Genomic DNA, 288,358 nt, shown 5'->3' with positions numbered 1-288,358 from the left:
TAAATTTGAAAATAACATTAAAATTTAGACCAAATGTACAAATTGCTGATCATTTAACTCGCTCAGGTTTAGAAATAATAACCTACACAACCTTTTCTCCTTGAAAAAACAATATATAACAGTTAATTCATTTTATTTGTTTACTCGCTTAAAATTAGTTGTACAATCTTTAGATCTATATTAATAGTGTTCATGCAATCCCTGCTTTACTCGCAAAGATCTAGTCACTAAATATCACGTTTGACGTCCGGTTGGCATGGTGAAATATGCTTCAAATTATACCTCTTGCATTGCACATCCAGAATCAAGTAAATACAACTTTTTAATTTCTGAAACATACTCACCCCTTAACTCTTTGGCTAAAATGTGAAAACAATATGATAAAACGTTTAATTGCTTAAAATTTATATTTTAACTCCCGGATGACATACTCAGATGAAGTCGAAGACATAGTCATTATGGACGCATGGAGGTATACGAGAAAAATAGTTGTTGTTTGTAGATAAAGATAAAATTTCTATTTTCCGTATCTGATATGACAGGTACTGAACTATTTGGAACACTGTCGAATGATGCATGATTACCGAATTACGACTGATGAAGATACGATGGCTTAAATTTATCTTAATGTCCGGTCGTTTTTTTTTTTTTATTCATTGAAAAGTGCGCGGACAGAAGTTGTAGTCGTGTTATGCAGTGTAATATATTTTTATTTTCACTGATTGAGCATTTTTCTAAAATTGTCCTGATTATTATTCGTATTTATTTCACCAATACACACGAACACTAACCGATCTAATGGTGATACATGTTGAAAAAAACTATTTCTAGTTTTTAAGGTAGATAGTTCTAAAGTTGTGCTTTCATAATGTAATGACGATGGATCATAGTTCCTGCTTCATTTTTGGTTCGTTTTAAAGAAATTTCGTTTACGTTAACATTTTATGCAAACAGTGAAGATCTATTGAGAAAAAACACTTGACCAGTTTCGATGGGCTGAATTCTAAAAAATGTGCGTACCATAATTAAACATTATGAATTTTGCTATTTGTTATTTTTTCAAAATAAACACGGTTGATAATGTCGTAAATTGATCCCCGCTTTTTTTCTTTTTTTTTTATAGCCATTTTTGCATTGATATCTCAAAGCGTAATGTTGATGGCGAACTATAATACACCCATTGAAATAATATCAATATATAAAGGTACACCAAGTATTTGAGTAGTATTACATATAGTTTACCTATCCACAATGAAGGCCTTTCTCTAAATGGACCTTTGCATACTTCACACAACGATGGTCGCCCGCTAAAATTTCCTAAACATAAATAAAATTTTCAATTAATCCCAGAAAACAATTCCAAAGGAGATAAATATCACCAGAGAAGAATAATTAAAATTTATATACTTTCTACATCGATTATAGTAGTCACTCGTTTTACAGACGAAAAAAAACCCCAGTTTTGTTGGGCTATGTAATGCATTTCTGTTGTTTCCTGTAATAAGCTAATACTTCAGTTTTATCATGTACATCTTTTGTATAGTCATTTTTTTAAATTTACTGTTTGCAAAAGTATAAATTATTCTAAATAATAGGGATCTGGCGTATTAAAAATGTTAAATTTTTTGCCTTTTGTTAGCTATTATTCGTGTGTTTCTTTGTCAATTGTGTTCTCCTATTTATTTATATTGTAGTCCTGTAATGTTGTGTTGTCATTTTGATGTTATATTTCACATGGCCATAAAAGAGGGTAGGTTTGTCATACCACGAAACCAGGTTCAATCCACCATTTTTGCTTATAAAATGTCCTGTACCAAGTAAGGAATATGGCCATTGTTATATTTTAGTTCGTATCTGTGTGTGTTACATTTTAACGTTGTGTTTCCGGTGTGTCGTTTGTTTTCTCTTATTTTTGAGTGTAAATTCACATTACTATAAGACGTGTCACGATACTTATCTATCCCAAATTCATGTATTTGGTTTTGATGTTATATTTGTTATTCTCATAGGATTTTGTCAATAATGCTAAGTCAGTTTCTGTGTGTGTGTGTGTGTTACATTTTACTGTTGTGTCGTTGTTCTCCTCTTATATTTAATGCGTTTTCCCCAGTTTTAGTTTGTTACCCCGATTTTGTTTTTTGTCATGGATTTATGAGTTTTGAACAGCGGTATACTACTGTTGCCTTTATTTAGAGATGATTTCAGCTTTCAATTTTGAACGTTCCATTTCTAAGTAGCAACATACCAGCAGCACCTGCATACGGGGTATATATCTCCCAATTGATACGATATTCTCGTGCTTGCATTTTCTATCATGATTTTCTTGATAGAGGGTTGCTGCCCATAAGGAAGTTATTAAACCAAGATTTCCAAATGGTGAAGTTGAAATCATCCCTTCGTTAATTTTACGGACGCCATCACGAGTTGGTTGACCGTTATGGAATAACCGTTTCTCAAATGATATCGGATATGTTCCTTACGTCGACCGCATTAGACTATTTACCGTATTTGTTATAATATCAGCAACACGACGGGTGCCACATGTGGAGCAGGATCTGCTTACCCTTCCGGATCACCTGCGATCACCCCTAGTTTTTGATGGGGTTCGTGTTACTTATTCTTTAGTTTTCTATGTTGTGTCATTTGTACTATTGTTTGTCTGTTTGTCCTTTTCATTTTTAGCCATGGCGTTATCAGTTTATTTTCGATTTATGAGTTTGACTGTCCCTCTGGTATCTTTCGTCCCTTTTTCAGTTAAGGGGGTTACTCTATATTACCAAGGGACGTCACTCTTATATCATTAATAGATTAATGTCAATCATTTTCATCGTAAAGTCTAAAACTCAAATTAGCTTTCGATTATTGTGTTTCATATGAATGCATGAAATTCATATCTTCCTCATTCTCTTTTTAAGTCCTGATTCCTTTTCCGTCTTTGACTAACCCCAAGTTTAATAAAAAATAGAAGTTTTGGATTTTCAAACAGTCATTGCCTCGAGCATCATTAAGATACATTTATTGAATAAATGCACAATATTTGTCATATTTTCTTTTCTCGGAAATTCCAGTTTTTAATGCTATTTATCTTTGTATATGATTAGGCCGTCCAACTATTTTTGATTGGAGCGCCACTGATAAGTATGGCGTATCAAATTACCGTTTACATAAAGTTTTGATTGGGGCGCCACTGATGAGTATGGCGTATAAAATTACCAGTTACATAAAGTTTGTATATAATGAACTTACGTGGTGGTGTTGCAAAGACAATAAATGCATTGTTGCATATGCACTTTGTTTGTTACATATATATTGGCCATTTAATCTGAAATTAAAAATAAAACATATGAGTCGCGATCCCTCGGAGGATTGTATCGTAGAAATTTAACATGTTCTCGATTTAGTTGGAGGACAGAATAATTTAAGTACCTTAAATCAACATTTTTGGAGAAGTAATGTCCCCCAAAGTAGCTCAAATTGTTATTTTGCTTTGGTCATGTTTTGTATTCTTGCTTTCATTTTTGAGTATGTGCTTTGTCTATATCGCAATTTTGTTTTTCTTTGTTGACATATTTCTTTGTCTGTTTTTATATTGATTAAGTTTATAACACCAAGTTAACTTTTGTACCCCTTTTATTACAGAGTGCATATTATGTCTGTTTTGTCACACATTGTTGTCAATAACATGGAATTATTTTATGCAACTATCATACAAATGAGAGGTTTAATCCACCATTTCGTCTTAAAGAAATGTCTGTACCAAGTCAGGAATATGACAACTATTTTCTATTCGTTTGATTTGTTTGATCTTATGGTTTTTTGGAAAATGACGCTTTCAGCGGCATGTTTCCGATACTAGTGAACTGAACTTCCATTACATTTCTCTGTCTACCGCGCTTGGTTCGTATTTACTTTCCATTACATTTCTCCGTCTACCGCGCTTGGTTTCGTATTTACTATTTACATACAAACTGGAATTTGCTTGTATTATCATTTTTGTGTAGTAATCAACCGGGAACCAGTTTACATACCTCCGGTCCTTCTTATTACCAAAAAGATCGAAGTGTACCAACCAATGTTGTTAAGATACTCATAAATCTAAATTTTTTTTAACTTTATTGATTATGTGAAGTGAAACTATACATTGTTAAAACATTAAAGATATATAATTAATCGGGAAAAACTTGATAGACTTTTCTTTTTACAAACAACTGCCTTTTTTTTATAAGAAAATATAATATGTCCGTGTTGGTCCACTTTCTACCGGTTATTAGACAGATCGAAGTACCGGAAATCCGACTCAATCTTTGTTTACAAGGTGTAACACCACTAATTCAGGCCCGGCCAGAAAGCACATACCAGAAAGTAGTACATATTTAACACAAAATAGTTCCTACGCATGAGTGTAACTTTCAAAATATGTAGAATATTTAGGTATTTTTGGTATCAAATGAAAGCTGAAGGACTGGTGATCATTGTAGAACACTTTTGGACTTTTGATTTTGAATATTAAAAAAAATGCACCAAATTTTAAAAAGAGGGTACATTTTGTCTGTTTGTCAGATCTGAAGTACCTGTTTTGGTACATCCAAAGTTCCGGGAACCAGTTCTTTCTTATATGCAATTAAAGGTATGTTGATTTTTTCAGTACAAGACACCATAAAGTGTTGCTTTGAAATGCAATGATTGCCACTTTATTTGAACTTAAAACAAAAGAGGTGTGCCTACTTGAAACGGAGGAATTTAACATAGAAAGCAATGGGACCATGAATTAGTGGTGTACTTCCACAAAGTTACAACAGTAGAGTCTGTAACAGACTGTATCTGTATGACGTGTGAATAAATTGTCGATATCGATGCTGGCTTTAATACAACGGTTTTATTGGCGGGGTGGGAGAACCGTTTGAAGCTCTCTACGTCTGATGCGTGCACAACAGTGTCGTCTAGCTGATTAGGCGCGACCATTGTCTTACAGAATTCCAGTCAAAGCGGCATTGGTTAAATCGGCATCTGGTCAATTCGGCACCCGGTATAGTTAAATCGGCATCTAGTCAAATTGGCACCAGGTTAAATCGGCACTTGATATAGTTAATTCGGCACCCATGTTAGATTTGTTTAATATATATATATTTTTAACAGTATTTTAAACAAAAAGCAGTAAAAATAAGGAATGGGTTGTCCAGAAATTTTACAGTATTTACCCAAGAAGAGGTAGATAAGGAAGGGATTGGCCAAAAATATTAACTTAATTTTATATTGTTAATTCACATTTTTAAGGGTTGAATTATGTATATATATTATTGAATGCCTAATTGACTTTAAATAGGTGCCGATTTGACTAGTTATCGATTTAACCAGGTGCCGATTTGACCAGGTGCCGATTTGACTTGTACCCTATTATTAGGACCCTAAGGTGAGTATTGTACGGTGTTTTACTTGGTGGAATATCAATACACTCACAGTAAAAGTTATTCTTTACTTGCTTTTCCACAATAATTGTTTCGTGGTATTCTTTGAATTTCTCGGCAGTTATGGTTTCTTCGGACAGGCTTTTAAGAGGAATTCGTCTGGTCCAATAGCGTGAATCAGCCCCTCAATTTCTTTGTACATAAATGCTAACTTTGGCTTCAACGCCTTGTTCGTCCTTGTCTGGAGATCTTGTTGTAGTTCCAGTTTGGCAAGCATTTTGAAGACTTATCCATCCTCTTTTGACTTGTAATCTCTGGTGATAAATTTTGCCGTTCGACATGCTTATTTTTGTTAATGGGTAGGGGTCGCATACGATGACTCCATATTAAATTATGAGATCAATTCCTGAAGGTCTAGTTCATTATCCAATCTGACACAAATTTCAATAACTGGAATGCCACCAAAGTTGAATATATGGTGACCCACTATAACAGCATAATTACCTGGAATTGTGTTTAGTACCATGATGGTTCAATGGCATAAACTTAAATGGTGACAAAATGTAACATGAAAGATTGTGGATTAGTGTAAAATAAAAAAAAAATAGCTTACTATGATATATGGTTAAAGAATGAATATCAAATTATATGGGTCATGGGCAGAGTTGTTATAAAATATCAATATGGCAGAGAAGTGGTTTCAAGTTTCATATAAAGGGACATGAGTTCTCGCTTTGTAGATTAATTCATTTATTAAATGAATTAATCTGCTAAGCGAGAGCACTTTCCATTTGCATCAGCTAAGAGTCGACTAGCCCTTTTTGAAAGGCTAATGCTTGTTTGGTGTATATCTTGATTTTCCGTTTGTACATTGATGTGGCCATTAGTTTTCTTGTATGTATTGTTTAACATTTGTCATTTCATGGCAATTTCTAACTGATTTATGTATATCTTTATCTGATTGTTAAAATGTTGTATGGTAAGCTTTATTTCCTTTTCATCATTTTATCTAGAGCTGGTGTATGATTACCAATCACACCTCCCCTTTCGTTTCTTTCTTATGAATAATGACAACAGTTTGGTTTTAATTTTCATTTATGTATGTACATGTAACAATATAAAACAGTATATATACATGTATAATCTCATTCCATCATTGATATTGGTCATTGTTGGTATATATTTATCTTTCAGTTTAACAATGTACTGTGAGAGCTATCTTCTAACAGATACTTCGTATTTTTGTTATTGTGAAACCACTGATTGAAAGAAAAAGTTTCATTTATTGCCCAAAATGGCCTAAAATATAAACTTTACCATAAAACTCCAAAAGGTTCACAATTTGGTTCGTAAATGGGTCTATTTCAAAAGTCTCAACGCTCAATAAATCAGTTCTTTTTATAAAAGTACATTTTATGATCCAAATTTGTCAAAATGTGATGATTTTGGGCAATTTTCAGACCTAAAGGTTCAAGCCTTTAGAAATAAAGATTTGGCAGCCATCTACCATCCAAAATGTTTTGTAACCAAAAGAATCCAAATCTGATGTATATAATTCATCAATATAATTTTTTTTTGGATCTTGGATGGCAGCCAAGGTTAATTTTGCCAAAAACAATTAAAGTTTTACCATAGTTATCTGTGGTATAATTTTCACAATTATTCAATGGTTTTGTTGTGTATGATTTTCGAAAAGAAAAATAAAGATGGCAAGACCTGAATGAGGCCGCCTGATTTTTTTAAGTGACATATGAACAACAGAGTCAGTGTGGGGCCACTAAGCTAAACTGCCCGCTTTGCACCAGCCAATATAAATGAATGCCTAGGGTGGGAATCGAACCCACATACACCAACTCTGTTGTCCCTATATTTTTAAATGAACAAAAAATTGTCAAGAACAAATTTTAAAAAATTTATAAGGGTTCCGCGGAACCCAGTGTCTCGCCTTCTTTTGCTGTAAGTCGCAGGCTTAACAAAAATGAAGAAACAAAATCAATAAAAATATTCCTCTTGATACTATCTTTTGATTGTAAGAAGCTTCTGTCCAAGTTTGGTAAAAATCCAGGATAGTTTATGAATCTAATAAATGTTTTAAAAACTTTTAACTGCAGACTGTATGTAATGTTAACTAGAAGAAAAACTAAGTCCATTTATAAGTAAAATACAGATACACAGGTACAAAATATAAACAAAATTTTCATCTAGATACTAGCTTTTGATCATAAACAAGCTTCTGTCCAAGTTTGGAACAAATTTAAAATAGTATACGAAATTAAATTAAATAAGAGTTAGAAATATTATTAAAAAGAGAAACATTATTAAAAAGATAACCAGATACTCCACAGGGCACAGCTTTATACGACCGCAGAGTTAACGTTCGAAACCTGAACATTGGGGCAAGTATGGACACAACATTCAAGCTTGATACAGCTCTGAATTTGGATTGTGATTAAATAGTTGACACAACACACAGGTTTCTGACACATAATAAATGTGGTCTAAAAAATTAAAACTTAAAAACTTTTTATTTTACATTGGACATTACCTATTATGGTCCAATATCCAAAATCTAAATACATGGTTAGATTCAGCATATCAAAGAACTCTAAGAATTCAATTTTTGATGAAATCAAATAAAGTTCAATTTTGGACCCTTTAGACCTCAATGTGGACCAATCTGATAACCGGGCCCAAATATCAAAAATCTTAATACATGGTTAGATTAAGCATATATCAAAGAACCCCATATATACAATTTTTGTTGAAATCAAACAAAGTTTAATTTTGGACCGCAATTTGGACCAAATTGAAAACTGGGCCTATAATGAAAAATCCAAATACAGATTTAGATTCAGCATATCAAAGAACCCCACGAATTCAATTTTTGTTGATATCAAACAAAGTTTAATTTTGGACCACGATTTGAACCAACTTGAAAACTGTGCCCATAATAAAAATTATAAGTACATGTTTAGATTTAGCATATCAAAGAACCCCAAAGGTTTCAATTTTTGTTGAAATCAAACAAAGTTTAATTTTGGACCACGATTTGGACCAACTTGAAAACTGGGCCCATAATAAAAATCTAAGCACATGACGGTTAGATAAAAAAACCTCAAGATTTCAATTTTTTGTTGAAATCAAACTTAGTTTAATTTTGGACCCTTTGGACCTTAATGTAGACCAATTTGAAAATGGGACCAAAAATTAAAAATCTATATACAAAGTTAGATTCGGCATATCAAAGAACCCCAATTATTCATTTTTTTATGAATTCAAACAAAGTTTAATTTTGGACCCTTTGGGCCCCTTATTCCTAAACTGTTTGGACCAAAACTCCCAAAATCAATCCAAACCTCCCTTTTATGGTCATAAACCTTGTGTTTAAATTTCATAGATTTCTATTCACTTATACTTAAGTTATGGTGTGAAAACCAAGAAAAATGCTTATTTGGGCCCTTTTTTGGCCCCTAATTCCTAAACTATTGGGACCAAAACTTCCAAAATCAATCCCAACCTTCCTTTAGTGGTCATAAACCTTGTATCAAAATTTCATAGATTTCTATATACTTAAACTAAAGTTATCGTGCGAAAACCAAGAAAATGCTTATTTGGGCCCTTTTTGGCCCCTAATTCCCAAACCGTTGGGACCAAAACTTCGAAAATCAATCCCAACCTTCCTTTAATGGTCATAAACCTTGTGTGTAAATTTCATAGATTTCTATTAACTTATACTAAAGTTATAGTGCAAAAACCAAAAGTCTTCAGACACCTCCGCTGATGCCAATTCGGATACCAATATACGACCAAAAAGTTTCAATTTTTGCAGTTGTATAAAAATGGTCTGACTTGTGCTTTAACATCTGTCTAATTTGTCTTTGAACAGGTTGGCACAAGTCAGGAAATATGGGATACATGTATGTCATGTATTCCCTGCTTCCAGGGAACGTCCTTGTTTTTCTGGTGTAAAACAAACCCAGTTAAAATGGGGGTTCCTTTTTTAATTTATGGCATGAAAATTACAAAAGGGCACGTCATAACTGCATCAGTAGAATTCGTAACTACTTAGGAAATACAAAACATTTATATAAAGTGAAGCCTTATTTCTTCTAGACATACAAATCTTTGTTTAGGAATCAATTGACCAAGCTGCATGATCCAGGTGTAACTGAACATAACTAAATTATGTTCACTTCTATTGAAAATTTTTATTCATTGAATTTTAATTCCCAAGTGATTACATACATGTATCTTTTTGTCATCTCATAATTGATAATCAAGGTATGAATTGGTGAACAAAGGAATGGTTTTGTTGTGAGTTATGCATCAAATTAGACTTGAAATAAGCTTGATTTTTTAACTAAAAAAACACTTGCTATCATTAAGCATTGTTATCACAGGTAGAATGTGCACTTTTGTAGATTTCATTACATTAAATGTATAGGAAAAAAAGGAGGTCCCTGTATACTGTTTTTTTTTTAACACCAGACAACTGTGTTGTACACTGAATTAGAATACAGGGAATACCCCACTTTTCTTCACTTGAGCCTTACCTGTTGCATTTTGTACAAATTCAATATAGAAAACCATATCATGGAATAAAATAAAATAATTTGCCTACCTACCTACCCATACCCTAACAACCTCAGTAGGGAAAGGGGAAACAAAGATAATTTTTAATGTTGGCCCTACTGTTACCTAAAACCTGACAGTATAAAACGAATCTTTATTGTTACATCCCAGCTCCTTTGTCCTAACAGGGTGATCTGAGCCTGATCACCCCTACCAGATCACCCCAGTTTCTTTGTTATGCATGCTTTCCTTTGTTCTGTAACATTTTGGCGGGAATGCCAAATCCACTATAAAACTAATTAAATATACGGAAAAGACTATCAAAATTCATGTAGAAAAAATCCAGTGTATATGCTGGGATTCGAACTCAAGACCTTTAGCATATCAAGCCACGACACATTTCATTACACCAGGATGACTGGATATATGCACTTAGTAATTTAACATACTTAAAGGAAGCAAGATATTTTTATAAGTGGGGTGAGTTGGCAGACCTGTATTCAGTGGGGTTTAAACCCTTTTCGTTAATAAGTGAGTTGTCAGACTGATTGTTCAATCTGATTTTATACTTTTTCAAATTGGCGCCAGTCGTTAAACAAGAGTGGGGCATTTTTTTTTTATAAAGTGGCGATATAGTGTGGGTCGAGTTGACATTATTTGATATCTACTCATCCTGTTCGGGGGTCATAAAGGGTATACATCATATAGTAATATATAACGTATATTGTAATGGATGTGTGGCGTTCTAAACTAGATTTTATGAATTGTAAATGGTTTTACGTCTAATCTAAAACAGCTGGAATGTAAAATAGTTATCCCATTCAGACTTGTTGTGTCGGTGTTAGATCACCCTCTGGCATCCGGCCATCAGGGTGATCTTACATTGACACACTGCGACCTCGTGGGATAACTATTTATTCACCCCCTATGAAGTCATTTGGATTGATTATCTCCCCTTAATACATTATACACTAAGTATATATTACCTCCCGTTACCTCAAACCTGACAGTATAAAACAAGTCTTTATTGTTCAACACCTAAGAAGCCATTTGGATTGATTATCTCCCCTTTATACATTATACACAAAGTAAAACCTTCCGTTACTTCAGACCTGACAGCATAAAACAATTTACTAGTTCACCCCGTATGAAGTCATTTGATTTGATTATCTCCTCTTAATACATTATACACGAAGGATATATGACCTACTGTTACCTCAAACCTGACAATAAAACAAATCTTTATTGTTCACCATGAAGTCAAATGGATTGATTATCTCCCCTTAATACATTATACACAAATTATAACCTACATGTACCATTACCTCAAACATAACACTATATAACAAATCTTTTTGTTCACCCCCTATGAAGTCATTTGGATTGATTATCTCCCCTTAATACATTATACACAAAGTATAACCTATCATTACCTTAAGCCTGACAGCATAAAACAATCTTTTGTTCACCCCCTATGAATTGATTATCTCCCCTTAATACATTATACACAAAGTATAACCTACCGTTACCTTCAGCCTGACAGTGTAAAACGAATCTTTATTGTTCACCACCTATCAAGTCATTTAGATTGATTATCTTCCCTTTATACATTATACACAATGTATAACCTTCTGTTACCTCAAACCTAACAGCATAAAACAACTTTTTTGTTCATCCCCTATGAAGTCATTTCAATTGATTATCTTCCCTTAATACATTACAAACAAACTGAAGTATATATTACCTACCGTTACCTCAAACCTGACAGTAGAAAACAAATCTTTATTGTTCAGCCCCTATGAATTCATTTCGATTGATTTCCCTTAATACATTTTACAGAGTATATATAACCTACCGTTACCTCCAACCTGACAGTATAAAACAAATCTTTATTGTTCACCCCCTATGAAGTCATTTGGATTGATTATCTCCCCTTAATGCATTATACACAAAGTATAACCTTCCGTTACCTCAAACCTAACAGCATAAAACATTTTTTACATCACCCCCTATGAAGTCTTTCAATTGATTATCTCCCCTTAATACTTTATAAACAAAGTATATATTACCTACCGTTACCTCAAACCTGACAGTATAAAAAACATCTTTATTAGTCACCACCTATGAAGTCATTTCGATTGATAATCTCCCTGCAGTACATTATACACAAAGCATAACCTACGGTACCGTTACCTCAAACAGGACAGTATAAAACAAATCTCTAATGTTCACCACCTATGAAGTCATTTCGATTGATTATCTTCCCTTAATACATTATACACAAAGTATAACCTACAGTTACCTCAAACCTGACAGTATAAAACAAATCTTTATGGTTTACCCCGTATGAAGTCATTTGGAATGAATTATCTCCCCTTAATACATTATACACAAAGTATAACTTACCATTACCTCAAACATAACAGTATAAAACCAATCTATTTGTTCACCCCCTATGAAGTCATTTGGGTTTATTATCTCCCTTTAATACATTATACACAGAGTATAACCTACAGTTACCTGAAACCTGACAGTAAAAAACAAATCTTTATTGTTCACCCCCCATGAAGTCATTCGGATTAATTATCTCCCCTTAATACATTATACACAAAGTATAACTTACCATTACCTCAAACATAACAGTATAAAACCAATCTATTTGTTCACCCCCTATGAAGTCATTTGGGTTTATTATCTCCCTTTAATACATTATACACAGAGTATAACCTACAGTTACCTGAAACCTGACAGTTTAAAACAAATCTTTATTGTTCACCCCCCATGAAGTCATTCGGATTAATTATCTCCCCTTAATACATTACACACATAGTATAACCTACCATTACCTCAAACATAACAGTATAAAACCAATCTATTTGTTCACCCCCTATGAAGTCATTTGGATTGATTATCTCCCTTTAATACATTATACACAGAGTATAACTTACCATTACCTCAAACATAACAGTATAAAACCAATCTATTTGTTCACCCCCTATGAAGTCATTTGGGTTTATTATCTCCCTTTAATACATTATACACAGAGTATAACCTACCGTTACCTGAAACCCGACAGTTTAAAACAAATCTTTATTGTTCACCCCGTATGAATTCATTCGGATTAATTATCTCCCCTTAATACATTATACACAAAGTATAACCTACCATTACCTCAAACATAACAGTATAAAACCAATCTATTTGTTCACCCCCTATGAAGTCATTTGGGTTTATTATCTCCCTTTAATACATTATACACAGAGTATAACCTACCATTACCTCAAACATAACAGTATAAAACCAATCTTTATTGTTCACCCCCCATGAAGTCATTCGGATTAATTATCTCCCCTTAATACATTATACACAAAGTATAACCTACCATTACCTCAAACATAACAGTATAAAACCAATCTATTTGTTCACCCCCTATGAAGTCATTTGGATTGATTATCTCCCTTTAATACATTATACACAGAGTATAACTTACCATTACCTGAAACATAACAGTATAAAACCAATCTATTTGTTCACCCCCTATGAAGTCATTTGGGTTTATTATCTCCCCTTAATACATTATACACAGAGTATAACCTACAGTTACCTGAAACCTGACAGTTTAAAACAAATCTTTATTGTTCACGCCCCATGAAGTCATTCAGCTTAATTATCTCCCCTTAATACATTACACACAAAGTATAACCTACCATTACCTCAAACATAACAGTATCGTATCAAACAAATCTTTTTGTTCACCCCCTATGAAGTCATTTGGATTTATTATCTCCCTTTAATACATTATACACAGAGTATAACCTACCATTACCTCAAACATAACAGTATAAAACCAATCTATTTGTTCACCCCCTATGAAGTCATTTGGGTTTATTATCTCCCTTTAATACATTATACACAGAGTATAACCTACAGTTACCTGAAACCTGACAGTAAAAAACAAATCTTTATTGTTCACCCCCCATGAAGTCATTCGGATTAATTATCTCCCCTTAATACATTACACACAAAGTATAACCTACCATTACCTCAAACATAACAGTATAAAACCAATCTTTATTGTTCACCCCCCATGAAGACATTCGGATTAATTATCTCCCCTTAATACATTATACACAAAGTATAACCTACCATTACCTCAAACATAACAGTATAAAACCAATCTATTTGTTCACCCCCTATGAAGTCATTTGGGTTTATTATCTCCCTTTAATACATTATACACAGAGTATAACCTACCATTACCTCAAACATAACAGTATAAAACCAATCTTTATTGTTCACCCCCCATGAAGTCATTCGGATTAATTATCTCCCCTTAATACATTATACACAAAGTATAACCTACCATTACCTCAAACATAACAGTATAAAACCAATCTATTTGTTCACCCCCTATGAAGTCATTTGGGTTTATTATCTCCCCTTAATACATTATACACAGAGTATAACCTACAGTTACCTGAAACCTGACAGTTTAAAACAAATCTTTATTGTTCACGCCCCATGAAGTCATTCAGCTTAATTATCTCCCCTTAATACATTACACACAAAGTATAACCTACCATTACCTCAAACATAACAGTATCAAACAAATCTTTTTGTTCACCCCCTATGAAGTCATTTGGATTTATTATCTCCCTTTAATACATTATACACAGAGTATAACCTACCATTACCTCAAACATAACAGTATAAAGCCAATCTATTTGTTCACCCCCTATGAAGTCATTTGGGTTTATTATCTCCCTTTAATACATTATACACAGAGTATAACCTACAGTTACCTGAAACCTGACAGTAAAAAACAAATCTTTATTGTTCACCCCCCATGAAGTCATTCGGATTAATTATCTCCCCTTAATACATTATACACAAAGTATAACCTACCATTACCTCAAACATAACAGTATAAAACCAATCTTTATTGTTCACCCCCCATGAAGACATTCGGATTAATTATCTCCCCTTAATACATTATACACAAAGTATAACCTACCATTACCTCAAACATAACAGTATAAAACCAATCTATTTGTTCACCCCCTATGAAGTCATTTGGGTTTATTATCTCCCTTTAATACATTATACACAGAGTATAACCTACCATTACCTCAAACATGACAGTATAAAACCAATCTTTATTGTTCACCCCGTATGAATTCATTCGGATTAATTATCTCCCCTTAATACATTATACACAAAGTATAACCTACCATTACCTCAAACATAACAGTATAAAACCAATCTATTTGTTCACCCCCTATGAAGTCATTTGGGTTTATTATCTCCCTTTAATACATTATACACAGAGTATAACCTACCATTACCTCAAACATAACAGTATAAAACCAATCTTTATTGTTCACCCCCCATGAAGTCATTCGGATTAATTATCTCCCCTTAATACATTATACACAAAGTATAACCTACCATTACCTCAAACATAACAGTATAAAACCAATCTATTTGTTCACCCCCTATGAAGTCATTTGGATTGATTATCTCCCTTTAATACATTATACACAGAGTATAACTTACCATTACCTCAAACATAACAGTATAAAACCAATCTATTTGTTCACCCCCTATGAAGTCATTTGGGTTTATTATCTCCCCTTAATACATTATACACAGAGTATAACCTACAGTTACCTGAAACCTGACAGTTTAAAACAAATCTTTATTGTTCACGCCCCATGAAGTCATTCAGCTTAATTATCTCCCCTTAATACATTACACACAAAGTATAACCTACCATTACCTCAAACATAACAGTATCAAACAAATCTTTTTGTTCACCCCCTATGAAGTCATTTGGATTTATTATCTCCCTTTAATACATTATACACAGAGTATAACCTACCATTACCTCAAACATAACAGTATAAAACCAATCTATTTGTTCACCCCCTATGAAGTCATTTGGGTTTATTATCTCCCTTTAATACATTATACACAGAGTATAACCTACAGTTACCTGAAACCTGACAGTAAAAAACAAATCTTTATTGTTCACCCCCCATGAAGTCATTCGGATTAATTATCTCCCCTTAATACATTATACACAAAGTATAACCTACCATTACCTCAAACATAACAGTATAAAACCAATCTTTATTGTTCACCCCCCATGAAGACATTCGGATTAATTATCTCCCCTTAATACATTATACACAAAGTATAACCTACCATTACCTCAAACATAACAGTATAAAACCAATCTATTTGTTCACCCCCTATGAAGTCATTTGGGTTTATTATCTCCCTTTAATACATTATACACAGAGTATAACCTACCATTACCTCAAACATGACAGTATAAAACCAATCTTTATTGTTCACCCCGTATGAATTCATTCGGATTAATTATCTCCCCTTAATACATTATACACAAAGTATAACCTACCATTACCTCAAACATAACAGTATAAAACCAATCTATTTGTTCACCCCCTATGAAGTCATTTGGGTTTATTATCTCCCTTTAATACATTATACACAGAGTATAACCTACCATTACCTCAAACATAACAGTATAAAACCAATCTTTATTGTTCACCCCCCATGAAGTCATTCGGATTAATTATCTCCCCTTAATACATTATACACAAAGTATAACCTACCATTACCTCAAACATAACAGTATAAAACCAATCTATTTGTTCACCCCCTATGAAGTCATTTGGATTGATTATCTCCCTTTAATACATTATACACAGAGTATAACTTACCATTACCTCAAACATAACAGTATAAAACCAATCTATTTGTTCACCCCCTATGAAGTCATTTGGGTTTATTATCTCCCCTTAATACATTATACACAGAGTATAACCTACAGTTACCTGAAACCTGACAGTTTAAAACAAATCTTTATTGTTCACGCCCCATGAAGTCATTCAGCTTAATTATCTCCCCTTAATACATTACACACAAAGTATAACCTACCATTACCTCAAACATAACAGTATCAAACAAATCTTTTTGTTCACCCCCTATGAAGTCATTTGGATTTATTATCTCCCTTTAATACATTATACACAAAGTATAACCTACCATTACCTCAAACATAACAGTATAAAACCAATCTATTTGTTCACCCCCTATGAAGTCATTTGGGTTTATTATCTCCCTTTAATACATTATACACAGAGTATAACCTACAGTTACCTGAAACCTGACAGTAAAAAACAAATCTTTATTGTTCACCCCCCATGAAGTCATTCGGATTAATTATCTCCCCTTAATACATTATACACAAAGTATAACCTACCATTACCTCAAACATAACAGTATAAAACCAATCTTTATTGTTCACCCCCCATGAAGACATTCGGATTAATTATCTCCCCTTAATACATTATACACAAAGTATAACCTACCATTACCTCAAACATAACAGTATAAAACCAATCTATTTGTTCACCCCCTATGAAGTCATTTGCGTTTATTATCGAGAATATACTTCCGGTTAATGGCGGCGCACATGGAAAAATCTGAGTAGCCAAAAAACCTGATTTCTGATGCAATGAAAATCTCCAATATTAACTTACTATAGCTAAACACACATAAAACAGTGTCAAATATTATATTACGCTTATACAAAAGCCCACTAGAACTAGTAAACATAAAATGGCACAAAGTGAAACTAGCGACTTGCAAAACACGTGTGACGACAAACAGATCACCTTTGACTTGAGCAAAAAATCTGTGTGGTACTGGCGAAGGGCATTGCTGTTGAGATATCATATTGATTTAGGAAAATTTCCAAACGTAACTGTGAAATGGTCAGACTATGACAAATCATCTAAAATACTCAATTTACATGACGATGAACGACCATTCGAAGAAAAGACCCCCTCCCAGTCTCTCAACAAATCTACAGTGCAAGTATTCCACCACAACACCAAACTCATCACAATAACTATCTACTATTCAACCAAAAGATGCCTTGTACAAGGGAACTCTTGTCAAAAATGGGTGGAAAAAGAATTCTTTGATTTGAAAGAATGCATAAACAACTGTATAAAGGAGGATAACTCCAAGATAAATATTGACAATGTCATTCGACAACTTCAAAACTCAAACATTCCTATAGAAGCTGAATATGATGAAAATGAGGAAACAACACCTAAACTAATTGAGGAAACAACTCCTAAACAAATAGACGAGAGCTCTGATGAATCCCTCCAACCTCAAAATGACAAAAACAATAATGAAAACATAAAACAAAACAATAACTTTACCAATACAATGAATACAGAAAGTGAAAATCAACAAGTTGTATATGCCTTTCATTCACTTGAAAACAAACTGATAGACTGCCATCTACAATATAGTGAAAAAATAGACCATTTGGCAACACTAATAATAATAATGGAAGAAAAACTAATATTACAGGCTAAGGAGCAGGAAGAACTTAGAAACAAAAATATGGAGCTAAGTAAAATCAATAAAAGGCTTGCAAATATTGAAGAACATATAAACAAAAACTCTATTGATATAGCCAGAACAACTAACACCATAGAGAAAAGTGTCTCTGATATTAGAAATCCTGCATATGATAAGGAACAATCTGAAAAATTAAGTAATATTCAAGATACTCTTACAAAAGTGGAAAAAATCTGTGCAACTGTAAGTACAAATACAGTTGAAGATCAACAAAAAGAAAAAAACCAAATATATGACAAACCTAGTACAAGTCAAAGTCATGAACAAATTACAACTAGAAGTAAACAGAGACGAGATAACTTTCAAGTAACAGAAACCCGTGACCAAGATCAGAGTAAGAATAATCCAAAAGAGAGCCACTCAATTAACTTATGGATTGTAGGCTCATCAGTGGTGAAAGATCTGCGAAAAAATCGAATATACAGATACAAGAAAACCAATATTACTACTCTGCATGATAAAACCATTCGAGGTGCAAGTGAATTTCTATTAACAGGAAAGCTTAAAGCAAACAACATTGCTTTTCAAGTCGGATCAAACGACCTAGAAGAAAGTACACCTGAGGACGTGGCTAAAAATATGGAAAGACTTATATTAGATACACAGAGACTTGTCCCAGAGAGCAACATCATAATAAATGCTATATTGCCTAGATTTTATAGAAACGCACATTCAAGCAAAACTTATGAATCAAAAAGATCCAAATGTAACAGCATGCTTTCAGACCTATGTAATGAATATAGTCTTAAATTTGTCAAACATGAAAATTTCGTACAATTTCACTTCACAGACGGCATCCATTTAAACCAAAATGATGGTATCCCACTATATGTAAGAAATTTAAAACATGTAGTAAACCCACTACTGGGAGTAATAAATGATCAACAGAACTTTGAAAATCATCAATTTCCTAGGCAACGTAATCAACAGTTCCGTAGAGAAAATGGTAATCACTTCTACAAACATCCAAATCCATATGATGAACGTCCAAATCGATATGACGAAGAAAACCATCAAAGTGCTACTTACATGTATGACAATAGCAATAATTTTTATGAAAGAGAAACAAATCACCAAAATGCTTCACATGACAAACACAACAATTATTACCAAAGCTATGATGACAATTTAAGCAATAATGGCATAAACATACGACTACTCAAACTAGCACTTGAAGGTTTGAAATAGAAATTCTTAATGTTGCTATGAATTTACATTTGAAATTTGAAACTGTATATGAATTTTGTTTACTTATAATTAAGGAAACTACAAGTTATATTCATTTTATTAATACTGATATTATAATTTTTAATTGACCTAGATAAGGTCTTGATATTCACCCAACAACACACATGTGCTGAAAATGTACACACATGAACATCTGACATTTTCATAAATTGTATAACATTCTAATTTCTGAAACAAATAGAGTTATCTTTCTTTGTATAGCTAATACATAAATACTATAATGTGAATATTTTATTTTCTGGTTTTGATTTTTTTTTTGTTATTTTTTATATATTGTTGTTGTTGTTTTTTTCCTTCTATAGCTGTATAGTATGTTAACATGATACAATTACTAGATTTCAAAATATCATAATATTTATTTAAACATGTTTTTACTTGAAATGAAAAAGAAAAGAATAATTTTGAAACAAAATATCTTTAATACTCAATATATTGATTTGCATCAGTTATCTAATTTTTTTCTGCTCATTGAAAAAATATTGTAATAAATGAAAATGAATGTTGTTAACAACAACCAAATTAGCATATCTGCATGGAATATACACGGCTTAGGCGATAAAACAAATGACGAGTTCTTTTTAAAACAAATCAAAAGTGACATTAATATTTTACTAGAAACTTGGAAAGGCGAATCCAAAGAATATACCATCCCTGGCTTTAACACTATAAGCAAAATACGTAAAAAGAATAAACGTGGAAAAAGATATAGTGGGGGCATTATAATATTTTACAAAAATAGCATACATCAAGGTTTAACCTATGTTAAAAATGGATCTTTATCAAATAATAGACTATGGTTAAAACTCGATAAAAACTTCTTTGGATTGTCTGACGACATATATATATGTGCTGTATATATTCCTCCTGTTAGTTCTACTCATTATGATGATGATTTTTTACAACTTGAAAAAGAAATAAACATTTTTTCTAAAAAAGGGAAAGTTGTACTTTTAGGAGATTTTAATTCTAGAACTGGAGATAAATTAGACTATATTAAAGATGACAGCCTAGACATAAATAATTTTGCTCAAACTAATCTATTACCAGATGAATATAAAATAGATAACTGTTTTAATAGATATAGCTGTGACAAAGTTGTCAACGGACAAGGTGTAAATTTACTTGATTTATCTACATCGTCAAGCCTACGTATATTAAATGGTAGATATATTGGTGATATAATGGGAAATTTTACTTGTATGACAAGCAATGGTTCAAGTGTTGTAGATTATGCTATTGTAAGTGAGAGTCTCCTTTCCTCAGTTGAATATTTTAAAACACATGAGTTTAATTATCTATCAGATCATGTAAAAATTGAGATTTTCTTGAAATGTATGCAAAGAGAATATAATTTTGATATCTTTGAAAATTCAAATTGGTCTAGCTATAAATCGTTCAAGTGGGACTCACAAAAATCAAAATTAAAATTGCTTGACCATTTATCAGATGAAACTGTTCTGAACAATATTTTAAACTTTGAAATGCAAACCTTCAGTAATGACCAAAGAGGTGTTGATGATGAAACAAATAAACTAACAACTATTTTATGTAATTTAGCTGAAAATTCATGTGTAATTAAAAGAAAAAACTTTAAGAAGAGTAAACCAAAAAATAAACAACCGTGGTCAGATAATGCAATAACAGATTTAAAACATCAAATAAATGCCATCGGCAGAAATATTAAAGCAAATCCATTTGATAAAACATATAAAACTAGATATTTTAACCTTCTAAAAACTTTTAAAAAGATGATAAAACAAAAAAAAGCTAAATATAAAACGGATATTTTTAAAAAACTTGAAAACTGTTTTAAAAATAATTCAGAGGAATATTGGAAAATTCTTAAAGAAATGAAAAAGACCACAAAACATGAAGATAATTCTGAAGAAATATTTAAAAACTTAGAAGAGCTAGAAAAACATTTTCAAAACCAAGGAAACTGCTCTTCTGTCAACAAAGAATTTAAAAAAAACATAGAAACAGAATTTAAAAACATTGAAGATAAAATGTTATATTTAAACACCACTGACAAACCTTTTACAATATCAGAGGTTAAAATTGTTATAAATAAACTAAAAACAGGTAAATCTTCAGGACCTGATAAAATCTTAAATGAAATTATTAAATTCAGTAGCCCTGTTACACTTAAATCTTTTACAAAACTTTTCAATGCTATACTAAAATCTGGATGCTATCCTAAACTATGGGAAAAATCATATATTATCCCAATTCATAAATCAGGAGACAAATATGATTTAAATAATTATAGAGGAATTGCTCTAATGAGCTGTTTGTCAAAAGTATTTAGTGCATTGTTAAATAATAGACTAAATAAACATATGGAATCCAAATATAACCACTCACAGTTTGGATTTCGAGAGAATCATAGAACTTCTGATAGCTTATTTATTCTTAAATCTATTATAAATAAATACCTTCATAAAAATAAAAAGAAAATATATATTTGCTTCATAGACTTTAAAAAAGCCTTTGACTCTCTTTGGCGGCTAGGACTAATGTATAAATTGTGTAAACTAGGAGTTGGTAAACACATCTTTAACATTATTAAAGCACAATTCGATCATACTCTTGGTTCTTTCAAACATAAGAACTCAGAGTCTAAACATTTTATTATAGATAAAGGTGTAAGACAAGGAGATTCTTTAAGCTCCACTTTATTTAATATTTTTATTAATGACTTAAGTCAGATATTTGAAAAGCCAAACTCTACCCCTGTAAAACTTATAAATTCAGACATAGGAAGTCTTCTATTTGCAGATGACTTAATCATATTATCAGAGAGCGAAAACGGTCTGCAAAATAGTTTAAATAATCTCTCTGAGTATTGTGATAAATGGCAATTAACAGTTAATACAAAAAAATCTAAAACCATGATACTACAAAATAACCCAAGTAAAATAAATAAACCCTTTTTGAAATTTAAAGGAAAATACCTTGATAAAGTATATGAATATAAATACCTAGGATGTGTTATAACATCTAATGGCAGTCTAACTAGTTGTAGTTCAGATCTTGCAAAAAAAGCAAGAAAAGTTTTATTTGCTATTAACTCTTACTCATCAGGCTTTGGACAACTTCCTGTGAGAGTGTCTTGCAACCTTTTTGAAACTTTGGTCAAACCTATTTTAACATATAATAGTGAAATATGCTATATGGACACTTATATTCAATTTTATAGAGCTAAACTCCGAGCTAACAAAAATAGCTCAACACCAGATGCTATTCATTTTATTGATAAAACTGTTTTAGAAAAAACCCAGCTACATTTTATGAAACAAGTACTGGGGACAAAAAGAAGCTCAACAAATCTAGCTGTTAGAAATGAACTAGGACTTTTGCCATTAGAAACTTTCATAAAAACCCAAACTATGATGTACCTATCTAGATTAAATAATGAAAATCTAAACCCACTTCTTAATGAAGCCTTTAAATTAACTAAAAGTTTAGATACCAAGGGAACATACTCTTGGTATACTTTTGCAAAAAATGTGTCACAAGATATAAATATTGACATTAAACTTATTGAGGAAACTAAAACTTTAAAACAGACTAAAATGTTAAAACCCCAATTAAAAAAAAGTTATATCAACTATTATCAAACTGTTATTGATGATAAAATAAATAACTTAAATGAAAATAATAAAATATATCTATATAAATTTCTTAAATCTAATATAAATAACCAAATGCAATACTACCTATCACACCCAAGTAAAGAGACAAGAAAAATGTTAACCAAATTTAGAATAAGCGAACATTGTCTCTTCATAGAAACTGGACGATATACCAAAATACCACGAAATGAAAGAAAATGTAAAATATGTAATATCTTAGACGATGAATTTCATTTTTTTTTCAACTGTAAAATAAATAAAAATATAAGAGAAATCTTTCTAAAATATTATATACAAAAATATGTAAATTTTAATACACTTAATTTTACTGATAAACTCGTAATAATACTTAATCCATCAACACCAAATGATGTAAAAGCAGTTGTTTCTTTTATTAAAGAGTCATTAGAACTGAGGAAAGGAGAACAGTAACTGTTTTTATAATATTTCTTATAATATTGTCGAGTTTTCATTATGTTTCATTATGTTTGTTTGTCAATGTATTTGCCACAACCAAAATTGGTTTTTGTATGTTTTGCAAATAAAGATATACATTAAATAAAATTATCTCCCTTTAATACATTATACACAGAGTATAACCTACCGTTACCTCAAACATGACAGTATAAAACCAATCTTTATTGTTCACCCCGTATGAATTCATTCGGATTAATTATCTCCCCTTAATACATTATACACAAAGTATAACCTACCATTACCTCAAACATAACAGTATAAAACCAATCTATTTGTTTACCCCCTATGAAGTCATTTGGGTTTATTATCTCCCTTTAATACATTATACACAGAGTATAACCTACCATTACCTCAAACATAACAGTATAAAACCAATCTTTATTGTTCACCCCCCATGAAGTCATTCGGATTAATTATCTCCCCTTAATACATTATACACAAAGTATAACCTACCATTACCTCAAACATAACAGTATAAAACCAATCTATTTGTTCACCCCCTATGAAGTCATTTGGATTGATTATCTCCCTTTAATACATTATACACAGAGTATAACTTACCATTACCTCAAACATAACAGTATAAAACCAATCTATTTGTTCACCCCCTATGAAGTCATTTGGGTTTATTATCTCCCCTTAATACATTATACACAGAGTATAACCTACAGTCTGACAGTTTAAAACAAATCTTTATTGTTCACGCCCCATGAAGTCATTCAGCTTAATTATCTCCCCTTAATACATTACACACAAAGTATAACCTACCATTACCTCAAACATAACAGTATCAAACAAATCTTTTTGTTCACCCCCTATGAAGTCATTTGGATTTATTATCTCCCTTTAATACATTATACACAGAGTATAACCTACCATTACCTCAAACATAACAGTATAAAGCCAATCTATTTGTTCACCCCCTATGAAGTCATTTGGGTTTATTATCTCCCTTTAATACATTATACACAGAGTATAACCTACAGTTACCTGAAACCTGACAGTAAAAAACAAATCTTTATTGTTCACCCCCCATGAAGTCATTCGGATTAATTATCTCCCCTTAATACATTATACACAAAGTATAACCTACCATTACCTCAAACATAACAGTATAAAACCAATCTTTATTGTTCACCCCCCATGAAGACATTCGGATTAATTATCTCCCCTTAATACATTATACACAAAGTATAACCTACCATTACCTCAAACATAACAGTATAAAACCAATCTATTTGTTCACCCCCTATGAAGTCATTTGGGTTTATTATCTCCCTTTAATACATTATACACAGAGTATAACCTACCATTACCTCAAACATGACAGTATAAAACCAATCTTTATTGTTCACCCCGTATGAATTCATTCGGATTAATTATCTCCCCTTAATACATTATACACAAAGTATAACCTACCATTACCTCAAACATAACAGTATAAAACCAATCTATTTGTTCACCCCCTATGAAGTCATTTGGGTTTATTATCTCCCTTTAATACATTATACACAGAGTATAACCTACCATTACCTCAAACATAACAGTATAAAACCAATCTTTATTGTTCACCCCCCATGAAGTCATTCGGATTAATTATCTCCCCTTAATACATTATACACAAAGTATAACCTACCATTACCTCAAACATAACAGTATAAAACCAATCTATTTGTTCACCCCCTATGAAGTCATTTGGATTGATTATCTCCCTTTAATACATTATACACAGAGTATAACTTACCATTACCTCAAACATAACAGTATAAAACCAATCTATTTGTTCACCCCCTATGAAGTCATTTGGGTTTATTATCTCCCCTTAATACATTATACACAGAGTATAACCTACAGTTACCTGAAACCTGACAGTTTAAAACAAATCTTTATTGTTCACGCCCCATGAAGTCATTCAGCTTAATTATCTCCCCTTAATACATTACACACAAAGTATAACCTACCATTACCTCAAACATAACAGTATAAAACCAATCTATTTGTTCACCCCCTATGAAGTCATTTGGGTTTATTATCTCCCTTTAATACATTATACACAGAGTATAACCTACCGTTACCTGAAACCCGACAGTTTAAAACAAATCTTTATTGTTCACCCCGTATGAATTCATTCGGATTAATTATCTCCCCTTAATACATTATACACAAAGTATAACCTACCATTACCTCAAACATAACAGTATAAAACCAATCTATTTGTTCACCCCCTATGAAGTCATTTGGGTTTATTATCTCCCTTTAATACATTATACACAGAGTATAACCTACCATTACCTCAAACATAACAGTATAAAACCAATCTTTATTGTTCACCCCCCATGAAGTCATTCAGCTTAATTATCTCCCCTTAATACATTATACACAAAGTATAACCTACCATTACCTCAAACATAACAGTATAAAACCAATCTTTATTGTTCACCCCCCATGAAGTCATTCGGATTAATTATCTTCCCTTAATACATTATACACAAAGTATAACCTACCATTACCTCAAACATAACAGTATAAAACCAATCTATTTGTTCACCCCCTATGAAGTCATTTGGATTGATTATCTCCCTTTAATACATTATACACAGAGTATAACTTACCATTACCTCAAACATAACAGTATAAAACCAATCTATTTGTTCACCCCCTATGAAGTCATTTGGGTTTATTATCTCCCTTTAATACATTATACACAGAGTATAACCTACCGTTACCTGAAACCCGACAGTTTAAAACAAATCTTATTGTTCACCCCGTATGAATTCATTCGGATTAATTATCTCCCCTTAATACATTATACACAAAGTATAACCTACCATTACCTCAAACATAACAGTATAAAACCAATCTTTATTGTTCACCCCCCATGAAGTCATTCGGATTAATTATCTCCCCTTAATACATTATACACAAAGTATAACCTACCATTACCTCAAACATAACAGTATAAAACCAATCTATTTGTTCACCCCCTATGAAGTCATTTGGATTGATTATCTCCCTTTAATACATTATACACAGAGTATAACTTACCATTACCTCAAACATAACAGTATAAAACCAATCTATTTGTTCACCCCCTATGAAGTCATTTGGGTTTATTATCTCCCTTTAATACATTATACACAGAGTATAACCTACCGTTACCTGAAACCCGACAGTTTAAAACAAATCTTTATTGTTCACCCCGTATGAATTCATTCGGATTAATTATCTCCCCTTAATACATTATACACAAAGTATAACCTACCATTACCTCAAACATAACAGTATAAAACCAATCTATTTGTTCACCCCCTATGAAGTCATTTGGGTTTATTATCTCCCTTTAATACATTATACACAGAGTATAACCTACCATTACCTCAAACATAACAGTATAAAACCAATCTTTATTGTTCACCCCCCATGAAGTCATTCAGATTAATTATCTCCCCTTAATACATTATACACAAAGTATAACCTACCATTACCTCAAACATAACAGTATAAAACCAATCTTTATTGTTCACCCCCCATGAAGTCATTCGGATTATTTATCTCCCCTCAATACATTATACACAAAGTATAACCTACCATTACCTCAAACATAACAGTATAAAACCAATCTATTTGTTCACCCCCTATGAAGTCATTTGGATTGATTATCTCCCTTTAATACATTATACACAGAGTATAACTTACCATTACCTCAAACATAACAGTATAAAACCAATCTATTTGTTCACCCCCTATGAAGTCATTTGGGTTTATTATCTCCCTTTAATACATTATACACAGAGTATAACCTACCGTTACCTGAAACCCGACAGTTTAAAACAAATCTTTATTGTTCACCCCGTATGAATTCATTCGGATTAATTATCTCCCCTTAATACATTATACACAAAGTATAACCTACCATTACCTCAAACATAACAGTATAAAACCAATCTATGTGTTCACCCCCTATGAAGTCATTTGGGTTTATTATCTCCCTTTAATACATTATACACAGAGTATAACCTACCATTACCTCAAACATAACAGTATAAAACCAATCTTTATTGTTCACCCCCCATGAAGTCATTCGGATTAATTATCTCCCCTTAATACATTATACACAAAGTATAACCTACCATTACCTCAAACATAACAGTATAAAACCAATCTTTATTGTTCACCCCCCATGAAGTCATTCGGATTAATTATCTCCCCTTAATACATTATACACAAAGTATAACCTACCATTACCTCAAACATAACAGTATAAAACCAATCTATTTGTTCACCCCCTATGAAGTCATTTGGATTGATTATCTCCCTTTAATACATTATACACAGAGTATAACTTACCATTACCTCAAACATAACAGTATAAAACCAATCTATTTGTTCACCCCCTATGAAGTCATTTGGGTTTATTATCTCCCTTTAATACATTATACACAGAGTATAACTTACCATTACCTCAAACATAACAGTATAAAACCAATCTATTTGTTCACCCCCTATGAAGTCATTTGGGTTTATTATCTCCCTTTAATACTTATATTGTAATAATATTTATATTGTAGTCCTGTGTTGTCATTTTGATGTTATATTTCACATGGCCATAAAAGTGCGAGGTTTGGCATGCCACAAAACCAGGTTCAACCCACCATTTTTTCCTTTAAAAATGCCCTGTACCAAGTCAGGAATATGGTCATTGTTATATTATAGTTCGTTTCTGTGTGTATTACATTATAACGTTGTGTCGTTTGTTTTCTCTTATTTTTGAGTGTAAATTCACATTGCGATAAGACGTGTCACGGTACTTGTCTATCCCAAATTCATGTATTTGGTTTTGATGTTATATATATATGTTATATTTGTTATTCTCGTGGGATTTTGTCTATATGTGTTACATTTTAGTGTTATGTCGTTGTTCTCCTCTTATATTTAATGCGTTTCCCTCGGTTTTAGTTTGTTATCCCGATTTTGTTTTTTGTCCATGGATTTATGAGTTTTGAACAGCGGTATACTACTGTTGCCTTTATTTAATACATTATACACAGAGTATAACCTACCGTTACCTGAAACCCGACAGTTTAAAACAAATCTTTATTGTTCACCCCGTATGAATTCATTCGGATTAATTATCTCCCCTTAATACATTATACACAAAGTATAACCTACCATTACCTCAAACATAACAGTATAAAACCAATCTATTTGTTCACCCCCTATGAAGTCATTTGGGTTTATTATCTCCCTTTAATACATTATACACAGAGTATAACCTACCATTACCTCAAACATAACAGTATAAAACCAATCTTTATTGTTCACCCCCCATGAAGTCATTCGGATTAATTATCTCCCCTTAATACATTATACACAAAGTATAACCTACCATTACCTCAAACATAACAGTATAAAACCAATCTTTATTGTTCACCCCCCATGAAGACATTCGGATTAATTATCTCCCCTTAATACATTATACACAAAGTATAACCTACCATTACCTCAAACATAACAGTATAAAACCAATCTTTATTGTTCACCCCCCATAAAGTCATTCGGATTAATTATCTCCCCTTAATACATTATACACAAAGTATAACCTACCATTACCTCAAACATAACAGTATAAAACCAATCTATTTGTTCACCCCCTATGAAGTCATTTGGATTGATTATCTCCCTTTAATACATTATACACAGAGTATAACTTACCATTACCTCAAACATAACAGTATAAAACCAATCTATTTGTTCACCCCCTATGAAGTCATTTGGGTTTATTATCTCCCTTTAATACATTATACACAGAGTATAACTTACCATTACCTCAAACATAACAGTATAAAACCAATCTATTTGTTCACCCCCTATGAAGTCATTTGGGTTTATTATCTCCCTTTAATACATTATACACAGAGTATAACCTACCGTTACCTGAAACCCGACAGTTTAAAACAAATCTTTATTGTTCACCCCGTATGAATTCATTCGGATTAATTATCTCCCCTTAATACATTATACACAAAGTATAACCTACCATTACCTCAAACATAACAGTATAAAACCAATCTATTTGTTCACCCCCTATGAAGTCATTTGGGTTTATTATCTCCCTTTAATACATTATACACAGAGTATAACCTACCATTACCTCAAACATAACAGTATAAAACCAATCTTTATTGTTCACCCCCCATGAAGTCATTCGGATTAATTATCTCCCCTTAATACATTATACACAAAGTATAACCTACCATTACCTCAAACATAACAGTATAAAACCAATCTTTATTGTTCACCCCCCATGAAGTCATTCGGATTAATTATCTCCCCTTAATACATTATACACAAAGTATAACCTACCATTACCTCAAACATAACAGTATAAAACCAATCTATTTGTTCACCCCCTATGAAGTCATTTGGATTGATTATCTCCCTTTAATACATTATACACAGAGTATAACTTACCATTACCTCAAACATAACAGTATAAAACCAATCTATTTGTTCACCCCCTATGAAGTCATTTGGGTTTATTATCTCCCTTTAATACAGTATACACAGAGTATAACCTACAGTTACCTGAAACCTGACAGTAAAAAACAAATCTTTATTGTTCACCCCCCCCCCCTGAAGTCATTCGGATTAATTATCTCCCCTTAATACATTATACACAAAGTATAACCTACCATTACCTCAAACATAACAGTATAAAACCAATCTTTATTGTTCACCCCCCATGAAGTCATTCGGATTAATTATCTCCCCTTAATACATTATACACAAAGTATAACCTACCATTACCTCAAACATAACAGTATAAAACCAATCTATTTGTTCACCCCCTATGAAGTCATTTGGGTTTATTATCTCCCTTTAATACATTATACACAGAGTATAACCTACCATTACCTCAAACATAACAGTATAAAACCAATCTTTATTGTTCACCCCCCATGAAGTCATTCGGATTAATTATCTCCCCTTAATACATTATACACAAAGTATAACCTACCATTACCTCAAACATAACAGTATAAAACCAATCTATTTGTTCACCCCCTATGAAGTCATTTGGATTGATTATCTCCCTTTAATACATTATACACAGAGTACAACTTACCATTACCTCAAACATAACAGTATAAAACCAATCTATTTGTTCACCCCCTATGAAGTCATTTGGATTGATTATCTCCCTTTAATACATTATACAGAGTATAACCTACCGTTACCTGAAACCCGACAGTTTAAAACAAATCTTTATTGTTCACCCCGTATGAATTCATTCGGATTAATTATCTCCCCTTAATACATTATACACAAAGTATAACCTACCATTACCTCAAACATAACAGTATAAAACCAATCTATTTGTTCACCCCCTATGAAGTCATTTGGGTTTATTATCTCCCTTTAATACATTATACACAGAGTATAACCTACATGTACCATTACCTCAAACATAACAGTATAAAACCAATCTATTTGTTCACCCCCTATGAAGTCATTTGGATTGATAATCTCCCTTTAATACATTATACACAAAGTATAACCTACCATTACCTCAAACAAAACAGTATAAAACAAATTTATTTGTTCACCCCCTATGAAGTCATTTGGATTGATTATCTCCCTTTAATACAGTATACACAGAGTATAACCTACAGTTACCTGAAACCTGACAGTAAAAAACAAATCTTTATTGTTCACCCCCCCCCCTGAAGTCATTCGGATTAATTATCTCCCCTTAATACATTATACACAAAGTATAACCTACCATTACCTCAAACATAACAGTATAAAACCAATCTTTATTGTTCACCCCCCATGAAGTCATTCGGATTAATTATCTCCCCTTAATACATTATACACAAAGTATAACCTACCATTACCTCAAACATAACAGTATAAAACCAATCTATTTGTTCACCCCCTATGAAGTCATTTGGGTTTATTATCTCCCTTTAATACATTATACACAGAGTATAACCTACCATTACCTCAAACATAACAGTATAAAACCAATCTTTATTGTTCACCCCCCATGAAGTCATTCAGATTAATTATCTCCCCTTAATACATTATACACAAAGTATAACCTACCATTACCTCAAACATAACAGTATAAAACCAATCTATTTGTTCACCCCCTATGAAGTCATTTGGATTGATTATCTCCCTTTAATACATTATACACAGAGTACAACTTACCATTACCTCAAACATAACAGTATAAAACCAATCTATTTGTTCACCCCCTATGAAGTCATTTGGATTGATTATCTCCCTTTAATACATTATACAGAGTATAACCTACCGTTACCTGAAACCCGACAGTTTAAAACAAATCTTTATTGTTCACCCCGTATGAATTCATTCGGATTAATTATCTCCCCTTAATACATTATACACAAAGTATAACCTACCATTACCTCAAACATAACAGTATAAAACCAATCTATTTGTTCACCCCCTATGAAGTCATTTGGGTTTATTATCTCCCTTTAATACATTATACACAGAGTATAACCTACATGTACCATTACCTCAAACATAACAGTATAAAACAAATCTTTATTGTTCACCCCCTATGAAGTCATTTGGATTGATAATCTCCCTTTAATACATTATACACAAAGTATAACCTACCATTACCTCAAACAAAACAGTATAAAACAAATTTATTTGTTCACCCCCTATGAAGTCATTTGGATTGATTATCTCCCTTTAATACATTATACACAGAGTATAACCTACCATTACCTCAAACATAACAGTATAAACCAATCTATTTGTTCACCCCCTATGAAGTCATTTGGATTGATAATCTCCCTTTATTACATTATACACAGAGTATAACCTACCATTACCTCAAACATAACAGTATAAAACCAATCTATTTGTTCACCCCGTATGAAGTCATTTGGATTTATTATCTCCCTTTAATACATTATACACAGAGTGTAACCTACCGTTACCTGAAACCTGACAGTAAAAAACAAATCTTTATTGTTCACCCCCCATGAAGTCATTTGGATTAATTATCTCCCCTTAATACATTATACACAAAGTATAACCTACCATTACCTCAAACATAACAGTATAAAACCAATCTATTTGTTCACCCCCTATGAAGTCATTTGGGTTTATTATCTCCCTTTAATACATTATACACAGAGTATAACCTACCGTTACCTGAAACCCGACAGTTTAAAACAAATCTTTATTGTTCACCCCGTATGAATTCATTCGGATTAATTATCTCCCCTTAATACATTATACACAAAGTATAACCTACCATTACCTCAAACATAACAGTATAAAACCAATCTATTTGTTCACCCCCTATGAAGTCATTTGGGTTTATTATCTCCCTTTAATACATTATACACAGAGTATAACCTACCATTACCTCAAACATAACAGTATAAAACCAATCTTTATTGTTCACCCCCCATGAAGTCATTCGGATTAATTATCTCCCCTTAATACATTATACACAAAGTATAACCTACCATTACCTCAAACATAACAGTATAAAACCAATCTATTTGTTCACCCCCTATGAAGTCATTTGGGTTTATTATCTCCCTTTAATACATTATACACAGAGTATAACCTACCATTACCTCAAACATAACAGTATAAAACCAATCTGTATTGTTCACCCCCCATGAAGTCATTCGGATTAATTATCTCCCCTTAATACATTATACACAAAGTATAACCTACCATTACCTCAAACATAACAGTATAAAACCAATCTATTTGTTCACCCCCTATGAAGTCATTTGGATTGATTATCTCCCTTTAATACATTATACACAGAGTATAACTTACCATTACCTCAAACATAACAGTATAAAACCAATCTATTTGTTCACCCCCTATGAAGTCATTTGGGTTTATTATCTCCCCTTAATACATTATACACAGAGTATAACCTACAGTCTGACAGTTTAAAACAAATCTTTATTGTTCACGCCCCATGAAGTCATTCAGCTTAATTATCTCCCCTTAATACATTACACACAAAGTATAACCTACCATTACCTCAAACATAACAGTATCAAACAAATCTTTTTGTTCACCCCCTATGAAGTCATTTGGGTCTATTATCTCCCTTTAATACATTATACACAGAGTATAACCTACAGTTACCTGAAACCTGACAGTAAAAAACAAATCTTTATTGTTCACCCCCCATGAAGCCATTCGGATTAATTATCTCCCCTTAATACATTATACACAAAGTATAACCTACCATTACCTCAAACATAACAGTATAAAACCAATCTATTTGTTCACCCCCTATGAAGTCATTTGGATTGATTATCTCCCTTTAATACATTATACACAGAGTATAACTTACCATTACCTCAAACATAACAGTATAAAACCAATCTATTTGTTCACCCCCTATGAAGTCATTTGGGTTTGTTATCTCCCTTTAATACATTATACACAGAGTATAACCTACCGTTACCTGAAACCCGACAGTTTAAAACAAATCTTTATTGTTCACCCCGTATGAATTCATTCGGATTAATTATCTCCCCTTAATACATTATACACAAAGTATAACCTACCATTACCTCAAACATAACAGTATAAAACCAATCTATTTGTTCACCCCCTATGAAGTCATTTGGGTTCATTATCTCCCTTTAATACATTATACACAGAGTATAACCTACCATTACCTCAAACATAACAGTATAAAACCAATCTTTATTGTTCACCCCCCATGAAGTCATTCGGATTAATTATCTCCCCTTAATACATTATACACAAAGTATAACCTACCATTACCTCAAACATAACAGTATAAAACCAATCTTTATTGTTCACCCCCCATGAAGTCATTCGGATTAATTATCTCCCCTTAATACATTATACACAAAGTATAACCTACCATTACCTCAAACATAACAGTATAAAACCAATCTTTATTGTTCACCCCCCATGAAGTCATTCGGATTAATTATCTCCCCTTAATACATTATACACAAAGTATAACCTACCATTACCTCAAACATAACAGTATAAAACCAATCTATTTGTTCACCCCCTATGAAGTCATTTGGATTGATTATCTCCCTTTAATACATTATACACAGAGTATAACTTACCATTACCTCAAACATAACAGTATAAAACCAATCTATTTGTTCACCCCCTATGAAGTCATTTGGGTTTATTATCTCCCCTTAATACAGTATACACAGAGTATAACCTACAGTTACCTGAAACCTGACAGTAAAAAACAAATCTTTATTGTTCACCCCCCCCCCCCTGAAGTCATTCGGATTAATTATCTCCCCTTAATACATTATACACAAAGTATAACCTACCATTACCTCAAACATAACAGTATAAAACCAATCTTTATTGTTCACCCCCCATGAAGTCATTCGGATTAATTATCTCCCCTTAATACATTATACACAAAGTATAACCTACCATTACCTCAAACATAACAGTATAAAACCAATCTATTTGTTCACCCCCTATGAAGTCATTTGGGTTTATTATCTCCCTTTAATACATTATACACAGAGTATAACCTACCATTACCTCAAACATAACAGTATAAAACCAATCTTTATTGTTCACCCCCCATGAAGTCATTCGGATTAATTATCTCCCCTTAATACATTATACACAAAGTATAACCTACCATTACCTCAAACATAACAGTATAAAACCAATCTATTTGTTCACCCCCTATGAAGTCATTTGGATTGATTATCTCCCTTTAATACATTATTCACAGAGTATAACTTACCATTACCTCAAACATAACAGTATAAAACCAATCTATTTGTTCACCCCCTATGAAGTCATTTGGGTTTATTATCTCCCTTTAATACATTATACACAGAGTATAACCTATCGTTACCTGAAACCTGACAGTTTAAAACAAATCTTTATTGTTCACCCCGTATGAATTCATTCGGATTAATTATCTCCCCTTAATACATTATACACAAAGTATAACCTACCATTACCTCAAACATAACAGTATAAAACCAATCTATTTGTTCACCCCCTATGAAGTCATTTGGGTTTATTATCTCCCTTTAATACATTATACACAGAGTATAACCTACCATTACCTCAAACATAACAGTATAAAACCAATCTTTATTGTTCACCCCCCATGAAGTCATTCGGATTAATTATCTCCCCTTAATACATTATACACAAAGTATAACCTACCATTACCTCAAACATAACAGTATAAAACCAATCTTTATTGTTCACCCCCCATGAAGTCATTCGGATTAATTATCTCCCCTTAATACATTATACACAAAGTATAACCTACCATTACCTCAAACATAACAGTATAAAACCAATCTATTTGTTCACCCCCTGTGAAGTCATTTGGATTGATTATCTCCCTTTAATACATTATACACAGAGTATAACTTACCATTACCTCAAACATAACAGTATAAAACCAATCTATTTGTTCACCCCCTATGAAGTCATTTGGGTTTATTATCTCCCCTTAATACAGTATACACAGAGTATAACCTACAGTTACCTGAAACCTGACAGTAAAAAACAAATCTTTATTGTTCACCCCCCCCCCCCTGAAGTCATTCGGATTAATTATCTCCCCTTAATACATTATACACAAAGTATAACCTACCATTACCTCAAACATAACAGTATAAAACCAATCTTTATTGTTCACCCCCCCATGAAGTCATTCGGATTAATTATCTCCCCTTAATACATTATACACAAAGTATAACCAACCATTACCTCAAACATAACAGTATAAAACCAATCTATTTGTTCACCCCCTATGAAGTCATTTGGATTGATTATCTCCCTTTAATACATTATACACAGAGTACAACTTACCATTACCTCAAACATAACAGTATAAAACCAATCTATTTGTTCACCCCCTATGAAGTCATTTGGATAGATTATCTCCCTTTAATACATTATACACAGAGTATAACCTACCGTTACCTGAAACCCGACAGTTTAAAACAAATCTTTATTGTTCACCCCGTATGAATTCATTCGGATTAATTATCTCCCCTTAATACATTATACACAAAGTATAACCTACCATTACCTCAAACGTAACAGTATAAAACCAATCTATTTGTTCACCCCCTATGAAGTCATTTGGGTTTATTATCTCCCTTTAATACATTATACACAGAGTATAACCTACATGTACCATTACCTCAAACATAACAGTATAAAACAAATCTTTATTGTTCACCCCCTATGAAGTCATTTGGATTGATAATCTCCCTTTAATACATTATACACAAAGTATAACCTACCATTACCTCAAACAAAACAGTATAAAACAAATTTATTTGTTCACCCCCTATGAAGTCATTTGGATTGATTATCTCCCTTTAATACATTATACACAGAGTATAACCTACCATTACCTCAAACATAACAGTATAAACCAATCTATTTGTTCACTCCCTATGAAGTCATTTGGATTGATAATCTCCCTTTATTACATTATACACAGAGTATAACCTACCATTACCTCAAACATAACAGTATAAAACCAATCTATTTGTTCACCCCGTATGAAGTCATTTGGATTTATTATCTCCCTTTAATACATTATACACAGAGTGTAACCTACCGTTACCTGAAACCTGACAGTAAAAAACAAATCTTTATTGTTCACCCCCCATGAAGTCATTTGGATTAATTATCTCCCCTTAATACATTATACACAAAGTATAACCTACCATTACCTCAAACATAACAGTATAAGGGTGCTATAAACAGTTTCGTACTAAAAACTAGGGGTATTTCCCCAGTGAGATTTACATACTGATGGAATTCCCTGCTATTTATATACCACTAAATGAAAAAGTTGATTGTTTTTTATGTTCAATGTGAAAAACATATATTGAAGTTCAATTAAAATGCCACTTTTGTCAAGATTTAAAAAAAAAAAATGTTTTTGTGACTTCCTACTATATGGGAGGCAACTCCATAAACAGCTGATTTTCACCTGTTGCAAAAAGCACTTTGATTTGTCAGGTAAGATAGCTCCTTTCGGAGCAGGCGAACGTAGGCTGTAACTACATTTTCTTAAATCAGCCGGATAAGCTCTTCGAAATGCATATTATAAGAAATCTCAAATATATGCACAGGTTACTGATCCGTGTGTCCAAAGGTGGTCTGTTTTTAAAGGTTTTTTAGGGGGAAAATGCCTAATTTCCAGCTGATAACTTGTACCAATTTGCATGTTTAAACAAGAGATGTTGGATTTTTTTTTATTTATTCAGAAAGTTCATAGAATTATCTTTCCATTGATGTATAGATATCTATATAACTATGAATATCTGACTTCTGCATGATGGGTCCACTATTACATGCCCTGTTACAGAATGACGTCACGTAAAAAACTGTTGATTGCACCCTTTATAAAACAAATCTATTTGTTCACCCCCTATGAAGTCATTTGGATTGATTATCTCCCTTTAATACATTATACACAGAGTATAACCTACCGTTACCTGAAACCTGACAGTAAAAAACAAATCTTTATTGTTCGTCCCCCATGAAGTCATTTGGATTAATTATCTCCCCTTAATACATTATACACAAAGTATAACCTACCATTACCTCAAACCTCACAGTATAAAACCAATCTATTTGTTCACCCCCCATGAAGTCATTTGGATTAATTATCTTCCCTTAACATCTTGGATGGCCATTTTGGATTTTTTTAGCCAGAGAATGATTCCAAGATTTTTTAATTTTGTTAAATTCTATACATATATGTACTTCAACAAATTTCATGGATATTGGTTTTGTGGTTTGTTTTTTAATTAGGTTTGAAAAATTGGTTTTGTTCAATTTTTGACAAATTTCTTCGGTGCCACTGCAAAAATGACTAAGTCCACACTCTGTCACGCCCACTTTGTCACTTATGTTCAACTAAGTTGTACATGCAAAAGTATGATTTTTACATAAGTCAGTGAGCTGATGCAAGAAAACAACTATATATAGTCATATTTGAATACTAAAGTGGTAAGTAGCCATACAAAATTACATTTCCTGACCAATGGGACGAAAAATTTGTGTAAAATTTACAATTTTCCAAAATTATAGCCAAAATCTGCAACTTAAAACTTGCATAACTTTTTTATTTGTAGATCAATTTTCAAACTGTTTTTTTTTGTTTTGTTCATGATAACAAGAGCTATCTAATTCAGTTACAATATGTGGTATGGCACACATACATAAATTTCTCCTGGAGTCCCTACCATTACCTCATATATTGCAGTATAAAACAAATCTTTTTGTTCATCCCTTATGAAGTCAAATGGATTGATTATCTCCCGTTAATACATTATACACAAAGTGCATATAACCTACCATTACGGCAAACCTGACAGTATAAAACAAATCTTTATTGTTCACCACTTATGAAGTCATTTCAATTGATTATCTCCCCTTAATACATTATACACAAAGTATAACCTACCGTTACCTTAAACCTGGTAGTATAAAACAAATCTTTAATGTTCACCACCAATGAAGGCATTTTGATTGATTATCTCCCCTTAATACATTATACACAAAGTATAACCTTCCGTTACTGCAAACCTGACAACATAAAACATTTTTTTTGTTCACCCCTTATGAAGTCATTTGGATTGATTATCTCCCCTTAATACATTATACACAAAGTATTTATAACCTACTGTTACCTCAAACCTGACAGTATAAGGCCTAAAAAAAAAAATGTTGTGTTTCCGGTCACCCGACCGACCGTCCTTCAGACCCCCGACTCAAAAGTTTTTAAAGCTGATGTGGGAAAAAAAATAATTTGTATCCCTACCGACCGTTTTTTCTTAAAGAAAATAAAAAATTCTAAGTCCCTCGATCTTTTTATCGCCCCAAAAGAAAACAACGCTAATTTTAAACTTGAGACTTATTTTTAGAATGTACTGGAAAGTGGAATCTTCTTGGCTAATTATATATGCGGGAGCATGCGCAGTAGTTATTTTCGTTTGTCAGTGTTTGAACATGGCAACACAACGCGTCCTATTCAATGTTCAACGCGGAAATATGGCCATTTCGCAGAGAAAAAAATATTTCTAAATTTTACAGAAAGTAAACCTTTTTTGACATTAGCAATGAAATTCATCCAATGTCAAGTAAGATGATACACCTGCACAATGTGACCTTTCACCTGGAAATATAGTTTCGTATACAAAATTCCACTTCTTTCAGGTTTACATGTACACTTTCAGTATTAATGGTTACAATTTACAATTAAAAAATGTTAATCTAGGTCTTGATTTATTTACGTCGATAAGTTAAGAGTGAAACACAAAAAGTCGGAATACAAAATTTTGATACTTTTTAATCACACATATTCAAAATGGCGCATCGTGGTTTACTTGTACTGTACACACACGAATAACATTAAACGAAATCGATCTTGGGAAGATTTCACTAGGTTTCAACTTGACTATTATGGCTTTATCCTTGAAGGGTTCATCTTTCATTGATATTCGGGATTCAGGTACACTGTTTAGATGCAATGACACAAATTTTATTAAATCCGAAACAAAGTGGACATTGGATCAAAGGCTGATTTTTATGCAAATTACTAAGTCAACACTAGATTGTTTATTTTATTTAAAAATATTAAATAACAAAGAGTAGTCAAGAATAGTTTTATTTCTAAATAATACAAAGAGTTGTCAAGAATACATTATAACATTGACAACACATGATGTTTCTGTTTACTTGGCCAAACCTCGTTCAACATCGTATCCCAACTCTGGAAAAAAAATGTCATGATATCCTATAGTACTGCATAGTCCGCACCCCTTCCATCAATTTCATTCCCTGGGTAAAAAACTGCGGACTATACACCCCTTTCTACGGTATACAGTAGAAACATGAAATAATCTTGAAAATTGTCAAATGGTCTTAAGCAATGAACAAAGTGTCCATGAAACCGAGACAGCAATGAAGCATAATATAAAAAAAAAAAAAAAAAAAAAAAAAAAAAAAAAAAAATCCCTACCTACCGTCCCTTCAAAATTTCAAGGGGGTGATCGGAAACACAACATTATTTTTTTTTGGCCTAAAACACATCTTTATTGTTTACCTATAAAGTTATTTTGATTGATTATCTCCCCTTAATACATTATACACAAAGTATAACATACCATTACCTCACACATTACAGTATAAAACAAATCTTTTGTTTACCCCCATGAGGCCTAAATTAATATTTTGTTTGTTTCAACAATCCCGACCCTGCCAAGCAAGGTGAGGGTAGATAGGTAGGGAAATAATTAATTCTTTTCTAAAAAGCTTGAACAATATCGAACAATGAAGCAAGCCTGAAAATCAGAAAGGTATAAAATAATTTTCTACTTAGTTTTGACAATAAAATTTTATGTGTAGCAAGGTTTTTGCAGGGTCGGTCGGGATTGGGGAAACATACAATATTTTATTTTAGGCCTGAAGTCATTTGGATTGATTATGTCCCCTTAATACATTATACATACACAAAGAATAACCTATTCTTACCTCAAACCCGACAGTATGAAACAAATCTTTAATTTCAACCCTATGAAGTCCTTTGGATTGATTAGCTCCCCTTAATACATTATACACAAAGTACATGTATAACATAGCATTACTTCAAACCCGACAGTATAAAACAAATCTTTATTGTTCATCCCCATATGAAGTCATTTGGATTGATTATCTCCCCTAAATATATTATACACAAAGTATATATAACCTACTGTTACCTCAAACCTGACAGTATGAAACAAATCTTTATTGTTCACCACCTATGAAATCATTTCAATTGATTATCTCCCCTTTATATATTGTGCACAAAGTATAACCTACCGTTACCTCAAAGCTGACAGTATAAAACAAATCTTTATTGTTCACCCCTATGAAGTCATTTGGATTGATTATCTCCTCTTAATACATTATACACAAAGTATAACCTTCCGTTACATCAAACCTAACAGCATAAAACAATTTTTTAGTTCACCCCCTGTGAAGTCATTTGAATTTATTATCTCCCCTTAATACATTATACACAAAGTATTACCTACCGTTACCTCAAACCTGACAGTATAAAACAAATCTTTATTGTTCACCCCCTATGAAGTCAATTGGATTGATTATCTCCTTTTAATACATTATACACAAAGTATAACTGACCGTTACCTCAAATTGACAGTATAAAACAAATCTTAATTGTTCACCCCTATGAAATTATTTGGATTGATTATCTCACCTTTATATAATAATACTGTGACAAGTAACCCTCAGGGCATATATTTTTACGTGTTTTTTCAAGAAATGATTTCATATATAGCCATTCTTCAAAATTCGATGTAGCTTTTCCATATCAGAACGGTTTAGTTGACAATATGATCAGTGCTGGATGACCTTCGAAAAATTAGGCCAATAAATAAACATTATCTTCATGTGTCTTTGACCAGTACCGTATTTGGCGAAAAAATCAGTTCCAATTTTTGGCCTGATCGGCAGGCAAAAAAAAAATTCTACAAATTCAGAGAGAGATCAGATAATGTTTTGAAGATGTGATATCATCTAGATAGACGCCAGCGCGACTTTTGGTTGCAGGCGCTTAATTTTTGGAAATTTTTTTCACTACCGTATAGGTTACAAGAGCGCAATTTGTTTACATTTAACCAGCAAGTTTTTTATAATTACCCCAAGATGGTACTCAGAATAGAATCCTATACGGCTTCTGATTGGTTGATACAGGATTGGAATTACATTTAATCGAAAGCTTGTCCAATTAGGTTTAAAAATTGACGAAAATCATATTCACATTTTAGGAAGTATAGAAAATATCTTCAATTTCTGCACGTCGGAGCCATTAAAAATATGCCTTTTTCATTAAGCGAAAAGTAGACGATATTTTTCAACTGCATTTTAAGGCATTTTGAACCGCATGACCCTATATTTTTTTGGGGTTGTAATGCAACACTGGCATTTCTAGTAACAGGAACTGCCACCCGTTTTTCGCTAGCTTGTGTAGTCTTCGAGAAAAAAAAATACGGAACACTAGTGGTACCCTATGGAAAATGCATTACGAATAATTGCGCTCTTGTAACCACATGGCGCTTCCTTTTGTTGAAAACCGTTAAAAAATCAGAAGAAATTTATGGAATTTACGAGAATTTGAAATGAGGGAACTTTTTTTTAAAGAATATGGAAGAATTGAAGCTAAACTAGTATACTTTTTTGACATAAAATACTTGGAATGGACATCATTCAGTGTGAGGAATTTATACAGCCTCATAAAAATTTTCAAAATTTTGCCGTTTTGGGTTAAAAAATTACGATTTGGGGTCAAAGAGCAGAATTTTGAGAATTTCACCTAGATAATGCCGAAAATTTGAAAATTTTATGAAGAAAAAATTATCAAAAACATGAACAAAACTGTGAACATGGTGTTAGTGAATGAAATAAATACACAAATAACAACAAACAAGTTTTATTGACATTTATTATGAAGATCTCCCACTTGAGTAAAAGTAGCCAAGGAAGCCATGGTCTCGAGAGTAGCTTCTGTCTGGGCAGCAATGGGTGAAAGGGTTAAATAATTCTTTGATTATACTGAATTAACATTACCTGATGCATTGTGTTTCTTTTTTAACATTGAACATGACGTCATAACTTAAATAACGTCCCAAGTAAAATCTCTTAACAACAGAACCAAAATCGGACGTTACGGTATTTCTGTTTCTTTTTTTTAACAATTATGTAAGTTACAAAAAAAATAATTCATACAGACTTCGTCCCCATTTGCAGGCCTGCCTCATATTATATAAATACATGATACATCATTATTACATGCAACCATAATATTAATATAATATATAACAACAAACCAGTGTATAATTTCTCTTGGACTATTATTATATTAGTATAATAGTCCAAGGTATACTGATTTGTATCACTACAATATGATATTTATTACGATGAGGTTGAATTTCCTGTCATTTATTCATCATCCAAGCACAAACTTGTATCAGAAAAAAATATCTCTGTAAATTAACCTCAGTTTTAGGTATAGAGATGTGATCTGTTTCTGTGACGTCCTTTTGCCCATCCACAAGAAACTGCGGTCACCTGATGTTCATAGGACTTTACTGTTTGTTTATTGTTTATAGAAGAGATATTTTCATAAAGTATTCCAAGTCAGGAAGGTTTTCATTTTTGCATAAATTGTAAACATCAAGATTTTGTTAAAATTACTTTCCATATTTTTATGTTTATCTAGTCATTGCAAATGCTTTAATAATTGTGTTTGTTTATTAACTTGTACCAACAAATGGGTAGAAAATGAGGAATATTGTGATATTCAGATTTTTGAGACTTGTTATTTTGAGAAAGTTCCCGCTTTTTTCACAGGAGTTTGAAATGCTTTTTCATCTGAAACGGTAGTCCAAATAATTATGACATCGTGAAAGGCTATTATATTTTTTTTCTTTGACGCCTTACTTCGACGTATTAAAGGCGTCAAAGAAAAAAATTATAATAGCCTTTCAAGATGTCATAATTATTTGGACTACTGAAATAGGATCACTTTAGACATACTTTCTGTCAGTTTTGGACAATGACAGCCAAACTTACATATATACACTCTTTTCTAAATTCGAATTCTAGAATTTACTTTTCCCCACTGAAGGTTATGCATTTTGTTTAAACTTGTCGATCTCAGTCGTATCTGCTGACAGCATAGACTGGGATCCCGCTATATATAATCACCTTGTCCTAAGAGACCAAAAGCCACAGAAATTAACAACTTTAGGTCAAGATACAGCCTTTAACAATGAGCAATTAATAACAATGTATAATGTCGACTCCAATTTTTTATAAATACAAAAAAAAAGAAAAGAAAATCATTAATGATGAAAAATCTAGCAATACAATACATCAAATACTTAAAGGGTACTTTGAAGTTTTGAACAACTGTGTGCAGTGCAGTATGGTACCATGTGAGGTATAACTTGAACCAGTAGACTTGTGGTATAATAATACTGTTCAGAAAAAAATTAAACTTTTTTTCCTGAAAAGAAGATGGTTTTATTTAGGATAAATGTTACACTTCTGGTTTTAATGTGTTTTCTTTTCAAGTTTAGACAATTCAGAATACCTGTGAATACAATTAAACTTCAATACACAGAATACTAATTTGTTTACTCACTTAGTTTGATTTTAAAAGAATTATTATTTTTCAAATATACTTCATATTAAGGAAGATTCATTTAACTTGCAGGTGTTTGATAGACTTCAGACGGTTGGCGTCTGCCTAAGTTATGAAAGAAGCCTACAAATTGTAGAGATGATTGGAGGCCATTTCAATGATAAGGTAGTGCAGCTGGTAAAGGACAACACTCGTTTCCGAATTATTGGTGACAACATCAATTGGACTGTTGGTGTTCATGACCAACGAATTAACAACAAACAGAAAATGATGCATGCTTTTGGTTCAGCAGTGATAGTACAAAACCTGACCTTCACCAATCTAGACAGAGTTGTACCACAACAGCTTTATAGTCAAACACCAGTTCAAAACTTCATACCATCAGAGGAAGATTACAACCTTATAACAACTGACTACATCATTCTAATGTCAAGGGTTGTTTTTGAACACATTCCATACTTCAAAAAATTTTCAGATATTGTTCCAATTAACATCAGCACACCATGTAGTCCTAATTTGAAAAAAAAGTCAGAAGTCATACCATTACCTGTTCTGTTCAAAAATGAGCAATACTATCAAGATGTCGTAGGGATACTTGACTTCTATGAGAAATGTTTAAAAGATGCGCATGATAAAGCAGGAAAACAACTCCATAATCAGACATATCAGATAGGAGGAGACCAGCTGACACGAGAGAGATTCTCAGGAGCAAAGTCACTCAGAGCACACCATCTTAATCCTAGTGACAAATTCACCCACTTGAGTCCAATAACTTTTGAACTTTTCCACATGTTGATGTCCTACCTCAAAATGTCATTGAACCTCACATACAAACAAGAAAGTGGTCAGGATATTGGAACCTTGAAATCACTCCAAGATAGACTTTCCAGAAAAAATATTGGTGACAATGTGAATGATCACTATGAAGCAAATAAAGACTTTTTTATTTCTGTTACTGACATGTACATTGTGGAGTGTTTCTTGGAGTTTTTTGGTATGGAAGATAAATATTCAACGCCAACTAAACATGTGCCACCAACCTTTAACACAAATGATGAAATGAAGGAATGGTATTTCAGTACTGTGGAGATGATAGTCAAACAACATGTTTTCCTCCAAACTATTACCACAGGTGCAAAACAACAAATGCTGGAAGGTATATATATTTATATATATATATGTGTGTGTGAGCATGAAACATTAAATGAACTAAGTTCACTAACCATCATTATAAAATACTGATAAAAGCAACTGTTTGTCCAATACACTTGATGTGTACATTACAATTCACCTTGGTCAAATTAAACATATATACTGAATCCTTGATCAGACACACTGACATATAAAGCAGGTTTAGACAGGCAGCAAGGGTTATATAAATTGGGCGTAAGATTTTAATTTTTACTATAGATGTTTCAATTAACACTGATCAAACTATAAACTAACTTTCAGCATGAATAAGTAAGAAAACAGATTTGTTTTTTTTGATTAATTAATTATGACAGAATTCTAAACTTCAAAATCTGTTCTCATTGTGATTATATACATGAATAATTTAATTTTGGATGTAACGTGTCTTCTGATTGGCTGACGTTATTTTGTTATTAGCCCATAGACATAATTTAGTCATATGACCGTGACGTCATCAACGTTTTTTCATGGTTTTCTACGGTGTAAAATGGAATTTAGAATTAAATTATAAGAAATGACTGTAATATTTTTTCTGTCTATTCGAAATAACATATAAAATGTGGTGCACACTGTTAAATAACCCGCTACGCGCGTTATTCAGTGTGCAACAAAAGATGTGGGAATATATTCTGAGGGTCAAAACATAGTCATCAAATATGTCTAGTAGACTTGAATGTAACAGGAATCCAATGTTGTTTATTAATTTTGTTTAATGTATAGTTATCATAAAACAATACTTAAAATAAATATAGCTAGAATATTATATAGTGCATTTAATGCAGGTCAATAATTATCTCATGAAAACTTAAAATGCTTGTTTTCTACACTGAATAAAATGTTAAAGTACTTAAACTTAATACAAAAAAATTGACAATAAAAACTCTTATAAGATAATATAATCAGCAATCTGTCTTACAACCACAAATAATCATATCTGGAGCTGTGGACAGAAACCTGGTGTTTTTTAGTAATATTTTTGTTTCAAATTTTGTTCCCAGTACTATCTTCAAACCAATCTTTTCAAAAATATGAAAAGTAAAATTACACACTTACATGTATGTGCTCAGTTTTTAAATTTTAAAATGGGAAGATACAATAAACCCAAAATTCCAAGATAACTACGTTTTTCACTCAGTACAGACTGAAGAAGATTTATAAAAATCTTGTGATGAATATAAAGTGTTTAACGGTTCCAGATTATATTACAAAATATAAGGCACATTGTTTACCAATCTTATGGCTTAAATTTAAAAGATTCATGAAATAATCATTTTCTAAACTTTTAAATCCACAAAATATTACTGAATGTACATGTAATCATTTATTCAAATTTGTCAGAGATGCATTAGACATAGGAAACAATTCATAAAAGGAGGGTTACAATTGTATAACATGTGAAACATTGAAATTTTGTTTTGTATGATATCATACATGTATGACATTTAATGGAGAATACTTATGTTATATTACTTATCTAATCTGAATCTGAAAATTTGGAGTTATCTCCCATTGTTTTGACCAACTTTTTGTGAATGAAGTATTAGTGGTACATTTTATTTCTAACAGTCAAACATTTTAATTGAAAGGTGGCAAATTAGGTGTTCTTCAACTTAATTATTTGTTTACTTCTGAAAATCATAACAAGATAGGCCCATTTTCTTGTGTTTTTTTTTATAAAAATTTGTTTAAACAATGAAATAGCCCAGTCAATCCATTTTAACTTTCGACTATTAATATGCAGTTTTAAATTGTGTAGATTTAATTTAATTTTTGTACAATGAGTAAAATGTTACTCAAATAATGCTGCTTTAGGTGAACATAAGGAAATAAGCCCTGGATGTCCTCTTCACATTTAATGTCTTTGTAGTTCAAAACAATTTTGTCACACAAAGTTTGGGTCAATCCTGTCACAAGTTGTTGGTTTAACATGTTTATTTGATCATTTTCTGCATTGAAATAAGATTCTAGCATTTCCTTTAATTGTGTACAATCAGGTTCATCAGCACATTGACAATTATCTATGACGTCACACTTTTCCACTTCACTTACAAGACAATGATCACATTCACACTCTTTTTCACATACATCACAGCAGTTATGCTTAAGTATTGAATCTAAATCAACCTTTGTCTCAAAATACTGGCTTAGAAACTTTCTTCTGCATGTTTTTAGGAGGCAGAATTCTCTCACTTCTGGTTGTACAATTGTGTTGGTGGCAATATCACTCATATTGTAATGCATATATGCACTGCTTTGTCGACCATCTCTACCAGCTCTACCAATTTCTTGTAGATAACCTAAACGAGTAAACAATAATTGTTTTTGTTAAATCATTTCCTTTCATTTTTCAAATTTTTGGTTCTGACATTCATGAAAAAAACGAAACAATATTACATATTTCAAATCTTAGAACTGCAATTTTTTTCTAAGAACTAGGGGTTCAATTAGTCATAGTGAAATGTTTTTTTTTCTTCATTTTCTGTTAAAGTCTCATGTTTTTTTGCATGTTGGTGTATCAGCATATGAAAATGTGACCAACATACAGCATTGGCTTTTGATCTCAAGGTGAAAATATGGATTTTTGTATTGTAAATACTTGTGACCTATGACTTTTCATCTTTTTTTACAAAGTGTTATGATATTTGGAATATCACAAAAGGATGAAGTGTATGATTTTTAGGCGTCTATGTATATATATATATATATATATATAGTTACAATTATTGGCCTTTCACTTGTTGTAAAATATGAAAGTCTTTGTGAAAATTAATTAATATATGCATAATCCAGAACTTTTCTATTTAGATAAATTTATTTATATTTATAAATATGCAATTGTGTAATATATATGTATTAGACGGCAGTCAAATTTTTTAAGGTGCTTATGATCCAATTCTTGCAATTTAAATATTATAAACTGTTAACATAAATAGTTAGTTTTATGTTTCCATATGTAGATGGGAGATAACTACCCTTATATTTTATCAGTTGAGTCTGCTTTTTATGCAGCTCTGAACACCATGGTTCTGTTGGTATTAATAGACACAGTCTAAAGGGGAATAATCCTTACATATGATACTGATTGTCTCCCATATCAATTATGTATTCCGTGTTTTATAATGTTGTATTTTATTATATTATTATTTCATTGTTATCATATTGTATGAAATTTTGAAACCCTAATAACCTTTAGTGTAATACGTTATATAGCCTTAATACTTGCATTCCAAAGAACTTGGTGGTCCAATGTGGCAAACCCTTTCCACATCTGGGGCATCAGTGCCCATACCATAAGCTTGAGTGGCAAAAAGCAACTTTATGGATCCATGTGTGTCTGCCATGTTCTGTGCTATATTTTTTTTCATCTAGAATTATACAATTTATTTCAAATGCAAATGATTTATAATGATTTCATTTTTCTTTATACATGTAAAATACTGTTTCATTCAATTCGTTGTTTATTGTTTAATACTAATGAAATATGTTGAATAAAGTGGACATGGACATTAATGTTCTGTAACAATTAAACTGTTTTTTTTTGAATCCATGTACAAAGATGAATAAGGGTTCTGTCCATGGCCAAATATTAAAATTAAATCAAAGTCAAAAGCACTAAATGCATGAGCGTTATGAGTATATGACCGCATTAAGTTAAAATGAAAATTCATAATATAAGTAGTAACCAATGGATGTCACTGTCATAATTTGTTGGACAATATTAGTGATGGGCACATCTAATGATTGGTTTATTTTTCAACTCTTAAAAAAAATATTTCTGAAATATGCTTATTTCTTGTAAACCATATTATGAAATTAAAAGAAAAATCTTCTACCTTAAGAATGGAAGTATTATTTATTACAAAAATATGTACAAAAACATCAGACCAAAATGAAAATAGAAAAAATATTTGTACTCCTGTGGAGTCAGTATACCAGATTTGAATCCATTCCTTTTTTTGAAAGTTTGCCTGGAGTTTGCTTGTCTATGTTTGATTTCTTAGTAGATTATAAAAGGAATGCTTTATTAATATTTAAAATAACCTCATCTGTGCAAGGTGCATGGAACTGTGACACTGCTGAAAGTATTTCATCGGTATTGTCTTCCAGGCGGGCTGCCTGTGACACCATGTCATAGCCTACTCCACACCATTTCAGTTTTGAATAAACAATTGTTTTGGGAACATTTCAGATCTGACTACAAAGTTCCTCAATATATGGGTTTAACACATCTTGATATGAACCTTCTGCTGTTGTTTTACCTCCAGTGAGAGGTAAACGTTTTTGAACTATAAGTTTGATGTTTGGTCTATCAACTGGACCTGATAGGGAAAACACATCTTTCATACAAAGTTGTTGTTGTATCTCTTTCCTCATTTTCGGTGTTGCTGTTGCTGTAAGTGCTAGGATTTTTGCCTGTGGCAATATTGCACGTAATTTTGAAATGTTTCTGAAATCTGGACGAAAATCGTGTCCCCATTGAACCACACAATGAGCCTCGTCTACTACAATGTGTGACACATTTTCCCAACTCTTCTGCTTAAAAATGGTGCAAACTTCTTTTTTTAGAATTTGTTCAGGGTGGCCAAAAATGTACTCAAATTTACCATCCTTGAAATCTGCTGCCTCTGGTCCTGAAATATAAAAATTAAACCTTTTTGGTACATAAACACCATTTATTTTTAGACTTTGATTAATAATAAGATTAATATGTATTCACAGATTTAATGTAAAAATATTATTAACAGTTTAATTCTTTAGAAACAGATGCATGAATGTAAGGTAATGTATTGCCCACAGGATTCATTTGACATTGGTCTCATTTCATGTTTCTATTTCTATAACTAGCTGCAATCAATATTCTATATATGAAATGATTGTGAAGTGTACATGTATTTCCATCTTGGTTATCTGACATTAAAATTTTGGTTTATTTTATTTAGGGAATTTTATGACTGTAACATTTTTTCGGTCTATGAAGAAATGTTATAAAAAAAGGTGCTGCACACTGAATAACCTGTATATGTGTTATACTAAAGTGTGCACCACATTTTTTATTGTTATTTGTCCATAATTTTATTCTAATTTTGAAAAGGTTGATGACGTCACAGTCACATTTCAAAATTATGTCTACATGTATGAGCTGATAGACAAAACACTGTCAGCTAATCATAAGACTTGTTACATCCAAAATAAAATTTTGGTTTAATACTTGTAGTTAAATTTTTAATTTATGAATATCATTGCATAAAACATTTGGTTTGAAAAGCAGGAAAGACAGTTCAGCATGTGCAATTTTGTTTTAATAAATGATTGAAGACAAGTATTTTAACATGAAATATAAAATTAAACTTATCAATTTTTGGTTATATAAAGCAATAAGCACATCAACGGTTCCTGGTCCCCCAGATTATATCAAGAATCTGTATTATCTGCCATAATGGCAGGGGTATCATTGGGCACCACCCAACTCATTGTTGCCAGGTTAAATGTGTCATGCAACAGTACTTGAACTTATTATACATAAGATGTAGTAAGAGGTCCAATGAGGCAACTATCAATACAAGTCACTAGCCTATTTTAAAAAGTATTGCCGAAACATTTTTCTGCAAAGTGTAGCGAGGCTAAAAATAATAAACGAAGGAATCATGCTTTCTGAGTGTTTCCCAGACCCTGTCTTAATCTGAAAGCTTGAATGTGTTCTGTTTCAAAATTGTTTATATTTTGGACTCAAAGCAAAATGTATAGAATCTGTGTAAGACTTTAGTTTCTAGGGACAACATCTAAAGAAAAATATTTAGGATAAAGCAAAAATGTAATTCACATAGTTCAGCATGTGGCCACTGGGTTTTCCTTTTTTTTTTGTGTGTGTGACTGTTTCAGCTTGCATAATTTTAATCTTTTATACCTGTAAATTATTAAAAAAAAATTCAAATAAGTCAAGAGGGGCTGAATATCATTGATATAACTATGTCAAGTAAGTTTTTATAACACATTTCAATTACAATTTGATGTAGCTCCTATAAACTTGGATACAATTTTTAGTAGTTGAAAAGTTGTAATTTTATATTAGCTATATAATATAAAACTAAAAGGTATGCAAAAAAGAATCCAGGATCAGGTGTTTAGTGTTTGTAAGCTCATGATTATGGGATTGACCCTTTCAGGATAAAGGAATTCTTTTTTCAAAATTTCATGATTATGATTTGTTTTGATTTTGGACTTCAGGATTTCATGTTTTTTAAGTCCAGGATTTGGGGATCACAACCCCTCCTACCCCCCCCCCCCCTTTTCCCTTCAATGCAGACATTTCAATTGTATCTAATTAATATTTATTCTTTTTTAAATAAAAGATATGGGAATTTTTTGCAGATTTATTTTTTAAAAAGATGAATATTATAAATAATCTGGTGCCCTCTCAAAGTATCAAACTATGAATAGCATTTATGAAATGGCTTAAAAGACCTGCTGAGTTATTTATTTTCAATAGTAAAACATTGCAAGTCAGATTAGTTTTTACAAATTACCACAGAACAAACCATTTATTTTTGTGATTATCAAGGCAGCCCCATGTTAGGGGAGGGGGATTCTGCCAACATGTTTAACTCAACACATTATATATGTATTTGCCTGTCCCAAGTCAGGAGCCTGTAATTCAGTGGTTGTCGTTTATGTTTGTGTTACATATTAGATTTTCATTCATTTTTTTATACAAATAATGTAAGGCCGTTAGTTTTCTTGTTTTGAATAATTTTACATTGTCATATAGGGGCCTTTTATAGGTGACTATGCAGTATGGGCTTTGCTCATTGTTGAAGGCTGTATGGTGACCTATAGTTGTTAATGTCTGTGTCATTTTGGTCTCTTTTGGATAGTTGTCTCATTGGCAATCAATTACCACATCTTCTTTTTTAGTTATTTATTTCACCCCCCACCATGAAATGGTTGTTCCCTTACACAACATATTTTCTGTTGAAGAACAAATAAATATACATTTATAAATATAATTTGTTCTTCCTTTAACATGTTTAATATTCTGCAAAACTGGAACACAATTTAAATATAATATCATTTATTTATATCTATTGGTATTTATAACAATAATATCAAACATATATCTGTATGAATATTTTTGGTGTCTCTGTTTATCTGTTTCATACTTGAGTTTCCCTAAAATTAAAAAGTGTCTCAATGACACTGCAGTCAAGAATGGAATGAATGAATATTACAAATACCTTCAAGACTATTTATTAGCGCTGAATTAACATTAACAGCCTTTCTACCCAGCTTTCTTGTCTGCTCTTCAATAATGGCATTTAAGGGGCTGATTATTATGCATTTGGTGTTATTCATTTTTCCAAGCATTTCAAAAATTAATGACTTCCCATAGCCAGTGGGTAGCATGATCAACGCATCACTTTTCATTGCACCTTGAATACTTTGCAATTGCAAAGGTTTCAAGTAGGTTAAATTAACGTTTCGCGTACAGTTGATCTTAGTTAAGGCAATTTTATGTATCAAGACATTCTTAAGTTTTTCTTTAAAATCTTTCACATCGTCTGCTGCCATATTGTTTATTGTTGTCATTTACAAATGCATGCCGGGAGAAAACACCGGCTTTCCTATTTTGATGACGTCAATATTTTTAAATTTAGAACAACCTCGATTTCAAATAAAAAGATGGCGTTATACCCTACCTGTCTTGATATATGAAATATGTAATATGCACATTGATCTAGACAGGCGAACCAGTCTATGAAATATGTAATATGCACATTGATCTAGACAGGCGAACCAGTCTACTGACAGCATGTATCGCCATTACTTCAGACTAAAGGCTAGCGATTTCATTGGTTGATTAAAAGAATAAAGTATTTTACCTTAATTTTTGTGGAAACTGTTATAGAAATGTTTTATTTTATGATTACTGTTAGAAAATGTAAAAGTTTATATTTTAATAATTTTGTATTCTTTGTCGTTTCAACTTGATAAAGAATGGAGCTTTTTGATTGGCTATCAGTGCCAGATGAGGCACTTAAGGGTAGATCCATCTTCTTCTGGTATTAATTCTTTTTCCGTCCACGTTGGGACAACCTCAAGTCGAAAACAATTTTTTTCTTTCTATTTTAGCATTACATATAGTGGCAGCTGAGGGTGAAACAAACAATTTTTTTTTCTCAGAATCAAAAACAAATTATTTTTTTCTCCAAAAACTGGAAACAAACTTTTTTTTCCAAAAAAAACCATAACCCCCCCCCCCCCCCCCCCCCCCCAGAAAATCAAATGGTTGCTGCCTTACTTCATGTTTGTTGTCTTTTTTTATTTTATTCTTATGAATTATACTCCAATCACCTTAATATAAGCAGAGACATATATGTGTATTTATGTCTCTGATATAAGTGGCTAGTCTCATTTAAATTTTGTATTTATTTTTATTTTCAGATTCTGTTCTGCTAACTGCAAGAATTTGAACCCTACAAATGTACCATTCACTAACCAAGGAGTTGTTACATGTACATGTATTCATGTCTGAATTTGATACATATTTGCAAGTCATCTCAAGTATTCTGCTAGAATTACTTATAGAACTAAACTGAAACTCCAAGCTGTGACAAAAACTTTTTATACTACAAATGTACATGTATGATGCAAAATTTCACTGGCAGTAGTTTATTACAGATGAAAGATGTGATACAAACATAATAGTAAAGAATGAGTTGGTATTAAGTTTATTCATCGAGTGGATTTATATGCATGTACAAGTGTATTATTCAGTGTAATAAAAGCGACAACCAGATGCAGTTTGTACACTAAATATGTAATACGTTATAACTGTTTACCACAAAACATGTATAACAGTGCGGGCGGAAAGTAGCGTTATACACCATCAATCAATCAACATTATACATAGATGCATTATATATACAATGTATATACCTTTTTTATTCACCTGAAGTTAGAAAATTGAATTACATTCTAGAGAAAATGTGCATTAAAAATTATCCTTGTGGTTTCTACTATAGAGCAAATGTGCAATAAAATGATCCTTGTGGTTTCTACTAGAGCAAATGTGCATTAAAAATGATCCTTGTGGTTTCTATAGCAAACGTGCAGTAAAAATGATCCTTGCTTATTTTAACTTGCTATGCTAAATAAAACTACAGAAAATGTAATCCGGGTATAATTTTCAGTTTCATTTTTCACCTGTAATTCAACCCAAACTCTAATTGAAAAACCCTTTGTTCTTGATTACCTTTGATCTCATCTATCCAACTTTTTTTTTAACCTGTACTATCTATAATTTTAAAAAGTTGGATACATGAGAATGAACCACAAAAATACCCAGGACTTTTTCACAGTGACTTTCATTAATCTTTTGGCCATTAATGGTACATTTAATGTGTCATTACACATCACAGACAGTTTTTGTTTTGAACCTATACACATAGTCTTAGTTTTTGACACATTTACTATCATTTTGTTTTCATCAACCCATTGACAAATATTTTCTAATACAACATTGAGTGTCTGACTTTTATACCTTTTGTCTTTTCCAATTACAGAAATAGTTCTATCATCAGCAAAAAGATTAAGATTATGATTAGGATTACTCAAAGGCAAATCATTAATAAATATTAAGAATAATATAGGACCTAAAACGGACCCTTGAGGTACACCTGCTTTTAATGTAGATACATCTGAAAAAGTATTTGAAATTGATACGACTTGATGTCTATCAGCTAAATACGAAGTAAACCAATGAATTGAATTATAAGAACATTTATATTTTTGTAATTTTTGAAGGAGCAGTTTGTGATTTAGAAGATCAAAAGCTTTACACAGATCTAAAAATACTGCCCCTACTAAATTTCCTTCATCAACGGCTTTTCACCATTTATCTAACAAAGAAGTCATAGCAGTTTGTAAGGAATGGTTTGCACGAAAGCCTGATTGCATGAAATACAATAGATTATATTTGTTTAAAAAAGTCATCAAATGAGTTTTTACGTGTCGCTCAAGGATCTTAGATAGTAATGGTACATTGTAAAATTGCAATAGGTCTGTAGTTGAAAACATAATTTTTTGAACCTTTATTTTTAAAAACTGGTAGAACTTTAGCCAGTTTGAATAACGATGGGTATACTGATTTTCTGATGCTTAAATTAAAAATGTGGCATAATGGAACTGAAATTAGGTGTGATGACATTTTTAAAAACTTTGCACTGATATTATCAAGACCTGTTGCTTTTTTCTCATCAAGTGTGATTAATTGATGGAGAACAAATTTATTAGTTATTTGTGGTATGGTAAAAAAGACATTTACTGGTACCCCTCTGAAATGGTCATTGCGGCACATATCGATTATACTCCTCTATCCATAAGCTTTAATTTGGTGTGTATTTTTTTCCTTAATTAGGAGCTGACGGGCTGCAGCAGTCCATTCCATTATTCAAAATAAGTTATTTCTCAATGTTCACGCGTATTTCGATATTTAAGTCCTTCGTTACTCCTGTAACATACGTTGCGGAACATATTGACTATATACCTTTTGTTCCTCTCTTAATAAGCTTTCGATCGAGGTATAATACATATCTGTAATTAGGGGCTGAAGGGTCCTGCCAGTCCATTTCATTATTCAAATTATCCATTTCATTATTCAAAATTGACTATTTATTTATTTGCACGCGTAATTCGATATTTATGTCCTTCGTTACTCCTGTAATATCCGTTGCGGAACATATTGACTGTATACCTTTTGTTCCTCTCTTGATAAGCTTTCGATTGAGGTATAATATATATATCCGTAATTAGGGGCTGAACGGTCCTACCAGTCCATTCCATTATTCAAAATATCCATAATTGGCTTTTTCCTCATTTTTACGCGTATATTACGCAGGATATAGCTATATAGTGTCACAGTCAATTTTTTTTTATATTTATTTCACTATTCAGCGCTTCAAGTTGAATAATGAAACATAAACTATTTCATTATTCATTATTCATTTGTTTAATATTGAATAGTGAATAGTGAACTATAAATAATGGACGTACTTCAGCGCGGTATTCCGGAGAAGGGATATAATGATAAACCTTAATTCGTAGAGTTCGAGATAAATTTATATGGACTCTGAAGACGCCTGCGAAAATATAAAGAAGGGTAATGTAATAGGGTCTGGATGGGGAAAGGGGGTCTTTACTCCTGTATTCTTGGATTTAAAGGGTATTTTTTCTCTATTCTAAATAATGTTAGCTTACTATTCTCTATTGGTTATATTTTAGAGCCCCATTATTCTGAGAATTTCTCTCGCTATTCTTTATTTGTTTGACCCGTTTTCCTAAGTTTTCATTTTTACCATTTCTATCAATTTTTTTTTTGGGCCCATTATTCAGTAGTATTGGCACATTAATTTGATTCTTTATTCCTTAAACCCCATGCATCCAAACCTTCATATGTTTTTTTTTCTTCTTTTGAACAGATCAGGTTACAAATTGGCTCTTCGATAAAATTCTGAAACCTGCAGAGAGCGTACGTAGCAATTCCTTTACCCTCACATGTCGGGTAAACGTCCTCCAGTCAAACTGGCGGTCCCTCTCTTTTGTGAAAAAAATTGTTGATTTGAATCACTGAAGCATGACTGGAGCGGGCCCCCTCTTAGGGCAGTCAGTGGGCACCCCCTTATGAAATTTCTGGATCCGCCACTGATTTCATTAATATTGTATAATTTTTTATATGAAGATGCGAATCTTGTATAAAGTATTTGCCACTGGATGTGTATAAAACAGTCATTTTTTCAAGGACAATAAAAGAATGGAAATCATTTCCTGAGTCGATCATCAAATATGACACTATGAACTTTTTCAATATGGGGTTGTTCAAAAAGCAACTCTTTCTTTAAAAATTACAGAAAAACAATAATTTTCTATGTTAAATTTATTTATTTATGTCTACGTTTTGAATGTTGGTAATCTAACAGTCGTTATTTTGATTGATTGATTGATTGATTGATTGATTGATTGTTTGTTTCTTGTTTTACGTCCATTGGCAAGAATTCCATACATAAGCAAGACAAGAACAAACTTAATATAAATACAATAGATAGTTTCTGCAAGGTAGGTTAACCGGGGTGCTGGATGGCAAATTGGAACTGCTTCTTGAAAATGAGGGTATGTTGGATAAAATAATCCATACTTTTGATAAATAAAAGAAAGATATATAGTACAAGGTTTTATAATTCTGAAGCTCTTGTTACGTAAAATAATAGATTGTTTTGCACTGTAAATATACCTGACGCCTGACGCGTCCGGACGCGTTCAAAATTTGTACACTGAATGTTCAATATTTTAACGTCATATGTTCATGCTTAGAGACGTGTTCAAAGTTTTAACGTTTGTGTTAACAATATTATACTGCAATCAGCTATTTTATTATACAGATAAAGCTATACGTATAAACGTTAGCTTTATACGTCAATGACCTCAACTAACCTATAAGCCCCGCCTACTTACAACGTCACGTCACAACCATGACAACGTGTAGTAACAATGGTCAAACTTTTATGAATTTAAACTTGTTATGTCTTCAAATTGGTAATTTATATACCATGTTTATCAAATGCTATTAATTAAATTCATTTTCCCTTTCTAATTCCGTAAATTGTCAATGCTTACCGCCTAGACTACGCTCATAGGGAAATACTCCAAAATGGTACCCCAAGGGGGAAATTCCAAACACTTTTTTTTTAATAATATTTGTTTCATATTTTTATTATTTTTTTTATTATTTTATCGATTTCAGTATAAAAACAATATACGTATAGTGTCTTGAAATATGAAATTTATTTGTATGAGGCTTAGAAACGGGAAAATGCGAGGCTCTACCGATATTATACGTAACGTAACGGTACCCAAATTGCACCGAGTACCCAAATTGCACCTATTTATCAAAAATAGCAGCGAAAATCTAACAAGATTTCCTAGAGGCTTAAAAAAATGGTATTTTTATGATTTGAAACTATGCACGTCTTTCAACATAGGTAAAAATATTTAGATATACACAAAACGTTCACAATATTTATCAACAGATGAAGTGTTTACTGAAAAAGCAAAATGTACTGAAACGTCGCTATGCGACGTCATCAAAACGTCATCTTTTTAAAATTAACAAATACAATACGTTTCAAGTATCCATTTCTTAAAAAATGAAGAGTAAGCATGGACAAATATCCAATTGTTCAAAATATTTGAAAAAAATAAACAAAAGCTCTGATATTCGACTTTTGACGATGCGAATTCAAGCATGGATGCAATTTGGGTACTCCTCATTACAGAATCTTGGATGGTTTGGAGGTAAGTTCAGACCAATTTTTCTATGATTCCTTATGGATTGAAAATCAAATTGGTATACCTTTATAATAAAGAAGGATACGGCTACAAAATAAACACAAAATGGAAATTTTTGTCTTGATCATAAAAAAACTTAGTTGAAAAAACTGTCAAAATAGGTGCAATTTGGGTACCGTCACGTTATATTGTCTAAATTGTAAATAACATGTCTGTTCAAACAATCTGTCTTAAGGAAACTGTGTTTATTTATTAAGTGTATCAATAAAAAAGTTTGTCCCTCCATGTAAATGTAATCTCATAAGCATATTTGAATTTGTTTACCTTAACTATTGTGTCTTTATTTATTTTGTATGTTTCTCTGTAAACTTGTATCTAGTTTTTAGAGAATAAAGTATCTATCTATCTATCTATCTTCAGACACAGTGAACACCGGTGTTCAAATTCTGATCTAAAAAAGAAGATAGTTGTTTGTCCGATTTTCTATCCTTCTAATTGGCAAATTTACAAAGAAATTCATTAAAAAATATGAATGTATACGCAGGATGATGATTTTGTGAATTTTTTACTAATAATTTAGTACTTGTGAAATATTAAACTTCCAAGCTGGCATATATATATAGTTTATGAACTTATTTGATTATTATTACTAGTTTTACTTATAAGTGACATAATTATGCATACCAATGAGGCCTGTTATGAAGATATCGTAATAACAATATGTCGATGTTTATCTTATTTCATGATCCGTTCAGTTTATTAACATTACATGTTCAATCAGTGTTCAAATCGTTCGAAATTTTGAACACCTCGCGTTAAAAAAAATAAACCAGGGTACCAAATACCGGAAACAGATATCGGCTGGTGATTTAGGCGGTTAAACGAAGAATTGATACACATAAGGAAGAGAGCTTGAGAAGGGACTTCTATCCCACATGAACAGGAAAGAAGTGAGTAACAAGTTAGGATAATCTCTATAGGTAGTTCGATGGCTTCCTTGTTATTTTCTCATGTCATATATATATATTTGTCAAATATTCATAACTGTTTTATCCAAATTTTCAATATTCAACATAAGACGTATTAAAGAACAGGGTTTAGATTAAAAGTAAATAACTGTCAGCTTTGTTCTGATGATTTCCTAAACTGATGAATAACCAGTATGTGATCGTCTGTCTGTTATACGGAATAAATGATGATTTTTTACATCCACGTATATTAGCTGAACACTAAGTGTTAAGAACTCTAACATCAAGTGTTCAAAAATGAAACACAAAGGCATTAAAAACTGAACACCACACATTCAATTGATGAACACTAAGTGTTAAGAACTCTAACATCAAGTGTTCAAAAATGAAACACAAAGGCATTAAAAACTGAACACCACACATTCAATTGATGAACACTAAGTGTTAAGAACTCTAACATCAAGTGTTCAAAAATGAAACACAAAGGCATTAAAAACTGAACACCACACATTCAATTGATGAACACTAAGTGTTAAGAACTCTAACATCAAGTGTTCAAAAATGAAACACAAAGGCATTAAAAACTGAACACCACACATTCAATTGATGCAAACTGAATGTTAAGAACTCTTAACATTAAGAACTCTTAACATCAAGTGTTCTAACGTGAAACACAAAGGCATTAAAAACTGAACACCACACATTCAAATAATGAACACTATAGTGTAAGCATTTGGAACACCATTTTTGACTTAGAAAATGCATTCGTTTTTTTTATTTGCAGGAATCGTTAGATTGAAATGTTTGAATTAGGAACCGGTAGCCAATAATCCCACAAAGGTCATTTCTGCATGCTATAAAATGTTGGAAAAAAGAAAGATGTCAAAAAGGTATAATGTTATGAAAGGATTTAGGACGTTTTTAGAAATTGAAATAAAATAGAGCTTATTAAACAAAAATTATATATTTCTAATTTATTAAGTCACTTAAAAGTAAAAGATCAATATAAATGTCAAATAATGACATAAGAAAATATAACAAGAAGAAAATACAAAGAAAAGAGTTCATAATTCATAAGAGAAACATACATTATGTAAGATGCAAGATAAGCAAAAATAGTACAAGTCAAGAACCTCATTAGTTATTTGGCACGCGTTTAGAAGGTTATTAGATCGTCGGACACAGATGTACATGTATGTCGAATTGATATTACATCCAAGGTTATAACCATATTCTCAGAATCATGAATATTCAGTAAAACATTAAAGACACACGAGAATGTTATTGATAACCAATCAAAAAACTGAGATACAAAGATTGACGTATACAAGATACTAATTAAGATTTAACAAATCTTTAATTATCAATTATAATAAAGATCAGAAATTGAAATTCTTCCAAAAATATTATTCTACTTGATTTAAGAAATAATAATCCTAACGCTATCAAAAACGATATGAAGCGATAAATGTTTTGGCAACAAATTCCATCGTTTGCAAAAGAAGCTCAATCTTGTCTGGGGAACAAGAATGTCGGGTAATGAATAGTGACTATAAAAGCAAATATAAGTCTACTGCCCGTACATTACAATCCTTGTTCCTACCAGCAAATTGAGTTTTCTTATTTATTTCATTAAAAAGGTGAGTTATATACTGTTACTTTAAGTTATTCAAAGAAAGAAACTTATTGCTAATTAAGTGGAAATAATTCAATAAATTTAAACATACATAAATTTTAGTAAATGCTTTTCATGAGGTTTTCACTCCATTTTTAACAAATAAGATGGACGTAGTTCATAAGTTAATTCAAGCAATATTTGAAATAGAAATGCATGTGTTTTTGTTAATTGATAATGTTATCTATTATTAATCTGTATGATATATCCACTGTGATATTTTGTCATCAAAAAGAAAAGAATAATAAACATTACAATCCTTGTTCCTACCAGCAAATTGAGTTGTCTTATTTATTTCATTAAAAAGGATAAGAAGGCGCGAATCCCACTCTCGCTGCCAAGCCAGTCCACAACAACGACATGTAGTCCCCAGATGTCCAGACATCATTCTACCTACAAGAACCGTAGGAGAACTGAGAAAACGAGAGGAGGCAAAACAACACCATGTCTTCCAATTTAGAAACCACCGAAGACAACCATAATAACAACATTAACAAGAGATCTCCATGTTCAGTTTCCTCCAACATCAACACCATAAAATCCCCGTCACAACAATAACAATATATATACATGTATATATTAGCTTATGTAAGTGTATCATTTCTATACCTGTATACCTTAGGTCAAGAAATCGACTTTTGTAATTGTAATGTCAAAACTTGCATTTCACTGCCATAGAATATCAATTTGTACTCTAGTATACATCGAAATTAAAGCATAACAACCATTGCATAATTCGATGCTTTATGAAATTTAAAAATCTCTTCTATTAATTTTAAATTTTATTTTGCAGGATATATAGGCTCATAGACATTACTTGTTGTGGAGGATTTTGACATTGGAAGTTGATAACAACACATAAAATGCCACCCAGTTGATAGCTTTAAGTGAAGACGCTCTGAAAAGTGGAGCGTACATTGTATGTGATCGTACAAGAACTGTTGGAATTTTGCAAACTTTTAAACTTTCATTGTGACAAATATCTATATCATAAATCTTCTTAACACATTGCTTTTTACATCAGAGGCCCCTGAGGGGGCCTCGGGTGTATTGCCATCGCCTACTTTTCAAAGATCAAAGAGATGCATATATAATTAGTGTTGGAATAATAACCGACATTATAGACCCGCGGACCTATATAGTGCAGAATAAAATTCCGTATCGCTTCTTTTAAATTCATGTTTTCAATGGATACTCAGTTTTTTTAATTTTTCTTAATGCAAAATTTATAATATGAAAATGTTTTGTCGTTAGAAATATTTGTATATTAATCAAACGATCTTCAATATCAATGACGTGTCGAAAAATGGTTGTTGCGGATGAATACCACGAGTGCGCAAGAGGGCAAGAGCGAGCGTGTAGAAAATCGAGAGGAAATCAATTCACACATTTATACACAGAAAGGTAATTATATTTCAATTATTTGATTTGGAGTCACCTTTTTAAACCGTTTGTAGCATATTTGTCTATAATATTAACGTAGTAAAACCAGGAAAATTTAATCTGTCATAATATTAAAATAAATTATCAGGTCACGTCCAGGCCCGCAGCCATTTTGAAAATACCAGCAGATTGGGTAGGAGTAACAAGAACCTGCAAGGCCTTTAAAGATAAGGTTACTATTTGTGTATTTTTTATAACAACAATTTGTTTTTATAAAGATCTCAACAATTTTTGGAGTTAAATTTCTTTTCTTCGTAAATAACAAGTAGATTGATCACTTGGACACACACACGGAACTATTTTCTGTTTTTTTAAGATACTGTTTCGGATTTTCGCTCCTTCTCCGACTTAGTTTGTTGCATTAGTATATGTCCCTTGACTGGAAAATACGCGGAATTTGTAATGACTTTGACTATGTCTATGTAAGTAATTCCAATATATAATTATTGGTTGAATTTATTGTTTATATAATATTCAGAGAATCTTCGACTTTTTCTTCTTCCAATAGAGTTGGACTCTTTTTGAGTGTATAAAGACTCTTGCTCGTAAAATCAAGAGTCTTACTTTACACTGAAATGTCAGAATTTGGGTTAATCACATTTACTGAATTACTATAGATATATTGGGAGAAACCTTACACTTTTGGAGATATAAATATAGATTAACTGTCCTGTTTTTTAAGTCTTCCTTAGCTTGTAGTATTGTATTATTTTGACCATACATGACATGTATCGCCAAAATTATATGATAATTTGATGACATACTTGTGCTTATCATACTCTACAGCATTATTTAATTTAAATGTGTAACCATATTCATGTTAAATTTTAGTAACTTATATTAGACATTTGTTCACACATACATACATGCATATGAGAACTTGAATTGAGCAAATATGATTAGTTATATCTATGAGAAATACAATCAGTTAACTTTATCTATGAGCACCCATGAGATCTTAAATTGAGCAAATATGATCAGTTATATGTTGAGTAAAATTTGAGCTAGATCTACTCAATTGAGTTAGATATATATCAATATTGAGACTAATCTAAATGGTTATTTGAGCACACATGAGCCTATTTATACTATTGAGAGCAATATTGGGATACTGCATGAGCAAACTAAGCAAATCTTTATTGAGACAAACCTATGAGCGCTATATTTTTAAATTTGTTCTTGACAATTTGTTTTTGTTTATTTAAAAAAAAAAAATATAGGGACAACAGAGTTGGTGTATGTGGGTTCGATTCCCACCCTAGGCATTCATTTATATTGGCTGGTGCAAAGCGAGCAGTTTAGCTTAGTGGCCCCACACTGACTCTGTTGTTCATATGTTACTTAAAAAAATTAGGCGGCATCATTCTGGTCTTGCCATCTTTATTTTTCTATTCGAAAATCAGACACAACAAAACCATTGAATAATTGTGAAAATTATACCACAGATAACTATGGTAAAACTTTAATTTTTTTTGGCATAATTAAACTTGGCTGCCATCCAAGATCTAAAAAGTTTTTATATTGATGAATTATATATATCAGATTTGGATTCTTTTGGTTACAAAACATTTTGGATGGTACATGTAGGTAGGGACCAAATCTTTATTCCTGAGGCTTAAAGCTTTCAGGTCTGAAAATCATCACATTTTGACAAATTTGGAACGTAAAATGTACTTTTATGAAAAGAACTGATTTATTGAGTGTTAAGACTTTTGAAATAGACCCAAATTACGAACCAAATTGAGAACTTTTTGGAGTTTTATAGTTTAGGCTATTTTGGGCAATAAGTGAAACTTGTCCTTTAAATCAGTGGTTTCACAATAACCATTATATACTAAGTATCTGTTAGAAGATAGCTCTTTCACAGTACATTGTTAAACGTAAAGATAAATATATACCGACAATGACCAATATTAATGATGGAATGAGATTATACATGTATATATACTGTTTTATATTGTTACATGTACATACATAAATGAAAATTAAAACCAAACTGTTGTCATTATTCATAAAAAAAGAAAAGGGAGGTATGATTGGTATAAATCAGACACCAGCTCTAGACAAAATGATGAAAAAGAAATAAAGCTTATAACCATACAACATTTTTACAATCAGAAAAAAACTATACATAAATCAGTTAGAAATAGCCATGAAAATTAATGTCAAATGTTAAACAATATATACAAGAAAACTAATGGCCACATCAATGTACAATCGGGAAATCAAGATATACACCAAAAAATTACAAGGCCTGTTTTACAGGTTTCTTACAAAGGACCGACACATTCATATGGTAGTTGTGTTCTATATGTATAGTGCAAAATGTTCTCATTGCTATACCAGTGGTATCCAAAGTATTAAATCCAGAACAAAGTAAAAAAAACCTAACAGTTGAAAACTATCCAAATGTGATATTCAATTAACAAAAATACCATCATTAGCAAATGGCTATCTACATATAATACATTGTAATATTTACAATGAACCATTTAATAATTAGAAAACAGAACCTACAATGTACATGTATAGCTGCTGATTTAAAAAAAAATATAATGGATAAATGATTGACTGTGTTACAATAAAACCAAGATACAAATGTAACTCAGTGAAGCTATTTATGAACATTTAAAGAGTTTGTGTTGACTGCAACAAAAATCTAGAATAAGGGATAGTAATCTTGCTGTGTTAACATCCATTTAATTAGCAATTGATCCAAAAGCTAAATGTTTCAGAAAAAAGACCTGGATACTACATGTACAAACATTGTTAATAAATGCCATTTGTAGAGCAGGATCTGCTTACCCATCCGGAGCACCTGAGATCACCTGTTTTGCACTGTAAAAATAGTGCTTAGAATTTAAACGTGTTGCAAGACTTGTGTGCTTAGGAAAGTGTTTAATTTCTAAGCATTAAAAACTAAACATGTTTTGGCTCTCAGCACTTCGCACTAAACATGTGTTAGCTCTCAGCACTTTGCAATAAACATGTTGTTGTGCTAAACATGTTTAGCTACATCGTCAAGTATATGAAGCTAAACGTGTTTAAATTCTAAGCACTTTCAATATTTAGACACTTTCCTAAACACGTTTAGAATTACAACACATTTAGGCCGAAGACGGCATGCATACCACGTGCTAATTTTTGAGCGGGAAGAAGAAACAAAGAACCCGAAGTCAAAGGCCACGCTGTTTACTTCTGACCATAACTGACCGTAACTTAACTGTTTCAGAAAGGTAAGGAGTTATAATTATACTGATTTTTATTTTGTGCTGCCAATTTTAAATGATTATTGACAGTTATAAGTATTATGTACAAGTACACTACCGTATAGTCAATGCAGGAGAAGAAAAAGGGGGAACCATCCCACGAAACAAGTGCTTGTAAGAGATTTTAGTGTTTAAACTATCTTGTGTAAAGATAAGAGTTGTTTAATGTTCTATCATGCAAGCTAGCACTTATTATTATATATATATATATATATATATATATATATGTTCTTGGAAAGGAGTTCATGAGGGCAATTTTCATTTGGTACTCCTCGGCAGATTATAATGGAACATGAGGGAAGCGGAATCTGCCGAGTGCATCATTCGCAAAACCAGTGTCATATCGAGTTCATTGTTTTAGTAAGCACTTCCTAAATGCACAATCAACATTTGCTCAAAATAAATAAAAAGATGCTTGTTTTTCTTCAATAGTTATAAGCCGTTGTACTTTCTTATATTTTTATTGATATGCATTGTTTTATTCTAGATGAGAGAAGTGCAGAGGAAATCATTTGTCTTGACATGCTAAAAGAGGAGATAATGCACAGTAGCAACTATATTGCTAGGTAAGAATCCGAAGTGTATTTGATTTTAAAAATGTCAATATATATTTGATCAAATGATTGATATTAAGCATGAAAAGAAGTTTTATATTAAAAATATCAATTTACTCATCAGTACATTTATGCTTTTATACCACGGTTCTAATGTTGTTATCTTGATCTTAAATCATGCATTTACTTTTTGGTGTTGTAGTTCGTATACTTATATTTTTAGATTAATTCTACTTAGTTGCTTATCAATATTTTTCTATCTTTCAGGCCAGTGACCAGCAGTTGGGTACTAAGAAAGGAGAAGCTCTTATTGACTTGTAAAATGAAAACAGGACATTTTCAAATTGTTTTGATTGGTCAATATTATGTATATGTACGTTGCTATGAATTTATGATTTTATGAGTTTATATTTGATTGTGTTCAATGATTAACTGGAAATAAACAATTACATAAATTCCTTTGTTTCATATCTTGTAATTTTGTTTTTAATCCTAGAATTAGTATAATAATAATTTCATTTCAAAAGTTCTAGACTGTTTAATGAATATTTGAAATGAAGAAAAAATACAATAGTCGAATGTTGACAATTGAATTAAAGAAAATACTCATTCAGATTGAAAAGGTATTGGTCACAATCAATTTGATTTGGAAATTCAAGTTTCTTAGTTTGGTGCGTTTGGCTCCTTTTGTGATGGTATGAACACATGTAGTATTGAAAGCTATCATACGTTTTACAGTCTAGCCTTCCGGAGTATTAGTTTATTTGGGGTCTAATGAAGTAACTGCTTATCGCACTAAAACGATAAACATGTTTCTTCACGACCCTTTATGGTCTAAACATGTTTACATTCAAAACACTTCACAGCTAAACATGTTTCCTGACAAAACACTTCAGAACTAAACATGTTTCCAGATACAACACTTTACAACTAAACATGTTTACAGTCTAAGCACATTTTAGCAAAACATGTTTCTAGTCTAAACACTTTACATCTAAACATGTTTACAGTGTAAGCACTTTATAGCTTGACACGTTAAGGCTGTTAGCACATTAAATATTAAACATGTTTAGATTTAAAACATGTCAAAAATCGGTTTCACAAATGTGTTTAGGAAAGTGTTTAGGCTCTAAACACAATTTTTAGAGTGTGGTGGGGTTCGTGTTGCTCAGTCTTTAGTTTTCTATGTTGTTTCTAGTGTACTTTTATTTGTATGCATGTCTTTTTCAGTTTTAGTCATGGAATTGTAAGTTTATTTTCCATTTATGAGTTTGCTGTTCATCTAGTATCTTTAGCCCCAGGGTTTCCCCTGGGTCAATTATTTTTTTCGCCACCTCTTTCGCCAAAACAATATATTTTTCCCCACTTTATTTTTCAATTAGCCACAATATTACAATTTATCTGGTTTGATATGATTGTCTTGAACCTCTTTTTCATAGTTCAGTGAGTGACTATATAGCTACTCGAAGAATTGTTTGCTATGTTGATTCTCTATTATAAGTTATATGTTAGCGATTTTTATAGTGTGCAACTATATGGTCATAATGCCAATCTAACAGTTCTCATTTGACCAAGTAATCATTGATAATTCACAAAGTTAAGTTTCCTAGTTCAAGTCAGTATCTCAGATATGATAGCAAATTATATTTAATATTTGTACTATATTGTATGGTGAACATATCTGTCTGGTAGGTATAATATAAACACCTGTCATTTATCAATAATTCAACACAACTTGAGGTCCTCTGATGTTCAGTACTTCAGTACTTTGATTTGGTTAGGATACACATGATTTAGCAACTATCTTGTCATTTACATGTAGGGGAAGATCATTATTTGTGATATATTGAAGTCAGCCTAAAAACATTATGTATGTGATTTCACTGACTGTTACTTGTGATATCATAAGGTATTCTTGTGTACTTTTCTTACATATATGCTCATTTGATTATATAAAGAATTACTTGTTAAAATATGTTTTATTGTTGTATTTTGCCTGATTGAGTATAGTTTTTATAACAGTTTAATTAAGTTTTGTTCTTATGGAAAATTATGTACGCTTAACAATAGAACATGTTCCACATTTGAACACCATCAATTTGAACACCTATGTCAACTGTTCTGAATGTAAACGTCTGGTGTTCTGAATCTTAACATTTTGGTTTTTAAACATGTTCTGTGTGTTCAAAAAGTGTTACATGGCTGTTGAACGCGTCGACGTATTAAGAAATTGAACATTCGGACACGTTAAATCGTTGAACACAAAGGCATTAAAAACTGAACACCACACATTCATTTGATGAACACTAGTGTAAACATTTGGAACACCATTACACGTTCAAAAAGTGTTACAAAAAAGCGTTCAAGCAGTGTTCTATTTATTAACACTTAGGTTTACAGTGTGCCATTTCGATAAGCCTTACAAACTTGTTGACCGAATTGGTCGACCTTTACTAACCTTGAAAATTGTATTTTTGTGGCGTATATTGGCACTAAAAAAGTAGCAAATAGACAATAAACATCATTTGTTTTATCATCTTTATTTACCACGAATAAGGTGAGTACTTCATTGATATTTCAAATATTACGTAAAGATTATTGCTATTTATTTACATCTATTAAATTTCCTCTGAACTGTGTATAAATATTGATTATACCACTGCATCGATAGTGTAATACGGTATTTATCCACTTGTTCATGCAGTTAATATTTTGTCTTTAAAACGCGAGGCTTGCCGAAATTTTTAAACATTTCCCAACTAACACATAATATTTTCATGATATTATTGACCGGTTATATATATGTTTTTCAAAAATATTTACCAAAAAATATTTTAAAAATGTTTTTTTTTACATCAGAAATTATGCATTAATGATATTTTAACAATAATATTTCGTCCCAATGTTTGATTGCTAATATAAACACATTTTTTGTAAATATTTTCTGATAATGAATAATAAATATTCTTTGCTGATGTTTTTAAAACGTTAAATAGACAGTTTTTTAAATGAGAACAATTGTATGTCGAGGAGATATTTCTTTTCAATCAATATCTGATGGACATTTTTATATAACATTTAATATATATATTTTTTAGATGTGTAAAAGAAATATTTAGAAAACATTTTTGATTTACATCTATGTAAAGCATAGGTTTGATGTATAATAAAATATCTTTTTGATGTAACATCAATATACTTTTCTTGTCCTAATCAAAAATATAAAAATGGTAATATCTAATGAATATTTCAATAACATCATAACAATATATTTTTTCGATTTTATTTAGAAAATATTAGTTAAAAACTGTTTCATAATAGTTTTAAGATAATATGTTTAATAGATATGTGTAAGATGTATGCTAGAAATGTTCTCCAAATATTTGTCAGTGATATTTGAGTGAAGCACATGTTTGATATGAAAAAAGAAATATTTTATAAACATTTTTACATAATATTTTTAATTGATATTTGTAAGATGTACGCACGACAAATGTTTTTCTTATGTTTGTTAGTGATATTTGTGTGAAGTCCATGATGTTTGATTTGAAAAAGAAAATATATTTTATATAATTTTTTAATCAGATTAACATGAATGTCTCCTCATTTTTGATAGAAAAGTCTTAACAATTCTAATCTAACTTAAATGAAAATTCAAATCAAGTCAAAAGAAAAATTATCTAGCGAATAACGATTGTGTTAAGAGCATTGAGGACCCAGTAAAAAATTAAAATGATAAAGTCATACCAAATAGGACTACGATAATCTGTGCCTAGAACTAGAAAATTCTTTGTATTTTGCCTAATTCAAAGTTTTTTAAACAGTGTTTATAAAAAAATATCATTGATATTTCATGCCAATAAAGAAATATAAGCCAACATTGTGCCAACAATATGCCAACGTATTAGGTACTTATCTCCCCCCTTTATACCACATACTTGAAAATTATATTATTCCAATGTTCTAACAAAAAATGTGCTCTTCCTTCTCTTTATCTAACATTTTCAAATCTGTGTAGTCGTTTACATGTATTTACCTAAATTATTGAATAATTTTATGCACAAACAAAAAATATTTAAAACCAGCTCAAAACAACAAATACAATTTGAATATACTTTCATGTTTTTCATTTTCTGGTATATCAACACACCATTGACACGAGTGAATTACTTACTCTCCAATTGATAGTTGATAATCTACTGAATATATAAGTCATAACATCAACCAGTAGAAATTATGAATTGACTTTTAATCATTCAATTCAATGCCTCAACTTTTAATTGAAATAAGAATAAGGTTGACAAACTGTATTTAAAAAAAAAACATTAGGTCGACATCAATAAAACATATCCTAGACATTAGAAGAATATTTTGTCCAGATGTTTGAAAGATGTTTTCTGGATATTTTCAAGGATTTGTATAGTAAATATAAATACAATTGAAACTGAATTATATCAAAATTATGTTATTTCAATATAAAATCACGATATTTAAAAATAATGCTCTTTAAACATTTAGAACAAATATTTCCAGAAATTATGCTATTCACATGAGTACAGCCAGACATATCACGTCAAAAACCTGTTTTTTAATGATATTTTGGTGATATTTTGCAATATATTTTAAAAATATCAATAAAATGATTTTGTGCTACCTGGGTTAACCGTCGTTAAATGGCGAAATATCGCATTGCTCAAGATTCGGTGGTGGAAATTGTTTCTCTAATGATTTATAAAAGATATGAAAACAAACTTAATTTGGGATTTGAATATTGAAGAGTTTGTATCATATTACTTAAAAGTTGAAACATTAAACAACTAAGAATTCCTTATACTTTTTTCCCTTTTTTATTACTTGAAATTTGCCCAAATCTGTTAAATTATGGTTGTGGGCTATCTTCGTGCGTTTAATGATGGTAATTAATTTAGAAATAATCCATGGCCAAAATATTGAAAAAAAACTAAATTGCACACAAGGATCGAGCTATAATACTATGCATTTTAGATAAACATGGAAAGACTTTTAGAAAATGGCCTTTTATTTACAAGACAGCGATTTTATAATAATTTAATGATATTTTCTCTGCAAAAGAGATGAGTAGTTTTATGGGATGTCTAGGATCAAAGTTTAAACTTTAATTACTAGTAAAAAAATGCATGAGGGTCTGAATGGGGTTAACAGATTAGAGAATATTGGACAAATACTACAGTCAATGGGCAAACATATTGAAAAAAAGTAGGCCAAAATTTAAAGATCTATAAAGAAAACAGCATTAAAGAATGGAGGGAAAGTAGGCCTAACATATAATGTAAAAGTAGAATAATGAGGGGGGATAGGACCTTTATCGGGACTCCGGGATCGGGTATTTTAAAGCTCGGGATTTCGGGATTGACCCTTTCCGGGAATTCTTTTTCCAATTCGGGATGTCGGGATTTAGATCATCCGTAGTTATTTAAATTCGAGACCTCGGGATTTCGGGATCAGGACCCCTCCTACCCCCCTCAATAATGGGCAAAATAACCTCAAAAATTCAGTAAAGAATACAGAAATGAAGAATCCCCAATCAAACCCTCAGGCATGTTTAGGTTAATATTGTTTTCTTTGCGTTTTTGTTTGAAGTACAATGTATGTATTGTGTTTTAAAGGTGTCAGACCACCAATTAAAAGTCCCTATCTGTTCAACCAAATTTTACAATTTTCATAGCTGCTTTAATTTTTTATCTGAAGTTTAACCTCTTACAAACCAGGTATGGGTGGCACGGTAGTATTTCCTGGCCCACGCATACGGGATAATGATAGCCTTTTTAAAATTTTCACCACTTTCTAACACTGCAAAAAATTCTACATTCACAGTTAACTGAAGTACTTTCATTTAACTATTCAGAAATGAATTTGAATATAGATCATGACCGTTTACTTTTTTTGCTATTTTTAAAAACCTAAGGCCACTAGTACTTTTAGGTCTTTTACGGTGCAGTGAATACAAAATTAAAAAAAAATCTCAAAAATTCATTTTCATCTGTATGTAAAATTATTTCATATTTTTCTACACCTGATTCATCCCTCAGTTTGGGAAAGTATGTTCAGTTGATACTGTATTTTTTGTCAAATCACACTGTTTAGATACATTTACCTGTACACAAAAGAGCAACCTAAATTCTGGAATGCAAATACTACCGTGCCACCTTAAGTCCTGAATCGTCCAGGTATCACCTTTCTGCATGCCAATTTTCAGCATACCTTTAAAGCCATATAAGAAAGAAGAGACCTTCCGAATGGATGTACCACTAAAAATAACCCCTGGTTTTCTTGAAATCTTAAATTAGTATACTATGGAGCGCATTAATCTTCAATTATTAATCTCAACTCAAAAGTTTCATTTCTGCAAATTTGTTGGGTAGTTTAAGTAAACAATAACATCAAATGCACTATTTTTTGTCCGAGTAGGCCTACTTTATACGTTCTAAATTTGAGGGAGTAATTGCTGGTTTGACACCTAAAGAACGCGTATCCGGGGGGGGGGGGGACACTTGCTATATAATTAGTGGTATGGATGAGCCGCTGGAATAGGTCACTTTTTCATGCTCTATGATATATATGAAAAGGGTGATAAATTCAGATGAAATGTATCAATAGGCTGATTTTATCACTTGCTTGATCATATCATAAGTGTCTGAAACTAATCAGATGTCCGTATTTATTCTTGATGCGGTTAAACCACAGTCGTAAATGCATCAGTTATTTGTCAAACCAATTGAACTCTATTTATAGTATAGTATAGTATTTCCACTGATGCCAGTGATAGATGCAATAAATCCAACTATTTTCACATTTGCACCTAATTATCATTCAAGGGTTTGTATACATAAAACATGATAACAATTATTTAAAGAAATTCCATTGTGACAGGGTCCTTTACGAGGGAACGGCAATGAAACTTTTTATCAGTTTTTAATTAATATCTAATTATGTTAAAATCAGCGAAGGTGTTACACTCTGGGATGATATTACATTTATCTTACCACAGATGTAATACCATCTATGATCTTACCAAACGTGTTTTATATGTATTGTATTTTGGAATTGAAATATCTTCATAATGAAAGATGTCAAATGGGCAATAAGAAAAAAGTGTTTAAGATATGACGAATTTATTGGAAAAGAAGGTGATTTTATTGCGACTATTTTGATTCTTAACAAGAACGTGATGATGAGCGGTGAAAATATTGAAATATATCTATAGGTCTGTTTTTTTTGTTAATTAATATATGACAAGGTATGTATTTTTGATTAACAAAATATATGAAAAGGGTGGGGTACTTGATGTCTCAGCTGCTCACCCCTACCAAAAAAAGTTTGAAGTGGCCCCTCCTTTCTTGAAGTTTTGTTAATACGGTACCAATACAATAAATATCACGCACTAAGAACGATAACTATAATACCTGCAACCTTGACTGAAACTGATATACAAACGTAAATATAGGTGAAGGTTGGGTCTTTAATCCGTACCTAGTTCAGTGGTAAGCTAAAGGTTAATTTAAATATGTTAAAAGAAATATCATATAAGATCCTGTGACGGAGGAGTTAGTTGTTCATAATCATAATAATTAGCATTAGTGTTGAATATTTATTTATTATACATTTGTGTGTAAAACATGCTTGTAACATGAACTGTTAGTGAACTTTTACTAAAATTTAAACCACATGTCTACACAATACGCAATTGATTTTTTTTCTTCACTTTTCTGATTTGCATGGCATTTTGGATTTCTGGCAACCTCATTTGCAGAATGTTGCACTCAAACCTATTAGCGTTCAATGTGCAGACAGTTCTTATTGGACTACTAGTTTTACTTGTTGTATACAAACTCAGACAAGGATTGAAGTATAATCTTCCTCCAGGACCATTTCGCTGGCCTCTTATTGGAAGTTATGAAGGTAATATGTGTTTAATGAAAAAATGAAGAATAGATGTGTCACCAGACCGACCGAATTTTTAAGCCCCATTTATGGGCATTATGTTTTCTTGTCTGTGCGTCCGTTCGTTCTTCCGTTCGTCCGTCCTGCTTCAGGTTAAAGTTTTGGTTAAAGTTTTTGGTCGAGGTAGTTTTTGATGAAGTTAAAGTCCAATCAATTCAAAACTTAGTACACATGTTCCCTATGACATGATCTTTCTAATGTTAATGCCAAATTAGAGATTTCCCCCCATTTTCACGTTACACTGAACATAGAAAATGATAGTGCGGATGGGCCATCCGTGTACTGGAGACACATTCTTGTTAGATCCTATCCTAAGGACTATTTTCTCAATTCATTTCCAACAAATTATTAGACTATTTCTCCTGTTTGAACAACACTTTTTGCCTGCTTGTTAACTTTTTTCATCACATTACAGTTCTTATGTTGTTCCCTCACGTTCAGTTATTTGGTTCATGACATGTGTTATTGTGTTAATATTTAACTTGCAACACTTTAAGAAAAAGTTGATCTTAGACAAATTCTCCTGTTGTACACTGATTTATATAAGCAATGCTCTAAAAAAATTATTCTGATGGATTGGAAGTTAAAGACATGAAACACGGAAGTAGTTCAATATTAGTAAAATGTGTCACTTGTTTAAATATATATATATAGCTGATCCAAAGACATAGAAATATAACATGTTTGATGTAATACAAATTTCTTATAGGCCATATTCAAACATTATAGTAATCCACGGAAAAGTAAAAATGTCTTGTAATCTGTATTTTACGGTATATGTTTAACTATGATTAATATGAAGTTTAAATTTATTCAATTCTAGTTATCCAAGCCAAATTTCTACATGAAATATTTGTAAAATATGCGAAGAAATATGGACCAGTGTTCACTGTAAGTCTAGGTGAGTTATTCAAAATTTAAGAATTAGAAGTAAAATCAAGAGTTTAAAATACAGCGGTTAACCGTTTTTATATATTTTTATACTTTATTTTAGATTTTTAATATCTTTAAAAAAATGTTTTCAGTGAGTTTAGTTTGAAAACGGTTAGGATTGAGCATATTGACCCGTGGACGAAGACGTACCACCTGTTTCTTGATGAAGATAGCATAGCAAGGTGCTTACCCATAGATAAAAGGATCTCTCAAAATAAAACCAAAATGTTTTTCTAATTGCCGAAAAAAGGATAACAAAAAAATTAAAAAAAAGCTAACCAAAAATAAGATAATTACACAAAGGAAAAAGTATGCAAACTTAAGATTATGAATAGAAAACTTAAAAAACACACGGTTAAACACTGAATTAAATCGGGAAAGTCTCCCATCATAAAAAAAAGATAAGACCGATGAACTGTTTAGGATATTTGTGAAATATCTATTGTCAAACCAAATGGTTATAGAAAGTGTCATAGTATTTAATTTTTGATTTAATACTGTGTTGATGATATATGTCATTATACTTTAAAACATTGTCTTGTGATAAAGGAGTAGGTCCGGTAAGGACCGATTTTGGCCTCAATTTTCAAGTTCATCTAACGAAAGATTTTAGACACTTTTTAAACACTTAAATGTCTATTTTAATTGATTCGATAAGTTTTTGTGAAAGATTTTAACTGATTTAGTCATTAAAAACGCTCCGATTCAAGCTTAAATCTAAAAAATCTATCAAATATGCCAAAAAAAACTCACTTTTTATATGTTTTTTGTCAAAAATGAAAGTGGCCGCATCCGTGTTCATCCTCAACCTTTATATATATAATGTATTATCAACAAAGACAACTTACATTTCAATATTATGAATGAACACGAATGCTGCCACTTCCATTTAAGACGGAAACCGTCTAAAATTTAACTAAAATGCTAAAATTTTGAAGATTTCAGTAATTTAGCATGACTTAATGGTGCTACTACCCGATATATGCGCATTGTATTGTCAAAAACAGCCCATATCCATGTAGAAGAGACATTCTTCTTTCCAATAAATAGCTTAAATATTACATTTTCACAATTTTGTAAAACTGCTATATTTTGGGGCCAAAAAGGGGTCTTACTGAACCTACTCCTTTGTGTAATACATGTATGTAATATATCTATTGTATGATTGAAGATTAAAAAAAACCTCAAATGGTTATACCTGTTTAACAATATCAACCCCCCTTATTTGCCCCATTGGTTAGAACACATTGATAGCTTACAAAAACCGGATTTTTCTTTCTTTACAGGACCTTATCGGACGGTTGTTTTAAATGATATCAATAGTGTCACAGAAGCATTAGTCAAAAGCAAAGCTGATTTCGCAAATAGACCATCAATTCATTCTGGTAAATGTAGACTAGATACTATCTTATTTTAACTAGATACATCTTATTTTAACTAGATACTATCTTATTTTAACTAGATACATCCTATTTTAACTAGATACATCATATTTTAACTAGATACATCATATTTAAACTAGATACATCCTATTCTTTTCAATTGGCATTTATCTTTGGGAAAAAAATCAAGCAGTAAAGTTGAAACGGTTACTTCTTTCCGTTAATTATTTGGTCTTTATCTCAGAAAAATAGATGTATATGTATATGTTTGAGTGTAGCTGCGGAACCGTAGCTCTTAGGTCCTTATGTTATTTTTTGACTATTTGCGGACCATCCGCAAAATCAAAAAATAAAATAAAAAAGGACCATAAGAGTTACGGTTCCGCAGCTAGTTTGAGTGCGTCTCCTTCCAATTATATTCTTTGATTTTTTTTTGTCATTTTCTCTACTATTTATTTATTTTACCTGTTTTTCTCTTTTCTTTATATTTTAGCAACCCATTATTTCTGTTCTTTATTTTGTTGCATATTTGTCTTTTGTCTTTTAGAATAAGTTTTGATCCTTATTCTGAACTTTCACCCCATTATTATCTATTCTCTAAAACCTAGAACCCTCTATTCTTTAAAACCTAGAACCCTTTATTCTTTAAAACCTAGAACCCTCTATTCTTTAAAAAAACATAGAACCCTCTATTCTTTCAGTTATATGTGTAGACTAAATAATGTCATATCTTAACCAGGATGAATCCTATTTGTTTTCAAATTTCGTTCGTTTTACATGTCCCTTTATTATATGAAAAGTCTTTCCGTTAACTATTTGTTTGTATCTCAGACTCTGTAAAATAAATAATCGATTTTTCAGTTTGAAATAATAAATATATTTCATATTTTAATGTTTATTTTCATAGATGTGAATTAGCAGTTATATGGCAAATTCACATGTAATTTTTATAATGGTTTAAAATTGAAAAACAACTTTATGAATACTTTTTTAACAAGAATCAGATGAAAAAACCTTCACCACGGAATTTACACCAGAATTTGTTATTGTTGCAGAAAAGCTAGAAAATGATTAACATTAGAGAATATATTCAGTTACCAATACGTTTTTACCGGACCCTGTATACTATAAATATAAAAAAGAAGATGTGGTATGATTGCCAATGAGACAACTGTTCACAAGAGACCAAAATGACACAGAAATTACCAACTATAGGTCACCGTACGGCCTTCAAAAATGAGCAAATCCCATACCGCATAGCCTAGTCAGCTATAAAAGGCCCCGAAATGACAATGTAAAACAATTCAAATGAGAAAACTAACGGCCTTATTTATGTATAAAAGTCTCTTTTCCAATAACCAACTTTGTTTCAGATTTTACAGTTGGTAAAGGGAAACAAGTAATTATTCCTCACTTCAAATGTACAAGCATCTTTTGTCATGCATTGCAATTGTAAATTTTAAACATAATTTTTCATTTTTGTGACATCAGTTTATTTTTTACCTGTAAGACATTTTACTTGTAGTTCATATGTTCACTGAGGAAAGTAAAGATATAGCTTTTGCTAATTATACACCAACATGGAAACTGCACAGAAAAATTGCTGGGAAGGCATTAAGGTAGATTTTTTTTTTAAATTCACCAGATGCAGATTAAGACAAAAACAAAATCTGGATTGATGCTCGAGATTTAAAAAAATAATAATTTTAAAACCAAATACAAGTGTTAAAGAGCTTAGAAATCTCATAAATCGCCCAAGAAGTGAAATGAAAGAAGCACACAAAAACTAGATACTCGTATATACTTGAAAAAGGAATGCCACCGGATGAGTCAACACGATAAGCGTCTCTTGATATGAATTATCAACCACCGTGCGAATTCTCAAACGTTCAAAACGATATAGTCGGAAATATGTTACAAACGTTAATTTACAGATAAGACTACTATTCTGGTATCTAAAGATCAAAGACGACGAAATCGTGTCGCTAGTGAGTGACAAACAAATATGTTGTATTGGTCAACAAATTCGTGATGGTGACTTTAAAACTTATGAAGCGTCGATTTCCTTCGTTCTCGACAGCTATGTCGGGACAGTTCTGCGTAACGAGGAAACACAAGCTAATGAAGTATGTATGTCATGAATAGACACGAGCGTTGTGTATCAATTAATTTTTAGACACTGAGGAATGGAAAGTCGACAATTAAAAGGTTGAAATCATCACGTTTGTCAAAGATTCTAGTTTGAAGCGGTCAATCTGTGTCAATATCGTGGACAATATCAAATTATGAACAGACCTACTGGTTTTGGTAGTATCTTGATCTCAAGGTCATATGATTAATAAGTAAACACTAAAAACGGGAATTGTTGAGTGATAGGACATCATAAATATATCCGAAATTAAAATCTAAGAAGTTTTTTATGGGGTCTTTTAGTCTTTATAAGAAGGTTTGTATTAATCCTGCACTTTTACTTTATTTCCATGAAAAAGTCAATGGTCAGTGTGATAAAAAGAACAACCATTCCAAGAATTCAAATAGCGAAGTAAATTAGCTCCTGGCCAAACAATAATCGTAATTAACGCATGTACTAGTCTACGTGCATTCGTGAATGTGTTGTTCAGAAATTCGTTGACTATTTTTATAATTCTGGGGCCTGTTTATCGAAACTGTCCTAAGTTCCGTCCTAAGAATTTCTTAGGACAGAATTTAGGATAAAGTTAGGACCGACTTACGACACGTCTCAGCATGCCCATCGAAGCTATCTTAGGAATATCTTAGCTAGGACCTCCTAACCGATGTCCTAAGTATTGGCGGAAAAGAAAATACAAATTAGATATGAAAAATACAATATGATATCATATTTTATCAATAATTTTGTTTTTTTCAAATATAGTTAATTAGAAACTAATTATTAGTGTTACATTAAAGATAATAAATGATTATTGTATAATATTTGTACATTTAAACTGTATAAAACAAAACATAAGACAAAAATAATAACTACGTATTATATAAAAATTTAACAAACTAATTGTAAACTAGATATACAATCGGTAAAAATCATTACATGTTTTTGAGTGAGTTGAATTGGAAGTGTCAAGGATTCAATATTTAACGGTCCAAAGACAAATCTCGTGCATTTTTCATATAAATCCGGAGTATTTCAACTATTTTACTACTGGTAAAAACAACAATACGTGTGAAAATGATCAAAAGGCAAAATTGAATATATCCTAAAGTTAGGACCATCCTAAGACCATCTTAAGACACCTAAATTGGTATCCTAAAGTTAGGACTATTCCTAGGATTTTCCTAAGTTGAGACATGTTTGATAAACCCACTTAGGACAAAGATGTGTCCTAAGTTGGTCTTAGGACACGTCCTAATCCTAAGAGAACTTCGATAAACAGGCCCTAGAATTCTTGGATTAGATATTCTATAAATATCGATAAAATAAATCATGCATTACAGCCTTATCAATCACATCTTCTACTCAAATCAATTTTTTCATCAGATGGTGTATCAAATATTAATTTGAGTTTGATGGTGCTATTTTAGTAGGTCCCAAATGAGAGTAAATGAAAACATGTTGAAGATTTGAAGGAATTCAGTAAAACCAACTTAAGATTAGGAATGCTGATGTATAATATACACTCCATACGGATCTATTGAGGTAGGCCATTTGCAACTGAATTTTACTGTTTGTTCTTATGTAGTGCTGTTTACCAGTGTGATAGGTGAAAGCTGGTTATCATTTTTATGTTAAACAATATAATTGTTAACCTTGAAAAAGAAAAAAAAATCAATGCTGGTTATTGAAAAAAAGGATAGCAATTATTTTAACATGGAAGCTTATTATTTGTAGGCAATATTTGGCAGGGAATCGTTTAGAGGACGTTCTTCATGCTTCAATGAAGAAATGTTTACCTTTAATGGCCAAAGAAAATGGACCATTTAATCCAGCAAAGTACATTGATTTAATGGTGTTCAATATCATGACTGCTGTATGTTTTGGCGAAAGGTAAACAAAGAACTTATAAGCGTTACAGTAGAAGCCAATGTAGACAGTTCCATCAAATTTAAACTCAAGACTAAGTAATAATATTCAACAGTTTTTCTCAAACATTGCCTGACTCTGGTTAAATAAGTCATAGATTATAAATATTGTATGGTTTTCAATATTTTTCTGTTTTATTTTAAAATTACTACAGTAGTTTAAAATGTATTTTTAACCCAGAGAAAGCGAGATATCTTAAACTGAAACAAGTATATAAACTCATCATAGATACCAGGGGTGGTGTTCTCGAAAGTATCCTAGGATTTGTCCTAAGACACATCCTAAGACCAATTTTAGGATGGACTTAGGATCATCTTAGGACACTCTTAAGTTTTGTCTCGAGGATATCTCAGACGTACCATGTAAGCACATCCTAAACATATCCTAAGTGCGATATTTTAAATCGTTGAAGTAATTTTTATGATAAATATAAAAGAAGATGTGGTATGAAAGCCAATGAGACAACTCTCCACAAGAGACCAACATGACACAGAAAGTAACAACTATACGTCACCGTACGGACTTCATGATAAACATTTATTAATGCAAAAAACATTTAATAGAATTGTTTATTAATTTTAAAATGACATATATAGAATTAAATGCATGATTTCAGATGTAACTATCATGCTTATTAAATCATATAGAAAAGGATTGTACTTAAAACTTAAATGAGAATTGAATTTCTAGTGTCATCGTATCGTGAAACACGAAGTTCAAAGTTTAAAATCTTGCACACTTTCTTTATGTACGAGTGACGAGTTAATGACCGATGGTTCGTTTCATTTTGTGTTCTTTTTCACGTAAAGTATTGAGCATAAAGCGAAATCCAAATTTTTTTTAAAAGTTTGGATAAAGATAGAATGGCCTTAAGACACCTAATTAGGACGAAAAATGTGATAAATTCTAACTTAAAAGAGATTCGAGAACACGACTTAGGACAAAGACGTGTCATAAGATTGTCTTAGGACACGTCCTAATCCTAGTAAGATAGCGTCAAGAACACCACCCCAGAATTACAATTAGATCGCCAGACACGTGTTTCGTTTACAAAACTCACCAGTGACGCTCGAATCAAAAAAGTTAAAAAGGCCAAAATAAAACACGAAGTTTAAGAACATTGAGGACTCAAAATTCTGATTTTATATTATTTTTAATTTCATAGATTGTACATTAATAATTTTGTAAATTAGTAAACATTGAAAAGAAACGATTCCAAGCACTTTGGCATTGCATAGTAATGTCTTATTGGCTGGAATGTAGGTAACTCATCGGTGTTTTCATCCACTGGGTCGATGCCACTGCTGGTGGAGTTTCAATTCCCCGAGGGAAAAGTGCTGACATGAATTATCATTGATATGGTCATATTTATAGATTTACTATTTACAAAACTTTCGAATTTTTGAAATACTAAGGCCTTTCTATCTCAGGAATAGATTACCTTAGCTGTATTTGGCAAAACGTTTAGGAATTTTGGTTCTCATTGGTCTTCAACTTCGTACTTTATTTGGTCTTTTCAACTTTCTTAGATTCGAGCTTCATTGATGAGTCTTTTGTAGACGAAATGCGCGTCTGGCGTAAATACAAAATTTAATCATGGTATCTATGATGAGTTTATATTCGAGTATAAGTGCTAGGCTGTAAACGTGTTTTTTTTTTTTTTTTTATTGTATCGACCTTTTCAGTGTTGAATTAGATGATCCAGACTTTATGAGATTTATGAAACTTAGAAGGGAAGCCAATGAAATGATAGGAAAGGGCTTTGTCGAAGATATGTTCCCCATCATGTATAAGACATGGACAACAAAAAAGTACAGAACTTTTAGCAAAACGATGAATGAACTCATCACTATTATCAAAAGAAAATTCCAGGAACACGAAAAAACATTTGATATTGGTATGTATATAAGGACAGACATGACACTGACTAAAAATTTAAAAAAAGACTTAATAAAACTAAATAAAACTAAAAAAGACAATAAAAAACAACCAGTTCTCTTTCAATAAAACGAAGACATCAACAAATTGAAAGAAAGAGCAATCAAAAAGTAAAATCACAAAAATGCTGAACTCCGAGTGAAATTCAAAACGGAAAGTCAAATGATAAAATAAATCAAACAAATAGACAACAACTGTCATATTCCTGACTTGGCACAGGCATTTTCATCTGGTTTTATAGCGCTTAACCTCTCACTTGTATGACAGTCGCACCAAATTCCGTTATATTTACAACAATGCGTGAACAAAACAGACATTATCGGTAAAATAGTCAAAAATATGGTTCCAACAGTCATCACTGTGTTAAAATCTCAAAACAAACAAGCATTTACAAAAAAGCACAAAAGGTATCTATCAAATTTAAAAACACATTCATTGTTTCGCGTTTTTGGCGTCAGAAAATGTTAAGTCACATAGGAAGAAATTTTGTCGTTCAATGTATATTCAAAACAATTATAATTTCACATGGGGAATGGTGGTGTATTTTTCAGTTCATATTACTTAATCGATTTGTACCTGTTTTAGTCTATTGATTAAGATGATGTTGACTCTGATCAGTTGTGTTGACAATAGTGTCATGATGAAATATATTTTTTGAATTTTAAATGTCTTACCTGTTTTGTTTCTGTTTTGATTTCTTATTGATCTATTCCCCAAATTGTTCGTTATTTACAATAATGTGTGTGCTGGAATTTAATGTCTAGACTAGATGTGTCAAAGCGACACGAATGGCCCCGTCTCAAAAAGTTGAAAATCTGCAATTTCAATAACACATGTGGACACAAACATGATGGTAGTCTCACATATCAAAAATCAGCTCAAAATCTGGAGGCGTATAGAAAAAAGTCTGTATAACTGTGATTTTCAACAATTTTCAAAGTTGTAAACCTTTAATTTTGGCAAAAATTAGCGGAGTGGAAAGAAGCTTAAACTTAATCTGTAACTCATCCTGAGTAACTCACATACCAAAAATCAGCCAAATATCTTAAAGAGTTTAGACAAAAAGTCTGTATAACTGTGATTTTCAATGAATTATCAAAGTCCATAGTCCGTAATTTCGGCAAAAATCAGCAGAGCAGAACAAAACTATAACTTGATCTGTAACTCATCATGGTTAACTCACATACCAAAAATGAGCCCAATATCTGAAGGCGTTTAGAAAAAACTCCGTATAGTGGTTTGTTGCGGAATGACGGAATTACGGAATTTCGGACAAGGGTAAAACTATATGGCATCGACAACTTCGTTGCGGGGCCATACAAATAGCTAGACCATATTGAATGCGATATTCGTGTACTTGACAAAAACGTCTTAGTGAATATATTGTATTTTCACTTGATCTGTTTACACTGCCAAACTTTTGTTTTCAATAAATTGTTTAAACTCAAAGTGTATAGAAATAAACTCATTAATGTTTTTAGACAATATAAGAGATTTTACGGATTCCTTGATACTGGCAAGAAAAGAAGCGGAGCATGAAGAGAACAAGGAAATGTTGTCTAAGTTATCCGAAACACATCTTAGACAAACTGTATTCGACATTTTTAGCGGTGAGTTCAAATGAGTAACTGTTGTGTTAGCATCTGAAACACATGTTAGAAAATTATTATTACATGCATATGTTTAGAGTTGAGTTGACGCATCTATGACAGATGAACTATATCATACATAGTATTGTACATATCAAAACACAATGAGAAATGACGGATATGATGTTTTATTGCATGACTCCGTACCCGGTCCCTCCTGTCACCTGTCGAAATGAAAGCGAACGAATTCCGTTTTTATTGTTGTTAATTATCTAAAAGTTACAATGAGGGCTTAAACATAAAGCGAAACCTTTTTGCTTATTAAAAGGTCAAATGGTTCTAGCCTCAGTTTTTGTATTAATGTGTTTGCGCTTAAAGTAGATATACTATGATTATACTGCTTGACATCAATAAGTCGTTATGACAGCGTGCACAAAGTTGAGTCCACAAACGTAACGTCTTTAAATTACAAAAACCCTTTACGACGTCGGCATTTCCCCCAAGAAAACGTAACCGTAACAAAAACACTGGACACTTAGTTTATCCCATAACTTTAAACATTCACGTTCAACATATTTCTTTTTTGTTCGAACAAGAAAGTGCAGCAAATGCACATTCTGGAAATATAAATAGATATATGCTATGAGCAGTGTAATGGAAATATATAGCGACTTTGTCGTGGACCCTTTTCAGAAAATAGCATTAAAACGTCATTTCTTTAGATTGTAACATAATAGCTGGACATTTGAAAAATGTAGGTGTTCAGTCTGTATTATCGAATCATTCATATGCTGCAGATTATATTAAACCTCTGGATATGCACATTTGGAATACCAAGCTATTTTGAAAATAAAAAGATTGCAATTTTCTTCTTACCGATTCTTCCATTTTGATTATAAGTCCTTCCTAATTACTACTTCTTACACATATTGAAGATCATTCCAAACTTATCTACCATGTCGTTTTTTTTATATTTTTTGCGGTAAACGTCATATGATGTATGATTCCGAATCTTAACAATTCTATTATACGTTAATGCGGGAAAATATATTGAATTTGTATAAGTTTTTATGCTTATTTAATGTTACAAGTTACACCGTATTTTTACCGTCTTCTATATGTCCGTTTCATGCTTTATAGATTAAATTTTGATTTACTTTACTAGTAATGTGGATTCTAATGGCATGCATTCATCATTTTATTGTAAAAAAAAATCTTCTTTAAAAAATATTTTAAACACAGTTGTATAAAACTATTTTAAAATCGTATTTTACAGTCGCCGTCAACTTTGTGCACGCCGTCTATATTAGAATCAGTACATACAAAACGGATTCAGTGCTTCAATAGATTAAATATGAACAATAGCCCTTCATAAAATTTTAAGCTGTGTAATATCAATTAAATTTATGAAATTTGTGACCAGCAACCACTTGGACAAGGGGTCTGACTTGTAATAGGCACATGAAAATGTTGCCCGATTAAACCTTTTTTCCGCTCTCCATTCAAACGGAGACTGTGGTGAAATAACACATTATGAAAACAGTGCGTTGGAAAGATCTTAATAAATCAAAATGAAAAAAGAAACGTATGCCACTCTAAGAGAATTTGCAGTTACTCTAAGCCCAATATGAACTCATTAACTTTCTTTGTTTTCTGGCCTTACTATTAAAAATCTATTGAAAATTGCCTTTAATAGCTGGTATCGACACATCAAGAATAACGTTAGGTTTTGCTGTACGTTATATGGCCGGTTTACCAGAAATTCAGAGTAGAGTTCAGGAAGAAATAGACAGAGTTGTTGGTGAGTACTATAAAGTTTGCCTGTGTCATTTCCTTGTCATTGATAATGTCATATTTAGAAATTAACTGTATATAAAACTTTGAATTGTTCGGAATACTAAGGCTTTGCTACCACAAGAATATATTACCTTTGCTGTATTGAACAAAACCTTTTGGAATTTTGGTCATCAATGGTCTTTAACTTCGCACTGTATTTGGCCTTTTTTTTAATACGAATGTCACTGATGAGTATTTTGTAGACGAAGTTCGCTTCTGGTGTACACAATTATAATCCGGGTACCTTAATGAGTTTTTTCTAAAGCTTTTATGTATTTTATCGGGGACAAATTTGTACATAAAGACGTATATATATCTGCTCATGTTTATTCTCTTTTATAAATATGGTGTAACTTCTATCACACATTGAAATATTTGGTCATACTTAAAAACACAGGTTCTACATCAAAGGTTTATTTATGATAGTAAATTCATATTTTATTATCTCATTATCCAACAGTTAACTTAAAAAAACATGATCAAATATTTTTAAATGTTTAACACATATTTTTCTATGTAGTATGATATTATATTAAGGGGGTAGACCTTGGTTCAGGGAGATAACTCTGTAAATCAGTTATGCTCTTGTAAAAGTCAAGTTCATCAATGTATTTTAAGAATTTACCTGAAACAGATTGAAAATAATCTATGTAGCCTTGAAGCTTAGAATATATTTTTGAAAATGGTTGACACCGAACGTACTGATGATTTTACGAGTTATTTTCCTTAACCTAGGTCTACCTCCTTAAAATAACACTGTGACATGGTATTGGTCTAGGAAATATGTCTCCTTGATTGTTCAATTGATAAAGTAAAAAAAAAAGAATAATGAAAAGTAAAATACATCTTTTATGCAAAAAGATGCAATGTTACTGTCTTTTTTAAATTGAAAAATATCTTGATAATCAGATTAATATTGTCAGTGTTTTCATAAATTTTAAAATATAAAACATACCGAACTCCTAGAAAATTTAAAATGGAAATTCCCTTCTCAAAAAGCAAAATCAAAAGCTCAAACACATCATACAATTGGAAAACAACTTTCATATTAGTACAGGCATTTCCTTAGAAATAAGTGGATTAAACCTGGTTTCTGGGGTCTGTTGTTCAACTTGTAATTAAACCAATCATAGTAATGATTAATTTTAATCAGTCGTTAAAAGTTAATAGCATGATTATTTAACACAATGAAATTAAATTAAATTACGTTGTTATGTTTAAATAGGAAATGATAGATTACCAACAGTCGAAGATAGAGAAAATCTCAGCTATACAGAAGCCACCTTACATGAAGCCATGAGGCTTGGTACAGCTGTTCCTGTAGGTCTACCTCATAGTACAATTTGTGACACACGAGTTGGTGAGTATTTTAATAAAACAGACTTTAACAATGTTTTAACAATCGTTTTACTTATCCAATATGGAGACTTTATATTTTCTTTCAATAATGCAATTCATTCATTCACTGCATCTTGTGGTAATTATACAAAATTGAGAATGTAAACCGGGAATGTGTCAAAGAGACAACAAATCGACCAAAGAGCAAAACTACACAAGGCCACCAATGGGTCTTCAACACAGTGAGAAAATTCTACACTCGGAGGCGGGTTTCAGCTGGCTCCTAAAAATAATGTATACTAGTTCAGCGAAAATGAACGTCACATCAAACTCAATGTTGCTGGTTCAGTGTTCTGTAGAATATTTTTTATAGTTCAAATGTTAATTTACTATTATAACTAGGAAGACTTTGTCGAGCATTTTGCATATACTAACTACCTCATTTCAGCTCGAATTCATTGAACGAATTGTGTTTTTTTTATCAATGTAATAAGAACTATATGGCAAGAATACTGTGACATCGTATTGAGCAAACTAAATAAAAAAAATCGAAAGTTGATCATGAATACTTGTTTATATTCTATTCTTTTTCAATTAGAGAAATATCGTGATAATCATATCAAAACATATATGTATACTTATTGGAAATGTTTCTTACATGTCATAATATACTTACTTGGCCAAATTTTGCTATTTCAATTGTTTGCTTCTTTGTTTAGCAGAGGAGTATATTGTGAGATTCATATCTGTCCCCATATCAGTAGGTTAGTTTTGAAAGGTAATTAAACTACCACTTTACCAAATCTTTTGACATACCAACACTATGTTATGGAACTTAAAATACAGGTCATGTACGATTTTAATGGATTTTCTATTTACCGTTTAAGAAGAATACCCGTTAGTTATATAAAAAAGATATTTCTTTAGCTTACAGATGATAGATAAAATGCATTATACCAAATCAAATATATAAGATAATGAAATAGGACATTGTTATCCTCTTCGTGGGAATATTCAAGTTCAGTATTTGATTGCAGTGTTTTAAAAACAAATAATAACTTTTCCAACCTCAGAAACTTTTTATTTTTTTATTTTTCCGTATTGTGCTGATTAAATTGCATTAGTTTTGTTTCAGTTCATATTGAGGTTAAAAAATGTATCATAGTTTTTTTTTTCGGTAACATTATAGTATGAGGTTTAAATATTTTAGACATGGATTTGGCTAATTATTTTAGGTATTTTTGTCATATAGCTCTTCAACGGTTTTGGTACTTATACATATTCGGATATCAAATGTTTGGCTTTCAGCGTCCCTGATGAAGGTAAATCCAGAAAACGCTTCGGACGCATAGAATCATTAAACGTGTTTTACTATTATTTACCTCCATATAATTTCAAGAATGAGACTGAAGTTTTTTCTTAATCGAGAATTTGTTTTTCGCATATTGTTCTGATAAATGAACATAGTTTGATATATACTATAACTTTATAAGATGATGCTGACACAGGGTTCCGCGGAAACTTCCAAGTTTCTTTTAATTTTCAAATGATTATTTTATAAACTTCATCAATCTTTTAAAATTTTATAAGAATGTCATGGACAATGAAATACAGGTGGAGGTTAATTTTAACGACTTAACCATTAGAAACATTCCACTAAATAAGTTATCATTTAGATTTGTTTTCTAAATTTTAGGTGATAATAAAAGAAAAGTTTGACAAAATCTGCTAGGATTTAATCATATTGTAATGAAAACATGAAATTAATTTGCACTACTTCATGGAACACTTATGATACTCATAAAAAATTTCAGGCCATAGTTTTGAAGACCAGACTCGTGTTTCATTTGCAAGTCTATGAAGTAAAAGATAACAAGAATGAAGACACATTTTTAAAGTTGTGTATTTAGGTTGAAATTTCTTCTCTTTCTCGAAAGTACTGCAGGAATTATATTTTTTTCATGATTTACAGGAGGTTATGATGTCCCAAAGGATACAATGGTAATGATCAATCACTGGGCACTTCACCATGATCCTAGATATTGGAAAGACGTGGAGAAATTCGATCCGACACGCTACCTCGACGGAAATGGAAAACTTGGTATGAAACCAGAAAGCTGGTTACCATTCTCTGCAGGCAGACGTGTGTGTCTAGGCGAAACTGTTGCTAAACCAGAACTTCATTTGATTTTTGCAACGATACTACAAAGGTTCAAGATAACCTTGCCTGAAGGAACAAATCAAAAAGTAGAGTTAGGTGGATCTGGTAATATTACAATACCTGCACCTTATAAAATCATTGTTAAAGAAAGAAATCTCATATAAACTTTTTCTTGATATTGTATAATAATTTCAGACAACCTGCAAGTTTTATATAATAAATACAATACAAAGAAATTAAGGTCATTTGTTGCATTCTTTGAATGTGTTGTTGTTTACGTGCTGCTATGAAGTGTCTTTATCTACAGATCGATATACACTGATTACCTGGAATCCAAGGCATACATTACATATATATTTTTTGACTGGACATAAAAACGCAGCATGTACAGGTACTTTAAATTTAATAAAAACAAAACATATCTTCTAAAAAACTGTCCAATAGATGCAAGTGTTTTTATCTACATATGTTTTCTAGTGATTCACATGCAGTGAACATAGCAATATCATTGTGTTTATTATTTAAATACTTGTTGTCTCCGTAATAGTTTAATTAGTTTATTAGAATATGTCGTTCTTTCATCTGCATTTTTGTTTTTTTACTCCTGCATTCATTACATCTTTTCAAGTCCTGGCTTGGATTTCAAATTTAACATAAACAACAAGTTATTTGTTTTATTTATTTTCTTTTGCGTGTAGTGTTTTTGTTTCATGAACGTATACACCATGGTCTTTGTTTATCTGAACGTTCAATTTATTTCTACACGTATGCATGCATATGATCATTAACATGTTAGTGTTTTATTTATATAAAATTAGGTTTGCCGTCGGATAACAGGTCCAACACTGTTTTTGTCTAAATTAGGTGCTTCCATAAAATATATTTTTTCAGCTTTCACTAATGGCATATTCGAGAATTATATTTCGATATTCCACAATGATATAATTGAATTTTTGACACTTCTGGTGATGTTTTTTTTTTTTAAATTTATTTGATGACGCGTAATGGCGTTGTTGTTTGATGATAATTTGGATAAATCTGATCTTCTATCGGCAAAATATTATTCCAGAAAATTAAGCCTTGTGTCGGCTCCAATCTGCCGCCTTTTTACGTACTACTGTACTTTAAGGACTTAACATTTGGTTTCAATATTACAACTGTTTCTTAAAATGTTATGTACCAAGTCGGTAAAATGGCAGTTGTTATCTTATAGTTTGTTTCTGTGTGTGTTGCATTGTCGTTTGTATTTGGTTGCACTTCATTGTTTCTATTGTTTCATTGTTTTCCTATTATAATTCATGCGTTTCCCTTGGTTTTCGTTTGTAACCCGGATATGTTTTCTCTCAATCTATTTATGACTTTTGAACAACGGTATACTATTGTTTTTTTATTTTCCTTGTTGAAAACTTAAACTTGTGTACTGACTATGACTGGTTCTTGCAGTTCCGTTTATGATCTTTATGATTTATACAGAAGTGCCATCTATTGTACAGACGACAGCACGCAGTCTAAGCGGAGAAAAATACTCCGTTTTGCTCTTTGAAATATTGGGATACATGATATAATCTCCGCTGGAATTGTTGCAACTCTAACGTTGAAAATTGACTAGAGAAAACATGGTAAGACGGAAGCAACAGAAGATCCTTTACAACAACAATTTACATATAACCAAATTATATATGAAAATACGGGGAATGTGCCAAAGAGAAAAAAATCCGATGAAATAGCAGAAACAAATCAAATACATAATTTGCAAATATTCTCCTGTCTTTTTAACTCACTCAAGGTGTATGTAAACTATTGTCATGGTCACTTGACATCCATTGTTGTCCGATGTCTTTTTGTGTCTACAAAGTATTTGAAACAAACAACTAAGTATGTAGGAATGCTCTTCAGATAGTCCACTACAAATTTTTTTTGCCAGACTTATTCGGTTTTCTAACTGGTAACTTTTGACTGGTAGACTTTTCCATAAACTATTTTATATATAAAAAAAAAGAAGATGTGGTATGATTGCCAGTGAGATAACTCTCCACAAGAGACCAAAATGACACAGAAATTAACAACTACTGGTCACCGTACCGCCTTCAACAATGAGCAAAGCCCATACGGCAGAGTCAGCTATGAAAGGCCCCGAAATGACAATGTAAAACTAACAACCTTATTTATGTAATTCTTATTAATGCAGGTTTCACGTTAGATAGTATAAATGTTCTGAGGAGGATTTTGTCGTGCCGACCGACTTCATTTTAATCTAATCCTACGCATACTTATTTCTTCTCTCAATTCTACAGCTCTAATAGGACCAGGATATTCATAAGAGAATCATACTGCTCCTTCAAAAATATCAAAGGGTCGTCCCTTTAATGGTTTAGAGAAAAGGTATTCGATTGTTGCAATTAAACAGATCTGTGGAATCGAACTGTGCACAATTATTTCTTTCATGCCAGATGCGCATGCCTAGATCCAACAAGAAAACTATCGCCATTGTCACTTGACATTCATTGTTGTCCGATGTCTTTTTGTGTCTACAAAGTATTTGAAACAAACAACTAAGTTGTAGGAATGCTCTTCAGATAGTTCACTACAAAAATTTTGTTTGCCAGCCTTATTCAATTTTCTAACTGGTAACTTTTGACTGGTAGACTTTCCTTAAACTACTTAATATAAAAAAGAAGATGTGGTATGATTGCCAGTGAGACAACTCTCCACAAGAGACCAAAATGACACAGAAATTAACATCTACAGGTCAACGTACGGCCTTCAACAATGTGCAAAGCCTTTACGGCAAAGTCAGCTATAAAAGGCCCCGAAATGACAATGTAAAACTAACGACCTTATTTATGTAATTCTTATTAATATAAAAAAGAAGATGGGGTATGATTGCCAATGCGACAACTATCCACAAATGACCAAAATGAAACAGACATTAACAGCTATAGGTCACCGTACGGCCTTCAACAATGAGCAAAGCCCATTATTATTGCAGGTTTCACGTTAGATAGTATAAATGTTCTAAGGAGGATTTTATCGTGCCGACCGACTATTCATTTTAATATAATCCTACGCATACTTATTTCTTCTCTCAATTCTACAGCTCTAATAGGCCCAGGATATTCATAACAGAATCATACTGCTCCTTCAAAAAATCAAAGGGTCGTCCCTTTAATGGTTTAAAGAAACGGTATTCGATTGTTGCAATAAAACAGATCTGTGGAATCGAATTGTACACAATGATTTTTTTCATGCCAGATGCGCATGCCTAGATCCATCAAAAAAAAAACCCAAAAATATTAGTGTGATACAAATAAATCAAAATATCAAAACATTTGTGTAATTCGATTTAATTGATATTTTATTAAGCAAAGCTGTATTCATTTTACACACAGATATATGATTACATACTTTTAAATATAAGAAAACAAAAATACGGACTATCCGTTGTTTAATAAATGCTGAATTCAAGAAGTATAAATCAAAGTTCATAATACATAAAAAAGATTAAAAATTTTGGATATCTGTTCTTCTAATTATTCTGCCTCTGCTATTACGCTGACCTGGAAAAGATGTTAAAAAAACCCTGAACAAATATTACGCATTGAAATACGGCATAACAATAAATAAACTTGTATTTTCTATATTTTATCCTGCAATTGGGTGTTCAACCATGTCAATCTCAGCATGCATGTTTAGTGAATGTCGAGTCTGAAGCGTAGGACAACTCGTACACTCCTGTTTAAAATTGGACAATGTTTTGTTAATTGTTTTTACTGTTGAAATTAGTTGTTCTGTTAAAATAGATAATTATTCACCTTGAGCGATGTATTATTGTTGACCATTCGAGATTCTTTTTTTGCGAAGCCGTTTTCAGCTGAATGTGTTATTACTGTATCGTATTACTACACGGGCCTCAAGGGGTTAAAAAAAATCGTAAAAAAATTCAAAACATGTGTTTTTGTGTCTTTCAAAACACAAATAATATATAGAATTAATTGCAAGATAAAGACAATAACTGTAGTGTCTTTAGATATCAGCTGTATTTGTACTCGTCTCGAAACAGGTGTAGTAGCTCGCTAAAAGCTCGCATGCACCTTGTTTCCTAGCCTCGTACAAATACAGCTGATATTTAAAGACACTAAACAGTTATTGTCTATGTAATGTAATACCACTACTTCAAGTGAGGGTGAATGTTGGTGCCTTTTAAAACGTTTGAATCTGCTGCATTTGTTTGCAACTATCCCAAATCAGGAACCTATTGTTTAGTGGCTGTCGTTTGCTGATGTGGTTCATATGTTTTCTCGTTTTTCGTTTTTCCATGACTAGAACATGCAATTCTTAGATATGCATTTTGTATGACACCCATCCCAAACCCCCACCCCAACCCCTCTGCCCCACACTGAACATTAAGCATTTGCTATGAAACATGACAAAAAATGAACATAAATATCGACACAACTTGTAATGTAAGAAAAATTCAATGATAAGCAACAATAAAAACATATAAAATAGTTACAACTTATATTTGAGGCCATTGTGATTTATGAAATTAAAAATTTAAATTTGTTTCGTGCGAGAAGACGCAGCTAGTCATTTCAAATGGAATGCTGGAGAATGTTTAAATGTATTAAAGATGTTGAGATATTACAAAAATTCAACAATAGTTTGCGAGAAGTATATTTCAAAGGGTTATTAATAAAATATCTCATATACATTTGGGCTGATAAGCACGTTAGTTTTTAATCCAATTGAAAAGCAAAATTTAAAGTGGTATCGATATCTCATTGGTAAACATTGAACATATTACTTTCGATTGATATTAACGAATCACTTTCAAAGTATGTATTATAGAAGAAGAAAAATATCGAACATCCAGGCGAATTCTAAGAGGAGGATGTCCATAAATACTGAGAAAATCAAACGCTATCAATTAACGGAACACGTGACTAACAACGGACATATTACTTACTTCGTACATAAAATTTATAGTGAAAATGGTGTGTTTAATCTGGGTTTGAAGCGAGATAAACCTTCCACCTTTATGAAATATGTTTATAGTTCCATCATATGGACAATATCTGGTGAGAAACCAATACAGAAATAATAGGTTAATGGAATATAGCAGCCAATACTAAGCTTATATTCAACACAATATATAAAACCTCAGACAATGGTTATTCTCCAGTATTTTATGAAAAAGCATGCTTTTTGTGAAACTGGTAAATAACTTTAAAAATATTTGTTCCATATGTAAATTTTGTAATCTACTATTGATAAAATCTACTTGATTCTTGAAGTTCAGTGTCATATTTTTTACACTTAAAGTTCCAGGTATATGAACTTTGCTTGCACCATTTAGATAATTTGCAGAATTTTCGGTTTACCATTATCTTCATATTTGTATTAATTTTGACATTCCAGCGAGTGGTATTAGAGGGCCATCGATGATTTTATGTTAACGAAGCGCGCAAATGCCATACCGGATTGTTAATTGGTATCTTTACAATGAAGTATTTACAACCAGTGGTTCGATGCAGCTGCCGAGGGACGTTTTATCCCCGAGGATAGTACATTAAAGTAGTCAGCACTTCTCTGTTGACAAAAAAATCATTAAAATTGGACCTTTTTGCAACTTTACTGGTATGAAATTCTGAATTATTCAATACACCCAGATACATGGTATTATTCGTATTCTGAAAAATATTTTTCGGAATTTTGGTTCATAAATGCTTTTCAACTTAATTTAGTTATGTTATCAAATAGTAATGACACACACCATATATTTTATGTATACAAAACGTGCGTATGCCGTACTTTTTTCTGGTCTGTTTTTTTATGATGTTTTAGCTCTGACATCAGTATGTTTTCTTACCTTGAAAACTATGTACTTCTGTTCCATGAGAATCATCAAAGGTCTGAGATTCAGGATAAGTAGAATTTTCTTCTACAAAACAAATACATGAATGTCAGTTATGGGTTTTAAATAATCTGTCAATAAATATGTCATACGATTGCGTTTCTATTAGATAAATCAAGATCTGGATCGATCATGTATGACAAAAGTACCACACACTTTGGAGTTAAAGATGAACCTTTTCAAAGGGTTTGAAGGCAAATCGTAGTTCTCAATCTAACTACGGACAGTCAAAAGATACTTCTTATTCCCCTTCTGTTTTTTCTACAAACATATAAATCTTGGCAATTTATGTTTTGATCAATTCATTAAAAGGTGTTAAATATTTATCATGAAACGTTTAGCTACCTGGAAGGAAAACAAAAACAAAACATAAAAAACTGCTCAGTTATTGTTTAAATTTTTTAAATAAGTACATTTATTAGATTTAATTTATACTCATTCAGGTACGCATAATAAATTGCATATTTGTAAAACGTACCTTGTGCATCTAATAATGCTTTCTCTAAACTTTCTTTCTTTTCTGAATAAAAACAATTAAAAAGAATTATACTATTCCTATTGCTTATGGAGTTTTACATATCTCAACCCAATTTAGTGTTGATGGTTACGAAAGAGACAGCCCTCAGTATTGCGTAATAGGATAAAAGGAAACATTTTGTTAATACATGCATATTGTAAAAATCGAATGAATATCTTTATTTAATATGTCTTAAACACGTTATTTTGGTTTGAAAATTGATGTAAAAAGAAACATTTGTTAAAATTTTATTTTTATTTTAGTTACCAATGTTGATATTTATGCCTTGGTTCATCGGTCACTATTACTTTTGAATTTTTGAAATACTAAAGCTTTTCTACCTCGGGAATAGATTACCCTAGATGTATTTGGCAAATCTTTTAGGGATTTCCCGCCTCAATGCTCTTCAACTCGTACTTTATTGGCCTTTTAAACTTTTTTGGATTCGAGCGTAACTGATGAGTCTTTTGTAGATGAAATGTGCGTCTGGCGTAAATACAACATTTATTCCTACTACCTATGATGAGTTATTTATTCACATTTCTGAAATTTCGTATTAAGTTTTTAATAAATCATGTGTTGTGAAAACCTGATGAAAGTTATTTTTAAAAAAATCGTGTAATGCAAACTGAAGTATTGCGTCTGGTGTTTGATTCGCTGATGTTAAAAATAAGTGATGAGCGGATCCAATATTTATAGTAAATTAATCAATCATATTCTTTGGATTATAGAAAAAAATGTTTTGCTTTTTGGCAAAATTCTGGTCTTATTTTTACTCTTATTGAAATTGACAAAAAAATCCTCGTTTTCTTTCTGTAATATCGCTTTAGGCAATAGATTGTTAATTCGAAATAATATTTTACAAAATGTCAGGGGAAAAACTTACCCAATGTCTCCTTAAGTCGACGGCTCACTGCTTCAGCTTCATCTGAAAGAGGAAACCAAACGAATAGCTCATGATGATAAAAATGATGAACAAATTTCACACAGTGTTTCCCATTTTTCGGATTAAAATTTAGCTTTTCAAATAAACCTCTGCTACTGCGATCGCCTGGACAGTCTAATATTTTATAATCCCTTTTAACACAAAATAGGAAGGATAAGGAGGATATTTAAATGTTCATTTTTGCGGTAGAATCACAAAGCATGACCTATATACCATTTAAAAAAAATTGACCGTTCAGCGTTCAACCCAAACCACAGCCGTGCAACTGATATAAAAAAGAAGATGATGAATGATTGTCAATGAGACAACTCTCCACAAGCAACCAAATAACACAGAAATTAACAACTTGAGGTCACCGTTCGTCCTTCAAAAATGAGAAAAATCATTACCGCCTAGTCAGCTATTAAAGGCCCGGAAAAGATCAATGTAAAACAATTCAAACGAAAAAACTAACGGCCTAATTAATGTACAAAAAATGAACGAAAAACAAATTGTAACACATCAAAAACGACAGCCACTGAAATACAGTACCCTGATTGGGATAGACACAGACATAGAGAATATAACATGATCACAACCTTCCCATAACCTTGCACAGTGGTGTAACAGTACAACATAAGAACGAGCTATAAATATCAGTTGAAAAAGGCTTAACTCATCAGATGAATAGAGTAGAAATACATTTAACGCTGAGTTCGTTTTCAAAATATTAAAACACACATACACAAAACATATATGGGGTTTTTAAAATTTACAGTTATCCTAAGCAAAAATCATAATATGATAGCATAAGACCTGCTTATTCAATTAGCAAACTTTACAAACATGACATCATTGTAAACATCATTGTATTTTAGAGGTTCTGAAGTGGTTCTCAACAAAAAGCTTAAGGGCATACGATACAGTTTTGAACCTATACTATAGTATTTACAAGTTGATGAAAATTTGCATATAGGCTATTTTTTACCTGATTAAATCAAATATGTCATAAAAAATTTACCTTCATGTGCTACTTTTTGAGTAAAATGAGGTCGAAATTTTATATATTTGCTCAAAATTCAGATTTGTTTCCGTATTTTCTTTTTTTAAAGAACGACGTAACTTTTTTGCTTTAAAAGATAAACACAAATTGTTTTTTGTTAAATAATCGGTAATTTCTGTATTTTATAAGTATCATTAAAAATTATGCAATTTTTATTCCGAAATAACTCTATATTTATCAAATGTTCATGAATAGAGGGAAAACGTCATTTTTTGCTGCATGTTTATCAAAATTAAAAAAATTGCGCTATTTACAGTTTTATAAAATTTGGGTCACATAATCTCCTTGCAAAATGAAACAAATTGGTATTTTAAAAAATAGGGGTCCATGCACTCGTGTTCAAATTAAATCAGTTTGAAGGATAAAAATCAGTCGAAAAATGCATCTTTTCCCGATATGTCATAGTTTGACGTCGCGAAAATAACATTTTACGTTAGCAACGTCATTACCTTCCCTGTAACTATATCGTATGCCCTTAAGCATTAATTTGAAAAAAGGTCGCTAATTACATTGACTATGCATACCTTCAAACACAAACACTGTGATGGTATATTGTGGACATGGAAATAAATCTATTCATTTCTCATTTAAATATTCTTTTATGTAAGTATTGCTTTAAGTGTTATTCAAAATGTTATAATAAAGAATTCTGAGCTCTTTTATCAGCTGTCTGCCGTTAATTTTAAGTTGTTTTGTTACTTTCTCGTGTAAGTATGCGTCAAATATCTCTTTATTCATATAAAAAATCTGCTTACCAGTCTTTTGATGCAACTGACGTTTAAGTTCTATTCGGTGCCCCCTGAAAACCTGCACCTCTTCAGTAAGTTGTTGGATATTGCATGTCTGGTCTCGATACTTTTGCTCCATAAAAGAAATTCTTTCTGTGAGGTAACAGAATAAAACATTACTCCCTTATTTTTAAACATGTTAAACATACTGAATCTTTGAGATTATAATGACATATAAATAAATAAATAAATTATGAAATTGAGATGCAGATAGTAAATGTCATTTCGCCGTTTAATTAATTCCAAAGCATTTATGAAACATTTACTCAAGGTGAAAGTCAATAAGTTTTGAAAATGTATTGGAATTGGACGCTAAAGTTCTTATTTCTAAATATCATCTGATCATTAGATCAATGGTATTAATACATGTAGCGTCAACCTGATAAATTCCAAATGATATAAAGAAATTGCGAAATGCAGTTTAGAAGTTTATAAAACGGGTTTTAAACTGTAATGTGTCTTTAATTTGAATTTAGTTTACAATAGAACTTACAAATAAAATAAACACTATGCATGTATAAATTTCGTGAGTCTGAAGTTTTCTAGATGTAACTTCAACAGGAGCGCATCCAACTTAAACACACAAAAGCCAGTTAAATACAACATCAGCTATATGATATAAAAAGACCTAAACAAAATGGTAAAATTCTTCACATGCCAACTATATATTAGGGAATTGGAAACGTAGTGTATTCCTGTCTGAATTTAGCGATTGATTCAATTGCACTCAAACGCTGAAATAGAAAAGAAGTAAGTTCTTTCATTTTTATAGTTAAGATGATTCTTACCTTGATATCTCTGACTTTCCCATGACAGCCTTGAATTTTCCTCTCGTATATAATGTAATGTACTTTCAAAGGGACCAAATGACCTGATTCTTTCTTGAAGTTGAGCATTTTCGTCTGAAATAATAAAGTGTCAATGAAAATATATATTGCAGTTTATAAGAATATCATGAAAAGTTATCATCAATACATCATCATTTTAAGATAAGTAAATAGTTTCGAAAAATTTAGTTTGAAAGCCCTTTAACGATTCTGCATAGTTTAAGCAATTCTTAATTCAACAAAGGCAATAAGCCGCTTAATGAATTAGACAGAGAGTTGTCTCATTGGCACGTATACAACATCTTCCGATATCTGTAGAATTAGTTGCAGAGCTATTCATCTTCTTGTTGTAATATTTTTTACCAAAAAATACGATTGACCTAAATGAGGATTTAACTTTAGAAGACAAAAATATGATGACAAATATAACAATAAATTGAATCTTACCCATAAGATTCTGGTTTGAATTCTCAATAACCTTAAAGTGGGCCTCCTTCTGGGGTAGATCTCGATATTTCAACTGAAGTTCCCGTCTTTCTATTCTTACTTTATTTACCTCTTCTGCAAACAGATGATTTACTTTTAACTTTCTCAGAGGCATATTCGCAAAAAAACGTTTGTGTAAAATATAATATTTTTAATTCAATTCAATTCAATTCGATTCAAATTTTTAGTCATGACACTACATATTGATAGAATGTGACAAAACATAGCAAAATGAAAATAATAAATAACAACAAGATCATTAATATACACAATAAAAGTAAATATTTTAAGAGTCCCCTGTCTTCAGTTCAATAGACTGTTTTAAAAAGGATCCGAGCTTATTTACCTGAATGTGTGAAATTGGGTTGAGTATATATGTCATTTTATCTATGTCGTTTAAATTTATAAAATGGATATTCTCATTTATCAAAAAACTAAATAAACTTTTCTATTATTACGGTTTCTATTATAATATAAAAAGAAATGAATTTCATCTTCAATTTGTTTACACTTTTTGCATAATATTTCTTCATTTGGTATTTTAAGGTATCTTCTCTTTTCTATTGATAAATTGTGGTCACTAAATCTAAATTTTGTTATCAGTTTTCTGAATTCAAGTTTTGAACAAATGAAATATTTTTCTTCTGTATTATTTATTTTTACATGTTTAAAAATAGTGAGTTTGCTATTATCCTTTATATCTGATAGTTTATCATTTACTAGTTTAATCATAAAAAATGCCTCAATTTTAATTTTATTTGTTCTCTTATATGTTTAGTTATCTTTGTGAGGAATATGTTTTCAAAGTGTCCAAATCCATACCAGTTTCTTGTACTATATGTTTTACAAGAATAAATTCCTGCCGAGTGTAAGTTTTGAGACAAAATAAAAGATTTTAAAAGAGAGAATTAATTTCATCAGAACATAATCTAATAAGATACAATATAGATTGAAATGTAATATTAAGTTCCAGAGGAAGTCTCCCCAGATCAGCTCTTGCATCTAAATTTGATGAGTTTTTCTTATACCAATTGTATATTTACAAAACTGTAGTTGTAACTTTTTTCAAGGTGTTTTATCACTGAAATAAAAAGGGACCAATTGTTTTCCAGAGTTATTTGCTCTTTTTTGGCTCTAAAATATGTTGATATAATAATGATAAAGCATTCTATGTTCTGTTTAAAACGTTCTTTGAAAACAACGTAACACATGCATCTTCAGTAATCGCTGAGACGACAAGATTTCTATTCATCGCAGGGAAGCACCTAGCAAGGTTACTCATAGCGGCAGCACTCTCGCCATGATGTTTAGTTGTAATACAAGAAATGACCATGTCCAAATTATATGAACGTTAAAAATAGAAGAAAATTATATATCACTAATAAGAAATGTACAGTTTCTGCTTTCCAAACTTTCCTTTATACAGCTTTTAAACTTGATTCCCCATAGAGTTCTAACCTGTTTCTATTTCTAGATAACTTTACGTCAAGTGTTTCAAGAGATGGAGCTATCAAAATATGAAATTTTGGGGGGTTATGTGATCAAGTGGTGTAAGTTCTTAAAATACAGTATCATAAGCCTGTCAACACTGATTCAGTGAGTTCGAATCCCGCAACACTCTTAATTGAGCAGGATTAAATGTCCACAGTTAAAATAGTTAACTCTCACGTTTCGTTTTGCTTTTGTTGTATGCTTTTTCTGCATGAAAGCTTAATATTCGTCTTATATATTTAGCTCAACAAACGTACGCGTTCTGCATCAATCAAGTCCGGTTCAGTTTATACATGACTCATTCCGTAGTAGTACCTTATGCTATTCTAGTTAACTGTTTTGTTAACTTAAATTAAAAGTTTAAAAAAAGGAAATATAAAGGTAAAGAAATTATAAAAATCTGAGCAATTTGAATGTTTTAATTTTGATATTAAGTACACAATGGCTTGCATTATGTAAAATAATCTGCTGTATTATAATGTTCATTTCACAACTTATAATTCTATACAATTTATGTGATGTTAAATATTTTGTACCTTGCATAATTTCGATCTCTTTGTCCTTTGACTGTATCTGTGAGTTCATTTTCTTTATAGCCTCAATATACTGAGTTAATGTATTTCTTGTCTCTGAAAGATTTTTGTATAAATCATATTAGATTCATATCACACAATACTCGCTTAGTTTTTTATATGACAAATTACGTTTAACTCGTTTTACTAAATTATGTTTCTGTTTAAAGTTTTATATTAAAACATATTGTATTTAAAAAAACCATTAAAAGGTATTTAAAAGTCTTCACGAGTTCATATAACTTTTACTCAATTAATGAATGTAAATTAATATATAATCGTAAAATGTATAAAATTTAAAGACAGTTTGTATTGGTCATATATAATTAAAATATGCCTGTACATTTTTATGTACTTCCTGAGACAATATATGATGGTCTGGAGGGGTATTCTTATTTCTCTATTCTTTTCATTTAAAACAAAATTCCTCCATTCTTTATTATTTTTAACAACCATCATTTTTTCATCATAATTCAAAGTATCATAATTCTATACTTTTAGTTTCTGTTTGCCAATATCTCACTTTTTGCTAATTTTTCTTTATTCTGTGAAAAAGTATTATTGGAAAGTCCAAAACATTATCAAACTTCCAACCAACGGAACTAAAACCCCATTTAGACCCTCATATGTATTTAATAGATACTTACGGTTATGTTCCAATTGTTCCCGTTGTAAATCGCCCTGTCTTGTCTGTAATTCTAAACTTGTCTGGTTAATATTACCTAGAGATAATGTAAAAAAAAAGTATTCATTTTTTTTCCTAGCTTAAATATGACATGGAAATGTTTAGATGATCAGAGACGTTGGAGGAACCTCAATGACAACAGCAATATAAAATCTTAAAAGAAGTATCAGGCCTTTTTTTTTTTTTTTTTGGCGTGCTTCACATTTAGTTTTCCTGGTCTTTTTAAGAATTACTGTACTGTATGAGTTTTCTCGTTGTGAAATGTTGTAAGTAAAGCTTTACTGTAAATGCATAACCAATATCCTTTGGGCTATTATGAATAGTTATCGAATTTACAAAATTCCAGATCACCTTATATCTTTTTAATATGTAAAAAGTAAAATCACAAAAATACTGAACTTAGAGGAAAATCAATTCGGAAAGTCCATAATCACATGGAAAAATCAAATAACAAAACGCATCAAAAACGAATGGACAAGAACTGTCATATTCCTTACTTGGTACAGGCATTTTCAAATGTAGAAAATGGTGGATTAAACCTGGTTTTATATAAACTTCCATTAAGATTACTGATTTGTCATCTTCCCTCTAGAACTCTTTGCTGGAACTGTTAATTGGGAAAGTTATTCGTTCTAAGACTAAATATGAAAATACTAAAACATTTTAAATACAATGTCTTGGCAAAGCACACAAATAGACGTGAAACAGTCGAACATGCAGTTACTTTAAAATGACCCCTTAAGACATTCTAACTGAAAACAATTGTCAGATCCAAACCATGAAAAAAGAAAAACAAAACAATTGTGATTTTTGTATACTTTTTTTTATATTGTAAAGCTCCTTTTTTCCAATTTTGTTCAGCCACAATCCTAAAAGTTAAGCAGAAGTTTTGTTGAAACACACATGCACAGACAAACAAACAAACTGATAGACAGACAGACAAACAAACAGTACCTTAATCATTTCGAAAGGTATACAAATTTAAATCTTACATTCTGCTTTTAAAAGCAAAAAGACGTGATAAAACTGGTAAAAAAAGATTTTGATTTTTATTTCACGATCATTACCTTCTAACTGTTGCTTTTGTGAGCTTATTCTTTCAATTTCTCTTTTCTGATTTTCTATCTCTGAATCTCGTAACTGTCCCATAGTTTGAAGTTGTTCTAAAACAAAAGAATATAAAATTATGCAGTTTAGAATAACTGTAAAAAAAATCTTTGACGAATAACGATAAAAATATCAAACTCATAGCGATAATATGATACAAGAGTGAGATGTGGTTTTATTGGTTAGGACATCATCCGTCAATGATAAACATTTGACAATGAAGTGATTTTTGACGTTAAACTTCAGTATGTTGAAAGATGGACGATAATTCTAGAATAATGTTTGCTTTCAAATAAATAGAATAAACATCGGACCATCACTGTAATATTCTCGATTTAAACCAAAGTTTAAAATTTCTGTACTTGAAAGAAGTGGGTGATTGCCTGATAATTGTCCAATTACAACAGAGACATGCCCGATCATTTGCGATATAATTTGGCGGGAGAAACCAAAACTTTCATATAGCCATTACAGGAATATGGGTTTAGTGTAAATAGTAATCAAAGGTACCGGGATTAAATCTAGTACGCCAGACGCGCGTTTCGTCTACATAAGACTCATCAGTGACGCTCATACCAAAATATTTATAAAGCCAAACAAGTACAACGTTGAAAAGCATCGAGGATCCAAAATTCCTAAAAGTTGTGCCAAATACGGCTAAGGTAATCCCTAGGATAAGAAAATCCTTATTTTTTCGAAAAATTCAAAGTTTTGTAAACAGGAAATTTATAAAAATGACCACATTATTGATATTCATGTCAACACCGAAGTGTTGATTACTGGGCTGGTGATACCATCGGGGAAGAAACGTCCACTAGCAGTGGCATCGACCCAGTGGTGTAAATAGTTATCAAAGGTACTAGGGTTATAATTTAGTACGCCAGACGCGCGTTTCGTCTACATAAGACTCACTAGTGACGCTCATATCAAAATATTTATGAAGCCAAACAAGTACAAAGTTGAAGAGCATCGATGATCCAAAAGTCCTAAAAGTTGTGTCAAATACGGCTAGGTAATCTATGCCTGGGATAAGAAAATCCTTTATTTTTTTCGAAAAATTCAAAGTTTTGTAAACAGGAAATTTATGAAAATGACCACATTATTGATATTCATGTCAACACCGAAGTGTTGACTACTGGGCTGTCGATACCCTCGAGGACAAAACGTAATCATTTATGTAATGTAACATAGACCTAAATATTTACCAATGCCAGCTTCATATTGTCTTTTAATTTGATGGCTGTTTTCCTCCTTGATCTGCACATCAGCTCTTAGCTGTTTGATTGTTTCTAAAACAAGAATGTTTAATTTCATCAAGTCACTTTAAGGATCGGAGCAATTGATCAATACAAATTGTTTAATCCAGCATTTTTTTTACATAAATGCCTGTCAGGTATATGATTATTGTTTTCTATTCGTCTGATCAATTTTTACCTATTATTATATTTTTCATATTTTCCATGTCATGGCCTTTTAAAGTTGAACACACAGTATGGATTTTTATTCTTGTTGATGGTCGTACGGTTGCCCATAATTTACCTCATTTGAACTTTGGTTGAAAGTTGTCTCATATAAATCACACCACATATTCTTATTTTCATAATAGTATTTAATTGATATTGGTAATTTGTGAAAAGATTTTTTAAGAAGAAAATCTATAGGAGATTACATAATTTTATCTGACACAAATCTCAAATGCTTAACAAATCAAACAATGAAACTCGATTTTCTTGTAAGAACTAGAAAAAACTTCGTAATGTGCACACAAGTGTACTGGATCTCCGACGAAATAAGTCAGAAATGAATCATAATTTTAATATCTGTTTGATATGATTTACCATCTTTCATTTTCTTTTCTTCTTTCAAACTGATTAAAACCTCTTCTACTAAATCGACTTTATTCTTTAGTTCTTGTATCTCTTTGAGGTGACTTTCTAAATCAAAAGATATTGAATAAATTTCATAATAATCCTAAACTGCCTACAATTATATCATCGAATCTAGTGAACCTTTTTTTCTCTCCTATAATTCCTTGTCAGTATTTCCATTGGTCATTTCATTCACTAACCAAACTGTCCATCACTGTTTTGTTAACAAGGTGTTTTTACCAATATTGAATAGACAGAATGTTTATAATGTAATGAGTTATGAGGTTTAATTAAATGAGAAAGCAGACCGATGACACAATCAAAATAATACCAAGAGATATCCACGTCCTCTTTAACAAAACATAGATGGCGATGTACAGAGTAAATTCGGTAAATGAAAAAAAAGTTAAAATAAAAAGCTAAAATAGCACCTTCGACTAGATTACGGACAATGGACACATTATTATATCGTTGGTTTTCTCGTTTCAATGGTTTTACACTTTGTGGACCCTTTATAGCTGTGTCATTGGCGCTCATACATCACCTTCTTATATCTATATACCTAGTCTTTGAGATCTCAATCATTTATTATATCAAGTATCCATTAATAGAAATATCAAAAGAAGATAAAACTGAAATAAGCTCAGGAACAGATCATAACTTAGCAATAACGTTTATTATGATGACAAAAAACCCCCCAGTAATTTAAATGTGCATTTACTATTTTTAGAAAACAAATAAGAACTAGACTGGATGTGGTTTGCGTTTTTACACAGTCTAATCGTTGCTCATCTTGCAAGTGTATTACTTTTTTTACTAGGATATAGATAATAAAGAGATTTAAAATGAAGAAATAACTCAATAGATTGAAATGACAATCTTAATAATGCTGTAATGTAAAAAGTCAGTACCCTTTTCTCTTCCTAATGTGACAACCATTGTCTCTATATATCGGTAGTGGTCTTCTTTTTCACTTTTCCTAACTGAAACAAAAACATATATATCACTTCCTGTTTATTAAAATCACCAACTAAGTATACATTAATAAAGCTTGTAAAATAAAGAAGAACTAAATGAATTACTTCTGAAAAACTTGATTTTGGACAGTATGTTTATATATGTTCTGAAGATGATACTAGATTTAACATTTAAACACTCAAATCACCAGAACCTAATTGCTAAGTATCATTAGAAGTTTACAAAATATCATCTTTGAATTAAAACAAATCTAATGGTATGATATTAGAATGATCATTAATAAGAAAAAAAAATGCGTAAAATGATACATGATTACTTTTAACTCTATTTTAATATTTTTATTCTTTTCTTATAAAAAAACGTAAATATTTGCAAAAGGGATATTGTTTTTGGTGGGGTTCGTGTTGCTTAGTCTTTAGTTTTCTTTGTTGTGTCTTCTGTACTCTTATTTGTCTGTTTCTATTTTTAGCCATGGCGCTATCAGTTTATTTTTAATCTATGAGTTTGACTGTCCCTCTGGTCTCTTTCGTCCATCTTGTATTTGTAGGAAATTGCGTATCTGTTCATCAAAAGTTTACTTAACTCACCTAGATCAGCAGACAGTCCTTCGCATTCTTGACATGATTGTTCTAGTTGTTGTTTAGTGGTTCTCAACTGGTCATTAATCTGTTGATATTGTTCCCGGTACCTTTCGTTTTCCTCTGTATTAGATGTAAACAATAAAATTATAAAAATGAATAGAATTCAGACGTTGTTGTGTTTTTTTTACCATATGTCGTCGCTAAACATGGTAAATAAAACATCTACTTTTTCGGTGATTCTTTTTAAATAGATTTTGACACAATGCATTTAAATACTATCATTCACAAATTCGTCTCAGTAATTTGGAAGAGAAAAAAAAACACAATTACGATGTAATTTTACTGAAGAAAACAACTGTATTTGCTACAGAAACAGTCAAAGAACACAGTATTTATTATCACAAGAAAACAAAGGTTATCCGAAACTTTTAATGATATTACTATTTATAATTCAAAGATCGCTTGATCTGTAAATCATGACAGTCAGAGCAACAATGCGATTTTATCTCTTGTAAAAATGGACGAATTTAGAAGAAAACCAACCCTGATTTGGTAAAAATTCCTTATCTAGTTTATGCAACAATTAAGTATGCGACAATAAGAAGCTTCTATCCTCTCAAGTTTACACAAAGACATAGGTTATGCAAACTCGGACTTTTAGGCTTTGCGGAGAATAGCTTAAAAATAAGTATTCTTATTTTACTTTACCCTTCATAGATTCCAGCTGTGATGCTATGTCTCTCATTCTGTCAAGTTCTTGTTCCAACTGATCTTTTTCTCCTGAAATAGAAAAAAAAAAACTCTTGAAGCGGCTCGATTTGAAGTAAGATGTCTAATGCATGATATAAATTACTATTGCAATAGGACGATCTTTTTTTATAAGAACTATGCACTAATGAAACCGCAATATTGACTGTAATATATATTTTAAAGACTGAACAATTAATTCATCTGACATGTTCAGTCTTTCAAAACATGTCTAGACTAATCATTTGAAGTAAATATAGTTATGTTGAGACACATCACTTGCTGTGCATTTATATGTGTTCAGTCGATTTCCTCTAGTTAATCAGTTTTGATCTGACATGCTTATTTTGAACTGAGCAGCTCATAATAGAAATACTAATAGTATATAAGTCATTAAAATTCCAGACTTATCCACGGCTGTTATTCAGTACTGTTCAGATTATTCACTTGCAATTAGTTCGTTTCGGTTCAGTTCCTTTTCAGACAATTCTATATGATGTTGATATGTACAGGAAAGTAACGACTACGGAACAACCTGAACATAGACTGAACAGATCTTAATGGACTGCAAACGAGTTGTCTGAACAGTACTGAATTTGCTGTAGTGGACAAGACTGATGATTTACTGAAAGACTAGGAACATGACTGAAAAAAGTTGATTTATAACAGTACTGGAAAGAGGAAATCCTTGTGTCAATTGGATTACTTTTAATTGTAAAGGATCAAACTAAAAACCAATTAATTGCCAGACTCGTTATTTTGTTTATTGCAATATTACAATTCTGATCATTTAAATATTTGTGATCATTAAAATTTACCTTTTATATTTTCCAGCGCCACCAATGTTTCTTTCATTTCGTCAAGTTCACTATTAACTTGCATCAATTGTTCTTCGAGCTGATCTTTTTCATCTGAAATAACAGTATATTTCGTAAAAAAAAGCGATAAACGTTTCAAATCTAAAAAAAAAGACGTTCAATTCAGTAAGTTTCTGTGAGAACTTTCATCTGTTTTCACAATTATTCAAGGTTCATCTGGCTCTTATGACATACTGAGACTGATTAGAAAACCAAACATTTTAATCAGAAATTTTCCGAAAAAGTCACAGGAGGAAGTAGGATTATGACATGAATCAACTTTGTATTAAAACTCCAAAAATGCTATAAAGATTTGAAAGCTCCTATTAAATACAAAAACAAGTCAAGTCACAAAAAAAAAGCAATACATTTTAATACGTTGCCATCATGTAAAGTTTATAACGACTTGATACTTTATTAATTTACATAATTACACAGGTTAGTGTCGTAATAATGCATTGATCATTTGAAGATACATTTGTAAATACCAAAGGAGAGGAAGAAGGGGGAAATTGTCGAAAAATCCGTCAACCTAGCTATTACCTATGTGTTAGCGGTATGTAAAATAAGAAAGATTGTTGAATTTCCCCTCAATACTCGTAAATTGTTGTATGGGAAAGGTAAGAATTTTTTTTAGTAGAATTAACATAATTTGAATTGCACGAGTAATTTTGGCAATTTGATTGGCTAAATAATTGCTCTTATTGTGCCTTCCCTTTAATAACACAGTTTTAGGAAGAGACTTAACACTCCTAGCAAGATGAACGTATATTGAAATAAGTTAGATTATCAGGTAGTATGAAACAAGCTGATTGACCTATAAGGTCAATAAATTCAGAGTTATATATTAAATGAAAATGAAAAAATTCTATCACATTTCTGCGTTCAACATTTCTGTCTTACTGCTCTTACAACGTATATGATAACAAAGTTAACATCGATTCCCAACAAAACAGATTATTAACTAACTAGAACAAAAGTTGGAACAATTTGTGTTTAATTCTTTTTGCCATATTTTCAAATATAATATGTATTATCTGAACTTTTGATCTACTGCATACCAAACATCTGCCGTCAATACAAAACTTATTTCCTTTGCTTTAAAGATAGTTAGTCAATTGATAATTTCATTATATTGACAATTATGTGTGAACAAAACAAACAGACACAATAAGTTAAATGTCAAAAATAGGGGCACAGTAGCCAACACTGTGAATCGCACACTTCCTCAATCACCATAAAAGCAAACAGATACAGAAACAAATATTTATCATGGTACAATAACACAATGACGGGATGTATAAGTACATAGCCAAGTCATATGAAAGAAAAAAACACAAAAGGGCATATAGTCAATAAATTAAAGATATTATATAGATAAAAGAAGATGTTGGATGAGTGCCAATAAGATAACTATCCATCCAAGTCACAATTAGTAAAAGTAAACCATCATAGGGAAAGTATGCTCTTCAACACGGAGCCTTGGCTAACACCGAACATCAAGCTATAAAGGGCCCCACAAATGACTAGTGTAAAACCATTTAACCATAAAACCAACGGTCTAATCTATATAAAAAACCAGAAACGAGAAACACTTATGAACCACATCAACAAATGACAAGTACTGAACATCAGATTCCGGACTTAAGACAGATGCTAACAAATGCAGCCGGTTTAAACGTTTTGATAGGTATTACTTACCACTTAATATTTTATAATCCTGTCCCTCACTTCCATTTGATTCTAGATGACTTTGAATTTCTGAGTACTGTTGTTTTATAGTATCTTCGATCACTTTAGTAGATATATTAAGTTGCTCTAAAAACAAATATTTTTTCAGTGTTATACTTTGATTGAATTTAAAAGAGTGTAGTTCTGTATACACATGTCTTAGTTACCATTGGGGTTCACATTCAGGGTTTCCGCTGGCGAAAATAATAATTGTGGCGATAAAAATTCGTCATTTGCAAAAGAATTTGGCGAAAGAAATATATATAATGATTTATTTTCCTCCATCTTGTTTATTTACTTTTTTCGAGTTTCTCGGACTTTACCCGATCAGACAATACTCGGAATTCACCTTGACTTCATTAAGATTTGGACAGAAAATCAATAATCAGCTGATTGCATTTTATAGCTATCGACAACAAAGGAATAATTAACAGGTGTTGATTGAATTGTTTGACAAAATGATATGGTTAAATGGCTTCCGCTAAATGTCCCATACAGAATTTATTTACCACTTTGCGACGCACGTGTTTGAAGCAAACTTTTGACGTCTCCTCTCCTTTTAAAGATAGTTTAGAAAAGAAAGCTGTTATTGTGACGAAAAATGTTCAAAAGCAAGAAAAATCTCTGATTTAAAACTTTAATTATCCTTTGACTTTTATATAGGTAATTAATAAGGGAGACTACTTGAAAGTCGTTTGAGTGACACACGTGTTTCAAGCATAATTTTACGTCTCAACTTTTTCATTAACGATGGTCAAGAAAAGAAAACTGTCGTTATGAAGAAATATATTCAAAAGGTTGGGGAAAAACCCTCGAATGAGAGTAACCCTTCAATGTAATGACTACACATGAAATGAGGGATCAATTTCATGTGATAAAAGCTTTTGTTTTGTTGTAAAAAAAACACTTCTTAGTACAAAAGTGCACATTAGTATTTTTCTTTTAACTTTCCCTACGAACTATACTGGTATTATATGATCAAAACATGTCAATTAATTTTGTTATATTCCAGGACTTATATCTTCTTTATTATTAAAAGTATAGTGGTCCCCTCATTTAGAAAAGTTGTTTTAAATACAATGAATATCAAGTTCTCCCTTTTAAGAAAAAAACAATTCTGTTGTTTTAAAGTAAATGATTAGTGTTTATTCATTAAAATGTAGACTCTAAAATAAGTTTGAGAGAATAATCATAGACACAATGGGGCAAAATCGTCTTATTTAAAGGAAAAGGGGGGGGGGTGTAGAAAAAAAGGTAAATTTTAAACGAAAAACTATTTATGTTAATTGGCGAAAAAAAATAATAAAGTGGCGAAAAATATATTGTTTTGGCGAAAAAGGTGGCGAAAAAAGTAATTGGCCCAGGGGAAACCCTGTTCACAATATTCTATTAAACTCCCCTAATACTTCACTGTTATGCAGACATTTATAAGGATTCATTATAATAAGCCTATAATTTAAATTTTGGAATTTGAAATAAAAACTCACATAAGTTTGGAGGTAGAATGATAAACATTGTTTCAGAAAATAAAAACAAAATACCAATAGTTTTGCTATATATGGCTGAGGCGTTCGATTCACATGAACAGACAAGCAAGTATTAATGTTTGAAGTGATTACTATACACAGTAGGTTACAACACATATCGTAAATTAGAAATGTCAATTGCATGTATAGAAAGAGAGAATGTTTCAAGCATAATCTAGCAAATAACACTATATGTGATTTCGAAAAAAATAGAGCCGACCTGTACATTCATATAGAGAATTACTTTCTAGAATTACCTTTACGGTTTTCAAGCATCGCTAGCTTCGATTTACATTCCTTGAGCTCGTCATTGAGTTCCTGTTGTGATTGAACAAGCTGATTTTTCTCATCTAAAAAGTTAAATATTATGAATTTCAGAAGAGGAATTCAACTGTTGAAACCTTGTCAACAAGTTAGCATGAATGTCAGCATCAGTTTCTATTTGTCAATTAAAAGAGTTGCATAAACAACGAAAGACCATTTGCTTTGATCATACTACACTGTATTCTAGTAATTTAATAGAACTAAATAAAAACTTCTTATCATAAAAAGTTGAATTTTGGTAGTATAACTAATTGCTTTGTGAGTGCACCTGTTTACGTTAATTCTATATTTTTATCAGATTCTATAAAATTGAAAATGGAAATAGAGACTGTGTCAATGATACAACAACCCGACCATAGAACTGACAACAGCCGAATGTCACTAATGGGTCTTCAATGGAACATGAAACTCCCGCACCGGGAGGAGTCCTTCAGCTGGCCCCTAAACAAATATGCAATACTTAAAATACAAAACCTTAAAAATCAAAAACAAACTCCATTTGTAACTTACCTTGTATGTTCGAATTTTCTTGATTAACAGAGTCTAGTTGGTTTTGCAGTAATGACAACTCTTGATGCAGAGACTGTTTAGTCTCTTCCATATATTGCTGAATTTCTTCTGTAAATAGATATTTTCAAACAGTACATTTTACATCGATAATCAAACGGTTATTCCAAGCAAAGATGTTATTATTTGGAAAAAAAATATCATAATACATGTGATAAGTGCTATTCATATTAATTCAATCATGTGTTTTTGATTTAAAACCACAATAACGTAATTCAATGTATAAACATAAGACAAGTGGACATTATTGAGAAAGCAACCTATCGACATATGAATTCAGAAGACATTTTTATATCAACAATCTTGATAAAAGATGAAGACAAATCTAGAACCGATACGTAAATAGAATCACTAAATTTTGTGTCAGCATAAATTTGCTAAAAAGAATTGTCCATTTAATTGATTTGATGTTATTCACGCTTGTATATGATTCCATTTATGTTTTGATTGTAATCATAGTACATGTATAATATAAAGTATTTGAAGAAAAACATTTAAATGTAAATTTTTGAAACGCGTTTATCTAGGCATTACAGCGACAGATCATATATGCAATAGTAAAATTGATTTCGAATATTGATACTGTAAATTATTAGCTGTAAGTCACAATATAGAAGCCTTTTGACCTGTGAACACAGATAACTATTTTAACAAGCCTGACATTTTGTTGAGCAGCTGATATTAAAAAAAAACCGCATTATTTGATACACTCTCAATAATCGGATTGTATATGTGTCTTTTTTTAGAAGAGAAACAATATATTTCAAATTACATGTATACAGTTGTACAGATCAAAATAATGATGTGGAAATAAAGTAATGCATTTAAAAGTGATTTATGCATTTTTATCATACCATTTTGATTTTGTAATTCATTCGATTCCTCTCTCGATTCATCAAGTTGGCCAATCACTTTTTTTAACTCCCGTTCTAACTGAGTTTTGCCTTCTAAAATGAGAGAAGAAGAAAAGCTTGACCACAGCTTGCAACAAGTAAACACATTTTTTGTTTCAACGTTTTTTCAGGTCATAATTGAATGGATGGTTCTATTTATGTTATAAATTTTCATAGTTATTTTTACATGTTTCCGTTGGTCTTTATTCGCCCTATAAGTTTTAAACTTCTCTGTGGTATCTTTTGGTTTGTTTTACAGGTTGATGTATGAAACAGAAATAAACGTAGATGAAAGAAAAATCGTCAACGCTTCTTAGAGCTGGTTATGCGGTTCGGTATGTGATTGGGTCATTTGTGAAGGTATTACAGAGACATATAGTTTCTCATTTCTACGTCATTGGGCCTCTGGTTGAAAATTGTCTCATTCACAATTATATCACTTCTGTTTTACGTAATAATTCACAATTTCATGAGGTGTGCTTGGTAGAAAAATACATCATAATTTTCAAGGGGGTGAGTTCTATTCCAAGTGAAGGAAAAAATATATGACAAAAGTTAAAAGTTAATGAAATTAAGCTCGCAAAGGAAACAAATGAAAACAGTTTTGTAAACCCATTTCACCGACGAATTTAGGAAGCCTTGATTTAAACAAAAGAACCACGGTGAATGAATAGGCTGACGTCATTGCAACTGTTAATGTGTACGATTGTAAGCATCTCTGGTTGCATCTCACTTCGCAAAGAAAACAATTTGATATTCTGCCTAAGCACATTTCAGCAATACTGAGAAAAACAAAAAACTTATATATTGAGGAAACACCAGAAATAATTTACCTGATAATTTGGAATTGTCCTCTTTAGCTGATTCTAATTTATGTTGAAGGCTTGTCAAATTATGCTGAAGGTCATTGTTTGTTTTTTCAATTGACTGTTGGCATTCTGCTGTAAATCAAATTATAACCGCTTGTAAAGTCGTTGATTTTTAAGTAATAAATTTTTAGATGTAAACCGCCTACAAAGGATACCTCTGAATACCTTAAAATTAAGACAAATAATCCCTTTGACCAATTTCTTTCAGGTGGTCAAGTGTTTTTAAATCACTTTTATCACTAATAATGAGATCAAAAGTTTAAGAAGCTTAATCCGCACAAGTCATGCCTCTCTTTAACATAATGTATATTGACAGATAAACAATACATGTACCCAGCCAGTAGATCAATTCAAAAATACGTCTACTTGTACAATTATGTACATCATAACAAGTCCTGATAAAAAAGAATTATTTTGCTCTCTTTTTTTTCTACTTGGAGCATATTAAACAAACTTTATATCTCTTAAACTATGACAATTGCTCATTCTTGAGAAGCCAGTGAGAAAACTATGAAATGAAAAATGAAAGAAACTTTATAAAACGATGCCATTGGTGTAAGTGCGAAAAAGTTTTAAGATATTGAGGAACGAAGGGAGGAAAATAGATTTATTATCGTTTTGAAAGTCGGAAGTGTTATGAAATAATAACGTTTAAGATGAGATTTTCTTATATCTTCAAATACAGAAAGTTGAAAGAATAAGTTGGGATAAAATATAAATGAGTAATGTGATATACATCACCCTCCTGCCTAAAAAAACTAAAATAAAAAAATTAATGATTACTAGTTTATAACCCAACATACCTTGCTGCCTTTCCAGCCGAGCATTATTTTGTTTCCATCCTTCCAATTCGTCTTTAACTTGTAGTAATTGTTCTTCTAGCTGATTTTTATGCTCTGAAAAGTATTTCATAATACACCATTATATTATATTATTTTAAAGAAATAACAAAGAAACGCCATCTGACATAACATATACTAAACAAAGGGGTCAAATGATTTGTTTTTTTAAAATGTGAAGGTGACTTTCCGTTTGGGACAGCGAAATAAATTTGGAAGTTGCACCAATTTGAGCCAAAATGTTTTTATCCTCTTTAATGTTTTCCATTATGCAAAAGTCTAGTTTATATCAAAACACTAATCTTATAATTTCTTCTAACTACAGATCTTTCACAAAAGGAACAACTGATTTGATCACAAGTATGAAGTGGATTGGAGGGCTTTTCCATGTTTTTCTCTTATCATATCCAAATAACTTTGATAATTGCCAGTATCGTTAAATTCTAAATTACAGGGAAAATAACAAAAAAGGTTGAATTCCATTCTCTTTGATACATCTTTTTTTAAGAAAGTAACATCTAACTTACCAACAACTTGTTCCTTTTCTTGGCGAACAGATTTCAATTCTAATTCAAATGATGTTAGCTTTTGTTGTGCTTTCTCCGTAGATTCCTTCCAACTTTCAGTGATAATGTCTGAAAATTGATAAGAATACTGATTTGAACCACAAAGACGCCAGTTAGGTATTACTTTTCAATAATACACATGACGATATAAATAAATATTCGGGGGGAAAATGTCACTCAAAGGGATAAAATAAAAAGATCTGCAATCGTCAATCCAGCGAACTTAGAAAGTTATGACAAACTGCCGGTTATGTTACAAATGTATCGATGGAAACCTGTAGAAAATGTCTTGTTATATTCATGATGATTTCTTCCAAAATAAAAAATCCTTTTGCACAATTTGGTTCACAGATTATAGTCTTAACAAGCATAAACATAACATAGTTTTTAATATGATGAGGTAAAATTCATTTTCTTAACCAGTTTTTTTTGGATTAAAATTGCAAAGATATTGAAAAATTAACAAATTTAACATAATGCAAACTAAATCCATCAGTCACTTTGGAACAAGATGGTTACTTGTCTAGATTCACCAACAAAAGAACGCTCAGAGCAAAATATTTGAAAGCCAAGAATGTATAACATCCTAAACTAATCGTAGAAAGATACGAAGTTAACTTCAAGAAAGCATAAATTATTACACTATTAACAGTAACCACAAATTCAAAGTATACAATCATACGTTGATATCAACGTATTAAAATTAAAGCATCAGAAAATATTTCAAAGAGTTTAAAATTCTTAATTTAGATCATTCAAGGGCTAACACTGTTTCGATTAATAAATTCAGGTTGGCGACAGAGAAATTACAAATAAAAAGGTCTTTATAACTTAATTTTCAAAAGTTTTAACTTATTGTTGGTTCTTTCAGTGTTCCCTAAAGAGTGAAATTGTGGGGGTTCCTAACGTACTTAAGGATTATATGTTGGCTCCTCTTGTTTTCGAATTTTTGCCAGATATTCGGAATCCCCTGGTGTTATCCATAGTGCCATTTATGAAAATTCCCCGTTTACCTTACTTTTCTTTTCATAATTTTTTACTTATAGTTTAAAAAGCCATATTTGAAAATCCTGTAAAATCCTTGTCAATTTTTCATGATTTTGTTTTAAAGAAAAAGAGTTCCAATGTTCAATGTATGAAAAGTCTAGTGACAATTATTTTCCGCCAAATTTTCAATGGCTTTTATTTCGAGAATTAACCCTTCATTCTTTTCTGCTTTTTTAGTTCTTTTATTTATAAGCTTTAAATTTATATCAGTCGTTTCAAAAGCTTGTTATTTTGAAATACAGTAGCGAACATCCTTAACCCCACTGGCCAGCTAGACGGTTAGGTCGTTTTGTCAAGGTAATTTGTATCTAGGTTTGATGCATATGTCTTCTATATACTTATCACTCAAATGTTTCTAAAACTTTCCGAAATAAAAATTTACCTGATAAATTACCATTTTCTTTTGTTACTGACTCTAATTGTTGTTGAAGATTTCCCAATTTTTGCTGAAATTCTTTTTCAGTTTCATCAACTGACAGATGAATTTGTACTGAAAATGAAAATTATACACATTTATACAACTAAATTCTTTACATGTCATTTTTCTTCTCAATTTGATATCGTTCATTAAACAAAATAGATGTGTGCTTATTAGAAAACTTGACTTACATTTCAGTGAAATATAAAAAAAAAGAAAAAAAAAAAGAAGATCGCTGTGATAAATTTCTGTCAGGCAGACACGTGCTTTAAGAATAACTTTCATCTATCTTTTTTGGACTAAGAGTATACATAGCTTAACATGTAAACATTTATGTTATGTCTTGAGTACTATTATTTTTCTGCGTGTGTTTGTTTTATTAGCCATGGCTGATCTCTGTCTTCTGAAGTGAGAATAAAATTAATATTTATTGATAATAAACGACTATAACTAGAATATGGATACAAATATTCATAAAGTAAGATAATCGATACTTATCTACGGTTATACTGTAATGATGTTTTTTTCTTTCATTGAGCGAATAAGAAACGAGAAAAAAAATAAACAAGATTTTGAGAAAAATAGTCAATGTCTTTATATTTTTGACTTCCTGTATATTACAGAACCACTCAACTATTCATTTGGTTTTATCAGTGTGCCTTTTGTTTTTTATTATTCATTATTCCGTAACCAACCTTGTGGTATAATTTAGTAATCGCATTTTATCAAACCTTTTTCCCTTTCTAATTCATTTGCCCTTTCTTTTAATTCTTCACGCTCCTCTTTTTCACATTTTAGTTCATTCTCAAGTCGACTTTTGCATTCTGAAATGAGTAAAAGAGGAAAACATTACAAAAGTCATAAATTAGTAACACCAAAGTAAAATAAAAAGCTAAAAAAAAAAAAAAAAACACATTATACATTCCAAGCGAAGTGCTTGTCTAGATTCACCAACAAAAGAACGCTCAGAGCAAAATATTTGAAAGCCAAGAATGTATAACATCCTAAACTAATCGTAGAAAGATACGAAGTTTACTTCAATAAAGCATAAAGTTATTACACTATTAACAGTAACCACTAATTCAAAGTATACAATCATACGTTGATATCAACGTATTAAAATTAAAGCATCAGAAAATATCTCAAAGAGTTTTAAATTCTTAATATAGATCATTCAAGGGCTAACACTGTTACGATTGATAAATTCAGGTTGGCGACAGAGAAATTACAAATAAGTAGGTCTTTATAACCTAATTTTCAAAGGTTTTAACTAATTGTTGATTCTTTCAGTGTTCCTTTCATTCTTTTCTGCTTTTTTAGTTCTTTTATTTATCAACTATAATTTATAACTGTCATTTCAAAAGATTGTTATTTTGAAACACAGTAGCGAACATCCTTAACCCCACTGGCCAGCTAGACGGTAAGGTCGTTTTATCAAGGTAATTTGTATCGAGGTTTGATGCATATGTCTTCTATATACTTAACACTCAAATGTTTTTAAAACTTTCCGAAATAAAAATTTACCTGATAAATTACCATTATCTTTTGTTACTGATTCTAATTGTTGTTGAAGATTTCCCAATTTTTGCTGAAATGCTTTTTCAGTTTCATCAACTGACTGTTGAATTTGTACTGAAAATGAAAATCATACACATTTATACAACTAAATTCTTTACATGTCATTTTTCTTCTCAATTTGATATCGTTCATTAAACAAAATAGATGTGTGCTTATCAGAAAACTTGACTTACATTTCAGTGAAGTATAAAAAAAAGAAGATATCGCTGTGATAAATTTCTGTCAGGCAGTCACGTGCTTTAAGAATAACTTTCATCTATCTTTTTGGGACTAATAGTATGCATAGCTTAACATGTAAACATTTATGTTATGTCTTGAGTACTATTATTTTTCTGCTTGTGTTTTTTTTATTAGCCATGGCTGATCTCTGTCTTCTGAAGTGAGAATAAAATTAATATTTATTGATAATAAACGACTATAACTAGAATATGGATACAAATATTCATAACGTAAGATAATCGATACTTATCTACGGTTATACTGTAATGATGTTTTATCTTTCACTGAGCGAATAAGAAACGAGAAAAAAAAAATAAACAAGATTTGGAGAAAAATAGTCAATGTCTTTATAGTTTTGACTTCCTGTATATTACAAAACCACTCAACTATTCATTTGGTTTTATCAGTGTGCCTTTTGTTTTTTATTATTCAGTATTCCGTAACCAACCTTGTGGTATAATTTAGTAATCGCATTTTAGCAAACCTTTTTCCCTTTCTAATTCATTTGCCCTTTCTTTCAATTCTTCAAGCTCCTCTTTTTCACATTTTAGTTCATTCTCAAGTCGACTTTTGCATTCTGAAATGAGTAAAAGAGGAACACATTACAAAAGTCATAAATTAGTAACACCAAAGTAAAATAAAAAGCTAAAAAAAACCAACACATTATACATTCCAAGCGAAGTGCTTGTCTAGATTCACCAACAAAAGAACGCTCAGAGCAAAATATTTGAAAGCCAAGAATGTATAAGATCCTAAACTAATCGTAGAAAGATACGAAACTAACTTCAAGAAAGCATAAAGTTATTACACTATTAACAGTAACCACTAATTCAAAGTATACAATCATACGTTGATATCAACGTATTAAAATTAAAGCATCAGAAAATATTTCAAAGAGTTTTAAATTCTTAATATAGATAATTCAAGGGCTAACACTGTTATAATTAATAAATTCAGGTTGGCGACAGAGAAATTACAAATAAGTAGGTCTTTATAACTTTATTTTCAAAGGTTTTTACCTATTGTTGATTTTTTCAGTGTTCCCTAAAGCATGTAATTGTGGGGTTCCTAGCGTATATAAGGATTTTATAATGGCTCTCTTGTTTTCGAATTTTTGCATGATATTCGGAATCCCCTCGTGTTATCCATAATGCCATTTATAAAAATTCCCCGTTAACCCCTACTTTTCTTTTCATAATTTTAATACTTACAGTTTAAAAAGCCATATTTGAAAATCCTGGAAAATCCTTGTTAATTTTTCATGATTTTGTTTTAAAGAAAAAGAGTTGCAATGTTTAATGTATGAAAAGTCTGAAGAATTTTTACCCTTGTTTTTGTTCTGCTTTTTAGTTCCTTTATTTATAAACTATCAATTTATAACAGTCTTTTTAAAAAGCTTTTTATTTTGAAACACAGTAGCGAACATCCCTAACCCAACTGGCCAGCTAGACGGCTAGGTCTTTTGTCAAGGTAATTGGTATCGATGAGATGATCGCCGTTTGATGCATATGTCTTCTTTATATTTAACACTCAAAGGGTCGAAAACTTTCCGAAATAAAAATTTACCTGATAAATTACCATTTTCTTTTGTTACTGATTCTAATTGTTGTTGAAGAGTTTCAAATTTTTGATGAAATGCTTCTTCAGTTTCATCAACAGACTGTGGAATTTGTACTGACAATGAAAATTATACACATTTATACAACTAAATTCTTTACAAGTCATTTTTTTTTTTCAATTTTATATCTTTCATTAAACAAAAAAGATGTGTTCTGATCAGAAAACTTGACTTACATTTCATTGGAATCTAAAAAAAAAAAAAGAAAAAGAAGATCGCTGTGATAAAGGAGAAGGTTCAGTAAGACCCCTTTTTGGCAATTTTACAAAATTTTTTGAAAATGTAATCTTTTAGCTATTTACTTGAAAGTAGAATGCTTCTGCTACATAAATATGGACTGTTTTTGACAAAACTATGCACATATGTCAGGTACTAGCATCATTTAGTCATGCTAAATTACTGAAATCTTCACATTTTTAGCATTTTAGTTAAATTTTAGACAGTTTCCGTCTTAAGGTAGCACTACAGTCTAACGATGATTTTTTGAAGATATTTTTTTTATCACATAATTTTGAAGTAATAATTATTCTGCACAGTTTGTAAAAATCCCAAAGTCATTATCACATCACAACAGGGAGTAAATTGATAATGAACTTATGCAAATAAAAGCACATGGTAATTAATCTAAATATATAGGCATTTGGGAGGGGCTAATATGTCAATCATCTGTTGATACCAGTGTCCAGCTGTTAATCCCTGACCACAAGATAAATATTGTAGTCTTATCTTATTGTTTTGCAACAAAAATAATTTATATACATTGTAACATGGAAGTGAACAAAGAGAAAGAAAAAATATAAAAGGAAAAAATCTACAAAAAATGAAATAAAATTAATATGGTAAAGAGTGGGAAAGTATTTTTGAAAGCCTCTGACTGTCTGTATAAATATCTTCTCTTTGGTCTAATTCATTTAAATACAGTTTTATGCATTTTAACTAATTTTCAGTTTATGTGTAATTTGTCAGTTCCATTAAATTAAAAAAAAAAACATGTGGAAAGTGGATTTTCAAGAAGAGTGTGGTCTAACTCTTGATCTTTTTATGAACATGTTTTTTGATGCACACTTTTAATGTTCTAGCTTATTTCAGACAGTTTATTTCTTTAATTCAAATGAAAGTTATTCTTTATATATAGAGAATAATGATGTTAAACATTGATTATATGCAGCTGGTCAATCTTGTTATTCTCTTATCTTAGACTGTCTGGAAAGAGGCGGAGCTTTGTCTATATTTAATTACTACATCACAGATGTTGGTCAAATCTGTGACGTCAAACTCCCGCCAAATGCCAAGTTAGTGTTGGACAGTTCACATATAATGCAAAATTTACAGCATTAGAGCATCAAAGACACAAAGTGTGTGGTTCTATTGATATAGTAATGGTATCAGAACACTCCTGGGGTGTTCCCAGTGGAAGTTTTGTATTTATATTGTCTTTATAGGGGTTCTAAGGGGGAAATTCAGTTTTTAGGTCATTTCTCAGAACAATTTTTCATGAGAATTGTAAGGAAAAATGAAAATAGAAACTTAATGATTACCCCCTTTGGCCTGACTTTGATATATATGATTAAAGGGTGTATTTTCTACAATACCGTGTCCCAGTTTTTGGATAATTTGTTTCTAAATGAATTTATAGGTCTTCAAAGATGAAATTTGAAATGAGGGTTGGAATCCAGCAGTTAAATCAATATATCTTCTTACTGGAGGAATATATCAAAAATCTAAGACACGGTTTTGTTGATTGTATATGGTTGATTAAAGGGATGAAAACAAATTTTTACTACCATTTGACATGAATGTGCCATTTTCATCCAAGTTGGAAGACCACTTTTTGGGCAATTAAAGAGCTATATTTTGAAATTAATCAAACAAAAAATAAATTCATATATAGATTAAGAAAGAGTTATATTTCAGCTTTAAAATGAGTTAAAGATTTTAAAAATCCATTGAGTAGTTTTGTAGAAATTAATCTTTAAAGACTGTTGATTGGAGTTAGAAAATTTTGACTGTAGTGCTACCTTAAATGAAAATGTCCGCATTCGTGTTCATTCATAATATTGAATGTAAGTTGTATTTGATGACAAAACATAACATATAAAAAGGTTGAGGATGAACACGGATGCGGCCACTTTCATTTTTGACAAAATACATCTGAAAAGTGACGTTTTTTTGGCATATTTGATCGATTTTTCATATTTAAGCTTGAATCGGGGCGTTTTTAATGACTTAATCAATTAAAATCTTTCACATAAACTAATTGAATCAATTGAAATAGACACTTAAGTGTTTAAAAAGTGTGCAAAATCTTTCGTTAGATGAACCTGAAATTTGAGGCCAAAATTGGCCAATACCGGACCTACTCCTTTCTGTCAGGCAGACAAGTGCTTTAAGAATAACCAATCAATCTTTTAGGGACTAAGAGTATACAAAGCTTCACATGTAAACATTTATGTAATGTATGTCTTGAGTACTTTTATTTGTCTGCTTGTGTTTTTTATAAGCCATGGTGTTGTCAGTTCATTTTCGATCTGAGTTTAAATGTCTCTCTGGTATATTTTGCCATTCTTTTATGAGCATGCAAATCAAAGTATATTTATCAGAAATGCTTAAAAGATCTTATTTCATTATATTTTTAACGTGGTTATTTCTATTTTCTGACGTCATACAACAAAAGGGATTGTCATGACGACGGATCAAAACAAATGCATAGAAAAAGATATAGTTCCTTACGTTTTCTACTTTAATTTCAGAAAAAATCCATTTGCCAATGTTACAAAAAGAATAACTAATCATAGAATTGAATTATCGAAAAGTAATCAACTCTTGACCAAACGACACTGATAATTAACTCATGCGCTACGCGCGTTAGATAACTAATGTGTTATTCTGTCACTCGTTGAATATTCTTCTCTATTGAATTCGTCGATAAGCTATTCTATAATTATTAAATCAACAATTATTTACTTTTAAAACTCTGTCTTTAAGAGTTAAATAGGTTACACAAAATACTGTTATCGTTAAACGTTTTAATGTTTGAATCTGTTAGCAGATAGAGCATTGAAATCAAATCATCCACAGACTTACAAAGACCATTACTGTCAATGGAGGTAAACTTACACAACAAAAATAACTTATTGAAGACACACACTCAAAAAATGATTACAAGATAAGTTTTATCGTCACACGTATAAATAACTGTTTTGTTCAACATTTCCTGGTTGAAGATATAAACAAATTTCATTAGAAATTCAAGTGTATTTCTGAAGGCCAATGTGTATTAGGAATCGTGTGGTTTTTCAAATCAGCTTTCAGTTAGTCGTAGTGAAAGAATTTCCTTCTAAGAATCTTTTGCCAGTAGAAGCAGTAGATTTGAAAATGCTCCAATTTCTTGATTTTAGAGTATATCAATATTGGTCCTACTAATTCAAAATGAAACACTCGTATATATATGCACTTTACTCTTTATGAGTTATGCTTAGACCTTAACATTCTGTTGAATCATGACATTAAATGTCATTTATGAAAAAAAACCAATAAAGATAAAATAGATAATTTCAAATGTTTCTACTGTAAAAATAAAATGTTAATCACATCCCAACAGCACATTTCAATTTCATAGAAAATATCATGAGTAAACAATTATGATTTCTATTTATCTGCTTTGTTTAGAAGAAAGTTGGTTCTCAATATTCGCTGATATTTCTATTGAGATTATTCATATATTAATTGTTTGTGTTCTAACATACCATTTATACTTTCACTGTCTTCTTTGTATGAATCTGGTTGGGTTTTAAGTAAACTAATTTCTTCGTTGACAGCTGTCTTGCCTAATTCTTCTCTTGGTTGCTGAACATATCCTTAAATATGAATAAATAAACATTATGATTTACAGAAATTAATGTAAAAGATATGTATGTATACACATTTCTAAAATATCACTTGTGTGGTCTACACTCTTTTATAATTTCAAGTTGAATATTTTTCAATTCAAGGCATAAATTTGGACACAAAAAAAAAGATTATGTTCTTGTCCTGTTTTCTTTGTTGAAAAAGTTAACATTGGCAACCATAGCACAACATATTATTTATATATATAGAAATGCAGGTGTAAATTAATCAACATTTTATACATTCCTTGCTATTTGCTAATCAGGGAATCAGACGAAAAAACAAAATTAGATATAATTAAACTAATATATAATATGGCTAAATGTTGACAGTTGAACCATACCTAGTAACGTTGTCGAACTTTCTGCTTGCACTGTAATATCATTCAATTGAGACAGTTGGTCATTTTGTCCCTGATTACTCGAGTCAATGTTTGGTGTACTGCTTATGCTTCCACATTGTTCCTCACAGTTTATGGTATTTGTAGATGTAGAATTTGCTTTTATGTGGTTGATGTCAGCAAAGCTTTCTTGGTTTTGGAAATTATTCTGTGGGTATTCTAGAGCTTGAAGGATATCACCCCCTGTCATGTTGATGCAACTGTTAGTTTCAATTAAATGTTGTTCATCATCACTCTTATGTACGTCATCTTCTCTAGTATTCAGAGTTTTGGTGTTAGAGATTGGAAAGGTTTCTGTATCTTTTTTGGCGCCAATTCTTCCATCATGGTCGTCTTCTTCAGAATGGTGATCTGTACATTTATCGGACATAAGGTTATTTTCCTTCTCCGTAGTTACTTCCTCATTTTGATTATTGTCAAGTGAGTCATCTGTGATCGAAGAACGAAATGTATCATCACTCTTGTGTACGTCATCTTCTCTAGTATTCACAGTTTCGGTGTTAAAGATTGGAAAGGTTTTTGTGTCTTTTTTGGCGCCAATACTTCCACCACGATCGTCTTCTTCAGAATTTTGATCTGTACATTTATCGGACATAAGGTTATTTTCCTTCTCCGTAGTTTCTTCCTCATTTTGATTATTGTCAAGTGAGTCATCTGTAATCGTAAAATGAAATGTATTGTCAACAGTCTCCTCGTCTGTGAAATCTCCCTGACTTTGACCTTGTTGATTTTGAAGACCGTTGTCAAAGCTATTTCCACCTGTATCGTCTGCAGTGATTTCCTTATCTAAATCCTCTCTTGATTTCGGAATATGTCCTGTAATGTGAATTTATTGATCATAATGACTGACATAAATTAAGAAAATGATTAAAAGAAACAAAAAAGTATTGGTTAGTATGACTGATATTTTACATAGAAGTATGATTTGAAGTGTGATTTTTTGGTACTGCAAGGCATAAACATGGACACAAGAAAAATCCTTTTGTCAATGATATAAAGGTGTCTCAATGATAATCATATCACCACTTGGATTTCATATGTATAAATTAATGGAAATAAAAGTATGACAGTGCTTACATTTCTTGCTATTATGCTTATGCTTATACAGAGGGTTTAAACACATTGAATTCCTTTAGACTTTGAACAGGACTTCTATTTTACATAATATATGATATCAAATATGTTTTGGTTTTCTTACATTTACTCACCATTTATACTTTTCCCGTTTACTGTTTCATTTATAAACCCGTCACCATCATCATTTTCTTTACCATTCTCAGTATTCTCGTTAGAAAGATCATCGAGTGTTTCAATGGTTTTCCTAATTTCTGAGTGTGATGCACTGAACGTATTTCCTTCATCCTTGGAAATATTATTGGTTATCTCGAATTCTTTAAAAGGTTGTGCAGTGATTAAAATCTTTGTTGAAACGTTAACAGCTGACTTATTTAAATTAAGAGGGACACCTTTGTCTGGTTTGTCATTTATAAAATCTTGAGCAATGTTTTTCACCTCAGATGGGCCATTATTCGTTTCCTCGTGGGTATTTTTGTCATCCATGAAATGACTTGGCTCGTTTTTATTCTGATACTTTTCACCTGTGCTATGTGTGATCGAGGAACTGATATTGTCGTTTTTAATATTCTGGTCTGTGAATCCACCTTGTTCCCTGTTGTCAAAATAAACTGCATTTTCATCTATTTGTTTACTCATTCCGACTTCATTATTGGTTAAGTTGGATTCATCTCCTCCATTCACGTCTTGTTGATGTTTGATCAAACTAGAACTATCCATGTTTTTACGAGTTGGACTTTTTTGATGAGTTTTGTCTGAATCAAATTTATCAATATGTTCTTGTTTACGTTTCTTACAACCAGGTTCCTTTTTAATTTCTGTGCCATGGGGTTTATTTTCGTTTTCTTTCATGGCTTTGTATTTCCTTGCCTTTGCCCTCTGTTTTTTATTTTTACCCATCCGTTAATCTTTCACTGTGATAAATAATGATAAATGCAATTAAAACAAACGATATAAATTTAGCCTCTCGAAATGATAATGTTTCAAAGGGCTACAGCAAAAACTGAAAATGACAATATTTGATTTATATTCTTAGAAATTGTATTAAATATAAATGTTTGAATATTAAGAAATACACTAGAGTTAAGATTTTCTACCCGAGGAAAAGATAACTTAACTGTATTTAACGAAATCTTTCAGAATTTTTGGTCCTCAGTGCTCTTCAACTTCGAATATCATTTATTCCTTTTTAGTGTTTTTTATTCGAAGGTCACTGATTGGTCTCTTTGTAGACGAATTGCGTGTGTAAAAATAATTTGCTTAATAAGCCTACCTGTTTGATTGGTCATTTGGTAGGAATAATCAGTCATTGAGGATTTCAATAAGGTTCTAGATTTGCAATTCATGAATATAAAAGAGGCTTACCACTATTTGGTCAAATCAGGTTTTTAAAAATATCGATTATTGAGCAACCCAAATCAAAGCTCTGCCACATATTGTGATGTGATTTGGTGCACACAAGGTTGAAATGAGTGTAAATATGCTTTATCAGAGTGAAATCTGAATAATTAATATGAAATGTACACATTTTACTGGCACACTGCAGATTACTCCTTTCAAATAATAAAACATATTAACTTCACTAAATACTATCATGCATTAATTGATTATCTGATTTCTTATTTTTGTCGATCAAAATTTCATAATTACAACAAACGTGCATACACAAACTTGATTTTGGTAATTATTTTCATACAATTAATAAAACAGGCAAAGTTAGTTTAGTTTAAACATATTTATTTATAGTAGATTGGGAACAAGTTTTGCAACTAATATTAATCCCTTTCAACTTTGCGGGTGCGCGTGCTGCCTTGTGGCGGTATTGGCCTGCTCTTTTTTGAAATCTACAAGATTGTCTTTTACATGCAAGAGATTTGGCTCTTTCGTAACACGGGTCAGCCATTTATCGTCCCCTTCCGATGGACTATCAACGTATCCTCAAGACCATACTCGCAAATGGTGTCAAGGGAGAGCCGAAAATTGAGTCCCTGAAATTTTAATCCCAGAAAATAATATGAAATGTACACGTTTTACTTCTAGCACACTGCAGATAACTCCATTCAAATACTAAAACATATTAACTCCACTAAATACTATCATGAATGAATTGATTATCTGATTTCTTATATTTGTCGATCAAACTTACATAATTACGGTAAACGTGCATACACAAACTTGATTTCGGTAATTAATTTCATAGGGAAAAATTACTTATTTGTTATCTCATAAGCAACACGACGGGTGCCACATATGGAGCAGGATCTGCTTACCCTTCCGGAGCACCTGATATCACCCCTAGTTTTTGATGGGGTTCGTGTTGTTTATTCTATGGACTTTTATGGTGTGTCATGTGTACTATTGTTTGTCTGTTTGTCCTTTTCATGTTTAGCCATGGCGTTGTCAGTTTATTTTCGATTTATTAGTTTGAATGTCTCTCCGGTATTTTTCGTCCCTCTTTTACTGTAGTACAATTAATAAAACAGGCAACGTTGACCTTAACATTTATGCAATTTATGCCACGATCCAATAATTTAAATGGCTTTAAACATCTGGGTTGTCAGGGTTGAACTGTATCAGATGATGGTACTTCGCGAAATATATGTTTTGTATAACCGAAATCAAATCGGCACTATTAAATTGATATGAATATACCAACTAAGAGTAAAAAAGATGTTGATGTATATGTTTCTGCTAAATACAAGGAGAAAGACTCTTATGGTCATTACAAATTGTTCGTCGACAAACAGTTAAAACTTTCAATGTAAAATAAAAATAAGTGATTTGATTGTAAATGACAGAACTATCTACGATATTCCAAATGACGTGAATTTTACCATAAATAGGTAAACGTACGGCATTTCACAATACCACACATACCGTAAATTCATCTATACAAACGCCTCGACATGTCTTAATGTGACGAGAACAATTGCCTGTTTAATGAGAAAACAATACATGAAAAATAATTATAGCATACAACAACTACTGATAACAAGGCTCCTGACTTCCAAATCTAATCTGTAGCTTATTGTTTATTGACTAATTGGACAACGAAGTTGAACTGTATTTTTATTAGTAGGTGAGAAAACGAAACAAAAGATAGTTATCTATGTTTCACGGCCAACAATTTCGCCAATCAATTTAAATATCTACATATCATTCATAGAGGTTGTATATTTTCAAAAAAATAGAATAGCATCCTGCAAATATACGACAGAGATTAGTAGATGCTCATTCATAAGCACTTAAGAATACTTTGTGTATTGTGATTAGACGTCCTTATGAGAAGGTAACACCCAAGAACCAAAAAAAACAACAAAACGATTAACCATGTGAAGGCTCGTCAAGAAAGTCACAAAAAATATAGAATTCGTTTCAATTGTACTATTATAAAAATATAGCAAAAATGATTCATACTTCATTAGTATTTTATGCACTTTATTTAATGGTACGAGTTTACGTTGGTGCGCGGTTGCAATGGCACGAATGAACTTTTAGTAGAACAAGTTGTCATGGTACGAGTATTCACTTGTTCTTGCTTCCATGACTTTGTACTGGAACATTTAAAATGTTCCGGTTTTAAATAAGTTAAATAGCGCAAACCCCTCTCTTAAGCTTGAGCAGTGGTGTAACAGCATACAATTAGTACAAACTGAAAAAATATGTACCATAAGAACTTAAAAAGTATTACCGTACATAGAAAGCAAAACCATATTTACTTTTATAGTGAAAAAAAACGAAGAAAAATCATTGATCTTACCAATTAAGACAATGATACAAAACGGAACTCACGGTGTTTAATGAATTACCTTTAAGAACAAGTTGTTTTATAACGTAAGGTACAGCCAATTAAACTTCTATTTCAAATATTTGTGTATAGAAAACAATAATGTAAAAGTTATAATTTGTTCTCAATTTTGAACTTTCTGTGTTTAGTTTCAGTACTTTTTTTTTAATAAAACAAGATTATAGGGAATTCGAAACAGTTACTACTTGTATATATGATGAGTATATTTATATCCACTTCCGCGTACTTTCAAATATGTTCTAAGGTTATCGCAAACATATAACAGTACAGAAAGGTTCAATAGGCTTGTGTTTGTTACTTTGTGGTCCACATTCATAATACTGAATACAGTTTCTTATTACATAATATACCACTAAATGGTGAAAGTCTTTGAAGGCAGCTTTAAATATGACATAACATAGAAATAAAAGTTTCACATTTTTCTTAAAAACGAAATTAAATTTAAAGATGTTAAAATAAAATGCAATATGCATGTTGGCGTTGATACATGCGTTTGTGTCTGTCCAGGAAAATAGAAAATTCTGTTTATATTGATGTTATGAATTAACAGAGGCTTTTGATTACTTGGTGGTTGACCGATTTGTTGATTTGGTATATGAAGTAAACCGACTTACGGAACTTACGTACTGAATAACGGGCTTAGGACATTTGTTGCTGTGATAGAAAAGGGAATTTTCAGGAAATATAAAGACATGTATTAGTTTCACTTTAATCATAGTCTTCAAATGATTTAAAATGAAATTTACTCAAATGACATTTTTATGTTAAAAAATTGTCTATATCTATATAGAAAGAAAGCGTCACATTAGTTCAAGCAAACTATTTATTCCTATGTTAAAAAAAACTGATTCCACGAGGACATCTACTAGTTATACATCTTTATATAAAAATGAATATTGGCTCCTGGTGGGCGAAACACTGGCGGATCTAGAAATTTTCATAAGTGGGGTCCCACTGACTGCCTAAGGAAGGGGGCCCGCTCCAGTCACGCTTCAGTGATTCCATATATAAGCAACCAATTTTTTTCCCAAAAAGGGGGGGGGGGCCTAAATCCGCCTCTGCGAAAGTGTATTAAAAACGTCTTTTGTTAAAGATCTTGAAACGAAACACGTAATCATATATATAAATACGTTTTTCAGAAGCGCTTTTCTGGATTCACCTTCATCAGAAACTCTCAATGCCAAATATTTGATGCCAACGGTGTATATAAGCCGCAAAAATAGAAGAGCTATACGACCAAAACGCACATATAAAGAGCCACATCAAAGATTAAAAAAAAATTCTGACGTCAGACACACAAAACAATAAATGTGTTTGTTTGAAAAATCAAATAACAAAACACATCAATAACGAATGGACAAGAACTGTCATATTCCTGACTTGGTACAGGCATTTCAAAATGATGAACATGGTAGATTAAACATGGTTTTATAGCGCTAACCCTCTCACTTTAAACAGTTATTGTTCCAAGGTAATTGACCATGTTATTTAATAATTTAAACTCACAAGACCTTTGATTTCCAGAAAATACTTTATTTGATAGTTAACCGACTTATGAAATCAATTAATACATAATGTAAACGGATTTATCTAATGTATTAAATAACGGAACAGTAGAGCTGTTAAATTGCAGTTGTTTTAGTTATAGAAAGATGAATTTTCAGGAAATCTTAGAAATTTACATTGACTTTGTTTATAGGTTAGGTCATCGTCTAATTTCTGTATAGAATATAGGCGTCATATTTCCTTAAGCATATGATTGATTTACATGTAAATACATTGCGGTTTCAATGCTGACAGATGCCGGTTTTATACATGAACAAGATATTTAAACTGAAACACTGTCAAATCGACATTACGTTTTCTGAAAATGTGTATCCTTCCTAGCTACACGTATCACACTTATTGCTCCTTTTCGATTATAACAAATCTAAAGATAAAGGATAAACACATTAAGTGGGACAGTTTTATTATGATAGATAATTGTGATTTTGAATAAGAAAAAAACTTGTACGATTGTGTTTAACATGCTTTAAAATTCTTTAAATGCAACTAAATAAGAATCAATACGAAATAGGCTGAGTTTTTGTCTGATCAACAGCGTCCTTAACAAACTTTTAACCAATCACTTGTTAACATTTTTGTCTGTTTGGTATACAATAGAATTGATAAAAACATGAAATACGAATAACCTATGATATTGTAATCTATTATTCAATTTTGTTAATGATAATTAATGAAAACACTGACGTTTTGCTATCATTGCTATGCACTACTCCTAAATTTTGAAATCATCATTTGAAAATCATAACAATTACTATAACTAAAGTGTTATGCGTTTTAACAATTAAAAACACATAGAAGTCGAGATGTTTTTTAAAACGACAGTAAATTAAAAGATTTCAAAAATAATGCAATATACACGCTGACTTTAATACTCGAGTTTGATTATGTCCAGGAACATTGAAAATCCTATTTCATATAGTAAATAAACAGGCATTTGACTTCCAGGAAAATACTGTACTTGTTAGTTGACCGACTTATTGGGTCAATACATTATGTAAACGGATTTATATACTGTATCAAATAACGTAACATTACAGCTGTCAAGTGCAGTTGTTTTTAGATATAGACAGATGAATTTTCCGGTTTAATAAATTGAACAAAATTTCTTAAACAAAAAACACTATCAAATCGACATTAAATTTTCTGAAAATGTGTATCCTAATCTCAGATATACACCTAACACTCTTATCGCTCCCTTTTGATAATAGCAAATCTAAGGATAAAGGATAAACACATATATCATGTATATTGGGACAGTTTTAATCAATGTAATGGATGATTAAGGTTTTGAATAAGGAAAACTTTGTGGTACTACGATTGTGTTTAACCTTGTTGTTTTCCATCAAGTTTCCTCAAATACTACTACATCATAATTAATAGTGAAATAGGCTGAGTTAAGCTTTATAACTGAAATAAATTAACACATTAAACTGAAGCAGATATATTTCTTAGTATTAATTACGTTTTAAGTACGAACCATTTACTAGCGACTCTAGAGCTCTCAAATCTCAAATTGATTTTAAAATATTTGCAAACCTTAATGTCGATGAAAGTATTATAATGAAATGCACGTTTTTCAATTTGCAAAATTTCATTACAAATGTCAATGTTTGTTGAGTTTTATATTAATAGCAATAATGATATTAAAACCACGAAAAAAACCCTAATTAAACAGTAACCATCATGTTCAAAGCAGACACAACAAAGATGCTAACAACAATGATAAACAATACACAGAAAACGTGATAATTGATCGAGCAATACGAACACTTACGTCCAAATCAAATCTATCTATAGATATTGACTTCCACATTATTAGAATATTAGTGGATAGTTGTTTCATTAGGAATCATACATAATTGTTGCCTTCCAAGTCATTTTGCATCAAACTGCATGTTTTATGCGAACAGAAATATTAAAATACTATAATTCTAAAACGGGATCACATATATGTATATGCTAATTTAGAGCTGGTATCACGTGTCTGGTATAAGTGATCGTTCCCTCATTACTGAAAAATGTAAAAAATATTCCATGCCCTCAAATGCTTTGTGAAAGAGAAAAGTTTTGGATGATGAATTCCATATCTTTCAATTTAAGGAATGGCAGTAATATTTTTCTCAATTTCTTAATTAAAAAGTAAATCGTGATAAAACGTTGATGACATTTCGTTCACTTGATAAAATTATTTATATGAGTGAACAGACAAAAATATTCCTGCCAATCAAAATACGTACGTGTTACATGTACATTCAAAATTAAATTATCGTAAACTTTGAATGATTTTAGACATGCATCTTTTAAACGAAAAAAAATTTCCGATAAAAGATTCTTCTTATAATAAAACGAAATATATTCTCAATTTAAACTACACTTCACAAGTCAGCAAGCGAAATCATTTATTAAACAGTATCTGGAACTGAAGAAAGTTACTCCACAATTCATTCACGTTGGACGTTGAGCAAACAACAAACAAGCAATAAAATTGGTTCTATTGTTATGTTTAAGATATAATCTTCGAGAAACGTTCAATACGTTTTGGGTTCATCTCCTGTTATCTATATTGTAAACAGTTGCATATTTAATTTTGATAATGTGTGTTTCTTTTGAATGACTAAGAAAATGGAAAACCCTGGTAAGAATGAGATTATAAATCAACCAGTCCCATGATTTCCAGAAATACTTGACTTGTTAATCAACCACTCGAGATTGACCAATTTGTAAATACTGAATTTTGTGTAAGCGGAAGAATCCAATGCTTCAGACTATTAAACCGCACAGATAACAGGTTTAGGGCAAAATTTTATTGACATAGAAAGGGGTATATTCAGTAATCCCACGAACTAGTTCAATTTAAATCTTAAGTGAATTAACTCTTTAAAATAAATACTGTGTGTTTTAGTAAGTCAATTGTTTTTTTTCTTCTATATATTGAATGAAAGCGTAAGATAACCCAAGCTTTATATTAATAAGATATATTTACATATAAATGAATTGCGGTTTCTACGCGGACATATCTTGGTTTACATAAAACAAAATATTTAAACTGAAACACTATCAAATCGGCATCAATTTTCTGAAAATGTGTATCCTTGATACATTTAGGTACACGTGTCACACGTATTGCTCATTTGCGATAATAACAAATATATAATAAATACATACAGTGGGACGTTAAATTGTGATGAATGATTAGTTGTTGTACATAGTTTTAGATCTGGATATCTACATTACACAAAAACATATGAAGTAATAGAATAAATTACTAAAATGAGAAAATTCAGTAAACACTTCGATTTAAAAAAAATTGAAAATTTGAATATTTTACTGGAGAAAATTCCAATGGCTAATATCTCGAAAACAAGCACATTGACCCCTATATTGTTTTTGCTTTTTTGATTCCTATATTAATCCCCTATCAATATATACTAGTTTTATGGAAAGTTATTTATTTTGAAACTGAGCAGCAGACATCCTTAAGGTCTCAGACTTCAATAATAGAAATATTTTCATAGATTAATAAAAATGTTAATATATATATTTAATAGTTTTGTCAAGACTTTAAATAAAAAAAAATGAAAACTTTTATTTTATATTCTACATTATGCCCAGACATTCAAAGTCGATTTAAAATATCTTTAAACAAGTCAAATATCAGTTGAAGATCAAAACTATTGTTTCAAGTCGTTTGTATATCAAAGCATCATACGCATTGCTAATATGTTCTACTTCTAGGTATTATAGTCCAAAGATCCGAAGAACTTTATCCACCAATATTATATTCATTACTTTTAGATGAAGAACAACATAAATGCACTATTCCTATAACTTGCTTTTACGGATTATGTGTCATTAATTAATTCTTCCTTACTTCATAAATGACAATCAAAGTAAATTTGGGGACAATTTTAAATAAAATAGCAAGAAATTGTTCATTCAAACAACTTGAACAGTTCTTCTGTTCGTGTGCATGATTATATTCGAAATGCACTAGTTGCTAAGTAAAGAAATTATTGTCCCGTATTCGAAAATATTTTAAATGTGTCAGTATAAACAATGCACGAGTGACCTGATGGTTTCACAAACACGATCGTTTTTTTCTGTAAATTGAAGGCGTATTTAAACTACTTAATTAACGTTTCCTTAATCTGATATTCCGAAAAAATTAATCGGGCCTGTACAAATCATTATGCAATCAAACGGTATAATTTTGTCGCTGGGGTTGAACTGTCGATATTGAAAGTAAAATGGAAATCTAAAAATGAAAGTTAATTTCTAACCTAGCATATACATATATGTTTCAATAAAAAGCTTTAGTTTTATAAATTTTTGTAAAGGCTATAGAACAAGATTCAGTACAAATAGGAATTTGAAATATGTCAACCAAATGTGGATATTTGAAGAATTGCTTATTTACCTTACTGATCATAACTACAACTTGTGAATTATAGGTTCCTGACTTGGAACAGATAGATATAGGCAGATGTAGTATGAGTGGCAATGAGATAACTCTCCATCAAAATAGCAATTTATAAAAGTAAACCATTATAGGTCAAGGTAAGGGCTTCAACACGGAGTCTTGGCTCATACCGAACAACAAGCTATAAAGGGCCCAAAAATTACTGGTGTAAAACTATTCAAACGGGAAAACCAACGGTCTAATTTATATAAAAAACGAGAAAGCACATACAGAATGTGATGGGGTTAAACATGTCTCCTGGCGCCTCTCCCAAAAAAAAAACCACACATATATCGGGTCGATCCGGCCCAAGTCGATCCGTCCCACGTCGATCCGGCCCCACGTCGATCCGGCCCATATGTAAAGTCGATCCGGCCCCAATAAAAAAAAATTATTTCTAAGGAATAAAAATAAATATATATTAATTGTAATTCATAAATGTTTATTATTTTTATTATAATGTTAAAGGTGTACGGTAAAAAAAAAAGTAAAAAAGGCCTTTGAAAAATATTTTCTTTAGATGAGTATAAAACAACTAGGTTGATTATGTCTTTATTACAAGTTTTTAAGATTATTGGGTATAATTATATTAAAACGTATATAAAAGAATTCAGACATCAACATTAATCAGCAGTAATTAGCATTTTCTTTCAATTGACTGTGATCCTAACAAGTCTTTCATCTTGTGTAACATATAATAACAAATAGTTACATACATGAGCGGTACAAGCCGATCCCCAAGCTGATAAATATAAACTTTTTTTTTTCTTTTTAGGTTCTTAAAATTTCTAAAATTGAGAAATGCTGTTTGATTTGCCGAATCCTTTCTATAAACATGATAAAAGAGTGCTGATATTATATTTTAGAGAGTGAAAACGTGCATTCAATGTCATTGTTTTGTTGTTTTCTTGCAATAAAGAATAATGGATACTCATATGACTTTCTTTTTTTATCGACACACTATTCAAAATATTGTCAAAATAAGAAAAATATATTGACTATATCCGATGTTATAAAAAAAAAGTGTTATAGAATAGAATATTTTATATGGTATAGAAGCCTATGATGTAACCTGGAAAAAAAAATACAAATAATTATTATAATATACACCAACCAGAAGATCAAACTATAAAGACCTTGTTGAAAAACGGATTACGTAACTTTAATTAATCAGCATTGGATTGAATTAAGTGATTTATCATTACGAGTGGCATTACCTTAGTTCACAATCATCAGACAACTGTTGAATAAACAAACCAATTATAGACTAATGATTTGATTAAATAAGTCATAATATGCGTTAAATTTTATAGGTCCATTGGACTGTAAATATTTATTTAGCTATTCTGTGTGTGAACTGAATAAAATAAAAATCGCCATGAAATTCAAAGTAAAAGTTATCATGGAAAATAACTGCATAATTTAAAAATGAATAAAACTGCGATACAAACAGACACAAAAACACTAATTTTCGTATGGATTTAAAATAGTTCGTTAACTAGTACTACAATACTTCACTGACCTGTTGTCACCCATCATCGATCGGACACTTTTTTCAAATTCCATTTATACTGTTAAAGTTTGTGACAAATTCCTCCAAAATCTAGTTAATTCATATTTTATTATGGGGCCGGATCGACTTGGGGACGGATCGACGTGGGCCGGATCGACTTGGGCCGGATCGACTTAGGGCCGGATTGACTTGGGGCCGGATCGGTTTGGGGCCGGAACGACCGGATACCCATATATCCCGTCACTAACCTGTGGCAGTGGTGTGAATCAGTACAACTCTATAAAAATCATATGAAAAGGACTGAGCTAACATCCAATGGATTTAGTGTAAAGACGTCATTAACAATTAAAGAAACAAGAATGTTTCCATAGTACACGGATGTCCCACTCGCACTATCATTTTCTATGTTCAGTGGACCGTGAAATTGGGGTCACAATTATAATTTGGATTTATAATTAGAAAGATCATATCATAGGGAACATGTGTACTAAGTTTCAAGTTGATTGGACTTCAACTTCTTCAAAAACTACCTTGACCAAAAACTTTAACCTGAAACGAACGGACGGACGGACGAACGGAGGCACAGACCAGAAAACATAATGCCCCTCTACTATCGTAGGTGAAGCATAAAAAACTATGCCAACATTTAAGAATGTAAAAATTGTAGAACGGTAAATGTTAAAACATTTGATTGCATTACATCGAAGTTTAGTTTGGTTTTAATTTACTAATAACAAAATGGTCCTTGATGGATTTTTAAATACGGTTTTGGAACTGCTCTTCCGCAGATTTAAATCGATAACTTGTCGGCCATTTTTTGTCGCCACCAACAACAAGTTTGACGTATTAACCTGAAAATTTTTAACCACTCACATATCGATTTCAGGAAAAAAACTACCATTTGAATTTTGTGTCCTGGTGTGAAGGTCAAGGAAAAGAAGTCCTTTTTACGCACAACGATCAAAATATTAAAACATTCTTAAGAATTATTCATTTTTACTCGTACGGAGAATTGCAAGACCAAAATTTATCCGAAGCATAAAGCATCAAAGTTTGCAGGTTCTTTTTAGATTTAAAAATTAAACAAGTCGAGACTGAGAAATCAAATTTTATAGACTGATATGACCACCATTGAAAAAAAATCATATTAGTCACTCTGGTACGTGGCTACGTCTGAGGTGACAGTAATTAATACTTTTATAGACGACTTACAAACAATTTGAAGCTCAACTGATTAAGAGGCATAATGTTAAAACAGATGCGGCTGACAAACACAAATATTTTTGAAGAATTCTTTTGAGATTTAGTGCATGGAGACAAAAAATTCCAATGTTTAGAAAATTAAAATTAAACACATTATACCGAGACCGTATCATAGTAGTAAATAGTCGCCTTAGTTTTCAGTCAATACGTTATTATAAGAATTAAATAATAACAACATAAAAAAGAAATAGATACATTTTCATAGATCAAAATTAATAGCAACTGTATTTAAAATAAATAACAAAAAAAATAAGTAAGTTGATAAATTATTGTTCTAACCTCTACGTAATATCTCCAAATTGAATAGTTTATGTAACCCACATTATATATACATGTATATACGTTGAAAGCCGATTTTCCGAAAATATACAAGTTTCTCTTATTAACTTTAGCAGTCTAAAAGGTCTTGCACTTACTTTTTTGGATTTTCAGCCATTAAACGTATGAATCCTATTTTAAAACGAGTCTCTGGAATAACGATCTTACAAATGCCATGACTAGCCGAAAAAAATCCGCAAAACAAATAGTCCTGTCTTTTATGCCTACGGTCTAAACACCACGTTCACTTAGTTTATATTGATCAAAATTAATAGCAACTGTATTTAAAATAAATAACAAAAAAGATTAGTAAGTTGATAAATTATTGTTCTTACCTCTACGTAATATCTCCAAATTGAATTTTGAAAGCCGATTTTCCAAAAATATACAAGTTGCCCTTATTAACTTTATAGAAATCTACGCAGCTACATTAAGGCCGTTTTTCACTACTTGGGACAAGGGCAGATAACTCTTCACTATCTCATTAAATATTCATGCGTCGTTCTTGCCGCGCCGCCATGATCGACCTGAAAAATGTCCAGTTCACTAATACTTGATGAAACGACGTTGCTACAACTAATTCGTTAGGGTGTAGAAAGGTTCAAATCAGGGTAATTAGCAAAAAAATGTACATTATAATGAATAATTATTGCGATTTACACGATTTTCTAACGAGTACTTAGTCCCGCCCTCAATAATTTGTAAGCCAATCAGAAACTACCGGATTCTTTTGGAAGCTTGCATCCGGTTATTTCTCGAGCACCTGTCTGGCTACATAAAACTAGAAAATATGGACAAATATACGCAAATTTTGTCATTTAAGCCAATAATTTGGTAAGAATTATCATCAGGTTATCTCAAAAACATCATTTGACTGGTATTTATTTTGTTATTTGTCGAATTATGTCATCCGCATGGCAGCATATGCCTCGGACATGGCCGGATTATAAAAAAAACTCGTGTAGGCATTCATTTCGGTTAAAACAGAAGTTATATTTTCTCATTCGTCTCATTTTATCATCATTTAATTAATTTGATGTATGATGTTCAGTATGCACGGTAAATTTCCTTTACAAAGTGATAATAGTACAAAAAGGGGGATGGGTGGGCTACAAGTTCATATAATTACTGCATATACATTGTCCCCACAGCTACACACAGGGAAAATGGTATCTGTAAGCAGCTATGTAGACAGGCTTGTGGCTCAGTCTGTCTTTGATCTTGTTTGCACCTAATATTTTTCACATATGGCCCAACATTTTTTTGCTACTGCAGTGCTACCAATAAAACTGATAACTAGACATCACTTAAGCTCCTTTATATGTTCAATGACATCACAAGACAAAATATCTGACGCAAGGAATACGGTTGAGAAGTTATAGTTGTATGAGGTCAATAGTTCCAGTTATGCATCATCATTTAATATATTTGTAAAAAGCTTGTTGCATTGTTAAACTGCATTTGTATACTAGTACATGCAAGCTTTCACCAAGGAAGGTTTTATGCAAGGAAAACATGCAAGACACTGACATATTCTGTATGTACCTGGTAACAAGTTATTTAATTCAGTGGTTGTTTGCTACTGTACAATATATTTTTTTGTTTGTTTACTATATTGATACTTTGAATCAGGAACATATGATGGGACTTGACACTACCTGATTGTAATCGCTTTTATTGTCGTGACGAGTTAATAAGGATGCTATACAGAAACACACGTGTTAAAAATGTACTCCCCATTATCCTAATAATTTCTTATGATATCAATGAAGCGTCATTCAAACTACTTTTACATGTATAGTGATGTCAGTATGTGAAACTCTGTCTCTTCAAATTCATTAAAATTGCATTCAACTTATCACAAAATATATACATGTAAATGCAAACAAGGTAATAAAAAAATGGCAGCGATTGCCGCGATGATTAAAAAATTCCAAAACCTTTATAAAACACTTCACTTGAAAAAAATCTATTTTATTTTGATCAGCTAATCAACAACAACATAAGTAGAGGTAAAACATTATAACTGGTCAGTCTTCTAGTGAACCATGCATCATAAAAGGGAAATATTGTACGTCCACCGGTTTTATTGGTGAATACACTTCGCTTCCTTAAGCAAAGCGCCCCCTAGCGACTCAACACGAGGAAGTTTGGCAGTATTTGTTTCAAAGTAGCTTATTTCAGTTTAAACTTCATAACTTAACCTCGTATTGAATCATGAGCAGAACTCGCACAATACTACACAAATTTTATAAAAACTCCCCAATTTTTACCCTTTAAATGAAATTAATTTCTTAAAAACTATTGATATAAACATTAAAGGATATATTTTCTTGAGTAATTGCAAATAAGTTAATTTAGATTGCTTAAATTACCCCCGGTAGAGATTATTATCTATATGTTATTGCAAGTTCTTTCCTTTTAGATTGCATTTGAAACATAAATGAACTGAAAAGTGTACTTGAATGAAGAAAGTTAAATTCAGATTTTTGTTTTATTCTACACTTTAACATACATTTTTGCCCCCTCCCGCAATTGGTATGATGATTAACCTTTAAGTTAAGAATATGTAAAGGATAGAAAAAAATGGTCATTAATGGCATCAATATGTAATATTGAAAAAGAGTTATGCTCCTGGCTTTTAATTAAAAAACTAAATAAAACCTAAACATTCCTAAAGCCAGTTAAGGAATGAAAAGAAAACATAAATTCATGCAGGTAACATAAACAGACATTCATGTAATAACATCATTCCTCTTCAGTTAATCATAATAATAATTTTAATCATTTTAAAGTACTGAAAGTTTATTTCTTTATTTTCTCATGCTGTTTGCTAAATATTCTTGTAATGAAATTTTGCCTGTCATTTACTTGTTATAAATCCTAAGCTATAATCTTGTAAATTGTAATAGAAAAATTCTAAAAAAGTAGAATAAACTCTTATTTATTAATATACATGTATTCTTTTTTTTTAGTCACCAATTTAGAATGATCTGCTTTTTCCATAGGATTGTTTGGATATTTATGATAAATAGAAATTTTCCATAGGTTTGTTTGGATATTTATGGTAAATGTCATTTTAATGACATGATAAATGTGATGTCTTTGTATAATCTGTGAAACAAATTAATAAAATAAAATAAAAAAGAAGTTGAACTCCATGCAAAGAAATATATTACTCAACAGAATAATACATACATTTGTACATGCACATTTTTTGTAAATATACATGCAAATGAAAGTTTTGTTTTAGTTGCATATATTACATGTAATTGGTCTATCTTCCATATACAATATTTGTTATGAATTTCTAAGGCCACACCAATTTAATTCCTTGTTCGACGGACCCGCCCGCACCTACTTTTTTCAAAACAGAATTTTTTTATTTTTATTATATTCCCGCATCCGGAAATGTAATCATGTACATTTCCCGCACAGTTTTTTTGTAAGTACATTGTATTATAAAAAGATCTCAACATTTCTTTTCAAAATCATAGTATAACCTTTATATAACGATTTTAAACCTATAAGCACCCCACAACACTGATAATATCTGTGAGAATATTTGTTTTAGTATGAAACCAATTTATTCCAAGCGGGAGTGCTCCGATATAAATATATAGCAGCAGAAATACCTATACAGAACAAAACATTGGTTTCTTTCCCCCAGACTTATATTCCCTATCAAAAAATGTTTGTTGTTAAAAATAAAGTACAAAGAACTTCTGAAGGATTTGCCTGCAACTGCAATTATGATGTATGCTGACGGTCATACCCGCTGCAGGTTTGTGCACCTGTCTTGATTGATTCAGGGACCTGTCGTTCAGCAGTTATCGTTTGTTGATGTGGTTCATAATTCATTGGTAATTTCCCGTTTGGAAATATAAATTAGATCGTAGGTTTTCCTGTTCAATTGAATACAATACTAAGTTGTGGTACCTTATAGCTTGCTGTTTGGTCTAGATCAAAGCTCTGTGTTAAAGGCCGTACTTTGACCTATGTTTGTTATTATCAGGTTATTCCTCAGCATGTTCAGACAAGGGCCTTAAAGGGGTCATTTTACCATGTTTACTGATGTAGAAAAGAAAATAGAAATACTAAGGATTGGTATAGTGCTACTATACAAAACCTTTGAAAACTTAATTTTTTTTACTCAAAAAGAGGAGAAATACCTTATATTTTAAACAACTTTTCTAAAAGAGGGGTCCACTTATTTTGAATAATATTAAACTATTAAAGTAAATGTGTTAACATGATTAAAGTCCAGAAATATAACAAACATGACAAAATTCTTGGACATGTTTAAACCATTTCATACCATATAGATATTATAGTTCTTTGGGAAAATATTAGCCCTTTTGTACTTAAAGTGTTTTTACAAAAAAATCCGTAGAACAAGAAATTAAATTGGCTTTTTATTGGTGTGGCCTAATATGTATATTTTTAAAAGTTTTAAAATGCATCGATCTACATTATTTGAACTTTTCTGGAGTTTGTTTTATATTGGTTAAAGTAAGGAAATTGAAATTTAATTTAATATAATATATTAAAAATAATATTTATTTTTTTGAAATAATTCTTGAGTCAGAAAATACTTATACATGTATCAATGTGCTTGGTATAGAGGTAAATATAAAATATTACTTGCCATTAGATCTACCTATATGTATGATTGCTTGTTACCATAACTACATCATTTTTTTGTACATGTACATAGTAGTGCATATACATTTACAATGTACTTACCAATCAGAAAGAGTGAGTCAGTTTGAGTGACTACAGATACATGTATATATCCTTTATTTAACTGTTTAAAGAGAACCTTTATTTCAAAGTCAAATGTAAAAATTGTTAATTAAAATTTATAGTTTCCATTGTGCCAAGGCGACCAAGAAAATGATAACACCATGGCTACTAAGGAAACGCCCATCCTAAAGATTCCATGTGAACCAAATTATTTAAATTTAAAGTTTCCTTGGTGTCAAGGCGACCAAAAATGCGATAACACCTTAACGCCCAAGGAAACACCCATCCGAAAGCTCCCATGTGCACCAAATTATTGAAATTTAAGTTTCCTTGGTGTCAAGGCGACTAAAAATACGATAACACCTTAACGCCCAAGGAAACACCCATCCGAAAGCTCCCATATTCAAAACACATTATTAAAAATGTTTAAAACCCCATTTTTGCATCAGCATTTCAGCCTTTGTTTTCTTTTCTTGTAAAGTTGGATCCTGCAGTTCCTCCAGCTGTTTTTTGGTGTTGTTATGGAAGCTTTTTATTGCCATTTGTAGTTTTGCCAGTGCAGTCTCATAGCTTTGGAGATAGTTTCTATTGGCAGGATAAAGACTGTTCAGGCGTTTAAGTTTCTTGCAGTTGTTTACGTCATCAGTCTTTCCAAGTATCTCCTCTGCTATTTCAGTATCCAATCTTTCCTTTTTGTTGTCTAAATATAGAACGAAATGTTGTTTTGTTAGATACAAAATAGTGGTCCCTGTGTGAAATGATATTTATGATTGAAATACAAACTATTTCTAAAAGTTAAATAGATGCAAAGAGGTGGAGTGTGAGTGCAAATGAGACAACTATCCATCCAAGTCTCAATTTAAAAGTATACAGTAAATCATTTAATTTCAAAGTACGGCCTTTAATACAGACCCTTGGCTCACACTAAACAGCAAGCTATAAAAGTCTAAATTTCTATAGAAAATTCTTTTAATTTGGAAAACCAATGTCTAATTTATTTAAAAAATAAGAGACAATAAAAAATGCATTATTACATTGTATTATATATATCCTTACTTTTGAAAATATTGCAAATTTATACATGAATGCTTATTAATTGTAAAGTAACTTCTACTCTCAGGTAATGATCAAGTATTTGTGATAGCAGTTGAAATAAAGGTGACCATATACCAATGTTCAAAAAGGAAAGGTAGAGTAAAATATTTGGATCATTCTGACATGTAAGTAAGAATGAAGAATTGTTTTTTTTATTTTTCTCACTGTATTTTGCATGTTTTATCCAGTTTATTGTTTATAGATGCAAACCGCTTACCAGTTACAAGTCGATATATATTTTCATTTCACACAGTGTGTACTGATTTTATATTGTATGATCAGTGCCGTGTGTGTATTGGTAATTATACGAACTATTTCAACTAAGATTGTTACAGATTTGTTAAATATTCATTTATTGTTTATTTTATTTATTCTAGAAATTATACATTATGTTGTTTCTGTTAACCTTGATTATTTTTCTACTAGCATGAAAAGTAAATTTTCTGAAAAGTAAATTTTCAGATAAAGTAATGCCAACAGTGTTACTGTCTTTGTTTTTATATTTTTTTAATGAGTTGGCCTTAAATCTATTTAACATGTTAAACGTGTATATAGATCTCATTTCATGTTCGCTGTTAATTTGAAATGCCAATGTAAATCATTCACAGCATTACTTTAAGATACATGTAGCTCAGAGACTACCATTTTCATTGTAATACATGTACATATTAAAGAATATATTACACTAATTTGAAATTCCTAAATCTGTTAATCAATAACTTCAATTTATGACTGGCATAAATTTTTCCAAGTCACCATTTACTAACAGTAAACTTTACCTGCACTACATTTATTTTTGTATGAAAGCTTCCTTTTGCATGATGGATCCCTTTTCTTTGGTTTAACAGGACCTGAAAGAAAGATTAAAAGACACATGTAGTAGTTGGGTTTCCATGATGTCAGCTGAAGTTTTGCCATGACAAACAGTAAATTGAACTGCAGTGCCATGTAATATTATTAGAAGAATGACAAGGTAAATATGCATAAATGTATTCATAAGATACTCAAAAATCCACTTGTAAAAAATTGAAAACAACACTTTTAATAATTTATTGCGTAAGATATAAGGTGATGTGGTATGATTGCCATTCAAATAAACTATTCTAAAAGAACCAAATGATCCTAATCATAATGTCACTGTACAAACTGTTAAACTGATATTATGCAAAAAGTATTAAAATATACATGCAGAAATACATTTTTACAGAGGATGTGAAAAATGCAAGTTGTCACAAAGAAAAATAATTCTGTCCTGGATTTTATAATACATACATGAAATGAGAATATTGAGTAATTTTCTGTGTGCTGAAATATCAAAAATGATGAGAACTTACATGTACTTGTTTGTTGCCTTTCACCAGTTACATTATTCGATGGAACATTTGAATTCACCCTTACTTTTGGCGGCTCTGCATCACTTTTCTTGTTCAAATTTATTCTTTCTGTAATGTTTTAAATAAAGATTAAAACACATTTGTACACCTGCTATTAGATTTAATCGAATTCAAAAAATATAGAACTACCTGAAAAAAAATGGCGTAAAAACACATGCACATGTTTACAAAACAGATTTAATTTCCATGAAAACTTTCTTATGATAAACTTACCGCAAACAATTGCCTTGTATCTAAGTTTGACTGATTCGTTAGTTTCTTTATCTGAAAAAAATTTAATTGGATCAAAATAAATTATTTACAAGTTTTATTTAAATTATATCTATTCATATCTTCTGACTTTTATTCAGTTTGTGAGTTAATTGTGGAGGTTTAAACACCAATAATTCTAATATGATTTGCATATTAGGGAATACGTTGATATGATTGATTGATGACTTCCGGTATTTGATCTTGACGTTGGTTATTTTTCGATAGATGACGTTCACTGAACTTCTTTTCGTAACCAATGTAAACAAGATGGCGGCAAATTTAAGAATTATAAAGGAATTTTTTTGTGTATAAACTGGACCAAATCACTGACAAACATATCATAAAAGTCCTTTTATTTGTTTGTGAGTGAATTGGCCGAGTTTATACACCAATAAATTCCTTTAAAAAGGCGTTTAATCCTATAATAAGCCCTAAAAATGTATTTAATCCTTACCTGTTACTGTATTTTCTTGTAGATTATCCTGGTTACAGTCTACAGCAGTTTCAGGAATTTCCATTGACCCAATCCCTATATTTGAAAAGATGACAATTGATTGGTATAGTCAAAGGTATGGTGCAAGTCTGTTGATAACTTTAATGTAATAATGATATTAAAACATACACTTATATTTTACACTTTCAAATTTATTCAGTGAAATTATTTCCTGTGTTTACCAATGCAGAGAGAAATGATTTATAGATCTGTGTATTACCTTCATCATCAATAAATGATTGCTGTAGATGTTCTTCAACTTTGCTTCTATCAACAATTTCAACTGAAAATTGAAATGTTTCATAATTTAAGGATACAAACATAATGGTAAAACCACAATAGCAGTTTCAATCCTTCATTTTTGTTTAATGAAAAAATCAAGGAATTTAAATATTCAAAGAAAAAGTGATTTTGTATTGGGAGAATGCAGGCTAATGCCAAACCACACATTGGATATTCATGAAAATTTAAGTTTTCATTATAAAGGAAAATTAGTATAAACCACAAAAAAAAAATTGTACCACATACCATTTTCATTTGCACTGCATGTTGATGGAACTGTTTTACTTGGTGCAGAGGGAATTGGTTCATCTAAAATATACAAGCAAACAAATGGAAAAAAATGAAATTTGCATGATATTCATGATATTGATATAAATAACATTTGATCATAATGCTTAGTTGAAAATATTGAGGTTTTACCTGGTAAAGTTTGATCCTGAACATCAGACTGCTGTACAAACAAAAGTTTTCCATTTTCAAAGGTTCTAATCTTTTTTAGAGGCAATGAAAGGTTGTTATCTTTAAATTTCTGAACACAAGACAGCCAAATATTCCTTACATAAATTTGTTCTTCTTGTAGGGATGAGCTACGGAAATGATGCAGAGGGGGCCCTGCTGCATGGAAATGTGGGTCTGTTGGACCATCAGCAAAGATGATGTCCCCATCAACAATTTTCCACCAGGGGCCTTCACCAAGAGCAAGGAAGTCAGCGATTCGTTCTAGGTGTGTCTGGACTAAAGATGAACGACTTCGAAGAAAGGAAGATGACAAGATTGTTGGTCCACGTACAGGAAGAAGACTTGATTGCTTACTTATTATAGAATCTGTTTGCTGCAGGGAATTTTGTTTTTGTCCATATTTCTGCTGGGCTTGAAATCTTACCATTGCATTGTCAATTATCTGTCCACAGTGGCGATTGGTAGTATTTTTTGAAATGTCGCGTAGGTCTTTAAAACTTCTTTCCTCGTTTTCAGTCACAACTGATCTCAAACAAATTAATCTGTAAGTTTCTGGAGCATGTGTTAGTAGAGTGTGAAAATGGCTCCCATAAAATCTTCCTGAGTTCAATTTGACGGGGTTCCCAATGATATCGGTACATAAAACGGCAAAAAGAAATGTTTGGTTGTATAATCGGAGAATCTGTTTTGGTGATCTGAACTTTTCGCGGCTGTAACAAATGGAGATAATTTCTACTAGGCAGTTGATCAACTCGACAATGTTTTTGCTGATTTGTCCGGCTTGAAATTTTAGTTGAATGAATTTTGCTAATTTAATTACTGCTAACCTTGACTTGGAACCAGATAATGTATTATTTTCGCCCATTGCCGAATTTCTAAATTTTTCAAACTCACTTTGGATGTCCTTGATGTGGTAGGGAAGTTCCGTCAAAAGGTTTTGTACGATATTGGTGATGTCATGTAGAGGTTCAAAATTCATAATTTCATACTTTCCTAAGTTGATGTCTTCTGCAGGTCTGTTAGGGTTTACTGTCATCAGAGCTGGAAGTCGTGCTATACCATTTAGAATGTCATTTAGTTCAGTCTGTAGCTCTGATTTATTTAAACCGAGGGTACCTTTTCCGCGGCTGGCTAGTTCTTGTTCTAATTCAGCTTTCTTCAGGTTGGAAAATGGATTTGTCTTGATGTCTTTGTCTTGCATGTACGTCCTTCCTTTTAAAACCAATTGTCTTCTTTCCTCTAGTGTTTTTACATTTTGAGTGTAAGCACACTGTATGACTCTGTGATTTTCTACATTTATCCCGCACAAGCATCTAAAGTTGCCACCTCGTTGATGTCCACATTCATACTGTCGGGCTGGTCCGTCTCCGCTGAAAATTCTTACGACGTCAAATGTTGGAATTGTAGAAATTAAATAGGGATCTTTAAGTTCTAATATATCTTCAAGTCGGGTACTATTATACATTATCTGGTCTTTGTCAGAGCTTCCTGATTGCGCTAGAATATGAAGATTTTGTTTTTCGACTAAACTTTGTATGGAAACTGGTTTTTTCTCTGGAAACTTGGTTTGGTATTCGTCATCTGTCAAAAAATTTGCAGGGTCATAAATCCAGGCTACTGTAAAAAGAGCGTAGGAGTGGCTCAGTATTTCAGAATGGTCATGCCAAAGTTTTAAATGTCTTGTCCTCTCCATCTGTTTCAGTCGTTCAATTGAAAGGTCAAGTGTTCTGGGACATGGCTCTCCTAATCTCTCAAATCTTGCTGTTACTTCATCCATGGTTAATTCATTGTATTGATTGTCGGTAAATATTCTTAATATTCCTAGGTCTTGAAATCCTTTAATCTCTTTCTCTCTGATGTCTTCTAATTTTAATTTCCTACCATAAACCTGTTGTTTTTTTTCTGTCAAGGTGCCGTCTGGGGAAATAAGGTCTTTCTTAAAGGTTTTAGGGGCAACTGGCATTCCTATGTTTATTTCTCCAGTTCTAATTCTTGTTTGAACATCTGAATGTATTTTTTGAGCTGTACGAGGTGTTGGTACAGAGACCCGGCTTTTCCCAATTCTTTTAATACTTCTTCTTACTCTTCTTTTAAAATCTCTTCCACTTATTCTGGTATGCTTATTAAATTGAAAAACGGGTACTCCTTTAGACCTAGCAAATTCCATTAACACCTGTCCGCCATTTAATGGAACTCTGTCATTTATCTTCAGATCATACTTCTTGGCTAATCGGGACCAGATGACAATAGACCCAGGTTCTTTTGACTTAACTTCTAGGAGAAAAGCATCACGATCAAAGGAGTACTTCTGAAAATCTGAGTGATGTTTCTTCGGTTTTAGGCGATGTTTCTGCTCTTGTTGTACTCTTCTTTCTACGTTTGTGGAAGCTTCGACTTTTGGAATGAAAAATGTGGCTTTGCGCTCGCGTTCATATTCAGAGTAGGATTTTCCAGATGCTAGAAAATTATCGGTATCATTTGCACAAATTTGCTGTAAAATTTCTTTTCGGCTTGCTGAATGTTGCTTTTCCTTGGTGATCTTTTCTCTGTCGGGTGGGGAAAGGTTTAGAGTTTTGCCAACAGCTTCAGTAAAATTTATTTTTAATTTATTTTCCAGGATGGGTTTCAATGTAGTAAGAACCTGGTCCACTGCTTTTGTTCCTTCTTTCTTGGCATTGGATTTATTTCCTGATGTTCTGGGAGAAACGTTGTCGGCTACTTGTTCACACAGGCTTTTGAGTTTGAGGTTTTCTTTGGGAACTGACTTATGGATAGAGGATTTATCTAAATGGGTTGTATTACAGGGATTGCAGTTAATTAGCTGATGCTTCTTCTTCTCAATTTCTGCCAGTCTTGCCCAGTTGTAGATAGAAAAATTTTGGTAAAACTCCTGTCGTTGTCCGTCTTTATTGTCATGTTGCCAGTACTTTGGGTTGGTAAGATAAGATTGGATCCTAGTTATTCTTTTTTCCATAGTTTTATAATCGATTTGCATTTTGGGGTAGTTTCTCATGAAGTTGATGTAATTTTCATGGCGGGTTCTCAAGGTTAAAGATGTGTTGAAAGATGGTGGTGGGTAATCTATGTTGGTTTTGTCAGGATTGTTCCACCAGTTTATTGCAGAAGTATCTTTGGTGCATCTTGAAAGCATAACTTTAGCAAAGTTGCAATAGTTCATGCTTAATTCTGAAAAATTATGATGCTATGTTGATATTTTTTATGAACTTTTATTTTTTATATGCCAAGATTAATTGTTAAAAGTTGCTAAGAGGTTAAAGAACACAAGACACTTAAAGTCTAGGTAGCTCATCTTTAATTTTAAAAGAGTTGATAACAATTGGTCTAATATTTATATCATGAATTATTTAAATTTTGAGTTTAGATCGTTACTAATGTGTAGGACTTTTCATGTTAACAAAGAAATACATGTATTTTATAATTTTCTGCTGTATTTTAAAAAAATTGGAATATTTTGGTTTCATTTCTTTTACTTTTGCCACATAAGGAAAGATAACTCTGATAAAATAACTTTTATAATAAAATGTCACTTTATGTGTTGTGAATGTTCTGTGAACACATGTTTTTGGTTTTCTAATCTGATAGCCTATAATGAGAGTTATCTTTTCATATTTAATCTTTAAATTTTATGGTTAAGTTTTCTTTATATTGCTCAAATTGAAGTTTTCAGGCTTCATTACAAAATTATTAAAAAATCCTATGGATTTCTATTATTAAACCTAATTTTTAATGTTTTATATATTTATTTTTTTGTAACGTTTGCAACTTGATCAATGAAATGAATTGATGTTTGCTAGTCAGATATTATATTTTTTTTTTGATGTTTTAAATTATGATAATCAATTAATGGATCTTTTTTATCATATTTACCAAGATGAGAGTAAGCCAAACATCCTCAGAAAATTATTTCTGATATTTGCACTGTGATTAATATCATTGAAAAGATGTGTTTGTTGAAATTAAGAACATGTATACTAAGTTAATGTTATATAATTTTAAATGAAATTACTAAATTTTAAATGAAATTACTAATTATTAAGATGAGAGTAAGCCAAACTTCCTCAGAAAATTATTTCTGATATTTGCACTGTGATTAATATCATTGAAAAGATGTGTTTGTTGAAATTAAGAACATGTATACTAAGTTAATGTTATATAATTTTAAATTACAATGAATTTCTAAACTGCCTTAAACTAAGTGTTTTTAAGTGTTTTTTCAGATATCTTGTCATTTAATAATGAAATATACCCATTGTAAAATCTTTATATATTACGCGACCACAGACTTTTGAATATTTGTTTTATTATATTATAAAGTATAAGGTGTTGAATATCATATTGTATCCATACACCCTTTCAGGCAGATCTCTAATGAGATGTAGACATTTTCTGTGAAAAATGCAATTCTGTTAATAAATATAAAAAAATGAATATATGGTATGATTACCAATGAGACAATTCTCCACAAGAGACCAAGTAGACAATAGACAATATGATACAGAAATTAACAACTATATGTCTTTTATCAAAGTACCTTTTTTTATGTGAATTAGTTATACTTTGACAACATTTCCACAAAAGGGAAGATAACTCAGGGTGGGGGCAGAGGGGGGGTTATATATATGTTATTTAGTTTTTAAATTGTTTAATAATATGAAAGACAATATGAATAAGAACAAGATTCATCTTTTGGTATATATGGATTATCAATATTAACTTGGCTCATTGTTTTTACAAGAAGACTCTTTACATTTATTTTTCTTTTTTCTAATTTTAGTAATTTCATCTGTATGTAATTATGATATTTAGTGATTTCTATGAAAATAAACTGTTTTTTTTTAATGTCACATTCTAATTGTGGTCTTTCACTGACAGTTTATGTTGAATAAATATGCACTTTGACTACTTCTACATTTATCAAATTGAGATATTTTTGAGGCAACATTCCAGTCTAGACCATTAGCCACGAGTCTGATGCCAGTAGTAAATATTGATCTGGACTATTGAAAATTTTCAAAATATTATATATTCCTACATGTACAAATTTTGATATTGCGTTTCTGAACCAGTAAATGAAAAAGTGTATAGCACAGACTCATATAATATAATGCATTGCCACAGGTTGACCTTTAGTCTGATTTGGTTAAACTTTTTGGAAGATCTGGTACGTAATAAATTTACTGGTTCTGACATGTCATATTTATTAACATATACAAAGGTGGATGTGGATTACAAATTGAAGATTAGCAGAAATAGATTTTGAAATGAAAGAATAAGGAAAGAAATGACCCCCATTCAGACAATGATATTCAAGTCGATATGTCGAAACAGAAATGTTTTATTTAGTGTCCTTTCCAGATTGGTATATATATATATATATATATACAATATATATTAAAAAGAACTTTGCATAAGAAATGCTCCCAGGAAAAAAGCTTGCCCTTCTGATTTCATTTCTATTAGACTGACATGTATGGTTTACCACATTTGGTTCATTGAGATGTAACAATACGTGTAGTTATAGATGAGATATATGACCACGAAATTCTAAAGAAAGACTCGAGAGTTGCCTTGTAAATTCTACTAAACCAGGGTATGCCTACAGATAAGAGGCACATGCAATAATACTAAATCCAAAAGCACATATATATGTATATATTTTGATTTTTCAATTGTTATGATTGCTGTACGGTGATCTACATGCATCAGACAGTTATGGATGACTTGGTAGGTGTTCTTGTCCCTTTGAAAGGTCGTTTTTCTCCATTAGATCCATACCTTGTAAGTTGTAGTTGTAACTTGTATAAGAGATAGCTGAAAAATCTGAAAATATTAATCCACACGAACAGATTTAGATTTGAAAATTGATTTTTGATACAAAGAAAGTTAATTTATATTGCTGATGTCAAATTCAATTGATAATGATGCTGTAAACGTAATGGAAAACTTTTGTCCTCTAGAATCAAAATGGATGCTTCTTCTTGCAGAGATTGCTGTTGAATAATCTCAAGACAGAAATAAAAAAAAATAAAACCGTTTTTTTCATTTTTTTCAAATTCTGGTTATCTAACAATATGTTCATTTATTAACTGAAATCATATATTTGTGGTAAATGTTCCTTCATTTATTGCAGAAATTACGTGAATAGAACAAAAACTCTGATCTTTTTTCAATTCTTAAAAATTTTCTTTTTTAATTTTACCCTACAGAATCTAAATTAAAAGTAGAAAGAACTGAAATACGATGATTTCCAAGTATTTTTTTTTCTAGTTTTAATTATCCTTTTTTAAATTCTCTTATACCTCGATCAAGATGCAGCTAAATATCTTGCTCTAGATATTTTGTATGGCATACTAAATTCTATTTGAACACACTTGTATGTGTCTAGTATTGACATTTTAACAAAATTCATTTATTGGGATAGTCGAGTTGTATATATTTTGCTAATGTGTACGATTTCTAGCATCTAGAGTGTATTTCGCCACCCTCCCCCTTTTTATTTTGTGTTCCACTATCTGCGAGGAACAGGACTTGCACGGTTATTTTTTTTCAACGAGTATCAAAATATGTACTTATCAATCACACTGAACGTTGCGTTTTGCGTAAAAAGAACTCGTTACAACATGTTTTTGAAGATAAAGGCACAAAAGCAAAAAGACTGGTTGCCGTTTTTGTTTAAAAAAACCATGTATGTTCCTATTTTTTTAGTAATAAAATTCCCATTTACATTTTTTTCAAGAATTGTTAAAGCAATACAATTCATTTACGTTTATTTTTGTGACCCTGAAAAATGTACAAGTTATCATAAAAAGTGAATACGCAGCGTTTCCGTAAGTCAATGACCTTGGACAAATTCTAATAAGTAAACAAAACAGCATTTCTACACAGTTCTCAACAATATTATATTTATACACGTTCATTAAGCAGAATAAGCAATCAGATTTTGTCGAAAGAAAGCTTTTGAAATCACTAATATGGCAGAGCAAGGTATATGAAACTGGGTATCTTATTTGTTGGCAATAACAACATCGGATCATTATTTATGGTTAAAAAAAGGGGGGTTACTTCCCTAAAAGATATAGACTTATTCAATTATTGTAAATGAAAAGTAATATTTTAACCTGACGTCAGAAAAAAAAAGATTTGGACAACAATGAATAGATCTCTGTATATAATCGTGCATATGTTTATAATAATATTGTCTGTATGCTATATGCCCTCCTGGGCACTAATTTAGAAAATAAAAATATTCTATTTTATTCTATTCTATTCTATACAAGGCTGCAAAAGCTATGAAAGTGTTGCGAAAAACGAACACGAACCATCGGTGAAATAACCTCCCTGTGTTATATAAATATTTCTGTTATGGACCGAGTGTGACTGTTAAGTGATGTATGAACCATTAAAGTCTTCGACAATGAGCAGAAATATGATGGCAGGATGAGGCCATACAAAGGTGTTTTTTTTTTGTAATTTCCAACGTCATAGTATCTTGATCTTAAGGTTGTTCCTGCACTTAGAAAATCTAGCAAGAGAGCATGTCTTCTCCGGGAAAATATATATATATATATAATAAAGAGATGTGGTAATGGTGGTATAATTTTCCTTGAGATAACTATACTCCATAGCTCTAAGTCAGGAATCTGATGTACAGTATGTGTCGTTTGTTTATGTAATTTATGCGTGTTTCTCGTTATAAAGAATAGACAGTTGGTTTTCGCGTTTGAATAGTTTTACACTAGTACCTTTGGGGCCCTTTATAGCTTGTTGTTCGGTGTGAACCAAGCCTCCGTGTTGAAGACCTTACTTTGACCTATAATGGTTTACTTTTATAAATTGTTATTTGGAGGGAGACATGTCTCATTTGCACTCAAACGACATATTCCTAGTACATCTATTCAAATGAAGTGGATGCTAGTAGTTAAACAGGTCACCGTATGGCCTTCAACAATGCAAACATATATGCGTTCGTATTGATAATGGTGATACGTTCGTACAGCATGCGATACGGATGTATCCATGAATAATCAGTCTATAAATGTACAAGTAGTCTAAATATCAGTAAACCAATGTAAAATCTGACAATTTGTTGAAGCAAATATCTACTCTTCCCTTGTCGGTACTCCACCTCCTGCTTTTGCGATTTCGAGAAAGCAACGCCTGCACTGTGTAAAACGCTGTAGACCAAACTGGACTACTCCACATAGAATGAACAAGGGTGGAGTTGTCTCATGGGCAATTATACCATATCTCCTTATTTTTATAGATCAATAAAAGGTGGGGGGGGGGGGGGGGTAAAACCAGCATAAAAGTATACATGTATGCGCTATGGGTTCAGTACCACAAAATAACGAGTTATAAAAACATGACTTAGGGTCAAAGACAAAAAAATGTAATGAAATGAAATACTAATAGTACGCAAATACAAACTACTGAATAATCATGATTATATGTCATTGTCAATCAGGACTGTTTATTTTTTCTCACTGGCTGGGACTTGCATGCCAAACTTACTTCAGTGTTAATTTAACGTCGGCTTTAATATTTTGTAGTGATTGATCAGTCAATAGGCTTTATTTCGGTTTTACACTAATGTTTATTTTTAATCTTCTTGAATATATAATATACTACACCTATAAATTTACGTCATGGGAATGTTAATAAGAAATGTAAATTATACATATGAATCAAAGAATAAATCGCAACCCAACGACAAAAATGACAATGGCATCTCGTCAAGGACAACTGTGGACATACTAGTATATATTCCTGAACATGTGTTGTAACTTGGGACAGTACATTTTAACAAATATGACAGTATAGTGAATAAAAATAAATAATTACAATTTAATAGACGTACATACAAGGAAACTTCATTAAGTGCCGTACGGTGACATATTTTTTTCTAAATTCCTCGTCATTTTGTCTCGGTGGAGAGTTTTCTCATTGGCAATCTTACCCCATTTTATTTCAATATATCATGAAAGTTATGCTAAGATATATTTTTGGAACAAAATTGGGGACCCTAACGCTAACACAAGCTTTCACCAAATACGTTTTCTGCATCAAAATCAGTCGTTGTTAAGTTATAAACTGTATCTTAAATTATTGAAAACCTGATAATTTATTACTATTTTATTTATTTTTTAATTTTTACAGTTGTAAGAGACGTTGATGTTAGGTCCGTTTGCAGTGACTTTTTGTACGATGGATCGTGTAGCAGGATGATGTGTCCAAGAACACATATTGGAAAATCCATCTTTTACATGGACAGCCACTGTCATCTGGATTTGTTGACCACATGGGACAAGTGCGGTGGTTTTCAGTTTGATAAGTTGGTTCTTCCTTCTAACTTTGCAGGATGTGTAACAAACTTTGCATTTCCAAGATTGCATTATCTTTTGCATGATTTGCTGAAACCAGAACAGTTGATGAGGAAGAAGATCTTTTCAACGGTTGGTTGCCATCCCAAGAAGTTCAGAGAGTTCAATATGTCAGTGCTACATGAGATTGAATGTTTGGTATTGAAAGAGTCAGGTGTAGTAGCAATCGGGGAGTGTGGACTTGATTTTAGTAATCATGTTCAGTCATTTGAGGTAGAGAGACAAAAGCAGGCTTTTGGGGCGCAGATGAGACTGGCGGCTGGTAAGAATGTGCCAATTGTCATCCACTGTCGCGATGCAGAGGAAATTACGTTTGAGATGATCCACCAATACTTGGACACGCAACATAAGATACATTTGCATTGTTATACAGGATCCGTCAGCGTAATGAATAGATTTATAAGCTCGTTCAAAAACTTGAAAATTGGCCTGACTAATATCATTACTAAACATGATGTTAGTAGTGATGTTATTGACATAGTGAGGAACGTGCCGCTAGACCGTCTTTTGTTGGAAACTGACAGTCCCCATTTCGTGCCTGGCAATAACTACGGTGGTAGACTCAGTACAATGTTTTCTCATCCTGGCCAAGCCATTAATGTTGCTGTGAAGTTTCATCAAATGAACAATCTTAAACTGAAAACTGTGCTTAACATCTCTACATCTAATTGTAAATATATGTATGATCTTTGAAATGAAAAGTCTGTATAATAGTTTCTCAAACAACCTGCAAAAAAAATATACATTTATTCGTTAAGTGTGTTAATTTACGTTTCTTGATTGAGTTAAGCCTTCCAATTGATATTTTATCGTGTGTTTTTCTATGTTGTTATGTTATACTATTGTTTCAGAAAAAGGGAGAAGGTTTGGTACCATTAAAACGTTTAATCCCGCTGCAAATGTTTGCACCTGTCCTAAGTCAGGAATCAGATGTACTGTAGTTGTCATTTGTTTATGTAATGTATACGTGTTTCTCGTTTCTCGGCGTTTATTATATAGATTAGACCATTGGTTTTCCCGTTTGAATGGTTTCACAATGGTAATTTTGGGGCCCTTTGTAGCTTATTGTTCGGTGTGAGCCAAGGCTCCGTGTTGAAGGCCATACATTGACCTATAATGGTTTACTTTTATAAATTGTTATTTGGATGGAGAGTTATTTCATTGGCACTCACACCACATCTTCCTATATCTATATAGTACATTTACATAAGTAAGCAATTACAAAACGATACGAGTTGGGTATGTTAGAACAATAATAAAAATACAAAAATAATAGAAATAAACTACAAACTAACGAAGCAGTTGTAAATGCAGGTTTCAAAATGGGTATCCAGTTAGACTCGAAAAAACGTATATGCATAAAAACCCTAAAAGTAGCTCCGAATTCGACCTCTCTCCCCCCCCCCCCCCCCCCCCCCCCCCCCCCCCCCCCCCCCCCACACACACACACACATATATACACAAGACAAAAATGAGAGAAAAACCTATCACAGAACAAGCAATTATTGCTTGTTATCGGCAATTAGAAATAGAAAAGTTAAATCTAAACGTGTTAGTTCATCTGTACAAAGTAGTATGAAACTTACATTTTTGAAAGGAAACAACATCTATTGAAAAATATAACATGCATCAATCTGTTTATCAGTTTTTTTTTCTTAATTGACATGTGCATGTACAACACTTTTTAACGTCTGTTCAGCGAAACCGCCAATATTCAAGCAACCAATTAAAATAGGGTTCAAGTTCAGCGTCATGAATATGTATGAGTTTAGCATGTGTGATTTATGACACTACTCAATGAAAAAGAACAAAAGAAAGTAAACGATAGCACTATAGTGCAAACAAATTAAATGTTAGCGGTACAAATACAAATCAGTGTACACTGAGCAAACATGCATTGCGTGAATAAAACCATAATCAGGGGCGGATCCAGGATTTTGGAAAGGGGGGGGGGGGCAAAGTTTTAAAACAAAAATTGGGACTTTTATGGGGATAAAAACATAGAATAAGTGTAACATGCATTTTTTTTAACGATTCCTGTCGTTGGGCATGTATATTTTGTAGTTGCTGTAAAGTGTAAGGGTTGGACATTTTCGATGCTGTTTTCTCTCTATCAATTGTCTATCATAAAATGCCGATAATCTGGATCCAAAGCTATGTATATATACTGATAAATTTGATGTGGGACTTGTTAGTAAAAAATAGACATGAAAAATTCTCGCCGGTTTGTTGTAGGTTATAAGTTATCATAACCTCACATATTTTTTGTTGTAAACAAGATATACGCCGGGGTATTCAATGAAATTTACATAACAACCGACACCAGTTAAAAAAGACCAGAGACGGATTTAGGGGGGGGGGGGCAGGGGGCCCCCTCCTAGGTCAGTAGGCCCCCCACTTATGAAAATTTCTGGATCTGCAACTGAAGACCAAGCAATTTTTATCCAAATGTTTGGTTGATAGGTTTCACCCCAAAAAAATAAGGGCAGTGAATGGTTACAAATCACAAAAGCTACGAATGAGTCTGATGAGACAACGAATTTATGAATGACGGTCGACAAATGGAGACATAAAGACCACACCCAGCAGGCAGGTTGCAAGTACGAGCAACTTAAAGGCCGGGGGGGGGGGGGGGTTACACCCTCTACGACCCCTCTGGATCCGGCACTGATAACATATATCATAGTGTAGACAAAGACGGGAAGAACAACCAGGCGATTTGTTTAATATTAATTGTTAGTAACTGGTTAATATTAGCATTGAGGACTTCACATTTTTACCTGTTGTTTTGTCATGTTAATTATTTTTTTTTCACAAATAGTCAGTAATATTAAGCCTCAAACACACTAATAATGTATTTAACAAAGATGAAGGACAATGTAGACATATTAAAATGAAAAGATATTAATTATAAAACTATTTATTCACAATAAAGAGATGCAAAACACTAAACGACGTAAGGTAAATGACACGTTTATTTACTTGTTGAAACCGGATAATATACATGCTCTTTTCCGGATCCGACTTTGAAATCATGGTCACTTCTGTGTTTCAAAATGAACCAGAAAAGATGGAATGTCATTAAATTTTCAACATTTTTGACTAGCACAACCTTTTAACCTGATAAAAATGGTTTTAAATTTAGAAATTCAAATTCAGCGATGAAATATCAACCTGAAACTTGCTGGGGGTTAGATGAATTCTCGTTCGTATTGTAATACGAAGAAGGTAAAGGTGTGAAAATTACTGAAAACACCATTGGTCGCTTAAAAATTTCTCAAGTACTAATAATTTAACAAAACGGGTCAGACCCCCAGCACTTTTTAATCACTGTGAGGTATAGTCTACACACTATTAAAATTTGGAAGGTATTGGTTGAGCGGAAAAGGTTGTGCTACCGCCAAATATTGGAAGTGGTTTTCGTACTTTGAATTTCATGATACGTCTGCCTATTCAGGATCTCAGGGCTGTATATCAGTCTTATTCCGTAGAAAATGACTTCATCTTTCTAAATCACCAAAAATTTTCTACTTCGGCCATCTAGAATGCACAAAAAATAACATTTGCTTTTCACCCCCCTTTTTTCCATTTTTTTGCAAAATGGCGTCCTTAATGTAGCTGCGTAGAATTTGGAACATTCTAGGATGATTAATTTGTCTTTCAAATTGTTACCTTAAATTTTACATAATCTTCGACATACAGATTGAAACAATTAACTGTATGTCTAATAAAAAACATCTGTCCTAGAAATAAATGTATGTTTTATAAAAAAAAAAAAAAATGCAACTTATCTGCGTGTTCATACTATTCCCATCAGCCTTAATTAGTCTTTAGAACTTTCTTCAAAAAAAATATTTTCTGTACATCTTATGTTTCGAGGTGTTTTTTTGGGAGACGGTCGCCGTGTTGTTGGATTTATTTCTTAGTGACATATTTTAAAAAGTAGCTAGGATTGCAATTTTATTAGCACTCATTATAATTTCACCATGTTTCTTTCATTTACATTTTAAGCATTCCCTTTTAAATGAAATTGTCACTTATTTAATGACAACAATCACACAACAGTACGCAATTAAGATAACGTTAAAACGTAATAAATTTAACCAGACGAAAATTAGTTGTGTATTTCACACGACAGCATTATGGAAAGCCAACGGGGTCAAAATTATTAATTCGTAACTTGTCAATTCGTAACTTGAAGTTGTGTAATTTCAAAATTCTTAATGCGTAAATTGTCACTGTTTGTAACTTGTATATTTGTAATTTCAAAATTGTCAATTCGTAAATTGTCAATTTGTAAATTGTATTACTGTGATTTCAAAACTCTTTATCGGTAAATTGTCAATTTGTATATTGCTGTTTTGTAACTTGTCGATTCGTGAAATGAATATGTGTGTAATGTCAAAGTGTTAAATGTTGTCGTTGTATCATGCTAACGATCATTATGACGACAGATGGCGCTCGGTTTCTTCTTTGCGTATAAGCCATCTATAAGTAGGAGCACCTTCATACGGAGTATATACCTAGTAATTAAACTAAGAACTTAGTTTTACCGTATATATAAAGCAAAACCATATTTACTTTTATAGTGAAAAAAAACGAAGAAAAATCAGTGATCTTACCAATTAAGATAATGATAGAAAACGGAACTCACGGTGTTTAATGAGTTACCTTTAAGAACAAGTTGTTTTATAACGTAAGCCAATTTAACTTCTGTTTCAAATATTTGTGTATAGAATATAATAATGTAAAAGTTATAATTTGTTAAACTTTCTGTGTTTAGTTTCAGTACTTTTATTTTTAATAAAACAAGATTATAGGGAATTTGAAACAGTTAATCCTTGTATATATGATGAGTATATTTATATCCACTTACACTTTCAAATATGTTCTAAGGTTATGGCAAACATATAACCGTACAGAAATGTTCAATAGGCTTGTGTTTGTCACTTTGTGGTCTACATTCATAATACTGAATATAGTTTCTTATTACATAATATACCGCTATATTGTGAAAGTCTTTGAAGGCAGCTTTAACTATGACATAACGTAGAAATAATAGTTATCAAAAGTACCAGGATTATAATTTTATACGCCAGACGCGCGTTTCGTCTACATAAGACTCATCAGTGACGCTCAGATCAAAATAGTTAAAAAGCCAAATAAATACAAAGTTGAAAAGCATTGAGGATCAAAAATTCCTAAAAGTTGTGCCAAATATGGCTAAGGTAATCTACTCCTGGGGTAAGAAAATCCTTAGTTTTTCGAAAAATTCAAAGTTTTGTAAACAGAAATTTTTTTAAAAATGACCATATAATTGATATTCATGTCAACACCGAAGTGTTTCACAATTTTCTTAAAAACGAAAGAAATTTAAAGATGTTAAAATATAATGCAATATGCATGTTGGCGTTGATAGATGCGCTTGTGTTTGTCCAGGAAAATGAAAAATTCTGTTTAAATTGATGTTATGAATTAACAGAGGCTTTTGATTACTTGGTGGTTGACCGATTTGTTGATTTGGTATATGAAGTAAACTGACTTATGGAACTTACGTACTAAATAACGGGTTTAGGGCATTTGTTGTTGTGATTGAAAAGTGAATTTTCAGGAATTATATATACATGTATTAGTTTCACTTTAATCATAGTCTTTAAATGATTTAAAATGAAATTTACTCAAATGACATTTTTAGGTTAATAAATTGTCTATATCTATATAGAAAGAAAGCGTCACATTAGTTCAAGCAAACTTTTAATTCATATGTTAAAAAAAACTGATTCCACGCGGACATCTACTAGTTATACATCTTTATATAAAAATGAATATTGAAACATGGTGGGTGAAAGTGTTTTAAAAACGTCTTTTGTTAAAGATCTTGAAACGAAACACGTAATCATACATATAAAAAACCACGTTTTTCTGAAGCGCTTTTCTGGATTCACCTTCATCAGAAACTCTCAATGCCAAATATTTGAAGGCCAACGGTGTATATAAGCCGCAAAAATAGAAGAGCTATACGACAAAAAACGGACATATAAAGAGTCTCATCAATCTAGGGTCATCTTTGCCTGCGGGAGTTGAAACCATAGTTTCTAAATAATTTTAAAATTCATAAACGGACAAATTAGAAAAGAATGTAGTTTGTCCTGTACAAGATAACATTTCATTTTGTCCTACGTTTCATTTAAAAAAATAAGGTCATACGGCTATTTTTAATCACATGTGCCACCCTGATTTCCTGATGATTAGAAATAATTTTACTTATACATATATCATCTATTTCTATAGGAAAGCAACATTTTAACTTAAAATGTATATTAGTTTTAGATCAAGATCTCTCTTTTTTTCATTTGTTTTGAAAATCAGAGACTAAAAAAATAAAACTATGTGGCAAGTTGTTTGTTTTGAGAAAACTTTAACATTTATAATGATTGAACAACGTAAACAATAATTGATTTAAAAGAAAACATGTTCTATAATATACTTTACGATGATGAATAACCAATACATTTGCTATTGAATAACATCTTCGGAACGCGACTCTGCGCCTCATACGCCAACTTAATTTTTGTTTACAGAATAGGATATGGATAACATTATGAATGTAACTGACCAACAGCATTCTTAACAATAACAATGAATGAAATACTTAAATTAAAGCGTAATTCGTGTACACAATTAAAAACAAATAACAGACATTTCGACATTTAAAAAAAAAACAGACAGTAAGTTGAAAGATTTAAAAAAAAAATAAAAAATAATGCAATATGCACGTTGACATTTATAAAAAATAAATCACAAAAATACTGAACTTAGAGGAAAATCTAATCGGAAAGTACATAATTACATGGCAAAATCAAATAACAAAAGACATCAATAACAAATGGACAAGAACTGTCATATTCCTGACTTGGTACAGGCATTTCAAAATGTAGAAAATGGTGAATTAAACCTGGTTTTATAGCGCTAACCCTCTAACTTTAAACAGTTATTGTTCCAAGGTAATTGAACATGGTATTTAATAATTTAAACTCACAAGACCTTTGATTTCCAGAAAATACTTTACTTGATAGTTGACCGACTTATGAAATCAATTAATACATAATGTAAACGGATTTATCTAATGTATTATATAACGAAACAGTAGAGCTGTTAATTACAGTTGTTTAAGTTATAGAAAGATGAATTTTCCGGAATTCTTAGAAATTTACATTGACCTTGTTTATTGGTTAGGTCATCGTATTGTTTCTGTATAGAATAAATTGCGTGATATTTCTTCAAGCATACGATTGATTTACATGTAATTACATTGCGGTTTTTATGCGGACAGATGCTGTTTTTATACAATGAATAAAATATTTAAACAAATCGACATTAAGTTTTCTGAAAATATGTCTCCTTCATAGATACACGTATCACACTTATTGCTCCTTCTCGATTATAACAAATCTAAAGATAAAGGATAAACACATAAAGTGGGACAGTTTTATTATGATAGAAGATTGTTCATTTGAATAAGATAAAACGTGTACAATTGTGTTCAACATTATTTGTTTTTTTGTCAATTTTCTTTAAAAACTACTTTGACATCATAATTGATACGAAATAGGCTGAGTTTCTACCAGATCAACAGCGTCCTTTACAAACATTTAACCAATGACTTGTTCGCCTTATTTTTCTCTGTTTAGCATACAAATAGAATTGATAAGAACATAAACCACGGATGAAATGTGTTATTGTTATTTGTTGTTTCATTTTGTTTATGATAATTGATGAAAACACTGAAGTTCATGCACGACTCCTAAATTTTGAAATCAGCATTTGAAAATCATAACAACTAATGATATACTAAAACTACACTGTAATGCGTTTTAACAATTAAAAACACATATAATAGAACTCGACATTTTTTTTAAACGACATTAAATTGAAAGATTTCAAAAATAATGTAATATACACGCTGAATTTGATACTTGAGTTGTTTATCTCTAGAGACATTGAAAATTCTAATCCATATAACATGTATAATAAATGAACAGGCCTTTGACTTCCAGCAAATACTGTACTTGTGAATTAAACGACTTATTGGATCAATACATTATGTAAACGGATTCAGTTTCTTATAATATATTAATGATGTGTTTCTTTTACATGACTAAGAAAATGAAAAACCCTGGTAAGATGGAGATTATAAATCAACCAGTCCCATGATTTCCAGAAATATTTGACATGTAAATTGACCACTCGAGATTGATCAATTTGTAAATTCTGAATATGGTGTAAGTGTAATGTTTCAGACTATAAAACCGCACAGATAACAGGTTTGGGGCAGATTTTATTGATTTAGAAAGGGGTATGTTCAGTAATCTCACGAATTAGTTCAATATAAATCTTAGTGAATTAACTCTTTAAAATAAAAAGTCATTTTACCTTTTATTTTAGTAAGTCAATTGTCTTATTTCTATATGTAGAATAAAATTAAAGCGTAAGATAATCCAAGCTTTATATTAATAAGATATATTTACATGTAAATGAATTGCGGTTTCTACGGGACATATCTTGGTTTACATAAAACAAATTATTTAAACTGAAACACTGTCAAATCGACAAAAATTTTCTGAAAATGTGTAGCCTTGATACATGTAGGTACACGTGTCACACGTATTTCTCATTTGTACGTAATAACAAATATAAACATATAAAGTGGGACGGTAAACTGTGATGGATGATTCGTAGTTGTGCATCGTTTTAGATTTGAAAATCTACATCACACATATACAAAAACATATCAAGTCATAGAATAAATTAATAAAATGAGAAAAATAGGAGAACACTTTGATTTTTATGTTATTTTAGTTTTTAAATTTTTTTTTAGATTATCTCCTGATAGATTTTACTGAAATGTGCGCAGTTGGAAGCGAAGTGTTTAAATTTTCCATGTTCATGGATTTTATTGTTGAATTACTATTTGGTGTTGTATTTCAAACACGGAAACAAATAATTGTATGTTACAATTTTTTGTTATACTCAACCAAAAATATATGAAAACTAATTTTTGTAAAAAAATAAAATATTTTTTGGTAAATGTTGTACTATTTTAGTTAAGACTGAGTACTTATGAGAACCCTCTAATCCCTAATGTTTAGACTAATAAACAAATACTGGAGAAACGTGAATAAACATCCCATTCCTTGATAATGATGTTTGTTGGTCTCCTCGGAACAAACAAAATTATCTCAGTTTGTTCGATGTGTGCGTATTTGTAATAAGGTCTGAGATCGACTTAAATAATAGAAATATTTTCATAATAAAAATGATAATATATATAGTTTTGTCAAGACTTTTAATAAAAGAAATTAAAACTTTTATTTTATATTTTACATTATGCCCAGACATTCAAAGTCGATTTAAAATATCTTTAAACAAGTCAAATATTAGTTAAAGATCAAAACTATTGTTTCAAGTCGTTTGTATATCAAAGCATCATACGCATTGCTAATATGTTCTATTTCTATGTATTATAGTCCAAAGACTCGAAGAACTTTATCCACCAATATTATATTCATTACTTTTAGATGGAGAACAACATAAACGCACTATTCCTATAACTTACTTTTACGGATTATGTGTCATTAATTAATTCTTCCTTACTTCAGAATTGACTATAAAAGTTAATAATAATAAATATATGGGGACAAGTTTAAATAAAATAGCAAGAAATTGTTCATTCAAACAACTTGAACAGTTCTTCTGTTCGGGTGCATGATAATATTCGATATGCAGCAGCTGCTAAGTAAAGAAATTATTGTCCCGTATTCGAAAATATTTTTACTCATATTTTAAAATGTGTCAGTATAAATAATGCACGAATGACCTGATGGTTTCACAAACACGATCGTATTTTCTGTAAATTGAAGGAGTATTTAAGCTACTTAATTAACATTTCCTTAATCTGATATTCCGAAAACTTAGCCGGGCCTGTACAAATCATTATGCAAACAAACTGTATAATTTTCTAGTTTGGGTTGAACTGTCGATATTGAAAGTAAAAAAGAAATCTAAAAATGAAAGTTAATTTCTAACCTTGCATATCATACACGTTTCAATAAAAAGATTTAGTTTTATAAATTTGTGTAAAGGCTATAGAACAAGATTCAGTACAAATAGGAATTTGAAATATATCAATGAAATGCGGATATTTGAAGAATTGCTTATTTTTCCTTACTGATCATAACTACAACTTGTGAATTATAGAATCCTGACTTGGAACAGATAGATATAAGAAGATTTGGTATGAGTCAGAGAACAAATGAGACAACTCTCCATCCAAATAACAATTTATAAAAGTAAATCATTATAGGTCAAGGTACGGCCTTCAACACGGAGTCTTGGCTCACACCGAACAACAAACTATAAAGGGCCCACCAATTACTAGTGTAAAACAATTCAAACGGGAAAACCAACGATCTAATCTATATAAAAAAAAACAAGAAAGCACATACAAAATGTGATGGGCTTAAATATGTCTCCTGGCGCCTCTCTCCCCCCCCCCCCAAAAAAAAATAAACCACACATATATCCCGTCACTAACATGTGGCAGTGGAATGTATCAGTACAACACTATAAAAATCATATAAAAAGGACTGAGCTAATAAGATCGTTTCAAAGTACAAAACACAAAAGACACTCAATCAGTACAAATATAACGTCCAATGGATTTAGTGTAAAGACTTCGTTAACAATTTAAGAAAAAACTATGCCAACATTTAAGAATATAAAAAAATGTAGAACTGTAAATGTTTAAACATTTAATTGCATTACATCGAAGTTTAGTTTGTTTTAAAAGATAAACACAAATTGTTTTTTGTTAAATGATTTGTAATTTCTGCATTTTATAAGTATCCTAAAAATCTATACATTTTCTATTCAGAAATCGTTCATATTTATCAAACATTTAATGTTCATGAATGTAGAAAAAAACATCATTTTTTGCTGTATATTTATCAAATTTAAAAAAAATTGCACTATTTACGTTTTCATGAAAATTGGTTCAAATATTCTTCTTGCGTAATCAAACCAAATGGCATTTAAAAAAGGGGTCCATGAACTCGTTATCAAGTTAAATAAGTTTGAATGATAAAAATCAGTCAAAAACTGAATCTTTTCCTGATAAATCATAGTTTGACATCGCGAAAATAACAATTTACTTTAGCAACGTCATTACCTCCCCTGTAACTGTATCGTATGCCCTTAAGAGGAAACCAGATCTCTTGCACGTAAAAGACACCCTTGTAGATTTCGAAAAAAAAACAGGCTAATACCGATACAAGGCAACACTCGGACCCGCAAAGTGGAAGGGGATTAATAAAAGTTGCAAAAATCCACAATGTATTTTGGTCTCTTGTGTAGAATTGTGTATTTGTATGTGTTGTGTACAAGTTATCATTTTGTACAAATTATAATTTGTACAAAAATATTGTACAAATTATAATTTGTATTTTGACTTTGTACAAATTATAATTTGTACAAAACGTTCCTGTACAAATTACAATTTGTACAAAATTTGACCAAAATTCACTTATAACTTGTACAACAGTTTTAAATATGAATTTTGGTGAAAAATGCATTGATTCACACGATAGAATTGTAACTCGCTGACCACACACTAAACTTAATTAACAAAATACACCGTTTTTTCACAACTACAAAAGGCAGATTGATCTTCGAAATTTTTGAGAGAAAAAAAGTAAACAAATTGGATTTTTATACAAATTTTTAATACATAAACTACTTTTTCTTAAAAAAAAAGAGATCATTCAATAGTACTGCTTGATTAGTTCTTATCGTTATTTTGAGGATTTTTGTTTTATTTAGAAAGTTTGCAAAAACGATTATAGTTGTAAAATTTGATATTTTGTATCGTGAAAGATCGTGTATAGCATTTTGATGATCGTGAAAAGGATCTCAAAAGATATGTTGCCACTTATTCGTTATTTCAAAAAGTCCATGAAAACAATCAAATCTTTCTTTAAACAAGTTATAGTATATTTGTAATTGGTACATCAAAAGATTGGATTTATATGACTTTTTCAGCTTCACTTTTGTTTGTGAAAAGATTGATGGTTCAATGCCATTGGGTCTGATGATTTTATAATACTACACCAACTATAAAATAGAAGTCTGTCTGTCTGTTCTGCATACGTTTAATGTTGTTTTTTCAAGCTTAGATTGTCCCAACTGATTTCCGTTAAGTTTGATATTTATAAAACAAAGATCCTTGTTGAAAAAAAAACATTGATAAAAAAACGGCAGAAAAACAACTGACATATTCCTGACTTTAGCATAGTCATATTCCTTAACTAAATGAGGTGTTTAATCTCGCTTTCTTTCTTGGATATTTATTTGTCTAAAAGTCCAACTGAAGCAGTGAAATACACATGTTTATTCACAGCAACGGTTCTTGAGCTTCAACGTTCGCTATGTGAAGCAGTTAAAATGCCAGTAAAACAGGTTGTCATCGATTTGAGAGTCAAAAGATGGTTTGTAATACCTGATTCCATAAATCACTAGATCAACTGCTCAAACGAATGATAAAGAACTAATGTTTGATTTTGTAACTTAGGTGTACCGTGTGTGGTCATTTAATAGCATTTCAATAATGTATATCGATGCTTTTTTCACCAAAATCCATATGATAAATAATTGTACAAGTTATAAGTGAATTTTTGTCCATTTTTGTACAAATTGTAATTTGTACAAGCACTTTTTGTACAAATTACAATTTGTGCAAAGTCAAAATACAAATTATAATTTGTACAATATTTTTGTACAAATTATAATTTGTACAAAATGATAACTTGTACACAACATATGCATAGTTTATATCTTTTTTTTATATGTAGAATATTTTTGCAGTAAAACGTCCGTCTTAAAAAAGTGATATGTACATGTAGATCTTTTCCACAAATTCCGAACATATACAAAAGAAAAGCAAAATACATAGTTGTTGGTCACTGATCATAGAATGACCGGTCCTGATTAATGTTAATTAGAAAATTCTTTTAGGGACACCAAATTAGTAGTGGTTTTTTTTTATCCTTTGATGGTACCTATCATTGCTAAGCTTTTGTTCATTTTGATAAGAAAACAATAATAAAAACACTTACCACTTCGAATTTCTTTTTGTTTCAAAAAAGTGATTAGTCCTTGATGAATTATTAAATACGGTTCTGGAACTGCTATTCCGCAGATTTAAATCGATAACTTGTCGGCCATTTTTTGTCGCCACCAACAACAAGTTTGACGTATTTACCTGAAAGTTTTTAACAACTCGCATATCGATTTCAGGAAAAAAACTACCATTTAAGTTTTGTGTCCGGGTGTGAGGGTCAAGGAAAAGAAGTCCCTTTTACACACAACGATCAAAATATTAAAACGTTCTTAAGAGTTATTCATTTTGGGAAGTTTTGAAAACAAACATACTTTAACAATGGCTGGGACGGAGAATTGCAAGACCAAAATTTATCCGAAACATGAAGCATCAAAGTTTGCAGTATTTTTTTAGATTTAAAAATTAAACAGGACGAGACTGAGAAATCAAATTTTATAGACTGATATAGCAACCATTGAAATAAATCATATTAGTCACTCTGGTACCTGGCTACGTCTGAAGTGACAGTAATTAATACTTTTAAAGACGACTTACAAACAATTTGCAGCTCAACTCATTAAGAGGCAAAATGTAAAAACAAATACGGCCGAGAAACACAAATACTTTTGGAAGAATTCTTTTGAGATTTAGTGCATGGAGACAAAAACTCCCAATGTTTAGATAATTAAAAACAAGTGGCAAACACATTATACCCAGACCGTCTCATAGTAGTAAATAGTCACCTTAGTTTTAAGTCAATACGTTATTTCAGGAATTAAATAATTACAACATAAAAAAAAAATAGATACATTTTCAAGCTCAATAGTACTAAAACATTTTTATAGTATACTGTAGTTTAGCAGTCTAAAAGGTCTTGCACTTACTTATTTGGATTTTCAGCAATTAAACGTATGAATCCTATTTCAAAACGAGTCTCTGGAATAACGATCTTACAAATGCGATCACTAGCCGGAAAAAATCCGCAAAACAAATAGTCCTGTCTTTTTATGTCTACGGTATAAACACCACGTTCACTTAGTTTATATTGATCAAAATTAATAGTAACTGTATTTAAAATAAATAATAAAAAAGATAAGTAAGTTGATAAATTATCGTTCTTACCTCTACGTAATATCTCAAAATTGAATAGTTTATTTAACCCACATTATATATGTATATGTATATATGTTGAAAGCCGATTTTCCGGAAATATACAAGTTGCTCTTTTACATTTTATAGAAATCCTAAACATTAAAATTGGGAACATTCTAGGATGATTAATTTGTCTTTCAAATTGTTACATTAAATTTTACATAATCTTCGACATACAGATTGAACCAATTAACTGTACGTCTAATAAAAAAAATCTGTCCTAGAAAAAAATGAATGTTTTATAAAAAAAATTTGCAACTTATCTGCGTGTTCATCCTATTCCCATCAGCCTTAATTAGTCATTATACCTTTTTTCAAAAAGATATTTTCTGTACATCTTATATTTCGAGGTGTTTTTGGGGAGATGGTCGCCGTGTTGTTGGGTTTATTTCTCAGTGACAATTTTTTAAAAGTTTAAGATATTTAGGATTGCAATTTTATTAGCACTCTTTATAATTTCACCATTTACTTTTCATTTACTTTTTTAAGCATTTCCTTTTGAATGAAATTGACATTCATTTTGTAATTAGTTATCTTATCATATGGAATGTCAACAATCAAACGATATTACACAATTAAGATAACGTTAAAAAGTAATAAATTCTACCAGACGAAAATTAGCTGTGTATTTTACACGACAGCACAAGTCATAATGCTATCTTCAAGATAATTTAAATATCTTTAAAACATAGCTATAGTATAACGATCATTCTATTATGTATCAGGTTTCGGTTCAATTACAGGTTTAAAATAGAAGATTGTAATCACAATTGCAGTTAAATGATCACACGACTTTATATAGACAGCTGGCTAGATGCTGAAATAATCTCCCTTTACTAAAATATTGAATGACGCAGAATGAACTCGTGAAAACCAAGAAAAGAACTATTTAAGTATAATGCTATTATTTCATTTAATGTTCTTAAGGTGGTATAGGAGTCTAAAATAAAATTGATAGAATTTGTTCATACTTGACCAAAACGTAATATCTATTGATATATGTTCACAAATACAATAAAAATGATAGATCACCATGCATTTTCTCAAGCTTCAGAATGCGACAAACTGACAAATTTTGTATGGATTAAACAGGGAAAAAAACACCATTTTGTGATAAGAAACTAAACAAAATGATAGAATTGTAAAAGAAATTTGGAAAAGAAAGCTTTCAGACAATGCTTTGAGAATATCAAAAGAAAAGATAGGTTCACCGTACATTTTTCCCGGCTAAAATACAAAATAGGAATATTCCATGTAAATTCCTTTAGAAAATGCATGGTTTTAGAGTAAAAAGTCACCTTAGTTTTAAGACAATACGTTATTTCAGGAATTAAATAATTACAACATAAAAAATAGATACATTTTCAAGCTCAATAGTACTAAAACATTTTTATGGTATACTTTAGTTTAGCAGTCTAAAAGGTCTTGCACTTACTTATTTGGATTTTCAGCAATTAAACGTATGAATCCTATTTCAAAACGAGTCTCTGGAATAACGATCTTACAAATGCGATCACTAGCCGGAAAAACCCCACAAAACAAATAGTCCTGTCTTTTTATGTCTACGGTATAAACACCCCGTTCACTTAGTTTATATTGATCAAAATTAATAGTAACTGAATTTAAAATAAATAATAAAAAAGATTAGTAAGTTGATAAATTATCGTTCTTACCTCTACGTAATATCTCCAAATTGAATAGTTTATTTAACCCACATTATATATACATGTATATATGTTGAAAGCCGATTTTCCGGAAATATACAAGTTGCTCTTTTACATTTTATAGAAATCCTAAACATTAAAATTGGAAACATTCTAGGATGATTACTTAGTCTTTCAAATTGTTATACAAAATTGTATGTATTTGTCGTGCTCCCTTTTCTGTGAAGAATGAAAGTGGCGGATCCAGATTTTTTTTATAAGGGGGGTCCGCAGACTGACCTAAATGGGGGCGCTCAAGTCATGATTCAGACATTCCCTATATAACCAAACAAATGTTTCCTTAAAAATAAGGGGATCGGCACACAGTCGAAATTTTGTATTTATGGATTTGATTTTATGGACATTCTGTGTGTTAAAATGTTGCCTTCTGACACTTGGCCAATGTCAGAACCAACGATGTTTTTATTCTTGACTGCAGCAAGGATGCGTTATATTCCGAAGAACTGTTTTTTATATATCATATATACATGTATATAGTGCGGGATAATGGAATTCGGATGATTAACAGCCATTGTGTTATTATACTTGTGTCATGCGCCGTTTTACGTTTTTGGATATTGGCATTGCTTTTACGGGGACACAGATGACAATTCCGCGAAAAAATGTCTACGTTTCCGGAAATAAATGGTCCGAGTACACAGTTATTTCGTAGTGCATTCCTTTTAGACAATAAATGAAAATTAAAAAAATCCCACCTGCGCTTTCTCAATAATATTTTTACAGTGTGTTGTACTACTTTTGGGACAAATTATATCAAAATTATAGAAAACTTCATCAGCTCTAACTCAAAATATGGACAATTTTATGTTAAGGGGGTCTTGAAATTTTTTGACAGCTTCCGAAGAGCTAATTTTTTACCTTTTTCAGCTGGACCTAATCACTACTTTACATTAATATTTATGACCCATTTTTTTTACAGTGTCATTAACCCACTCAACTTGCTATATGAGGCATAAAACATGGAGAAATATATTTGGAAGGGGTATAACAAAAATTGGCAAGTAACACACTGTCCACACTAAGGACTATATTCGTGTAATAGTGAAGATTTCGGAAAAAAAATAAATTATTACTTTTCCGGGAATAAAGTTTAGAAATACGAACGAAAGGAAAGTCATAATAAAAATGAATTCGATTAAAAGAAGATTTGGAACTATTCGTTGTTTTCTTTAGGGAAAACGGTACTATTACATTTTCCAAGCATTAGGTTGGCATTTTGTGTACCCAAGACAGGTGAAGGAAGTCAACCTAGGAGGGCTGTGATTGGATGTAAGGGTACAATATATTTTTATTATCTATGAATAACTGCAGTGTGTAAATTTACAATATAAATTTTAAAACCTATTGAAATATTTTCTAGAGAATTATTCGAAAAGGCTTCCAAAATTTCTGAATTTGGTGTAAAATGACGGTGGGCATGGATAACATAAACAAGCTCCGTTGGAAATTGGTCATGATACTATTTGGCTTCAATTTAAAAAAAAAAAATAATAAAGTACTAACACCACACATAACTGTTTTATCCAGGTTTTTATATAAAAACTGGTAAATTTAGAAAATGTTAGTATTGTCGCCTATGGCAGAATAAATAGTACCGTTTTCCCTTTACCTCGGTGTCAGGAGGTGATGCCCAAATCTTTGGTGGAAATCTCGAATTGCAGTCTATATAAAATTCCACTAATATATAATCTGCATATAATAACGTCATGCATATATCGTCTACCATTCATTTTCCAAAGGGTTCTTCAATCTTAATATTTTAGCAGTATTTGGCACAACAATGTATCTAGTACTTTGTAAATAAAGGCAATAGTAGTATACCGCTGTTCAAAACTCATAAATCCATGGACAAAAAACAAAATCGGGGTAACAAACTTAAACCGAGGGAAACGCATTAAATATAAGAGAAGAACAACGACACAACACTAAAATGTAACACACACAGAAACGGACCAAGCATCAGACAAAATCCCACGAGAATAACAAATATAACATCAAAACCAAATACATGAATTTGAGATAGACAAGTACCGTGACAAGTCTTATCGCAATTACACTAAAAAATAAGAGAAAACAAACGACGCAACGTTAAAATGTAACACACAGAGAAACGAACAATAATATAGCAATGGCCATATTCCTGACTTGGTACAGGACATTTTTAAAGGAAAAAATGGTGGGTTGAACCTGGTTTTATGGCATGCCAAACCTCGCACTTTAATGGCAATGTTAAATATAACATTGAAATGACAACATAATATTACAGGACTACAAAACAAATAAATAGGAGAACGTATTAGACAAAGAAACACATGATTAATGAATAACAAAACGCATCAGGTTTAAAATTCAATACGTCAAAAACGCGTGACGTCCAGATATAAAAGATCGAAAGCGAAAAAAAGTACAAAGTTGTACAGCACTGAAGGTCAAAAGTTGAAAAAGGCTGTGTCAAATACGGCTATATTTTTATGCTTGGGATAAGAACATCCTTATTATTTAGAACAATTAATGCTATTGCAAACAGTAAATTTTATCAAATGAATATAACAGATATACATAATGAAACTGAAGTATTAACTCATTACAGAAAACAAACACGAATACATAATGCAAAGACCAACACAGAATAGACACACCCGACTCAGTCCAGGCCTCAACGCAGTAAATTGTAAAAATGACGTCACATACGATGGTGAAAAGGCATTACAAAATTACGTCGCATTTGAATTTATGAAATTTCTGAAACAGCAGAAGAATGACGTCACATATGAAAAACTATATCTCAAAAGTAAGATAGAATTAGTATTGATTAAAGATTATAATAGAACTAAATACTGATATTGCATTTAAACACAATGCATATTGGAATACTTATTAATATCAATTAACTATAATATATATATGTCCAGTTTGTTGTAAAATATATCTCTAAATAAAAATTAAAAGTAACTGACATTGTAAAATGCTTGATGTCTTGATTGACAGCATATTTGTTACTTTTGAGGTATGTGTGTTTTAACAAACAATCTGCATACCCATTGGAATCAACAATTTTCATCGTCTTGTCGACTTGTTTCTTTATTCATATGTGGATAGCATCATACAGGAACTTTTTAAAAAGAAAAAGTTAGCAGTGTCATTAAACTTCACTTTCCGCTATATAGATGTTGTTTTCTGACTGAATGTTTCAAACTTTGGCTATTTAATGTTAATTGCATCCATTCAATCGAACTTGACTTATATATATAATATGACAATCAGTGTCGGTGGAAACAAAACCTTACGACATAATAGATACTTTCAGCTTTCCGGTTGTGAACTTTTCATTTCCATGAAGCAACATTCCAGCAGCAGCTGAATACGGAGTATATATTGTCTACTGAAACGATATTTCAGAGAGCGCGTATGTACTTGTATGATTCTTGACTGAAGGTTGATGCCCATAAGGAAGCTGTTAACCCAAGGGTTACAAGTGGTATTTCTGTTTCATAGATGACAACGAATTAGTCCCAATAGCTGTGACTACGATCTTGTCTCCTTTTCCCCGAATGTGTTCTACCGAGTAAGACATATCACCCGGTTTGCTCTAACATAAGCAACACGACGGGTGCCAGATGTGGAGCACGATATGCTTACCGTAACGGATCACCTTGGATCACCCCATTTTCAGTTAGATTCCTGTTGCTTTGTCTTTTGTCTTTTGTTATTGTAATATTTTGTCGTTTCATTTAAAGCCATGGCGTTGTCAGTTTATTTTCGATATATGAGTTTGAATTCGACATTATTTTACATTCATTTGTACCTAAAAAATTTCCGATTAGTTTTACACTTTGAAAAAAAAGAAGTACGACGTCAAAACAATAAATAAATACTTATACATGTTTAAAGTATGATTTTATTTTTAAGTAGTACATAATTAAAAAAAAGTACCATTTTTATATGTTACATTAGTGTAAAACGTTCATAATCTTGGACCCGAATCAATCATAAAACTAGCAAATCTCAAAGTGAACCTGCAATTAAAATTAACAGTTTAGCTATGCAATATAACAGTTTTGGATTTAAGAGTCGTTCTGTACAGAGCTGTAGAAATTTAACAATGTTCTGTTATTTCCATTTAAACATATCATCTGTTGGTTCCTCATTGTGTAACAGTAAACTAAGACATAACATAAACAGACATCTATGCAAGTTTCTGTTCACTTAGACTCGGTTTCCACTTAATATATAAATGAATCAATCTAATTGTATTTCCTTACTTTGTATTACTTGATTTATTTTATTTGACTTGGCAGAGATTAATACGAACGCTCATTATAGACCAGTTCATCTACAGCAAGGTGTTTTTTGGATAAACTCATCAACGTTGAGTCCAGTTGTGGTCATTGATCGGGTTAACATATGTTTACACTATATGTGTATCCGCGCATAATAAATAATGAGAAAACCGTCTATTGTCTTGTAAAGTGGAATTTAAACACATTCAAAAATTGTTACATTTTTGAATATATGGATATGAAAGTAAAATTATAACAGAAGTTTCAAAATCTGCATATGTCGTTAGTATATAATGTTTTGGTGACACTGATAGGTGATTAGGAATCAATGATAATTACAACGGCAATCATTCTTATCACACACATCTTCGAATAGACTGTCCTTATGCAAATTGAAACGTAAGCTCCGCCCGATCAGTAAAAAGCACATTGGTAATTCAAGTATTACTATTATAGTTGAATACACCTCGAAATAACTTGAACTATGTAATCGACTTTTATTTGGCTTCATCTTATTACTGTCATCCCATTAAATAATATTTACGTACAGCGGGTTATTTTTGCAGTGTAAATTTTCGCTTATTTTCGAGGATAGAACAGAATCGCAAAAATAAATTCCGCCAATTTAAAAGTGTACATGCAAAGATATTATGAAAGCTTTGATTCCGCTAAAATGATAACTGCCAAAATATATCGTTTACTTTATTCAATGAAAATCGCGAAAATAAACCACTATACGGTATGTTTCTTCCCAAAATGTACATCGTGGAAGACCAATTTGCAAGATTTTGCAGACTTCCCCTTCTGAAATTTTGCCTTTGAGTTTGATATATTTGTTTTACTTTTTTTATATCCAAGTTATAAGGCCTGCAATGGAATCGGTATCCTTAGTTCAAATACTACATTCAGATGATACCTGCTGAATAACATTTGATTTTGTACTTTATGCTTTACATTATACATGTTTATTGTATGCTTTTTTGTTATCAAATCATTAAACTACAGATTGTGCTACAACTCCTTAATCAGCAATAAAAATTACAAATTATTATTTGCATGCGTAAAAAGTGCATTTTTGGGGGATTTTGATTCATCAGGATCACCCATACCTAAATTTGAAAGTCAGGGGTATAAATACGAACAAACATAATGTAAGTAAGGTAAACGTCTCTTTTGGAAAAAAAAAGATATTTCTCAACAAAGAATTGTAGAACTATAGCTGCTATAAAACATACAAGTGCAGAAGCTATGATTATTGAACAGGTGATATTCTCGGAAAATACAGTACACCAGCAGTGCCAACGACTCAGTACGTGTACGTACATGAAAATAACTCTTTATTAATTTTCCCTTGAGGTTGTTTTTTGAAGATCTTTCTGAATTAAGGGTATCTTTAAGCTTGACATTCAATGAAGACATTTTTTTTTATATACATCCTTTCGAAGTGAACGATATTTTGATTGTTTTCACTAGCATTGAATACGACTCATTTCAAGCAAAATTTTTCAGACAAAATTACACGCAAGTTATTTATCAGTAAAAGTTACGATCGGTTTCTGTCGTAATTCGTTTTATGAAAAGAACCGCATTGAATATAGAGATAATAAAAAAATACCTACTTCTAAATAAATTTAAACTTTTATGACAGTGTATTTCTCTTGTGAAGGTGTTTCTTAATGTTTAGTTCAGGAAACTATCACAATTATCACATTTTTCTAGAAAAACATTACAATATGTAATTCGATTTTGTTTTCCAGTTTAATACTTTAGAAAGTTTGAAAACTCATACCTACCATTATTGTTCCTTTTTCCTTCCATTGATCGGGAATGACTAGGGGAATTCTCTACATATCCTATAAATAAGAACAACAAAAATTTCTATCTTATAATTGGTGCAGAAAGATATTATTATTTTATATTATACATTAGCATGACTATCAAAATTATGCTACTGACTATTGCTAAACTGTTTATAAATCGTCCACTGACACACTCTCTCAAGTTTATGGTAAGATATAAAGTTTCAAAATCTGTAATTCATAGTTTAGAAAATTTTAAATTATCTTTTTCCAACTACTAGTACTATTGTTTCCAATCGATTTCTTCTAAAAATATGTTTTCTTTTGTCTTTACAAAAAAGTTAATTTGATGGCTGCTCGTTGTTATTTCTAAGATTGTCGAAGGTCGATGGTTCTCACAGGCGTTCCCCATCAATTAAAACTGAAAGTCAAGATTATAGTCAAGTGCTTACAGTGGCGTTAAAAATCAACCAATCAATAAGTAAATGTGAATATAGTACATTGTAATAGATATGACCAGTAACTATAAATTTGTTTCACAAATTGTTTATGTAATTTTATGTTGAAACCAGATCCCTTTTAATTATATATATATATGATGATAAATAAAATTCCTAAAGTTTTATGGGTATTCCCAAATATATCAATATGCTAATAATTGCAATACCATGATGTTGAAGACTAATGATGTTACAACTATAAGGAATATAAGTAAATAATAAAATTTAAAGACATTTTGAAAAATGACTCCTCAGTAAAACATTAATCAGAGAACTCATTTCGTCATAGTTTATAATACATCTTATTATAACTCTACCTGAATCATTTTGTGGTATTATTCTATTGTATAAATTTGCGTTCGAATTTCCAAAGATACCAAAGTTGTCGGTTACTGTAATGTAAAATATAGTTTTGTTAAATATAAAACATAGCTTTGTTGAATGTAAAACATATTTTTGTAAAACTAAAAAAAATATCTATGTTATACATGTATGTAAAGTGTGTTGAGCTTGTTGAGTACTATATATAAAACAATCATATTTAATGAAATGAAAATATCCCCAAACTTCAAATGCAGTTGGTGCTTATTCATATATAATACAAATAGTAATTTTCTGTCCATTTCTAAAGATGAAAAATGTATATATGAAAATAATAAAACGTTAATATTATAATAACGGTATTAGTATTAGCACAAACGATCTTCATTTCGATCACTTACTTCAGGATTCAGGCCTAAAATATTTGAAATTTCAAATCTTAACACAAACTTTCAAATAGATCGTTATAAATACATGCAATGTTTGCATCACACTATACTCTGAATATCCGTCTGGTACTTACATATAATAAAGAAGATTTGGTATGTTTCCCAATGTGTACAAACAAATCAATGAAAAAGATATATGTAATACAGCAGCAAACAACAACCACTGAATAATAGGCTTGTGACTTGGGACAGGCAAACGCAAAATATGGCAGGGTGATATTTAAGATTTCACAAGAGATCTTGTAGCATGAACACATAATAATGGTTATAGAGTGTCAACGTTTAAGGAATCTTAAACATTTTATACACACCATTTTAGATGATACAATTTTGAGGGGTCGTACTTTGGTCGTTGCAATGTAAAGCAGATGTATAACGTCATCCTTAAAAAAGGACATACTTTCCTTTACATGTCTGCAAGATAGTCATTTATTTTAGTATTTGTGGTTCTTTTCGTTATTTTCATTTGCCACAAGTACAAATATTGTGTTGTGCAAATATTGTGGAAAAAAAATAAGACATTATTCAAATTACAAATATAATAAATGCATAAACGGTTTAACTAGTTATTCACAATTTTTGCTTTTCAAAGACATGAAGACCTAAAAAGATTATTCTCTTTACTTCTATTCAATTTTAGATCTATTTTAAGTACAGGGTCAAGATCAAATTAATTGATTGAAAAGCACTTGAATTACATTTTAATACCGGTAAAAATATTTCTAACATGGCCCTTTTTTAAATACGTATCTGCCATAATTGTCACAAGGTAATTCATTCAGTACCTGTTAAGTACTCTACAAGGAACTTTATTATATGTGCTTAAGTATGTTCGCTCCTTTGTTTAATAATTAGCATTTGTTTTAAAAACTAATGAATTGACAGTATATAAAAATGATAGGGCCGTGTCCTAGTTTTTGAAAAAAGTACGGGTTGGTGGGCGACATTTTAATGGCACTACGAAAGTCAATAAACAGCTGCGCCATGAGCGCATGATACGCCCGACGTCTTGTGTGGACGTTTTATGCAATAATCATAAATAGTTTCTGAGAAAGTTTTAAGAAATTACCATTTATTGCTTTTGAGACACGGCGGGACATGTGAAACCCCCCCCCCCCCCCCACCCTGTTTTTTTTTTTTTTACAAATATCACTAAAATAAAATTTTGAATCAAACCAAAAAGTATACAGATCTTTAGATTAATATAACAAAGAAGTGTGTACAGTTTCAAGCAATAATCATAAATTGTTTTTGAGATACGGCGCAACATGTAAAAAAAACCCTCCCCTTTTTTACAAAATACTCAAGAACTCAAAAATGAAATTTTGAGTCATCACCAAAAAGTATACAGATCTTTAGATTAATATAAAAAAGAAGTGTGTAAAGTTTTAAGCAATAATCATAAATCGTTTTTGAGATGCGGCACGACATTTAAAAACCCCCTCCCCCTTTTTTACAAAATACTCAATAACTCAAAAATGAAATTTTGAATCATCACCAAAAAGTATACAGATCTTTAGATTAATATAACAAAGAAGTGTGTACAGTTTTAAGCCATAGTCATAAATCGTTTTTGAGATACGGCGCGACATGTAAAAAACCCTCCCCCTTTTTTACAAAATACTCAATAACTCAAAAATGAAATTTTGAATCATCACCAAAAAGTATACAGATATTAAGATTAATATAACTAAGAAGTGTGTAAAGTTTTAAGCAATAATCAAGAATCGTTTTTGAGATACGGTGCAACATGTGAAAAAAAACACACCCCTGTTTTAGTTACAAAGTGCCGTAACTCAAAAAGTTTAAATCTTATTTTCACCAAAAAGTATACAGATCATTTGACCATTATAAAGAACAACTATATTAAGTTTCATGAAATTTAGATAAGTCATTCTCAAGTTACGGTGCGAAATGTTCACGCCGGACAGACAGACGGACGGACGGACGGACGGACACCGGACATTTGTATACCATAATACGTCTCGTCAAAATTTTGACGGGCGTATAAAAACGAGAGTAGCAAACATATCAAAAGTGGAATGATACTTTCGTTAGTCGATTTTGTTTTTTTAAAAACCTATCAGCTAAGTCTCTGTTATAAGTCTCAGCTGACACTTTGTAAAACGATCAAAACTATAAATATACTCTTTCGTTAATGAATCATATGACATATCGTTATGGTAACGAAAGATAACTGATAAAACTCATTCAGACAACAGACTTAAAATGTCGATTTGACTATGATTTTAAATAATTAGAAATTATATTTCCATATATAAAAATATTGCAAGCCTACCTGTTTGTGGACTAACATGAGCTCTTGCTTCCCATAATTCCCTATGAGACTCTACTAAAGCTGTTTCCAGAGATTGCACTTTCCCTATTAAATAAATCAACAGAAATCTTAAATAGTTTAGTTCATAAAACATTTAAGAGTAAACATTCCGTGACTATATCACAAATACGACACAAATATCGAGCTCCAAAGGCAAATACAAAAAAGGGGAAGTCCTCAAATTGACAAAATCAAACGCTATCAACATACGGAACAAGCAAAAACAAACAGTATATTCCTGACTTGGAACAGGCATTTTCCGAAGAAAATGGTGAGTTAATGCTAGTTATATAGCTAGCTAAACCTCGCTCTTGACAGCAGTTCATAGTTGACATCTTGAATGATCAAGTGAGGCTAATTATATCATATATTGCTCGTTGTTATTGATCTTAGTTTGTTCGTCTTGGTTTTACCAGAGGAGTCGGGCGTTGGTGTGTTTCTGGTAAAATAGTTTTGATAAATCCTGTAATTCTCCTTATCTTATCTACTCTGTAAGATTGAGCTATACAAATCTTTCTACGGAAAAGTAAGCCGTTTTGTGTCGCTAGTGGCGCCAACATTGGTGCTCCGTACAAATAGAAATTTATTTAAAACACTAACTGTCATTAAAAAGTCCTGAACAGAAACAAAAAATGCATAAAAAAACCCGGGATCGTAGTTTGCACGGAATGTATACTGAACTGTCTACGACACATTTTTGTCTATATGAATCTTAAAAAGAAACAAATGAATAATAAACAATAAAACCATCAGCCAGTGTCGGTAAATGTACTTACCAAAAAATTCTTTAAGTTTGTTGTTCAAAGCGTTTACTTCATCTACAATAGACAAGGGGTATTCAAATAGACACACCTGATAAATAATTGTAAACGACTAAGTCAATCATTTTAAATAACTGTACTGTACGAACGATCGATCGATGCATTTTCCTATTCTCAATTTCTTCGTTATACCAACAGCCCAATGATCATTAAGTGTGTGTTAACATGAAATATCACTGAGTGACAGAGTAAAAGTTAATAAATCTGTACAAGTTGAAACTTACTTTAACATGTTTAAACAATAATGTTTTTCTTCACTAGATATTATAGATGACAATTTTTGGATTTAACACGTCTTTAAGGACTTTAAGTTTTAAGTTATTCTTCTTAAATTAGCAACGTAATAAGCCTTTCGGTAGTTCCAGATCGACTGCCAGTTATACATGTAAGGATGTAACGAAATACCAGGCTTTTATATGTTACGCCAGACAACTCATTCGTTGCAAAATTAATTCAATTATTACGAAGTAACTAAGTAGTAATCACCAACAAGTTGTGCCAAAATACAGCTGATGCAATCTTTACCTTCGGGTAAATATATCTTAGAGTTTTACATACTTCATCATTTCATAAATATTAAAGTCACAGAAAATGAACATACTCTGATATCAGTGGTATTTCATGTAAGCACAAAAGTGCTGATTTTTTTGGCTTGTCAACTTTTGGTAACGAAACGTCAACCAGTAGTGGCATCGACTCAATTTATGCTCAAACTCATCAAAGACTAATTAAATTACAATCGAGCAAATTTTTACGAGTTTTTATGTACATACGTACAGTAATTTAAGCTTTAATATTAAAGGAAACATAACTACATACAATGATTACCAATTTTATTCGATACTAAATTGCCAAACCTCCCGCTTGTATGGCAATAATAAATATAACACTAAAATGACAACATTACATGACAGGACTTATACAAATTATAGCAAATATTTATTTACCACTCTTCTGTTTAAGTTGTGTTTTTAAACTGGCTTTTTGTCCCATAAAAGTTTGAGATTCTTCCATTTGTTGACCATACTGTTGTAATATTTCTCTGTATTTTTCCTCCATAACTTTATTTCTTTCTGAAACATCAGCAGTTTGACAACAATTTATAATTATGATAACATTTATTAATTTGTCATACATTTAGCTGGATCGAAACTGAAACACTTCTCATGACCTTTAAATTTAGGATAACTCGATTCAAATTTCAAGGATCTTCTACAATGGCTATCAACTTAGGTTACAGAGGATATAAAACACTGACATCAGCAGACCAAGCACAGCAGTAAGTTTAACCTTACCTTTCATGATGCACAACTTTTGATAAAATAGCATTTACTTTGTAAAATGTGGATAAATAATGAACAAAACGAGAAACAAGATAATAATTAGATTGAGAATGGAAACGGGGACTGTGTTAAAGAGACAACAATCCGACCAAAAAGCAGAAAACATCCCAAAAGCCACCAATGGGTCTGCAACACAACAAGAATATCCCGCAAAAGTAGGCAGGCGTCAGTGTGCCTTTCAACAAAAAATTGTTCTAGTTAAGCGATTATGGACGTCACACTAAACTCAGAAACATATAAATGAACCAATGTCTGTAATGCAATGTATAGTAGCTTATTTTGGCATAAAGTTGAAAACAGATCACCACTGCACTGCGAAAAGTGATGATTTTAAACTATTGGAAAAAAAATGCATTGATAAGTATTTGGCCTTCGAAGTCGAAAGTACAATGTCTTACAGAATAGGTTTTTCAACACAGTTCGCTATATTCATGTATTAGTATCAATATATATATTCAAAATTTTGTCAAACCTACGTGGACTTAATTCAAAACTGCAAAAATACTTAATATTGTGAATAATATTTATATAAGTTTAACGTAGAATAACAAAAATAAGGGACATTCAAAACGGAAAATACCTTAACAAATGGAAAAAATGAAAAGCTCACACACATCAAACTAATTGAAAACAACTTTCATATTCTTGACTTCCCCAATAATCCAAAATATGTTCCTATGATAGTCGACAATGCAGATTTAAATATTTTTTATAACTGTTTCTGTTCATCAATATATACATACTATGTTTTGTATCATCAGGTGGCATTGAGTTTTGTTTTACCCAACAACAATGGTGAAGCAAACAAATTTCCATCAATGACAAACAAAGGAGAAACATTTTTGTTAGTTTTTTTTCCTTATAATTATTATAAATATAATATACCTCGGAATGATTCCTTATCCTTGAAATATGATTCGTTTTGTTCTCTGAGATTTGTAACTACTGACTGCAAACGATTAGCTACTTTTATTTGCTCCAGAAGTTCAGCATTTTCTTCTGCAAAACATTGTTAAGCAACGTTTATTACGAGTGTCAAAGAATAACTTAATTTTGGATGTAAAGCGTCTTCTGATTGGCTGACGTCGTTTTGTTCATCAGCTCATAGACATAATTGTGTCTTGTGACCGTGACGTCATCAACATTTTTTCATGATTTACTCCGGTTTAAAATGGAACTAAGAATTAAGTTATAAGAAATGACTGTATTATTTAAATATATATTAAAACAACACATTGAATCCTATAAATCAACTGATGTTTGAGGCTATACAAATACTTCAATTAAGATGAAATATAAATGTCTTGAAATGTGTTTATAATATTTAACTAATAAGAGATGAAAACATTGACGTTTTTTTTTATGCAAAAAGGTGTCCAGAAATCAAAACCAATCTAAACAAAATAAATACAGATAAACGCTTCGGATGCCTACAATTCTTGTGTTATGTTCATTTTAGAATGGAATTAGCAATGTGAATGTTCCAACCCATAAAGATAAAAAAAAAAAAAAAGCTCTTTCAACATTATATTGCAATGTATTTCTTTTTGTCGCTTTTTTATCATTTTATTGATGTTTTATTTCGACAACACCAATATTTTGAATTCACTAATAGACTTGTCATAAAGGTGAGTTTGACAAAGCGCCACTTTAGTTCTTCTAAAAATGTCATTCTTAAATAAAGATTGCTAAATTATGTTTTTCCACTACTTAAAATAACCTGACGAACAACGTAAACAGAATATTCCTAAACGATTTGTGTTTAATAAATATGATGTTGCATTTTAGATAAAAGAATAAAAAAATACCTTGAAGATAACTGCTACTTTCCGCTATCTTTCTGAACTGAGCTTCTTTCTCTGGTAATTCTTGATATCGTATGGTAAGTTCCCTTGCATTAACATTAACCTTTACCACCTCGCCTACAGTAGATATTTCGTATGATAAATGAAACAAGGGATATACATACATAAAACATACATCAGAATAGCTCACAACAGCCCTAGCAAATGGACATACTGAACTCTAACGTTCAACAGGTCTAATGACCAATTTGACGAGTTTTGTATGACCATTTTGCAGGTCATAGTCGATGACAAACAACTTTAAGTATGATAATAATGAGGAGTTAGAGGTTTATATGATTTTTTCTTTATTTTTAGTTTTATTTGTGACAAATTGTTCTTATTTAATAAGACTGAAGTTTTCTAATTACGAAAATAGTCATCGAGATAAAGTCCAAAAAGGGATGAGGTTTAATGAAGCACGAGCATAATTTTCAAATGCAAATCTATTTAAGATTTGTACTTCTCCTGTTAAACATATTTGATGTGATAATGTGTTTCCTTTGGAATTGTATTGTCATTAACAAAAAGCTGAAGATATAGAAACAGCAATACCAAAAAAGATCGAAAATACAAAACAAAAAGTCTTTCAAAACAACTCACAGTAACAATAAAGATTGAACAGCACAAAACTAACCATAAACCAAGGTATAACTCAGATTCGAGCGTCACTGGTGAATCTTCTGTAGCAAAAACGCGTATAAAATTTTAATTCCGGTATCTATTATAATTAGTTTATTTATATACCCGTATGGGTTATTAGTCCCTGTTTTACTTGTTGAACCGTCGTATTTCTAATAACCAGTAAAATACTGGTGATAGGATCCTCCCAGTAATACAACACATTGCAGTAGGTTGCATTTCTATATTTGTACCTTGTAAAACTTCTAGTTCACTTTCTTTGGATTTTAATTGTGAAGTTAACTGCACCACTTCTTCAAATCGTTGTACCAGCTGTAAATGTGTTTCTGAAATTATTTAACAAATGATAAAAATCTAAGATAAAGCAATGAGACATTATAAAAACGAGCATCTGTTTATTTTTCAAACAATAATTTTTTTCAATAATTAACAGGTCGAATCCGATACCGATTCCTATAGTATATGTCACATGTAGTTTCCGGTTGTAGTAAGAAAGCCATGATCTGGGACGAGTTCACAGTTGGAGATTTTGAAAACAGACACAATTACATGTATATGCACATTAAAATCAGCATGATTTTTTCATATGACAAAAACGACTATAAATTAAAATTCCAGCCAAAATAAAAGGAGAAAGTACTTGTACTAGTTTAGTCACGGTGTGTTCTAGTGTTATACGAAGATTTTTTAACTGTAAATAATGATACTAATACTAATAAAAAGAGAAGAAAGCAGTGACAAGAGCGCATGATATGCCCATACATATAGAGTATATCCATTACAAAATCTAATGACGATGAAAGTAGATTTACTAGATATTCTTAAATGGAAAAAAAGTTTAAAATAGGATTCATGACAGGAAATGCCGAAAGGCTTTTAAAAAGCAGTTAATTTTTACATTGAATGTAATACTACCTAAAAACCCATATAATTCGGTGAAACTCTCCTATTCCTAACTATAAAACGAATAATTTGACTATTCTTAAAGTTTAAGAAAAGCATGCTGTTGCAAAACAAAACTATACATTATAAATTATATTGACCCAACACAAATTTTTTAACTCATTATTTATAAATTTATTTAGGATATCATATTATAGTATGTCATACTGTTTTTGAATTGAATTCCATGAATAAAAATCTAACTGAATATAGATACTTATTAATACATTTTATTTCACTGCACTCACTCCATACTATAACGACAGGTCACTGAAGCAAGTTTTTATCGTATTTTAACAGTTGAACAGTTTCTGGGAGATGAATTCAAACTGAAATTTGATAAACTTTATTTTTTGAGCCATTTCTATTGAGATAAGCTAAATCCTTCAGGAAAAGCACAGTAAATAAGACTAATAAAGTCTAAATAAACTTACGCTGATGTTCTGAGGATTCTTTTTGTAGTTCCATTTCCTTCTGCCTGAAATCCATTTTCAGCTGTATTATTTGACCTATAGAATAAAATATGACAATTGTTTACTTATATGAAATATACTATTCTGGTATACCAGTTATAACTCATAAAATGTCGTCAAAGTTTTTTTTTACGTATATGGACAACTGGTCGAGCTCAACATTACATCATCTGTTACCTTGACCAATAGGCGTCCGTCGTCTGTCGTCGTCGTCGTCGTCTGTCGTCGTCGTCGTCGTCGTCGTGCGTTAACTTTTACAAAAATTGTATCATCCGAAACTACTAAACCAAATTCAAACAAACTTGGCCACAGTCATTATTGGGGTATCTAGTTTATAAAATGTGTCCGATAGCCCCGTCTGCCAACCATGACGATATGGCAAACAATAAAATGTAAAGTGTTGTCTATAATTTTGAAAACCGTTACAAATAGAGAAAGTAATGTTCAGAATGTTGAGCTCTACTAGTTATACCTTCTCGAGACACATCTCAAACAAATGGTACAGAATGCAATATACACGTTAAAGAACTAAATAAACAGCTTTCATGAATGATCTATTATACCTGACCCTTTGTAACTTTTGTACTATACCTATAATCCAGCTTTTTTTTTGTTATTAAAGTTTTCTTTTTTAATTTCTATTCTTTTCTCGGCCGCTATCCAGACTGCAAGACGTATGTCATGTGTGTATTTTAATTTCAAGCAACCGATCTCAAATAGTTAATGCAATCCTATGTAAACTTTATCGATTATAGCGTCATGTACCAGTTTTTGGGATCTAAGTGATATGTTTCTATATGTTTTCATCAATCAACACTAACTATTTTCATATTGTCTCGATTATGTTTATTGGTTATTGTCGTATTGAAACTGCACATCAGTGAGTAAATAGTTATCAAAAGTACCAGGATTATAATTTTATACGCCAGACGCGCGTTTCGTCTACATAAGACTCATCAGTGACGCTCAGATCAAAATAGTTAAAAAGCCAAATCAATACAAAGTTGAAGAGCATTGAGGATCCAAAATTCCAAAAAGTTGTGCCAAATACGGCTAAGGAAATCTACTCCTGGGGTAAGAAAATCCTTAGTTTTTCGAAAAATTCAAGGTTTTGTAAACAGAAAATTTATAAAAATGACCATATAATTGATATTCATGTCAACACCGAAGTGCTGACTACTGGGCTGGTGATACCCTCGGGGACGAAACGTCCACCAGCAGTGGCATCGACCCAGTTGTGTAAATAGTTATCAAAAGTACCAGGATTATAATTTTATACGCCAGACGCGCGTTTCGTCTACATAAGACTCATCAGTGACGCTCAGATCAAAATAGTTAAAAAGCCAAATCAATACAAAGTTGAAGAGCATTGAGGATCCAAAATTCCAAAAAGTTGTGCCAAATACGGCTAAGGAAATCTACTCCTGGGGTAAGAAAATCCTTAGTTTTTCGAAAAATTCAAGGTTTTGTAAACAGAAAATTTATAAAAATGACCATATAATTGATATTCATGTCAACACCGAAGTGCTGACTACTGGGCTGGTGATACCCTCGGGGACGAAACGTCCACCAGCAGTGGCATCGACCCAGTTGTGTAAATAGTTATCAAAAGTACCAGGATTATAATTTTATACGCCAGACGCGCGTTTCGTCTACATAAGACTCATCAGTGACGCTCAGATCAAAATAGTTAAAAAGCCAAATCAATACAAAGTTGAAGAGCATTGAGGATCCAAAATTCCAAAAAGTTGTGCCAAATACGGCTAAGGAAATCTACTCCTGGGGTAAGAAAATCCTTAGTTTTTCGAAAAATTCAAGGTTTTGTAAACAGAAAATTTATAAAAATGACCATATAATTGATATTCATGTCAACACCGAAGTGCTGACTACTGGGCTGGTGATACCCTCGGGGACGAAACGTCCACCAGCAGTGGCATCGACCCAGTTGTGTAAATAGTTATCAAAAGTACCAGGATTATAATTTTATACGCCAGACAATAATTGTACTTTATTGCATTTCCTTTTCAGGTTATTTTGTATTAATATAAGACATATGTTGAAGCGTAAAGTATATTAAGTATAATCCAGACGACGACTTATGGACACAATTTCAACAATGTTTTGATAAGTATTGTTTATACTAGTGTATTGACCGTTAACTAGTACCATTGGGTACTGGAATTTTCCGAATATTCAAGAAAAGGACAACAACATTAAGTATACATTTGTTATATCCTTAATTATTTGCACTATATTTTTTCAATTGATGATAAAACTACTTTAAGGTGTGGGTTTGGATTACTTGAAATTAAAAAAAATTAATAAAACATAAAAGTAACAGTGAAGTTCAATCAATCCTGTATTTATTCTTGAAAGTTCTGACAAGAAGATATTTTAAATAACATCAAACAAAATATAATAAACTTTCGTTTTCATAACTAGAATCAAGGTTGAATGGTTGGGACATTTAGTTGGAAGAAATACATATTTGTTTTTAATAAAAAACGGGGGGAAATTCGCATCAAAACGTTCGGCGATATCTATTCCTTTATAGTAATCTTAGCAATGGACTAGCATTATAAAATCTCTGAGTGACTCTCTCTCTCAATGGTTACCTTCCAATTGCTGTTTATTCTCTTGTAACTTATCAATGTGCATTTTTTTAGATTTAGCATCCTCTTCCTTTATTTTGATAGTTCTTTCTTGAAGTTGTAGCTTGCTTTGTAGATTACCTATAGACAAAACATTGAAATAAATAATGATTTGCATTGAGGATAGTCGTGGGAGTCATAAGGCAGTTGCCCCCTCGCATTGTGTAAATTAGTAACGTATGTTGCATGTATATTTTATTGTTAAGTCGATTTTAATATCCTCTCACTTTATCGTACTTAATATAAAATAGTTTATAAAAATCAGTTGACAGTTTATTCTATATACTTTTTTTTTTAAGTTTCACAACTCTAAGAGTGTATTGTACAATAGTGACTTATTTGCAAATGACATGCTTTGATATATACCTTGCTTAACAAATTCTGTTGGAATGAATTGAAATTATTTTAAAGTTCCAGCTCAAACGACAAGTAAATAGTCTGTAGATTCTAGACAAAAAATATGTATCGCTAAAAAGTGATTTTTAATAAAAAAAAAAAAAAAGAAAAAAAAAAGGCAAGACATTCTATTTTAGACCATCATATCTGATTACACAGATAATACATTATTGGAATACAAAGACTCAATTTAGCAAGAGTCGAAGAAGTTTAATAAAATAAAACGACTTTCTTCTTGACCCAAATTTCTATAGAAAACATAAACATGTATTTATGTAAGATGCAGCTTGAATACATCAAGGAGCCTTAAAAGTAAAATTACCTAATGCAGTTTCTATTTGTCTCTTATATTGTTCGTGACTTTCACGAACTTGACGCAATTCTGTTGTCAGTTGTTTTATCTTTTCTACAAATAAAAAAAAATGGAAAGAAAATAGTAAACAGCATTCATGACCATTAATATATAAATACAAATTTACAATAAATGTAGATGAAAAAAGAATAAAATTAATTATAAAAAGGTTGGGTAAAAAAAACTATAAAGGTTCACAGCTGATCTAAGAGGGATACCGACCCTTTAAGTCAAATGCATTGTCCAACTCTTCGTGGTAAGTCGGTAGTTATGAAATACCAGTTTCACAGGGGATGGCGAATATGCTCCTAATGTCCCAACCACTTATATGACCTACCAAATTATACTTTTTACTACGAAACTCGAGTATGCAATGATTTTTACGATATAAGAATAGGCAGATGTGGTATGATTGTCATTTAAACAACATCAAAACAAAGTAACAGGATTGTATACAAATAAAGGTTAATGAGCAGCCTCCTACATTAGTTGAAACCCTTGCCATAAAGTAAGTTCTAAAAATCAAGTTACAATGAAATAAGGAATAAGGCAATGGCCTGCATAAACCTTTGCCGACCACAACATGTATGGCAGACAACAACTTATGACAACTTTTGTTATTATTTCCGAGGAGAGGGAGAGACATAAAATTGAAAATAGAAATAGAGAATGGCACAAACAACAGTCCAAGGCCATCACTGGGTCTTCAACATGGCGAGAAATTCCCGCATCCGTAGGTGGGCTTAAGATGGCCCCTAAATTAAAATGTGTACTAGTTCATTGAACATGGACGTAATACCAAACTCCAAAGTATATAAATGAACTAAATTTAAAAAACGACATACACGACTAACAATGGTCCCTGACTTGGGATAGACATAAACATTCAGCGGGGTTAAATACTTTTTGAGAGATCTCAACCCTCCCCTTGTACATCTAGCCAATGTAGAATAAAGAAACACACAGCAATACTCACAATAAAACTCAATTTAAAAGAAGTACACAGCAATACGCACAATAAAACTCAATTTAAAAGAAGTACACAGCAATACGCACAATAAAACTCAATTTAAAAGAAGTCCTAGTTCGATTTCAAAATAGGTAACAATAGAAACTAAGCTAAATGACAATGATACACACATTAACAAGGGAGTACTAGAAGTTACTGATATGCCAGATCTAGACCTTATGTATAAAAGAAAATCACAAATATAATGAACTCTAAGGAAAATTTTAAACGGATATTCCATAATCAATGTTGCACTGGTTAAAACACTTTTATGAACGCTGTCATCCCTTCTTATCTAGGACAGTTTTTTAATAAAACTTATATAGTTACCTTTAAGGTAGTATTTACAATTAAGGGGTGTCAATGTATGGCCCACAGACCTCAATCATTGAAGCAAACACATAAATAGACTATATTATCATATGCAACAGGTTTGTGAAATCTCTAGGTTCGACATGAACATGTCTTTTGTTATTCCATTGAATCGTTTATCATATTACCCCCTCCTAAATATTCTTCTCGTCAAAGTCGGAAGATTCCGTTTACATTAGAAATACCTTCTTTTTGCCTTCGATCTGCATCTAGTGAAGTGATTTTTACATTTTGTGCGTTTAATTCCAGTTGTTTTTTCTCTACAAAAAAAATAATAATGAACCTAGTATGAATTTCAAAGTTTTGTTTTCAAAAGCAACCAGTGATGTTACCTGTAAGTCCCTTACAGAATAACATTAACATTCAGCATTTCTTTCTGCATAAAATTAAACAATTAAAATCCTTATCATATTGAAAGACTAAATCGAACTTTCTGATCAAATACATGTATTACATCAATACAAATGTTTTCAGGTGTTATGTCTTTATCACGTTCTAGCCTCTTATCAATAAGCTCATCATGCATATCAGGCTTAAAATTTTATACACTTAACGCGCTTTTAGTCTCATCTACGAAATACTCATTAGTGACGCCTACAAAAAATAGTTTAAAAAGGCTAAATAAATTACGAATTTAAAGAGAACTGAGGACTCAAAATTCAATTAATAAAATTCGAAAGCAATGGCAAATGATTCTAAGTTTGGAAATCAAACTCCAAAACAGCGGTGACGTTGCTTTGTTAAACTTTCAATGTAACTTAGCAAAGACGACGCTACCATTGTTTCGGAGTTTGTTAAAAAATAAAACAAAAAACAACATATACTAATGTGAAAGAAACTTGCCATTTGTTTTGTTCTCCTTGGTCAGCATCTGTTGTAAATGTCTGTTGAGAGAATGGGTTTCGTCTAATCGTGCTAAAATAAATCCAAACAAATAAGACTACACTTTGATATAAAAACACCATTCTTCTAAATTATATTTTGCATTCAGATTTTGGAATTACATAAATAATGTATTCACATTTATATATTAGATATTTATATATGTTCGACTGATTATTCACATTGCTCTCAGTTTAAATGAAAAATAAACACTCAACAGGACCGCTGCCATATTGAGAAAAAGAGATACACGACTTTTTTTCTCCAAAAGTTGACAACACATCATAAACAATATTTTTTTATGTCTTAAAATTTAATACATTGGGTTTGTAAATAATTTCGTCAGTTACCAAGCTCATCTGCTACTCGTTTGTGTCTTTCAGTGGTTTGATTGAGTTCTGTTTTAGCACTAGCCAATTGATCATTACAGGACTTCAGTGAACTCTCTTGTGTTTTTAATTTGTCTGAAAAAAAATAAGAGACATGTTGTAAAATATGGAATAAGATTTTCAAACGTACATCTTAGGGGAGACTGTACAAATATTTCACACAAGCACACGTGAAAAAATCCACATGAAACTAGGTATTACGAGGAAAACGAAAAACAAATATATTGCTCATATTCATATATATACGGAACAAAACCGAACATCCCGAACACAAAATGATATGGAAACACTTTAAGAAATCATTATATTTGGTACGGGTTTGACACGAGAAATTTTGCATGTGAACTAGGTGATAACTCATATATTTACATATGCTTACAACATGTGCTTAATCGTAAAATTAATTATTCTGTACTGGCTCATTATTAGATGAATTCAATTACAAAGATTTAACGCTTAACTTCTTTTGCAATAACCAAAAATAATGGAACAAACAAAAAAATGACGGTTGGTTTGCAAAATTTGGAACTATTCAACGAGAATATGAATTTTCCATAATAACAGACACCTGACATCACCATACCATAAGCCGACTTTTTTATTTGGCATAACCCGTCCAAAAAAGTGCAACAATGTGTATGTATCTTATTTGTTACACTGAGACCAACCATATTATCTTTTCAACACACAAGTTATTATATACTTCCAATGAATTCATGTCAAAAATATTTAAGTTATGACAATCTTATTTTGTAAGAAAAGTCGTGTAATAGGCATACAGAATAAGAATAGTTCCACAATCGGCAATCCTCGGGTGACTCCGCTTCCGTCTCGTTAGATGAGGTACGGAATCGGCCGAGTTGTGACGATTGAATAGTTCCATTAAATACCCTTCAAACAAAGACAAAGATCACAAAGCAGTTGTAATTTCCTTTTAATACTTTCAAACAATGACAAAGTAGATCAATTTCTTATACTAAAGTTCTAAAGACATTCTTTACTTTTTATAAGCAGTCATATGACCGATATTTTATCGATTAATTTAAAAAAGGCATACATTATGTCCTTTACATGTACATTTGTAAATGTTTCTCTTTATGTATTTGAATATAATTATTTAATAAGTGCCTCTAAATCAAAAAAAAAAAAACCACCTTGCATTGACAATACTTTTATAACAAGTGATAGCACAGATTGTTTAAATCTTAGAAAAACAATGTGTGAAAAAGAAAATTTTTTGACCCCTACTTTTATATATAGCTTAGTAAATAAAAAATCTGTAATTTGTAATCACTTTATTTTGGCAAAACACAAGTGATGTTACTACAGGTATATTATCTTACCTGAAAACGTTTTAAAGTCATTTTCTTTTGACTTTGTTTTTTCTTCAACTTCCCTCAATTTTTCATGTGCTGCTATAATTTGCTCTGGAATTGAAAAAAAAAAATTAAAGCACAAAACTTGCATTACAACGTTATGCATATTTTAATATTCTATTTAAAAAAATGAGTAGGAAATTAAAAAAAAAAATGATGTTAAATAAGAATATTTAGTTTCCATGTGTTTACATTTCAGGACAATCGTTAGTTTAAAATGAACCTACGAAATTGGCTGATAATTATTGATCACATATCATATGTGACATATATATACGGAGAAGTCTAGGGCGATGGACATGAGGCTACGCGATTGGATCTGTATTGTGTCAAAGGTGCGAGTTCAAAAACCGTTGAGAGACAAAAATATGTCAGCATGAACATCTAATTTGGGTTTCATTTTTGAACCTATATATATATATTATATAAGTTTAAAATTAGTTGTGTATATATACCACTTCATCAAAAGAGACAATAATTGTCGAAATCCATATATGCACCTCAAATTTGCGGTATGACATCTTCTCCGCGAGTTTTCTATTTGGTATTCAAATAATAATTGAGATCCATGTTACATATGGTGATCAATTTATTTGGCAATCGCAAACGGCAGTCAGCAGGGTTTAAGAACATCCGTTTTTCGACCTGTTAGTCAAATGCGTTTTGTTAAACTATACTTTTCACATTTTTGGTCTTTTGGAAAATGTTGTTTTGTGCTGTATTGAGACCCTTATACAAAGTAATTTGTTTTACATGCACACTTACAGGTTTCAACGTTGTTTTCAGTGTAGACATGTATAGCATAGCTGGTCGAGTGGTCTAGTGCGTCGGGAACAGTGCAACTCGATTTCGTTCCATGATATCTCAGTATCATGAGTTCGAATCCCGGCCAGGAAAGAAAAACAAATGGAATTTTTAACGACCTTGACTGGCTATACAGCCCTTGCACGGTCGGTAGGGAAGAACAAAAAATTACTAAGGCAAATTTACAGATCTCACATTGCTGGGCTGTTATTTAGACGAATAATATAATTATATATACACAAATACCACAGGCACTTAGAATTTTTTTTTCACCTTTATACCTTAATATTAAGGTATTAATATATTATAATAGGATTTTTTTTCTGAGACAAGTGCCTGTGACAATTACTCTAAATATCAGCACAACAATATTAAATCTGCAATTTTGCATAAAAAATGTTTTTGTTCTTTCCTCGCGGGATTATAACTAATCTTATTGGAATATCGAGATAACACCACCTGCACTGTGTCCATTGCTCTAGACCACTAGGCCAAATAATATAGTCGAAAGGTAATAAGGGCTTCATAAGGGTCAACAGACCTGCTCCGCACACAACCCACATTATCTTGATCATAGCTCATCAAGTACAAATATGACCAGTTAGATAGACAAATTTAGCCAGTGATGTTTTTGATGTAAGCAAAACGCGCGTTTCGTAACTTTTAGTGTATTTGGGAGGTTTTAACCATCACCATTTTCTGACGGTTAAAATCTTGATTCCACTCATTTCCAACATTTTTTAAATTCTTTTATATTTACAGAGAGTGACTCTTAAGAGTTTAGATAAGAGTAATTCAGCGATCACTTTAAGATTCAAATTTTTAGTACCAACGTTTATAACTGAATTTGATAAAGTTCGTGTTCAAGTATCTCAATCGTTAGTTTTCTATGTTGTGTTTTGTTTACTTTTATTTGTCTGGTGGTCTTTTTCTTTTTTAGCCAGTCAGTTTGGTCAGTTTATTTTCAACTTATGAATTTGAATGTATCTTTGGTATCTTTCGCCTCCATTGATAAACGAAATAATTCCTCCGGGTACTATATAAAAAAGTTTGTTTAGTTCTGTGTATTCAAACGTTCTTAAGAAAAAAATGTGTTTTATCTAATGGAATGGTATGATACGAAGTCCCCAAAACAGAAAGTACAATTATAGTCACTTGGTATCTGTTTTCAACATCCAACATCTCATTACAGCGGATTCATTTATTTTTGTGGGTATCAATTTTCGTGGATTGTTGATCACTTACATCGTTGACATTTAATTTCGTGGTTTTTTTTTAAATCTCTGCATACAAAGCCTATAGAAAATTTATAGTTCGTTGAACATTTAAATTCGTGGTTCACCTCTATCCACGAAACCAACGAAAATTGGTATCCAAAGAATAATAATGAATCCACAGTATCTTATTAAAACCAAGTAAACGAGGCCACTAAACAAAACCAAAAAGTTAAATATAAAAATTTTACAAAATAAATTAATAACTACCTTTAAGACCTTCTATTTGTTTCTCTTTTTCTTTTACTAATTCCTCTGCTCTTCTTATATCACCATCAATGTTGCTTTGAGGAGAACTTTCTATTAAGTGTTTCATAAAATAAATAAAATTATAATGTTTAATTATGCATATAAGATCAAATATAAATCTTACAGATGCCAAACGAAGAGAAATATTTACTTTATTTTTCATTTATATAATTGAAATGCCAAGTGAGAAGGTAAAATTGGAAAATGTGTCCTTAACCTTTATATTAAGAGTGCATTTCTTTCTAACAAAAACGATGCAAAAGGCTAAGTGCGCACATGTTTTAATAATTTATTTCAAACATACGTCTTCAAAGTTTACATAAACTATGACAAACTATGCAAACGATAAAATGCGTCTGCAGTTTGTCGTTTATTAGTACAAACGCTACACGTGTTTCTTACTTCAACCTGATTTAACTAAGTATTTGTTTCTACGTTAAAAAGTCTGTTTACAAACAACATGTGCATGCATTATTGAAAGTTCAGACAGGGTCAGTAAAGACTTATTAAACGATGTATTTGTTTCTACTTTTGTAGCGTTTAGAAAACAACAAAACGCGACACAACGTTTACAAAATTTTGGTTAGAAAGAAATGCTGCCTTAATAACCGTCTTTATTTAGCAAGAAGCAAAAGATGTTTAAACGATCATGTTTAACACGAATCTTGAGCACATAGCAACCAAAATGAGTAAACAAATAAAATAAAATAAAAGCAATGAAAAATACAGTTACAGTGTATGCATTACCATTATCTCCATTTCTGTTAGTATCTGAAGAATCTTGACCATTCTCTCCGGACATCGTATTGCTAGATCTTCAAATGCCGATTATCAACTAATAGAGAAAAAAATATTTAGAAAGTATCTTTGTGTGTGTTGAAACAAGAACATAATTGGGTTACCATCCGTTGGTGTGTCATGAAATAACAGTTCCTTCATTATAGACTTTTAGTTTATAAGTTCAAAGTTGAATGAGTTTTCTGTATTATATAAAAAAGAAGATGTGGTATGATCGCCAATGACACAACTATCCACAAAAGACCAAAATGACACTGACATTAACAACTATAGGTCACCGTACGGCCTTTGTCTGTCTGATTTAGACAAAATATTACAGTATTGGTTCGTTACGGAATAAAGGATACAGACGACTTTATGGCATTTATGACAAAGTTTACAGGCAAACTTCTTTTAGGCGGACCTTTTAATGGCAATATAGAATCAATTCACAGTGTTGACTAAATATCTTTTGAATTTATTGTGCTTAAAGACACCTTGAAGTTCTCTCTATCTGTGATAATTTCTGCCAAAAAATGAGAAAGTGAAGAATAACATTTATCAAGGACAATAACTCATAAAAGCGGTCAATTGACAATTGCGGTTAAGTTGAATTTGTAGATTTTAGACTTTTGCTTACACCAATTCTCTCTATCTATTATACTTTTTGCTAGAAAAAAAGATTAACAAAATTAATAGTAAAACTAGTTTTTCAAGGGCACTAACTCCTACATGCATATGGGATGAATTTACGATTCTGACGGTTCATTTTGACTTTGTTTTATGGCTTTCTACATTTCTGTTTGTCTATTACAGTTTCTGCAAAAAGTCAGTAAAATAAGTCGTTCAATCAAGGGTAATAACTCCTATAAGGGATCAATTCAAAGTTCGATCGTCTATCGTGACTTATATTTAGATATTAATTTTCCGAGTGTTCTTGTGCTTACTATACTTTTAAAAATTCTCTCTATATTTTTACATTTCAAGATAAGTATAACCCGAAGCTGCCAATTTGCCAAATAATTGCCATTTTAGGGCCAAAAACTCAAAAATTGGCGGTTTGATAATTCTAAAAAAATAATGGAAGATCAACCTTGACCTGCTGATCAATTCTATCTTGTTAATTGCTTAAACACTTCTTTAGATTTTGAGAAACATGTAATATGCTTTAGAATTTACTTCAAATTGAAATTTCAAAAAGATTCAGTTGCCCGATTTTATCACAGGTTATAGACCATGGCCTTCTTCTAATCAATCATAACACTGTTAGATATGCTTTACAGCTGACTGCATTGAGTGTGTAGCTTAAGGTAATACCTTTGGTTAGCTTGCTTGCTAGCTGAACCGTGAAGTATATGCCCATTCAAAATCATTGACCGAAAAAAGGAGGGATCAAAACCCGGACCCCTCCCTGGATTCGGTACTCAGACGCCAAGTGATGGCTAAAGCTCAAGTAGCTTTTGACTATGATAACGTGTTAAAAGGCTATGTTAATTGAAACAGGTCGTTAATTTTCTCAGAAATGATCCATACAGTGATCTGTAGTTGTAAACATTCTTGTCTTTTGGTATTTGGTTGATAGATTCTTGTTAGTCTCATACTACATTTTTGCGAGCATTTTTGATACTGTATGTTGACTAAGTTATTCGTATTAAAATAAGGATATATAACCCACACAGAACTGAAATGTTTGCAGCAGGTCTGCTGCAAACAAAAAGCTTGCAGGAACCCTTAATTTGAATAATGTTTGCAGCTAGCTGCAAACCTCCTGCAAACATTGCAGCTTTTTGCTGCAAGCTTGCGACAAGTTTGCAGAAACAAATATGTTTGCAGTAAGATTGCAGGAAAAACAAGAATATAAGGGATGTTCGCAGCTAGATTGCAGGAATCTTTGACAATTTTATATGTTTGCAAGAGCATTGCAAGAAACTACATAAAACGACTTTGCATGCCTATTGGTAACTTCCTGGAAGATAAAGATTTGAAATTTGAAAATGTTGGTGATGTTTGTGTCATGATATATATTAGTGTTCAGGGAGTCATTATAGTTTGGCAATTAACAGATTAGTTTTTTAAAGACATTATTTGTAAGTACAAATTCATTGTAGAATGTAAACTTATGAAATATTCATTCCCTCCACAGATATCTGCATGAAGGTTAAAAATACAATTTCAAATATGTAACCATGCAATATACAGTACTCCCTCATATGCAAAATATGTAAGCCCAGTTGAATTTTTTGAGAATTTTATTTTAACTAGCTGTATATATATACATGCGCAAATCAAAGGAGTAGGTCTGGTAAGAACCAATTCTGGCCTCAAATTCCAGGTTCATCTGACGAAAGATTTTGACCACTTATTAAACACTTAAGTGTCTATTTCATTTGAATCAATTCGTTTTTGTGAAAGATTTCAACTGATTTAGTCATTAAAAACGATCCGATTCCAGCTCAAATATGAAAAATCTAGCAAATATGCCGAAAAATGTCACTTTTCAGATGGTTTTTGTCAAAAATGAAAGTGGCCGCATCCGTGTTCATCCTCAAACTTTATATATGTTATGTATTATCATCAAATACAACTTACATTTCAATATTAAGGATGAACACGAATGCGGCCACTTCCGTTTTACACGAAAACCGTATCAAATTTAACTAAAATGCTAGAATAGTGAAGTTTTCAGTAATATAGCATGACTTAATGGTGCTAGTACCCGATATATGTGCATTAATTGTATTGTCAAAAACTGGCCATATTTATGTAGCAAAAGCATTCTACTGTCCAATAAATAACTAAAAGTTTACATTTTAACAATTTTGTAAAACTGCTATATTTTGGGGCCAAAAAGGGGTCTTACTGGACCTACTCCTTTCAAATAAATCTTTTTTAATTTAGATTCATGCATGTAATTCATTTGAAAACGTACTTGGAATTAATTTAACTTATCAAACATGTTAAAAGGTATAACATGTATAAACTTATGCTATGATAGTTTTTGAAATGATAAAGTAATTGAATTATTTTATGAATGGATGTAACAACTTTTTTTAGAATTTGCTGTGTAATATAGATAAAATGGTGTGTACACAACATGACATTGGTTAATTGTATAACAGATTGATTTGAATAAAAATGTTTGCCGCAGGTCTGCAGCGAACACTCAGGAGAAATATTAATTTGCATAAATATGTTTGCAGCAGGTCTGCGGCAAACACTCATTTGCATATAAATGTTTGCAGCAGGTCTGCAGCAAACACGCAGGAGAAAGATTGATTTGTAAAAATATGTTTGCAGCAGGTCTGCAGCAAACACTCATTTGCATATTAATGTTTGCAGCAGGTCTGCAGCGAACACTCATTTGCATGGTAAATTGTTTGCAGCAGACATGCAGCGTATTTGCAGCAAACACGCCACAAACATGGACTCTGTGTTCGCTGCAAGTCTGCAGAAAGTTCGCAGCAGACTTGAAGCAAATGTTTGCAGGAGGCTGATTTTTTCAGTAAGGGAAATCCTAGATGGTAATCATATATATCTTAACATTGAAACTCGATTGCGCTTGTAAGTGCCAATTAAACGAAATTTACACTTTAACTTCCGATTTCGTAAATAATTAGTACAGTCCAAAGTTCATAGTAAATTACATCCATGACACATTTTACATTTTTCGAAAATATAATATTCTACTTTCGTTTTCTCAAAACCTCACAATAATTTGCAAAATATAAAGATACCCTTATTGGTTTTATTAGATTAATATTACGTAGATTTTAATAATTTAATAATCAACTGTACGTACTTTGCAAATATATTTAAATCCGGACACTGAAGTATTCCGTTGGGAGAAAAGTCTGAAGGCAAAACAAAACCAATTTTAACCCCCGATGTTTATCAATAATTCATTATCACGTGATATAAATTAACTTATCCAGGTATAAAACTTTATGTAATAATGTTTAACTTATTATACTACGTAATGAATCTCACCATATACATTAAGACTGGGTAATGTTATTGTTATTTTTTCTGTATATTAATTGATTTTTATTAACTCTTTTTTTTGGGGTGGGGGGTGGGGGGGGGGGGGGGGGCTTTATGTTAACTGTTTAATTACATGCGTTAATACAACACAACAATACTATTTATGAAATGAACATTATTTAGGTACTTACAGCTATTATCTGACTTTCGAAGTATGATCAACAGTTTAACGTTTCATTATATTCAGGGTTGGATCATGGATTTTTGAAAAGGTATGGGGACGGCGTAATTTCATGAAACGTATCTGGATTATTTTATACTAAACATGATATAATCGAGAGAAAAAAGTATATATTATATACTGGTGCCAAAAAAACGCAAATTTTAAATATCCGACAATAACTGTTTAGTGTCTCTAAATATCAGGTGTATTTGTACGAGGCTAAGAAACAGATGTAATACGGGCTTTAGCGAGCTATTACTCCTGTTTAGAACCGAATGCAAAGACAGCTGATATTTAAAGACACCAAATAGTTGTTGTCTTTATCCTGCAATAAAATTTGTGATTTTTATCCATCCCATTTGATACAATTTATTTTAAAAAAAATATCGACGTCATGACTTGAACGTGGACCGCAATTAGGACCCCAAATTGAACTGTGACGTACAGTAATTTGACATAACCGTTCGCTCGCAACAGGAGCAGGATACTGTGACAAAGATGTTGTTACTGGAATGTAACTCAAGGCCGTAAATTACATGGAGGCATGTAGGCAGTTGCCTCCTAATGCGGGCTGATAAAAAAAAAAAATACAAAAAAAAAACCCCAGAAAATAAAAAAAATGTTAAAATCATGCATTATTTTAATAGCACCGGTTATTAATTTGACCAACAAGGTGATTAATCATAATTGCAGGGTGTGTTCGATATTTAAATCTGGTGAATATCTTTGAAATATTAGTAGTAGCGGTCATAACCCAGTTCCTACTAGGATACCTAAGACCCTTGTCCATAGAACTTCAATCTGAAAACTGTGATCTTGTGGAAGCACACGTTTAAGCTCGTTCACTAGCTGCATCTTTTCTCGAGATACGGGAACACGCAGAAGAAGCTTTTGATGGGCTTTTTGAAAGAGCATCTATAATCGCAAATAAGAACGACATTACGAATACGATCAACAAACCGCGAACATCTGGACGCCAACGCCATAGGGCAAATGCAGCAGCTGAAACTGTAGAACAGCATTATCGGATCAACATTTGTATACCTCTGATTGATCACATCATTAAACATCTCAATGACAGATTTCCGGACGATATTAAGCCAATGCTTTACGGATTTTACTTGCTACCACGGTACTTGTGTAAGTTGACGGAAGACATTATAGGCTCTATTGCTAATGAGTATATAAATGATATTCCATACTCCGATGACTTGCCACAAGAAGTTCATAGATGGAAAACTGTTACGTCGGTTAAGGAGATTGGGTCAAAATGTACAATAGAGCAAGACATCAAACACACGCAGTTTTACCCAAATATAAGGCAAATACTACTGCTTTTGTTAGCCTTGCCAGTTGGGTCTTGCTATGGTGAAAGATCGTTTTCTGCGCTACGGCGCCTCAAAACATGGAATAGGTCAACAATGACGGAAAACAGATTGTGTGTTCTTGCTATGCTACACATACATAGAAGTGACAATGTTGGCAATATTGAAGGTATAGGAGTGCTTAAGAGATGGGATTCATCCGGTCACAGAAAAATAAAGCTTAACCAAATAAAACTTTCAGTATAAACAAACAGTGTTACTTTATATTAATTTGAATTTTATGATCAAAATTATGAGTAATAAATTACATTTGAATTTTCAGTTTAAGGTTTGTAAATTGTGTCTGTGAAGCGAAGTTAAAATAGCTCGATTTGAACAGACAAAAAAAAGTAGGATAAACCACAAAAAATGCTCAAGTTGGCAATGTCAGGGAGTCTTTCATTTTAAGTTCGCAAACTGTTTCACTAAAACTTAGTAAAAATGGCTTGTTAAGTCATAAAGCAGTATAAAGCGTAAAAACAATTTACTTAACACCTAATCTTACTCTGAATTATAAAATTGAGAATAAAAATGGGGAATTTGTCAAAGAGACAACAACCCGACCATAGAGCAGACAACTGTATTCAATATTTTAGGCGCTTAATTATTGAAATGTAACAAAATTCTAACAAGTGGTGGATTCTGGGGAGGTACATTGCATACAGGGAAAAAACCCGAAAAAAAATAAATCATTTTTTGTCTAAAAAGGGTCCAAAAATTTCAGGGGAGGCAATTTACGGCCCTGATGTTTGATACAGTGCAACAGGTTATGTTGCTGAAACTGGCGAATATGCCGAAATGAAAGACAGTGACCAACGAATGGTCCCCTGCCTATAAAACATAAACCAACTGGCGGAACTACATGGAGCTCACCGACTGGTAGAGCGAATACATGTACAAACGATGACTTTCAGCATGGATTTTTATTTTCACTTTAATGAAAGGATCGTGTCAGTTCAAAAGGCTGCTTCGACTGAAGTTCAGTAAATTATAAAGATAGACAACTGAATGTTTACAGGTTGCCAAAGAATTAAGATTACATAATAATAAAGCTGACAAATTTTACAACCATACAGTTAAAGGTACATTTTCGACGCTGAGGTTGACAAATTAGACTTTAAATTTGGGGACGGTGTCAAAACATTGATTATAGATTTAAACAGGTAAAATTCTGCACGTCTTGGTTACTTCAAATCACATTTATCTAGAGTCTCATTATGTAACATCCTACATGTATATGACAATTTCTTTTGTGTTATCATTGCTGACAGAGGCTAGAAAAGGGCGGGCTAGAAAAGGGAGGACTGAGAGTTATACAAGTTCATTCGATTCCAGATTGATAACATAAATATAGTAAGATGGTTAGATATTAGTCAGTTTTATTTGTTGTATTACAGTTCCTGACAAAGTTCAACCTGTCGCTCCACTAATCCCGCACAAAGCTCTACAGTCTGATTGATACGTCAGTCTGGTGTCTCCATAAGCTTCCAATGACTCTGAAAGTTTTTAAGCGCCTTGTAGCGTGTTCGACATACATGTATACCCGATACTCTGATTTCTTCTTCCGTTAACACCCATATATCACAACCACTGATAATAATCATATTATTAAATAAATAACAAAAAAGAGTAAAGTGCAATACCACACGACAGAGCCGACGGCTGGTTTAATAACAACCATTAAATATTTTTATTATAGACAAATTTCGAATCAGAACGAAAAGTCATTATATAAATATATATATATATACAACTCGTCTAAACATCAACCCAACAATGTTAGATCTGTAAATTTGCTTTCGCAAATTTTTTGTTCTTCCCTCGCCGGGATCCGAACCCATGCTACTGAGATATCGTGACACCAAATCGCCTGCACTGTAGCCGTCCCGCTAGATATATATATATATTATAAATACTAGTATTTCAATACACACAATCATTTGTAAATCAATCAATCTCTTAATGCATGATACAAAATATCAAATAGCATGGATGTAAAAATTAACGTGACCTATCGAGTAGACCCTGTCGTGCCGAATGATTTAACCGCCAAATCACACAAACAACTTAACCTAAACGCCATCTATGGGCAGACAATTCAGAAGAAAATAATTTCGTTCTAATTCATAAAATCAACCGACTGAAATTATATTTCTTCTTCCGTTAACACCCATATATCACAACCACTGATAATAATCATATTATTAAATAAATAACAAAAAAGAGTAAAGTGCAATACCACACGACAGAGCCGAGGGCCGAAAACACAAAGAACGGGAAAATTAAAAAGGTGATCTAAATCATGCAATAAAAGTCTGAAAATAATGCGATAGAAATTATCTAAAGAATCCTTCACGATAATATCGTTTGCCGTTTCGGAACACCATCTACCGTGTCTCTTAAAAAGAGTCTGGTAAACCTAAATTATCACAAGCACTAGCACCTTCAGACCTAAAACTGTGAAACTCATAACACTTTATATCAAAAACAAACGACTGGAAACTTCAATAAAGAGCTCGCGCATCCTAAAGTATGACACTGGCGTATTCTTTTACGTAAAACATCAACATCTAAACATTTGGACAAAATCCAAAAAATAAATAAATAAATAAATAAATAAATAAATAAACTCATCAAAATTGCTAGAAATATCAGTCAAATGCAAACATAATTCCTTATTTTTCACTGACACTTATACGAATGACACTGAATCGCCATCTCTCAATCTGTATACGTCTGTTTTGATACGTTAAATGACAATAGACATGCAAATATTGATCTAAAATAACTTAAAATAATCACTTCGTCGAATATAAAGCAACTCATAAACTCGCAAAAGCAATGAAACACGTACAAATATTAAATATGCTGATTATACAAGTCACCAAAAGAAAACATAGCAACCCACATTATATGCAGTAATTCTACCGAAACAGTCTCCTTTATATTCGTAAAAATAGCCAAGCTACGCTTCACATCTTCTAGTAGGTTAATTACTAAAGACGAATTCGTCGGTAAACATGATGATCCAATAAGAGAATGTATCCACTGTAAAGAGTAAAACGGTTGTTCAACTGGACTAACAGTATTTCTCGAGTGTGTCAATAAAGCTAAATATATAGCAACGTAAAAAGCTTTTGCAAGTACAGTATAACCATTTTTCAATTCTGTTTGATGCAGGCCAATTATTCCAGCGTAAAAAACTCTTTGTAGTAGAAACTGCTGAGATTCCTACATTAGTTCTGAGAGAAAATTCACTTTGCTAACTAGCGAAGCAGGTAAAGACTGCAATTCTTCCGGAGAGTGCCTGCAAAAATATATTTGTAATTAAAAAATGAAACATAACTAATAAAAGCAATCTAAAATTATAACTATCAGCTAAGTACTATGCATCTAATTATCCGCAAAATTCATATGAAATCTCAACTCAAAAACTAACTGAAATTCAAATTCTAGTAAAGCTAGTAATCTATACCAAGAGATCAAGAGAGATCTATCATATACATGCTCACATCAAGGTGATCTATAATACATGCTCACGTCAGAGTGATATTATACATGCTCACATCAAAGTGATCTATAATACATGCTCACATTAAAGTGATCTATAGCTGGATGAAAAATCCATCATTAATGCTCATATACAAATGTTAAATCAACATTGCCAAATAAGGCCTTTTTACTCATACCAGCTATATAAGCATGTCTTTAAGTAGGAAGATCCATAAAATTTGTCACTTCAGAAATGAAACCATCACCATATGGAAAAGGCTTTAGCCAAAAAACCAGCAGAGAGCCAGTATAAAGTAAAAGTACCAACAGTTTAATTTTCACTGTCGAATATACCTTAATTCTTGTAAGAACAAAGAAACAGGTGAAACGAACAACCCGTTAATCCCTCGCCAATCAACCGCGAAAGCGTCAATACCTGACGAATTCACATTCCAAAATCTGGAATAAAAAACTATCAATTTAAAATTGTCATCAGAGGCAAACTAATCAACCTCATGAGGTACCCCAAGGGATTCAACTATCTGAAATACAAATTCAGAATTAGCCTATAGCCAATCATGTTAATCAACAATCCGACTAAGATAATCTGCTCTCTTATTCTCAGTACGTAGGCTCACTACCATGTCAATATAAACATTGTGCAATATATGTGCTAAAATGTCTAAAATTAACTTTTGCAATACTGATGTCGTGCTCCTTTTACTAACAACATGTTGATTGTGGTTAATCTTGTATTGTTGCAAGCTAAAAAGTATATCAAACCCAAAAATACATTTTTCACTACTGTGAACTCCTTCCATTTGGAACTTGTAGAAACCTCACATTCTAACCACGTATCGTGAACAATATTACATGGGTTTTCACTGTACGTTATAGTCTGCCAAGAACTTCAGATTTAAAAGGTTTAACATTGGCTTCATGTGCATTTTAAACCTCAAATATTTTTATTAATAAGACCAATACTGTGTACAGATAAATGTATATTTATTTACTGTTCCGGCATGAATGAACACTATTTATATAATTAGACAAATATTTTGAAAATAAATATACTTGAGAAATAGATATAAGCTGTCCTACCAAAGAAGCTACCTTCCTTACAAATACTTTTCCGTTTTGCTAAACACAAATCAATGTATGAAATGATATTCAGTATCTTGTCTTTACGATTGTCAGGAATAGTAAAAACTCCTTTATCTTAGTGCCTGAAAATTTAAGGTTTTTAATAGTAGTCCACAAAATTTTCAGCCTTGGGTATAAAACCGCTACTTATTGTATTACATACATTGTCATGTGCACCGAGTACATCGTCTAAGTACATAATAATCTGCTTTCCTTCTCCTCTCCATTTTAATGAGATATTATAGTAAAAATATAACAAGCAGTAACACCGTTAAAGTCCCATGCAAATCATAGATATTTAGTATGAGGTGGAAACATATAGACATGGTTTTATGCATAATGTGTAACATACTTAAACGTATATGAATTGGTATAAATGTAATGTTTTGCAATACGCATATCTTCAAACTTTACACTGATCTTCCGCAAATATCTGTCATATTCTCTCTCAAATCTTATTTTAAACGTGTTGTTTTGACTGAACAGAAACATTAAAGGATTCACAACAAAGTGAATTTTGACATCTCTCAGTACAATTAAATCAAAGCTAATAAATCAGTAACCTCTGATTTAACAAAAGAGGTATTTTAAAACTAATAAATTATTTGACAAACAATAAATCGATATTGTATTTGAATAGAAAAGTAATATACAACCATCTCTAATAGTATCTATAATAAATATAGGCGTATCAATATACATCTAAAATTGAATGTTTCTGCTAAATCTATCCTTAACAATAATATCAGATTGACCTACTTGATATTCAATATAATCATTGGTCAAATTATAATCAATACAATTATCTATTAAAGGTAAAATTTATAGATAATTTAAATACTCATCTTTCAAAATTTCACTGAGGCCAGGTTTGGGGGTGATTTACTACTGTTGACATACGGACTGCTGGACCTGTAGTGTGTGTAGGACCCACAAAAGTAGTATGTTCCCTTTTTCTTTTCTCTTCTTCTGGTACTCCATAAACTGGTTAGCACCCTGCAACTTATCCAAGTCCACCAAATTTCTCCGTCTCTCTATCACCAATAATTGCCGGCTCAATACCTCAACTTTGTTGATTTAACAGTTTAAAGCAGTTAATTTACAGTTTTCAATGAAATATCGGGTTCATTATCTTCATAATATTCATAATCCAAGACTAAATTCGAACGTACTAATCGACTAACACAGCTAGAAAAATTAACGTGACCTATCGAGTAGACCCTGTCGTGTCGAATGATTTAACCGCCAAATCACACAAACAACTTAACCTAAACGCCATCTATGGGCAGACAATTCAGAAGAAAATAATTTCATTCTAATTCATAAAATCAACCGACTGAAATTATATTATTGTTTAACTTATTATATTACGTAATGAATCTCACCATATACATTAAGACTGGGTAATGTTATTGTTATTTTTTCTGTATATTAATTGATTTTTATTGACTTTTTTTGGGGGGGGGGGAAGGGCTGGGGGGGGGGGGGGGGGGCTTTATGTTAACTGTTTAATTACATGCGTTAATACAACACAACAATACTATTTATGAAATGAAAAAACATTATTTAGATACTTACAGCTATTATTTGACTGTCGAAGTATGATCAACAGTTTAACGTTTCATTATATTCAGGGTTGGATCCTGGATTTTTGAAAAGGTATGGGGCCGGCGTAATTTCATGAAACGTATCTGGATTATTTTATACTAAACATGATATAATCGAGAGAAAAAAAGTATATATTATATACTGAAGAACAAAAATTTTCTAACGCAAATTTGAACATCTAACATACTTCGGGAGCATTTGCCGGTTCAAATTAACTCTTCGGAAAGAGAAATTTTGTGTTTGTCAGTTTGTTTTTTTGTGTGTGAAGGTCGGTTGTCATAACTCCACATATTCTAAATTTATGGTGGTGCCAAGAAACGCAAATTTTAAATATCCGACAATAACTGTTTAGTGTCTCTAAATATCAGGTGTATTTGTACGAGGCTACGAAACAGGTGTAATACGGGCTTTAGCGAGCTATTACTCCTGTTTGGAACCGAATGCAAAGACAGCTGATATCTAAAGACACCAAATAGTTGTTGTCTTTATCCTGCAATAAAATTTGTGATTTTTTTCCATCCCATTTGATACAATTTGTTTTAAAAAAAAATATCGACGTCATGACTTGAACGTGGACCACAATTAGGACCCCAAATTGAACTGTGACGTACAGTAATTTGACATAACCGTTCGCTCGCAACAGGAGCAGGATACTGTGACAAAGATGTTGTTACAGGAATGTAACTCAGGGCCATAAATTACATGGAGGCATGTAGGCAGTTGCCTCCTATGGCGGGCTGACCAAAAAAAAAAATACGAAAAAAAAACCAGAAATAAAAAAAATGGTTAAAATCATGCATTATTTTAATAGCGGTAGCACCGGTTATTAATTTGACCAACAAGGTGATTAATCATAATTGCAGGGTGTGTTCGATATTTAAATCTGGTGAATATCTTTGAAATATTAGTAGTAGCTGTCGTAACCCAGTTCCTACTAGGATAACTAAGACCCTTGTCCATAGAACTTCAATCTGAAAACTGTGATCTTGTGGAACCACACGTTCAAGCTCGTTCATTAGCTGCATCTTTTCTCGAGATACGGGAACACGCAGAAGAAGCTTTTGATGGGCTTTTTGAAAGAGCAACTACAATCGCAAATAAGAACGACATTACGAATACGATCAACAAACCGCGAACATCTGGACGCCAACGCCATAGGGCAAATGCAGCAGCTGAAACTGTAGAACAGCATTATCGGATCAACATTTTTATACCTCTGATTGATCACATCATTAAACATCTTAATGACAGATTTCCAGACGATATTAAGCCAATGCTTTACGGATTTTACTTGCTACCACGGTACTTTTGTAAGTTGACGGAAGACATTATAGGCTCTATTGCTAATGAGTATATAAATGATATTCCATACCCTGATGACTTGCCACAAGAAGTTCATAGATGGAAAACTGTTACGTCGGTTAAGGAGATTGGGTCAAAATGTACAATAGAGCAAGACATCAATCACACGCAGTTTTACCCAAATATAAGGCAAATACTACTGCTTTTGTTAGCCTTGCCAGTTGGGTCTTGCTATGGTGAAAGATCGTTTTCTGCGCTACGGCGCCTCAAAACATGGAACAGGTCAACAATGACGGAAAACAGATTGTGTGGTCTTGCTATGCTACACACATAGAAGTGACAATGTTGGCAATGTTGAAGGTATAGGAGTGCTTAAGAGATGGGATTCAACCGGTCACAGAAAAATCGCCTTGGCATTTGATAAAGCTTAACCAAATAAAACTTTCAGTTAAACAAACAGTGTTACTTTATATTAATTTGAATTTTATAATCAAAATTATTAGTTATAAATTACATTTGAATTTTCAGTTTAAGGTTTGTAAATTGTGTCTGTGAAGCGAAGTTAAAATAGCTCGATTTGAACAGACAAAAAAAAGTAGGATAAACCACAAAAAATGCTCAAGTTGGCAATGTCAGGGAGTCTTTCATTTTAAGTTCGCAAACTGTTTCACTAAAACTTAGTAAAAATGGCTTGTGAAGTCATTAAGCAGTATAAAGCGTAAATTTTTTTTACTTAACACCTATAATCTTACTCAGAATTATAAAATTGAGAATGAAAATGGGGAATTTGTCAAAAAGACAACAACCCGACCATAGAGCAGACAACTGTATTCAATATTTTTAGGCGCTTAATTATTGAAATGTAACAAAATTCTAACAAGTGGTGGATTCTGGGGAGGTACATTGCATACAGGGAAAAAACCCGAATTTTTTTTTTTGTCTAAAAAGGGTCCAAAAATTTCAGGGGAGGCAATTTACGGCCCTGATGTTTGATACAGTGCAACATGTTCTGTTGCTGAAACTGGCGAATATGCCGAAATGAAAGACAGTGACCAACGAATGGGCCCCTGCCTATAAAACATAAACCAACTGGCGGAACTACATGGAGCTCACCGACTGGTAGAGCGAATACATGTACAAACTATGACTTTCAGCATGGATTTTTATTTTCACTTTAATGAAACTTAAAGGATCGTGTCAGTTCAAAAGGCTGCTTCGACTAAAGTTCAGTAAATTATAAAGATAGACAATGTTTACAGGTTGCCAAAGAATTAAGATTACATTATAATAAAGCTGACAAATTTTACAAACATACAGTTAAAGGTACATTCTCGACGCTGAGGTTGACAAATTAGACTTTAAATTTGGGGACGGTGTCAAAACATTGATTATAGATTTAAACAGGTAAAATTCTGCACGTCTTGGTTACTTCAAATCACATTTATCTAGTCTCATTATGTAACATCCTACATGTATACAATGTATGACAATTTCTTTTGTGTTATCATTGCTGACAGAGGCTAGAAAAGGGCGGGCTAGAAAAGGGAGGACTGAGAGTTATACAAGTTCATTCGATTTCAGATTGATAACACAAATATAGTAAGATGGTTAGATATTAGTCAGTTTTATTTGTTGTATTACAGTTCCTGACAAAGTTCAACCTGTCGCTCCACTAATCCCGCACAAAGCTCTACAGTCTGATTGATTTGTCAGTCTGGTGTCTCCATAAGCTTCCAATGACTCTGAAATTTTTCAAGCGCCTTGTAGCGTGTTCGACATACATGTATACCCGATACTCTGATATATGCAAATTCATTTTTTTTAATATTTTCTTCTTTCTGCTCGTGGTTTAGCTCTAAGTTGATGGCGCCTGTAGCGGATAAAGAGGGGCGATCGAAATGGATAATTTTTTCCCGCTAAGATGACAAAATTTGGTGGGAAATCTAACTCCAAACCTGGTCGAATGAAAGGCAATAGATTATACTGTTGGGCATCATTTTGGTGTCCTATATATGAAACCACTTCGAATAAATCTTGTATGACTTCTGTTGTCTACAATCACCTACATGTATGTATGAATGCAATGTCCGCAAAAAGTGGAGCTAAGGTGTAAATGCAAAGCCATTATGCAATGCTTTTGAAACTCTGCAGGGAAGTTCAACCGGTGAGTAGTGAGTCATATTTTCACAAACCTCTTATCGTTCTGAACATGCATGAAATATTTGCAACTTGACGTTAAGCAACCAACAATCAATCAATCACAAACCCCTTATAAAGAAAATACAAATTGAGCTGAAACTGTTTAAATTAAGACAAAGTTGGAAGGAAATAAAGGAAGAAAATACATGCCTTCGCCGCTACATGACCGGGAGTAAATTTTCTAAAACTATTATGCAACAAGTTTTAAGTTGAAATTGCATAAAAATCGTATTTTAGGTGTTTTAAAACATACCCCGTTAGGTAAAAATTTAGGTGGCAAACAACTGGATCAAAATACATACACTCCTTTGTTTGCTTTTCATAACTATATAAAAATAATCGTTACATATATATTTACGAGTAGGTATAAAACAGATTATGATACTTTGATTATTTGTAAGGTCTATTAAGGACTAGCCGAAGAATTCACACACTCCCCCCCCCCTTCCATCTACTGCTGCATTTACATGATCGTGCCCCTCCCCCCACCCCTTTTTTTGCATTATAGTTTCTTAAAAAATATTATGGAATTTATTAATATCAATTTCCTATATTTCTTATGGTACAAATGTCATTGAATATTCGATCCAGACGAATTGCCTCCAAAAGGAGTAATGCAATTTTTAAGTTATATTCAATGTTATACAGGTAATATATTTTGTGTTTTGATACAGTCCCCACATTTAAAATGTAATTTGTCAACCTCAGCGTCGTAAATACAGTCCGATATGTACGGAAGCCGATAAGGGCCATTCAAAAAAAAAATTATGTCGTAATTACGACATAGCATGTCGTAATTTCGACATAACATGTCGTTTTTACGACATCGCGATGTCGTAATTACGACATAACATGTCGTTATAACGACATCGCTATGTCGTAATTTCGACATAACATGTCGTAATAACGACATCACTATGTCATTTTAACGACATAGCTATGTCGTAATAACGACAATTTATATATATAAAAGAATATGTATTATGATTGCCAAGAGACTAAATGACACAGAAATTAATAAATATAGGTCATCATAATGCTCCCAATAATTAGAAAAAACCCGCATAGTCAGCTATAAAAGAGGAACGAAAGATACCAGAGGGAGAGTCCCCGAAATGCTGTGTGGCAGACAGTGTTATTAATTAATTGTTAGCTCCCTTGGTAAAACTCCAAATTTCATATTTAATGTATTTTATTGTTAAATAATTAACATGAATCTTAATAAGTATATATTTGTTAATTGCGTAGCTTTTGCTATTTGAATTCATTGGTTAAAGATATTTATTTATATTGTAAAGTTTAATATTTGCATCGTCGAAAAATCTTTGGTTACCTTCTTTGGTTACCTTCTGTGAGAAACTTATATATTTTATAGATACCAATTTAAATTCTAATGTGTTACCAAACGTGACAGGGCAGTAAAGCCATTCAAGGCAAAATAAACTTCTATTTGTTGTATGAATAAAATGTGGAATTGTATGAGGACTGGCATTCAGTCCTACCAAGGCAAGCCAAGCTTTCCACCTCCCTTTAAATAATCGCAAACTACATGCCTTCTTGTAATAAGGGTTAATTGAAGTATTGATTGCTCTATTTCTACTTTCAAACGTTTGGCACGATGTTCCTAAAACACGACGTTACACTTTTAAATGCGGCGTCGAAGAGGGTTTTTGACTTCGATTAATTTTTGCAAGTTTTATTCGTTTTTTTATATGTTGGTTGATTCTGGTTCTGTTCGTTTTGAGATGTCATTTTATCATAAATTACCTCAAGTTGTGGAAATCGATTTAATAATGTTTACCCTTTAAGTTATTTCAACTAAAAATGCAGTACTGTTGCAAGTAATGTATGAAGGAAGGATGGGACGGAAGTACATGTATACGGTTTTCCATAAAAAAAAAATATTATTAGATGTACAAAATTTTTATCATAGGATGTTTAACTTTCAAGGTGCATATCATCTGTCATTGTAAAATTTCTATATCTTAATTCAACCCCAATACAAATATATCTGACACTCTGCAAGTAAATCGAACATTTTTACCCTTGGTTTAATTTGAATAGAATTGTATTTTCCCTGGCACATAAGTTGTTGAAATACAACCCTTCAATTACTTGAACCTTGGCTTGTGAAATATTTCCCAAGTCATCTATAGTGTTTAACTTCTGATATACATTTTAAAATATAGTAATCTACTACTGAATCGTCCGCGAAAACGGCTAATATAATCCGGGGTTTTTATTTATTCGATGAAACGGTTTTCGTCGCTGTTTGGGATTTGTCTTTCAATTACCTACATTTCATGCACAAGTTAATATTGACGAAAAGTTCCGGCTTCGCTAGTATAGGAATAACTTTCATCACGACAGTTATAGCATGAATAGCAGGACAAATCGCAAAGTAAAACATTCCGTGAACTGGTATAAAGTCTTTTAATATTGGTGATTGCACCTTACTGAAGTGACGACTTTAAATGATTTATTTCGGAGTACTTCCGCAACATAAATTTCAATTCGCATTTTACATTAAGTGTCTTGGTGTCTCCAATTTGTCTTTACAAAAGTTGGACGAAGTTCATGTAATGAGATCCCCCCCCCCCCCCCCATTCTTTTAAATAAATCGTTAAAAGCTATTAACGATTAATAAAAATTGCAAAATTTAACCTGTGTCGAACCTATATCCCCGGGCGGAGACTATAGCAACATGCACTATTCTTTTATTTCGGCAGCAATCATGAACCTCTTTTTCCAAATTTCATAACACGATTTGTTTTAATTATCATGAACATTTAATTGAAACTTTAGCACATGTAAGGGACGACATCAAAAGATCAATGTAAGATAAAAAAAACTTAATTCAAATAGTTTGGGGGGGGGGGGGGGGGGGGGTTGAACTGCTGCAAGATTTGGTTATCCGACATTGATTTTTACATATATCCATATGGGTCAATCAATTTTTCCCAAATTAAGTTAATAGGGGGGTAGGGGGGTCAGTGAAAAAACTATTTGAATTAAGTTTTTTATCCTTCATTGAACTTTTGATGTCATCCCTAACGTCGGAAATTAGCGTCTTTCGGAATTTAGACGTTTTCAGACGTTTGGACAAATTGGCTACCGTTTTGTAATGTGTGGAAGCATTTTATTCCTTTAAGACCCAAATATGTTGAATTAAACAAGGTCAGATAAACTGTTTCAATACTTAAGATAAAGCAAGGTCAGATAAGACCCTTATTGAGAAGGCGTGTTTAGTCAATGCGTGTTATCACGTTTTTCTTTGGATACCGAAAAATGTATTGGTTTTAACCGTCTTTTAAATAATCTTATCGATTTTTAAAGTCTAAACATTTTGTATATGATATAAAATTATAATTTGAAAATAGGTATGCTTTTGATTTGGATCAGAGTCGATGCAATATTGTTTTTACTTTGCAAGCAACATTTACAAACAAATGTAAAAATGGCAAATCTATACACATATAGCTATTGCACAAAAATTATCATAAGTGTCAACTCTTATATGCTAATATAAATTCATCAGAATCGATATACACGTATATCAATATTTTAAAATGAAAATTAAAAGCATCGCTGTATATGAAACTAAGTATAATATGTTTATAGATGCTTGACACATTCAAAGTAAATATATACCATTTTTTTATATAGATTAGCACGTTGGTTTTCCCGTTTGAATGGTTTTACACTTATGTCTAGTAATTTTGGGGCCCTTTATAGCTTGTTGTTCGGTGTGAGTCAAGGCTCCGTGTTGAAGGCCGTACATTGACCTATAATGGTTTACTTTTATAAATTGTTATTTGGATGGAGAGTTGTCTCATTGGCACTCATACCACATCTTCCTATATCTATTAATAAGGAAAGAATCTTGGCATTTTTTACTCTTCGTGTATCTAACTTTTGTTTTGATCAATTATAAAAAATACGCGTTAACTGGTTAACTGCTTTGAAAAATGAAATATCAACTTGGACAAAATGGCTACTACCGTTTAAAAAACGACTGTGTAGAGAAGATTTTATTGAATCAGCAATATTTGAACTCACGAACAATGAGGCAAATATTTGTACTTTTGGTAGATATTATTATTGTCTCACTCTTTTTATTCATTTTCTGCTATATCTACTTATAAAATTAACTTTCAGTCGTTGAGTTAATGAAAAATGTCATTGGACATTTTTCTTATTCCAGCTTAATATGCAGCCACCGAGTCAAATGAAATTTGACAAAATAACGGCTTTAACGCCACAAAGAACCGACACATGTCGTTGTTCCTGCCAAGTTTCAGGAAGATCAGAGAATAAGAAATAGGTTCACTGTATGTATAAGAGTTAAAACAGTTTTTCATAAATGTAACGTTGGACATCCGTTTTTTCCACATAGCTTTGTTATTTTAATCCTCAAATATACTAGATATTACTTAGTATATGATCAAGAGCTGTAAAAACATAATTTAATACATATATTGAATTTGTTTTAATATTGGTTCGTGTTTCTAACATTTTTATTTTGTTTTGCGGATGAAATTTCGAAGATTCTGTTTTAAATCCTAGGGGTTGTAGGAATATCGTGCCCAACGTTTGAAAGTAGAAATAGAGCAATCAGTATTCGCCCTTATTACAAGAAGGCATGTAGTTTGCGCTTATATATAGGGATGTGGAAAGCTTTGCTTGCCTTGGTAGGACTGAATGTCAGTCCTTAAAAGAAAACAACAAACATTTATATTTGCTTTTTGAAAAGTATGAACACATTTTGAGGTGTTGAAAATATTATATTAGAAAGTAACTTATATTATACCAACAATATACTGAATATATTGTACATATTCAAACAATTTTGTAAACATATGAAAACACTATTATTCTGTTTGATAAATTGATGAAATTTAACCTTTTACCTTGAAAAATTCACTTATAAATTTTCCAATAAAAAGGAGTTTAACTTAACCTTATCTGGCTAAACAACCCTGGCACGGGCAGTAGCAATTTGAACCTATTAAGATCTATAAAATATATAAGTTTCTCACAGAAGGTAACCAAAGAAGGTAACCAAAGATTTTGCGACGATGCAAATATTAAACTTTACAATATAAATAAATATCTTTAACCAATGAATTCAAATAGCAAAAGCTATGCAATTAACAAATATATACTTATTAAGATTCATGTTAATTATTTAACAATGAAATACATTAAATATGAAATTAGGAGTTTTACCAAGGGAGCTAATAATTAATTAATAACACTGTCTGCCACACAGCATTTCGGGGACTCTGTAGAACTAGAGTGATCAATACTTCAATTCTCAGTTATTAAAAGAGGCATTTAGTGAAAGGGAGGTGGAAAGCTTAGCTTGCCTAGGTTGGACTGAAAATCAGTCTTCATATATTTCTACCTTTTCTTCTTCCAACATTACCAAGGTCGTGTCGACCTTCATACAGCCTTCCCGCGGTCGGTCACATATGAAACCTATTGTGATCTATAAAATATATAAGTTTCTAACAGAAGGCAACCAAAGAAGGTAACGAAAGATTTTGCGACGATGCAAATATTAAACTTTACAATATAGATAAATATCTTTAACCAATGAATTCAAATAGCAAAAGCCATGCAATTAACAAATATATATATACTTATTAAGCTTCATGAAATTATTTAACAATGAAATACATTAAATATGAAATTTGGAGTTTTACCAAGGGAGCTAATAATTAATTGATAACGCACTCTCTACCACACAGCATTTCGGGACTCTCCCTCTTTCGTCCCTCTTTTATTGCTGACTATGTGGGTGTTTTTTTAATTTTTGGGGGCATTATGATGACCTATACATTTTTGTAGTTGTTAATTTCTGTGTCATTTAGTCTCTTGGCAATCATAATACATATTCTTTTTTATATATGGAGATGTCGTTATTACGACATGTTATGTCGAAATTACGACATAGCGATGTCGTTATAACGACATGTTTTGTCGAAATTACGACATAGCAATATCGTAATAACGACATAAAATTTTTTTTTTTGAATGGCCCTTATCGGCTTCCGTAGATATGCGGTTTAAATAGAACAAAAGAATTTGACCTCTTGTGTTTAGAAGGTAGAAAAGCAGTGGCGTAGCTGGGTCATTTTTATGTGTACGCCCGAACCTTGGCGAGGGATATGAGGGGTGCCAACCGCTCAATGTCAAAGCACCTGTTGGTAGTGGGTTCGAAAGGGACGAAGCCCCCGAAAGCTATCGAGAATGAGATACCATAATGATTCCTGTCAGTAAAAAATCATTGATAACAACATACTTTTGAATCTAAATGGTTTATTTTTTTTTTGGTTAAATTTTGTAATATGTTAACTTATTCATCGTGTTAAACTGGAAGCTAGCCTTATGGTCATTGGTTCTAGAGAAAACGTCCAAACCAATATTACTTTTAAATAAGTTTAAATGGTGCCGTGAGTGCGCATATAATCAACAAAAGCACCTTTTAATGATCACGAAAAAAAATATTTCTAAGAGGTGCAATATAAAAAAATTCTGGAACACCTAGGATTTCTTCCACAAAAAGTGAATCAATGTATCATTCCTTTACAGGGATTTAAAAAAAAATTAAAATTTTCTTTTGATATTTTTTTCTTGATCTGGAATTTTTCACGACAATCTATGAAGGTTTATAAATTGAGCATGTAAAATTTTGCGTAAAGAAGAGTCCAGCTATCTGTCTATCAGAAAAGAACCGAAAAATGAACGAATTAATGCTTTTAAAATTTTAGCTTTAGACATTAGTCATAGAAAAAGCTTCTTCGACATTTTCATAAATTTCGATGAAGGTTCGACAAGTAGAAGAAATAACAAAATAACAAAATGTAAGCCCAAACTGCGACCACTTATTAATTCTGAGACTACTATAACACAGTTATAGTAGTCTCAGATTAATTGCAGAAAGAAACACATTTTATCCTTAAAATGCGGGAAGATTAAAGATATAATTGCATTATTATATTGCTCTGAATACTCTTTTGATCATAAACAGTTTCTGTACAACTTTCGTAAAATTTCACGGTCGGAGAGTCATTTAAAAGAATTTATCCACATTCGGAAACCTAAATATTGACACCACTTTGTCTCGCTTTTGGGACATAAAACACAGGCTCGACAAAAATACAAACAGCATATCGAATCTGAGCAGATAGTGAATTGCTTTAAATATAAGAAAAGAAGGTAGAATTCAAAGTGGTTTCAGACTTTTACAAAAGATTCGAACAAATATATTAAATGATCTATTTGAGTAAATTTAGTCCCAATTTTTATTCAAAATTACAATCTATTAAAAAAAGAAGCACAAGGCTGATGTGCTTTCTTATTCTATGTCGATTATTTGTTTTATTTTCAAAATTCAAGTGTACGCCCGGGCGTTTTGACGTAAACGTAGCTACGCGCATGAAAAGTGAAATGAACTTTGTATACGGTTGTCAAGATGTCACAAAAGTTACTTTCCGTAAAGTCATTATAAATATTTGCATTCACGTTGTTTAATTTTCATATTGTACAATTGTTGACAATGCAACTTGCAAACAATCGTTTTCAAAACGACCATAAGTCAAGCTGTTACGTCATTTAGGGGGTCTCCTTATAAACTGCTACTTTTTTTTGCTGGACATAGAAAAAATCTGGGAAAAATTACAAAAATTGAGAAATGAATTGCCAATCGTTTAAGACCATTCCCAAAGTGGCACACCTAAATTTGACATTTGGACGCAATTTCAAAGTTGGATGTTATATGACGGGGTTTTGTTAATTATTTTTTGAATCGAACACACCCGTCCTATAAATGTAACATCACATGACTTTTAAGTGATTAAAACTATTTTTTTTAAATAACATTTGCATGTTTGACACGTTTTTTTCTTTAACAATTACAATTACACCGACAGTCATAATTTCTGTATTATATAACAGGGGTTTTTGTCGTTCCTGTTATATTTTGAATTCGGGGGGAAAGTCACTGGATAAAGTCAACAAAACTAAGTTAAGCTTTACGATGGTTTATATATAACTTCTTCAATAGTGCAAGACATTAATTACAATAAAAGTTCAACGGTAAATATTCCGGAAAGATACAACAAATGGCAATTCCAATAAATATTCTATACTTAACTATGTTTCAATATTATTTTACAAATGTTTTATCATATTCCATCCAAAATAAGAGACTGATTTTTCAAGTTTTTTTTTTTTAACTGATTTTTCAAGTTTTAAAAAATCAAGGTGTTGCAATACTTTTTTCCATGTGTATAGATGCAAATTACGACAAATTACGGACCTATAAATTACAATGTCAAATAACATATTAAAGTTACCTAATTATCCAGGGCCGTAACTAGCCTCTGTTAATAGTGAGGCAAAATATATATGCCGAGCGTAGCGAGGCGAATTTTTTTCGGCGAGGGGTCTGGGGGGGTTTGGGGGCCGCTTAAGACCCCCAGAAGCTTTGAGAAAAATAACGCAAAATCATGCATTCTGAGCGTTTCCCAGACTCTTTCTGACATTGAAACGCAATTAATATTTTAGCCATTTTTCTCCGACAATATGCTGGTCTCAAAGCAAAAACGTAGATTCATTGTAATTTGGGACTTTTAGGTTTTACGGGGACAACATCATTAGCAGACCGATATGTAGGATAAAGCAAAAATCGTAAGTCTCATAGTCATAAAAACCGGGTCTGTCTGTCTGTTCTTGTTTTGTATTGTGCTTAGACTTTGGTGATTTTATAATGACTCGATTTAAACATAGTGACAGTGCAGTAATATACTTTAAGTACTAGTACTGCCTAAGTCGACACTAAGAACCATCTTGACCTTGTTTTACGGTATTAATGATTCTTTTATTGTTGAAGACCCTCCGTCTACTACCAAGATGAAGAACAGGAATAAAAACTTTGAACATTGGTCATTTGTATTTTTTCTATGCATTGACTTTGTGTGAGATTAGTTCCCGTGTACGTTTTCTCCATATTCCTTTATTTTGTGTTAAAGGGTCTTAACAAGACTTAATGCATGTTTAATCCTTCAATGTAAAAGGTCATATGGCTATACAGTGATGTTTTTTTTTATAGATGATTTGATACCGATGAATTGGTCGTCTTACTTTGATTTAAACCATGTCAGCTGTTTAGTTTTATCTACAAAAAGAGTCAGTTTTGTATTCTTTGATATCAAGTTCAATGCCCCATGCAGAAACGACCAGTTTTTTCTGTGTCCAGTAGCATCGTATATTCTTAAAATATTTTTGTCGCACGATGTCTGGACATCGGTTAGCATGCAACATTGCAAAACCACACGTTTACAAATGGAAATTAACCCTCAGACTATCGTCACAAAGTAGGACAATAAATGAACAAAAGACAAATCCGGGACACATAATAACAAACAATAGACCATCAACTCTGAAAACAAAACTAAAAGTAAAATAGAAATATGGATCACGAAAAACATGCAGGGACGACAGCAGAGAGTGAAGAGAACTTTCTTTTTTGCAAGACACTTTCCGTGAACACAATTTGATATGAAGACAATTTTTTTGTTTCAGTTTTTTTTTTTTTTTTGAAGTTTTCAACATGAGGCATTTGCCTCATTTGCCTCAGTGTAGTTACGGCCCTGTTATCTACAGAATATAATCCTTTTTCTTCTCAAGTCACAATATATTCGTATTATTTAAAACACAAATTACGCAGAATGTAATATAATTTTTAGTTCCAAAATATTCCTGCCACTTCTAAATGCAACTGAAGCACATCATCAGGGGAAGGAATAACTTAGTATTTGCGTTTCTACCAAATAAGAACAAAGAGTTATGCCGCTTTCCATAGTACCACCTAGTTTGCCAAACAATCATTTTTAATAAAAATTAGCATAAGAGTTTGTTTGCGTTCGTCGTGATTTTCCCCCATTAACGAAAAGGTCAACAAAAGAAGGTGCCATTTTGGCACTTATACTTTGCAGATTGGTGTGTTTGCAGTTTAAGCCATACAAATTTTTTTTTTCGCCGTGCATCCAATTTCAACTGGATAAAACGCGCGATGAAGCTAGTTTATCAAGCGAAATATTATTACTTTAATCTGATTCAAATTAAATCCCCGCACACGCTCATTTTTTATGCTTGGTCGCCACTTGGGAGATCTAACAACATCCCATTCAAGTGCATGTCAGAGGTCAAAATTTGAATAAGGTTATAATCTATATTTGACCAAGGAAAATCCTTTCCGTAGCTGTATTTGTCAAAACGTTTAGAATTTTTGGTCCTAAATGCTCTTCAACTTCATACTTTACTTGGCCTTTTAAAAAAAAATATTCGAGCGTCACAGCTGAGTCATGTGTAGACGAAACGCGCGCCTGTCGCAAATACAAAATTACGTTACGCAGTGTTCGGTTTAGTAATGGTAACGTTAGTCGACGTAATTTTCATTTATTTCAACCGACTTCTGTACAAAACGTTAAAGCTTTGCAATATTTTTAATACATATGGCTTTTTGATGTTTGACTACGTATTTAAAAAAATTATAGACTGTAAACATGACTGATTATACATTTTTGATGAATAATCTTTCCATTCTCGATTTTATTTATTTCCTCATAATCTTTACTTATTGAATAATTTTAGGGTCTTTCTATCCGTACTACCAACAGTTACATTCCAAATATGAGTCTTTCGAGAAGATTATCATTATAATGAAAAATAATTCTCGTTCGGGTCAATGGCAGCAACAGCTACTATATGTATCCTCTGTTTGCTTGATCTATAATTTCAATTTCATTCTCAGCTTTTGGAAAGAAAACGGCAGTTTGAAATCGCTCATTTTATTAAGATTAAAAAGTGATCTACAGTCCTTGAATTAGGATCAGTATTTTTCACATGCGTCAATTTGTCGGATGCGTGGACATAACTGTTAGTGTATGCAAAAAACATTCGTACTAGCAGAAACATATCTTTTACTGAAGGTCCCAAAGTCGAAAGGTTCGGTATTATAGAAAACTTTTCATTTATAGAAAACTTTTCATTTATCAAAAACTTCGACGCCTTTAAGATCAGCACATGGTTTACAAAACTTTGATGGAAGTCAAATTTTTTGTTGATTTATTACATTTTAGAATAAATATTTGAAACTCTCTCCAAAAAATATATCATTCAACAGAACGTATCAAATGCTTAAGACACAAAAATGCTTAACTTTTAGTCTATGGAAAATTTAATATATTATATATGTTACATTAACGTTCCTTGTAAAAAACGTTCAATTTGAACGTGGTAACATTTTTGGGAGACATGGACAACTTGATGGGAATTGATGAAAAATTTAGCGTTTGCTTAACATTGAAGGCTTAAACGAATCTTTAAAAAAATCGCATTTCAGTAGTAACATTTGTTTTTATAGTTCATTTGTCAGTCACAAATTTAAAATACCCTAAATTAGCATGGTACTGAAAAATCTTAAACAATGGCTCTATGGTAACATTTAAGGGAGACACGGAAAATACTGAAAAAAATAAAATGAGAGAAGCTATTTTAGAAATAAATATGTGTTCGTAAAATTCAATAAAATTACATTTGCATGTAGAGGTGGCGAACCTTTTCTATGACTTATATGAAAATATTGTAATATCGAAGTGCTTGCTTTTATTTTTATATACTCGAATTTTCAAATCTTACAGCTGTATGGAATTTCGAAAATGGCCACTAGAATGCGAACTGACATGATACATGCATTTATCGTAACCGTTTCACACCATGCATATGATCATATTATATCCCACCTGTTTGAATTTCATCGTAATCCTTCAGTAGTTTTTTTGGGTTTTTTTTCGTTTATATTTGTATGGTAAGTTATTGTTGTTACGTCTTACACGGCAAAAATGGCATTATGAACACGGGACTTATCGCTTAATTCTGTAATAATACATAAAATTAAATATTTTAAAATTAGGTTTTATTTAATATCGATTAAACTGATGAACCAAGACAAGTAATTATAATATGCATAATTGATTTGTTTCTGTCCTACTTGTGCATCAAGAAATGGTCAAATGAAACATAGCCCGAAAACCGTGCGTAACGTCATTGTAAAGCGCTAATATTAATGATATTCACAGGCACTTGTCTCAGAAAAAAAGTTATGGTGTATAGGAAAAAAAATTCTGAGACGAGTGCCTGAGGTAATATTGTCTATCAAAACTCATAGTAAAAAAATGAAATAAATATTGAACGCTTTTCTGGACGGAAAATTCGTTTTTCCTAGGTTAGTTTATTTCCAGGAATTTGAATGGTTTATTAACGCACGTCGTTACAAAAACCCATAGCCCCGGGTTTGTTGCTAACTAATACACCCGGATGTTGACACCCAGTACACAAGGGGAACTTCACCGCATTTTCCTTAGTTCCATGGTTTGTTCCTTGTGAAATATCGATTTTGTAGTTCATCTGTAGATATTTGTAATTAAATATTTAATCCACTAAGTTTAACGATGCTATCTTATTATGTCGATCATTTTCACTCATATTTAAAAAAGGCACCACTTTGCTGCCGCATTGTCAACAAATGGGACTACTGACCTAGCTATTACATGTATATATGCACTGACGGATCCAGAAATTTTGACAAGTGGGGGCCCATTGACTGCCTAAGAGGGGGCCCGCTCCAGTCACGCTTCAGTGATTCCTTATATAAGCAACCAAATTTTTTCCCAAAAAGGGAGGCCCGGGCCTCCTGCCCCCCCTTAATCCGACTCTGATATGCAAATGACCCACGTTGACGTCACACCGTCTATGATATAACTCGCATAACATTGAGCGCCAAATTCGACCCACCCCAATGTCTCTGTCTCTGGATTTTTAAAACGTCTTATATCTGACAATTTAACCCTGTTAAAAATATGTCAAATTTTAATAGTAATAAATAAAGTTGCTTTCACGTTACACTTTGTGGACGAAGTTCTCTAAAAATCGCCAAATTTGAACTAAGACCGGGGATAGATTCGTTATCTACGTTCATATTTCGCCTCACACTTCAGGGTGTTATAAAATCCATATCTACGGATATGAACGTGTATAATTTATATTGTTTTCTAAAATATTTTTGATGGCTTTAGAAAAACTCGTGAATTATGCACGTCCATTTTACGTCAATTACAAGATAGAGGATTTTAGTTAATAATGTTCTTCTTTTACATTTCGTTTTCAGTAAGAAGTCCAAATTTGTCAAAAGGGGGTATTTATCTTACGGCCTTGATAAATCGGCATTAAATTGTTAGAACCTTAAGGGACATACATGCATGGAGCTGTTCAGCATTAAGGTAGAGACTCAGACATTTTGAAAATTGCCCTGGTGAGAATCAAACGCAGAGGAAACTGATTCTACTCCTTTAACAATAATTTTACAAAAATGTATTATGTTTCCACTTAGATCAAACAACTTGAAGTGTCAGAGTATATAGTTAGATGTATATATTTAGATTGTGAAAAACAAATATTTTTGTACTGGTATAGACTTCAGTACTCTCCATCTGATCAGTTTAGCAGAGCCTATAATGATTACAAATCTAGCTATTATAACCATTAAAATAACTCATGGCATTCTTATATACTGTTTTACAGTGAAACATGGATATTAACCTATCTATCTGCCAAAAAATTAGTAAAACTTAATTTAGAATTGTTTTTGAAGAAATGTGATCAGCAGAACTTTCTTAAGACATGGCTATAAATAATTAGATACTGGAAAACTCAGCAAATATTCCAAATTCAAATTTGCTTTCCATTCTGAAACTAACTAAAATACGAAAATATTTAACAGTAGAAGAACTTTTACAAAATAAAGACTGAGTAACCACAATTTGAGAATAGAAACTGGCCGACATGTACGAAAATTGAATACTGAAAACTTGAGATTCTGTCCAGACATGCAATGCTCTGTTACCATTGTTTACTGTTCTTAATAGAAAATGAACTGCATTACTTTTTTTGTTTAAGAGTGCCCTCTATATACATTTATAGCTCACCAAGATTAGAGTTCTTACAAAATTTATTTCGAAAGTTTTCAAGTCTGAGAAGCAAAAATCTAGAAAATTTCTTTATCTGGATGATGACAAATGAGGATTAAGTTTTTAATACAGTTTTTAGTCTACACCTAAATAAAAATTGCCAGATTAGACAGGAAAAAAGCGACAAAAGTTAAGATAAACAAATAGAGTTTTTCGTCTTTATACTGACACTCTTAAATCATGTATATATTTTTATAGAAAAAACCCTGCTTAAGATAGCCTTTACATGTTCACATGCTTTCAGAAAAAAATGGGGTCACGGTGAACACGTTTTCTTGCTAAATATTAAAATAGGTAAATTCACAACACTCTCTATTATAAAAATTACTTTACCTGAGTTATCTCCCCTTATGAAAGATGATCTTTTTTTTATCAAACACATAGTAGGTGTTTTTTGAGAAATTACAGCTGTAATTATGATAAAAAAATACACCTTAATTTTCGATATTTACATCAAAAGCCTTACACATCAATATGTGACACTATAATAAAATAATTTATCTCTATATCTCACATGAATACTAATCTCAAAATGTGCATGTTTCATCAAAGATCTAGATCAACATTATCTGCTACTTCAAAATCCAAGATGGAGGCAGACACCTGAGCCACATATATAAACAAATCCTACTTGACATTACATTGCTTACAATTAAATCTTTTAAGTAATGATTAAAATTACAGACAAAATAATAAATTTAAAATAGACAAGGAAGAAATCAAGGAAGTTTTTAAATATGCATACTTTGTTGCAATCAATATTTCTTGGATAATTTGAATAAATTTAAAGCTTTTTTTAACTTGTTGCTTAGTTATAACTGTACATATCTCCGACTACTAAACTAGAAGCAATCAGAAATTACTAAGTTTTTTTTCATTACTCGACTGGTAAAAAATAGTGAAGTAAAAATATGCAACAATTTTTTTTTTAATTTTCAAAAAGTAACGATATTATCAGTGGCGTAGCTGGGTCATTTTTATGTGTACGCCCGAACCTTGGCGAGGGATATGAGGGGTGCCAACCGCTCAATGTCAAAGCACCTGTTGGTAGTGGGTTCGAAAGGGACGAAGCCCCCGAAAGCTATCGAGAATGAGATACCATAATGATTCCTGTCAGTAAAAAATCATTGATAACAACATACTTTTGAATCTAAATGGTTTATTTTTTTTTTGGTTAAATTTTGTAATATGTTAACTTATTCATCGTGTTAAACTGGAAGCTAGCCTTATGGTCATTGGTTCTAGAGAAAACGTCCAAACCAATATTACTTTTAAATAAGTTTAAATGGTGCCGTGAGTGCGCATATAATCAACAAAAGCACCTTTTAATGATCACGAAAAAAAATATTTCTAAGAGGTGCAATATAAAAAAATTCTGGAACACCTAGGATTTCTTCCACAAAAAGTGAATCAATGTATCATTCCTTTACAGGGATTTAAAAAAAAATTAAAATTTTCTTTTGATATTTTTTTCTTGATCTGGAATTTTTCACGACAATCTATGAAGGTTTATAAATTGAGCATGTAAAATTTTGCGTAAAGAAGAGTCCAGCTATCTGTCTATCAGAAAAGAACCGAAAAATGAACGAATTAATGCTTTTAAAATTTTAGCTTTAGACATTAGTCATAGAAAAAGCTTCTTCGACATTTTCATAAATTTCGATGAAGGTTCGACAAGTAGAAGAAATAACAAAATAACAAAATGTAAGCCCAAACTGCGACCACTTATTAATTCTGAGACTACTATAACACAGTTATAGTAGTCTCAGATTAATTGCAGAAAGAAACACATTTTATCCTTAAAATGCGGGAAGATTAAAGATATAATTGCATTATTATATTGCTCTGAATACTCTTTTGATCATAAACAGTTTCTGTACAACTTTCGTAAAATTTCACGGTCGGAGAGTCATTTAAAAGAATTTATCCACATTCGGAAACCTAAATATTGACACCACTTTGTCTCGCTTTTGGGACATAAAACACAGGCTCGACAAAAATACAAACAGCATATCGAATCTGAGCAGATAGTGAATTGCTTTAAATATAAGAAAAGAAGGTAGAATTCAAAGTGGTTTCAGACTTTTACAAAAGATTCGAACAAATATATTAAATGATCTATTTGAGTAAATTTAGTCCCAATTTTTATTCAAAATTACAATCTATTAAAAAAAGAAGCACAAGGCTGATGTGCTTTCTTATTCTATGTCGATTATTTGTTTTATTTTCAAAATTCAAGTGTACGCCCGGGCGTTTTGACGTAAACGTAGCTACGCGCATGATTATCTATGAATGGGTAAACTTCAAATTTTTTAAATCTCATTATTTCCATTGAATAAAACATTAATTTTCAGCAAACAATGGGTGTAAAAGAAAATATATACTGATATAATATTAACCTGTTTTATGTTTTTCCCTATATTACAACTCAAATTTACTACATAATTATGTCCTTGTTATTGTCCATATGAAACTGTTCAACTTAAATATAACTAGGATAAAAAATAAAACCTTTGGATGCAGTGTGGATGCATAATTTCGTTCCAAAATGAGTTGAGGTACGTCCGAATCAAAGGCAGGATTTTTCTTCCTATTTAAATTTTCAATTAAGTGCACATAAATTACTACGAATCATTATTGTATGACATCAAAAAGGAAAATTGAAGAGCGGAACTGTTTAGTGTGCAAAACGGTTATTGCGGCATAACTTGCATGTGCTGCCTGTATTAAATAAAATGAGGAAACAAGCATTTGAATGATTTTTCTAATGAACATGTTCCTCAAGACCATCCAGATTTCATTTTAACTGAAATACATGTTTTGAACAAACACAAAGGTGTTTAGTTTTTTCTAAGTATAGAATGGGTTGGGGTCAGGAGGGAGTCCATTAATACCAGTTAAACGATAAATTTTATTTTAGATTTTGCTAAAAACAGTTAATTTAAAATATTGATAAACGATAACAGCAATTTAAGTTATCTTAAATGAGAAAATCAGAAAACAGTAAATTCAAAAGTAATAACAACAATAAAAAAACAGGGTCCATTTTTTCCCACAATAACAGTTAATAACAATGGCAATTTTAAGAATATAACAACTTACTAGTCAATAACAGCACATATGTTTTCAAAATAACATTTAACAAAGTTCAATTTAGCAATGACTAAAATACCTAGACAGAAAAGATGTAGCCCCCCCCCCCCCTTTTCATCGATATATCAGGCTCTTGTTTAAGAGAAAGAAACACACAATTGTCATTGATTGATTCATCTTCTTAATTTTACTGATAAAGATATTTCTTGTCGATGTTATAAAGTAACATGATAAGAGATCGCCTTTAGTACTGTAAATGGAGATAAATATACACATAATATGACATTCGTGAAACACTTTCTGGTCTACATTTGGTGTATTGGAGGATTTTCATACTGTTTCCAAGGGGATTCTTTGTTAGAAGATGAAATTAAGAAAGTTGAGGATCTAGTGTCCCTTTATACAAAACAAAATAATACGTTTCACGAGAAATTTAATCTTGTTGAGATGGAATTGAAATCATTAAAAGCTGACCTTAATGTGCCCTTGGGGAAAGGTATACAGGCACAAACGATGAATACCAATGCCAAGTTGAATGCACAAGAGAAAGAAATGAAAAGAGAAAATCAAGGTTGGTCTCCACGCTGTTTTATATTTATCTTAATATGTTTCTCTGTAATTTTCAAAATGAAGTGAGCTAGCTAATTCCTGCAACAGAGTCACTGAGGACATTAGACGGCATATGTTTTGTGCCTTCAATGATAATATTTTCCCCCGTTAATTCAGTTGAGATTAAAAAGAATCATGGAACTGTATGTACATAGACAACAAAACAAAGGAAAGGAAAGTGGCACATTTAAAAAGGGATATCAATACATACTGCATATATTAAGGATAATATCTTTAAACCCCTATGCCAGTCATTTCAATAAAGTACCAATCTGGAATTGTCAACCTAAAATCAGAGGTTATGTGGCCTGACGAACAAACATACAGAATTTTACGATTGGTGTCTGGTGTCTATTATTTACAAGTAACCTAACAGTTGGAGAATACGTCAAAGAAACGGCTATCAAAGCAAGGAACTAAAAACTTATTGTGTTGCTTCAATCATAAAATATTTGAAAATTGTATCCCCTAATGTATTCTAATGCAGTAATTATACACTGTTATATATATATATAGCTTCAAATTGTGGAATATAAAAAAAGGAGATATGGTATGAATGCCAATGAAACAACCATCCACCAAAGTTCACACAATGATGATTGTCTAACTGTTTGAGCAACATTATATAATTATACGTTATTATATATCGTTACTCTTTTAAAAAATGTATTTACATATATATTTTTACAATGCAAATTGTAAGTTTTTAGTGCTAAATTTCAATTATCTCATCTTGCAGGTCATATAGATCGTTTTTATATTCATGAGATTTGTTTAAAAATCATAATATTCACTTAAAAAGTAGTGGCAACTTCAATTGAATTCATTCACAACATATGTGTAGGACAGGTATGGAAACATATGTTTATAGAAATACATATGTTGTAAATTTTCCTGTTTATGGCTTACTAGTATTTCAAATCATATTGATGACAAAATAATAAATGTTCGAAACTGTTATATTAATAGGATTTGACTCGAGAGTTTTTATAAAGTAAAAGTATGATATGGAAAGTGAACACAAATGAAAGTTATACCGAGAGTAAAGCAAAAATGTATTCAATTCGTTATATTTATAATAGATGTACCTTGATACTAAAATGATACCAGCATTTTGATTGTGTACGCCAGACGCACTTATTACAAAAGCATTGAACATTGTATTTACCAGCCATATGTATTTTATTGAAGATAGATGTTTTAAATAAATTATGGAAACTCCTTGATATTCAAATTTAATTGATTGGTGGCTTAAGTAGTCCAACAACCGTATCACTAATCAATACTGGGGTTCTAAGTTCAAATCCCGCACGAGGCAGGCGCATTCACATTCAACTCCAATCTTAATTGACTAGGTAATATCAGTTTTCCTGTCGAAGGTCGGTGGTTCTCTCCGGGTAAGACGTCCTCCTCAAGCAATAAAAAACGGACCGCAACGAATCAGCAAATTTGTGTTGAAAGCGGTGTTACACAATTATTGATAAAATCAATCGATCAAATTCTAGTAAATAAGGCATCTGTCCTATTTTTATGATGCGAGTTGAACAAACACAAAAGATTTTGGGCCTCTTATGTTGATTTTTTTTGTTGTTGCAGCTCGACCATCGACACCATCTGTGGGTTTTTCGGCTACAATGATTGAACACAATCAAGATATGAATCTACAAGATACAGTTAAGTTTCAGAATTTGGTGACCAATTACGGAAATGGATTTGACCATATTTCAGGAATTTTTAGAGCGCCTATACGTGGATTATACTTTTTCAGCGTCGTCATATTAAGTCATGCAGGTGAAGACATGGAAACTGAAATTGTCAAAAATGGAGATGGTTATTTCAGAACTTATTCTGGAGATTCAACCACCTGGAACGCTGGACGACAGTCGACTGTTTTGCAGCTTGATACAGGAGATCAAGTATGGATACGGATATTAAACTTGGTGCCATCTGTCAACAACGGAAATGTGAGAATATTCGGATACGGATTTTCATCTTTTTCCGGATTTTTAATATCTTAATAAATATTATCATATTTCTTGTCGTAATTTTTGAAGGCACACATTCCCGCATCATGTATCTTATTAAACCAGGTGAATACAAATTAAAAATGTCAGTAAATTGTTATACTTTTCCAACAACATATCAATTAAGTAATTCCTTAATGCCCGCGTCACACTGTCCCGATTTTTATATACGATGGACACCCGAATGCGAAAATTGTAAGTTCGTACGAAGTTGGTCCCGATCTCGTTAAAATACCAAAAAGTGACCGAAGCAAGTACGATGAATAACGAAGTCTATACGATGGTGCCGAAATTATATACGATAGCAAAAGTTGGACATACGAAGGTTAACCGAAGACGGGTATTTAAGCTTTATATCTCAGCCGAAGCCTACACGACATATCACGAAGGCTACACGATGGATTACGATGATGGCGCGATGGCCATACGATGTCTAAAAGACGCCGTGTACAGCTTACGATGCATTTAAATTATATGCCGAAGGCATCACGCGTTTTAAATTATTTGATCAATATTGAATATAACTTAGTTTATTATCCCCTCGCCTACTACATGTAAGTTGCGTGTAGATAAAATTGTTATGGACACTCTAGAACCAAAATGCTCAAAACTTGGTATGGTTTTACTCGTTAAGAATATCTTAAGCGCTATTGGCTTTAAAGTTCAAAGGTCAAGGTCACAGTGTCAGTTGTAATACAAGGCAATATCAGCCTTGTGGACACTCTTAAACCAATATGCTTCCAAAGACTTTAATCACATTTGGTAAATTGTTCCTCCTTGTAATGATCTGGCATTTTTTTACGTTCAAGGCCAAAGGTCAAGGTCATGCAGAGGAACTTGTTTTTTTTCCCTTGAAATAGCATAATACACAGGAAATTGGTTGCTCATTTTATTACCTGCTGGTTCTAAAGACAATATTAAAGGTATTTCAAGTTACTGAATGTTTTGGTTGATTTCTAAAAAAATAGTTTATGTATCAAATATGCATATTCAATTTACTATTTTCTGCATGTGTCATATGTCCCCAATATGTTACATACGAGGGGATGCCACGCTCGGCATTGCCTTGTTAGAACTGTAAAATGTGTGCACTAGTCTGAATAATCACCCATAATTATTCCCATGTTTACTGATCTATCTTAAAGGTAAGGTAATGGGTTCGTTGATCCCTTTTATTAAAAAAGAGCTCTTTCCAGGAGAATATCATAATAATATAGACAAAAGGAAAGATGTGGGGAAAGCAACAAATGCGGCAAAATATGGCATATAGAAAACAAAAACTCAGACGATACATAAAAAATCAGAATAATGAAGAAAAAGTTGGTTTCCCTATATACGTGTACCTGCAGTGTTGGTGTACGATGCGCGTTTATAATTTTCATTATGTTACTTGAAATGAAAAATTGACTAAAAAAAATATTTTACTTTTAAAAGTAAATCCTGAGACTGTAATAGCTGCTCTTCTTGTTCTTCCATTTGAATTAATAGAAACAACGCTGTCCCCTTTCTTGTTCTCATGGAATCATATGATATGAGCTCCATGTTTTGTGAACGTCTTTCCTAACTGTCGTATTAGACTGACCAGTGCATATCGCGCATGGCACTTTAAATGTATTTTAGCGCGAAAAATTAACTTACATTTAGCTGGATTTATTGCCGTCGTAGTTCCATCTTGTCGCCTTCGTACTTTTATTCGATGTCAACACGACGGGATTTCGAGGTCTTCACGAAGTCGTGTTGCCATCGTAAGACCTTCGGGTAGCTTCGTGATTCATTCGTGTAGACATCGTAATTTCAAAAGTGCCCGATGGAAGCGACGGAAACACGAAAGCAATACGATGTTCAAAGATGCATTCCCGGTGACATTACGATGGTGAGGATAGTGATACGAACTCAATACGAACCCTCAACATCGGACGCACCTTCGGGGATTTTTTAACATGTTAAAAAACTTAGAACCCTTCCCGAAGTTGTCCCCGAAGGCTAGAAAAAGTGGTCGATGGATAAAGATGGTTAAAGATGGCACTACGAATAGCCCGATCTGGATACGATCAGTCCCGATTTTGAACATTTCCATAATCGTGTTGCCATCGGTGTAAAAATCGGGACAGTGTGACGCGGGCATAAACCTAATTTATTAACCATTAAGTCGTACAAACAGGAATGATACTTCATAAGGTAATAACAAAGGATATTTTGAGTTTCCATATTTACATACATAAGAACAACTCTTAGATACGGCACATGGATTGTGTCATGTTATGCCTCTTTAAAATTTAAAAACAACAGCTGTTTTTTTTTTCTCAGTTAGACTACACTGTTTCACGAAGCACATTTAGCAAGTCGAAAACAGAAAGACAGCAGACCACGATTGCAACCTTAAGAAAACTTTTAGGAATACTTGGTCCTCAATGCGCTTCAAATTATTTTGCCCTTTTTTTACCATTTTGATTTAAGCATCACTAATGAGTCTTTTGTAGACGAAACGCGCGTCTGGCGCAAAGATAAAATTTTAATCCTGGTATCTATGATGAGTTTATTTGTAACCTGAAGAACAAATTCAAATATGTATGCCAGTAGGAGGCAAACAGATTACTGTTGTCAACCAGAAAACCATTGCTCTGTTGCTAATGTGAAAAGAAGATGTCTTTTGCAGAAACAAACAATTACAATCTACGAGGCAGTCAAAATATATACCAAACCTCTAGCAGACTGTCTCTTTATCAGGAATCATTTATTCCATCTAGTATCAAACTGTGGAATTCGCTTGATTTAAGTGTTAGAAATGAACTTTCTTTAAATATGTTTAAATTAAAAATTAAACAGAAATATTATAAAAACAAATCACCCCCTACATATTTCAATATTGGCGATAGATATTTAAATGTTTTACACGCAAGAATAAGAAACAAATGCAGTGCCCTGAACATGGATCTGTATCACGCTAATATTAAAACTAACGCAATGTGTCAATGTGGTTATTTATACGAAAATGCCCAACATTATTTCCTCTCGTGTAAAAATTATACAGTGCAAAGGAATACCTTATTTTTTGAACTTAGAAAAGAAAATATACCTACCGACTTTGAAAATTTAATGTACGGCAATGCTTTGTTTACTATTAACATAAACAGGCTAATTTTTATAAAAGTGCAGAATTATATTAAAGAGACCAATCGCTTTTCATAGTTTATAGACATTATGGTTAAATATATACCAATAACAATGTATTACTCTAAATTATAGGGATTTTCTGGTAACTTAACAGAAAACCCTTGCCGTTTTTGGCACAACCTTTTTGATCTTTTGGTCCTCGATGCTGTTCAACTTTGTACTCGTTTCGGCTTTCAAACTTTTGTATCTGTGCGTCACACATAGGTCTTGTGTGGACAAAATACACTTCTGGCGTATTAAAATTTTGAACTTGTTGGCTGTTGTTCGTGTGATTCTTTGTCAATTGTGTTCTCCAGTTTATTTATATTGTAGTCCTGTGTTGTCATTTTGATGTTATATTTCACATGGCCATAAAAGTGCGAGGTTTGGCATGCCACAAAACCAGGTTCAACCCACCATTTTTTCCTTTAAAAATGCCCTGTACCAAGTCAGGAATATGGTCATTGTTATATTATAGTTCGTTTCTGTGTGTATTACATTATAACGTTGTGTCGTTTGTTTTCTCTTATTTTTGAGTGTCCATTCACATTGCGATAAGACGTGTCACGGTACTTGTCTATCCCAAATTCATGTATTTGGTTTTTATGTTATATTTGTTATATTTGTTATTCTCGTGGGTTTTTGTCTATGTGTGTTACATTTTAGTGTTATGTCGTTGTTCTCCTCTTATATTTAATGCGTTTCCCTCGGTTTTAGTTTGTTATCCCGATTTTGTTTTTTGTCCATGGATTTATGAGTTTTGAACAGCGGTATACTACTGTTGCCTTTATTTATTACTTTTTGTTGACTTCGAATGAAATTGTTCATTTTTTCCCAAGACATGGATCATCAATTTGATTTTAGTACATAATTCATCAGTTGACAACAACAATTTAACTTATTTGTTTAAAATACAGTAAAAACTTACCTTTTGAGGGAATATTTATTCCAAGATAATACAACCTACCAGGTAGGTCTATCATAAAATTTACGGTCAACTCGACTTTTAGAAATAGATGAGCCATGTCGTTTAAATTCTCGTTAATTTCATGTCTTCATATTAATATTGTTTATGATGTTATTATAATGTATTTCATTTTTGTTCGGTTATTTATTATTTGTATGTAATGGAGAAGACGTTCTAAGTTGCAAAACTTGTGTCTAATCCTATTGTCAATGTTTTTTGGACAATAAAATATGTTTAAACTAGAAGATGTCATTTGATTGCCAAGAAGACCACACTTCACAAGTGACCAAATGTGAAAGAAATTAACAACTACAGGTCACTTTACGACCTTAAAGAATAAGCAAAGTCCATACTGTATAGTCGGCTATAAAAGACCCCGACATGACAAATTGAAACAATTCAAAGCAGAAACCAACGGCCTAATCTACGTACAAAAGAATGAATGAAAAAATGTAACACAGCAACAAACAACAACCACTGAATTACAGGCTCCTGACTTGGGACGGGCACATACACAATGTGACGGGTTAAACATGTTAAAGGTAGGTCAACCTCCGCCTGAGTCTTTTTAAACTCTCTGGTTTCGATTTATTTTCAAACATTTAAAATGAATGTTCTATTACCATCATATTATCGCCGTTCCATTGATCTAAGCCTCACATCTACTTTTTATCACTTATTCCAAATTGTTCATATTTATCCTCAAAATTCGATGAACACGAATATGTTTTGTAGATGATAAGACCCAAGACATTTTCACGATACTTTAATAATCATTTATGTTTTCTCAATAACTGCGATTGTTATTATTTTACAAACTGCAATTTTTAAAGCCAAAATTCCCCATGAATACTTTTTGTCCATGTCATGTGAAAGCATAAATATACAATGTAACGTGGAAAGCAGTTAATTTTTAGACAGGTTAGGACTACATCCATCTGTAGTTCATGTTTTGCTGCCAAATTAAAAAGTTTTTCAACAGAAAAAGAAAGGCAGAAGATATAACTGACATCTCCATTCCATGTATACGATATTTGCAGCCAACCACCCTTCTATATCTACGGTTCATTCAACTATAGAATCTTTGACAAACGTGATGGTTTCAGCTTTCTAATTGTCAGCTCCAATCAACATCTTGGATAATTTATAGACGTTTTATGAATTATTTGAGTTATGACCTCGTTACAATTTGCCATAAAAAATTCTACATTGTTTCGGTAATATGACACATATAATAGAAATTCAGTTAATAATTGATATAGGCGACTTGTCTGCAGATTTTGTATATTATGTTAAATCTGTGATTTGTTAGATGCCCTCTGCTGTTATTTTGGATAGCTATAATTGCACTACAATATCCATCTTATCGACAAACAGACATAATCTGGTGCGTTCTAGCATTGTACAACATTTAAAAGTATCATTTAATATAAAGTGAATTAGCAATAACCAGTACACAATAAAGACATTAAAATGTAATAAGAAGATTTATTTCAATATAAAAACAAAGATAACACTAGGTTTACAAAAATAAACTATTAAAGTGAATTATTCAAAAACAATTATTATAGCAATATTTTCTAACTTGTACATGTTCTTTAGGAGAATCATCTGGCACATATTAATAAGCAGTTTTCATACAAATCTTTTTCGTCAACACAAAAATTACAGATACAAATGTACATTTTGCAAACGTTATGTAGAAGGTAAAATAGTTCTATAAAATACTGACACAAAGCACATTTGCAACGATTCAAATTCAAAACACTTTATTAATGGTGCGCAAATGTCAAATAGACACCTTTCACACACAGTTAATATATATATATATATATATATATATAAGATGCTGAACGATTAGTAGAGAAGATATTTTTTTAATTTCCACACAAAGGTCATTTAAATATCTTCTTTTCTACACAAACATACATAGTATGTGAGCCAATGCTCCGTGTTGAAGGCCGTACATTGACCTATAATGGTTTACTTTTAGAATTGTTATTTTGATGGAGAGGTGTCTCATTGGCACTCACACCACATCTTCCTATATCTATATAGTATTACAGTTTCATAAGTGTACTAAGAGGTTGTAACAGCAATGTAGCAATTTCTGAGAAACGTATCAGATTTCAAATGCCTAAAGATGGCCCGAAACTATAATTTCGGTATATTTTTGTGTATTGTTTAGACTCTTCGATTTTAAAATTTAAATATGGTTTGATCAATTTAGTATTTTGAGTTTGCAAGGGAGAGACATCCAAATGAAATTGGCACTATATACAAATGTTTCACCCCTTGAACTATGCATAATGGACCTTTGTTTAGAATAGCATTCTGCAAATATGCTAGTGGTAACCAAATTCGTACAATTGAGAAAGAAGTCACATACAAAAATACCGAAATCCAAAGAAAATTTAAATCAGATAGTCCATTTTCAAATGGCAAAATCAAAACATCAAACACATCAAACAAATGGATAACAACTGTTATATACCGTTTTTGGATGAAGGAGAAGAGACGGACATTAATTGGACAAATGAATCAAATCGAAGAACATCATTTTTCTCTACAGAAACTCACGAAATCAACTCCTGATTAAACTGGTAAATGTAATGACAAAAACAAATCGCTCAACAATAAGTGGTTTAGTGTTTTAAAACTTTTTTAAAACGATAGGTCATCTTTTGTCGAAATAATACTTACAAACCACATTTAGTTGGTTCCAACTTCCCAGGCATAGTTGTCCAATGATTCAATTGGCTATTGATTAGAGATCCTTTTTGGTCATACATCCCTTATCTGTTTTGGTTCTTATAGTATTGAACTAGAGTATTGTGAAAATAATTGCGAATTTCGGATCTCGTTATATATCTATTTTGATATGACCGTCACTGATGAATCTTATGTAGACGAAACGCGCGTATGGCGTACTAAATCAAAATCCTGATACCTTTAATAACTATCCATATAACTGTAAGAATTTCAAAATTATATATACGTCACGTCACTGTGTGTGGTGTCCTGTGCTTTCGTTAAAGGAAGATGTTTGTTGTTATTCTGCAGTTTACATGTTGTCATGTTCTATTATATTATTCATTTATGCGTTTCTCTTTGCCGACAGTTCTTTCGTTTGTTTGTACTGTACTCATGTCACTTAGTGGTGTTTTTTTAGTGAATTGTTTTTAACACTGCCATGTAAGCGGGAGGTTTGGCTGGGAATAACACTAAGTTCAACCCAACTTTTTTCTTGAAATGTTCTGGAATATAGCAGGTTTTCTTCGGAATAAAGGGACATTTTTCTAGTTTTTTATATGTTTTATTTCATCGGAAAGATAGAACCGATCCTGGGGAATATATGCTTTCAGCAACCGTTTTGCATTACATGATCAATTATGAAAAAAGAAGACGTGGAATGATTGACAACTCCAACTTAGACCAATTGACATAGAAATTAGCAACCATTGATCATCGTACGGACTCGACCAATGAGCAAAACCAATACCGCAAAGAAAGCAATTAACATGAACATATAAAACGATTCAAATGAGAAAACCCGTTAAGGATGGTCATAAAAATCACAGAAAATGTTATTTGATGGCACATGATATGGATGACCTATAGTGAGTAATGCTAAGAAAGCATTTCCTCAGACAACACTATTGGCCAACGAAGGAATCCCGATTGTTTCTTATTGAATAACATGTGGAATGTCAGAATCACGTGAACTATTGTCTCGAACAGATCTGTTTCTTTTCTTTCCTCCAGCTTTCTGGCAAATATTTATACAGTCTATAGAAGCTATTATAGCTACAACAGCAGTTAAGACAATCACACCAACCCATCCAACAACTATCGCTGATGTTCTGTCATCTGGAGCACTTACTAGCTTTCTTTGAAACGACGAAGTTGTTGTCTTGTCAACTTTGTATATGTAATCTTTTGGATTCATTTGCGTGGTATCTGTTTGTCCGTTATTTTGACTACTGTCGTTACCTTGAAATATGAAAAAAAACTATTCTTTCTTGTACATGCATATTACTAAAAAAAAACTCTTGTGATTGTGTCATTATTAAAAAGATCTCAACAGCTTGTCCAAAGGGATACGGTAGTAAGTTTCGTCAACGTTGTGATCGGCATACACATGTTGCGTTGCGTTCGACTAAAATTGATAATAAACAAAGATAGTTGTCGCATAATGCAATCATACATTTTTGTACCACATTTCCACATTCAAATACAGAAAATGTTCACATTTATAAATTGTTTCAGTGGACATTTTGTTTCATTGTCATCCCTAATCGAGTTAACAAAACTCACTGCAAATATGTATATATGTGAGAAAAGTATTTTTGTATAACGTTCTGTTTATGAACAAAATGTAATCTTTTTTTATATTATTCGAAGTAAAAGTCAATTATAAAGCTTAAAAGCCAGTCTTTAAAAGAGTCAGGCAATTTGGAAGAATTTCAAAACATGGTCGAGAAAAAACCATGCTGACCTTACCATTTCATTTTACAGTTACTCACATCTTGAGTAAAAACAAATATGATAAATATGATCTCGGTTTTTGTTCTAGATCACAGAGTTCCGATTTTTAACGAGTAAGGTCACAAGTTAACTGTCCACAGAAAGACATGCCACACTGCACGAGCAAATTATTTAGACTCCAATTTAGAGCCAATCAATTTTTTCACTTACTCCTTAATACTGAGGAGAAGAAGCAAATGTGCTTCCACTTAAGAAGATATCGCTACCATGGTGGTATCTAGACAGTATGATATATAATACATGGGTTTCGTATCTTCAAATAAAACATATGATAAATACATTTACCATACATTTAGTAGTAAGTACAGTAGTTCTGAATATTTGATAAACATGATAAAAAGCCTGCTTATTTTGATGCGCACCCTTTATCATACCCTTTATCACACCCCTACCTTGTATCGAACCCTTGATCACACCTCACAAACTTTTTTTTTTTTTTTTTTTTTTACATAAACTCCATTTTAATGGAAGGTTCTTTTGAAATTTTTTTTATTCGAAAAGGGTCCTAAATGAATGGTCATTCGGGCGTAACGCAATTTATTACATGACGTCATTGTTTGGAATGTGACGTCACAAAAGTCGAGTTTACATATTTCTGACACACGAAATGCAACTATAACAAAGATCTCAATGAAATACCATATAAAACCCACTAAAAAAATACAATAAACAAAATATTTTTAAAACAACAGCACGCAAATTGTGAAGTAACACAGGTGCTTCGGATGAGTAAATGAGCAGTTCTTTTAAAGCTTTTAAAACAAGACAAAAGTAGAACTGAAGGTAACCCAGGTGCTAGGAATCAGAAAGCAATTCATATATACTCTCCTGTTGAAATATATGATAAAGCGTATAAAACATGACAAAATCCATGTCAGATGCCGTATCACCCTCGACCAATATCATCCCTCGGTCCTAAAGGCCCTCTGGCTGATATTGGTATCTCGGGATGATACGGCATATGATACGGATTTTGCTATGTATTATTCTGTATATACCCTTTAATATCAATTGCTTCGTTTTCAAACATCAATATAGAGTACATAAATGTTATTAAATTGGTGGAATATTCCAAAATGACATTAATACCTGTTGTTGAAGTACCCGTGTTTATGCATTGTGGAACAGCACCACTCCAAGCTCCTGTTACTAAGCAAAACATCGGAATGGACCCATTCAAGGTAAATCCGTCGTTACATAAAACTGCCAAAAATCCATCAACACTATAGTTGGAAGCAAACATATTTCCATTCGGTACTATGAAATTTGGACATGTGACAGCTGAAAAAAATATCAATTACCGGTAAATATTCGTTATAAAATGATTGAATAATTGTTGGTGTTTTAATGCCACTTTTAAGAACAAATTTGGGGCTATTTTGTGACGGCCAGTTTTTATTCGTGCATGAAGCCGGATGCCCGGAGAAAACCACCGATCTTCGATAGGAAAACTGACAATCCTAGTCAATTAAGATTAGAGTCGAGTGCATCCACAAGGGCGGTGTTCGAACTTTCATTCTCAGTGTTGACTGGCTAGTGATTACAGGAGTATAACTGTCTAGACCACATGGCCACCGATGACGCTTAATATTGATATCAAATGTGAAGTAATTGTTATACACTAGTACCTCCACATGTTGGTGGCTCACCACTCCAGGTTCTGTCTGCCTGACAAGTTCGGCTTTCTACTCCGATCAAGGCAAAGGCTCTGTTACATTGGTAAGTTATAATATCTCCATAAAAGTACTTGGTGCTTGTATTCCATGAACCATCAGTTATGAAAGCAGGTGCCTGACATTCGACCACTAAAATAATAACAAACTTTATTATGCAAACTAATTTCAATGTTTTCATTTTCTTTTCTTTAAGAAAAAAATTACAATTATATGTATCAATGTATGAAGATAAAATAATACTGTACGTCAAAATAATTCTGCATTTTTAAATACGATTATGAGTTTTATGCCGTAATTTGAACTTACTTATTGTATGATCACCCAATAGTTTTGAATACCTTAGTTTTCATTGCAATATAAAATACAGGAACAAAACCATGAAAAAATGATTGATTTGGTTTTTGTTGGTATCACGATTATTTATTTATCTATAGCTGACTATGCGGTATGTGTTTACTCATTATTGAAGGCTCTACTGTGACCTATAGTTGTTAATTTTTGGTGTTATTTTGTCTCTTGTTGATAGTTGTTACATTGACAATCCTACCACATCTGTAAATATTTCTCAACATTACAACAACAACAAAAAAACATCGCAACTAATGCCTTTTGATTTGTGAATTGATTACATAGAATGCAATATTAAAGCGTCTGTATATTTTTATACACGATAAAATAGAATGTAATATTGAAACCCTGTTTTATCTCTTAACATTGATGAACGTCTTAAAATTTAAATTATAGCAAGCCACGATGGGACATAATGCATTATGCATTTACTTGACAAATTATATGATACTAATTTTTTTACTGATAAAAAAAAAAACAGAAGAAGAAAAATAAAATAACGACATGACTCAACGATAATTGAGTTACAGGTTGTTATCTAGCATGCTGATCTTTTACTTTTTCATCATACTTATTCAACCTATTTTTTTTTTAATCTAATATTTCGTTTTCGAACTAATTCTAAAACATTTTAAAGTTACATACGTTGACAATCTGGAAGTTCACTTGTCCATGAACCTGTATGGTCACAGGTTACAGTCCCTGTATTCAAACCAGATTCAGAGTTTATATGGCCAACATCACATGTATACATACTGACAGCTTCAAACAACGTAGAAGTGAAAGTGACAGATCCTTTTGTGATATTTGGAGGAACTCCACATGAAATTCCTTAAAGATATTGATGCTGTGTCAATATTATTAAAATAAAGTAAAGTAAATTTCTGGCAAACAGAATTTTTTTCTTTTAAGATTTCAAACACAAGTAACGTTTCTATATTTACTACCAAAACATGGACCGTTTTAAGAGTACTTTCATGTATAATGCATTATTATCAAACAAAATGACTTATTTTGTTTACTTTCAAGATGAGCGCTTGTCGGAAATCTATACATTTAAAAACAACCTGTCATAATTTATTGTGGTATGTTTTTCCCGAGTTTTGGCGTATTTCCCCTTTGAATTTTTGTTGTTTTTTTTTTGTTGCAGTTCAGATTTTCTATTCCTCCGTTGTTTTCCTCTCATAGTTGATGTGTTTCCCTCTCTTTTGGTTTGTGACCTTGATTTGTTTTCGATTATTCCATTTATGACTATTGAACAGCAGTATACTACTGTTGCCTCTTTTTTTGGAGATTTTTCAATGTGTCAGTTCTCAAAATACCTAGTTTCCATAGAGATAGATTTTAGGAAATACACTCATATTGACCTGAGGATATATTATTTTAACATAAAAGATCTTCTTAACTATCATAATTACACTTAGTCATTAATCTACCATCACAAGTTACAACAGCATGCGGGAGGTTTGGCATGCCACAAAACCAGGTTTAACCCACCATTTGTATTTTAATAAAATGTCCTTTACCAAGTCAGGAAAATGGCCATTGTTATATTATAGTTCGTTTCTGGGTTTTTTACATTTTAATGTTGTGTTTCTATTGTGCCGTGGTTCTCCTCTTATATTTGATGTGTTTCCCTTAGTTTTAGTTTGTAACCCGGATTTGTTTTTTTCTCAATCGATTGATGAATTTCGAACAGCGGTATACTACTGGTGCCTTTATTTACCTGAAATATCCTTTCAATATTTTACAAAAGTCAGATGTCGTTTAGACATACAATTGAGCATGAATACCATCTGAATACTTTCCAGAATTCATATTACCGTTTACAAACGAAGGATCTTTTTCTGCGTCATGCGCACTTACTTGTACAATGAAGCGGTTCTCCTGACCAGCTCCCATTTTCACCGCATTGTCTTATTAAATCACCATCGACATACGTAAAACCGGGTTTGCAGTCAAATATTGCATTGGTATTGATAAGATTTCCATCATTTGTACGAATTACGCCATCTGGTAATGATTCTTCCGTACAACTTTCTTAAAATAGTAAAAATATTTAAAATGATGAGTTTTTTTCTAATCCGTAAATCTTTTGTTCTGAAGTTAATATCAAAATGTATCATTGAAAAAAGTTTCAATTCATGACCAGTCTATACTATCACCCCCTTATGCATTATTAAAGTAAAGTTAATCACAGCCAATTGTTCAGTGATGATATTATATTTGTATATGTAAATTCTATAAGCTGAATTGCTTTTGAATTAAAGACTTTTATTTTAGACTGAGAACGGAAGGAAAACAACTCACTTTCACAGACTAATGCGCTTCCACTCCATGTTCTGTCCTGCTGACAATTCCTAACATCATCTCCAGATAGGTGACCGTGTCCGATGATGCATTCGTAATTTACAGAATCCAAATATACGGTACCGGAAATATTAACTATCACGGAAAAAGTTCCATTATCTGGATCACCGCAGGGTACAGCTATATATAAAATATATAAAATAGAAATTATCGATTACAATATACTAAATATATATACATGCTTACTGTTTTACTTATTTTCTTTTTTGATAATTTTTGTTGTTATATAAATCTGTATACAAGAAGCTGTGCATATTCATGATATTATGGTTATAATTTAAAAAAGAAATAATTGTTCCGTTCAATATCTTAGACTAAATAGGATATAACTAAATAGTTGATTTTATCAATGTATCTAATGAGTAACATAAGTATAGCGTATTTTGAGTTTTGAGCTAATTTTCTTTTCCTGAAAAAAATCATCAATGCTTACATCTACTTCAATCTATTTCTGGTGGATAGTTGTCTCATTGGCAATCATACGTCATCTTCTGTTGGTATATTTACTGTACACGACACCTGTTATTTTATTATCATCAGATATTTTTAAAAATAAGAAACGTTCATGTCAAATTAAAGTTGACCTAAAATGAATTTGGCTATTTTTCTTTAGGTCCTTGTTGTTCATATAGCTCTTCAACTGTATCGGTTCTTTTACATTCTTAGCTTTAAAACATTCGAATATTAACGTTCCTAATGTAGTGAAATCAAGAAAAGGTGCTTTAAATGCATGAAATTTAAAAAGTGGTGTTTTAATTTGACACATGACAAAAGAGCCCTGACGTTCCTTATTTTCACTTTGAACGTAGCTGATGATTGTTATTAAGATCACACGTGCCGTGTACACTGAATCTATAAGAAAGAAATTATGGTATGATTTTCAATGAGAGAAATATTATCCAGAACCGAATGAAGTAAATATAAGAATCTAATTATTAAGTTTGTCAATCACCTTTACTGTTAAAGATAAATTCCGAAAAGGGCATCGGACATATGTTATGATATTAATCAGGTGTTATTTTTTTAACGCACTGCATTCAGTCACAGAGGATATCACAGCTTAGCGGTCATTACTTCGGTTCTGATATTATTTAAAATAAACTTTTAAAAATATTCCGTTAAAAAAATCATAAATGTTTAAAAAAACTTTAAATTCTGCAGACAAACATATATGACTATAGTTTTATGTCATTTTTTGGTAATAGGTTGTACAACTGGTTCGGTACTTATGTATCCTTAACGGTATAGTATTCAGGTTCTGAGCGTTCGACCCGGAAAAACGCTTTGGACACCTCAAATGTATACAGTGTAGTTTTTATTCCTTTCAGAAATGTTTAAAATCATGTCACTGCATAATTGGAACTACATTTGTACATCATATCAATGTAAAATTAATAACTGAAAAATGACGAAAAGTTAACTATATTGAAAAAAAAACACTTCAAAGAAAATTAAATCACAAATGCAACGAAGAACTGTTTGAACTCAGGTACTCTGAAAGGGTTGCACTTGGTCAATATACATGAATGTACTTACGGTCACAAATATATGATTCTCCACTCCATGTTTTGTCTTCCTGGCATTGTCTAACGGATGAACCCGATACATTATAATATCCTGTTTTGCAAGAGAATGTAACTTCTTCTTGGTGATTATAACGGATTTTTATTGGTGCTAAATTATCATTACTATGGTCGGTTGGTTTGGCGCATGTTACACCTGTAATTGAAATAAACAGCATTGAATATGGTTTTTCAAAATCTTTGGTCGCGTGTACATATTATTTTCTTTTCAGGGCAATAAATCCAATTAGTATTCGATTGACAATGTCAGAGCTACTGCTTTATTTACAGATCTTTTCTTGTTTAATACTATTGATATATACAGTGCCCCTTTATCATACACTTCTCGAACTCAAAATACCAGATACAAATTCTCATTAGGGGTCAGTAAATATTGCATGTTTACTACTTATGTGTCGTCTGACAGTTTTAATTCAAACATACGTTTGGAAGATCTCATTCTGAACCATTCGTTCCTGTCAAATTATCTCTACTTAGAACAGTTTACACGATATTACACAAAATTAGTGTCCCCCCTATAATGTATTTGCCTTGGCGGCAATATTTGTTGGCAGTCTGAACAAAATTTTGTTTATCTAGATGGCACAAGGATAACTTTGGCTAATTGTGGTTATATTAGGACTAGTAGTTTCAGAGTAACATATGTTTTGTAAAAGTAACCGTACGTCAACGACGGAGAGTGAACAATAAAAGACAGCCCATACTGACGCTTTGTGGTGCTAGACGAGCTGTCAAAAAGTGAAATATGACTACAATGCAAGTTGCCAAACGCATATTGTTGTTTGTCAGACATATGCATGTTTAGTTCGAGAATGAATAAGGTAATGAATATGTTCGTTCATAGGCCCCTTATAATAAGTCATCCTAGATGAAAACCGCAAAATTTTGACTGCCAAAAGAAACGAGTGTATATTGAATTAACCTTCTTTATTAAAGCTCAAACCTTAACTTTAAATCAAGGTATCCATGAATCAAAAACGTTAGCAGCGTTTCGACCAAACAGAGCATAAAAAGAAACGCCTACGTTTCTATGTACTTCTGGGAGTGCTATACTGATTCACGCTGCTCGCATTGATGACACACTATAGTGTTCTGAAGTAAAGATATTAATATAATTACCGCTATCACAGAACTGTCCTTCCTTTCCACTTCCTGTACAATTGCATTCTGGTCCTCTGTCTGATGCACCTGCGCATGAAAATGCTCCACATGCTGGTTCTACAAAGAAATATACACATACGTGGATGTCATTAACATATATATTTATCACTGTACATTATTAAAACTATTACAGGGAATATAAAACTTTGAATCCTTTTAACAAACAAGAGGCTCTCAAGAGCCTGAATCGCTCACCTGAAGTTATTTGCTTAAATCGTTCATTAATGATTATTTATGGTTTTCAATATAAAACTCAATAAGTGACTTAATGATGCTATTCAAATATTCTTTGTATCTGTCTTATTTATATATAAATACCAGGATTGAAATTTGTTATTTACGCCAGACGCGTTTTTCGTCTTCAAAAGACTCATCAGTGAAGCTCGAATCAATAAATGTAAAAAAAACCAAAAAAAACAAAAAGTAAAGAACGAATTTGAAGAGCATTTAAGAACAAAAATACTATATTTTTCTAAAAATGTTTTCTAAATTATACAACTAAGCAATTTTCCTGCCAAAAGATATGCTACATTTAACAGATAACAACTGTCATATTACACTATAGCACAAAACCAAAGAAACAAGAAATTTAACTTTATGCATACAAACATACTCAATCCCGATCGAGAGATAATTCCCTACTTAAATAATATGTGTCATACCTTTTTTGTTAAGCTTATTAAAAGTCAACTCTAATGCAACTTCACTTTTACTCAGACAGTGTGGTTTCCTGTTGGAACCCCATAAACCGCCCATTAACAGTACACATCCTGATGCTGTTGTTGCAGTGTCTTCGGGTGTCCAGTAGTAAATCTTGTCATTAGTATAACCATAAACAAATGAGCCGTACTTTGTATTAGCACTGGATGTTGTTCCGTCTGTCATCGATGAACCAGCTGGATAGAACTGGAAGCCCTGATTGTCACCAGTTTCAGCTTTCACCTTAAGATCAATGAAATAATCGTTTACATGTCAGCGGTGTTATTTAAACATATTGTGGCTTAATAACTACTGGTTCTATTCTTAAAGTGCATTAAAAACATGAAGACTTTTCTGAGGTAAGAGAGATAAAAAAAAACTAGTGTTATCCCGTTCGTGATAGCCGGTATAAATGTTATAGTATCTGGTTTGCAATTGTTGACACTGATGGTCAACTTCAAACAAAATCTCAAACAAAATCTATGACTTTTATATGAACAAACCTGTTTGCAAAAATGAACGGAGCTTGAATAAAATAATACACGAACAAAATCATAAATTATGTTCAGTTACTGTATTATGTTTATGAAAAATTAAAAATGTAGTGGAAATGTTTAACCACTTACCGCAAATAGAAGCAAACTGTTAATATCATGGAATGAGTACCCAGGTACAACAGATATAAAGCTGGAACTTGTAATGTATGATGTCTGTCTCAGTTCGATTGGATTGGTGGGAACAAAATTGGTGTCTAGAAAGTTCCATACAAATGCCCTTACTATAACTGTCTCACTGTATCCGAAATCACCAGTTTCACCCCATCCATTTATAGCATTAAAAGGAACACCTGCATTTTTAAATATGAAAAATAACATTTATATAATTATATAATGATAGTGTTGATCTAATCATATATAAAACAATTATAAAGACAATATAATATATTGAAATTTTTTAGTTGTAGTATTGTTGAAATAGACGTATTTATTGTTGAAGGTCGTACGATGACCTATATTTGCTAACTTCAACTTCCTTCGGTCTCTGGTGGAAAGGTGTTTTATTGATAATCATACCTCATCTTGGCATTTCTGTTATTAGAATGAGGAAAGATATTACATCTAACTTTTAATTGCTGAAGTTATAAAGAAATCGTACATGGAAATAAATTATTTTTAATTCATGCTGTCTCTTTCTGGGTAATATTGAAAAGAGACAAATATATTTCCTTAACAACCAAAATAAAAACATTCAATAATTTCTTTGGATTTTAAATTCAATTGAATGTATTGTTTTAAAAACTTATTGTAATACGTAAAAATTTTAACAGAACATTTCTGAATATATAATATGGTTGTTTTTTTTTGTGTCATTTTGTCTCTTGTGAAGAGTTGTCTCATTGGCAATAGGTAAATGCCAAGTTTGACCAAGCATGAATCGAGCCCTCGACCTTTCGCACTCGAGGCATATACGCTACATTAAGACCATCATAGTATTTATTTAGGATTCATACATTAGCGAATTCAAATATCATTACGCAATTTTATATCGTTAAAGGTGATAAAATGTGTTGTTTTTAAGTAGTGAAATTGTTCAGTTATACCCGGGATTGTTTTCACTTATAAATTAATCGAGTTGTGACTATTGAACAGCATAATACTAATGTTGCCTTTATATACAGTGTTTCTAACTTAATAAAACAATTCGACACGAAAGAAGTCGAGAAATGTTAAGTAAATTTAGCTATTTTTGTTTTGTGATTAATCATTGTTATCAAACATTTTGTAAATATTTAACAAATAAAATTGAGAAAGGAAGAATGTTTTAACCCAGCAGAAGACATATCATAACTTCTCGATGATAATGAAAAAGTATGATTTGACTCAACAATGATGTATCTTACCATTAGCTCCTGACGATCCTGATCCTTTTTTGGGGACCCATAATCTGAGATGAGTATCGCTATATGCAAAAACGACACCTCCAAACGGATAACTGGATGTTTCATAAAAGACACTACCTGTTGTACAAAGAAAGTCATTATATCAGACTAACAATTATGCGTATTACGTCACATAAGAAAATCCAGTTCTTTCAGATTTTTTTCTATGCTTTGTTAGAAATTATTGGCAACAAATAAAAACCATTACGACATAATTATGTTTAAGATAGAAAAGGAGACTTGTGTTTTCGTAAAATTAGTTTAGCCCCATCAAAGTGTGTGTCTGTACAAAGATGTGCTGTTCATCTTTGTTCTATGGTTTACTTAATCAGATAAAATGGTTTTTAACTTTGTGTGCAGAAATATGAGTGCCAATGAGACTTCTCTCCATCCAAGTCACTATTTATAAAAGTAAACCATTTTAGGTCAAAGTACGGTCTTCAACACGTAGTCTTGGCTCACACCGAACAGCAATCTATAAAAAGACCCACAAATGACAAGTGTAAAACCATTGGTATACGATTGTTCTAAGGGCTAACATCGCACGGAAAACTTGAACTAGTTTCTTCTTAAAAAAAAAGATTGATCAATAGGATTGCAAGCTATGGAACACATTGCTTTTCGCAGGTTTATTATAATTGCAAGGAAATATTCATGAAAACACGATATCTATCATTTTTTCTTTTATTTACCTATTGATTGTGGAAGCTCGTGTCATGAGGAATTGTACATTTCATTTTGAAATTAGATGAATGTTAATTGCAGAATGACGCGAGATTGCCAATCAAAATAACGTAGTATGATGGTAGTTAGAAAAGATACCAGGATTATAATTTAATACGCCAGACGCGCGTTTCGTCTACATAAGACTCATCAGTGACGTTCAGATTAAAATATTTATAAAGCCAATGAACCATACATGTAATGCAATTATATAATCTTTATTATTCTAACAAATAACGATACATAATGATTACCTTGAGCTTCATAAACCCAACCTTGTTCGATGTGTACTCTAACAATAACCCACGACGGTTTATGTCCATGTGGTAAATCTTTAATGTCACCTATAATATAACATAAGAATAGTGCATAAAGTTGACGACTGTTCATAGGCAAATATTGGTGCTTACTAACTTGATTTGGAACCAACTGTAATTTGTAAGCAACGCCATGGACGCCAACATTTATTTTGATACTTGAGACCTGCAGGCAAATTGTATCTTAACACAAAGCCTCAGTTTAATACAGTTATTTTGAACTATAAACTTTCTTTGCGCAATCACAATATTTGTTTTATTCTTGCTTCGATCTTAATTCATTTCCTAGACTCATTTTTAAACCCACCTTCATAAATATCAAATTCTGAATGCCGGGCTGGAAAGAAGTTAAGAAACCTTTCATGTAATTATTTTTAATTTCAACCTACGAGACTCAAACCCTCAAAATTGTAAGAATAGTACATTTAACTGAAGTTATGCAACTCATAGTATCTATATAATGTAAGCATTTAGACGTTTTAAGTACTTAGTAAAATTGTCAATACTTGCAGAAGGGTCATACTTTTGTGTAACAAACTGCCAAAAACTTTAGACCTTGTAGAATATTCATATTCATTTAAGAAAAATATATGTCATGCCCATGCGCACAATGTTTTTTTTCTGGCATTACTTTCATCATGTATAGTTGCGATAAGAATATTAGAAAATGTAATTCGAGATTTTGTCTGGAAAAACAAAAACTTGTTGCCTGATATTTCTGTTTAGTCTGTAAAAGAAAAGGTCTTTCAAATTGATTGAAGATGTTAGTTTCAAACTGACGAAAATAGTACTTTATCTATATGGAGATGACGACGATGGAAAAAGCATAAACATCTTGAAATTACGTTTATTCATTTCAACGTCCGACAGCACTATATATAGAAAATTTACCTGACGATATCTGGATATGAGTATTTAGTCGGATCTTAACACGTACTTGTGATTTGTTTAAAACCGGTTTTAACGAAGAAATGTCGAAATGTTCAGAACTTAATTAAATCTGTTTTTGGGTAAGATGGTGCAAGCATGCGATTTTTATTGCGTCTTACACTTTGAGAAGCGAATAATCTTTAGCTACTTTATTTAAATATAGTGTAAAAACGTTAATTATGAGCTATGAAAGTCAAGTGGCTCAAGCATTTTACTGAGGAGGTTTAAAAAAAAATGCAAAGAAATATTTAAACAGTGGGTTAGATTTCATTAGTCTTTACTATCTATAGATTAACAACGTTTGGTTATATTTATAATTTAGAATCATCATTGAAGGTGGAGCGCGATTGCACAGTTAATTAATTATATTGATGTGCCATTTGTATGCAAGAGTGACATTCCGTTGTATTATGTGCCAATTCGAAAAAGTTATGCGAGTATTGTCTCCCTTTAACAGGTTCATTATTTTATAATTAAGTTTCGGTTTCTGATATAAATTTGAATAGTTACAAAATGTATCAATTCAATATATTTCAGTTTTTGTTATTGGTGTATCAAAAACATTGATGTACGAATATCATAAATTTGAAAAGTTTAAAAAGATTACATACCAATATAAAGAACCGTTCATCATTTTTGAAATTTGTACTATTTCTTTTCCCTTCATGATAGATTGATTGGAAAATGAACCAGATTTATCTAAAGGTAAGCAAGCAATTTTTAATTTTAGCTTATTTAACGTTAAAACAACTTTCCACTATAAACAAATGTTACTATATACAAATATAAGGACCTTGCTAGCTAAATCTACAAATTTTATTAGATATTATGAATTTTTATTACAATAGATTAATATGCTACTCAGTATATAATATACAAATAGGTCTTAAATGTGTCCTTTGTTGTTTACTCCCTTGAAATAGGGTCTTTTGGTAGATGGTTGTCTCTTTAGCAGTAAATGCCCATCGTCCTAATTTCAAAAATTATCAACCACATGTATAAATTTTATTAATTAAATGCATAATATTATTGAAGGATGTTTTGCAAAAGAAAAAAAGTCCAGTTAAAACTTAAAACACTACATAATTGTCTACTGTGGAAACATTTCTTTATAGGTACGAATTTGCGTGGATTGAAGAAAATTCAAATCTCGAGAACATTTAATTTCATGGTTTTCCTTTCGTCACAAAATCAAAGAAAAATTGGTATCACACGAATAATAATGAATCCATAGTGTGTATTTTTGAAACTGAAACAAGTTTCCTAATGTACCAAACCTGAGCTCATTGGAATTGCATTAGAGATGAATGGAGGTCTTGGAAGTGAGCATGCTCTCCAAACTCTTGCTCTCACATGGCCAGTTGAAAATGATCTTGCTATGGAGCTATTATCATGAAATTTGCTGCTTTCCCCTGAAGCAGACAAAAAATGCAGTGAATACTTAATATGCCCATGTGCTTAAGAAAGATATTAAAAACAACATTGTTTTACCTTCGCAAATATATAATGAAGAAAAGAAACATTTTTCTTTCCACCATTCTCTTATATTACAAGAACGTGTAGTTCATTGTCAAGCGGTGAGCTTTTGCAAACAATTTCTTGATCGAAGATTTACCAAAACAGTTTTTTTTCTTTCTTGCTATTGCCTGAAAATCAAATATAAACACGGTGTTTAGAGATTTCCGCGTTTCGTATTAAAATGTGCGTACGGCCAACGGTAAAAAAAATTATATATGTAGTTCTTTTAATCTTGTCTTGCTAATTGAGTCTACAAACGATTTCGGCAAACTTTGTTTTATTTGTAGATGTTGTCATGTTGATAAGTTTTACTATTTTAAGTGTGAATCTAGTATCATCAAAAGTGTTCAAGGTAAAACTGGCAAAATAACGCAACACATGGTAAAAATCGCCATTAAATATCAAGCACTACAATAAGGATTCGATATACATAACAAAACTTCAACTACATACACCATTTGTTGTTCAATTTGTATAGTTTTTTTCTAATTTTGTAAGGACGTACGGTGACTTACAGCAGTTTACTTCTATGCAAAATAGTCTCTGGTTGAGAGTTGTCTAAATGGCAATAACACTACATTTTATTATAAAATTGTACCCTTAAAGTTTAACCACGAGTCTAGTAATTATCTTGTACATTTGTGTAATTCTCTTATAAAGTCAAGTAATTATCTGCATCAGTTTCCTCATCGATAACAGATCAAACAGCTTGATTGGAAAAAAATTACTATGATGCAATTAGAAACATATAAAGGTATCGATAGGAAATAAATGATAAGCAATATCACCCTTACATGGCGATAATGCATGATCTCTTCAAGTGCTTGAAGTTCGTTCCAATAGTTTCCCTCCAGTAAAATTAGTATTTAAAGATGTAAATGAATTGAAGCAGCAGGCAATACTTGTACTTTGTAAAAATGAAACATCAGATAATTTATGAATGATATTCAACATTTTTATTATTGCAATCGTTCAAAACTTAAAATAAGAAAAGGTTCATCGTAGTGCTTGTTTTGCTATTTTGGCTAACCTGTATTGCGATGTTTCTGTCCCATCAACCCTTTTGTATAATGTACATGTATTACTATATATACATGAAACCCAAGGATAAGCAGTTTCTAAAATGTGTACGAATTGTCCAAACATAATTTCGATTTGGAGCCTTCAATACCAAGAATACTAGTTAAAAGGAACTAAATAATCAAATAGAATTTACAGAATTTATTGTTATTAAATACGATTGCTATCTTGATTATTACCGAATCTAATTGAAGTTCATTTTAATATAAACAAAGTGATTCACTTATAGTTCGACGCGATGATAATATAGTATTCCAAACCTAGGGAATCGGAATTTTTATCAATGATAAGGTAAAGAGTCAATTCAGATACACATATTGAAATTGATAACCATTAACAAACGAGCGTCCTGACTTGAGATGGAAACATAAAAACAGTGTAAAACACAAAAGGCTCGTGATAGCTTGATATTGCTCACGTGTTATTTCAGGATCAGGCATTTGACTTATTTGTAAATCTTACTTTGCTTATCAATTTTGTAACTGACACGTTATCTCTTTCTTAATTGATATTGATAATAAAGATAAAACATAACAAAAAAAAACGTAAATAAATCCTTAAAAAATCCCTATTTCTGGACAGTACCTCAACAATTAGAAGTCCTTTTAGACTGAAGATAACTCTACAGGTAGATCTAAACCTGTTTAACACTTTCACTTATGTCATTTTTATTTTACTGCTTTAGCTTTTTTAAAATAAAAAACCAAAAGGTTCATTTGACCCTTATGTTCTATTTTTAGAAACTGCCACCATTTTTTTTATTGGATCAAATCCCAGAATTCAATCTATATAATTAACTAGTTAATCTAAGAAATATCTAATTAAAGTTTGTAAGTATTTGGCCATGTAGTTTCAGAGAAGAACAGGTTTTGAAAAGGAATTAGACTTTCACACAAAATGTGTTAACAAATTACTTCTTAAGGAGTCAATTGACTATTTTAATAAAGTCGACTTGTTTGTTGATCTGACTTACTTAGCTGAACATTTAATACCATGTATACTTTCTCTCTATTAAAGATATATGATAAAAACAGTTAAATTTAATTAAAAAAAAATATATTTCAAACATTAACCCAACAATGAGTTGTCGAATTTGTCGGAAAATTAATCATTTATCACTTCAACTCCCTTTTACTTTTGCTCTACATTCTAACTGTTGTAGTTTTTTTTTTTAGATAAAAGCCAAAAACTGCATCTCACCTCCTATTTTCTATTTCAAAGCCATAGCGGCCATGTTTTTAATGAATCAAAACTTCGGATACAATGTATTAACCTGCTACCCTAAGAAACATTCATTTAAGTTAAGAAATATTAGGCCCAGTAGTTTAAGAGGAAAAGATTTTCAAATGTAGACAAACATAATGAACATATAAATGTAATAATGAATACTTTTAAACTGTTTAAGGTCACTCATTAGTTATCAAGGATGCAAGTCAGTGAGTGAAATCATACAAAACAAGCTAAATTATTCACAAAACAAATAAAAAAATGAACTAATTAAAAAAAATTCTCACTTTTATGTTTCGATTTAACAAAAAAATCTACAATTAAACCAAAAATATCCACGCATTTTTCCTAATATACAATCATTATGCGTTTTAAGGAATGGTAAATATTTGTTTATCATTCTTTACTGTGAATTTTAATAATTATAATTAAAGAATTCCCCATGAAACAAAACTATATCATATAATTTCAATATTAATATTGAGTATCTATTATATAGGACAAATATCAGAATAAATGGTAATATAATGCATGACGATGCATAACTGCAGTTTTCTGAAAGGAACAGTTATTAATTATTTAATTGTTTGCACATACATGCTTGACGTTTTTAAAAACAAGTTCATGTCATTTAATATAGTTTTTGTTGTATATGTTTCAAGTATGATTCATTTTATTTTCAGCGTTAACTCTTTCTTTTAAATACTTTCTTATGGTAGTTTTATGGTATTAATTTCAAATGCTATTATGTTTTGGAATTGAATTTTTTGCAAAAAGTACATGAGACAATTTATTTCAGAATGAACATCTGCGATTCATAATACGAATTTAAAGTAGTACACGTCACGCTATGAAACTGCATCTAATACATTTCCCGTCTTTGTTTTTATTTACCAATTAAAGTAACAAAGCAATATCATGTGCCTTAAGTCTATAATCAAAAATATTATGCTTTGCATGCTTAAATGGACTTCAATTTTGATTAAGTTTTAAAAAAATAATTTAAAGCTTACAATCAAGATATATATTATTGCAGGAATAAAGAAAATTAAAACCCATATCAAAACTAGTTTTAGCTAAAAACGTGGGAAAATTTAAAAAATGGAATAATTATGCAGGTAACTCAATGTGTGTTGGGGCCCACATGCAAAAAAGTATGGTACATGTTACTTGGGTTATTGACACTAACAGCAAAAGCAATTAAGACCCAGTCAAAAGAAGAAAAAATAGTGATTGCTATAGTTCTATTTTTTTTTAATCCTATCATTACTTTGGAAGCACCACTTTGATAATAACAATAATATCCTTTTAGACGAAAACACAGAAAAAACAAATACCATTTTTTAACTATATGAAATAAGGCGATTTGGTATAACTACCAACGAGTCCAAGTAACGAAAAAAGAAAAAGGGCATGGAGAAATTCAAACCGGGTGGTTGGCATGGTTTATTTAAAGAATCTGTAAAATTATTTGACACAGTCAAAATAATATATTTGACAGGATGTTTCCAATCGATCTATGGTTGACAAATATGCACTTAACTTTTTTTTGGCCTAGAAACCTCTGGAAATATATCTAGGTCGGTCAAATATATGGGTGTGATCTTTAAATAGCAAGTAGATTGAACATAAAACTCATTGGACGCGACAAATGCACATCATCTGTCATGTTTTAAAGGTTCGTAAATCTGAGCTGCTAGTAAACATACTTACCTAAATATACTAGTAAACCTGTACACTCTTGTCGTGAACAATCTTTTGGTCCTGGTGCCAGTATTTTTATTGTTTCATTGTTATATAAGTATAAAACTCCTCCAAATGGCAAAGTATTATCATTTCCTTTCTGTGCAGATCCCGTTGCTAAGAAATACATGTCCTTATTTAAAAACGTATCAAACACTTTGATCTGTACTTCGACCTTTAGAGGTAGTTCATCTAAACCATGTGAAATGTCTACTTCTGGATTTAAGTAGGCTTGTATTGGCATCCAGTCACTAACGAAATCTGGAGGTGCTAATGCGTTGGAAATATCGAATACCGAAGTCTTCACTGTTATAAAAAGATAAGTGAGGACTGTACTAACATCGAAATTTAAAAACATCTGACTAAAAAATTATGAAGAACTAAAGCTTTCAGTTTCAGCGTATAAAACTGGTCTAGATTATAACTGAATAATTATTAAGATTATACTCTATATCAAACCGAATATAGTGTGTATACAACATGTGTTTTCTAGCTATAGTACATCCGAATACTAGTATATTGCTTAACATTTGAATTTGACATTGCCTTACGAACCAATCAAACTATTGCTTATTTGATATTTTGAGTTTGTTTTTTATGTTGAACTCTCTGTCCTAAGGTAAGATAAAAAAAAGATCAAGCGATTTTCAATATGTGGAATCCACCACATTCTTTATGATCATGTCCCAAACTTGGAACCTAAAGTCGAATTGTGGATCGTTTTCTGCCGTTAACGTTATGTTTAATTTTTCGGTTTAAGGTTATCAAATTATATGAAGCAAATACTTTTCATTTGTCAAGTGTGTGTTTTGCTATTTGTATCTTACTTAACCAACTAGGTGGTATGAGTTTTCTTCAATGCTTAATCCCTACTTTCCTGTATATTGGTATGGAGCCTTGTCGTACAATTTCATAGACTTATACTGAATTTGGCATCCGGAACACAGAAAATCCTTATTTTATACCCTAATTCTTTTACGGTTTAGTTTAAACATATGTATTATTAGATTTATTTCACTTGACTGGGCGGAGTTTAAGAAGTTCGCTTATTAAAGACCAGTCCATTTATAGACAGGAGTTTGGGATAAACTCATCGATGAAGTGTCCAGTTATTCGCCCCAAATCATACACTCAGTTCTTTTGTATATACGTTTAGCGACACTGATAGGTGATTAAAATTCTACATAAATTATAACGGCAATCATCCTTATCACACACATCTTCAAATAGACTGTCCTTATGCAAATTAAAAATAAGCTCCGCCCTATCAGTTGAAATAACATTGGTAATATATATAGAGGATTGGAGAACAAGTTATTGCAACTTGTCTTAATCCATTTCTACCTTGCGAGTGCGAGTGCTGCCTTGTTCTGACATTAGTTATAGTCTATATATTTCTTTTTCGAAATCTACAAGGGTGTCTCTACGTGCAAGAGATATGACTCTCTCTTAACACCGGTCAGCCATTTATCGTCCCCTTTTGACGGACTATCATCGTTTCTGTCAAGTATTTGCCGCTGTACAATTGCTTAGTAACTAACGTCACTAACGTTACCTATTGTTTTACGTTGCCTATTGTTTACGTAACGTTGCCTTGTACATAACTTGAATACAATTTGATATGAACACAACGCCTTTCATTACTAACCCTAAAGCGAAGTACTAACCACAAGAAACACGATACACGATATTGGTGCCGTGACCCATGGAGAAATTAAAAGCAATTCGTGGTGGTCACCGTAGTGCAGTTACAAGATTAATTAATAGAACAAAGGAAAGAATTTCGCAAGAAGATATTGGACATGAAGAACTTTCGGCTGCCGCAGACAACCTTACAAAGAAGAGGAACCTGCTTGAATCTTTAGACTCACAGATCTTAGATGGAACCGAATTAGAAGACATGGAAAAAGAAATTTTTGACGCGGACGATTATGCAATGAATATGAAAGTCGCCATTCGCCGATTCAAGGACATAGTTTCTGGAAACAAAACAACCCCATTTCAGCAAACGGTGAGTGAAACAACTTATGTTCCAATAGCCAATACACTTGATTCATCAAATTTTCCGTCAACAAGTATTGCAAATCATAATTCAAACCATTCAGAAAATGTATTTTCCGTAGATAACAACTCCGTTTATACGAATGCAAACCCAACAACAGCAACAAACTTCTATCACAAGCTACCGAAGCTTGATCTACCAAACTTTACGGGAGACATATTAACATGGCAGACATTTTGGGAATCGTTTGAGACAACCATTCATCACAATCCCTCTTTGACAACTATACAAAAGTTCAGCTATCTCAAATCTCAGGTACACAGTGAAGCCGCACAATGCATATCCGGTTTATCTCTATCAAACGCCAACTATGAACACGCAATCATATTGTTAAAGGAGAGGTATGGACAGACACAAACCATTTTAAACGCATACATGCAGAATCTACTTGAACTTACGCATCCGTCACTTACGCCGCACAGCATAAGAGTATTTTACGGTAAAATGGAATCGTGCATAAGGGGATTAGAGTCGCTCGGCCAATCGCAAGACACATTCGGATCACTTTTAGTACCAATCATATTTGGAAAGTTGCCCGACGAAATGAAAAAACTCATGACCAGAGAACACGGAAAACGGAATTGGGATATAAGGTCCCTTAGAGAAGCAATCGGCAAAGAGATGTACGTACAGGAAACTGGCAATTCAGATAAATTAGACAGTTTTACACCCACAGCGTCATTTCACACAACAGTTGAACCCAAAATCACTGCAAGACCTCAATATGTAATAAATCAGTTCAAACCCAAAACCTGTATTTATTGCAAACAATCGCATTCGTCAGTCGAATGTACCAGTGTTGTAGACAGAGAGAGCCGCTTAGCTATCATTGAACAGAAAAAAGTATGTTACAGTTGCTTTGGAAGTCATAAAGTTTCAGAATGCCGCTCGCGTTTTAGATGCAGAAAATGTGATAACAAGCACCACACTAGTCTTTGTGACAGTAATAAGAATCAAGAAAAGGAAAGCGTAAGCGTAAGTACAGCAAAATCTTTACCGCAAAACACCATAGTAAGTACAGTAGAGAGCGAAAATGATGCATTAACATGTTACACGTCGACATTGAACATTAAACCAAGGACAGACATTTTATTAAAGACAGCCATTTCACCAGTTTGGGTAGATGACAGGTCAGCTACCGCTAATATTCTTTTAGATGAAGGATCTCAGAAGTCGTTTATTAGCAAGGAATTAGCCGCTGAATTGCAATTAAAACCGAATGGAACCTCGACAGTTAGCCTAGCAGCATTTGGAGATGAAAACAGAAATATACGATATCTGGACATTGCCGTAATAGATTTACAAACTCAGAATGGGAAGAAAATACCAATGGAAGTATTTATTGTCCCTACTATCGCAGCCCCATTACACAATCGCATGCCATACAATGCTGCTAAACTGCCTTACCTCAGTGGACTTACATTAGCGCACCCTGTGAGCGACATGGATAAATTCAGGATTTCATTTTTAATAGGTTCGGATTACTACTGGGATATCGTAGAAGACACAGTTATCCGAGGACCAGGCCCGACCGCAGTAGAATCAAAACTCGGATACCTACTTTCTGGACCAATGAAAGACTCAGCTGGACCCACATCCTCATCTTTCATGTTACAACACAAGACAGAAGAAGTCGATTTGAAACGTTTTGGGAAAATCGAATCAAAGGGAGAAGTATCTGACAATTCAATGAAATTTAACAAAGACTATTTTGAGACGTATCATTCAAAAAGCAACAAAATGAAGAACAATGGTAGGATTCACACATTTAGCAGGGAACCAGGAATAATGAAAATCTACGGAGACAGAGCACCGAGTAAAACTGAAGCCAAGCTAAAGATTCAAACATGGACTTAATACTTTCATGACAATATACTTACTGGTATCAAGTGCGCCGTAATTTTGATAATGATCATAGTGAATAGACAGTTTAACAATTTCTATTTTATTACATGGACTTTAAATGAATAATTATCATTTTCACTTTTTGTAACTTAATTTCATCTTGATACTATTTTAATAATTTTCACTTCTCGGCGCCCCCAGTGTCAAGTATTTGCCGCTGTACAATTGCTTAGTAACTAACGTCACTAACGTTACCTATTGTTTTACGTTGCCTATTGTTTACGTAACGTTGCCTTGTACATAACTTGAATACAATTTGATATGAACACAACGCCTTTCATTACTAACCCTAAAGCTAAGTACTAACCACAAGAAACACGATACACGATAGTTTCCTCTAGACCACACTTGCAAATGGTGTCAACGTCAACGACAACGTCAAATCATTATACGGCCGCACGAAAATTGCAGTCGTATAAAAAATGGTTTGAATCACAAAGGTTTATTGTCCACACCAAAGGCTCATTTTGGAACGTATGAGTCTTAAATATGAATCGGACACCGCCTTTTTTAGGGGGAAATGGTGGGGATAGGAGTGGGGTGGGGGTTTAAGCACATTGAGTCTGGTGTATCAAAATATAAGCATGATTTTTTTTATACTGAACTTGGGCAGTAAAAAATATGTATTGAGACAATATTGAAATATAATTATGAAAACACAGTCTTAGATATTATTTGTAAATAAGCGCGGCGTTGCTTTTCATTGATATTTACCTATAAAAAAAGAAACAATTCGGTCAAAGACATTTTTGCAACATATAAGTGAAGAAAAAACATAAGAATACCATTTTTCTATGAAATAATTTATGAATAAGAAAAGCATATAATTAACTTGGTGTGTGTATCTGCTAATATAATGAAAATCAAGTTGATTTTATCGTTTTGCTTTTCATGCTTTTACTAAAAACAAAACATTTATCAGCAATGTTTTGTTTTTATTTTGTATTCTATATAGGTCTCTGAAATAAGTTGAATGTGTTCGCTGCATTTGTGATAAGAGTGAGGTAGCCTTATTTTATAAGGACTTCATGTTTTTGATATTGAAGTTGTAAATTGATGTAGAAGATGATAGATATATGCGCAATAAAATATTGTCAAAAAACAAATTCAATTTACGTATCAAATGAACTAGAAAAGGAAGAAGATTTTTATCGAGCCAAATGTTGAATTTACTTATATAATTAATTCATTAAAATATTTTTTTTAGCTGTTATGTATATTTATGAAGTAATAAATTGAAACTACTAATTGAAAATTTCAATAAAAGATTGATGATTCTTATCAATTTAAATGGTGTTATAATGTTTCCTTTTTGTAACATTAACCCAGAATGTTTCATAGATAGTTGTTTTCTTGTTTAATTATTCAAATGTAATTAGAAGGAATAAAAGGGAAAGTTCCCACTTATGATGTAGTCTCTCCAAGGCAGTTATCAGCTCTGCAGCCAGTGCTTCGGTACTGACACGGTAACTATTGGTAAAACTTTCCGTTGTTAAATTAAGAAATTAAAACAAATATAGTCACCCAACACACTCGAGAAACGAAATGCTTTTATATTTTGTGTCTGAGCAAGAAAAAATGTTTAGACGCGCAAATTAATAAAGTGTTTTTATCGATTATTAAAGCAAACGTTGTCAGTTTGTTTTAGATTTATGAGTTTGACTGTCCCTTTGGTATCTTTCGTCCCTCTTTTATAATAGAAACAACAATAAATTTTTAGTATTTACAAATTTTCAATACAATAAATATAAAAAACAGTTAAAATAGGACATAATTTAGTTCATTTTATAAGTTGTGGAATTAAGTATGACGTCCACTTTCATTGAACTAGTTCACATTTTTGTTAAGTAGTCAGCTGAGGTTCGCCTCTGTTTGTGGGATTGTCATGTTGTGTTTAAGACCCTTTGGTGTCATTAGTCTGTTTTCTGCTATTTGGTCAGGTTGTTTTCTCTTTGACAAATCCCCATTTTCATTCTCAATTTTATATAGTAAGAAAACGAACAACAGTCGTAACAACCTTTAATGAAGTTTACTAGACGAATAGTGGACCACGAATTTCACCATTCTTGTCGAATTGCATTGAGCATCCAAGTCTTGTTTAATTAATCATTCTGATGGTTAAATATTGCTGAGTTACTTAAAGCCACCCCAAAAAGTTTTCATTTAACGAACATCTGTACGATTACTTCTGGAAGATACAGTACACATATATTTTGCACATTTTCAAAACTAGCAGTTGAATTTAATTTGCGGCTATTTGGTAAATACACTCAGTATCAATACCATGTTTAAAAGTTAAAGACACATCGATCCCTCAAATATAACTAATTTCATCCCGACTTTATACATATTTGTTTTAATATAAATTAATAATGAAAATCGATAATGTTTCCGGCAATTTTATAAACTAGTCTCTTAAATGAATCAAATATCAGCATGCATTATCGCTAAAGTTTAATAGCTTGAAATCTTCAGCTGCTTAGACACAGTATCCATTCAGTCAAATGATACTACTAATAAATTAATCAATACTATAAAATAAAAGACAAGACGAAGATCAAATTTATCCTAAAATATGATAGAAAATGTATTAACAAAAAATGGGTGAAGTTCAATGAAATTATATCAAGAACTCAAATATATGTATAACAATTGAGCAGAAAAGTTGAGAACATTTTTATATCTAATGAAAAACAATCATTTGCATAGCGGTAAAAAGTATAACAAAAATACCAAACTCCAAGCCAAATTAAAAAAACTATCAAAATCAAACACTATTAATCAACTGAACAAGGTCCCTTATTCTTGACTTGTTATCGAAGACATTGTTTGGTTAAACTTGGTTTTATAGTAGGCTATACTTCCAACTTATATGACAGATTTTTATTGGAAAATGCATGTACCAAGTCAGAAATCGACAGTAGTTTCCATTTATTCCGTTGGTTTATATAGTCTAACGTTGATTTTGTTAGTTTTCATAGACTATAACCTTTTTTTTAATTAACTTTCGAGTTAAGCATATTTCAATTTAAATCTTTTTAAATAAAGAAAGGATGTCTTCTAAACAGGTTGATCTTATACTAGGCAATGTAAATATGAAACAACTATTAGTATCTTAGATTAATGAAAAATTTTGTAAAGATTACTTTACTGAATGACAGGATTATAAAAAGGGGCATTTTTACATATTTTGCTCTTTTAATGCTATTTACTTTTCAATACTAAGGAAATCAAGGAACAAAAATGATTGCTTAGAATTGAAGAAAGTTTCATACTTAGGAAGAAATGGGCCCTTTCTTTTCTTTCCTTTAGACGATCAAATAAAAGTTCTTACAATTGGAGGTCGTATTTTTCAACAGACAATCGATCCGGTTTTCCCGTTGGATTCAACCGTGCTTCTCTTCTTAACGATAAACTCATCATAGATACCAGGATTACATTTTGTATTTACGCCAGACGCGCGTTTAATCTACAAAAGACTCATCAGTGACACTCGAATCCAAACAAGTCGAATATTTGTTCTATAGCTACAAAATGTATGACTTCTTACAAACTTTTCACACAGAGAATGAAAAGATGCTTTCTTTTGACTTTCTGTATTAAGGATAATGTCATTTAACTGAATGGTTTGATCGTGCCAACGTTCTAACAGTGCCTGCATATGGAGTATACATCTCAAAATTGATAGAATATTCCAGGATCTGCTTTTCGCATAATAATTGGCTTGTTGAAATATTGCCCTTATTTAGTCAGCTTTTGGTACAATAAGTAAAGATCAAATCAACCCTTTGAATATTTAACGAACGCAATCATTATTTGGAGGATGTTATGAAATATCTGTGTCACAGGTGACCTCGACTTTGGTCTACTTCTCGTAGTCACAATACAGTTCTCGAATATGACTTTTCATTGATTTTTTCATTGTCATGACAACTCGACGGATGCCAAGCATGGATCCGGAGTAGGGACTGTGCACTCGTCAGGATTACACGAGTAATCTTCTGGCTTGGTTCGTTTATCTCAATCTTCAGTTTTAATGATAAATAAGGGATATGTAGTCTTTTCTGTATTTTTTCTTGGAGGTCATGTTAACGGTTTGACATTTGAACAACGGCATACTACTGTTGTCTTCATTCAACGTTAAATTTGACACAGTCAGTCTGTTTATTTTTTTTAATTTATTTTAACTGGTTTTTTTTTTTTGCCTTGGAATCCTTAAACAGACTAAGTATATGTTCGTTTGTCTTGTTGTATAAATCTTGCCCTTTTAGGAGATTGGAAAGTCTACCACGTCAAACACTCGATATCTAAAATTATTCGCATCATCTATACATGGTTATCAATATTAAAGATAAATTAAAGGCTCCGTTCACTTCGGAGTTTTTCACTCTTTTGTTTTCTATATATTGTGTTTGAGGTCATCAATGCTCTTTCGCATCGCACATTTGGCCATTATAACTTTTTTATTCAAGAGTCACTGGTGAGTCTTTTCAAAGTCTTTAAAAAATATTCTTTGATGAATATGTGATAGTTGGTCAAAGAAAAGCTGACATCGCCATAGCAAAAACAAAAATTGACAGCAAATGTCCACAAAATACTACACAGAAACCTGAATACTAAGAAACATCAACCCCATAAAAATATGGAAGGGGCAAATAGTCCCTGCTACACAACAAATGTTTCATTGTGTATCACCATGTTGGCAGAGTTAACATGACATATTAACGAAATCTATTCTTTAATACTTATCACTTATTTGGTAAGGTATAATGTTTTCTTTTCAAAACAAAACCTTCATTGTGATAAAAGAAGAGGTTTACGACCTTGATTGGCTATACATTGCACGGGTTTTTTCTTGTTCGTACTTTTCAGATTCAGATAGATTATTAATTCTATATAAAGAGAAAATGAAAATTTAATAAGCCAGTTCGATTTTCAATCAATCGTTTAAAGTGTGATAACTATTGTATACTAGGTTTTCTGATTGGTTTGAAACGTTGCAAAATATCATCGGGATTTGTATGAAATTTCATTTGGTGCGCTATTTCATGTTCTACTCGGGGTCTTGAGCTGATGACACGAGTTTACGCGACCATGATAGTTCGTATTTTGAAGCGTAAAATGCATTAAAACGGCATCACTGTAATATCTTGATAAGTTAAACAATAAAAATGCTCCTAGAAAACATTCATAACGAATAGCCCTTTATCAAATTGTAAAATCAAAAGCTAAAACACATCAAACGAATAAAAAACGAATTAAAACTTAAAGTAAACATAACAAAGCTAAGTCAATGTCAAGTATCAATCAGATAAATAAACTACATTAAAGGTTCAGTGTATTGTAGATCTCCTTTTGTTTGCTCGACGGAGATGCGACATGTGCGATCTGACAGTTAGTAAATCAGTGTTAATGCGTGTGGTAATGACTATACGGTTTCGCAAACAAATCTGAAGAATCCAAATTAGGAAATTATGAACCTTGAAAATTTTTTTTCGCATTTTTTGGATATATTGGTGTTTTTTTCTAATCCATATTGATTGAAAACAGACACTACGTTTTCTACAAACAATGAAATTTTCTACTAGAGTGTATTGTTTAAAACCTTTAATTACTAAATTTTATTGACATCCATTCAACATCCCTTTAACATGATTTAGATTTACTTTTGAAATAAAATTTCTATGATAATTAAATATATGATGCACATACATCCATTGCCTAATTGAATAAGCGTTTTAAGTCCAACATGACAGCATGTAAACGGAAACATTCCTATATTATCAGATTATCAAGATCCCCTGCAAAGTTTATCATTGAAGTTCAACAGTCATCAATTATTGTATATGGCCTAGTAATTTCTTTCCTATGGTTTTCAATTAATTTCTGATATAATTCTAAAGTTCAAAATTAAGTAATTATTTAGCTATTTATTTCGTGTTGACAAAGAAATTATTGCAATTTGCTGTACTTAAATACGGGGGTATGTGTCGACCGTACAGCGACAGTCAAAGTATTAGTGATATGTAATAATATTCAAATGAAACTGTTCTGTGCATCCTCAAGATGATTAAAACTGTCAAAAAGGGGGATATGTTCACAAGTTCATGACATTCTGAAAAAGAACGATATGTGAACCATACTTCCGTCGAATAAAATTCATAGCTTGTTGTATTCAGTTTTTATCATTGAATAACGAAAGGGATGACATTCCTTTATCTTAATTTGTAAAACTCAAACATACGGTAGGAAAAGAGGTAACCAGTTCGTTAAACTTCAATTCAAATACATTCAGATTTATTCGTTTTTGGTATTAGAGACCCATAAAACACAAATAGAACACAAGTTATAAAAAGACTGGCATTATACAATTAAAAGAAAACAAATAATTAAAATTTCAATTGTGTACGAGATAATAGTATGAACATAGCCAGCTACATACTTGTAAAATATCATATCACTACCACTTATCAGCATAATGCTTCCTCTAGTTCCTTACTACGTATTGTATTATGAAGTTGTCATACAAGTGAGAGATTTAGCTAGCAATAAAACAAAGTCTAATCTACCATTCTCTATATAAGAAATTTACTGCACCAAGTCAGGAATATGACGGTTGTTATCAATTCGTTTGATGTGGTTGAGCTTTTCATTTTGCCTTTTGACTACGGAATTTCCGTTTGAAATTTCCTTGGAGTTTGGTATTTTTGTTATTTTACTTTTTGGTTACCTTAACTACACGACAATCCGTAATTTTATTTCATCTCGGTCTCTTATAAGTGTGCTTGAACTACTGTTTTAGTCAAGCGACTTTAACAAGTTCCTTTATTAATATATAAGAACTTATCAATAACAATTTTTGAAGAAACAAAAGTTCGAAAATAGCCGATTCTATTTTGTAGTGCAAAAATCATTCTTGAGGTGTTTCAGACAATTTTAAGTGTAATTAATTTATTTTCAAGATCATTTGCCAGCTTTATATATGAAAAGAAGATGTGGTATGATTGTCAATGAAACAACTTTCCTCAGTAGATCAAAAATAACACAGATATTATCAACTATAAGTCATCGTTGAGATGTTTCTATTTTATACTGATGAAAGTGTGAAAGTGTTGACTTTTCGCACTAAAATTCCACTTAAATTTCACAAACAAAATTACTACTTTTTGATTAAATGGTAGTTTTTTCGTTTTAATTGTTTAACATTTTACTCATATTTAAAGGCCTTGCGGTGAATTCTAGCTACAAACTTCCAACTCATTTGGACTCTGATGGAGATATGTCTCTTTGCAAACATACAACATATTCTTAATTTTACAAAGTTATTTCTTATTAATCAACTCCTCTTTATATAAAAATAAGAAGATGTGGTAGGTGTTAAGTTACTTAAATAATTAATAGTTTTCTATATACTGTCGTTATTTACCAAAAGAAGCATACCTTAAATGAATCAAATATAATCGGTAATAAAAAAAACAGATCCTTTTCTTTTATCGTTTATATTTGATGTATCTAATGCAAGTTCCTATGGGTAGATTGCGACAGTATATTTAGAATTATTCTTTTTAAATACTCAACGAAAAATACATTCAAAATAACGATAAACGTTCTTGAATTTATCAATTAAAGATAATTTAGACAGGTCTTTACTGAGTTTGGTCATAAACTATGATTGAATACATTTGTTATCCATTCGTTTAATGTATTTGGGCTTTTGATTTTGCCATTGATTAAGGACCTTTCGGAGTGAATTTCATTGGAGTTCAGTATTTTATGATTTTACTTTTTCATAACAGTATAAGAACAAGTATGCTATTAAAGGGACGCGTTTGGTACCCATAGGAATACCTGCAACCTGTCGATAATCCAAAAAGTATATAAATACTCTCACATCTGTTCTTTAAACAAAAAACCATAACGCATATTATATACCTATATGGAGTTGTTTTCTTTCAGAACCATAGGTCATTCTTTTTCATAATAAACCTGGACGATACCATATTTCAATGAAATATGCTCCTAGGCATAAAATAATGACCTGTGTGGGGTCTTTATTTTCCTTGGTAAAAATACAATCTATAATTTACTTCAAAATTATATTCGTCTGATAGTTTTTTGTTGCCGATATGGGAATTTATTTTTTAAAGTTCAATCGATGATAGGTGTAAAAGAAATCGTCATTGCCCGAATTTTAATTTTTGAAAGAAATAACATGAAGTTTTGTTAATTTATCGCTACAATACAGAAACATTATCATAAATGTGAAATGAATGTAGACTTTCATAAAAAGCCAGATTTAACATATTCGTGTGCAAGATTTTGAAAATCTTATTTAGTCACACTGAATAGGTTGATTGATTTTTGGTTACTTGCTTAACTTCTAGTGGCAAATATTTCATGCATGTTGTTCAGGACGATACACACTGAATAGAAATCCTACTGTGACCTACAAGTATATATATTCGTCTTCGTGTCAGTTCTTAACTTTTTAAAATTTATGTATACCTTTTACTCTATCAAATGATCAACTAATAAAATATTCTTATATTTATTGACTTACATTCAAGTTACTCACAAAAGGGTCGGGTGTGGAGGGTATATAATTATATCCTGATTATCTGTTAAAAATGTATTGCTATTCAAAAGACAATCTTTCTAAATATTTCATTCGATTCAATTGAAATTGTTGAAAAAAATTTCATAACAATTTTCCGATAGCCATTTCGCGATAGAAATGTCATTACAAATAGAAAAAAAACACCCCCCTCCCCCTTTTCCATAAACTAAGTTGGTACAATATATTACTTACAATGTGTCTTTTATTTGTCATACACTGTTTTCAGATGGTACCAATTAATTTGTGTCTTTTTTCATACAGTAATATTTGTATTGTGTATGGATAATAATTTTTAAGGTTTATATCTCTAGATTAATTAGTGAGTTTTGTTTCACATTCTAAATGAGCCATAGGGCGTATTAAAACCTGAACACATTAGAAAGGAATATCCCACTTTAGTGTGTTCGGTAAAAAATGATATTAAATTTTGCAAATATTTACAAAAACATTTGTTTTGGACGGTATATAAGTCAGATAATGCATATTCTAAGGTTTTTCTTGTCGTGAAACACACCTCGGGGTGTCGTTCATTTGATCAATCCTGACACCCCTCGGGGTGTTCTACAACAAGAAAAACCTTAAAATATGCATTATCTATAACTTAATCTATAGAAGATGATGATATTACAAATTGTAAAACAATATAGGCTTACTGATATAATAGAATGTATAGATATAGAAGTTTTGATTAAATCGCCACTTAGTCTTGTGTAGACAAAGCGTGCGTTTGGCGAAACAAATTATAAGCCTGGTATCTTTAATGATATTCTATTACAAATAGGGAGGTATTTTTATATTTGCAGAATGTATTTGTTTTATTTGTCTATCCCAAATTCATGTATTTGGTTTTGATGTTATATTTGTTATTTTCATAGGATTTTGTCTAATGTTTAGTCCGTTTCTGTGTGTGTTACATTTTAATGTTGTGTCGTTGTTCTCCTCTTATATTTAATGCGTTTCCATCAGTTTTAGTTTGTTACCCCGATTTTGTTTTTTGTCAATGGATTTATGAGTTTTTAACAGCGGTATACTACTGTTGCCTTTATTTATCATTATCGAGGGTATCAGCAGTAGTCAATGTTCGGTAACGACTTGTTTCTTAAATTTTCCGTTTATCAATTTATCAATTATTAACAATCAAAGATCCCAATCCCCTTAGGCAAAGTTGATCTACTGTTAATGGGAGAGATCCGTTTGCACCAAAAATGAGTCCTTTTGCGCCACAACTTTTTTTCTCCAATGCTACGTTTGCGCCACCTGTTTTAAATTACATGGTATCATTTGCGCCAAAAATTAAACACAAGATTGCGCCCTCTTGATTTGAATATTAATCTAAGATCTCATTTGTCATGGATCTTTCGGTAGTTATTAATCATTGGTCATCAAATATTTTGGCTTTGTTCGATAGTGATACTTTTGTTATACTGTCCTAGGTAAGGGTAAGGCGTCTTCAAACCCCACCGGAAATGAGTGTTTTTTTTTACTTGTCTTGGCGAAATGATTTGAAAAGTGACAGAAAGTTATTAAATTCAATTCTTAAATTATATTTTTGGTTTGAAAAAATTTGAAATAATGCTATACATATAGAAAAAAAAGTAACATCACAAAAATACTGAACTCCGACGAAAATTCAAAACGGAAAGTCCTTAATCAAATGGTAAAATCAAATGATAAAACACATCAAACGAATGGACACCAACTGTCATGTTCCTGACTTGGTACAGGCATTTTCAAATGAAGAAAATGGTGGATTGAACCTGGTTTTATAGCGCTTTTAACTTCTCACTTGTCTGACAGTCGCATCAAATTCCATGGATTTTCATATCAGTATACTGGTTCAATAATTAAAAGAACCTTTGCAAACTGATATGAAATTGCTTTGTTCTATTCAATGAACCGCTTTTTATTTTATTTTCTCTTATTACATAAAATGTAAAAATCAGTCAAGTGAAATAACATGTACTTTTTTCCATTTTGTGTGTTTACTTCATGCGACACTTTGATTAAATTGTATCTTCATGCGACAATTTGATTTAATTGTTTTTTCATGAGACACTTTTATCAAATTGTTTCTTCATGCAACACTTTGATGTAATTGTTTGAACAGTTATATCATGATTTTAATTTAAATGAACAGCATTTTAATCAAAACCCCAACTGTGGCATTTCTACTTCTCTGTGTCAAATATCAACATAACAAATATTCTTGTGTCAAGTATCACCAGAACAAATATCCTTGTGTCAAGTGTAGTCAGGACAAATATCCTTGTGTCAAGTTTAGTCAGGACAAATATCCTTGCATCAATTATAGCCATGACAAATATCCTTGTACCAGGTTTCACCAGGACAAATATCCTTGTGTCAAGTATAGTCAGGACAAATTTCCTTGTACCAATTATCACCAGGACAAATGTTCTAGTGTCAAGTATAGTCAGGACAAATACCCTTGTGTCAAGTATAGTCAGGACAAAAAGTTTTGATAACAAAAATCTTGAATTTGACGTTTTTAAAATAAAAGTGTGTCTTGGTCTTCAACGCAGCGAGAAATTCCCGCACACGGTCTAAACTTAAATTGTTTTTTTTTAAATTTATTTCTTGACTAGTTCAGTAATGTCAGATAATTTGGATTCATAAATAACAATAAAAACTCTTGATTTAAGTGTATAAGTCAGAAAAGCAATCGGAAATAATTTTTTAAAACACTCCTGTTCCAAACAAATTCATATATAAACACCAATTTCTTCTGAATTTGTTTGAAATCATGACCCATGTCCGTTCCTAAATATCGTGCAATCTTTTTTAAAACTATTGTCTAAATATTACTCAAAATAGCATTTCTGATAGATTTGATATAACTTGAGATACATGTAATATACACAAAATAGTGTAAGAATGATTATCTAAGCAAACACTTAAATACTATCAATTTGAATGTAGTTGTATTTTATTTAGGCTTTGTAAGTTATAATAAAATCTACTTGGTCAAAGATGTCCTTTGATCGAAAACTTGCTCTTGCTAATATTTTCAATATGTCTTACTATATTAAATTATTTGCTAATATTTTCATTTTTTTAAAGTATGTTTTAATAGTTATCAAAGGTACAAGACTTATATTTTAATACGCCAGACGTGCGTTTCGTCTAATTAGACTCATCAGTGACGTTCAGATTGTTTTAAACCATTTTTGGTATACATGTAGTTTAAAGATGTTTCAATATCGAATTAGTGATATTTCACCAAATTTCTGGTTTGGTCCTTGTGATACAAATACCTCACGTCCGCATTGACCCTACATCTTATAAAATAGACACAGAGAGCAAATAAAAATTGACACAATTAAAAGGTTACAGTACAAATTTGACGACGTGTCAGACGTTTATTTTCTGCAAGAGATACAAAAACCGAATTAACAATATTCTACGTTAATCTTCTATTCTTTTAAACATTAATGATATAATCAATACTAAGTTGCGCACAAACACAATTTTAAGAGAAATTAAAGCTCTAACTTATCAAATAATTAATATCAAATTTAATATTAAGGCAAAACTTGAACTCAATAATTTTTAATCTTGACAATGTGTTCCAATTTTAAAATATGTGGCCAAGAAGTGCTTTTTAGCATTATGAGTTTCCATCAATTATCACTCGGGTGAAAATGTAATAAACTGGTCCGCCATTCCATCTAAATATCCACTAAGTGTATATATAAGTGATCACAACAGGGGTCTAGTTTATGAGTGTAACTGACGATTGCCGGAAGCGATGATTGCATAAATATTTCCGCCCCTTTAAAGTTATTCGAGTTTGAGCCGTTTATGATTTTTCAAAGTATTGATCTGAATCCGTAAAAGACGACGTTCAACTTAATGTTTTGAATATAAAAAATTAGTGTGTTGATTTACGCATGATACTTTAATTTATTGTTAGTTGGACAAGTAACCAAATATTAGGAGATAAATGTTTTGTCGTTTATGCATGGCGTAGAGTTTACTGTCACAAATTGCTAGGTAAACGGACAATTGCAACAGTAAAATAAAGTTTTACAAATGCCAAGTTTAAAATACAATACAGTTATGTACATTATAAAGCCACACACAAAAATAAAGTCTGAATTAGTAAAATATATTGGCTTTAAAAGGCCGTTGGAACTAATACATTGTCTTTGACATCTTAACAATGTGACATTATAGGTATACGTCCGCTGTCAAACATAACCACTAGGTGTATTTGTACTATTCGTACACTCCTGAATATTTCAAAATTTGACCAAATGTGACTTTTTTTATTAATATTTTGAAAAATTACAAACTAATAAAATGCGGGATTCAAAATGGTGGCTTTCCTTAGTTACAGACTAGTAAAAGTGAAATCTATCCATTCAAAACATACGTCAACGTCCAATGAAAATAAACTCATCATAGAGACCAGGATTGCAATTTCATATTTGCGCCAGACGCGCGTTTCGTCTACAAAAGACTCATCAGTGACGCTCGAATAAAAAATGTTAAAAAAGCAAAATAAGTACGAAAAAAAGCAAAAACACATACAGCTAAGGTAATCTTTTCCTGAGGTAGAAAAGCCTTTAAGTTAGTATTTCAAAAATTCAAAGTTTTGTAAACAGTTAATTCGTTATTATGAACATATCAATGATAACTCAAGTCAACACAGACTGACTAATGGGCTGGTGATACCCTCGGGGAACTAAAATTCCACTAGCAGTGGCATCGACTCAGTGGTTGTAAAAAACTCATTATATATACCAGGATTATCGTTCTATTATGCACTTAATTATAGTAACCTCCTTATAATTCAAACTGTAATGTTTAATGTAAAGTAATAGGCGAGAAAGACATGTCAGATGGGGTCTAAATAAAATATATAAATAGAATAATCTTTATTTCAAGAAGATAATCTCATTAGTTAAAAACTAACGTTCCTGAAAGTCCTCATAATGTTTGACAATAGATTTTTCTTCAACTTCTGTAAAAGACTACTTAGTCGATGTATTTTTAAATAGGGGTCACGGTCCTTGGTTTTTCGTTACAATATATACGACATGTATCTTAAAATAAATGAAATCATAGTTATTTCAAACTGAATATCTATGAAAACTTTACTGTTCTTCATTAAGAAAACATTAAACGATAGAATTTGTAAAAATTCACTAGAAAATTGATTTTAAAAAATAATTGCGAAAAAACAAACGGAAATAAAGGATTGAAAGAAAAAAGAAATGTTCTTATCAAATACGATGTTTGGAAGTGTAATCTTTAAATTGTAAGTTGTATACAAAAACTGTTATGCGAACAATAAAGGAACGCTTTGATGTGGTTGATAACGATGAATTCAAACAAGCGTTATTTGACGATTCGAACAATGTAAACGGAAATAAATTAAGGACATACCGTTTATACAAAACAAACGTTAAAACTGAGCGATACCTTAAGCTACAACTCCCCAAAAATGTGCGTCGAACTGTTACCCTGTTCCGTAGCGGGTCTCTGTCGTTGGCGATCGAGACAGGACGATATGCCCGACCGCGAAGTATGAGTGGCCGTTCATGTCATTTGCGTGATTATGTACGCGTATATGATTTTATACGTGTATATATACGCGTATATTACCTACATTTACGCGTATATTGTGGTTTTCAACGCGTATATTGTGGTTTTATACGCGTATATTGTTAAAATAAACACGTTCATACTTTAATCCAATTTATTTATCATATACGCGTTAATATACGCGTTAATTGCATAAATGTTCGCGTTAATATACGCGTATGAAATCATTTTATATATATATACGCGTTAATAAACACTTGTTTGTCTTTTTGTTTTAACCAATTAAAACTGCGTTCTTAAACTAGTTTGTATATCACAATTGATCAGAATTGTAATGAAATGCGGTTCCTTCGACCAATATACATCTTTTTTATATACGTAAGAAATCTCAAGACTTTACACCTGTTTTTTAATATTTCATTTATATGAAAGTTTGTTGCCTATAATTAAAATAATATCTAACAGTGTTTCGGGATTTTTTGCTTATACTATTAAAGCATGGGTCCCTTTTCAAAAGTCTCCCAACTATATTTCCTTGATTTTGCAAGGTATTTTTTTTTTATCGTTTTGGTACGTTTATACTGATATTTACAAACCCTTTTATATTTCCACACAAGTCACTTAATATATGCCACTTAAACATAAATCATATATTGCCAAAGCTTTCTGAAATTAAATATTTGCTATCAAAATCTTACACAGATGTGCTGTGTTTAAGTGAAACATTTTTGTCAGATTCTGTCCAAAATAAAGAAATAGATATTAAGGGTTATGATACAAACAGAAAAGACAGAATTGGAAAATTTGGCGGTGGGTTTTTAATTTATATTTCTAACATGTTAACCACAATATGATTTAGAAAATGATGATATAGAATCAATGTGGATCGAAATTATTTTGTTCATCAAAAACCTATATTACTTGGTAACATTTATAGACCACCAAACAGTAATGCAGAGTGGATTACAAAATTTGAATCAATGTTAAGAAATGTCAATATTGAAGAAAAGTAGATGAAAGACTATGCCGACTATGTAATAGCAACGATGTTGAAAGTGAAAAACATTTTTTGTTGTTTTGCCCATTATATGACGATATTAGATTTGAATTGTTTGCTAAAGCTAGAACTTTAATTGATAGCTTCGATACTTTGGATATGGACAGTAAATTTATCGAAATAATGTCTTGTGAAGATATACAAACTTCTTTGTCATATGCAATTTTAAAATCTTTTCAGAGACGAAAACTATTTAGCACATGAGAATTTATCAAGCAAATATATTTCATGTTTTTCAATTTATATTTATAAACAGTGATTTTAACTCAAATTATTTAGTCATTTTGGAAAAACTTTTACTTTTTTGTAAGTTTATCTGTGATAATTAATATTTTTCTATTGTTATTTCTTATTTTTAAATCTCAGTATGATGATAAGTTTATCTCCTTAAATCTTTTTTAAATTTTTAGAATTGGAATTTTTTAACATTTAGACTACAATGACTTGTTTAATGAAGTCTTTTAACTTTTTGATTTTAGAAATGTTTGTACATAAGTGTCTCATAAGTCTACATAAGGCTGGATATTTGGTCTTTTTATTTTGTGTTGTTTATGAAATTGTGTATATATATATGTCTGATCAAATATGTGACACTATAATAAAATAAATCATTATTATTATTTGTATATAATTGAATAATACTTGGTAAACTATTTTCAAACAACAAAAAGTATTTATGCAACATCCCAAGATGGGGTGCTCAGACAAGAAACACCCGATCTACCTTATGATAAATAATATAAAAAAGATATTTATAATATTGCTGAAAAAGTTTAGACAATGTTTTAGACGTTTGAGGATAAATTCATTGCTATTTGCTAAAACTGTTTGTTGAAACGTATAGTTCTTCATGATTTTAGAAGTCTTTAATATACATTCTAGTTTTTCAGTATTAAAATTAAAAAAACAAAACCTTACCAAATGCTAGAAAGATAATCCACATTTTTCTAACCCTACATCCTTCACACAAAATAAAGTATTTTTCTTTTATTATATATATTATATCACAGAATAAATTGAAATTCGATTCACTTATTAAACATCAACTGAGCAAAAGTACAAGTTTTGATTATCTAACTTGTCATCCAATCAGTCAATTTACTTTTGACGCAAAATAGAACAAATACCACATGCGCTAATTTAAATAATCATCGATCAAAGTACATTGAAATTCTTAATGAACTTGGATATTTTTCACAAATGTATTGTGTTTTCTGTTTACGTATAAAACAATTTTAATACAGACGAGATTTCCAAACATAAACAACGCGATATCAACTCACTATTTTTATCTATGCTAAAAAGAAACACACGCAGTTTCAAACAAATCAGAAAAGGTACATATAATCTTCTTTTTATGTCATTGTAAAGTCATGATACTTTGTTTGTCAATATATTTACTTTAATAAAAATTGAAAATGGAAATGGGGATTGTGTCAAAGAGACAACAACCCGACCATAGAACAGACAACCGCAGAAGGTCACCAATAGGTCTTCAATGCAGAGAGAAAATCATGCATCCGCAGGCGTATTTCAGCTGGCCACTGAATAAATATATATACTAGTTCAGTGATAATGGTCCTTGGACGTCATAACAAACTCCAAATTATACACAAAAAACAAAAAATTAAAAATCATTCAAGACTAACAAAGGCCAGAGGCTCCTGACTTGGGACAGGCACAAAAATGCGGCGGGGTTAAACATGTTTTTTTGAGATCTCAACCCTCCCATATACCTCTAGCCAATGTAGAAAAGTAAACGCATAACAATACGCACAGTAAAATTCAGTTCAAGAGAAGTCCGAGTCCGATGTCAGAAGAGGTAACAAAAGAAAATATAAACAAAATGAGAACAATATTTTTTTTATACATAAATAACAACAGACAACTTGTAGTTACTGACATGCCAGCTCCAGACCTCAATTAAACTGATTGAAAGATTTTGTCTTCATCATATGAATATCAGGCACAATCCCTCCCGTTAGGGGTTTAGTATTATACCATCATATAATATTTGAGAAGAACATAACTCGTGTCATGCCAACAACTGGTTTTTAAATAAATGTGTTTAATTCCGATGCAAAGACCCTGTAAGTGAATCAATATTAAAACCAAAATACGCAATCTTTAATGACCTGACAACAGTATCCCTCTTCTTAATAAGTCTGTTTAAAGGTTTTGTTAGCTTCTGATGTGAATACTGACATTTTTGTGCTTTTTAAAGAATATTACCATAAAGGATTGGATGTGAAATACCTGAACGTATAAGAAGTCTGCATGTTGAGTTATATTTACGAATGATGTCCTTGTACCGATGATAAAATTTAGTAAATGTTTTGACTAATTTGTGATATCGAAAACCCTGGTGTAATAATTTTTCAGTAATATATAAAATTTTTCTCGCAAAAATCTAAAACGTTGTTATATACACGAGCGAATGGTACAATTTGAGATATATAAACACCGTAAGATGGTTACAAGGGAGCTTCACCATCGGAAAATGGATAACTAACGATAGGAAATGAAAAATCATCTCTTTTATCATAAATTTTTGTATTAAGCTTTAAACATTTATCTTAATATTCAAAAAAACTTTTCGTAAGTTTACTTGATTATAGAAGTTACAAATGACATCTGAAATCGCCCGTTTCGATCTCATTCAATTCATGGAGAGGATTTTCCTTTCGGTTATAGATTTGTTTTGGTCATGTTTATTCTAATTTTAAACCACAAGACAATGAGTGCTTATATCCCATATATCCTAATTCCAAAAAAATAGGTGATCTCCTTCATATTTTGATCTTTCCCTCGATATTGACACAGATGGACGACTTTAAACTAGAATATATGACAATCTTCGCTGTCTTTATTCTTAGGATAGTTTTACCACTACAGTCTTCTGATCTGTAATGTGTGAGTCTCAGAACATAGACAGTGGCGGATCTGAAAATATTTTTCGATTCATTTTTTGCTGAGCAAAAAGCATACTGTAAACTTATGTTCGCAGATACTTTATTCCGCGTTTTACCCTTTTTAGTCCACTTCACGGCTTTTTAATTTTGCGATTTTCTAATTTACTGGATGAAGTCTAATAAGGAAAATATTTATTTTTTGCGATGATTTATAGTTGCGTTTTTTCTACTAGCGAAAAATAACTTTGTTAACAGTATGCAACAATTTCACTGTCGAACATTGGATAAAAAAATAAAGGTCGTGAAATTTCTGAAATGCCGTTATACATAATATGTCTTTTGTACATGTAACCAATATAAATAAAAAGGGGGACAATTACAAGTTGTGTTAATACAAAGGGGACAATTAAAAGCTTTGTGACTGGTTTACGCTCCATGTTATGCTTTTCCAAGGTTAACAAAATAACTCTTTTAAGGTAGCACAATACAAAAATTTTTCATCCCCAATTAGACATCTTTAAACTGATGTAATTCCACTCATCTTTCTTTAAATTTTATAAATGAGGTACCAAAAGAAAGAAGAAGGACTAATCTTTCAAATTGTGATAATTTCATTATGACATAATTATTACATAATTAATTGTTATGTAATTAGTTGCCACATTGTGATGTCCATACTTGAATGAATTTAGCTTCTTTGTTATTCATAGCATCCCTAAATATGTCAAAGATTCTTGCACAACACAGTTTGACCTCCAAAACTGTGTCTCAGATTTTTCCCATTGTATTTCATTCTCTCATAAATCTTAAATGAAGTTTGCAACATCAATTCTTAAGAGACCACTAAATTCAATTGGGTATAAAATTTGTTCTATTAATGTTTTTGGAAATCTGAGACACAGTTTTGGAGGTCAAGCTGTATTGTACAAGAATCTATAAAATATTTTGGGATGCTATGAAGAACAAAGACGCTAAATTCATTCAAGTGTGGACATCACAATATAGCAACTAATTACATAATAATTAATTATGTAATAATTATGTCATAATGAAATTATCACAATATGAAAGATTAATCTTTCTTCTTTCTTTTGGTACCTCATTTATAAAATATAAAGCGCCACCTACAGTGAAAAGAACGGAAGCTAGAAAAAAATCAGTGGAACAAAATATTGAAAATTGGTTAATTTAAACCTTGATTTTGTCTCGAAACTTACTATTTCAACAAGTATTTACCAACAAACAATACATTTAAAAGATGGGATGTGACATTAGCCAGTGGAGGATGAGAATTGGTTCATTTTGTCAATCAATCGGTAGGAACACAATCAAATATCCCGCCATGTTGTTAAACCCAAATCGGATCACCAACTTAAAACTTTTAGTGAGAATAACTTTGTGTATCAGTGCAATTTTGCTACTTAGTGGGGATGTTGAATTAAATCCAGGCCCTCCCCCAACAGATATTAGACCAAATACACGATTAATGTCATTATCGCAATCAAAACTTTCATGGGACAAGGGAGATAATGATGCACTCAGTCGAACTCTTCAGGAAATAAGGTCAGAAATGACTACCATGTCAACAAACATGCTCGCAATGAAAACTGAAATGACTGGTGTAAACCAGAACATAGACAAATTGAACGACAAACTAGACAGTAAAATAGACATGCTACAAATAGAAAACAAACAGCTAAAATCACGGGTCGTGTCCCTAGAAAATCAGGTAGATAAAATTGAGGCCAGTTCCCGTAAGAACAACTTGCTATTTATGGGTGTCGATGATAAACCCAGTGATGTAAACAATGTATTCGAAGATATTAGTAATAAATCGTCAAATCAAAAAGAGTCGTGGGAAGAGTGTGAAATGAAAATAAGGCTATTCTTAGAATCTGTACTAGAACTGGGTAAAGAATTTGCTGAAAATGTACAAATTGAACATGTACAACGTGTCCGTGGAACAGAAAGAAAACGGCCGATAATTGTTAGATTCTTAAGCTACAGAGACAGAAACCTAGTATTGAAAACGGCAAAAAATATTCTTAAACAAAGTCAAACTTACAGAGTCAACGAAGATTTTACACCAAGTGTGCGAGCTGCAAGGAAAGATTTAAGCCCATTCCTTCTACGTTCAAGGGAAAATGGCAGTAAAGTCTCAATGCGTCAAGATAAACTTTTGATCGATAGTAAACTGTACACTTTTGACGCGGAAACTCAAGACATACAAGAGGTCACAAGAAAATAGGGATGTGGTCAAGGCTCACGGTACTGTACATATGACAATTATTTTAAATGTAAACCCGATTCCTCAGAGAACAAAATTAAGATTGTGTCTTGGAACATTGAAAGTCTAAAAACTAAGTTATATCGTGACAAGAAGTCTGTTGATGAGATAGTAGAAAATCATGATGCTATTAGCTTTCAAGAAACATTTCAAAAAACAGAGGATGAATTTGTAAACACGTTTTGTGATTTTGAATGTTACGAAAGTATTCGTGTAAACGATCAATTTGTCTACAACAAAGCTTCAGGTGGTGTGTTAGTGTTGGTTAGAAAAAATATTGTTACAACATATAAAGTTATACAAATCTTGAAACAATTTAAAGATATGGTTATACTTAAATTTTGTTCTGAAAACAAAACAATTATAATGGTATTTATATACCCCCAGAAAACTCTATTTTTTATAGTAATCAGAACACTACAAATGGTATTGATATTCTTGAAGAAGCGCTTTTTGAGGTTGAATCATTGTATGATAATTGTGAAATACTTATGGCGGGTGACTTTAATTCTAGGACTTCAGAATTAAATGATTTTGTCACAGAAGATAAACCTAACTATATTCCTGGTCTTCAATACATAATAAACAGCGATCACGACTCAAAGTCATATATTACGCAGTGTAAACGTAGCAATAAAGACAAAATTACAAATAATTTTGGTCGCTCATTGATACGGTTGTGTTGTGCAAAGGATTTATATATATTAAATGGACGCAAACATAATGATAGAGATGGTGAATTCACTTATATGTGTGCAAATGGTGCTAGTGTTATAGATTATATTATTTCTAGCTATAACATATTCAGATGGATATCACATTTTAGTGTACTTTCTGTTGATTTATCTAAATATTTACCAATTTCTTGTTGCTTAGATATTCCAGTTTCAGGACATGTTGAAAATGGTGAAGAATATTGTAATGAGAAACAGATACGATTTAAATGGAACAGTAACAAAGCTCAGTTGTGCAAAGATCTAATAGTCAATCCGACTTCCTTAGCAGGTTTAAATGATATTTTAGAATTAATAGACAGCAATACAAATGACGCTGCCAAGGCATTAATATCTCACTTGCAAAATATTTGTACAGAAGCAGGTTTATTATCATGTCATAATAAAAGCAGTGAACGTGCTATTAACAATCAGGACTGGTTTGACTCAGAATGTGTGTCTATGAAAAGAAAAAAGTGTAAATTGTTAAATGATTTTCGAGCAACTAGCAATGCTGACATACTACAAGAATATGTTAAAACGAAACAAAATTTTAACAAGTTGTGTAAAACTAAACAAAAACAACACAAAGAGAATAAGAAAACTGAATTATGTAATATTGCCAAAACTGGAGATTCTTGTAAATTTTGGAAATTGATCAAATCAGTTATTAGTAAATCTAATATACCTAGGTCAAATATTTCTAGCGAAGAATGGAAAACTTATTTTTCTGATCTTTTGAACCCTGAAATAATAGATAAAGATGTAAATTTTTCTGAATTTGTTGATAATTTTGTACAGGCTCATAATACTGAATGTGATTTATGTACTGATGAAAATTTTTCATATTTAGACAGTGATATTACTAGTGAAGAAATTTTAAGTGAATTAAAAAAGCTTAAAAATAATAAATCACCAGGTGAAGATGGTTTACCAGCCTGAGGGGAATTTTATAAATGTTTATCTTCAACACTTCTGCCAGTGTTATTAAAATTATTTAATAAAATATTTCACACTGGAGATTTTCCAGAATGTTGGTCTACTGCTATTATAATTACATTGTTCAAAAAAGGCGATAGAAAT

The 288,358-nt window shown here is 31.6% G+C and overlaps 8 protein-coding genes and 2 long non-coding RNA genes across 27 annotated transcripts; 6 read left to right on the top strand and 4 right to left on the bottom strand.

Annotated features, from left to right (window-relative positions):
• Positions 1 to 17,627: 17,627 nt before the first annotated feature.
• Positions 17,628 to 45,171, top strand: LOC139521384 (repetitive organellar protein-like). The gene is made up of 3 exons (XM_071314862.1): positions 17,628 to 19,623; positions 20,310 to 23,184; positions 45,135 to 45,171. The coding sequence occupies exons 1-3, from the start codon at positions 17,628 to 17,630 to the stop codon at positions 45,169 to 45,171; spliced, it is 4,908 nt and encodes a 1,635-aa protein (XP_071170963.1).
• A 5,267-nt stretch (positions 45,172 to 50,438) lies between these two features.
• LOC139521383 (ATP-dependent DNA helicase Q1-like) lies at positions 50,439 to 53,819 on the bottom strand. The gene is made up of 2 exons (XM_071314860.1): positions 53,486 to 53,819; positions 50,439 to 50,884 (listed from the first exon to the last, which is right to left on the bottom strand). The coding sequence occupies exons 1-2, from the start codon at positions 53,817 to 53,819 to the stop codon at positions 50,439 to 50,441; spliced, it is 780 nt and encodes a 259-aa protein (XP_071170961.1).
• Positions 53,820 to 60,012: 6,193 nt separating this feature from the next.
• On the top strand, positions 60,013 to 63,171 carry LOC139521887 (uncharacterized). The gene is made up of 3 exons (XR_011664083.1): positions 60,013 to 60,541; positions 61,344 to 61,449; positions 63,028 to 63,171. It is a non-coding gene; the product is annotated as an uncharacterized lncRNA (long non-coding RNA).
• Positions 63,172 to 66,721: 3,550 nt separating this feature from the next.
• LOC139521886 (uncharacterized) lies at positions 66,722 to 67,958 on the top strand. Its single transcript, XR_011664082.1, has 3 exons — positions 66,722 to 66,913; positions 67,434 to 67,512; positions 67,768 to 67,958. It is a non-coding gene; the product is annotated as an uncharacterized lncRNA (long non-coding RNA).
• Positions 67,959 to 75,287: 7,329 nt separating this feature from the next.
• Positions 75,288 to 90,954, top strand: LOC139521885 (steroid 17-alpha-hydroxylase/17,20 lyase-like). The gene is made up of 10 exons (XM_071315578.1): positions 75,288 to 75,438; positions 76,304 to 76,381; positions 77,700 to 77,798; positions 79,321 to 79,414; positions 81,661 to 81,816; positions 83,538 to 83,749; positions 85,272 to 85,400; positions 87,076 to 87,180; positions 88,441 to 88,575; positions 90,526 to 90,954. The coding sequence occupies exons 1-10, from the start codon at positions 75,291 to 75,293 to the stop codon at positions 90,876 to 90,878; spliced, it is 1,509 nt and encodes a 502-aa protein (XP_071171679.1). The 5' UTR covers positions 75,288 to 75,290; the 3' UTR covers positions 90,879 to 90,954.
• Positions 90,955 to 94,042: 3,088 nt separating this feature from the next.
• On the bottom strand, positions 94,043 to 174,790 carry LOC139521884 (uncharacterized). 16 transcript variants are annotated; one of them, XM_071315565.1, is made up of 33 exons: positions 172,764 to 172,863; positions 171,896 to 172,041; positions 127,812 to 128,591; positions 126,547 to 127,419; positions 126,062 to 126,172; positions 122,264 to 122,371; positions 121,182 to 121,274; positions 120,425 to 120,532; positions 119,632 to 119,724; positions 118,865 to 118,972; positions 117,397 to 117,504; positions 116,834 to 116,926; positions 115,995 to 116,102; positions 115,123 to 115,215; positions 114,212 to 114,319; positions 113,635 to 113,727; positions 111,822 to 111,938; positions 110,082 to 110,174; positions 109,225 to 109,296; positions 108,523 to 108,636; positions 107,869 to 107,940; positions 106,928 to 107,023; positions 106,295 to 106,378; positions 105,050 to 105,145; positions 103,945 to 104,019; positions 103,262 to 103,354; positions 101,196 to 101,309; positions 100,710 to 100,823; positions 99,889 to 100,014; positions 98,032 to 98,073; positions 97,107 to 97,148; positions 96,584 to 96,655; positions 94,043 to 94,271 (listed from the first exon to the last, which is right to left on the bottom strand). In XM_071315565.1, exons 3-33 carry the CDS (start codon positions 128,575 to 128,577, stop codon positions 94,216 to 94,218), a joined length of 4,341 nt encoding a protein of 1,446 aa, XP_071171666.1. In that variant the 5' UTR covers positions 128,578 to 128,591; positions 171,896 to 172,041; positions 172,764 to 172,863; the 3' UTR covers positions 94,043 to 94,215. The 16 variants fall into 16 exon arrangements, with proteins under 16 accessions (XP_071171666.1, XP_071171667.1, XP_071171663.1 ...); XM_071315566.1 differs by lacking the exons at positions 171,896 to 172,041; positions 172,764 to 172,863 and adding an exon at positions 174,705 to 174,788; XM_071315562.1 differs by lacking the exon at positions 171,896 to 172,041 and having other exon boundaries at positions 172,764 to 173,017.
• Positions 158,568 to 159,419, top strand: LOC139521382 (putative deoxyribonuclease TATDN2). The gene has a single exon (XM_071314859.1). The coding sequence runs from the start codon at positions 158,568 to 158,570 to the stop codon at positions 159,417 to 159,419; it is 852 nt and encodes a 283-aa protein (XP_071170960.1).
• A 3,845-nt stretch (positions 174,791 to 178,635) lies between the features above and the next one.
• Positions 178,636 to 204,986, bottom strand: LOC139521882 (putative leucine-rich repeat-containing protein DDB_G0290503). 3 transcript variants are annotated; one of them, XM_071315556.1, is made up of 19 exons: positions 204,838 to 204,986; positions 201,009 to 201,096; positions 200,223 to 200,312; positions 197,902 to 197,985; positions 196,520 to 196,633; positions 196,131 to 196,202; positions 195,473 to 195,547; positions 193,877 to 193,960; positions 193,123 to 193,239; positions 190,469 to 190,543; positions 189,326 to 189,418; positions 188,415 to 188,528; positions 187,492 to 187,605; positions 186,211 to 186,336; positions 185,219 to 185,260; positions 184,404 to 184,487; positions 181,652 to 181,726; positions 180,829 to 180,888; positions 178,636 to 178,771 (listed from the first exon to the last, which is right to left on the bottom strand). In XM_071315556.1, the coding sequence occupies exons 2-19, from the start codon at positions 201,061 to 201,063 to the stop codon at positions 178,761 to 178,763; spliced, it is 1,485 nt and encodes a 494-aa protein (XP_071171657.1). In that variant the 5' UTR covers positions 201,064 to 201,096; positions 204,838 to 204,986; the 3' UTR covers positions 178,636 to 178,760. The 3 variants fall into 3 exon arrangements, with proteins under 3 accessions (XP_071171657.1, XP_071171658.1, XP_071171659.1); XM_071315557.1 differs by having other exon boundaries at positions 200,223 to 200,314; positions 201,017 to 201,096; positions 204,838 to 204,947; XM_071315558.1 differs by lacking the exon at positions 180,829 to 180,888 and having other exon boundaries at positions 204,838 to 204,954.
• A 28,781-nt stretch (positions 204,987 to 233,767) lies between these two features.
• On the top strand, positions 233,768 to 236,183 carry LOC139521883 (cerebellin-3-like). The gene is made up of 2 exons (XM_071315559.1): positions 233,768 to 234,110; positions 235,745 to 236,183. Exons 1-2 carry the CDS (start codon positions 233,819 to 233,821, stop codon positions 236,164 to 236,166), a joined length of 714 nt encoding a protein of 237 aa, XP_071171660.1. The 5' UTR covers positions 233,768 to 233,818; the 3' UTR covers positions 236,167 to 236,183.
• Positions 236,184 to 243,586: 7,403 nt separating this feature from the next.
• On the bottom strand, positions 243,587 to 282,469 carry LOC139521881 (uncharacterized). The gene is made up of 15 exons (XM_071315554.1): positions 282,282 to 282,469; positions 262,125 to 262,460; positions 257,864 to 257,998; positions 255,594 to 255,683; positions 254,578 to 254,694; positions 253,304 to 253,524; positions 252,641 to 252,920; positions 251,937 to 252,035; positions 250,771 to 250,953; positions 249,175 to 249,354; positions 248,731 to 248,904; positions 247,510 to 247,695; positions 246,469 to 246,645; positions 245,930 to 246,121; positions 243,587 to 244,285 (listed from the first exon to the last, which is right to left on the bottom strand). Exons 1-15 carry the CDS (start codon positions 282,304 to 282,306, stop codon positions 243,981 to 243,983), a joined length of 2,700 nt encoding a protein of 899 aa, XP_071171655.1. The 5' UTR covers positions 282,307 to 282,469; the 3' UTR covers positions 243,587 to 243,980.
• Positions 282,470 to 288,358: the final 5,889 nt, after the last annotated feature.

Source organism: Mytilus edulis, chromosome 4, assembly GCF_963676685.1.
Source record: "Mytilus edulis chromosome 4, xbMytEdul2.2, whole genome shotgun sequence".
Classification (NCBI taxonomy): domain Eukaryota; kingdom Metazoa; phylum Mollusca; class Bivalvia; order Mytilida; family Mytilidae; genus Mytilus; species Mytilus edulis.
The sequence above is the reverse complement of the archived record's forward strand: the minus strand, read 5'-3'. Positions and strand labels throughout refer to the sequence as shown.

Excerpts from the sequence above, each read along its gene's own strand:
- LOC139521881 (XM_071315554.1), bottom strand. The coding sequence starts at position 282,306 with ATGTGGATTATCTTTCTAGCATTTG. Across the intron at positions 248,905-249,174 it reads AAGCGCATTAGTCTGTGAAA|AAAGTTGTACGGAAGAATCA; the intron begins GTGAGTTGTTTT and ends TACTATTTTAAG. Across the intron at positions 246,646-247,509 it reads TGAACTTCCAGATTGTCAAC|TGGTCGAATGTCAGGCACCT; the intron begins GTATGTAACTTT and ends TTATTATTTTAG.
- LOC139521883 (XM_071315559.1), top strand. The coding sequence starts at position 233,819 with ATGACATTCGTGAAACACTTTCTGGTCTACATTTGGTGTATTGGAGGA. Across the intron at positions 234,111-235,744 it reads AATGAAAAGAGAAAATCAAG|CTCGACCATCGACACCATCT; the intron begins GTTGGTCTCCAC and ends TTGTTGTTGCAG.
- LOC139521884 (XM_071315566.1), bottom strand. The coding sequence starts at position 128,577 with ATGGGTAAAAATAAAAAACAGAGGGCAAAGGCAAGGAAATACAAAGCC. Across the intron at positions 127,420-127,811 it reads AAACGGGAAAAGTATAAATG|GACATATTCCGAAATCAAGA; the intron begins GTGAGTAAATGT and ends TTCACATTACAG. Across the intron at positions 108,637-109,224 it reads ACAGCTGGAATCTATGAAGG|AGGAAAACGAAAGGTACCGG; the intron begins GTAAAGTAAAAT and ends CATCTAATACAG.
- LOC139521384 (XM_071314862.1), top strand. The coding sequence starts at position 17,628 with ATGGCACAAAGTGAAACTAGCGACTTGCAAAACACGTGTGACGACAAA. Across the intron at positions 19,624-20,309 it reads ACTCAAACTAGCACTTGAAG|AAACTTGGAAAGGCGAATCC; the intron begins GTTTGAAATAGA and ends ATATTTTACTAG. Across the intron at positions 23,185-45,134 it reads ACCAAGGGAACATACTCTTG|GTGTTTGATAGACTTCAGAC; the intron begins GTATACTTTTGC and ends TTTAACTTGCAG.
- LOC139521882 (XM_071315556.1), bottom strand. The coding sequence starts at position 201,063 with ATGTCCGGAGAGAATGGTCAAGATTCTTCAGATACTAACAGAAATGGA. Across the intron at positions 200,313-201,008 it reads TAACAGAAATGGAGATAATG|AAAGTTCTCCTCAAAGCAAC; the intron begins GTAATGCATACA and ends AACACTTAATAG. Across the intron at positions 187,606-188,414 it reads AAGTAGCAGTTATCTTCAAG|AAGAAAATGCTGAACTTCTG; the intron begins GTATTTTTTTAT and ends AATGTTTTGCAG.
- LOC139521885 (XM_071315578.1), top strand. The coding sequence starts at position 75,291 with ATGTTGCACTCAAACCTATTAGCGTTCAATGTGCAGACAGTTCTTATT. Across the intron at positions 79,415-81,660 it reads ATTGCTGGGAAGGCATTAAG|GCAATATTTGGCAGGGAATC; the intron begins GTAGATTTTTTT and ends TATTATTTGTAG. Across the intron at positions 88,576-90,525 it reads AATTTGTGACACACGAGTTG|GAGGTTATGATGTCCCAAAG; the intron begins GTGAGTATTTTA and ends CATGATTTACAG.
- LOC139521383 (XM_071314860.1), bottom strand. The coding sequence starts at position 53,819 with ATGGCAGCAGACGATGTGAAAGATTTTAAAGAAAAACTTAAGAATGTC. Across the intron at positions 50,885-53,485 it reads GCTAATAAATAGTCTTGAAG|GACCAGAGGCAGCAGATTTC; the intron begins GTATTTGTAATA and ends TTTATATTTCAG.
- LOC139521382 (XM_071314859.1), top strand. The coding sequence starts at position 158,568 with ATGATGTGTCCAAGAACACATATTGGAAAATCCATCTTTTACATGGAC.